Source organism: Erinaceus europaeus, chromosome 8 (assembly GCF_950295315.1).
Source record: "Erinaceus europaeus chromosome 8, mEriEur2.1, whole genome shotgun sequence".
Classification (NCBI taxonomy): domain Eukaryota; kingdom Metazoa; phylum Chordata; class Mammalia; order Eulipotyphla; family Erinaceidae; genus Erinaceus; species Erinaceus europaeus.
The window spans coordinates 51545265-51833622 of NC_080169.1; the positions used below are offsets into that span (position 1 = coordinate 51545265).

The following is a 288358-nucleotide window of genomic DNA, read 5'->3' on the forward strand; positions in this document are numbered from 1 at the left end:
AGTCCTTTTCACGTGAACATGCTAGTAGGGTACTCACCTATATAATGCAGATGTTCAAGGTTTAAGAGAAAGTATTTCAAGTGACTGGAAATAAAACATTTAGTTTGTAAGTAAGACTGTGCCTACAAATTTGACTAACAATACTCTGTTTCATGCATTAAACCACTGGCAGAATTGACACCAACTTGAGAGAAATTATAGGTTATATTTCTCAATAGGAAGAGTTTCAAAGACATTTTGGCCACCATTAACCTGCTACCAGAGGTGATAAAATGGAGGTAGCAACTGTTGGCAAATCTTTCAAAAGAGACTTTTTTTTTTTCTATTTTATTTCTTTCACAGTGGAATGGGATAGTAGATAGAATGTAGGGCCAAAGCGTTTTCTCTAGAAAACAGAGTGACACTAAAACATATGACTAACTATTGTCAGTATTTCAGAAAAGAAAACCTAATGGAGAGGCATAAGAGAGATAATGTGTGATGGGGACCAAAACACTTGAGGAGAAAAAGTGATCCAGATAGAGCAAAGGAAGGACTTTTAGTGAAATTAGGAACAGTTCCTTCGTGGCAACAGAAGAGATGGGTTACACAGAGGCATCTTCTTAGATATCCCCTTATCACTGAGGTCTTACTCTGATTCTCCTTCTTCAATGACATTTCCAGTACTCTCCACCCCCCTACTTTATTCTCTATAGAATATGTCAATTCCGCAGTGCATATGTGCATTATCCATACAAAGCATTATATATGCAGTAGTGGTGTGTTTTCACTGACTTCTGGCACATAGTCACCAGTCAACAAATGTCAGCCAAGTGCCTGGAATGAATGTAACTAGTGATATACCTGGGGGAACTGAGAGAATGAGAAGCTGGAAATCCAGATGTTTGGAAGTGACATATGGTTCAAGTCTGGAGAGAATAAACTTCAATCTGAGGGGTTCTAATCACAGCCTTCCCTTCTGAGCCTCTTCTACTGACTCATCATGATCACGTTACTGAATCCCCTCTGAGTCCCAAGGATTAGGACATTTTTGGCACAAAGTGAGCCCTCATCAAGCTTGTTTCTCCTTTCCCACGGCTCTCTATTTCCTCTAACCTGTTTGTTCTCCCTCTCCTAGCCGCATTTAAGCAGCAGTTTTTCAATTCTTCTCAGTCTAAAGTTCAGTGGACACACAACTCCTGGATGCAGGCACTGACCCAAAATTTGAAGCTTAAGCTTGTGAGGATCTGGTGTCCAGCTGGTGTTTAGATCTGAGAGCTGAGGCCCCTGTGGGGTGGGACCAGGTAGGCCAATCCTGGGAGGGCAGCTGCAGAACTCAAACAGCAGTCAGTCTGTGTCTCAGTAGTCTCAGGTCTGTGCACCTGCCAACTTGTTAGCAGATCTGTCTGTGGCCATGGCAAAGCTGATGGTGCTCACCGTCCTGGGGCTGGGACTGGCACTCTTCAGGGATCAGCGGTCTTCTTACCAGTAAGTTGGGGGTATGGTGAGGACTGAGACACTTGTCTGCCCTACCTTCTCCCATACATGGGAGCACTCCTCTCCCCAAATTGAGTGCAAGTTCTTAATAGAAAATCTTCAAGCAAATGATGAATGTACATCTTGCTGAGGTGCCTATCCACCTTGCATGTGCCACCAGACAACATATGCCTGTGAAAGGGATGAAGAAGAAGATTATCAGCAGTAGAGCAAGAGGTCAACTTGTTGAATATATTCACATATAAACACACACATATATATGAATTTTTTAAACACACATATATATGATCATTGTGCTTTGGCTACAGATTTACCTTTTTTAAATTTATTTTATTATTTTTATTTATTTATTTTTATTTTGCCTTTAGGGATATTGTTGGGGCTCGATGCCTGGACTATGAAGCCACTGCTCCTGGAGGCCATTTTTCCCATTCTGTTGCCCTTGTTGTCTCCCTTGTTGTTGTTGATATTGCAGTTATAAGCTGTTGTTGGATAGGACAGAGAGAAATCAATAGAGGAGGGAAGGCAGAGAGTGGAAGAGAAAGACAACTGCAGACCTGCTTTACCACCCATGATGTGATCCACCTACAGGCCACCTGGCCCCCACAGGTTTACCTTTTTTTAAAATTTTAAAATTTATTTTCCCTTTTGTTGCCCTTGTTTTTTTTTATTATTGTTGTAGTTATTATTGTTGTTGTAGTTGATGTCACGCATTGTTAGATATGACAGAGAGAAATGGAGGAAGAAGTGGAAGACAGAAGGGGGAGAGAAAGACACCTGCAGACCTGCTTCACAGTCTGTGAAGGGACTCCCCTGCAGGTGGGGAGCCAGGGGCTCAAACCGGGATCCTTATGTTGGTCCTTGCGCTTTGCGCCACATATACTTAACCTGCTGCGCTTACTGCCTGACTCCCCAGGTTTACCTTTTAACCTCTCTTCAAAACAGCTAACAAGACCAAGGGTGCCTCTGATATTGTGAGACAGGAACCCCCATGTTGGCTGTTAGGTGCAGACTCAAGCCTTCCTGGGGTAAAGAGTTGCAGTCAAAGGGCACACTGAGAGAAGCTAGATACAACACACTCCTACCTACCTGAATATGACTGTGAATATAATATGACTGTGGTGATGGTCCATCTGGCCAGTGACATCTGGTGCTGGGATTGGATGTCCTTACTCTTGATTTGTGCCTTTTATCCAGGAATCTTGGGTAAATAATTTTACATCTCTAGCAGTAGCCATCTCATTAAATCTAAACAGTTGATACCCACTTGTAGAATGCTACCAACACTGTGCTAGGGATAGCATAGTTATTCCATGGACATTAGTGCATGCATATCCCATCCCCTCCCCTAATAGCTTTCCTATTCTTTATCCCTCTGGGAGTATGGACCCAAGGTCATTGTGGGATGCAGAAGGTAGAAGGTATGGCTTCTGTAATTGCTTCCATGCTGAACATGGGAACATACTTCCAGCCTCTGTCTCTCTTTCCCTAGTGGGGGAGGGCTTTGAGGAAGCTCTGGGGAAGGCTCCAGGACACATTGGTAAGATTGTCTGTCCAAGGAAGTCTGGTCTGCATCATGCTAGCATCTGGAACCTGGTGGCTGAAAAGAGTTAAGATACAAAGCCAAACACATTGTTGACCAATTATGGGAACATTTTATAAGGATTCAAAGTCTAGAAAACATCCCAATCCCTAAGGCTTAGTCAATAGCTTGCTATTTGCCTTTTAGTAAAACATTACTGAACATTAAGTTGGACATTTTGAATTCTGAGAGTATTTTTTAGAGTGACTCTTAGAAACTTACATTCAGAATTGAATATTCTTTTATAAACTAGTGGGTTTTGTTCTCTATTTGTTCATTATTTTTCAAATCACAAACTTAGAGAGTATGGGACAATTAGTGACTTGGGGTTTTAAATCATGTAGAAATTACAGTTTGTGAATTTTCATTAAGTGTGGCACTGTTTGTTCCAAAGGAGATTTCATATATATATAATGTCTTTATACTTGTGGTCTAGTGCGTGTGTGGGTTGCCGTATTACTTTGAGATGAAAAGAAACAAGATCTAATCATTTAATTCCCTATCTAGTTTCTCTCTTTTGATCCTCCATTTCCATCAGCACCTGGGTTTGTTCTGCCCACACTCACAGTCATCCCATACTGAGATATCTTCCAAAGGATAATAGCTCTACCAGGAAGGAGCGATGGTCTGTCTTACTGATTTACCTTTTTTTTCTTTTTAATACTCTTAAGAATGGAGACTGTAGGCATCTTATAAGTATAGTTTAACCACCCCACGCCCTAAAATGTTTCTTTTTTACAGCATTAAGTCTCCACTTATTTTTTTCAACATTAATAATTCTCCAACTTTGTTCCTTGCAACTCAAGTCACAATACTCACTTTATAAAAAATGGATCCCATAGGTATATCAGTTCGGGAAATATTGTCCATTGTAGTTTTTACCAGAGAGTCACAATGTACTCTACTTTGCTGTGTTGGCAGCATTGAAAAGTATTTCACTACAAAGAAATGGATTTTGCTTTGTTTTGGTCATCATTGCATAAACTTATTTGTCCATATCTTCCATTCCTGATTTTGACACTATTTGTGAACATCCTGTTTCATTCTCTGGCATACAGTTTGAAAAGAGCTGATCTATGTCACTGACTTGTACCAAGTCCTAGATGACAAGCTGAAAGAATTAAGTCCTTACCTTGGGCAGTGAGGACAGATAATATAGAGAAACAGAGCTATCAAGCACAGGTGGGGTCTGGGACCCAAGTCTGATTCTGATTTTTCTGAGAAGAATTAGAACAAACTGGTCACAAGTGAATGAATGTGAGCTCTCAGATGTCCTATCTCAGATTTCCCCTCATGACAGCTCTTCTCTCTTTGTGGTATTGCCTATTGTTTCCCATTTTGGGTAGGACACCTGCAGTAAATGCTTTTTATGAAGATACTGCAGTGGGAGAAACTGCTATCTTGTTTGTGGGTAGAATTTAATGTTTTACTTTCAGTAGTTGGATGAAATAAGTGAAGAAGGAGGCTGAGTCTCACCTCAGGTAGTAATCAGATAACTAAGTAAAAAGAAAATGAATGTGGAAATGGAAAGAGCCCATGGTTTTCCACTGGAAAAGAAGGGAGAAAAATCTATGGCAAGGATGGATGAATGAAAGTCTAAGAGGCTTGATTGATTGGCTACAGAGATGAATGAAGGTTGGGTGCTGAGACTATCAGAATAGGAAGGAAGGGAATTATATCCACTGTTTGAAAATCTCCAACACCTAACACAAGGCCCTAAAGACTCAAACCCAAAGGGGCAGAGGATCACTTGCATGAGCACCACCTTGGCATTCACTAAATTTTGCACTCCTACAGGTGAAAACCTTAGAAGTACCCAGTCAATAACCCCACTCCTTCTCTAACTGTATGCATTTGTCCAAAAGGATTTTCAAATCTTGCCTTACTCAGTTTCAAATTCAATCAAGACTTCCTCTAGAACCAATAAATTATTTTTATCCCCATTATAGAGATAAGGGTTCTGATTCTCAGAGAAGATCTTGTGTCTGCCCAGGAGAGAAAAGAGATTGCTTTCTGGGGCTAGGTGGTAGGACCTGATTGAGTGCACATGTTCCAATGCTCAAGTACTCAGATTCAAGCTTTTTTTTTTTTTTTCCACCTGCAGAGGAAAAGCTTTGTGAGTGGCAAATCAGTGCTGCAGGTGTCTTTCTGTCTCCAACCCTCTCTAACCCCCTTCCCTCTCAATTTCTGGCTGTCTCTACCCAATAAATAAAGATAATTATTAAAAAATTTTAACTTACTTCCTGAGGCCTGCCTCCAGTGCAAGTCAACCCCCCAAGTAAATATGTCCTTTTAATTGCAGATACGGGAATGTGGCAGATTTGTAGAACTTTCTATGGGTTTGGGATTGGAGGGAACTTGTAGAAAGACAGAAGCAGTTTCTTGCAGCATCCAGTGACTTAGAACAGAGGAAGAAACTACAAAAGAAAACCTGGGTCAGTAGTATCCCTGTCTATCACTGATGTCCACTAGCTGTGGTCTTGTAGATGTGTGTGTTCCTCTCTCTTTATTTTTCTTTATTAATTTTTCCTTTTTATTTATTTTATTTTATAGGTCATGGAGAAATTGAGAGGGGAAAGGAAGAGAGAGAGAGAGAGAGAGAGAGAGAGATTTGTATCAGTACTTCACCACTCCTAAAACTGCCCCCTGCAGAAGGGGACTTGAGACTTGAACCTATGTCTTTAGCATGGTAGTGTGTACACTCGACTAGGTGTACCAACCTCTGATTCCAATTTCTATACCTTCTAAATAACACCATTCTGTCCCTGTATCTCCACCTAAAAACTATATGATAATAATCTTCAGTGTGTATGTGTGCATTCTGTAATCTGACACAGAAAGTTGTTCAGTAAAAGTTGATTTTTATTATTGCCATACTCTATCTCAAAAATCCATCTATGAGTAATCCACCTATTGAGTGGCACTTGAATTATGATAATACCACATTAAAACTCTAAGCTAAGGATGGATAACTAACTCTACAAGCTCCTCATCAGTGCAACCCAAACCATTTTCTCAATCTGAAACACCATCCTACTCATTCTTCAGCAGACTTGTACTGACTGAGCATCATTCCTGGAATGCTGTGTTCACTCTGGATCACAGGACAAACTGAATCCAGTTGTCATTATGAACAATAAGACCAAAATAGAAAAAACCAGACATGGTCTGAGACTCGATAGACATACATGAGATGAATGGAGTTATTAACCTTGAAAGAAAAATAGAAAATAGTAATTCTTCCTGCTGTGTTAAGAAATAAAGGTCTGAGGCTGGGCAGTAGCACACCTGGTTGAGTGCACACATTGACATGCAAAAGGACTTAGGTTCAAGCCCCTAGTCCCCATTTGTAGAGGGAAGCTTCACCAGCAGTGAAACAGTGCTACAGGCCCCTCTCTTTTTCTCTCTCACTCTCTATCTCCCCTTCTCCTCTCAATTTTTATCTGCCCTATCCAATAAAATAAACTTTAGAATAATAAAATAAAAAATAAAGGGATTTCTAGATCTGGGAGGGAACGTTGGGTAGAGAAAACAAAGTGTGACATATAGGACAGGGACTCTTGATAAGAAGACTTTAAAATTATAAAATGACAACTAGCTCCAAATCTCAACCCTGTTATTTTAAATATACAATCATAAGTAATTTATTTAGCTTCTTTTTTGTCATTTTTTAAAAAATTTTTAACAGAGCACTGCTTAACTCTATCTTATCATGGTGCTGTGGATTGAATCTAGAACTTCTAAAGATCAGACATAAAATATTTTTTGCATAATTATTTTGCTGTCCCTAGTATTCTACTTAGATTCTTCTTGCCTCAGTTTTCTTTTCTGTTGAGAAAAATAGCTAATCTTTTCTCAAAAGTGACTAAAGAAGTTTAGTGAGAAAGGATGTATGTAAGCCCTTGGCACATAGTAGGCTCAAATAGTGAGTATTGAATAAAAGAGGAGTGAGGAAGAAAGCAGACTATAGATCCAAGGAAAATAGCACAATTGATTTATTATTGCATTGCTAAATATTCTCCATTTCTTTAATACAGAACAAGCATGTTGCAAAAAGTAAATGATAGCAGGGGTTGTATAATTACTGGTCAGAGGTAAGAGGCATATGAACCAGAGGCATAACTCAGATATTGAACTTTATCCCTTAGTTCTGGAACATTTGAACTTACTTAAACCCTTGACAAGATATTTCCTCATAATTGAGAATAATGTAGGAAAACATGAATTGGATTGTAGTAGCACAGACAGAATCCTCCAACTTTTACTCCATACTATCTATGATTTTAAATTGGATATAGGAATGAGTATGAATTTTGTGTTTACATCAAACTTTAAACTCAAACTCAACAATTTCATGATTTTTTGGTGTTGGAAAAGCATTTAATATTGGTCATCTGTAGAGTAAGGAAAATAAAGGCTGAAGGAGGTGTTTGGGTATAATTTAAGATCTGCACAGTGCCTCAACTATTGCTGCAATGATTATACTACTGAGATATAACTTGCTTAGCCCCAAATTTGAACTCAAGCCAAATGATTGCTCTCTTAATGTCTCCTTATCTAACTTGGCTTCCTTTAAGTCTAGTTATTTTATATTTTCTGGGTTAGAAAGTATCTTCCATGAGAGAGGAACCTTAATTATTGAATAGAACAGAGGCTGAGTAATTCTGCTTTCTCTGCCCTCTATGAACTTATACTATTTAATGAAGCAACCACACTGCAGGTGGGGAGCCAGGGGCTCAAACTGGCATCCTGACGCTGGTCCTTGTGCTTCTCGCCAAGTACGCTTAACCCGCTGTCCTACCACCAGACCCCGAATAACTTCTTTTCATATATTAATTTGCCTACAACATTAGACCAGATAGTACAGTCTCAGTTGCCCCTGTCAGTATCTAAGATAGTTATTTATAGACAGGATTAAATGATATAAACTATGGTGAGGTCAAATATAGTACGGTAAATCCTAACCATAAGATTTTCAAAGTAAACCAAGTTTCCAAGCAACTTGGTTATAATAATAATTATCTATTGCTTTCTTAAACTCTAAAACTGCACCCCACTCACCCATTCTCTTCAAAACCTGAATTTCTCCCAGCCCTAGGACCTCTGGGACTTGACTTGTATTTCTGGATGTCTCTCCTCTTGATCCCCCACTCTGTTATACTGACTTTAACAAAATAATGCAACCAGTGTCACTATGCTGCCACACTATGCTGCCATTACCTCTTTGCTTCTGATTATATCCAGAGACACCAAGCCAGAGATTTCAAACTTCAAGCTCCAATAATCTGTTAAGACCTTTCCTAACACTTGGGATTACCTAGTTCCATTTCAAATGGAACTCTAACAGATTTACAGAACCTAGATATAGGCTAAGGCCAAGGGAACTGGGAACATGTATACAGTTATCAATAAGCTAGAGGCAACTATATACCTCAAAATAAAAGCACTTTATAGTCTTCCATAACTTGAGGCCAGTTCCCATAAACCTAATGCCAGACTGGATACAACAAATGATACTCAATTTTTTTTTCCTCCAGGGTTATCACTGGGGCTCGATGCCAGCACTACAAATCCACTGTTCCTGGAGGATATTTTTCCCATTTTGTTGCTGTTGTTGTGGTTGTTATTGTTGTTATAGCTGTTGCTGTTGTTGGATAGGACAGAGAGAAATTGAGAGAGGAAGGGGAGACAGAAAGGAGGAGAAAAAGAAAGGCACTTGCAAATGTACTTCACTGCTTGCAAAGAGACCCCCCTGCAGGTGGGGAGCTGAGGACTCAAACTCCGGTTGTTTCATTTTCTGCTACATGCACTTAACCCACTGCGCTACTGCACAGCCCCCCTATACTCAAATCTTTAACCGAGAGAAAGTCCAAGCTCCAAACTCAACAGTATAGAAAGGTCTACAAAAGCTAGATAAGGGCAAGAGACTGGGTCACTAATGATGGCCTTTTTGGTCAATATCAGACCACCTCATCATCTGGGGCTATTATCAGAGAATCCTTGGATTCCCCCACAGACAACATGGGCCAAGACCTCTAATAGATTCCTCTATCCACCATCACTGGTCACTTCCGTCAGAAAAATCATCATTAGGCCTCTTGGGTGTTTCTACAGGACCTTGCCCTCAATGTAGAACAGTAATGGTAGAGACTAGTCCACTCTCCAAAGGGAGGCTTAGTCCTCCTATTTTGCACTTGAGGAAGATAGGTCCTGAAATCTAAAGCAGGATAAGGTGTTTAATAAACAGGAGCCAAAAAGTAGGACTAGAGAAGATGAGATTAGGGATTTTGAGGCAGAAAGGAGCTATGAAGTCTATTTTAGGTATGTTCCAAGAAATCCATGACTAGTAATTTTTGCCTGAGCTTGCTAGCTAACGTGCAAGTGGACTAAAAATATTGTCTGGCAAGGTGTTGTCAGAGTTGAGAATAGAACCATAAAGTTGGATTAGAGGACAGACTAGCTCCCAAACTTGAAGAAAGCGTATAAATACCTTGACCCAAGACCCATATAACTTAAAAAAAAATTGTCTTTATTTATTTATTGAATAGAGACAGTCAGACATCAAGAGGGGGAGAGGGAGACAGATAGGAAGACTTTGTCCTGCTTTAAATCTTACTGCTTTTTAGCTATATAGTTGAAGATACTACTATAATTCCATCCTGACTCTCTGGGCAGATGATCTCACCAATATGCCCCAAAACTTTACCTCTCCAGAGTCCTACCCCACTATGGAAAAATAGAAACAGGTTAGAGGTATGGATCAACCTTCCAATGCTCATATCCAGTGGAGTAGCAATTACAGAAGTCAGAACTCCCGCCTTCTGCACCCCATAATGAATTTTGGTTCATACTACCAGAGGGGGTAAATGTTAGGGGAAGATGACCACAGGGCTCTGAACTCCAACTCCATCAAGACCCAGAGGAGGAAAAAAGAAGAAAATATGAAAAAGTAATAGGTACAGGTGTGACTTAGAAAGGAAGATATGGCAGGACCTTAGAAAAAATGAGCAAACATTTATAAATATAGACAGATAGTTATAGAAATAATAGCTCAGCTCTGTGACCTTGAGAATCTACTGTAGTTTCCAATGAAGGGAATAGGGACACAACTCTGGCAGTGGTATGGAATTATACCCGTTATCTCTCAATTTTGTAAATTAATATTAAATTCCTACCAATAAAAAAGAATCTTGTACTGTCATTCTTTAGTGAAATCAAATTAGTAGGGTTTCTTATACTATTGTAGCTATTCACTGTATTGTAATCATTAGTTCTCAAAAACATAGCTATTGTTTAAATCTCATGGCTATGTTAATGTTGTGGTCCATTTCATTCAATTGCCTCATCAAAGTTTTGGTCTGCCCAGGCAACCTATTGGTACTTCCTTCTCACATCTGTTCTTTTTTCTTTGTCCTTCACTCAAATGTTCCCCATGATGCTGATGCAGTCAGATTTAGTAAATTGTATGTGTGCATGCAGCACCTTTTGATATTTTATATTTTGGCATTGAGTATGATTTTCTGAAGTTGTAAATCCTTTGAGCACACCTACATTTTCTAGTAACACACCAGAAAGCAGATGCCCAATCCAGGCTTTGGAGCCAGGCTGGGTAGATGGGCAGGAATCCATCTGTCAGCAGTCCTAAAACATCAATGAAATAAATTGGAACCATGTTGCTATTTAACCCAAATTTTCACAAAGAAACTCCATTCACAGATGAAGAAGTAGATTCTGTTCCTGCCAAAGTGCACAGAGCCCTGGAAAAGACACTACATGTTCTATGCCTTTGCCCACCACTGCTGAATAAATACTAAATGTTGAACCCAAAGGACTCCCCCACCATCATCCCACCCCACCTTACACATATGATCTAGTGAACTCTTGCCTGGTAGAACTGGTTGTGTGCCTGGGGTCTAATAACTATGCAATGAAAATAAGGCAAAGAATACTAAAAGATAACTTTGTTGGCAATTTAACTTTACAACATAATTATTATTTCTAAATAGTTTTATGCATGTTTTATTCTTTTTCACCACCCCAGAAAACGAATGAATGCTTTTCTAGAGATAAAACCTGTAGAACTTTCTAGCTGCAATTTCATTAAAGGAATAGGTAAGTAAATGTATTTCATTTGAACAATTATGTTCAATTTCATCTGAACTTTCATTATGATTTGGTTGTTTATTAGACCAATATACTTGTTTAATTTTATACAAATGTGACTATTTTGAGCAAGGAGAGTTAGTTTGCTATTTGTAATTAATGTTGACATGAAGTCATTTCTTTTAATTTATTTTTTATTGGGATTAATGTTTTCCAGTTGATATTAAATAGAATAGTTTGTACATGAATAATATTTCCCAGTTTTCCACATAACAATAAAACCCCACTAGCTCCTGTTCCATAATGTTCCAGGTCCTGAACCCTTCCACCCGAATCTTTCACTTTGGTGCAATAAATATACCAACTCCATTCCATGTTCTCCTTAGTGTTTTCTGATCTTGTTTTTCAATTTCTGCCTGTGAGTGAGATCATCCCATATTCATCCATTTCTGACTTATTACACTTAACATGGTTTCTTCAAGTTCCATCTAAGATGGACTGAAAATGTTGAAATCACCATTTTTAATGTCTGAGTAGTATTCCATTGTGTATATATACCAATATATGTCTGAGTAGTATTCCATTGTGTATATATACCACAACTTGTTCAGCCACTCATCTGTTGTTGGACACCTAGCTTGCTTCAGGTTTCAGCAATTGCAAATTGTGTTACTATGAACATAGGTATACAATCATTGTGTTACTATGAACATAGGTATACAATCTTTTTGGATGGATGTGTATGAGTCCTTAGGATATATCCCCAGAAGAGAAATTGCAGGATCATATGGTAGGTCCATTTCTAGCCTTCTAAGGGTTCTCGAGACTGCTTTCCAAAGGGGCTGAACAATTTACATTCCCACCAGCAGTGCAGAAGGGTTCATTTGTCCACACAACCTTTCTAGCATTTGCTGCTGTTACCTTTTCTGATGTATGACATTCTCTCAGGAGTGAAGTGGTATATCATTGTTGTCTTTATTTGCATTTTTCTGATAGTCAATGACTTGGAGCATTTTTTTCTTTTTTTTTTTTCCTGTCATATTTTTTTATATTTAAGAAAGGATAAACAAAACCATGGGATAAGAGGGGTACAACTCCACACAATTCCCACCACACAATCTCCATATCCCATCCCTGATAGCTTTCCCATTCTCTATCCCTCTGGGAGCATGGACCCAGGGTCACGGGTTGCAGAAGGTGGAAGGTCTGGCTTCTGTAATTGCTTCCCCGCTGAACATGGATGTTGACTGGTTGGTCCATACTCCCAGTCTGCCTCTCTCTTTCCCTAGTAGGGTGTGTCTCTGGGGAAGCGGAGCTCCAGGACACATTGGTGGGGTCTTCAGTCCCAGGAAGCCTGGCCGGCATCCTGATGGCATCTGGAACCTGGTGGCTGAAAAGAGAGTTAACATACAAAGCCAAACAAATTGTTGAGCAATCATGGACTCAAAGCTTGGAATAGTGGAGAGGAAGTGTTTTGGGGGGGTACTCACTGCAAACTTTAGTGTACTTCTGCTTTCAGGTATATATTTCTCATTGGTTATGGATACGTGTGAACATATGCTCTCTCTCACAGAACCTGGTCTATATCTAGGTTTCGGGACTTTGTTAGGAAGTGAACCACCTGGGATGGAATTAGAGTATGCTATGAAAGGAAAGGTCTCACCCGAGTAGTGAATCTGAAGGGTTGTCATTCCACACCTGAAGTCTCTGGACACAGTCTGAGGTGAAGCATGTTGAGGTGGCAGTCGTTGCGTTGATTAGGTTGCGATCCACTGATGCAATATTATTTGATATGGATGGGGAGAGGCATGTGGGAAAGGGGGCCCTATCCTAAGGTTCCAGGACTGGGAGAAATACAGGCTCTATAGTGGAGATGTGAGGTTCCTGATGTCTTAGGGTTCAAAATGACAATGGATAGTTACTGTTATCATCACATTATTTGGTAATTGGGTTAACTTTGAAAAGTCCTTTTGTTAGGGTTTGCTGTATAGTACCCAGTATCTTATAAATAGCTGTGCCACTGGTTGCTTCTGATCTACTTGGTCTAGACTTTTGAGAGAGTCCACATATCAAATACACAGCCTATATATTAAGAAGACTCTGTGTTTTAAAAACTTCAAGACATACAATTATTTTTCCTCTCTCATATTAATTAACTAGTGATTTATATGACTACACTTTACTAGGAGTGTACATAAACACCATTCCCACCACCAAAAGACTGTGTCCCATCCCACCCACCCATCCCCACCCCCCACCGGCCCAGGAAGCTGCATGTCTACCCCTCACCACAGGGTTTTTACTTTGGTGCCCTACTTTCAATTTAGTCAGATCCTGCTTTTAGTTTCCCTTTCAGATCTTCTTTCAGAACTTCTATTGATGAGTGGGATCATCCCATACTCATCTTTATCTTTCTGACTTAAATCACTTAACATAATTCCTTCCAGCTCTGACCAAGATGGGTCAGAGAAGGTGGGTTCATTGTTCTTGATAGATGTGTTCTTGATAGTATTCCATTGTGTATATATACCACAGCTTTCTCAGCCACTCATCTGTTGTTGGGCACCTGGGTTGCTTCCAGGTATTAGCTATTATGAACTGTGCTGCTATGAACATAGGAGTACATACCTCTTTTTTCGTTGGGTGTTATGGAGTCCTTGGGGTATAACCCCAGGAGAGGAATTACTGGATCATATGGAAGGTCCATGTCTAGCCTTGTGAGAGTTTTCCAGACTGCTCTCCACAGAGGCTGGACCAATTTACATTCCCACCAGCAATACAAAAGGGTTCCTCTGTCCCCACAACGTCTCCAGCATTTATTGCTGCTGTCCTTTTTGATGTGGGCCATTATCACAGGAGTGAGGTGGTATCTCAATGTTGTCTTAATTTGCATTTCCCTGACAATCAGTGACCTAGAGCAGTTTTTCAAATGTTTGTTAGCCTTTTGGATCTCCACTGAGGAGAATGTTTTGTTCATATCCTCTGCCCATTTTTGGATGGGGTCATTTGCTTTTTTGGTGCTAAGTTTGCTGAGCTCTTTATATATTTTGGTGATTAGTTTCTTGTCTGATGTATGGCATGTAAAGCTCTTCTCCCATTCTGTGAGGGGTCTCTCTGTTTGTTTAATAGTTTCTTTGAATGTGCAAAAGCTTTTCAATTTGATGTAGTCCCATTGGTTTGTTTCTGCTTTAGTCTTCCTTGCAATTGGGTTTGATTCATCAAAGATGTCCTTGAGGTGTAGGTGGAAAAGTGTTTTACCAATGTTTTCCTCTAAGTATTTGATTGTTTCTGGTCTAACATCCAAGTCTTTGATCCATTTGGAGTTGATTTTTGTTTCTGGCGAGATGAAGTGGTTCAGTTTCATTCTTCTGCGTGTTACAACCCAGTTTTCCCAGCACCATTTATTGAAGAGAGCCTCCTTCTTCCATTTAATACTTTGGGGCCCATTATCAAAGATTAGATGTCCATAGGTGTGGGGGTTTAGTTCTGGGCTTTCAATTCTGTTCCACTGGTGTGTGCCTATTTTTGCTCCCGTACCATGCTGTTTTGGTTATGATGACTTTATAATAAAGTTTGAGACCTGGGAGTGTGATGCCTCCATTTCTGTTTCTTTTCCTCAAGATAGTTTTGGCAATTCTAGGTGTTTTCAGGTTCCAGATAAATGATTGTAGTGTTTGTTCTATTCTCTTAAAGAATCTTGGTGGATCTTTGATGGGTATCGCATTAAATTTGTATGTGGCTCTGGGGAGAATATTCATTTTGATGATATTTATTCTTCCAATCCATGAGCATGGGATATCTTTCCATTTCTTGTTATCAGTTCCTATTTCCTTGAGTAGCGACTCATAGTTTTCAGTATACAAGTCTTTCACTTCTTCGGTCAACTTTATTCCTAAGTATTTGATTGATTTTGCTGAAACAGTAAATGGGAGTGATTTCTGGATGTCTTCTTCTTCAGATTTAGTGTTTTCATAAAGAAATGCCACTGATTTTTGTACATTGATTTTGCAGCCTGACACCTTGCTGTATTGCCTAATAACTTCCTATAGTTTTCTGCTGGATTCTTTAGGTTTTTCTATGTATACTATCATATCATTTGCAAATAGTGAGAGCTTGACTTCTTCCCTTCCAATCTGTATTCCTTTGATTTCTTTCTCTTGCCTGATTGCTATGGCAAGAACTTCCAATACTATGTTGAAGAGTAACAGTGACAGTGGACAGCCCTGTCTAGTCCCCGATATCAGGGGGAATGCTTTCAGCTTTTGTAGTTCTTCTTGGTTCAGTTTTGGAAGGGCATATTTTTCTAGGAATTCTTCCATTTATTTCAGATTTTCTAGCTTGGTGGAGTATAGTTCTTCATAGAAGTTTCGCATGATTTTTTGGATTTCTGTGGTGTCAGTTGTGATATCTCCTCCATCGTTTACAATTCTATTAATTTGGGTCTTCTCTCTTTTTTGTTTGGGGAGTCTGGCTAGGGGTTTCTCAATTTTGTTTAATCTTTCAAAGAACCAACATTTGGCTTCATTGATCTTTTGTGTGGTTCTCTTATTTTCGATGTTGTTTCTTTCTGCTGTAATTTTAGTAATTTCTGTCCTTCTGGTTGCTTTAGGGTTCCTTTGTTCCTCTTCTTGAGGTTTGCAGTAAGGTTGTTCATTTGAGCTTTTCCTTGTTGTTTAATATGTGATTGTATGGCTATAAGTTTCCCTCTCAATACTGCTTTATCTATGTCCCAAATATTTTGATAGGTTGTGTCTTCATTTTCATTTGTTTCAGGAACATTTGAATTTACTGCTTGAGTGAGTCTCTTACCCAGTGGTTCTTAAGGAGTATGTTGTTTAGTTTTCAAATTCTGGAACTTTTAATAATTTTCTGTTTGTTGTTAAATGTTAGCTTTACTCCACTGTGGTCTGAGAAGATACTTGAGATGGTTTCAATGCTCTTGAATTTATTGATGCTGTCTTTGTGGCCTAACATGTGGTCTATCCTTGTTGTGTGGATTTGAGAAGAATGTGTATTCCAGTTTTTTGGGGTGAAGGTCTCTGAAATGTCCAAGAGGTTTAGTCTGTCAATCTCTTCATTTAATTCTCTTGTATCTTTGTTGATTCTCTGCTTTTTTGATCTGTATATGTGTGAGAGTGGGGTGTTAAAGTCTCCCACTATTATTGTATTACTTTTGATGTATTTTTGAAGGTCTTTCAGTAAGTGCTTGATGTATTTAGATGGTCCCTCATTGGGTGTATAGATGTTAATAATTGTTAAGTCTTCTTTGCTGATTGATCCTCTAATAATTATCTAATGTCCTTGCCTATCTTTTATTACTTTATTTAATTTAAAATCTATTGTGTCAGAGATGAGAATGGCTGTTCCAGCTTTTTTCTGTGGTCCATTAGCCTGTATGATAGTTTTCTATCCTTTCACTTTAAGTCTGTATTTATCTTGTTGTGTCGGATGGGATTCTTGTAAGCAATATATGTTTGGGTTATGTTTTCTGATCCATCACCCCCACTCTTTGCCTTTTTATGGGTGAGTATAAGCCATTGACATTTATTGATATTATGGATTTAATGTATTGTAGTGCCATTGTTCAACAAATTTTTGTTTGCTCTGATATATTGCAAGTATTATAATGATGTTCTTTTTTATAAGAGGTCCTTTAGAACCACTTTCAGGGCCAGTTTGGTGATGGTTGCCTCCTTTAACTATTGTTTGTCTAAGAATGTTTTGATCCATCCATCTCGTTTGAATGAAAGTCTAGCAGAATATATTATCTTTGGTTCAAATCCTTTTTCATTCAGGGCTCGATAGATGTCTTGCCATTCTCTTCTGGCTTTTAGAGTTTTAGTGGAGCAGTCTGCTGATAGTCTTATGGGTTTTCCCTTGTATGTGACTTTTTGTTTCTCTCTTGCAGCCTATAGGATCCTTTCTTTATCCTTACTTCTTCTCACTGTGACTGTGATGTGTCTTGGTGTCTTCAGGTCTGGGTTGACTCTGTTTGGAACTCTCTGGGCCTCTTGAATCTTGATGTCCTTTCTGTTATTCAGGTCTGGGAAGTTTTCTTCTATTATTTCCTCTAGAATGTTTCCTTCCCCTTCCTCTCTTTCTTCCTCTGGCAGGCCAATTATATGAATGTTACTTATTTTGAGATCATCCCATATGTCTCTCTTATTGTTCTCAGAGTTTCTCAATCTCCTTTTGAGCTCTTTCACCTCTTTCTTAGTTTTCTCTAACTCATCTTCTGTCTGACTAATTCTATTTTCTGCTTCTGTTAGTCTGATTTACCTACCCTCAGCTGCTTTCCTCAGTTCAGCTATTTCAGCTTTCAGTTTCTAATTGCCTCAAGTAAATCAGTATTTTACTTGCTGGTCTCAACTGTTGTTTCCCTAATACTGCCATTCCTTTCCTCCAATGTTGTTTTCACTTCTGTGATTAATAAGTTTATTATGGCTTGCATACTTTTCTTATCTATGGTTACTTCTGACTGATTTGTAGTTTCTTCTGGGCTCTTGTCTTCATTCATTGTTTTAGCAGTTTTATTTGCTCTTGATCTACTCATTTTTTATTAATGTTTTTTTATTATTTTTATTATTTTTATGTTCTGTTGTTCCTCAGTTGTTGTGTTTTGAGTACAAGCAACACTGTACTAAATACCTTTATGACAAATGCAATCACCAACCTCAGGAATTACAATAGCAACTGAATCAAGATTGAAGCAGTTTAATCACTACCAATTAGCCAAACAATGTCTCCAGTCCATGAAAAAATAGCAACCAAGTCCAAGTGAAGAAGAAAGAGAAAGGAAAGAAGGGATAGCAAGAGTAGACTATTATGCAAATCTACTATTCACTGTATATCTAGGGGTAGCAAGAGGATAAAGGGAAGTAGAGCAGAGATACACAAATAGACAACCCACTCTGAGTCAGATTTATACCCCAATATAATTCACAAATGAATATCAGTGAATTCAGAAAGACAAAGAAGAAGGAAGGAAGAAATGGAAGACAAGATAAAAAAAAGAGAAACAAGAGAGAGAAAATAACATAGATAATAAAAAGAGCTGTAATAAAAGAGAAGTGAACGAAAAGTTTTTTAATTGATTAATTTATTTTTTATTTTATTTTTTTTTACTTAGCTAGGAGGTGGGAAAAGGGGAAAGTCTGTAGAGAAGGTAGGAGTAGGGAAACTAGTTCCTCTTGCAATGGATAAGATGCCTAGTCCCCTAGCAATGAAAGATACCCTAAGAGTTAATTCTGGTTAACCTAAAAGAGGGGGGGAAAGAGATACACCTTTTATAATATTAATAATAAAATAGAGCAGGGTAAAAATTCTGTCCCAGATTGCGTCAAGCCTCCTGAGCAGAGGCAGCTGATTGTTAAAAAAGTAAAAACAAACAAACAAACAAAAAACCTCAGGACTAGACAAGAATAGCAGGAATATACAGTTATGCAAATCTAGTAACCAGTGTATATTCTAGGGGTAGCTTGAGGAGAAAGGGAAGTAGAGCAGAGGAAGTCCACTCTGAGCCTGATTTCTTCCCCAAAATAATTCCCAAATGTGTATCAGTGAATTCAGAAAGCTGAAGGAGGAAGGAAGAAAGGATGACAAGAATGAGAAAAAGAATAAAAAAAAGAGAAAGAGAGAAAAGAAAACGATAAGAAAAAGAACAGTAATAATAGAGCAGTGAAAGGAAAGAGTTATTTATTTATTTATTTATTTTTAATTATTTAATTAGCTATGTGGGGGGAGGGAGAGAATGGGTATGAGTGAAACAAGTTATTTTAGCAGTGAATAAGACATCCAGTCCCCTTGCAATGGAAAATACACTAAGAGTTAATTCTGGTCATCCTGAAGGAGAGGGGGAAAGGGAAATGTGTTTATCTTATATTGATAATAAAATAGAACAGAGTAAAAAACCTGTTCTGTCTTTAACTTGAATGGCTCCAGATTGCCTCAGGCCCCCTGAGCAGAGGCAGCTGATTGGCTACTTAGAAAGAAAAAACGCCAAAGGTTTCAGAAGGTAATAGAATTAGAATGAATGACACCCCCTGGTGGGACAGGAATCTTGGTAACAAAAGAAGCTCAGCAGGGGAGCTTCTAGGAGCAGCTCTCTGGCCCCCAGGGACTGGTTATGGGGGGGAGAGTTAGGAGGGGGTGTGCTTCAGGAATAGTAATTTTAAAATATTTTTCCCTGTCTTTTTACTCTATTTTCTAACCCAAATTGAGTTATAGTCACCTTCTTGGTGTCACTGCTAGGACCCCTTATTGACTGTCCTACTGAAGGCAAAAAAATCCTACCATTTCCAGTAGATGTAGTCGGAGCTCAAGCCACTAGCAGCTTCTCATTCTGCCATCTTCCAGAATCTCTTGAGCATTTTTTTCATATGCTTATTGGCTTCTGTGATCTCTTCTGTGATGAATATTCTGTACATGTCCTCTCCCCATATTTGGATGGGGTTGTTTTCTTCTTGTTGAGTTTGGAATGCATGGTCTTTATATATTTTGGTTATTAGCCTCTTATATGATATATGGCATGTAATGATCTCCCATTCTGCGAGGGATTTCTTTGTTTGGGTAATGTTTTCTTTTGCTGTGCAGAAGCTTTTGAATTCGATGTAGTCACATAGGTTTTTGCTTGCCTTGGTAATATTTGTAATTGGATTTATTTCATTGAAGATGTCTTTAAAATTTATGTGGAAAAGAGTTATGCCAATATTTTCCTCTAAGTATCTGGTAGTTTCTGGTCTAACATCCAAGACCTTGATACACTTGGAATTTACTTTTGTATTTGGTGAAATATAGTGGTTCAGTTTCATTCTTCTGTATGTTTCAACCCATTTTTTCTAACATCATTGGTTGAAGAGGCTCTGCATTCACCATTTAATAGTCTGGCACCTTTGTCAAAGATTAGATGTCCATAGGTATGGGGGCTTAATTCTGGGTTCTCAATTCTATTCCACTGGTCACTGTGTCTATTCAGGTTCTAGTACCAAGCAATTTTGATGACAATGGCCCTATAATACAGTTTGAGATCTGGGAGTGTGATGCCTCAAGTTCTGTTGATTCTTCTTTTTTTTTTTTTTTTTTTTTTTGGCAATTCTAGGTCTTTTCTGGTTCCAGATAAACATTTGTAGCATTTGTTCTATTCTCCTAAAAAAAATGTGGCTAGGATCTTGATGAGGATAGCATTAAATTTGTAGATGGCTCTGGGTAGTATATTCATTTTGATGATGTTAATTCTTCCAACCCATGAACAGGGAATATCTTTCCACTTTTTTGTGTCTTTTTCTATTTCCTTGAGTAGTGACTCATAATTTTCAGTATACAAGCCTTTCACTTCTTTGGTTAGGTTTGTTCCTAGATGTTTCATTGTTGTTTTTGCTATAGTAAACAGAATTGATTTCTAGATTTCAATTTCTTCTAAATTCGTGTTTGCATAGAGGAATGCCACTGACTTTTGAATGTAAATTTTGTAGCCTGACACCTTACTGTATTGCCTGATGATATCCAAAAGCTTCCTGCTGGATTCCTTAGGTTTTTCTATGTATACTATCATGTCATCTGCAAATAGGGAGAGTTGGACTTCTTCTTCTCTTCCAATCTGTATGCCTTTAAGTCCTTGCTCCTGCCTGATTGCTATGGCAAGAACTTCCATCACTATGTTGAATAGTAATGGTGATAGTGAGCAGCCCTATCTAGTACCTGATCTGAGGGGAAACGCTTCCAGTTTTCACCATTGAGTATGATGTTGGCTGTAGGTTTGCTATATATAGATTCCATTCTCTTCAGGAATTTTCAATATATTCTCCTTTTTTGTAGTGTTTTGATCATAGAAGGATGTTGGATTTTGTCAAAGGCTTTCTCTGCATCTATTGATATAACCATGTGGTTTTTGGTCTTGCATTTATTGATGTGGTGGATCACATTGATTGATTTACATATATTAAGCCAACCTTGCATGCCTGGGATAAACCCTACTTAGTTATGATGAAAGATCATTTTAATATACTGCTGTATCAGTTGGCTAAAATTTTGTTAAATATTTTATCATCTATTTTCATTAGACATATTGGTCTGTAGTTTTCTTTTTTGGTTGTATCCCTGTTTGCTTTGTTATCAGAGTGATGTTGGCTTCATAGAAACTGGTAGGGAGTATTCCAGTGTCTTTAATCTTATGAAAGAATTTTAAAAGCAGAGATATTAACCCTTTCTTGAAGGTTTTGTAGAATTCATTTCTAAAACCATCTGGTCCAGGACTTTTATTCTTAGAAAGGTTTTTAATAACATTTTCAATTTGTTTGGCTGTGATTGGCCTGTTCATATTTTCTAGGTCCTCTCTATTTAATTTTGGAGTTTATAGGTAGCTAGGAACTTGCTCATTTCTTACAGGTTCTCTAGCTTGGTGGCATACAGTTGTTCATTGAAGCCTTGCATGATATGTTGAATTTCTGTGGTATCTATTGTGATATCTCCTCTTTTATTTACTATCCAATTTACTTGGGACGTCTCCCTTTTTTGTTATGTGAGTCTGGCTAAAGTTTTGTTGATTTTGTTCAGTCTTTCAAAGAACCAACATTTACTTTCATTGATCTTTTGTATGGTTTTATTTATAATGTTATTTATTTCTGCCCTAACTTTAGTTATTTCAGTCCTGCTGAGTGGTTTAGGGTTCCTCTGCTCTTCTTCTTCTAAGTCTGTAAGGTGTGTAATCAGGTTGTTTATTTGAGCTTTTTCTTGTTTCCTTATGTATGCTTGTATGGCTATGAACTTCCCTCTCAGTACTGCCTTAGCTGTGTCCCAAATATTTTGAAAGCTCATGTCTTCATTTTCATTGAACCCTGGAAACATTTTGATTTCTTCCTTAATTTCTTCTCTTTGAGTCAATAGTAGTTATGTAGTGTACTGTTGAGTTTCCACACTTTGGGACTTATACTAATTTTTTGTTTATCTTTTAGTGTTAGTTTAATCCCACTGTGGTCTGAGTAGATGCTTGGGATGATTCAGTTCTCTTGAATTTGCTAATGTTGTCTTTGTTGCCTAACATGTGATCTATCCTTGAGAATGACCTATGCAGACTTGAACAGAATGTGTATTCCAGTTTCTTGGGGTTCATGACTCTGAAAATGTCCAGTAGTTCTAGTTTATCTATCTCTTTATTTGTCTTCCTTGTTTCCTTTTTTAAAATTTCCTTGTTTGTGGGATTAATAGTTTACAGTTGACAGTAACATACAATAGTTTGTAAATGCATAACATTTCTCAGTTTAATTTTTATATTTTATTTTTTTACTTATACTCCCCCCCACACACACACACCAGAGTCTTTTACTTAGTGTAATACACCAAGTCCAGTCCAGGTTCTGCTTAGTATTTTCTCTTATGATCTTGTTTCTTTATTCCCTCATTTCTTTATTAATTTTCTGCCTGGATGATCTCTCAAGTTGAGAGAGTGGGGTGTTGAAGTCCTCTGCTATTACTGTGTTGCTTTTAATATATTTCTGTTGCTCTTTAAGTAGATATTTGATGTTTTAGATGGCCTCTCATTGGGTGTATAGATATTAATAATTGTTAAGTCCTCTTGGTTGACTGATCCTCTGAGCATTAAGTAGTGTCCATCCCAATCTTTTTAAATTTTATTTTAAGGTCTATAATGTCAGATATGAGAATTGGTGTTCCTGTCCTTTTTTGTGGCCCATTGGCTTGTATGATAGTTTTCCATCCTGTCACTTTTAGTCTGTGTGTGTCTTGTTGCATTAGGTAGGTTTCCTGTAGACAGCATATTGTTGGGTTGTGTTTTCTGATCCATATTCCTACTCTCTGCCTTATAATAGGTGAATTCAGGCCATTGATATTTATTGATATTATAGACTTAAGATATTTTAACATCAGTATTGTAGATTTTTAGAGTGTTCTGATATAGCATATTTATGATGGTCTGTTTATAGAACTTTCATAACTTCTTTCAGGGAAGGCTTGATGATAGTTAATTCCTTCAACTGTTGCTTGTCTGAGAAGTTTTTTATGTCATCATCTAGTCTGAATGACAGTCTAGCAGGATACAGTAGTCTTGTTTGAAAACCTTTCTCATTGAGCACTCGATAAAGTATCTTGCCATTCTCGTCTGGCTTGTAGTATTTGTATGGAGAAGTCTGCTGCTAATCTTATGAGTTTTCCTCTTTAGGTGATTTTTTTTCTCTTGCAGCCTTCAGTATCCTTTCTTTATCCTTATTCCTTTTCATTTTAATGATGTGTTTTTGTGTATTTGTCTGGGTTAATTCTGTTTGCAACCCTCTAGGTTTCTTGAACCTTTATGTCTTCTATGTTGTCTAGACTGAAAGTTCTCAGCTATTATGTCCTGTAGAATGCTTTCTTCCCCTTCCTCTTATAAGCTTCCTCTTTTCTCTTATAAGCAAATAATGTGCTTTTTCTTTCTTTCTTTCTGCCTCCAGGGTTATTTCTGGTGTTCGGTGCCTGCATTACTAATCCACTGCTCCTTGAGGCAGCTTTTACCATTTTGTTGCCCTTGTTGTTACTTTTGTTCTTTTAGCTGCTGCTACTCTGCACAAGAGGTCTCTTTTCTCTATGTCTTTACCAAAACTTACTAGCTCTTGACCTTTTAATCATAGTCAGTCCAACATTTGCAAGTGATATTATGATTGTGGTTTTTATTTTGATTTCCCTCCTGGTTAGAGAGATGAGAAACCCAAATATACATATATAAAGAAAACCAAATTGAATTGGTCTAATAAAAGTAATAGAATTAATGATATTATTTTCAAAGCCAAGATCATATCCAAGATGCATATTTGAAAAGTAATATTTTTCTGTTCTCTCATTTAAAACCTGGACAAATATTTCATATAAAGTAGCACTGAAACAACAAAGTTCACAATAAATTAATTACTGAGAAAACAAATATTTATCTTTAAAAAATGTAACTTGATTTGGTGGGTTCCCAAAGTAGTTCTGATCCTGTCTTGCTGTGGTCTCAGGTGATCTCCTTTGATATTCCTAGTTGACTAGGGAGTGGAGAGGAGAGGAGAAATGCAGCAGCTGCTACTCTCCATGTTTTTTTTTAAATTTGTGATCAATAGTGTTTCACAAGATCATAAAATGAGAAGGTATTAGATATGACAAGCTACTTAATTATTGATTTCAACATGTAGCCAATGTACTGACAATTTTTTATTATTTTTGGTTGGTCATTTTGGTAATAATAATAGTCAAAAGAATGCTCAAAGTTATAGTAAATAAACTTAAGGAGGTGATAAAGGAGGGAAAGAAAAGAGAAGAAACATAGTGAGTAAGGAGAGAAAGTTTGAGGTCTTCACACAATTTTGCAGTTATCCCAAGGCTCTCCACATGTATCTCTTTTTTAATATCAGGGAAGAATTTTCCCAGAAACTCTCAGAATGTATCCCCTTAGATCTCATTAGTTAGAGTTAGACAACAGACTTATGCCCTAGCTGAAAAGGAAGCTGGGAAGTAATTACTGATTTTCCATTGTAAAAGGCAAGCCCTGCCAACAAAGATAAAAGGTCAGGGGAATAGCAGCTCATAGACAACCAACAGGGAGTGCCACAGGACACTTGGTGTCACGATCTGCTATCAACCAACCAGCTTGTTCATTAAGACAAACTTGTTTGAGAACCTTGCCTTTGTTATGTTTTGATGCTTTTAAGAAAATAATTATGGGTTCCTGGAAGATGGCGGACTGAGAAGCTGCTAGTGGCTTGAGCTCTGACCACATCTTCTGGAAATGCAGGAACCTCGCATCTCCACTATAGAGCCTCTACTTCCCCCAGTCCTGGAACCATTGGATGGGGCCCACTTTCCCATATGCCTCTCCCAATCCATATCAAATAATATTGCATCTGCCGATCACAACCTAACCAACACAACTATTGCCACCTCAACATGCTTCACTTCAGACTGTGTCCAGAGACTTCACGTGTGGAATGACAACCCTTCAACTTCATTACTCAGGTGAGACCTTTCCTTTCATAGTATACTCTAATTTCATCTCAGGTGGTTCACTTTCTAACAAAGTCCCAAAACCTAGATATACACCAGTTTCTGTGAGAGAGAGCATATATTCACACATATCCGTAAACTACTGCAAAATATATACCTGAAAGCAGAAGTACAGTAGAGTTTGCAGTGAGTACCCCCCTAACACTTCCTCTCCACTATTCCAAGCTTTGGGTCCATGATTGCTCAACAACTTGTTTGGCTTCGTATGTTGGCTCTCTTTTCAGTCACCAGGTTCCAGATGTCATCAGGATGCCGGCTAGGCTTCCCTAGACTGAAGACCCCACCAATGTGTCCTAGAGCTCCGCTTCCCAAGAGACCCACCCTACTAGGGAAAGAGAGAGGCAGACTGGGAGTATGGACCAACCAGTCAACGCCCATGTTCAGTGGGGAAGCAATTACAGAAGCCAGACCTTCTACCTTTTGCAACCCATAATGACCCTGGGTCCATGCTCCCAGAGGGATAGAGAATGGGAAAGCTATCAGGGGAGGGGGTGGGAAATGGAGATTGGGTGGTGGGAATTGTGTGGAATTGTACCCCTCCTACCCTATGGTTTTGTTAATTAATCCTTTCTTAAATAAAAAAAAGAAAACAAACAAAATAATAGCAAGTAAAATCTGAATAACAGGGAACAAATATGTGTTTCTGCTCTATGAAGGGAGAATTACGAAGGGGAAAGTAAGGGGTGTAAGCCCCATGGTAGAATAAGATGATATTTTGTTTGAGGTTGAAATATATAGATAAACTTTTGTGGAAAAATGTGGAAATGCAACCTTGTAAAATAAACAATCCTGTAAGTCAAAAAAAAAAAAAAAAGAAAAGAATTATGCATTTGGTTTACTATGGTTGGGAACTTTAGACCAGATTTGTTCAGTTCACATCAATCAGTTTGGCCCAATAGAGTACAATATTTTCCTAGAAACAAATATATCGATATTAAATATCTCTAGATAATTGTAAAACAAACATACCTACTGAGTGTTTAGTGAAAAAAGTTCTTTTGTATCTCTAGATTGAAAATTTAAAACTTACACAAAGTTACATAACAAATAAATTGATATGACTGAACATGTGAGTTATATTCCCATTTCAATGGAAACATTTGGAATTTGTTTCTATTTCCAATATATTCTTTAATGAATTTTTCTTATTTAGAATTATTATCTATCAACGTATATTGGTAGACTATTTTGTGCCTTTTAACAAAAGGCATGACAAAGGACCCTGGGTCAAATCCCTGCTCCCCATCTGCAAGGTGAAAGGTTTGTAAGTAGTAAAGTAGTTCTACTGATGTCTCCCTTTCTCACTCCATTTATATTTCCATCTCAGTTTCTCTCTGTCTCTATTTAAGAAAAGAAAGGGGAAAGTTGGCCACCAGGAGAGGCAGATTCATTATTCAGCCACCATGTTCCAGAAATAATCCTGGTGCATATGGAAGAAAAAGAGACAGTGGGGGGGGGAGAGAAAGGAAGAAAGGAAGAAAGAGAGAGAAAGAGAGAGAGAAAGAAAGAAAGGAAGGAAGGAAGGAAGGAAGGAAGGAAGGAAGAAGAAAGAAAGAAAGAAAGAAAGAAAGAAAGGAGAAGAGTGGTAGGGAGGAAGGGGGAAAGACAGAGAAAGGGCACAATCCAGGTCTAAATCCAACCCCTAACATATAGGAAGCTTCCATGCTAAGGTTCATTTCTCTCTCTCTCTATCTCTCTCTCTCCATTCCTGCCTGTCTTTATTAAAAATAAAAACTTTTTCAAATTATTGTAACATTTTGCATTTCCTGTATTTCTATGAATTTAAAAGGATTTCAGAGTTCAGACTAAGGAAAATGTTCAGTTCAATTTAAAATAAATACATTAAGGGGAAAATGATTGCTTTAATTATTAAATATCTTTCAATCTTATATTGCCATACCAGTCAACTTAAATAAATAAAATAATGAATTATTTTGACTTATTAAAGAAGAGTTAAATATGTAGTTCCACATTTAAGAATAAGGACATAGATCACTAGCTTCCTACAGTAGTCTGAAATAATCTTTATTATTTTCTGGTAGAAACTGGTTCTGAAGACTTGGAGATACTTCGTAATGGATTGGCTTTCATTAGCTCTGTAAGCAATCTCTTACTCTATCATGCTCTATTTCCTAGGACTAGCTGCTTAAGTATTTCACTTAAGCCTGGTGTATGTATATGTGTGTATCTTTGAATAAAATAAGTAATCATATCTGCCTTTCTGTTTTATATATATATACATATACATATACATATATATATATATATATATATATATTCTAGCATTTTATACCTTAGCATCCTGCAAAAACATGCAAATTCATCAATATAGATGAATTGTGGGAGCCCATAGGCATTCAAAGCTATGGCAGCTACCTGCTACATGGAGATGACAGGGAAGGACCTTGGGAGTGTCACTCCTCTCGTATATTCAGGGTTGACACTATCTGATATCTGCTGAAAAATCCACACCAAAGTGATTTTCACATTTGTCATGAAAACAAAGTGACATGATGCAGACTTTAAAAGGCCAAGAACACTGGTGTGTGAAACAAAATAGCAACAGTACTGTCCCAAAGAAAAGGTTAAGAAGGTTATTTGTTCCTTGGGCTGACTAGATTCCCCTTAAACCTGTCTCTGAAATTCTTGAAGGAACCTGATAAAGGAGAGTTTTAGAACTATGACCAATGTTCTCTCTCTGTGTTTTGCATGTATTGCTGAATCTCAGTAATAAGTATCCCTTTGGCTTGCTCTCCTATTTCTACCATTTCTCATATTTTTCATGGATTAAAAAGTCTGGTATATGATTTTACTACTAGGTATGGAAGTGTATGTGTCTGTGTTGTGGCATGAGCATGTGACTTCCAGACCCTCCTCTGCTGAGACCTATAGCACAAATACCCTAAGTGTCCTGAAGCAGACAGTGTGAACCCATGTCTACTCACCAACTCCATCAGCGTGTACAGTATTTGTAACATGTCTGTTTTTCTCCTTTATGGACTATAAGGGATTAAAATACCCAGGAATAAAGAGTTTTGAACCTGATAAACCTGGGAAGCTACTCTTGATGAATCTGAATAAAGAAGATCCAACAGCGTTGGAATTGAGGATCATTGGAAGTACATTCGACTTGCCTTCATTTAATCCTCATGGAGTTAGCACTTTCACAGATGAAGGTAGTATTATTTTACTTCAGTCTCTCTCCTTTTTCTCTCTCACATTAGAAATGAAAAGATTGGACCAGTGAGGTGACTTAGTATTAATGCACATGTGTGAGATTCTGAGGTTGATCTCTGACACTACATAAAAAACAATAAATTGATACTAATTTTCATGTGACTAATAGAGAATAATAATGGACAATGTTCTTATTCTTGGTCTTTGATTTACCCTTTATGTTAAACACGATATTTTAACCACTCATTTTTTAAATCAGAGTACAGTTCAACTTTGATTATGTTGTTCTAAGAGATGAACCTGGGACCTCTGTTGCCTCAACCATGAAAGACTGTTGTTTTTCATGACTATACTATTTCCTCTGGCCCCCACCTAAACTCGAGTGTGCTACAATATTTAAGATTAGTAAATACTAGCATTAACATTACCTCTATAATTACTAAAGCAATAGTATACATCCCTACTAATTATTGGTTTTCCATTTTAAACAATTTTTATAGAGTCATGAATTTACAGGATTAGATTTTTTTCTTTGCCCAAGTCATCTGCAACCTGTAAGTCTATTAAAAGAAAGCCATCACAGTATCATCAAACTCATCACCTTCAAAAGCTATCTCTCCACAGATTCCTCCTTTATTTTGGCTTAGAAATGTTTCTCCACATCTCAATACTTTTCAACATATGGTTCTTGTTTATTATTCCACCTCATTTCTTCTTTATTATTTGTAACCATCTTTTTGGTCATTAATTCTCTCTCTTTTTAATTTCTTTATTGGGGAATTAATGTTTTACATGGGATAGTAAATACAATAGTTTGTATGTGCACAACATTGCTCAGTTTTCCATATTAAAAAAACAACCCCCACTAGGTCCTCCGTCATCCTTCTTGGACCTGTATTCTCCCCTCCACCCACCCTAGAGTCTTTATTTTTTAAGTTTTTTTAAAATTTATTTTCCCTTTTTTTGTTGCCCTTGTTGTTTTTCATTGTTGTTGTAGATGTCATCACTGTTAGATAGGACAGAGAGAAATGGAGAGAGGAGGAGAAGACAGAGAGGGGGAGAGAAAGATAGACACCTGCAGACCTGCTTCACCGCCTGTGAAGCGATGACCCTGCAGGTGGGGAGCCAGGGGCTCGAACTGGGATCCATACGCTGGTCCTTGCGCTTCGTACGATGTGCACTTAACCCTCTGTGCTACCACCTGACTCCCCCACCCTAGAATCTTTTACTTTGTTGCAATACACCAAATCCATTTCAAGTTCAACTTTTGTTTTCACTTTTGATCTTGTTTCTCAACTTCCACCTGAGAGTGAGATCTTCCCATATTCATCCTTCTGTTTCTGACTTATTTCACTTAACATGAATTGTTCAAGGTCCATCCAAGATCGGCTGAAAATGGTGAAGTCACCATTTTTTATAGCTGAGTAGTATTCCATTGCATATATATACCACAACTTGCTCAGCCACTCATCTGTTGTTGGACACCTGGGTTGCTTCCAGGTTTTGGCTATTACAAATTGTGCTGCCAAGAACATATGTGTACACAGATAATTTTGGATGGGTGTGTTGGGTTCCTCAGAATCTATCCCCAGGAGAGGAATTGCAGGGTCATAGGGTAGGTCCATTTCTAGCCTTCAGAGAGTTCTCCTGAATGTTCTCCACAGAGGTTGGACTAATATAGATTCCCACCAGTAGTGCAGGAGGGTTCCTTTGACCCCACAACCTCTCCAGAATTAGCTGCTGCTACCTTTTCTGATGTATGACATTCTCACAGGAGTGAAGTGGTATCTCATTGTTGTCTTTATTTGCATCTGATAATCTAAGACTTGCAGCATGTTTTCATGTGTTTCTCAGCCTTTGGATCTCTTCTGTGGTGGACATTATGTCCATATCCTCCCCCCATTTATTGATGGGGTTATTTGTTTTCTTGTGGCTGAGTTTGGCAAGCTCTTTATATATTTGGGTTATTAAACTTTTGTCTAATGTATGGCATGTAAAGATCTTCTCCCATATTGTGAAGGACATCTTGGTTTGGGTAGTGGTTTATTTTGTTGGGCAGACGCTTTTGAATTTGATGTAAGTCACATAGGTTTATGCTTGCCTTAGTCTTCTTTGTAATTGGATCATTTCATTGAAGATGTCTTTAAAATTTATACGGAAGAGTTCTGCCAATATTTTCCTCTAAGTATCTGGTAGTTTCTGGTCTAACATCCAAGACCTTGATACACTTGGAATTTACTTTTGTATTTGGTGAAATATAGTGGTTCAGTTTCATCCTTCTGTATGTTTCAACCCATTTTTTCCAACATCATTGGTTAAAGAGACACTGCTTTCCCCATTTAATAGTCTGGCACCTTTGTCAAAGATTAGATGTCCATAGGTATGGGGCTTAATTCTGGGTTCTCAGTTCTATTCCACTGGTCAGTGTGTCTGTTCATATTCTAGTACCAAGTAGTTTTGATGACAATGGCCCTATAATACAGTTTGAGATCTGGGAGTGTGATGCCGCAAGTTCTGTTGATTCTTCTCAGGATTTTTTTTTTTTTGGCAATTCTAGGTCTTTTCTGGTTCCAGATAAACATTTGTAGCATTTGTTCTATTCTCCTAAAAAAATGTGGCTAGGATCTTGATGGGGATAGCATTAAATTTGTAGATGGCTCTGGGTAGTATATTCATTTTGATGATGTTAATTCTTCCAACCCATGAACAGGGAATATCTTTCCACTTCTTTGTGTCTTTTTCTATTTCCTTGAGTAGTGACTCATAATTTTCAGTATACAAGCCTTTCACTTCTTTGGTTAGGTTTGTTCCTAGATGTTTCATTGTTGTTTTTGCTGTAGTAAACGGAATTGATTTCTAGATTTCAATTTCTTCTAAATTCGTGTTTGCATAGAGGAATGCCACTGACTTTTGAATGTAAATTTTGTAGCCTGACACCTTACTGTATTGCCTAATGATATCCAAAAGCTTCCTGCTGGATTCCTTAGGTTTTTCTATGTATACTATCATGTCATCTGCAAATAGGGAGAGTTGGACTTCTTCTTCTCTTCCAATCTGTATGCCTTTAAGTCCTTGCTCCTGCCTGATTGCTATGGCAAGAACTTCCATCACTATGCTGAATAGTAATGGTGATAGTGGGCAGACTAGTACCTGATTTGAGGGGAAATGCTTCCAGTTTTCACCATTGAGTATGATGTTGGCTGTAGATTTGCTATATATAGACTCCACTATCTTCAGGAATTTTCCATCTAATCCCATTTTTTGTAGTGTTTTGATCATAAAGGGATGTTGGATTTTGTCAAAGGCTTTCTCTGCATCTCTTGATATGACCATGTGGTTTTTGGTCTTGCATTTATTGATGTGGTGGATCACGTTGATTGATTTACATATATTAAGCCAACCTTGCATGCCTGGGATAAACCCTACTTAGTTATGATGAAAAATCATTTTAATATACTGCTGTATCCAGTTGGCTAGAATTTTGTTAAATATTTTAGCATCTACGTTCATCAGAGATATTCATATGCAGTTTTCTTTTTTGGTTGTGTCCTTGTCTCCTTTTTTTTTATCATAGTGATATTGGCTTCATAGAAAATGGAAGGGAGTATTCCAGTGTCTTCAAACTTCTGGAAGACTTTTAAAAGTAGAGGTACTAGTTCTTCTTTGACGGATTTGTAGAATTCATTTGTAAAACCATCTGGTCCAGGACTTTTATTTTTGGGAATGTTTTTGATAATTATTTCAATTTCATTAGCTATGATGGGCTTATTCATGCTATCTAGTTCTCTTTATTTTATTCAATTTTGGAAGTTTGTAGGTATGTAGAAAATAGTCCATTTCTCTCAGGTTCTCTATCTTGGTGGCATATAGTTGTTCATAGAAGCATCACATGATATCTTGAATTACTGTGGTATCTGTTGTGATATCTCTCCTTTATGATCTGATTTATTTGGGTCTTCTCCCTTTTTTGTTTTGTGAGTCTGGCTAAAGGTTTGTTGATTTTGTTCACTCTTTTAAGAACCAACATTTACTTTTGTTGATCTTTTGTATGGTTTTCTTATTCTCAATGTTATTTATTTCTTTCCTAACATTAGTGATTACTGTCCTACTGGTTGCTTTAGGGTATTCTTATTCTTATAGATCTTTAAGATGTGCAATCAGGCTGTTTATTTGTACTTTTTCTTGTTTCCTAATGTGTGCTTGTATGGCTATGAACTTCCCTCTCAGTACTGCCTTAGCTGTGTCCCAAATATTTTGATAGCTTGTGTCTTCATTTTCATTGAACTCTCTAAACATTCTCCTTTCTTCCTTGATAACCTCTTTGTCCCTGTAGTTGTTAAGTAGTGCACTGTTGAACTTCCACATTTTGGGACTATTACTAGTCTTTTGTTGATTGTTAAGTGTTAGTTAATCCTACTGTGGTCTGAGAAGATACTTGGGATGATTTCAATGCTCTTGAATTTGCTAGTGCTGTCTTTGTGGCATAACATATGGTCTATCCTTGAGAATGACTTATGTGGACTTGAGTGAAATGTGTATTCCAGTTTCTTGGGATGAATGACTCTGAAAATGTCCAATAGTTCTAGTTTATCTATCTTCTCATTTAGCTCCCTCATGTCTTTATTGATTTTCTGTCTGGATGATCTGTCAAGTTGAGAGAGTGGGGTGTTGAAGTCCCCTACTATGACTGTGTTGCTGTTAATATATTGCTATAGCTCTTTCAGTAGATGTTTGATGTATTTAGATGGCTTCTCATTGGGTGCATAGATGTTAATAATTGTTAAGTCTTCTTGATTGACTTATCCACTGAGCATTAAGTAGTATCCATCCCTATCTGTTAAAATTTTATTTATTTTGAAGTCTATCATGTCAAATAACTCTAATAACTTTGAGATAATTAGTGTTTTCTTCCAGGGTCTCATTTGTTGTTTCTGCATTTCTGATGACAATTCTTTCAAACTCTATCTCACTCCTGTGATTATTTCCTTAACTAGTGTTTGGATGTCGACCTCAATTTTTTGTGCTTCAGTGTTTGGGGGTGGGGGGGGGTTTAGCTGGACTCTTGTCCTGGTTCATTTCTCCAATATTTCTTCGTGTTGGTTTAACCATTTTATATGGTATGTTATGAGGTCCCTCTCTCAGTACTTTTCAAATTACTGATAACTCTTGCCTGGATTGACTTTTGTCTAAGTAAGGTACTTAAAGAGTTCACAGTTGTGGAAATTGACAGTTGTTTCAATAGTATTTTAATCCCTGAGTTGGATCTCAGTGGCTTATAAGACTCTTTTGTTCTTTTTCTTTCCTGTAGTCTTTGGGAGCCTGAGGGCTTTTATACTATAAGAGGGATTCTTAGCTTAATCCTGACTCCCGACCAAGAGATAAAGCAGGTTGGGGCAGAGATAATCCAGTGGTTATGCAAAGAGACTTTCATAGCCTCACTGCTAGGCCAAGGAGGTATAGATCTTCTCCTGAATTTCCTCATTAGTTCTCTGTCTCCTGGTGTCAGCACACGGCCTCCCCCATGCTGCTCCAGATTCTGAGGGCAGTAGCAATGGAGACTCACAGTTGCGTTTGGTGAGTCTTAGGGGAGTCCTCACCTCCCTTCAGCCGTCTTTTTGTTGGTTAAACAGACAGGAGGTGGTGTCTCAACTGGTAAACTGCTGGACCATTACCAGCCACTTAATCTTTCCCTAGGCTCCTCTCTATCCAGGAGCCACTCGTGTTTGCACTCACTGTTGATTTGGTGGGTTCCTGAAGTCATTCTTGTTCTGTCTTGTTTTGGTCCCAGGTGGTCTCCTTTGGTATTCCTAGTTGACCTGGGAGAGGAGAGAAATACAGCTGCTGCTGCTCTTGGTCATTAATTTTCAACCTCAGTTTTACAGAGACACACATGATGCCTATTCACAGCCCCAGATATTCTAATTTGGTCATTTTGAGAGAAGTTTGATGGTAGTTCTTGTCCAAAGCTCTCCACTTGGGTGCCAGTGTGGTGACTCAGCAATAAAGCTCATGCAATGAATTAATGAGACCCTGGGTTCTATTCCTAATACAAAATATGATAGAACTGTGCACTGGTGTCTCATAAAAAAATGAAGATGTATTTTAAAAGATGTTAAAGGATCCCAGATCTGCCCCCCCCCCCATCTCTCTCTTGTTTTCTGATGTTCGAAGGAAAGAAGGTCTAATGGGAACAGTGGGATCAAATAGGTGCAAGGCTCTTCTTCATCTTCTTCTTCAGATTTCCCTCATACAGGTACTAAAATTTCTGTCTTGAAAGTCATCAACAATATTGATATTAACAAACCTGCTCTTTCTCTCCCCACTTTTCCTTGATACCTCTACATCATATTTTATGCTGGTGAACACCTTCTCTGTTTTAAGTGTTTTACTTCTCTCTTCTATGTCACTATACAGAGTTGTGTTCCTACTGCAAGTTCTTCTCTGTTTAATTTTGAATTGTCTGAATATTTCCCGAAAGGCTGGTATACTACCTGTTTTTCTCTATCTCAGAATTACTAACGACATCACAAGCATAATCCTGCCTTGTTTTGAGTAGAACACCCCCAAATATGAAGAAATTTTCTTTCCAATAAATCCTTCAGTTCCATCCATTCAGCTTACTAGATAATTATTTTGGACTTTCTCTTATATAGTCACTTTAAAATCAAAAGTCAAAAAACAATTTTTCAGTCCTTTTATTGACTAGCTCTATGCCAGATGACTTCCCCTCTTCTATGAATATGTATTCACATATAATAATTCAGTCATTTTCCACCCATTTATCAACATCTTATTTAAAAATAACTCTAAGCACAAAGAAATACAATGTTGTGTGTATATATTTTTAATGAAAATGAGCCAGTATTACATTTTTCTAAAATTGGTTTTGCATTAAGCACTACATCATAGCCTCCTTCTATGATAACTACATCTGAACTAGCTTGCAATGGCTGTTTAGGATTCAGTTTCATGGGAATACTAGAATATAGTTTATCTATTGATGAATATGTAGTCTGTTCCCACTTTTATGCTTACTGCAAACAACGCCAAATTAAACATTCTTGTACATAAATCTTCTGTAAATATTGACAAGATAAATGTCTGCTACACACACACACACCACTGAATATGGTTTTAATCTCTTATGTTTGATTTCCAATTTCCTGTTCATTTCCTACTGTCTAGATCCTTTGCTACTTCTTGTCAGATGCCTCTCACATCCTCTCCTGCCTTTTCTTGTCCCTATCATTGCCCTGGTCCAACATGGTTATTGCTGCTATACCTTGATTAAAAGCCCCAGTAAGTAAACTTTGATTAGCTATTCTAAGCCCTGGTTTCCTTCCTCTATTGATTCCCATTTCCTCTTTCTTTCCTTCTTTCTTTTTCTTTCTTTCTTTCTTTCTTTCTTTCTTTCTTTCTTTCTTCCTTCCTTTCTTTCTTCCTTTCTTTCTTTCTTTCTTTTTTATTATCTTTATTTATTTATTGACTAGAGACAGCCAGAAATCAAGAGGGAGAGAGACAGAGAGACACCTGAAACACTGCTTCGCCACTGACAAAGCTTTCCCCTGCAGGTGGGAACTGGGGCTCAAACACTCATTATAGAGCACAGAAGCCAGACTTTCCACCTTCTGCACCCCACAGTGACCTTGGGTCCATACTCCCTGGAATAATGAATAGGAAAGCTATCAGGGGAGGGGATGGGATATGGAGTTCTGATGGTGGGAATTGTGAGGAGTTGTACCCATCTTATCTTATGGTTTTGTCAATGTTTCCTTTTATAAATAAAAAAAATAATAAAGAAAATGTATGCCCAACCAGGTGAACCACCACTTAGCCTCCCACTTTTTCTTTCTTTAATTCCATACAGCAACAATCTAACTATTGAGTGAACATGCCAAGAAAACTGTTGCCTCAGACCCTTTGCTCATTCTTTTCTTTTTCTTTTTAAAATTTTATTAGTGACTTATTATTGAATTACAAAATTTTAAGATGACAGGGATATAATTCTATCCTGTTCCCTCCACCAAAGTTCTGTAGTACCATTCCCTCCATTGGGATCTACAGTAGATCTCCTAAAGTTGCAGATATGGGTTGACTATTATATATACATTTTTTATGGTCCTGCCTTCTCTTCCTTTTTTAAGTCACACCTACACCTATTACTACTTCCAAGTGTCCTTCCTTTTTGTATCTTTTCTCTCTGGATCCTGATTGAGTTGGAGTTCAGAGTCCTGTATTCATTTTCCCCCATCATTTCTCCCATTCTAGGCGTATGGGCCAAAATTCTTTTTGTTTCAAGAAGATGGGAGTTCTGGTTTCTATAATTGCTTCTCCACTAGACATGGGTGTTAGCAAGTTGATCCATACCCCATGCCTATTTCTGTCTTTCCCCATTATGGTAGGGCTCTGGAGAGATGAGGTTCTGGGACATATAGGGGAGGTCATCTGGGAAGTATCATATAGCATCTGCAACTTGGTGGCTAAAAGACAGTAAGATATAAAGCAGGACAAAATCGTTAATGAACAGGAACCAAAAAGTAGGAATAGAGCAGATGAGTATAGGGATCTCAGGGTGGAAAGAAGGGAGGAAGTCTATTTTAAGTATATTCCTAGGGGCTTGTGATCTTCATAGTTTCTGTTTGAGTTTGGCAGCTAACATGGAGTTGTACAAAAATGTTGTCTAGAAAGATGGTGCCAAAATTTATAATAGAACTAGAAAGTTGCATTAGGGCTGAGAGTAGTTCCCAAACTTGAAGAAAATCTATGAATAAAATTAACTGTTCAGGGCCAGGGTGTAGCACAGAGGGTTAAGCACACATGGCCCAAAGCACAAGGACCATGTAAGGATCCTGGTTCGAGTCACTGGCTCCCTGCACAGGGTTTTGCTTTAAAAGTGGTCAAGCAGATATGCTGGTGTCTGTCTTTCTCTCCCCCGTCTGTTTTCCCCTCCTCTCTCGAATTCTTTCTGTCCTAGCCAACAATAACAACAACAATAACAACAGTAACAATAACAATGGCAATAAGGGCAACAAAAATGGGGGGGAAAAGTTTCCTGGAGCAGGCACCAAGCCCCCAGCGATAATCCTGGAGGCAAAAAACAAAGAAAAAATTAATTGTTTACCTCATCAGTATGACTCAGGACCCATATCCATTTAATTTACAACCTCTGAGTCCCTGTCACTCTGAGCATGGTTACAGCTGGGAAAATTCTAGGCTGCACTTATCTCAGGACCAATCTTCCTTGAGTGGCAGAATAGGCTGGCACAGCCACCCTTTGGAGAGCAAGGCAGTCCCTACCATTCCTACTTAATGGGGAGAACAAGTTCCTGGAGTGGCCCACAAGACGGTTTATGATAATGTTTCTGATGGAAGGGACCCAGTGATGGTGGAGAGAGGGATCTATTAGAGGTCTAGGGCCATAATATCTGTGTGGGACTCTAAGGACTCCCTGACTAGGAATCTAGATAATGGGGTGGTCTGGTATTTACCAAAAAGATCATCATTAAGTGAACCAGCTCTTGCCCCTATCCAGCTTTTGTAGCCCTTTCTTTATCTGAAGAGCTTAGAATTTCAATTGTTAAAGCATTGAATGTCATTTCTTGTATCCAAGCCATTATTAGGTTTATAAGGTCTGCTTTCTTTAGACCCTTCTACTAGAATTTTAGGGTTATTAGGTCTAAAACTAATTATGGAAGGTTATTTAGGACGTTTACTTTGAGGTATATAAACTGCACCTTGCTATATGTAATCATATAACTGTACACAGTACCCTAGGTTCTAGCCTGTACATAGAATCTGTAACTTTGTTAGACAATATGCCATCTGAAATGGAACTATGTAGTCCCATGTGTTAGGACACATCTCATCAGATTAGAAGAGTTGGAAGGTTGACATCTCTGGCTTGGTGTCTCTGGCCACAATCCACTGTAACAAGTCAGTAGGAGCATAACGTACATCTGGAATGTTCTTTCTACAGATATGCATGTAGAGTAGTCAATCTTTTATTTCATTTAGATCTTTACTTTAACATCGCCTCATCAAAGATAATTTTTCTTGTCTCCCAAAAAGAATTCATCTGATTACTCTGCTACCTCCCTTTATCTGGTTTTATGTTTCTTTTGTGGCCCTTAATGCCATCTATAATAACCTAGACACATGTTTGTTGAATGGGCTAATGAATATATTCCTAGCTGAATTTTATGATCAAATATCTTCAAGTTAGCCTGCTACAGTTTTTATTGTTTTCCTTAAAAGATCAATTAAGTTATGTCAAAGGTCCCAAAACATTTATTGCTTCTTAATAAATATAACTTAACTTGCCAACTTCATTCACATCTTTACTCACTTAGGTTGGTCTCTTTCATGTTCTGAAGTTGAGCTGACTCATGGAAACTGCTTCTCTTTGCTACTATTTCTCAGGTGTTCTTTTTAATTTAACTTATTAACTTACATTGTATAAATTATACTTCAGCACAACTTCATATATTAGTATTTCCCACTTTTTAAATTCTCTTTTTATCATGTCTGCATCTCCCTAAGACCATTTGTTAAAAAAAAAAAAAGCTTAAGAAGCTCTTTTAGTTTTAATATAAAGTGTTCTTCATTCTTACCTGAGGACTTTCTTCTTTCCATAGACTTCTGAGTTTTTAGAGACTCTTTATCCATTTTCTTTGGAACATCACAAATGCTTTTCTCTACAAAGAAATGAAAATATTCCATCTGCCTGACATTCTAAGTACTAGTTGAAGGTGGGATGAAATTGCTTTTTGGAGACAGGGTTGACAGCTGAGAACTCAGTTAATGTTTCAATTTTTGTTTTTAATCTCTTCACAGATAATACTGTGTACTTGCTGGTGGTGAACCATCCAAATTATAAAACCACGATTGAGGTGTTTAAATTTCAAGAAGACGATAAATCATTGCTGCATCTGAAAACCATCAGACACAAACTTCTGCCTAAGTGCTGAGATATACTATATTTCATTTCCTTTAACATTTCTTCCTTTTTACAATTTATGTGTTAAATTTATTTATTTTGGTTAGAGACAGGGAGAAATTGAGAGGCAAGGCAGAGACAGAGAGGGAAAATGAGAGAGAGAGAGGAAAGAGAGAGAGAAACCTGCAGCACTGCTTCACCACTTGTGAAGATATTCCCCTGGGGACTTGATGCTGGGTCCTTGTATATTGTAACTCGTGCACTCACCTGGTGCACACTACCACCCAAGCCTAACATTTTGACCTTTAATACCTTTGGCAAGGTGTATGACTGTTCAACTCTCCTAATGATTACACATTTCTACAAATGTTCCCCTACAGAATCTTGTAAATATTCAATCTACTGAAGACTTACTTTTCTTTCCTATTTTCTAAGTTGATTAGATACTGGTTCATGATTTGTGGTCTCAGACTCTCTGATCAACCTTTTATCAATAAACAAAACAAAACAAAACAAACCTTTCGCCAAATTAGACTAGGTATTTTATGCATGATGTCCACATCATGAGCTTCTTTATATTGAATTGTCAGAAAAGTCATGACTCACCTTTGCATAGGAAAACAGAAAAATACATCATGACATTTCCAATGGCCCACTGTTTTATTTTCACACATTAAAATAGTCTTAGATACCTCTACAAGTTAAAAATGCATAAGAATATATCTGAAACCATTGTATTTTATGTCATTAATATTACTAAGTCAATTATAATTAAAATGTGTTTTTACTAATAACAACACAGTAATCATTATTGGATAGTTACTAAATGCCAGACATAGTGCCTACGTTTTCATATTTTTTTTTCTGTTTTGGATAGGGACAGAGAAAATTCAGAGGCGAAGGTGGGGGTTAGTGTGAATTGGGGGGAGAGAAACACTTGCTTTACTACTTGCGATGTTTTCCTTCTTTGGGTGGGGACTAGAGGGCTTGAACCTGGGTCCTTATGCATGGTAATGTGGGTGCTCTACCAAGCGTGCCTGTTCCCTTCACATTTACTTTTATATTTCTTTCCCAGCCTTTCAAGGTACAGAGGGAAGTGAAACTCAGAGTTTAAAACTTATTCTGGCCCCACAGACTCTAGTCAGCTATGTCTGAATTCAAATGTAGCATATTAGACTTAAATCTATTTCCCTAGCATATTTTACCCTGCTTCTTTCTATAAAACAGAGATAAATAAAAGCCTACAAATTTTGGAAAGTTACTTTTAAAACGGGGAGAGAAAGACCCACTCATGAGTCTATGCCTAGAGCCTGTACAAATGTGTCCTAGCTTCCTAGACTTTCTTTCATGTAGTAATAGTTATTCCCGTTGTTTAGTGAATAGCCATCTTCCTGCAGAGCACACAACAACCTTTGTCTCATAGTAATTCCCATTGCAACCAAACACATTAAGATTCTGACCCATAGACATATGCTAATGAGCTGCATGACTTTGGGAAAATCATTTAACCTTTCTTTACAGATGAGAAAACTGAGGCTCTGCGTGCTTATCTAACTCGCCCAGGAGTGCAGAGCGGCATCAGAGCTGATGTGCACGCCATTCCACCCTCTGCAATAGAGCAAGATAATTCTCTTCCAGATAATGGCCCAGGGGAACTTCTGTCACCTCAATCAGCAAAGAATGACTCACTTATTTGTTCACTGTGCTACCTATTAAAGCAGAAAAATAGACTCATATATCTCAGGTTTTCAGTTACACAGAGTCAAAATCAGAAAGAAAAAGCTTCTTATTTCTGAGCATTATATTGCAGAGACACTATACTTGACTTAGAATCAGAAAACATCAGTGCTGGGATTGATTCTTTAAAGTCAAAACATAAACTAATCGCTCTCATCTCCCTTTCACAGTTAAGAAAACTGAGGTTCTAATATATAAAAGGATTGGTTTTCCCTAAATCATAGCACTAATAGTAGCACAATTTTAATTAAAATACAAGTTTCAAGGTATAATTAATGTTTTCTTTTAACTGATTAATGATGCCCTGGACAGTCCTGTGAAAGTAAAACTTTATATGAGCATAAATAAAAATTTTCCTTGATGATTATTCTGGTCTAATATAATGTCTACTGAATCGAATACTCCTACACACACACACACACACACACAGAGAGAGAGAGAGAGAGAGAGAGAGATCATAACATTAAAGATATGATTAAGAGTTAATGTATATTGTTATAATAACCTCTTAAGTTTTATTAGCTTAATTGTGAGCTTTGACAATTATATAGGTGACACACCTGGTTAAGCGTGCTTATCACCATGCTCAAGGACCCTGGTTCAAGCCCCTGTTAAGCCACCTGCAGGGGGAATGCTTCATGAGCTGTGAAGCAGATCTGCAGGCTCCATCCCACATCTTTAAAAAAATATTTGTAATTAATAGTTTGTTACGAGATTATAAGATTTGCCATGTATAGTTCCACACCACATCCACCACCAGTATTCTGTATCCTCACCCTCCCACCTCCCAAAGATATCCACCGTAGTTCTCACAGGTCTTACAATTTGCTTGCTTCTGCTTTTTTTTTTTTTTCTTGGCAAGCTCATGTGAATCAGATCTATAGATTCCATGAATGAGTGAAACCATCTGAAAGTTGTCTTTGATCTCTTTACTTATTTTGCTGAGTATAATCATCTCCGGCTCCATCCATTTTTGTCTCAAAGGACACAATATCTTTTTGGCAGCAGAGTAGTATTCCATGAGATATATCCCATAGCTTCTTTAGTCAGTCATCCCTTGACGGGCATTTAGGCTGATTTCACTCTTTCAAACTATTGTGAATAGTGCAGCTATGAGCAAAGGGTAGCATATAACACTTCAAATTAGTCCTTCAAATGTGCTTTAGATAAATCCTAAGAGTGGTATCTCTGGATTGTAAGGTAATTTGCATTTTCATTTGTTTAAGGGTTGTCCTTACAGTCTTCCAAAGAGACTCTACCAGTTTGCATTCCCATCAGCATTGTAACAGAGTCCCTTTTTCTCCACAACCTCTCTAACACCTGTCATTTTCTGGTTTGTTGATGTAAGCCAATATCTCAGTCTTGATCTATCCCACATCTTGATTTTAGAACTAGACGCTAATGAATATCAGCACATAACCTTATAATGTACAATAAGTTCACCTGTATTCACTATATGTATGCTTGTTTAAATTGCAGTGTCAATGATATTGTTGCTGTGGGACCTGAACATTTCTATGCCACAAATGATCATTACTTCGTTAACAACTACTTAAGATCCTGGGAGTTATATTTGGGCATAGCATGGTCACATGTTGTTTACTACAGTCCAGATAAAGTTCAAGTGGTGGCAGAAGGATTTGACTTTGCTAATGGAATCAACATTTCACCTGATGGCAGGTAATTCTCATTCAATAGCTTTAGAGTATTTTCTTTTGAAAACAATGAATGACTTCCTAATATATTATCCTTGTAAGCAGAAATTAGGGAAAATATAAACTACCTTAATTTGTAAAACGTGTAAAATTTATCAGAGTAAAATTGTTGTTTCAAAAGGTGTATACTCTTAAACTTCTTGTGGTGGGGTAAAAAGGTACATTTCAAGTAGAAAAACCATGATAAAATTTTAATATTACTTGAATATCTTCACTTTGAGAGCAGATGTGTATAAGATTAACATTGGATGGATCCATACATCAGTAGTGCTGGTTTGCCACAAAATTAAGTGCATGCACCAAGATATAAATCAAGGTGTTGTCTTTTGCATGGAGGAATGTGCTATTATTAAAACAAACAAAGCTAGCCTATCTAAGCAATGTGTTTTATTTTTTTAAATTGCCACCAGGGTTATTGCTATACAAACCTATCACTGCTGATGGCCATTTTTCTTTTTACTTTATTTTTGAGAAAGACAGAGAGAAACTGAGAGGGAAGGGGAAGCCAGAGGGGGAGAGACAAAGAGAGACACCTGCAGCACTACTTCACAGCTCATAAAGCTTCTTCACTACAGGTGTGAACTTAGGGGTTGAACCAACTAGGTCTTTGTGCCAATGCCCAGTCCCAGAAATATGCATTATGATATGTTGGTTCATCTGGTGTTGGCACTAAAACAGACAGTTGACAGATCAATACTGTTCTGGGGATTACATTTTGGGTAGCACTGGTCTGTATATGAAACTACATAGTAGTACACTTAGATAATTCCTTATGTTGTGTCAACAAGGAATTCAAAAGGTCAATAACATATTCAAGAAACAACAGGGAGAGCTTTCAATTAAATATGGCATCGTCCAGTCTTCCAAAATAGCAGGTAATCAAGCAGAGGTTTCTCTTCTAGAATGCACAGTGTTTAGGACCACAGATCAATATGGTGGTTGCAATAGACTCTGTACAAAATTCTAAATCCAGAAGGTTAGAATAGACTCAAGATTTGGTGGGGATGGGAGAGAAAGACTTCTTAGATCCATGTCAAGCATTTTGTCTTTTATTATACTTTTTCTGGCCTAAAGCAAGGGATCAGTTGCCAAAGGGCTTTTCTAGTGCTTACCTAGATTCTTAGCCCTCTGAAATGTTGAGCCTAGAGTTTGGCACTTTGTCATCAAACTAAGAGAGCATTACAATGCATTTCACTCTCAGACAGTAAAAATTGTTGGTAGGGTTAAGTTCCTTCCTACTGATAAAAGTTTTTTACTATGTTCCAGCCTTAAGAAGTAGCTGTTCAGCATTTTGAACTCTGTAAGCTGATTGTACTTCCCCAAAATTTGCTTAGCTTTAGGAAGGGTTTACAGTTTCCAGTCTCTAGGCAAAGTTCTTCCTCAGGAAGAGTTATTACAACTTCACCTTAATCTTTTGAATTGTGCTGCTTCAAGTGCTTTGATGTAGCTCTTTCTTCTTTGAAGGTATGTCTATATAGCTGAATTACTGGCTCATAAGATTCACGTGTATGAAAAACATGCTAATTGGACTTTAACGCCATTGAAGGTAAGATGTATTAACACTATAAGTTTGCAGAGTGATAATTAGATTTTAATTGATTTGTGAAATTAGAAGTGAGGAAAAAAGGTTTGTCTAATTGGAGTGGGTGAGAACCAATTTTTCATTCCTTTATTAAGAGTCATCAGCACTTTATGTGCTGTTCACTTTCACTCAGCTGCAAGGTGGGAGATGGTAATTCACACAACTTAATCTATGAAACTTTGACTCTTTCTGCTCAAGTGAATTTTAAGCTTAGGATTTTAGTTCCTCAATTTCTCTTCTTCTTCCACATTTGTCTTTTTACTTCATCCTATCACTCTATTTTTTTTTAATTTTTATTTATAAAATGGAGATATTGACAAGACAATAGGAAAAGAGGGGTATAATTCACATAATTCCCACCACCGGAACTCTGTATCCCATCCCCTCCCTTGATAGCTTTCCTATTCTTTATCCCTCTGGGAATATGGACCCAGGATCATTATGAGGTGTAGAAGGTGGAAGGTCTGGCTTTTGTAATTACATCTCCCCACAGATTGATGGGACAGCCAAAAAAAATAAATAAATAACACTATCCTGCATTTAACATAACAGCACTTTCTACAGTTACTCAAGATGCCTGGCATAAATACTTACCTTGACCTTTGAGTACACAGCAGCCCATACCTTTGTTTTCAATCATTGTTGCCCTGCTGAGCTTCTCCTGCTTAGATTTTGCTGGGTTTAAATAGGAATGGCCCTGCCTCAAGGAGAGGCACTTCCTCTTGCTCAGAGGAATTACAGTTGCTGCATTTGCCCAGTGAAGTCAAGTTGGCATCATGATAGCATCTGTAACCTGGTGGCTGAATTATCTAAATAATTATCTAATAATTATCTAAATAATTAAGATATAAAGCAGAACAAATTGCTGACTAATCATGAACTAAAGATAAGAATATAGCAAATGAAGATTTGGTGTCTCTGTTTTGGAAAAAGCTGGTAGGTCTATTTTAAGTATATTCCAAAGGACCCATGACCCTACTAGTTTTTGCCTGACTTTGACATCTAACATGCAGGTGACCTAAGTTATTTTCTTGGGAGATGGTGTCATAGTTGGAAAAAGGGTTAGAAATCTGAATCAGGGAAGAGAGTTACTCCCAAGTATAGGATAAGTTTATAAATATTGTTAACTATAAACCCCATCGATTTTGTCTGTGGCCCATGTTCGGTGCAGGAGCCTATGTAACCTCTGCATCCCTGTAGGTCTGAGCTTACATTCTGTGGTCACAGCTAGGAACATTCCAGGCTGCACTAATTTCAGGACCCATCATCCTCTGATGATAGGTAGAGTATGTTGTCCAACCTCCCTTCAGAGAACAGAACATTCACTACCTTTGTTGATCCACACTGAGGACAAGGTCCTATAGGGACTCACAGAGGGGTCCATTATGTTGTTCCTGATGGAGATGACCAGTGACAGTGCTGAGATGGATCTGTTAGAGGTCTAGGCCCATGATATCTTTGTGGGAATCCCAAGATTCCCTGACTAGGGGCCCAAGTGATGGGGTGGCCTGGTAGTGACTCAAGAGTCATCATTAAAGTAAGCTAGTCTCTTTCCCTTATTCAGCTTTTGTAGTCATTATCTTGTCTGACAAGGTTAACTTTGGAGAGATTGAAGGAAGTGCAATAGGAGGTAAGTGAGGAGGGTATCTAGGTCTAAGTAGAAACTATTTCATTAGGTACTCTATGGTGGCTTTTTAGGTCTTTCTGTTTGCTTGCTACATTTATGGACTCACTGCAAACTATTGTGCACTTTGGCTTCAAGATATATGTTTTCCCCTAACTTATGGATACATGTACATATGCCCTATTTCATGGGCCCTGGTCTACAACTAGGTTTTGAGGTTTGTTAAAAGTGTACCACCCGAAATGGAATTAAGGAATTCTCTGAGCTAGGAAAGGTCTCACCAGAGTAATGAAGCTGAAAAGCTGACATTCATGCCTGACATCTCCGGACGCAGTCTGAAATGAAACATATAGAGGTGGTATTGGTTGCATGACTGGGTTGGAATCTTGAGGTGCAGTATTAGTTGGTATGCACTGTGAGAAGCATGCAGGAAAGTGAGCCCCACTCTCGTGGTTCCAGGACTAGGAGAAATATGGACTTTATAGAGAAAAAGGAGAAGGTTCCTGCTATCTTAGGGCTTAAGAAGGCAGTAGATATTTATAGCTATAATCAAATCATTTGGCAATTGGGTTAATTTTGAAAATCCCATTATGGCATACAAGACCTCACCATAATTTATATCCTTTTATGATATTTACATATATTTGTATCTTATAAAGCAACCACCAGTTGCTTCTGTTCTCCCTGACCTAAGCTTTTAGGAGATTTAATATTTTAAAGAACAAGTCATTATTAGAGATGGAAAAATGGATTGAATGTCTCAAACTTTTTTTGATGCATAGACCATAGCTCTGAGTATATGTTCCTTCAATCTAAGCACTTAAGACTTCAAATTGGCAGCCAGATTGAATTTTAACAGTGGGCTCAAATTGTTAATACATTTCTCTTCCTTTATGTCTTCATATTGATGGGACAGCCAAAAAATAAATAACACTAGCCTGCATTTAATATAACAGCACTTTCTACAGTTACTCAAGATGCCTGGTATAAATACGTACCTCGACCTTTGAGTACACAGCAGCCCATACCTTTGTTTTCAATCATTGTTGCCCTGCTGAGCTTCTCCTGCTTAGATTTTGCTGGGTTTAAATAGGAATGGCCCTACCTCAAGGAGAGACACTTCCTCTTGCTCAGATGCTCTTCCTCTAGATCTTCATAGTTTTCTCCTTTATATCATTCTAGACTTTATTCAAATGTTGCCTTAGAAAGATCTTTCCTGAATTTGCAACTAAGCTTTGCCCTTTCACCCCATCCCACCCTCCGCACATATTTTCTATCCCTTTTACTTCTCTGCAACATTTATTACTAGCATACTGTATATGCTGTTTATTCTCTCTATTATTTATATTTCCCACTAGGTTGTAAATGAGATAAGGATGGATTCCTTTACAAATTTAGCCTGGAAGTTTCCAACATCTAGACTCTCAATAAATACTTGTTAAATTTATTGTTGGGGTTGGCTATGTTTCAGAGGTTCATCTTCTTCCCACCAAAACTGACTCAGTCTGACGGCCTGAGTCAAAAGAGCTAAAAACACAAAGGAGAGGAAAGTAAAAATAAGAGCAAAGTAGAAATTAAGAAAGTAACCCCATGCCCCTGAAAAATAATAAAATGAGGTTTTTCTCTCATCATAACCTCTCACAGAATGAAACTATGTCACTAGTCACTGAGCCTGTCAGCACATCCTAGGTAATATCATAAGGGACTTCACTCTGAGAAAATTACCTTGAAGCAGCATCAAATGTAACATCATGCTTGACATTAAAAATCATTGACAGAGCTAGTTTAGTGTTAGCTGAAGTAAAACAGAATCTAAAAAAAAAAAAAGAATTTCACACACTGATACCGGCTGAGGCAATAAAAGCAAACTGTGGTTATAACAATAGGTATTTCTGTAAATTAAAATATAAACAATCCTATAATAGAATGCCACCCAGTATACAACACAGAATAATAAAGGTGTACCTGTGTCTTGACAAAATTGGAAGTAAAGTTTATCTTAGATTTGCTCTCACTTTTGGGAACAGAACATAACATCTCAACATAATAACTTTGCTTCTTAAACTGAGGCCACTCACTCAGCCAAAATCTTATTCATATTTTGGATGACTGTATTAATTAATTACTAGGTAATTAATATCTATAGTGACAAGAAATCTGATAAACTATCTGGGATTCATCTAAGTGTGATGAGGGGACCAGGTCATGACACACCAAGTTACCATCCTCAGGGACACAGGAACCTGGGTTCCAGTGCTCAGTCTCCCTTTGCAAGGGGGAAAGTTTCACAACTGGTAGAGCAATGACAATATTGAAAAATATCTTTCCTTCTCTCTGTCCCTCTCTTCTTTCTCTTTCACACAATATCTCTCTCTCTCTCTCCTCTCCTCTCCTCTCCTCTCCTCTCCTCTCCTCTCCTCTCCTCTCCGCTCCTCTCCTCTTCTCTTCTCTTCTCTCTCTCTCCTAGCAAAAAGAGAAAGAAAAAGGAAAAAAATATGTCCACTGGTAACAGCATAGTCAGAAAACAAACCTCACCGATAACTCTAAAGCAAGACAAAAAATAAAGGCTTTGTGATGAAGTATAGATATTGATGTCCTGTCAAACTATGACATACCCATACAATGGAATAATATTCACCCTCAAGAAGGAATCGCCTCAAGACTGAATCAAGTACGGCCAGTTAGTGGTAGAGATAGTAAAGTGCACAAGTTATCATGAGCAAGTACCCACATTCCAGCCGCCCCTCCCAACCTGCAAGAGGAAGCTTCACAAGTGGTAGAGACAGCTGCAAGAGTCTCTCTTTCTCCTTCTCTGTCCCACAGTCTCACTCTATGTCTCTCTATCTCTTAAAATTTAAAAATAAGAAGAATGAAGTACTAGTGCATGCTGCTGCATGAAAGAATCTTGAAGAGATTATGGCAGATGAAATAAAGTAGTTATATGAGGAAATTTTTATCTGATTCTATGTAGATGGGTACCTGGAATAAATTCATCAAGGTTCAAAGTGAAATAGAGGTTACTAGGGATCAAGGAAGGAAGAATGGGGAGGGGATGGGTGTTGGGAATAGAGTTTCTGTTTTGGCTGAAAGTTTCTTGAACTGATGGTGATAATTGCTAAATTAATTGATTCCACTAAGTTGTACAGCTAAAGCAATAATGTCTATGATGTTCATATAAAAATAAAAAAGACCCCAAGACAGACATAATGGGCTAGTCCTTATAATAAATTTCAACTTTGTAAAACTGGAACATTTGTTAGTATATGCTTGTTTTTTTTTTTTTTATTTCCAAAGAGAATGCTTTATTATATTTTCTTGAACTGGGAATGTAAACTTTTCATTGGGCTTTGTGGAAACTTGTGATATGGCATGTATTGATGTGATGAGTTAGCATTACTGGAGCTATGGATTTGCAATGCAAGAGTTAATTCTTGGGTCAAAACAAGATTCCCTCTATACTGTCAGCTCTTCCTTGACAGAAGCCATATCCCTCCAACATTCTCCAGATGCCCAGTTCCTTGCAGAGCCCAGGATAGGTGCTCACAACTACATGTACAATAAATTGTATTCCAGTTTTTTGTCCCTGTCTCCTACTCTCACCTAAACTCTTATCTCTGCGGGCTTTCATTTGCCATAAAGTCCACTAGTGGGCAGTTACTCCACCCAAGGATAATTAACCATTCCAAGGATGATGGAAGAAACTATTTAAATAAATCAAGCAGCCAGGTGGTGGCACACCTGGTTAAGTGCACATATTACAGTGCACAAGGATCTGGGTTCAAGCCCCTTAGTCCCTACCTACAGGGGAAAGCTTTGTGAGTGCTGAAGTAGAGCTACAGGTATCTTTCCATTTCTCTCCCTCTCTATCTCCCCCTCTCCTTTCAATTTCTCTCTGTCTCTAAGAAATAAAAAATATTAAAGAAAGAAAGGAAGGAAGAGAGAACGAAAGAAAGGAAGGAAGGAAGGAAGGAAGGAAGAAAGAAAGAAAGAAAGAAAGAAAGAAAGAAAGAAAGAAAGAAAGAAAGAAAGAAAAAGATGTCAGGGTAGAATGTCTGCCATTGTGAGATGTGGGGGAATGGAGGATGAAGGTGTTCTAAGACTGACTTTGACCAGAGGATATTTTCTTCATTCACCACCTCTGGCCAATCTTGTCTATGTCTGGTTTTAAAATGAGAGATGAAATGGCATGACATTGCAAAGGAAGTCCTGACACAATTCTTGAATTTCTGGTTTCTTTGTGGGCACATGGGGATAGATCTCATTTGAGTAGGAAGTACAGTCTGACTTGTCTCATTGAAGCAGCTTGTCCACGATCTGACCTCTGCAATGAGTCACCAGCAGTTATTACAGGGTCCCTGAGCACTGAGGTTTGGGTATGTTCATCTCTGTTTGAAGTACACTACAGATATTGTTTCTCCAACTGAGCTTGAGGTAAACAAATAGATGTGATTTTCCCCCGGTAGAAGGCAGCCAAGATGAATGGCTGAATTAAGAATCATTGGTATTATTTATGATCCTGGTACAAAGTCTGGACAGCAATCTGTGCGGTCATCACATGCTTGGAACTTATATTTAGAAAATAAACAGCTGAAGAACAGGGAGTTGAATAACATCAGGAAAGCAAAGAATAAACTTTTCTTCAACTCCAAGGTGAAAATTAGACCCTGGGTGAGCATTTCTTCTTGCTGAACAACCGCTGATGGGCCATTAAAAAAACCAAGGGAATGTATAAAGGTGACCCCAGGCTTTTGCACCATTGAGAATGCAAATTGAGATAGCATAATGGCTATGCAAAACAGTTTAAATGACTGGGGCTCTGAGGTCCCTGGCTCAATCCTGCTGCCACCAGAATGCAGAAGAGAAAAGATGCAGAGAGATAAGGAGAGAGAGAGAGAAGGAGAGGGAGAGGGAGAGGGAGAGAGAGAGAGAGAGAGGGAGAGGGAAAGGGAGAGAGAGCACTAGAGAGAGTACTAGAGAGAGCATGAGAGAGAGAGAGAAAGAAAGGTGCAAATAAAAAGCACTTTAATCATGTTCTCATCAAAAATGAATCTATATTTTCTGGTTATTTTATGCATGTTTAAAATTAACGCTTGCACATTCCACTTTAGGAGGAACTAATTTTCACTTCTTTAAAAACTTTTTCTCCCTTCAGCTGTAGGTTCATGCTCAGGTGTTAGTCCAAATGACTTCATCTAACTTTTAGTCCAACTTTTAGGAATTTTTTTTTTCATTTCTCTACTTTCACCCTTACTCCTCTGTTCTGGAAATTGATAAAATGCCACATAGTATAAATGAAGTGTTAGAGGAATTTCCTCAGTGTTAGGTCACAGAAGAAATGTGACCCTGGACCCAGTAGTGTGATGACCAAGGATGTGCTTTTTTTTTTTTTTAAATCTATCTGTTCCATCACATCTCTTTATTTTTTAATTCTGGCTTTTGTTTTTGTGTTCTAATTTGAAAGTCACTGGAATTTGACACACTCGTGGACAATATATCTGTGGACCCTGTGACAGGGGACCTTTGGGTTGGTTGCCATCCCAATGGCATGAAAATCTTCTTCTATGATGAAGAAAATCCTCCTGCATCAGAGGTAAGTTTGAAGGAAAAAAAAATCAGATCAGTGATCATATTTCTAGAAGGTTTTCATTTGAAAACTACATGTGTGAATAAAATGAGGGTTATGGATAGATCAGCCTGGAAGACATTACAGTCAGAGTCTTGGAAGATGAAAGATGAGACATATTAGCTGGGTGATCTGATGAGGCACTGTATACAAAAGTGTGATCAGAACACAACAGAGCATAATGCAGTACCCCAAGAATTTAGGGGAGGGAGTAGGAAACAGCAACTAGAAGGCAAAACAAGAGAGTTTTGTGTAGAAATCTTCTGCTGAGAGGCATCTACCCTCTGGTTGAACAGTGATGTCAAATTACTAAGAAATCCACTAGGAGGGTAACCAGAGAATAAATATCCTCCCTGTCTACCATACCAGTCCCATTACTGCTGTTCCTTGGTGAATCCTGAGTGCTGGAGGACAAGAGAATCTTCAGAGTAGTTCTTTGTACAGATTCAAGCAGAGTGCCTAATGGACATGGAGGACTAGGTTAAGATATCCAACATTGAAGTAATGTCCATATCATTATTTCAATAGTGAGTTTTCCCCAGTGTGGAAATTTACAACATTAAAAAAATTAAATGCAGCATTTTGCTATGGTCTAATTATGTACTAACTCTCTTCCTATCCAACTACCTCTTCCCATCTTCTAGTATCTATGTAGGTCAATGAAATGGATCAGTTCTAAATCACAGCTGGTCAGTCTGTCTAAACCTTTTCTGAAGAATTTGATAGGATTATTTTGGCTTTAAAGACCTTTTCTCCATCTTAGTTATCATACTTAAAAATGATATTCCTGTCTAGCTTTTATTCAGCAGACTGTTATGGCAGAGGAAAGAAAAATTTGAAACTCAGTATATCAAAGGCATCAGAACACTTGCCAGGATTTGTCCAATATTTATAAAGTTTAAGATTTCACTATGTGCTAATTGCACTTGTTATTTGCTTCAAGTACATGAAATCATTTTTGGCATATTTGTTTACTTCTTTGCCCTTTTTTCCTGCAACTCTAGGAATCTCACAAATGGGCAATTCCACCAGTCCTGGCCAAATTTTCCATTCTCTTTTATTTCAGAGACAGAGAGAGAGGGAGAGGGAGAAGGAGAGAGAGACAACACTGTTCTATGATCCATTGGAGCCTTCCCTGGTGTTAGGTTACTCCTAAATGGTTCCTAGGTTGGAACATAGGGCATCAGGAAGTGTAGGTGTGCACTAAGAGAACAATCTCCTGGCTCTTACTGTGTACTTTAAAAGTTAGTTTTAATAGTCTGTTTTGCTCTCCCAATAACATATATGACTATTCTTGAAAAAAATTATATTTCCAATTGCATCATAGAGCTTTATACCTTCTATCTCTAAATTACAGGACAATTATGAGCATGGTTAATGTCAATTCTTTGTGGCTTTTGCTAGTTCTTAGTTATTTGGATTACCATGTAGTATATTTTATAGAATTGAAAAAATTTATCCTGTGGTGTGTTCACTCAGAAGGGAGCACTAGAGTGTTAGATTCTATTTTGTTCTTGTCTTGCTTGTTAACTCGTTTGATAAGTTTGGATCATTTGCTATAGCATGGACTTTGCTATTCTGAGAAACTACTTCCTTTTTAATCATGCATCTGGCAAATAATAGTAAAAAATAATAATAATCCATATCTAATGTACTGCCCCATAGTAGACTGGTTTAGTTTTATGGAAAGAGAGAGAGAGAGAGAGAGAGAGAAAGAAAGAAAGAAAAGAGGCATACTTAAGTAAAGGTTCACCATTAGCTACTTCCCAGTATCTATTGTATGTTAATATAACAATGCAGTGAATTAAACAGAAAAGAAGGTTGAAAGAGAGTCTAGAGTAAAGTAAAATAATCTTGGGCATTTTAAAGTTGGGACTTTAAGTTCAGAGGAATGGATGAATATGGAGGTGCTCTTTTTGGTGGGAGAAGTAAAATTTTTCTTTCTGCACATAGACTTATATTCTCCCTTTATTATGACCCTTTCATCAAAATATGTAGTTTTTGTCTACAAAGAAACAGGTTATCTTTTATGGAGAGCAAATTTGGAACAAAAATGTTACTTACCCAATGGTTTGCTTCTTAAGGAGATATGACCTTATATTTAAAGTTGTATTATATATATATGTATATAGTGTGTTAAGTACAGATTATTGTTTTGAATTGCAAGATAATCAGAGAAGACAGTCTGTATAAAACTTTGTGTCCTCCAAGGGTGGAATTCCTGATTGAATTAAAATAAGAACATAACATGCAGCTTCCCTAGAAAATAATGATTTGGAATCAAGTCTCTTTCTAGCATCGATTCCTGGCTACAGGCTTCAGATTGTTTATAGAAATCAGCTAGTCTGAAGCAAATTCATTGAACTTGAAATTTCCTACTTCCCACAGTTATTTTTTATTCCCAGAAAAAAAAAATCACAGCTCAGAAGATAACTAACACTCACAGTGATCAGATCCAGTCTGATATATATTAACGTTATGTCTTTGCTAGGTGCTCCAAATCCAGGACATTTTGACAGAAAATCCAAAAATCAAGGTGGTTTATGCAGATAATGGTACAACACTGCAAGGAAGTACGGTTGCCTCAGTGTACAAAGGAAAACTGCTGATTGGTACTGTGTTCCACAAAGCATTGTACTGCAAGTTGTAACTAACCCAATGTGTGCCTGTGCTATGGGAACTGGGAGTCCGTCATTTCAACCACTTGCCACATCTAAGGGCCCAAGGCAATCTCAACAATGAAAATTGACAAGAAATTTTGATATCCTGGAGATAAAATTGCTACTTAGCTGGAAACAGAGCTTCTTCTTCTTTTTCTCCTCATCCTCCTCCTTCTTCTTTGAAGTATCAAGTCAGATTTAGAAATCTTAAAAACTTCATCTACAAATAAAAATCCATTTCAGTTTAATAGCTGGGATTATCATGTCAGTTTTCAAGTCTTAATATTTTAATTATATGTAGTCCTGCAAGTGCTTTCCTGAAAACACATGTTCCCTAAAAACACATGAAATCATAGCTGCCTCATTGTGTCTTGTTCCAAAAAGAGATCGGTGTGATTTCCCAGGTCCTTAGAGTTCCAGTACTCACAAATTTCAGGTTCAAGTGCCACAAAACTAGATGTGCACTGAAAAGTTATTCTCAACTCCAGGCACCTAGATGAAGACATAATCAGATTTACTGCAACCTCCACCTCCTTGTTTCATATAGAGATCTTTTCAGGAAGTATAATTACTCAAACTCCCTTTAGTCTTTGTTATGCAGTTTTTTTTTTCCCTTTTAGTGGCATCTAGGGAAACCTTAAAATTGTTGGGAGTCTTATTACACTCAAAATTTGTCGATTTTGTTATCTTAGCACCAATTGTACATTTCATTTTTCTTCTGTGAAAGAAGAAATTTTATTCACATCAATAAGTAATATGGACACAGCATAAGGACCATAACTGAGGTCCAAAAGATAACTTATCTGTTTGGGCATATGTCTTACCATGCTTTTGAGTGGGGTTCTAGTAGTCACAGCACTACATGGGAGTGCTGTAGCACCCTGGGAAGTTATGTGCTATGGTATCTCTCTCTGTCTTGCTATCTCTCTTTCCATATATGAAATAATGAGGACTAAAAGTTGAGTCAATGGGATACTATGCAGCTACTAAAAATGATGATTTTTATCTCCTTTACCTCATCTCAGATGGAACTTGAACAAATCATGTTAAGTGTGGTAAGCCCAAAAAGAAGTATAGATAGATACTAGATGTTTTCACTCGTAGGTGGAACTTAAGAAATAAGGACAGAAAGGAAAACAGAAAGTAAACTGGGTATGGTGAAGGTAAGTATGCCTGAGTGCTGGAGTTTCCTCCCTCCCCTACTCATAAACACACACACACACACACACACACACATACACACACACACACACACACACACACACACACACACACACACACACAAGAAAGAGAAGGAAATAAAAGCCCATAGTTGACTAAGGTATTGTTGAGCTGTTAAGGTATTGTTGAGCTCTTAAGGTTATGCTACTAATGTATATTGGGTTTGTTTTTTTTTTCCTTTTCTATATTGTTGTGAAGGTTCAAAAACTAAAACAAAAACAATGTAAAGGCAAACAATCCAACAACAACAGTTTGGCACAGTGGGTAAGGTGTTGGGACTCTCAAATATGGGATCCTGAGTTCGGTCCCTGACGGCACATGTACCCAGAATGATGTTTGGTTCTTTTTCTTTTTCCTCCTTTCTCAATAACAAATAAACTTTTGTTTCTTAAAAAAAAAAAATAGAAAAGAGCATCAGCCACAGGTTAGGTTCCTAGGAATCACGAATAGCATCCAGGGGGAGTTGGGAGGTAGCTCAGTGGGTTAAATGCACGTGGCACAAAGGGTAAGGAACCGTGTAAGGATCCTGGTTTGAGCACCGGCTCCCCACCTGCAGGGAAGTCACTTCACAGGTGGTGAAGCAGGTCTGCAGGTGTCTATCTTTCTCTCCTCCTCTCTGTCTTCCCCTCCTCTCTCCATTTCTCTCTGTCCTATCCAACAACAAGGACATCAATAACAACAGCAACAATAAAAACAACAAGGGCAACAAAAGGGAAAAAATAAATAAATACAATAAAATTAAGTAAAAAAAAAGAATAGCATTCAGGGCTGGGGAGATAGAAAAATGGTTATGCAAAATATTTTCTTGTCTTAAACATTGAGGTCCCAGGTTCAGTCTCTAGCATCTCCATAAGACAGAGCTGACCAGTGATTTGGTCTTTCTCTCTATAAAATATAATATTAAAAAATTTTCCAAAGTTAAGAAAGAGGACTTCACCTCCTCCCACCCCATAAAACCATATATGAGAAGGTTACCTGTATTCATTTACATTATTTACATTATTTGAAGATAAAACCTCAAGATGCATTATTTCACTGAAATGTTCAAGAAGACTTTGCAGATAAGGTTTTTCTATGGCACTTGCCATAAAGATGGTCAATAATTTGGGGAAAACTGTTGTACTACTAGGCTTCAAACTACAAAAAGTTTGAAGATCATTGGCTTAAATTAATAGAGTGGAGATTTTCACTGGTATTGAAAAATACTTTCCTCATATCAGGATTAGAGTTATATTAGAAATTATTACAGTGGTGGCAAAAACATCGAGTGCCCTGATGAGAACTCAGTTATTCAGTAATGGTGTTCAAAGTCTAGGAAGTAAATTCCCTGAAGTATTGTTTTTGAAACTTATTAAGCCAAAAACAAAACTAACAAAAAAGTCAACATACTCACTTTAAAAAGAATTACTTATCTATCCCCTCCTTTTCTCTCTTTCCTCAGTCTTTTGCTTTCTTTCAATACATCCCACTCCTCCCCAGGTCCAATTTTTGCTTTGTATGTTCTCTTTCTGGCCTTTTTTCTTAAGTTCAACCTATGCGTGAGATCATCCTGTATTTGTCCTTCTCTTTTTGGCTTAAGTGGGGGAGAATGGAGAGAGCCTTGATGTTCTGGTTCATGATGGGGGGAAAGGACCTAAGTCAGTAGACTGTAGAACAGTAGACTGTTCTTCAGATGGAGATGAGAAATTGTACCCATGTGTTAGAAACTGTACTGTAAACCATCAATTCCCCAGTAGAACTATAAGAAATTTACAAGGATTACATAATATTATCAAGAAAATGACCACACTCTACTCTTGATGAAATAAACAAATCTCCCTCCACTCCTCAAAAAATCAATATGAGAATCGAGGTAAGTTATATTCAATATTATTCACAAGGAACATTCTTCTCCTTAGCTTGGAAATATTTTACTATTTAATACATACTATTCAATACACTGAAGGAAGAGAAAAAGGCTAATTCCTTCTGGTGATGATCACATCTAAAGTTTTACATTGCTGTGGAGAAAGGTCCACTGTCTGGGAAATCCAGGCCATTATCTCCATGATAGTCTGAGAGGGTTGACCTCCAGCACCCTCTTCACAGGATGGGTGGTAGGTAGATCCCCACTCAACCCCATCACCTTAAGATGGATGGAGTTTTCCATACTGGGAACCTTTCTGCACATACTTCCTTGTTCCTTTTGAACAAAGGCCATAAATTACTATATATGGCCAACTGAAACCCACCCCAAATATCCTGGTTTTGCTTAAGTGCCCCCTTTTCCCCTGCTTCTGAGGTGCTCATAATTCACCTTTAGAGAGAAGCCTGCCTATGCATGATGAGCTCATGACCAGACCTTATACAGTAACTTCTCAGTGATGAACAAACACCTAACAGGTCAAGATTTAACCCTGCATTGTGTGTTGCTTAATGATTACCTTAACCTTTTCCTAACCCTTGAGTATATCTACCTGCTTGTACCCTCAAATAAACAAAATGTTTCCCTGAAGCTTCTCCCAGAGTGGTGGTTTATTCTGCGCATTAGCCCTAGTCAGCAGTGTTCCCGGGACCCCCGAGGTGTCCCGTCTCCTCCCTCCTCTGTGGTCACCAACTAATGCGCAGAGGAGAACCAGCCCCCACACATTGCCACAGGTTTAGTTACAGATAAACTATAGTTTGTGTGTGTATGTGTGTGTGAGAAAAAAGAAAGATAAGTTAATACCCCTTGTTTATTAAATTCAAGTCTACAGAACATTTAATGTTTTTTGAAATAAACATGATTAAAGGAACCTATACTCTGGGATAGTTGTGGACTTTGGACTTTTGCCTATTTTCTTAACTAGACTTCTCCCCTTACATTTTCAGTGATTTTCATAAGTAAACCTCTCTTTTGTTTAACCTCAAATGGAGCTGTGTTTTGTTTACAACAAATGGCACCCCAATGTGTTGCATATTTCAACCCCACCCTGATGTGGTTTGACTTTAATTCACCCCCAACATGCTGAATGTAGAGTCACTTTTTACTCTACAAGGTTTAACTATATCTCCCACGTGTTGAGTTACTATGTATGGTCCACTTTGACTTTCCCCACTGCTGTTGGCAAATGTGTCACATATTTCTGACCCACTTTTTGGCTCATAGCCATTTTTTACTTGACTTTTATTTACAACATGTGTTGAATTTTTTCTTTTATATTTACCCCCATGCCCTTTACCTGCCCCTTTCCACTTGACCTTAAAGCTACAGTTTTAAGTTTCATAGATGATTAGGGACCCAACGGACATATGCTAATTCCTGCTAAGTGACTGACCTTTAACTTTAAGTTTTCTTTTACTTTCACCCTTTCTAAACTATCACAATGGTTGTATTGCATTCTAAAGAAGACAGTTTTCACTTCAGACACTTAAAAGAGACTTTAAAGATATGTAAAATCCAGTGTTCCAGCTGAGGATTATGTAAGTTTTTTAACAATTTTTAAAAATATTTATATATTTATTTTCCCTTTTGTTGCCCTTGTTTTTTTTTATTATTGTTGTAGTTACTGATGTCATCATTGTTGGATAGGACAGAGAGAAATGGAGAGAGAAGGGGAAGACAGAGCGGGGGAGAGAAAGACACCTGCAGACCTGCTTCACCACTTATAAAGTGACTCTCCTGCAGGTGGGGAGCCAGAGGCTGGAACCGGGATCCTTAAGCCGGCACTTAAGTTTCGCACTACATGCGCTTAACCTGCTGTCCTACTGCCCGACTCCCTGGATTATGTAAGTTTTTACATCTAATAAAGGTAGTCTCCAGACCTCTTCCCCAAAATACAGCTATATCAGTTGAGATATGGACTCAAACTGAAGATTATTTATTGAAAAATATTGGTATAGTCACAGCAAAACAACTTCAGACCTATAATTTCTGCCTAACTGCTCTAAAGCAATTGCATGCTTCTTTTTAAAATTTTATTTCCTTATGTTGTCCTTGTTTTTTATTGTTGTAGTAGTTGTTGTTGTTATTGATGTCTTCGTTGTTGGATAGGACAGAGAGAAATGGAGAGAGAAGGGGAAGACAAAGAGGGGGAGAGAAAGATAGACACCTGCATACCTGCTTCACTGCCTGTGAAGCGACTCCCCTGCAGATGTGGAGCCGGGGCCTCAAACCCGGGATCCTTACACAGGTCCTTGGGCTTCAGGTCACCTGCACTTAACCCACTGCGCTACTGCCCAACTCCCCTGCAAGCTTCTTTATAAGACTATTCCCTAAATCTTCCTTCTCCTTCTGATTCCAAATCCACTTTTCCTTTCCCCTCCACTTCTCAGTGCAAACTGTTTCTGTTGTGCCTGAAATCCAAACATTCTCACATTTTTCTGCTGGGCCTGTAACTACCTGACAGACTTGCCCATGCCTGGCTATCCATGGCTTTAACAAAAGAATGGGGGGGTGTGGTGGTGGTGGTGGAGGGGAATGACACAGCACCATTTATAATTTATGAAAATCCCTTCTCTAGCCCTGTCTCCTTTCCTTCCTCCTCTTCTTGCTCCTCCCCTTCCTCTACTGTTAAGTATGGTTCCTGTATAAGTACCACAAGCTAACCAATTGCGCCACTGGAGCTCGTTACATATGATTCTTTACAACTACCACCTCTTCCTACTGTGCCATGTGATTCATTCCATCCCATCCTAATTCTTCCTCCTCATTCTCCTTTGCCTTCACCAACTATAGACCCAGATTTGCCTGATACCAGTGATGAAAACAGAGATATTCTTTTCAAAAGGGTTATAAAGAGATGTTTTGAAAAAGGACTTAAAAGAAAAAAAAAAGGTTTGTCTGAACTTAATGCCTTTCACATACTCACTACAGGGGAAGGGGCTGAAATATGAAACCTTGCCCTATCAGGTTTATAAAGATCTTAGACAGTCAATTAAGCACAATAGCTTACAAGCTCCTTTTACTAGGGGCTGTGTCACATATATTGCAGACACTTACTGTCTTCTCCCTTTTATTGGAAACAACTGGTGAAAACTCTAATGCCATATTCTATGAGTACTTGGTGGTTTCATGAAAAAGAGTTTGCTACAGCTCCAGCTATAGAGAAAGAACAAAATTCTCCCCAATCGATTACTGGGTGAAGGTAATTTTGCCTCTCCCAGTGAAAAGATGAATCTCGGGCAAAAAGAAATGGGACTCGCTGCTCAGGCAGCAGTCAGAGCTTGGAATAAGATTTCTGATCCAAGCACACAAGCTGGATCTTTTACCTCTATCTTGCAGAACGCTACAGAATCTTTTATGGATTTTGTCGATAGACTACAAGAAGCTATCAGTAGACAAACAGACAATAAAGAAGCAGCCAAAACTCTAATTAAGTGATTAGCCTATGATAAAGCAAACCAAGATTGTAAAGGAGTTCTTGGGCCACTTAAAGGTCAAGATTTAAATATTGCTCAGATGATAAAATCATGTACTGAAGCAGGGACTCAAACCCGTAAAGCACATGCTATGGCTGCATTAAATCAGGCCACTTATGTGGCAGGCTCAGTACAGTCCATGCAAAACAAAGTTTGTTTTAAATGTAATAATGAAGGCGATTTATAAAAGAATTGCAAAATGAATCTCAAATGATTTGATTATAAGGTATCTGGAGATGACAGATATTCAAAACCTCCTTTAACCAAATGCCCACTCTGTAAAGGAGGCTTTCACTGGGCGATCCACTGTCCATCCACAATTTATGCAGGAGATAATTCTGTGCCAGAAAACAAAAGGTGGGGCCCTGGCTCTTCTGCCTGCAACTCAGTGAGGACAATTGTTTGACTCTGAAGGATAGACACTTATTACAGGCATGAATCTTAACGGATCGCCTCACTGTGTCACTTATGTCTTTAACCTTCTAGTCTCTCTATGGGGAAGTGATTTATTTGAATATGAGATATGTAGGTATGTATTGATTTAAATTTATCCTAGAAGCCATTGTTGATTGTGGTATGCTATATTACACACTCCTGTGTCTTTAACCTAAAGAGAGAGAACAGAAACTGTATCTACCAGTGTTTGGTGTCCTTCCCAAAGCTTTTACTGATGTTTTGCCACTGAGCTCTAGTTAACCTCTCTAGTGTTAAAGCACATTTTAAAATTATTGGTGCTGACCATGCAAGACAAATTAAAATTTGTCATTTGCCTTTTGGCACCTAAGATAACAATATAATCCCTATGCCCTATTTACAAGGCCATCAATGATCTTGCTAGGATGATGGTGCATACTGACCTGCTATTAATTCCCAGTCCTTCTTTCACCAAGGTGCTAAGCTCTAGTTAAATGATTGGATATTTCTCTGGTATAGCAGGAGCCATTATTCCTTTATGCCTAGACTTGCGTGACTCCACCCTCCCCCCTGCTTTATGGGTGTTTTTTCAGTGGATTTTTAAACATTGATTCTGAAAAATGGATGTTTCACACATCCCTCAATTTGCTAAGTTGAAATTAATTCCTATCTCTGTGGACACTGTTACAGGCTTATATATGCCACCTGTCACACAGAAAGCAACTCATGTTTGTGAACACCTTCTCTGCCTTTGCTGCTAAGATATTCCTTATTAGACTGACAGTGGCCCTGAATATGTTTCTTGATTATGGCTTATTTCTTCAAAACATGTATTTCGCATGCCTTACTACCCCGCTAGATGAGTAATCGCAGAATGCTATAATGTACTCTTAAAGGGCTAATTCTCTAATAAACAGGAGAATATAGAGAGCTTTATACAGTTTAAATTTTGTACTGTACAATTCTAATCAGACAGCTGCTTAATGTTTCTTTTCTCCAATAGAGCCTCTATTCCTTCTCCAGCAGATGCCTCATGATTTGTCTAGTCTTTGTGATTGAAGTCAATAAAATTACTAATTTAAGGCACAGGGTATGTTTGTATTAGTTTATCATTCACAGGTCCTGTTTGAAGCCATGCTGAGCAGTAAAACCCTCTCACCTGTGAACACTCTTCACAAGAACACAGGTTGAAGCCTAGACTACAACACTCCAACACCACGATACACCATGATCTCTACCCTGGAACCACCTGAACTCTGGGCTACATTTGTCAGTTTCTAATCTGCATTTCCATAAGTGTTGGGCCATCTCTGGGTTAGACACAGATGACAGACCAAAAAGTCTTTAAGGCTCAAAAGCGCCTTCATCTGATACCCAGTTTCTGTGACCACATTTCTGGGGGCAAAGTTCAGGGCTTATAATGGAAACCATTCAAACAGTAAAGATGTGCTTATTTCTCCTATTTTCATACAGACTGAACATCTTGTCCATGTCTATAGTAAGAAGTGGGGAATTGTTGTGACCCCAACAGGAATTTGGGACAATTAGCATACAGTGAAATACACTCACAAGGGAAAGGCACTTTGCATTTGGTGTGGCTCTGGATTGATTCTGATCTTTTCATGTGGTGATTTAGGGTAGCTTAGTTGTGGACTTTGGACTTTTGTCTATTTTCTTAACTAGACTTCTCCCCTTAACGTCTACAGTGATTTTCATGAATAAACCTCTCTTTTGTTTAACCCTAAATGGAGTGGCCTTTTGTTTACAACATGGGACAGCCTATTTCTCCAGACTCTTCCCACAAAATACGAGGTTGACTACTTAATGAACTTTTCCCAGACATTTTCCTGGATGATAGGTATAAAAAACTGAATGATAAAGTCTTGACGGTAACAGAACGGTACTTGGGAGTTTCTCATGGATGTTTGATCTTTTAACTTCATGCCCAGTTCCATAATTGTGCTTTCAAATGTAATTCTGACTGCCAATTTACACTTTACCAAGGCTAAAACTTATTTTTAGTTTCATTTTCATGGAAAATATGCACTTTTCTCTTGATTGATAGATGTATTTTGACAGTTAATAAGAGTTTACCCAGTCAAGGCTTGTTTTAGTTGAAGGTGAAAATGAAAAGGAAAAAAAAATTGCTTAGACAGATCTTAGTATTTCTCTTTTTTTTATTGCATTCCTTGTCTAACAGCAAGAATATTCATTGGCAAAGAAATTTATTTACACTAACAAATTTAATCACAGGTATATTTAGATTGGTCAGAAAACAAATGATCACTGTGATGATTTTGTTTTGAATGCCTCTGAAAACCAAATCAATGGAAGGTGTCTTGAAATGGAACAATCTCAAGAAGTACATATTAACTAAGCACAAGAGAACAATTCAGACATGGCACTATTGTCTCTTCCATGCAAATGATCAGACACCAACATATACAAATTAAAAACTGCAGATATTGTGCTATCCATACTAGACTTAAAACTGCTTCCAAACCACTCTTTTTTCTTTCAGTGATACATTTAAAAAATTAGAATAAATCAACTTACATTGGCATAATTCATTCTCTCATTTTTCTTTTATCAGATGGCCAGTTTTATGACTGGCATATAGCAGGTGTTCTAGTAGTCTAAACGCCACACCATTAAAAATGCAAAAGCAGTTGTGATAATCATAAATAATGTTATGAAAAATATATATATTTTAAAGGAATTTCACTAAGCACTATCTAAATCTGATGTTACTGGGAGGTATCACCTAGCTGGCATGCCTCTTAAGTTCCACTTTTTTAAAGTAACAACTACTTTTGGCCAATTGTTCTTTCCTTAATGAAAGAATCAATTTGTAAAAGAAAGTCTGAGTGTGTGAATAAAATAGCTGAAAGAAATAGAAGTGTATACCTTCCAACAACATACTTTCTAACTTTCATTAGATTTGGCAATGACTTAATCATGCCATTACTTGGCAGAAGTAGTAAATAAATGATCATGTAGCAGCAACACTGCCATCAGAAACTCAGTAGTTGATGAATTAAGCATCACAGATACTAAACGTGTTATTTTAAAGTATAAGCAAATGCACAAGAATCACAGTACAACTTTTTTAATAAGTGTAATCCACAGCTGAAAATGCCCAAAGCTGCATAAGTTTCTGAGTTCCAACTCAGCAATGTGCAATCTTGATATCAAAGCATTAAACAAATACTTAAGGAAATTTATCTTACTAAAATACCAAGTTATCTAATAAATTTTACCAAAATATATAAACATGTAGAAGGATAAGTGCATTTAGTAGAAATACTTACATTAAAAAAAAAACTCTTAAAACCTTATGAACCATTCAATGTATACACAACACAAAAAGTGGCAATAAATCTATGATCATTGCTTGGGGTCCTAACCAAGTTCCATATACAATAGGTATTTTTTAATGCTATATGATTGTGGTATATGTGTGTAGGTAATGTGAGAGATATATTCACACATATATAGATCTGTACATGGACACAAGTTACATGCATATTATTGAGGAGTTGCCTCTTATGTCTAAGCATTCTTTTGTTCTTGAATTCCTAGAAGTTGGGGGCTGGATTTGGGGTAGGGCCAAAGATCAGAAATAATCCCTTTCTTCCCTTCACTATCCTGCAGATTTAGAAGCAGGTCACACTTTAGAAGTTAGGTACACACACTCACATATGCAAGCATTCAGGTAATAGTCCTTCCCTCAACACATCCACAGAGACACCCACTCCCAGGCACATTTAGGACCCTCTGTCTGTAAGGTAAAAATTGCCTTCTTCATTTTCCAGGGGATAATTGATTTTGTAGGCTTTTCATTTGACTCCCCAACTTCTTGGTTAGGTCTATTCTATACTGCTACTGTAATGTAATTCAAAAATGTGTTTTGTCTGGTGTTATTTTTTCCCCCGGTATTTGGAGCAAGACTAAATTTCCCAAGACTTTTAATACCAAAAACAAAATACAAACAGATCTGTCTGCATAGTCAGGCTGTTTATCATGAATCACTGAAGCATATTCACATGTCTTACATAGTTTTCCTTTGAGAACCTATAGCTCCTCCCCACCCACCCCATGAAAACAATTCTAACAGAAAATATGAACATTTTGTTTCTTGACTTCATCCTTAAACACTTCATGTTGGAATAGTTTACATACAGATAAATTCTTGGTTAAAAGTAAACTTGAGAAATCTAATTTAAAAAAGGGGGGGGGGCTTTTCTTTTTCCATAAGAAAGCAATGGGAACATAGCATTAACTAGCTACAAGTGAAACAAACTTTATCTGTAGCTACATTGAGATAGTAACTTAGTTATTCAAACAGAATTTGGATAACCTTAAATATTTCAGAGTAATGAGATGAATATAATACATCTTCTATGTACTTTTTTTGTCAACAATGTTGGGACATAGAGTAATTTTATTCCTTACAGAATAATTTTTAATCTTGATCTACATAGCTTCTAAAACTTATAAATATATAACTCTTGGTGTATCACTTTAAAACACATTTAATCTGAGCACACAAAGGCTTAGACTAGGATTCTTTATCCTTAGTGAAAACCATAAAGATTAGTTAAGGTGTCATATTAAATAATCTGTTACTATTTCTATAACTTTGGTCCAGAACACTTTAAGATTTCAGGGAAGTGATTCCCATAGGCTAAAAGGCAGTTGCAAGGGTTAATATAGTTTCTCACTGGTACTTTTGTCCCTTTGTTTCCAACAACAACAGGAGCACAAGTTAGATATTTCCATTTAACGCCCCTTAGAATCTGAGTTTGACCTCAACTCCTATCATACTGTGATCATGAACTGCAACATTAAAAAGATTTAGGTGATATTGAGGGTGGGAAATCAATGTCAACTCCAGTCAAGGGATGATAGCACAGAATAGCTTTGTTGCTGTGAAACTAAAGATAGACTTCACCAGTCTGTTAGAATGGACAAAATAGTTTCTTCTCTATTTTGTACTCTTAAGTAAACTTCTTAGGTAGGAAAAATGAAGGAAGGAAGGGACAGAGGAAGGAAGGGAGGGAGGGAGGGAAGAATACTCCATAAACTGTCAGCTATTTTAAGAGATGTGTTCTTAATAAATGATTGTACTATAAAACTAAAATTCTTTAGTGTGAAACCCTTCTCCACAGGCTCTTAACTTGGCTGGTTCAGTCTTCTCTGTCTAAAGCCTGGTCACACATGCAGCCCTTCACACCCCAATTACCTATCCCCCAGAATACTTTTGACTATGTTAGCATCATGTTCAGATGTCCATTAGGGATTCTATTTCATAGCAACTAGATAGTCCCTTTTTGTTCATTTTATATTAAAAAACCTCCCTAAGGTTCATGAAGCAACAATCCCATGTTAAAATATCTGGATACTGAAAATCACTAGCATTAAAATAGGAATTGTGTAAGACACTGGAATCTCAGTAATCATGCAACAAAATCAATAAAAGAAATGATAGGATAACAAAATGTTCATAAGATCTGAGGTCCTTCACTTAGTTTTCATAGCCTCACATCAATCCCTTACAATATTGTCCTTTGCTGGACAGTTAAATCAAATGCTCTTAAAATTCCAGCAGTTTTGACTAATAATGTTAAAAGAAACCACTGCATCCTAAAATTACTAAGATTTCACCTAAAAGTCAAAACAGTTAAAACACAAACTGAATTACTTGAGAAGAATTTGATTTAAAACATTGTTAGTTGGTCACTGATCAAAACATTGAAAGTGTACAAATTAAGTTAAAACAAAGAACAGTACTTTTAAGACATTTAAGAAAATGTAATATAATAGATCATAAATAACATGCTGAGACTTACAGATATTTCCAGTATATACAGCCATTTCCAAATAATACCAAAATGTAAACATAACTAAAGATAATAATCCTTCCATGTTTTTTTTTCAGTTTTAAAATGAATACAGTGAAAGTTCCAGTGTGATCCAGGTCACATACCCCACTAAAGACCAGAAAGACAGCAAAAATTCACAACAGCAAGCACTAGTTAGCCAGATTTCACTAATTTTTTTTTTTTAGTATTAGAAGAGATTTGCTGAGATTTGCAGTTCATTATAGAGGTTCCTTGTTACTTGTGATATTCAACAAGAGCAAAGAAGCACACATCTTAAAATATTAACAGGGAATCCAGTATGAATGTTGCATTAGCATACCCCAAATGAAGACAAAAATATACATAGTGACTGATAATTGCAAAATACAATTTTACTTCATATCAGTGTTTCTGAGGACTGAATGAATAATCTAGACAAAGTGACAAAACAACTGACAGTTAACAGACAATGTTCTGGCACTGAAAAGAATCAGGTCTTAGGAAAAAAATGAAATCATGCATTTTTAATTTAGACTATTCCACATTTGGAATATACAGACAAGCAAAAAAAAAAAGTCACAATGTTTAAAATGTGAGGTGGAGCCATATGGGCAGACACCCCTTTACATTTATCTGTGATCTATAGCTTTCAAAAGCTTTCTTCTGCCTCCCAAATTCTGTTTCTATAATACTCCCAGTAGAAAACTTTGAACAGTTCTGGGAACAGAATATAGACCCTTATGTAGTTAAAGGCATACTTGTCCAAGAGTTGACTTTGACTTAATTCTTATTTTCAAACTTGTCTATTGTTAAATGGATGACCTCAGTTTTTGAACAAATTCAGCCAAAAGAACAGTTACATGAGCACAGAAAGAAAAATAAGAGCATTAATAAGTAACATAAACAAAAATAATCTATCATTTGAAATTTATCCAGATGAGTTTTAATTTCTCCTCCTTCTCCCCTACTCTCCTGCATTTGAATTAGTTTGATGAAATACTGAAATCCTTAATACTGGCTTTAAATGCATCAATTTGCCTTGACTGCTAGGCTATATACTGCCTTAAACAAAGTTTCACTGTAAATGTAGAAATCTCTAAAGAATAGAGGAGAATGGTTTGGAAAAATCATTCATAACATCTCTGATATGTAACTGACATCTCTCCTTTACGGGAACATTCTGTGTACTCAGTAAAATTGCTTTTCTGGTTGATGGTTACTCAAATCTAAATTTTGTTTAACTGGTATTTCTATTTTTCTTAAAAGCACATTTGTTAAAATGCTAACTGAGTCCACTTGGGAAATCTTAAATAGAAAATATGGGACGATTTCCTGACTGTGTCAGAGGCAGGCTGAAGACCAGCCAGAATGTTCCCCTGGAGAGGAAACCTGAAAATGTAGGTTTCCTTAAAAATCAATTTCCTGTTCAATTTGTTAGGGGAGAGGGTGGAGCTGTGTTGTGTGTGTCAATGTTGCTGAAACACTGAACACACAGCAGCAGCAAAGTAAACAACAGAACCCAATATCGCATGACTGCATTTATGTTTGATTTTTACTTGGTTCGGCTAAATCTAGAAGATAAATGTTATCCTCAGAACCCCAGGGTAATACCCACAGCCACATTCTTAAGGCTTTTGCTTCCGTCTGGGGTTAACAAATAACTAATTCTTTTTTTTTCTCCTCTTTGCTATGCCCAGCAAGCAGAATTGTTTGCTTGCCTATTGCAGTAGCAGGTAATTGTATGGCAAAGCAACCACATTTTGACTCATTGTCCAGATATGGAAAATGGGGGTGGGCCAGGGAGGGCTTTCCCAGACATTGGTGTAGATTCTGCAGCCCAGATGTCAATGTATAAATTATGCCTGGGATCCTATCAGAGACATATAATTCTTACAATTCATACAACTGTCCTATTTCAAGATCCCGTACTGAAAATTCATGTGGTTCTGCTATAATCCTTGGGGCTATCACGTAAATGTTGGGCAAGGTCATGCTGGTTCTCCAAGCCCACTCAACACAACACAAGATGTTGGCAAGCAAGAGAGGAGAGAAATACAACTACTTTACATTTCTCATAAATGAGATTCTTGGTTTGTTAATAACTCAAAAGCAGCTTGGGGGTGATTTTAGTAAGTTAAAATTAAGACTGTATTCTGTATCAGAAAATACAGTGATTCAGCAAACATGGTCCTTCAATCTGCCTAGAACAGGATTACCCATCATCAGTTTCTACTTCATGCTCCAGAGCAGAGCAGGGCAGATGGAGGTGAAGTATTGAAGCATCTTTTCCATCTTCAAGCAGAGGGTGTTTCTTACTGCTCATCACCACCCTCTGTTGTAGTTGTCATCTTTTCTGCCCTTTTGGACTTCCGCTGCATTTGTTCTTGTTCCTTCCTTCTCAGCTTTTCTCTCTGTTTTTCCATTTTCTCTTGAGCCTTCCGAGCCTTCTCTAGAGCCATCTTCATTTCCTTGAGTTTCTTTTTGACCAGTGCCCGATCCTGGGATGATGTCATTCCAAGGGCCTAAGAAAGAAAACACACAAACCAAAGGAATTTAAAAACCAGTGGGCACTCTGTTTAGGATGAGGTTGATATCACAGTAAGCTCAAACTTAGGAACTTAAAGATAACAGGAGATGTAAAAACTTGAGGGAGAATTGATAATATTTGCCAAAATTCTCCAAGGGGGAGGAAAGGCTGAGTTTAGTTTCTTTGAGCTCCTCTAATAATGCACCCTAATTTCATTAAGTAAATACTTCAATAACTGGTAATTAATGGGTAAATGACTGAAAAAGGCATTATTCTGTTTCTATAACCTTTGGTTATAGACATTCACAGGCAAAAGTATTATTCAACTCATCAGTACTTTCAAAAGATAGAAGTGGGAACCTTCTGCCACAAAGGCCTTCCATAAGGGCAGGAAAAAATGGAAATGGCTTCCTTTCTGCCAGTATATTCATTTACAATGAAAACCAAAGATGTCTTTGAGACCAGAATGTCCATGTCAGCATGACTATCCTCTCTCTGTAGGAAGACCTATAAAGGCAGCCTGATTATACCAAGGAGGTCGCTTGATGAACTTGGAATTCAGAATAAGGGGAGTTGGTTATGTACTTTAAATATTCCATGACCTTCAGAATCAACAGCAGGAAGCATCCATCTCCCCAACAGGGACAGCCTTGTCAATAGGGCCTTCATATTCACAGCCTATTGATTGATCTCTAACCTTTTCAAGACTGTCAAGAGATACTCATCTGCCAGTCAGCCCAATAGGGGGGCTGAGGTGGAGGAGGAAACCAACTGTATGTTCCTTTGGCATTTATTTTTTATTTTTTATTTTTATTTTTTTACCACAGGGGTAGGTGCCACCTCAGTCTTGGAGACAGATGGACTTGACAGATGACAGTGAGAAAGCGATGGAGGGGAATAAATGGTCTGCACAAATTTAAGAAAGCAGGTTCTAGGGAGAACCTCATTCTGGGTTTAGAATGTTTTTCAGGGAAGAATGGGGGTGGAGGAGAAATGAATAAAGACAAGAAGATTCATGGATCTGAGTTTTAAATATCATGTGATGAATGAGTCTATGTTGGTCATTATTAAGACTCAAACTACCATCAAAAGCAGGTAGAGCTAATACACAGACCATGTGTTGCTCGAAATGGAGTGAATCCCTAGCTCTCCTATTTAGCAGCTTATTATTTTAGAAGTTCTGATAAGCTTTCTAAAATTTGATTTACTACTCAGAAGTAATTCAACCTATTCTGCTGACTACTGATGAGAAGGGCTACTCAGATTTGCAGAGAGCTCTTATCTAAAGAAAACATTTTAGGTGCATGGAGTAAAATAAATTATACCTGGGATCCTAACAGAGACATATAATTCTTTACCTTCAGTTTATTTCCATCCAACTGCAGGAGCTGCTCTCCAGTGATGTTTTGGGCACTGAATTCAGATACACATTGCTCCAGATTTAGGCTCATTAACCAATGAGAAACCTGCTGCACACTCCATTCATGAACGGCACGGTTCTGACACTGATTGTGTTTGGGAGACTGTCCATCATCAAGGATCTGAGGTAGGAATGTTAGGCAGTGTTGTTAAAGGACTGCAATGCTGCAATGCGATGGCTCAGCATGGCATGCTATAAGATGAATTTATTGTCTACAAGAGCCACACATCTTCTTAAACCATAATGTGGGAAGTTAATGGTTCTAGTTGTGTGTATACACAGGCATTATACATACACACAAAGTTTAAAAAAAGGCATACTCATTACCTAAATGTCTATAGGTATCTGGAAATTTAAAGAAAAAAAAACCCTCCAATAAAATAGTGTTGTGTGAGGTCTGATGACAAGCTAGTAGTTAGCTGATATATATAGGATGTTTCCTACAAAAAATTACATGAGTGACAAGCTTTTGCACTAAAGCTCTTTGGGATGATTATTATATGAAGAAAACATGTTTCAGTAATCTTTATATGCAAAAGCATGACTATACAATTATCCTATGATAAGATCTTAGAGAAATGTGAAACTACATTTAAAAATATTGAGGTGTCTTTCACTGAAAAACAGAGAGCATTGAGTCCATATGCATTAGAAGAAACTTTATAGACATTATTTTATTTGGGCAGTATTTGGACCTGTGAGGAATGTAGGGTGTGTAATCATAATTACGTTTGATAAATGAGGCCAGAAAGTCAGATTAATTTAAGACCATGTAGTTAGTAAGTGGTAAGAGCTCTTTTTTTTCCCCATAGTTTATTTATAATCTTGGGCTCTCCTGAATGCAGAATTTGACTTTTAGTAGTGTAGAGAGCACTGTGGTTTCTATAGCCACTAAATTCTGAAGAAATGAAGGCAATGACATATGTTGGAGGAAAGACAGAAGTCACCTCAGTGACCCACACAGGGAACACAAAAGAAGGGGTGGGATAAGCCAAGATGAAAGCAAAGGGTCAAACAGAATGGACTGTGTCAAGGGAATGGTGATGGAAGATAAACTGTGGTTCCATAAAAGTAGGATTGGGAATACTTGACTCAGAAATATATTTCAAACTAAGGAGTAGACAAGAGAAGAAAGTGAAACTGTTTAACAGGAGGAAATCCTCCCCTAGACAGGAAAGTGGTCTTGTATTGTTTGATTTTTGAATCATCCGGAAAGAATGGAAAAGTTCAAACAATACCACATTGGACACCACACAGCCCACTGATAGCTCACCTCGTCATCTATCATATCCAGGCTCTGAGTGAGGGAGCAACAAAGGAATCAAAAAGATAAGTTATAGAAAACAGGAAACATAACACATACATACAATCTTTTAATAAAATTAAAATCACACCAAACCTAAAAAATATAGGCAGAAAATACAAAACAAAACTCATGTTAGAAATACAGAAGAGTGAATCTTTGGAATGTAAGTATCTTTATTCACAGTGCTTCTTCATGCCCCCCACCGACCCTCACTTACTGTACCCCCACACTAAAAAAATGCTGTACTTTTTTTTCCTTGTACATTTTGGGACATTGAGTACACCACTAATGTAATGTCCTGACTCTTTATACTTTGAGCTCCTGAGGATCTTAGCAATGTTAATCTGACCCTGGCTTTTCTCACCCAATTTTCATTCCTGTGGGAATGAGACTGTCCCTGTCTCCTCTCACCTACAGCAGCTCTCAATCAGGAGCTAAGTCTTCCTCAGAGGAAGTATCAGAATCTTGCAAGCAGGGCTTGGAAGATGGGTGTGAAGGAATGCATAGTCTATAAACTCCAAAGTGAGTTTTGAGTTATTCTCTATTTTTTACTCCAGTGCCCAACCCCACATTTCTGTACAGAAATAAGCTATTTAAATCAGAAAAAGTGTGAGGACATCTCTGGGAAGATTAAAAGGAGTTTAGACATAATTTTATGTTGGGACAGAGGTAGAAAAGTATTACAAAGATTTCATATCAAACAAGAAACCATGGCATCAATAGTTGATACATAAGCCCTAGTCTATATTTTCCCAGTGATGGTTCAGCAATAGCACGTATTGCTGCGAAAGCAGTTTTCTGTTGTCAGTTCCATGAGCATACCTCATCTGATGACAGTGCTAAGGACTGAGAGAGCCCTGGAGTTTTGGGTTCTGGTCCTAGACCACTCAGGTCTGCCGAACTGGTACTGCTAGGACTGAAGTCGTCATTGAAGGCAAAATTCTGCAAAAAGAAATGAAATTAGGTATTAAGTGAGCACAGCAATGTAACTCTAGACAAGTGTGCCTGCAAGTTTGCAATTATTTTAAATAATCTTAAAAGTGCTTCCTATTTGTCTCAGTTATGCCTTCAGTGGATGGTAAGCAACTTAGTGTACTTTCTCCATTTAATGAAAGGATAAAACATTTTGAAGAAGTGATTCTTTAATCTCTCTTCAAGGGTACACCATCCATTATCCTCTGTAACTTCTCAGAGGAGTAATATTAATAAGCCTATCTTCTTTGACTACAATTGTGATGAGTAATCATGTAAGTGAAAATACAAGATGGTGTGGAAAGCTTGAGTTATTAGGAACAGATGGCAATCCATATTAGAAAGGTAGCCTGAGCACTTCTGGGATGGACTGCTTGCTGCTGGCCATTATAAATACTGTAAGAAATGGCAGAACTTCTCTGGGACATAACCTTGAAGATGATGAGTTCTGGAGGAGGTCAAGATCTGACAGTACAATAGTACTTACATATTAAACTACAACTCTCATACAACAGCAACAGAGTACCAAAGAGGTTGCAGCATGAACAGGCACATATTCCCAAGTAATCATCTGGGATGTGTAAAAAAAAACTTCCCCAAAACTTCATTAAAATCTTCAGTGGATACTAAAGTCAAATGAATTCACAATGCCTATATAGCTGCACTAATGAAAACATTTTAAATCAAAGTTGGAGTCTTTCCAGTGTAAAAGGATAGTTGAATTATAAAAAAGAAAAACAAGATTTTTTTTTTCACATCCAATACTGTAAATGTTTCAAGGTCAAAGTGGTCTACTGCTGTCAAAAAAAAAAAAAAAAGAATCTGTAATGATTCCAGAATGACTAGCTTCCCAAGAACTCTCATCACTTCTCCAACACCACCTTGTTTCATATTCCACTTCATTAAGAATTAAACTATTAGTTTTATACTAGGTATCCTTATATTTAGCTTAGTTGGTTGTCAAGAATAAGTATATGCCACAGGCTGGAGAATTCAGTATCAAACAAACTCCACGGTTTGCTAAAACTCCAGGAAAAGTAACTAAATCAGAGCATGGAGTTAGACAGGTAGAACATTTAAGCAGGAGAGTATATAACACACATTATCATTTGATATTGTCAAGGAGATATAGCCCCAAATCTAGTCAAAACCCTGTGAGCTATTAAACTTAAAAAAATTCATATCACATTAATCACACTGTTCTGTTTGAAAAAGAAAGGTAAATACAGATAAAAGGAGACCAAACAACATGTGAAAGTTAGCCACTATATGTTTCAATCAAAGTTAGTTAAGGTTTGCATCGTCATGCTGGAAATAACCATCAATTATTTAAAAGCAAATAGCATCCATGCATATACTTCTCAATTCTGCTAAAGTTAAAGAACTTTGGTGATAGAATCACAATAGTTTTTAAACATGGAAGTTTGATTTAAAAGAAGAAAAAAACAAGGCTGCTATGTCAGCACTGATATGTTTTAAAGAGTTTCACTTAGATGTATTGAACACATATTCAGTACCAAATTTATTTGCTTTCCAGTAAATCTTGACGAGCACAGCAAAATAGTTTTGTAATGTAATTTAAAGCAGAATACTTGGTAAACAGATCTATCATACTGTTCTATGATTCAAATGCATCTTCCCCAGCATGGCTTAACTGTCAAAATGAGATTAAATAGCAATATGTGAAAAGACAGGCAAATAAGAGTAATGTACAATCTAGAATGGAACAGTACTAAAGAAGGTGATGGTTAAATGAAGCTTTTTTTCCCCCCACTCAGGAAATACCATGCATTGTTTATTGCAGTGTTATAACATTGGTTTATCGGATCCAGAGTATAAATTGAGAATTTTCCAAAGACTGAAGAAGAAGAAGGATTTGAAATTTTCTTGTTTGCTTTTCTAGTCCATGTGTTTTCTACCTTAGACCACTTTTTATGTGAAATTAGAGTCTCAGGAGAAGGCTGCAGGGGAGTTGTAGGTGAAGGCAGGTTCCTGAAAGAATAGGATCCTTTCCGACTTTCATTAAACCAGGAGAAAGGCATGCAAGGTGAGCGAGTGGGGGCCTCAGCTGAGGAAGACGACTTCGGCTTCCAGTAGTCCAACCTGCTTCTGAATATCCTGCTTTATGAAAAGAATGGATATATTAGACAAATGTAAGACTGAGGAACCTGGATTCTGAAGGTATTCTTAATAATGTTCAAAGTAACAGTTTTAGAAATTGTTCTACATATTAGGTAAAATATTACAGTTAATAGTATTCATACACTTCCTTCATATTTGAGAGCTACTCTCTGTCCTAATCTAGCTTTTTAGTACTATTCTCAACTCTGACACCATCTTCCTAGACAACACTTTTAGCACACTTGCATGTTAGTTATGAGGCTCAGGCAAAATTACTAATGTCATGGACCCCTTGGAATATACCTAAAATAGACTTCTAGCTTCTTCCCACACAAAGACCCTTAGTTCCATCTGCTCTAGTCTTGCATTTAGGTTCCTGATTATTAACCATTTTGTCCTGTTTTATATCTTACCACTTCAACCACCAAGTTGCAGATGTTACCATGACGCCATCCTGACTTCTCCAGTCAGACAACTGATAAGCAGTGGGTCCTAGAGCCTTGCCTCCCTAGAGCCCTACCCCACTAGGGAAAGATAGAAATAGGGTGGGGGTATGGATCGACCTGTCTACATCCATGTTCAGTGAAGAAGCAATTACAGAAGCCAGATCTTCCACATTCTGCACCTCATAATGATCATCCTGGATCCATCCTTCCAGAGGGATAAAGAATAGGGAAACTTCTAGTGGAGGGGATAGGATACAGAAATCTGGTGGTGGGAATTGTAGTCCTGTTATCTTATAATCTTGTTAATCATTATTAAATAACTAGTAATATAAATGTGAATATCTGATATTTGTATTCAATGTTATAACAATGATCAACATTTTTGCAATGTTACAGGCATGATACATTTTTATGTAATGAGCCTAGTGAATGTATAGGGGTGAATTAAAATCAGGGAGGGGGCATATTTTAGGAACTAATAGCTTAATATTAGAAAAACACATTAGTAGATACATACTGCTCTCAGTGGCCATTTTTTTTTTATTTAGAGAGAGACAGAGAGAAATTGGGAAGGGAAGGGTGGGGGCTGTAGAGAGAGATACCTGTAGCATTGCTTCACAGCAGTGAAGCTTCTCTCCTGCAGGTAGGCACTGGTTAAATTCACACATTATAGTGTACAGGATACAGGTTCAAGCCCTTGGTCCCCCTGTAGGGGGAAAAGCTTCATGAGTGATGAAGCAAGGCTGCAGGTATCTGTCTCTTTCCCTCACTATTTCCCCTCCCCTCTCAATTATTCTTATTTATTTATCCAACAATAAATAAAATAAAAAATAAAAAACAGGTATTTGAATATGGATCACTCTTTAAAAGTCCATTTTATTTTGTGAATAAATATGATAGAAACTTCAAGAAATTATTTCTTCTTTTCCTGGCTTCCTTCTTTCCATTTTTAAAAGTTTTTGAATGTATAGTTAGTCCTACAACATGCTTCAAGAGCATATTTTACTAGTGGCTACCAAACTGGATAGCGCAGAGAGGGATGGATGTGGAGTTAGATACCATGTAGAATTTGTCAGTTCTACCCATTTTACAGTAGGATGCAAAAAGGTCCAAAAAGCACAAGACACTTACCTACTCCAAAGTCAGGATGAATACCTGGACTACAGCTTAGTGTTTTCCTACCGTTCACACTTTTAAAATAAATATAAATTCACACCAGAGAGGAAAGAATCACTTCCCTTTTCCTTGAGCTACCATGTAGGCTTTTGGGATACAAACATCTGCTCATAAGGCTTACTAATTAGTCACTAGACTGTAAGCTTCTCCCAGAGAGCTCCAAATCACATATTACACTGACATCAGTGGCTACTTACTCTAGAATTTAGGGAAATATTTTAACTTATTCCTTGGTGTTTACTTTAGTGGACGAATGAGTGCTGACAACTGAATGTTTTCTGGTTTTATTATCTGCTATACTGCCTTGTGTGAATCAGAATGCTCACCGAGCAACTGTTTAAAAAGGATAGACCCACCTACATTTTTGTAGGGTTTATGTTGCTATCATCTGTATTGCTCTTATCATCCTTATCTATTTAGCTTTTATTGGTCATGAATTTGAATCTTTATATCGATACAAAGAATAAAGTTACAGAAATGTTTTACTTTTTCCCAGCATGTAGCGGCGGGGGGGGGGGGGGGGGGAGTCTGATGAGTGGTGAAGCAGCTGAAGCTGCAGGTGTTTCTTTTCCTCTCCCTTTGCCTCCCTCCTCCCCTATCAATTTCTGTCTCTATAAAAAAAAAAGAAAGAAAGAAAAAGGAAAATAAATGGCTTCCAGCATAGTGTAATAATTGTAATAATCATAGAGGCACCAAGCCCCAGTGATAACCTTGGTGACAATTTAAATAAATAAATAAATAAATAAATAAATAAATAAAGTCTAACAGTTTATAACCAACTGAAAGACTGAATCTGATTTTTGCATCCTAATGAGATGACTAGCTCAGTCTGTGAACCTTCTCGCCTGTCTTTCTGAGAAAACCTCACTGGTGATGAGTTTATTCCCAGTTTGTCATAATTGCTCTAGGACCCTGCAGCTGAGAGCTTATCACCCACCTACTAAAAGGGACCTTCTAGTGAACCGAGAAAATGCATCAGGGTCTACAGGCCAAGAGCTCTGTTCTTCCTGGAATATGTTTTAAAGGGCTCTGGGCTCATAATCAGTCTTCATGGGGGTAGTAACAGAGGCTGTTATTAGACTTGATTAGGGTTAACCAATTACTCTAATAGTTGAGCATAGTATTGATATTTTCTATTTGGGACAGTATATATCCTGTCTCTTATTCTTTCACCATGTTAATTATATACATTTATTTCAGTTTTGTCACAATTCCACTATAGTTACAAGTAATTATGAAACTATGATTCTAATGAAAATCAATTTTGTGACCTTGGTACATGTGGAACTATTTGTGACTGCTAATGAAAAGAGATTCCAGAATTGTTGTTTTTTAAAAATATTGAGTTGACTAGACAGCTAAGTTTGAAGCCTGTTTGCTGCTATGGGTTCAAAAATTGATATCATCTGTGATTAAGCTGTGTGTTAGTGACAGTCTACCTTTGATTATCTGTAGTTTTGCTTAGAGTGAGATAGGAGATGGGTGCTCCCCAACAAAATTTGCTTGCCTTTTACTGGAATTCATACATACAAGAAGAATTTGAATTATTCTGATAATCTGAAATACGCCTGATAAACACTGGCTATTATGATGATACTCATACATAAACCCCCACCCCCACTTCCTTTTGGGATGGAGCTTCAAATTTGAAAAGTAGTCATAGTGTCTGAAACCCAGAGACTAAAGGAAGGATCCATTTCTTTTATATTGTGTACTTGGGCAGTTCTTTTTCCCTTAAACATTCATCAAATGAATGGTTTCTCTGAGCTTACTTACTAATTTTCTATTCTTAATTTATAATTAATTAATTAATTTTTTGGTTGGTTGTTTTTAGATAGAAGCGAGAGAATGAAAAGAGACCATGGCAGCAAAGCTTCAATCAGTAAGATGAGGGCAAAGGAGACTGTTTTATATTTCTCACTCCCAAATCACAAAATGTAAATTGTTGCTGAGTTCTGTATGATCTTATATTTTTTGACATTGTTATCTTCAGTATAAAATCATTTTCTGCTCCTCTCTATTGTATACTTTCTCAACAGACAGTGCACCAGGAGAAAAAGAAAAAAAGAAAGAAAAAGAAATGAAAATAGTAGGTAGCAATGCATAAAATTGATAAGTAGTCTACAAATAGGTTTGTCTTTGATTATTAGCATTTTGTTTGTATTCCATAGTATGTACTGTGTAGATGATTGCCATATTCATAAAGACATAAAAACATTAGCAGATGCATAAGAAATTGGAGGTGACATGGAATGTTGGAAAGACACCCAGTTAGGATGCATAAATCTTACTGTAGTAATTTCCTAAAGCGTATTACTACTATTATAGTGGGAAGTTTAATTCAATTCAATTCTACAAAAATCAAGTTCATTAATAAATTATGAAAATACTATCTCCCTGACCAATCTTATGATAAGGATCAAATTAAGTGACTAATGTAAAATTGCCTTGTAGTTTGCAAATAATACTAGCATATTACTATCTTTTTTTCCTTAACATATTATTACCTTTTGCAAACTTGAAGAGCTCCTATGTACCAAGTACTACTTGAAATTATTTACAGGAAAATGTAATTCTTATATTAGTCTTATGATTATTATTCTCATTTTACATGTGAAAAAGTGAAGGTACAAAGGCTTACACAAAATTCAAATGGTAGTGACTAGGAGACCTGATTCAGACTTAGGTAGTCAGACGTCAAGAGTTTTAAGTTTTATTGTATCCCCATACAAAACTAAATTTATGTAATTTCAGAATACTGAAAAAACTTGATGTTATACAAACTGACTTTCTCTCTTTTCCCCTCCCCTCCCCTCCCTTCTACTTCTTCTTCTTCTTCTCCTCCTCCTCCTCCTCCTCCTCCTTCTTCTTCTCCTTCTTCTTCTTTCCTCTCTCTCTCTCTCTCTCTCTCTCTCTCTCTCTCTCTCTCTCCACCATGGTGCTTGGAAAGCCTCCTTTCTGGCCTCTTCCAGCTCCTGTGGCACCAGGGGCACTTGGCTTGTGGCTGCAACACTGCAGCCTGTCTCCTTCCTCACACATCTTTCTCTGAACAAGCTCATCCTCTGAGATTCCAGGGGTTAGAATGAAGATGTGTATTTTGCTCAGCCCACATAGTCTTTACGTGCTGCCAAAACTATGTGTTTTTAGGTTGAAACTCCAAAATGAAAACGATCATCACAGGCACATCTTTATCTTCGCCAGGGACAAGCTGACTTGTTAATAGGAAAGACTTTAATCAACAGTAAGTGTAGTTAATAGGGCTTACAAAAATCAGTTTGATAGTTGAGTCCATCAAGAGTTGGGGGTCATATTGCATGTGGAAAGAAATGTCTTGGAAGCCGACAAGGTGCTTAAATGTAAAAGTATTCTTTCAGACTCAACAGAAATATATTTGTGGGGGCCGGGTGGTGGTGCTTCAAGTGCACCTGTTACAATGCTCTAGGACCTGGGTTGAGCCCCTGGTCCCCACCTTCACAAGTGGTTAAGCGAGCTGCAGGTGTCTCTCTGTCTCTCTCCTTCTCTATCCCCCCCTTCCTTCTCAATTTCCAGCTGTCTCTACCCAATAAAAAAATAAAGATTAGAACATTAAAAAAAAAGAAAAAAACCCTTTAAAATACATTTATAGTGTGGATATTGGGCAAAACACCTGAAATATGTCTAACAGCCATAGTATATATGTATATTTTCTTTTTTTAATATTTTATTTATTTTATTTTTTGAGAGAGATGCAGAGGAAGAGAGAGAGACAGAGAGAAACATCAGAGCACTGCTCAGCTCTGGCTTATGGTGGTGCCAGGGATTGAACCTGGGACTTTGAAGCCTCAGGCATGAGAATCTGTTTGTATAACCATTATGCTATCTCCCCAGCCCTATATGTATATTTTCATGTATTCACATTCAGATGTATTGAAACTCTTCATATGCCTGACCATATTCTGAAATTAAGCCAGTGGGTATGGTAAAAGCCAGCTGTAGGCTATAATTAGAAAAACACAAATATAAACTGTTCAAATTTTCTTTCCTCTTGACTTGAGACATTACTTCTTTAAAGATACAGACTACTACTTTTTGTTCGAAAACAGAAGAGGACAAAAATTTTGACATTGAACTATATTATTAATTATCTATCCATACCTGTGACCTGGAGAAAACCTATTGGGTTCCTTTTCTTTCCATTTTTTCCCTTTGTTGGAATTCTTTCGCAAAGGTGCCCTATGAAGACAATACAGAGTCAGAAAGAGGAGTCTGACATTTTATCCTTTATAACTCTGGCTTTATATAGAACCAATTTTTTAAGCATTTTAAAAATAATATTTATTTATTTATTCCCTTTTGTTGCCCTTGTTGTTTTAGTGTTGTAGTTATTGTTGTTGATGTCCTCATTGTTGGAAAGGACAGAGAGAAATGGAGAGAGGAGGGAAGGGTAGAGAGAGGAAGAGAACGATAGACACCTGCAGACATGCTTCACCACCTGTGAAGTGATGCCCCTGCAGGTGGGGAGCTGGGGGCTCAAACTGGGATCTTTACGCTGGTCCTTGTGTTTTGTGCCACCTGCATTTAACCCGCTGCGCTACTGCCCAACTCCCAGAACCAATATTTTTGGAATACATTCATCATAATTTTACTGGGGGGAAATAATGATTTATAGGACAGCTGTTGACACATGGATGTAGTCTTTTATATCCCTATAATAGCTACGGGCACTCCACTCCCACCACCAATGCACATGCTTTTTTACATCATGAAACACTTACCCTAGATCCACAAACTTCTGTCTGATTTTTCCTCCTTGTGTCATCAATGAAGTGGTTCCTTTGGCACCACCTAGGATATACATGAAGAAGAAATTACTACTTTATTTTTTTACTATGAGTCAAAAGCACCTGATCTAAGGGATCTGTCTCAATTCCTATATAAGAGAGAGAATAACTGGTATATATATTTTTCCAAACAAAGAGGAAACATATGAGGAAGAACAGGAGAGAGGCCCAGTACTCATCCTAAAGAAGTTGGCTTCAAATATATTGGAATGAACAAAATAAACAAGAATAGCACTATCGAATCATCCTTAACATTCGAACCTAACTTTCTTGTTATTCCTTCTTTAGCTGCAACTCTTTGCTGCAAAAGCCTGGACTTTATACATTCTATGACCCCCCCCCCCAGTTTTTTTTTGGGGGGGTATTAGGAACTTTTGATAGGAAATCAGAAAACTTCCCCTATATTTCTAAAGTTCAGTATAAAACATTACTCCTTGGAATGAGAGATCAAGGGAGAATATATATGATCTACGCTTTTTTCCTTCTGGTCTCTCTCTGGCTAGTAGCCTGTGCTCAGTACAAGAACAGATGTGGGCAGAACACAGGGAATACTTCCTAATCAGATCTCATTTAGCTTTGTGAGGTCTCTCTTGTAAGTTGGCTTAGAGGATCAGTGAAATAGCTCACTTTGTACATAGCTTTGGCATGTGTACAACGGAGATTCAAGCCCAGCTCCTACAACATTTGGGAGTTTTGGTGCTGCAGTCTCTTTCACTATCTATGCATATCTCTACCTAAAACTACTAGATTTCCAATGTTGGAGATGGGGACACAAACACTGGTGGTGGGAACCATATGACACTATACCCCTACTATCTTACAATTTTGTAAATCAATATTAAATTACTAATAAAAACAAATTTTAAAAAAGGAAGAGAGACCTTGCAAATATAATTCAATATCAAAAGTAGGAACTATATTCTTCCTGTGGTACTTATTTTACCCCAAGTTAGGTAAATAACCCCTAAGGGCCTATCTGGCAATACTTAATAAAGGACATTGTTATGTTTCATAATATTCAGTTGTTAGGGGTGACTAATAAGAGGTGCTTAAATTTTGTAAATATATATATTTATTTTGAGATATAAAAATACATCTTCTTAATTGTTTGTTGGTGTCTGTGTGTAAAATGATTTAAAATAAAAGTAATTTTCTGGCATGGAAGTATAGAGAACTAAGAAAGTATTTGACTAAATTTGCAGATTAATTCTGCTTATAATTTTTGTATATTTCAGGAGAAATTTCTTAATATTCACACTTGGAAATATAAAAAAAAAGTCTTCAACTGGAGGTCTATTTCAAAGTGCTTATTCCAAATATTTTTAGCAGTGTGATTTTCATATTTTTAGGTAATGATACAAAGATTACAATAATCAAGTCCTTGAGGTGTACATAATAAAAGTATAAGATTCAGAAAAATATGTCCATGTCAAAATTCTGTTCTTGTCTCAAATATTTATTATGGATATCTGTATCATTAGTCTTTGGGTAACTGAATTAAATAGTCATAGTTGTGACATATACCCATAAAAAAATTTGACATACATGGCCAAATGCCTCCTAAAGTGATTTTGCTAATGTATATGTTTTTTTAAAGCAGGATTTCAATCTTCTTAATAGAAAGAGAAGAAAAATATGCTGAACTTTTTCCAGATCAATACTATAGCAACTATTAATGACTAGGACTCTGCAAAATTAGAAAGAATACTGCCTAATTATTTTCTGGATCAGAGGAAGCTGGAAGATGCTTTAATGACGAATGAGAAGACCAGAGGCGACAACATACATGGAGATACTCTATAACCTATTAGTGTTATAGTTAGTTGGACATCTTGGGACTAAAAAGCCTGATTCCGCCTATCACATAGTCTGCTACTAGGCAACCTCACATCATTATCTCACAGACTTGTCAAAGTGTGTTCCAAGAAACACTTGAATGCTTTCAAAGACATGAAGAGGCAAGATTGAGTAATAATGCACTTCCCCAATTTAAATCAATCAAATGCATCTTCAGTGTATATCAGGATTTTTAGTCTCTACAAAAGCTAACACTTGAATGGTATGGTATCAGGAAAAGAAAAAGAACATGACTAGTAAAATTTCCACTGAGTTTTTAAAAATTTCTTCAATGTTACCTTCTTTATGCAATTGGAAGTCTGAGCCATTTGGTTCAGTGCCTCAGATTTTCAAATTTTTTTTAATTGTATTTATTTATTGGAAACCTGGTCTTCATTTTCAAAGGTAGCAAGCGATTTCCTGATAGTTAATGTTAAGGTCTTTTCTTAAACTGCATTTTTGCCAATCTCACCTCAATAAAACGCTTAAGTATTTTTTCCTTTATTACATAGATTTCCGTATCTATCACATAGCCATGGCTAAGATCTTCCCTTGAACTTATTACCTTCTTGACTAAACAATCATCTGGTCATCTTTCCCCCATATTTCTGATTCTTTATTAATAGCAAGACCATGCTTTTTTTTTTCTTTCCTCCAGGGTTATTGCTGGGCTCGGTGCCTGCACCATGAATCCACCACTCCTGGAGGCCACTTCCCCCCCTTTTTGTTGCCCTTGTTGTTGTAGCCTCGTTGTGGTTATTATTATTGCCATGTTGTTGTTCGTTGTTGGATAGGACAGAGAGAAATGGAGCGAGAAGGGGAAGACAGAGGGGGAGAGAAAGATAGACACCTGCAGACCTACTTCACCGCCTGTGAAGCGCCTCCCCTGCAGGTGGGAAGCCGGGGGCTCGAACCGGGATCCTTAACGCTGGTCCTTGCGCTCTGCGCCATATGCGCTTAACCCACTGCGCCACTGCCCGACCCCTGAGACCACGCTTTTTAAGACTAAAAAAAATCGAGGTTCCTGGAAGATGGCGGACTGAGAAGCTGCTAGTGGCTTGAGCTCTGACCACATCTTCTGGAAACGGTAGGATTTTCTGCCTTTAGTAGGCCAGTCAATAAGGGGTCCTAGTGGTGACACCAAGGGGGTGACTATAACTCAATTTGGGCTAAGAAATAGAGTAGAAAAAAAGGGGGAAAAATATTTTTTTTTCCGTTTAATTATAAAGCACACCTCCTCCCGCTCCCCACCCCCTATAACCAGTCCCTGGGACCAGCTCCTAGCAGGCTCCCCTGCTGAGCCTCTTTCTTTCTTTACCAAATTCCTGTCCCACCAGGAAGTATCATTCATTCTAAGTCTATAGCCTTCTGAAACCTCTGGCCTTATTTTTCTTTCCAAGTAGCCACCACCCCACCTCACCCCGCATAGCTAATTAAATAATTAAAAATAAATTAAAAAAATCTTTCCTTTCACTGCTCTTTTATGATTGTTCTTTTTCTTATCTTTTTCTTTTTTCTCTCTTTCTTTTTTTTTTTTTTTCTCATTCTAGTCATCCTTTCTTCCTTAATCCTACAGCTTCCAAAGCCACAGGCCCCAGCCCCCACACCACCAAACAGTGTGCTTTTTTGAATTCACTGATACACATTTGGGAATTATTTTGGGGAAGAATTCTGACTCACTGTGGACTCTCACTGCGAGTGTCTCTGCTCAACTTCCTTCCTCCTTTAGCCACCCCTAGAATATACAGCGGATAGTAGATTTGCATAACTGTCTATTTCAGCCATCCTTGTCTAGTCCTGAGGGTTTTTTTTTCTTTTCACTGCTGTTTAATTACAGCTCCTTTTCTTATCTTTTCCCTTTTCTCTCATTTGTCTCTTTTTTCTTTTTCTTTCTTTCTTTTTTTTTTTTATCTTGTCATACACTCCTTCCTTCCTTGTTCTTTGCCTTTCTGAATTTGTGAATTATTTTGGGGAAGAAATCTAACTCAGAGTGGACTCTCTATGTGTGTATCTCTGCTCTAGTCCCCTTTCCCCTCTTGTTACCCCTAGAATATACAGTAGATAGTAGATTTGCATAACTGTCTATTCTTGCTATCCCTTCTTTCTTTTCTCTTTCTTCTTCACTGGGATTTGGTTACTATTTTTTCATGGACTGGAGAAATTGTTCAGCTAACTGGTAGTGATTAAACTGCTTCAATACTTGCTTCAGTTGCTACTGTAATTCCTGAGGTTGGTGAGTGCAATTGTCATAAAGGTATTTAGTACAGTGTTGCTTGTGCTCAAGATACAACAAATGAGGAACAACAGAGCATAAAAAAAGAAACACATAAGTCAAAAAAATGGGTAGATCAAAAAAAAAAAAAAAACAAAACTGCTTCTCCAATGAATGAAGACAATAGCCCAGAAGAAACTACAAATCATCCAGAAGTAACCATGGATAAGAAAAGTATGCAAGCAATAATAAACTTATTAATCACAGAAATGGAAACAACATTGGAGGAAAGGAATGGCAGTATTAGGGAAACAACAGTTCAGACCCCCAAGGAAAATACTGATTATCTTGAGGCAATTAGAGAACTGAAAGCTGAAATAGCTGTAATGAAGAAAGAAGCTGAGGCAAGGGAAAGCAGACTAACAGAAGCAGAAAACAGAATTAGTCAGACAGAGGATGAGTCAGAGAAAACAAAGAAAGAGGTGAAAGAGCTTAAAAAGAGATTGAGAGACACTGAAAACAACAACAGAGACATATGGGATGATCTAAAAAGAAGTAACATTCGCATAATTGGCCTGCCAAAGGAAAAAAGAGAGGAAGGGGAAGGAAACATTCTAGAGGAAATAATAGAAGAAAACTTCTCAGACCTGAATAACAGAAAGGACATCAAGATTCAAGAGGCCCAGAGAGTACCAAACAGAATCAACCCAGACCTGAAGACACCAAGACACATCATAGTCACAATGAGAAGAAGTAAGGATAAAGAAAGGATCCTAAAGGCTGCAAGAGAGAAACAAAAAGTCACATACAAGGGAAAACCCATAAGACTATCTGCAGACTTCTCCACTCAAACTCTAAAAGCCAGAAAGGAATGGCAAGATATCTATCGAGCCCTGAATGAAAAAGGATTTGAACCAAGGATAATATATCCTGCTAGACTTTCATTCAAACTAGATGGAGGGATCAAAACCTTCTTAGACAAACAACAGTTAAAGGAGGCAACCATCACCAAACAGGCCCTGAAAGAGGTTCTAAAAGACCTCTTATAAACAAGAACATCACTATAATACTGGCAATATATCAGTGCAAACAAAAAAATATATATATTTTTTTGAACAATGGCACTACAATACATTAAATCCATAATATCAATAAATGTCAATGGCTTAAACTCACCCATCAAAAGGCACAGAGTTGGGGAATGGATCAGAAAACATAATCCAACCATATGCTGCTTGCAAGAATCCCATCTGTCACAACAAGATAAACACAGCCTTAAAGTGAAAGGATGGAAAACTATCATATAGGCTAACGGACCACAAAAAAGGGCAGGAACAGCCATTCTCATCTCAGATACGATAGATTTTAAATTAAATAAAGTAATAAAAGATAGGCAAGGACATTACATAATGAGTAGAGGATCAATCAGCCAAGAAGACTTAACAATCATTAACATCTATGCACCCAATGAGGGACCATCTAAATACGTCAAGCACTTACTGAAAGAATTTCAAAAATACATCAATAGTAATACAATAATAGTGGGAGACTTCAATACCCCACTCTCACACGTAGACAGATCAACAAAGCAGAGAACCAACAAAGATACAAGAGAACTGAATGAAGAGATTGACAGACTAGACCTCATGGACATTTTCATAGTCCTTCACCCCAAAAAACTGGAATACACCTTCTTTTCAAATCCACATAACACATACTCAAGGATAGACCATATGTTAGGTCACAAAGACAACATCAATAAATTCAAGAACATTGAAATCATCCCAAGTATCTTCTCTGACCACAGTTGAGTAAAACTAACATTTAACGACAAACAGACAATTATTAAAAGTCACAGGATTTGAAAACAAAACAACATACTCCTTAAGAACCACTGGGTAAGAGACTCACTCAAGCAGGAAATTCAAATGTTCCTGGAAACAAATGAAAATGAAGACACAACCTATCAAAATATTTGGGACACAGCTAAAGCAGTACTGAGAGGGAAACTTATAGCCATACAATCACATATTAAACACCAAGAAGAAACTCAAATGAACGACCTTACGGCACACCTCAAGGACTTAGAAGAAGAGGAACAAAGGAACCCTAAAGCATCCAGAAGGACAGAAATCACTAAAGTTAGAGCAGAAATAAACAACATCTAAAATAAAAGAACCATACAAAAGATCAATGAAGCCAAATGTTGGTTCTTTGAAAGATTAAACAAAATTGACAAACCCCTAGCCAGACTCACCAAACAAAAAAGAGAGAAGACTCAAATTAATAGAATTATAAACAATGGAGAAGATATCACAACGGACACCACAGAAATCCAGAGAATCCTGCAAAACTTCTATAAAGAACTATACGCCACCAAGCTAGAGAATCTGGAAGAAATGGAACAATTCCTAGAAGCATATGCCCTTCCAAAACTGAACCAAGAAGAACTAGAAAATCTAAATTCACCAATCACAGACAAAGAAATTGAAACCATTATTAAGAACCTCCCAACAACAAAAGTCCTGGACCAGATGGCTTCACAAATGAATTCTACAAAACTTTCAGGAAGCATTTAGTACCCAAACTTCTTAAGCTTTTCCATAAGACTGAAGAAAAAGGAATACTCCCTTCCACCTTCTATGAAGCCAACATCACCCTGATACCAAAAGCTGATAGGGACAGAACAAAAAAGGAAAACTACAGACAAATATCTCTGATGAACATAGATGCCAAAATATTAAACAAGATCTTGGCCAACCGGATACAGCAACATATCAAAAAGATTGTTCATCACGACAAAGTGGGATTCATCCCAGGAATGCAAGGCTGGTTCAACATCCATAAGTCAAACAATGTGATTCACCACATCAATAAAAGCAAAGCCAAAAACCACATGATTATCTCAATAGATGCAGAGAAAGCCTTTGACAAAATCCAACACCCATTCATGCTCAAAACTCTACAAAAAATGGGAATAGATGGGAAATTCCTCAAGATAGTGGAGTCTATATATAGCAAACCTACCGCCAACATCATACTCAATGGACAGAACCTGAAAGCATTACCCCTCAGATCGGGGACTAGACAGGGCTGTCCACTGTCACCGTTACTCTTCAACATGGTATTGGAAGTTCTTGCCATAGGAATCAGGCAAGAGAAAGAAATCAAAGGAATACAGATTGGAAGGGAAGAAGTGAAGCTCTCACTATTTGCAGATGATATGATAGTATACATAGAAAAACCTAAAGAATCCAGCAGAAAATTACTGGAAGTTATTAGGCAATATAGCAAGTTATCAGACTACAACATCAATGTACAAAAATCAGTGGCATTTATTTATGCAAACACTGAATGTGAAGAAGAAGACATCCAGAAATCCCTCCAATTTACTATTTCAGCAAAATCAATCAAATACCTAGGAATAAAGTTGACCAAAGAAGTGAAAAACTTATATACTGGAAACTATAAGTTACTACTCAAGGATATAGAAACTGATACCAAGAAATGGAAAGATATCCCATGCTCATCGATTGGAAGAATAAATATCATCAAAATGAATATTCTCCCCAGAGCCATATACAAATTTAATGCAATACCCATCAAAGTTCCACCAAGCTTCTTTAAGAGAATAGAACAAACCCTACAATCATTTATATGGAACCTGAAAACACCTAGAATTGCCAAGAACATCTTGAGGAAAATAAACAGAAATGGAGGCATCACACTCCCAGACCTTAAACTATATTTTAAAGCCATCATCATCAAAACAGCATGGTACTGGAACAAACATAGGCACACAGACCAGTGGAACAGAATTGAAAGCCCAGAACTAAATCCCCACACCTATTGACATCTAATCTTTGATAAGGGGGCCCAAAGTATTAAATGGAAAAATGAGGCTCTCTTCAATAAATGGTGCTGGGAAAACTGGGTTGCAACATGCAGAAGAATGAAATTGAACCCCTTTATCTCACCAGAAACAAAAATAAACTCCAAATGGATCAAAGACCAGATGTCAGAGCAGAAACAATCAAACACTTAGAGGAAAACATTGGTAAAACACTGTACCACCTACACCTCAAGGACATCTTTGATGAATCAAACCCAATTGCAAGGAAGACTAAAGCAGAAACAAACCAATGGGACTACATCAAATTGAATAGTTTCTGCACATCCAAAGAAACTATTAAACAAACAAAGAGACCCCTCACAGAATGGGAGAAGATCTTCACATGCCAGACATCAGACAAGAAACTAATCACCAAAATATATAAAGAGCTCAGCAAACTTAGCACCAAAAAAGCAAATGGCCCCATCCAAAAATGGGCAGAGGATATGAACAAAACATTCACCTCAGTGGAGATCCAAAAGGCTAACAAAAATATGAAAAATTGCTCTAGGTCACTGATTGTCAGGAAAATGCAAATTAAGACAACACTGAGATACCACCTCACTTCTGTGAGAATAGCCTACATCAAAAAGGACAGCAGCAATAAATGCTGGAGAGGTTGTGGGGACAGAGGAACTCTTTTGTATTGCTGGTCGGAATGTAAATTGGTCCAGCCTCTGTGAAGAGCAGTCTGGAAAACTCTCACAAGGCTAGACATGGACCTTCCATATGACCCAGTAATTCCTCTCCTGGGCTTATACCCCAAGGACTCCATAACACCCAACCAAAAAGAGGTGTGTACTCCTATGTTCATAGCAGCATAATTCATAATAGCTAAAACCTGGAAGCAACCCAGGTACCCAACAACAGATGAGTGGCTGAGAAAGCTGTGGTATATATACACAGTGGAATACTATGCAGCTATCAAGAACAATGAACCCACCTTCTCTGACCCATCTTGGACAGAGCTAGAAGGAATTATGTTAAGTGAGCTAAGTCAGAAAGATAAAGATGAGTATGGGATGATCCCACTCATCAACAGAAGTTGAGGAAGAAGATCTGAAAGGGAAACTAAAAGCAAGACCTGACCAAATTGTAAGTAGGGCACCAAAGTAAAAACCCAGTGGTGAGGAGTAGACATGCGGCTTCCTGGGACAGTGGGGGGTGGGAGTGGGTGGGAGGGATGGGTCACAGTCTTTTGGTGGTGGGAATGGTGTTTATGTACACTCCTAGTAAAGTGTAGTCATATAAATCACTAGTTAATTAATACGAGAAGGGGAAAATTAATTGTATGTCTCGAGGTTTTTCAAAACACAAACTGAATCTTTTCAATATATAGGCTGTATAATTGATATGCAGAAATCCTAGACCAAGTAGATCAGAAGCAACCAATAGCGCAGCTATATATAAGATACTGGGTACTGTACAGCAAACCCTAACAAAAGGACTTTTCATAGTTAACCCAATTACCAATTAATGTGAAGATAACATTAACTATCGATTGTCTTTTTGAACCCTAAGACAGCAGGAACCTCACATCTCCACTATGGAGCATCTACTTCCCCCAGCCCTGGAACCATTGGATAGGGCCCACTTTCCAGTATGCCTCTCCCCATCCATATCAAATACTATTGCATCTGCCAATCACAACCTAACCAACAGAATGATTGCCACCTCAACATGCTTTACTTCAGACTGTGTCTAGAGACTTCACGTGTGGAATGACAACTGTTCAACTTCATTACTCAGGTGAGACCTTTCCTTTCATAGTATACTCTAATTTCATCTCAGGTGGTTCACTTTCTAACAAAGTCCCAAAACCTAGATATACACCAGTTTCTGTGAGAGAGAGCATATGTTCACACGTATCCATAAACTACTGCAAAATATATGCCTGAAAGCAGAAGTACACTAGAGTTTGCAGTGAGTACCCCCCTAACACTTCCTTTCCACTATTTCAAGCTTTGGGTCCATGATTGCTCAACAATTTGTTTGGCTTCGTATGTTAACTCTCTTTTCAGTCACCAGGTTCCAGATGTCATCAGGATGCCTGCCAGGCTTCCCTAGACTGAAGACCCCACCAATGTGTCCTGGAGCTCCGCTTCCCAAGAGACCCACCCTAATAGGGAAAGAGAGAGGCAGACTGGGTGTATGGACTGACCAGTCAACGTCCATGTTCAGCGGGGAAGCAACTACAGAAGCCAGACCTTCTATCTTCTGCAACCCACAATGACCCTGGTTCCATGCTCCCAGAGGGATAGAGAATGGGAAAGCTACCAGGGGAGGGAGTGGAAAATGGAGATTGGGTGGTGGGAATTGTGTGTAATTGTACCCCTCCTACCCTATGGTTTTTTTAATTAATCCTTTCTTAAATAAAAAAAAAATAAAAGAAAAAAAGAATAAAAAATCCTCTGGTTTTTTATAGTAATTAATTACTTTATTTATTTATTTAATGAGAGACCTACTAAGAGACCAGAGCAGTGCTTAGTTCTAATTTATGGTGGTGCTGGGGATTTAAGCTGGGACTTTAGAGCCTCAAGTCTGAAAAAACTACTGCATAACCATTATGCTGTCTCCCCATCCTCCTGTGATCAGTTTTAACCTCCTCATATGGGAAGGAACTCAAAGCTTATTATAAAAAGTTATTCTCTAAAGTGGGGTTTTGAAAACAATAAAGCTAGATCTATTTATATTGTATTAATCTATGCAATACTCTAACAATGAAAACATGAAATTTTTCCTTACATTGCAATGACAGGAAGATTCATTTCTTGGAAAATGGGCAGGGAGAATCCCTGAGGGTCATAAAAGAGTTATCCTTGAGATTTGAGTGTAGTTAAACAGGGAATTCATAGGTTAGTTCAGGCTTTTGAATATATAAAAATATTCAGTTTATTTTATTCTAATTATAGGTTCCCAAAGAAACTTTTTGATATATGAATCTACCAACTTGGAGAGAACAAGAACAAAATAAATAAGTTGTATTGGTTATTATGTCACCTGTACCATCCCAAGATAAATCAGAATATTACTATTCTGGCTTAGAAATCAGTATTTTCTGAGTTCAAACAGCAAGAATTAGTCATTTTGAACATGACAAATTTGGTGTATTAATGAACTTCTGAGCATAAAAAAATGATGACTAGACTTTGACTTTCATGGTACTGATTAGTAACAGAATACTGTCTGCTGTCAACTGCTGAAAGGTCTCCTTCTTTTTGCATCTTTGAAAGTGCAGCAGAACCTGAGAGTGGAAGATAAGAAAATAATGACTGGCCTCCCAATTGTTAATAGTCTGGAAGACATAGAAAAGACAAAATCTTTCACCAAACAACTGAAAAATGATGGGGTGGGGGATAAGAAGGAAAAATGTGACTAATCTGTACATTTATTGAGAGAAAAGATGGAAACTGGCTTCTCGTAGTGTACTAAGCTTTTTGCATAACATCTGGCAGAGTTAGTGCTTAATAACTATTTGTTGAATGAATATGTGAATTAAGATCAATGACCATGGAGACATAAATAGTGCCTAATGATTTGCCATTTTTATGAAGAAAAGCAAAGAATTAGAGGCACTGTTTTCATTTGGTCAAAGTACCTAGCAACAGCTATACTAGTTATGTACTTTACCAAAGCCCAGTTAACTGTTCTTCATAGAAGAAGAATTAGTCAAGGAAAACAGAAAATAGAAATGCTGAAGTACATGATTTCTGGAGTGGAAACTACCCCTTTTGTCTCTTGGTCCTGTTTACAACTGTTGGGACCTTAATCACAAAGATGGTAGCAAGACCTGGGAGGTGGATGGATATAGCATTGGACACTCAAATAGAAAGTCCTGAGTCCCATCCTTGTAATGTGCCAGATTGATTCCCTTGTTCTCCTGCTCCGTACCTAGCAAATAAATAAATACAATTAATTAATTAATTAATTTTTGCAGTCTAGGATGTAGTTCAGTAGTTAAACTCTCAAACACGAGGTTTGAGTTCCATCTCCTGCATCATCACCTATATCAGTGTCAGTGATCATTTCTCCCTTTCCCCTCTCTCTCACTAATAAAAATGAATGTTGAAAAAAAAATGAACAACCATTTCCTTTGAAAAGAAGATAGCAAAACAGCTAGACATTAGAGGAAATGATGGCATTCTTATTTCTATTGTTAGCAAAGTGGTCCAAGCTAATAATATGGAAAAATAAGACAAGAACAGCTATTCTGCTATCAGATAAAATAGGATTTCAGATAAAGAAGATAATAAAAGACAGAGATGGACTTTACATATTGGCCAGAGGATCAGTCCAACAAGAAGATATAACTATCATCAGCATATCTGCTATCAATATGGATGTATCCAAATCTATACAAGTGCTAACTGATCTCAAAGAAGACACATACAGCAAAAAAAATAATAGTGAGAAACCTTAACATTCTCACAGCAAGAGATACATTATCAGGACCAAAAAAATCAACAAAAATTAGTGGTCTTACATGAAGTCATAAATAAGATAAACTAATTAGAAAGATGAGAAAGGGGAAATGTAAAGTGAAACTCGGACTGGCTGTGTTGTATCCCAGTAAAGTAAAGGACTCTGGACAAGAAAGGAAAGGGATGTAATGGAGGGGCTGTAGTGGCCCGGTGCATGATGGTGGAAAATGACTTAGATTGTGGAGGCAGTGTTTTGCAGACACCTGTCACAGGGAGATAAGAAGTTGAACTCACGTGTACGTGTCAGAAATTATAGTGTAAACCATTAATTTTGCCCCCAAATAAAGTTGTGAAAAAGATCTTTTCTAATAAAGAGGACATGAAGTTATAAATCAATCACAAAGATTAAAAAAATAAAAAAAGAAACAACTCCAAAATATGGAGACCAAGCAACATGCTTCTGAGTAACACCAGAGTCATAGAGAAAATAAAAAGAGAACTTAAAAATTACTTCGTGAACAATAATGAAGAGCTCAGCTCTTCTTACATCTCATATCCTATAGCATGTAGTAAAAGCATTAATAAGAGGGAAGTTCAAAGCAATACAGATCCAAATTATCAAAGAAGAAAGATTTAAAGTAAATTATCTAGTATTACAACTGAATCAGCTAGGAAAAAAGAGCAACAGAGATACCCAAAAGTCAATGAGAATAGGGAAAGTTAAAATGAGAGCAAAAATAAAAACAAGAAAGATAATTCAAAAGATTAATGAAGCCAACAGATGGTTTTACTGAAGGATAAGTAAAATAGAAAAATCACTGGCTAGACTCACCAAGAAAAGAGAGAAGAGATAAGAGAGAGAAAGAGAGAGAGAAAACATGATAATAGTCGGGAATAAGAGAGGTGAGATTATAGCTAATGGTGGGGAGATACAAAGAAGCTTACAAGAATATTATGAACATCTCTATGCAAATAGATGGAAGTAGATGCATTTTGAGAATCATAACACCTGTCAAGCTTAACCCAAGAGGAAACAGATAACTTGAACAGGCCAGTTACTACAGCAGAAATTAAAACAGTAATAATAAATCTTCCCAAGAATAAAATCCAGATGCAGGCAGATTTACTAATGAAGTCTTTTTAAAAAATTTTTATGTATTTATTATTGGGTAGAGACAGAGGGAAATTGAGAGGAGAGGGGGAAACAGAGAGGGAGAGAGACAGAGACACCTGCAGCACTGCTTCACCACTTGTGAAGCTTTCCCCCTGCAGGCGGAGACTGGGGACTCGAACCTGGGTCCTTGGTCACTGTAACATGTGCGTTCAACCAGGTGCACCACTACCCATCCCTACCAAGAAATTTTGTAAGACTTTCAAATGTATGTACATATGCATGAATATTTGCTACCAGGATTATTGCTGGAGCTCTGTATCTGCAGGGCTAAAATAGCTCCTGGCAAACTTTTTCTCCTTCCTTCCTTCCTTCCTTCCTTCCTTCCTTCCTTCCTTCCTTCCTTCCTTCCTTCCTTCCTTCCTTTCTCTTCCTTTCTCTTCCTTTCTTCCTTTCCCTTCCTTCCTTCCTTCCTTCCTTCCTTCCTTTTCTTTCTTAAATAATCATGTATCTAATCTTTAGTAAGACAGGTCATCTTTTTGTATTTTATAAATGATGTGAATTATCATTTCAATGAATTGACTGTCTAGATCCTTAGCATGTTTTTGACTTTTAGAAACTTATTTGAAACTATGTGTATGTTAGAGATGAACTCTATTAAGTAACTTTGCTTATGTCTCTTTTAAAATAAAATTTTATTGATTTACCTTTGATTTATAATATTTTGTAATTTTGGGAGTATAGCTTCATAACTTGATATATTTATATTCTTTGCTCACCTATCAGCAAAGTTTTCATGCCATCTCACACTATCAAGTGGATCTCTTCATTTTCATGTGCATTGACAACTCAAAGTATTAGATAAAGACTTAGTGGGTCATATGATACATGCATTTCAAACTTTACTAGGTAATACCCTATATTCTTTATTAATTTTAAATACTTTAGTGACATAAAATAAGTGATAAACATTTTACCTGGAGTAATCAACATAAAAGAGTTTTTCTTTTTATTAATAGATTTACAGAAGGGAATTACAAAAAAAAAAAACCTGGGTCTGGCTGTGATCAATGTTTTATATACATTTTTTGTTTGTTTTTTGCCTCTAGGGTTATTGCTGAGTCTCAGTACCAGCATTATGAATCCACTGCTCATGGAGGCCATTTTTTTTCCATTTTATTAAATAGGACAGAGAGAAATTGAGAGAGATGGGCCAATAGTAAGAGAGACACCTGCAGACCTGCTTCACCCCTTGTGAAGCTTTCCCCCTGCAGGTGGTAGGGAATGGGGACTTGAACCCAGATAATTGAGCTTAGTACTAGGTTGCTTAATGGGTGCCCCCCCAACCTGGCCCTTGGTTTTTTTGTGTGTTTCTTTCTTGACAATTTGATTACTTTATATTTTGCAACAAATACTTTAATTCTAGATTTTCAAATCTATTGCCATGCTACCTATAAAATTTTTTAATCACCTTATCTTTTAGTCTCTAATGAATTTTACTGTTGTTCTTTCTATTCATTGTCTATCTTTTCATGGGCTTATTAACTTTTTATTTGTTTCTTTTGTCATCACCAAGGCTTCCACTGCTCTGGGACAGGCTGACATTTTCAGACAGAAAGAAACCACAGAACTGATGCTTCCTCCTAGGTGGTAGGGGACAGATTTACACCTGGGCCATATGCAAGACAAAACAAATGCACTATCCAAATGACCATTCACTTTTATCTGGAATAAATTACATATTTGGAGAAGGGATGGGTGTTTAATAATAAACCTACCTTTCTCTTTCCTCCCCCACACCCCTTTTCCTTTCTGCCACCAGAGCATTCTTCAGCTCTGGCTACTTGTGATGCTGAGTGAACCCAGCACCTTTCACATTCAAGTCCTGTGTGCTGCTGTTTCTCTCCCGAGCCCAATAGTAGGCTTTCATTTCAAAAGAAGTCCACTACACTCAGCTCATACTTGTGTCTCCTATTCTTTCTATTTTTTTTTTAAATATTTTATTTATTTATTGATGAGAAAGATAGGAGGAGAGAGAGAAATAACCAGACATCACTCTGGTACATGTGCTGCCAGGGCTTGAACTCAGGACCTCACACTTGAGAGTCGAGCACTATATCCACTGCGCCACCTCCTGGACCACTCTTTCTATTTTTTGTTACTATTTTCATAATACTTAGAATGTTAATTTTATTTGATTTAATTAATTATATTTAATAATAAGGGCATTTGAAGTGGCACATTTTCCTTTGAGTACAATACAGCTGAACTAGCAGCTCAATTTGTGTAAATTTATTCTACCGAAATGAAAGTGTCAGTATATAAAAATTAACTCACAATATGCTCATTAAGTCTTTTTCTTCCACACAGGCAAGCAAACAAGCAAATAATAAACAATTCCTGCCCCCCCCCCCCACAAACACCCTCTAAATGTCCATCTATACTTCAATGGCTGATTCAGCTATACTATAGGCTCTCTACAGAAGATAATTTCATTTACATTTGTGCGTATTATACTAGAAGGACTTTTATAAAATATAGTGTGTAAAACAAATTGCAGAGTAATGTGGTAAGTAGAATTCATTTATATATAGGAAAAAGTAATATGGGAGTCAGGCAGCAGCTCAATGGATTAAGTGCACATGGCTCAAAGCACAAGGACTGGCATAAGGGTCCTGGTTCAAACCCCCAGTCCCCACCAGCAGGGGAGTCACTTCACAGGTGGTGAAGCAGGTCTGCAGGTGTCTATCTTTCTCTCCCATTCTCTGTCTTCCCCTCCTCTCTCCATTTCTCTCTGTCCTGTCTAACAATGACAACATCAATAACAACAACAATAATAACTACTACAACAATAAAAAAACAACAAGGGCAACAAAAAGGAAAATAAATAAATATAAAAAATTAAAAAAAGAAAAAGTAATATAAGACACATGCACACTAAAAATAATTTTTGTAATATAAGTATACATGAATATGCAATATATACATATATATGTGCATTTTAAATGTGAAAGATAATATAACCAAAGCTGCTTAGCTACTTCAAAGGGATGTGTTAGTCATACAAAGAGAACTAACTTCTTTGTGCACCTTTATATAATTTACCTGCTTTAAGCTTGGACATATAACATTTATAAATTAAAACATATAATTAAAAATACACAAGTCTAATGACATTTTTGCTATTGTTAAGTCTAGGAGCCTGTTTTAAAGTTCCCTGAATCGTCTTTAATATAGCGTTTTTTTTAGATTGCATTATTTTGCAATATAAAACATTCCTGTAAACATTTCTTACAAATAAATACAATTAAAGGGGGGAATCTCTATGACTTCCATTTTCATATGTATATTTATATGTAGTTTTTCTGTATGACTATAGTAAGGTTTATCGACACTCTAGGTTGCTAGTTTATGAAATCAGAAGACTTTCTAATGCAATTCTTTCAATAATAAACTTATAGAAAGTAAAAAATAATAATCATAAAGAGAAAGAAACAACTTATAGGTAGTAACACATAGCAGAACAGGAAAGCAATGTCATTAGTTAAGCAAAAACAAAGAACTTATGGTTATGAGTAAAAATTCATTTTTATATTGCTCAAGCAGAATTAGAAAAGGCAAAAAATCCACACAATTAACAGTACCTTTCTCTTGCACTATGTTCTTGGTAGTGGTCTGATGGTGGTGAGGAGATTCTTCCATATCTTGGTCAGATTTTGAAGGTGAGGAGTATGAAGTGTCTCCCCAAGTAGAGGAGGAAGGCTCCCTTTCTGAGTTCAAGGATCCTTCTTGAAATTCAGTAATATGGTCAGATGAGAAGGGAACATTGCTAGCCACTGAGGATGGTGCACCAGAATCTGATTCTGGAGAAGAAGGTCTCAAACCCTTGGAAGAAGTGATTTAGTAATATGCATGTGGTTATAAAGACTGTTTGAATGCTGTTGGTAATGAGAGATTATAAAGAAGGTTATGCCACTGAGCACCACTTCCACATAATACTCACTTTGAAGTAGACCGACCTTCTTTTTAAGAGAATCCCCAGGAAAAATCATAGTTTTTTGGTTGGTGGTTTCTAGATAAGGCTACACAGTTTACAGTAATTCATTATATTACCATTGTAGCTAACACACCTAAGACATATAGAAACAATTACTTGAACATTCAGTATTTTCTACTAGGTACAAACAGCAGCTGAATATCAAAAGCACCATCATGACTAATATGACAATATGGCTAATGCTCTTGGTTAATTCACTGAAAATGTAGAGAAAGAATATGATTTATACTAATATGTTGAATTATGTAAGAATTCAGTAAACAATGAGGTGAACTATACTTGCTATTTCCCACTAAGGCATAGAATCTGGTTGTAGAAAAACCATTAAATTCAATAAGCTGCAGGAACCATAATATAGTCCACCATCGCAAGTCAAAATGGTTGATGGGACTCACCTTTCGCTCTAGACTGTCCTCTCCATCTGTTGAACTGACACTATCATAAAGTTTTGTCCTAGAGGGCCTCTGGCGCCTGTTTTTCACAGAGAGTTGGGCTCGAGTTTTCAGTGCTTTTGAGTCAAGACGCTCAGTTTCTGGGATTGCTTCATTCAAATCTAAGAAAACAAAATTGCAAAATAATCAGTGAGAGAGATTTTTGGAAAGTATTGATAAAGTGACTGAAGACACTGATTATAAAACCTCAAGGTTATCAAGAATAGCTGGCAGGAAACAGGTAACAACCATGACAGCAAATCTGCTGCCCCACAGGTAACAAAAAGAATTTTTGAGATTTAGGAACAATGTACAAAGCCTAAGGGAGAAAACCAATGCTACAGGTAATCATGGCCACAACAAAAATAAAAAATTATGGAAACAAAAAATATTCTTACATCACAACTACATTTAGCATTATTTATATTTACTTATGTGTACAAGTTAGAATGTTTGATAAAGATACAAGGGAAAGCTGGATTAAAGTTGGAGATCATAGAAACCAAGGACAAAACCAGACATTTTATAGATTTATAGAAGATCAAAGACAGCTCACTGGGTAGGAGGTATATAAAACTATGTAGGTAATCCAAGTTGGAGCCTGAGTACCACATGACATCAGAGGAGGCTTTGGCATTGTGGTGTCACTCCCTCTTTCTCTGTCTATCTAAATGAAAATGCTGACCCTGGGAGTAGTGAAGTCATGCATAGATAAGGCCTCAGCTTTTCAATCAAGGTCTATTTTTTTTTTTTTTTAGAGAAAGGAAAAGAGAGAGAGAGAGAGAGACACTAGAGCATCACTCAACTCTGGTTTATGATGAGGCGGAGGATTGAATCTAGGTATTCTGCAGATCTTGTGCTATAATATGCTGACCTATCTCCTTAGCCTAATGATAAAAACTTACAAGTTGTCAGATCAAGGATAGGTAGTGTAAGGCATTCATCAGCATTTCCATAGTAAATTTTTGTAAGATCTGCACCATGTTCTTAATACTTTTATTTTTTCTATTGAGAATAGTTTCTGAAAATCTTTTTCTTCTTTTAACTTTCTAGAAAAGCAGTGGAACACTTACCTCAAAAGAAAATTTAAGCTAGTTATGGAACTAAAACAAGGTCTGGCAACCCCAAACAGATAACAAAAAACCTTATGTATACATAATTAAATACTTAATACACTAGTATTAAAAGTCAGATAGTATACACATTTTCTTCTATTTTAGTATAATCATAGATTTCTATCCCAATTTACTTGAATTTGTCTCACTCTCATTTTTCTCTTTACTAGACATTATCTCTTCCTGCTAGAAACTACACTAGACTCCCAACAGAAAGTATTTTTGTTTTTAAATTAAAAGACCAAAGAGAAGCAAAAAAAAAAAAAAAAAAAGGAAAAAGGAACATTAAAAAATGAACTGGTAAAGACAAAGAGGAAGTTCAGTGTGCTCTTCTTTAACCTGCTTCTTAATACCTTTAGTCGTGCTAGCTAGAAACCTAGTAAGGATTCGAAAGTTACCATGCAAGGACTCAGAAATATCCCATCCACTAGAGCTTTATCATGAGTGAGGACCTAGCTCCAAAGGGGAGACCATAGATGGCCCTGCGGGAGCTTCATGGTTAATAGAGTGGGTACTGTGAATCTCTCTTACTTATCTCTCCTTCTTGCCTCTTGACTATTATTAAGCTATGTTCTAAATATATAATGAGTATCATATATTCTAAACATGCTAATAAACCCAAAATAAGGCAACATCTCAGGCTACATATCTCTTATTTGTCTATAGAACTTAGCATTTGGTATATAGTGCTAACAAATAAAATTAAATGTATTCTCCCTAGGAGATATGTTCATTAAATGACAGTATCTAGAGATGGCTTTGACTTTTAATTTCATACATTTGAGAGTAGAGTGAGTATTAAAAAAATAAAGTAAGACCATTAATTTGTCATAAAAACAACCAAATATTTCTAATTACTTAGTCTCTTCATTTTTATATGTCAATGGAGACAAATTAATCTTCCCAATCACTTTAATTTTCTACTTAGAATGCCATCTAGGCTTGTAGCAGCTTATTAAGAGTTTATTAGTTGTGATAGTTGGAAGGGAATCAGTCTTACAAGCTCTTGCTTACACATAAGTCATGGAAACACCAAACATAGATGAAAACAGTAATATAATTAGAGATACTATGCATCAGGGTTTACTGTTTATCTATCTCATATCTGGATTATATGTTCTATAATACAAAGTTCTCTTAACATAACTATATCATGTATATGTTGTTTCTCCTGGGACAGATCAAGTATATTTTCTTCTCATGATGCTCAGTAAACTTCCCTAATGCGCCCTGATATACATAGCCAGCTCATGACCTAACAGAATTATTTTAGTTTCTTCACTCATAAGCTACTAACCTTCCCATACTGATATAACTAAACTAGTATAAAACAGGTTATTAGTATAAATCTTTAATACCATTAGAGCTTAGTATGTTTAATTGTATAATCACATGATTGAACTGTTATAGGAAATGTACTTCTCCAACAGGCTACATATGGAATATTATCACTAATTTTTCACACATGTTAGATAGTACTAGCATTTTAAGAAACGTTGCAAATTATAGAACAAAACTGTTTGACAGATGATTTGTTTAGTTTAATAACAGCTTTCATTACATGGTGACAAAATAGTCAAGGAGGAAGTTCATTCTACTTGTGTAAATATGGCTTGTTTTTCAGTAGAAACTTGACCCTAAAGAACCTTGTATGGCACCCAGCATCTATGATTGGGGGAGCTACTCCTTCCTTAGGTACTACATAAAAAAAGTAAGAGGAGATGAGAACTACTTATTAGTAAGGCCCAGGGTATACAGAATTTATTCTGATATTCCTAAATTTATTGGTACTGGGCTACCAGACCATTGTAAAATGACAATCTGATACAGTTTCTTTTTTTGATCAGGTGTAAACTGCTGGAGTACATCATACATGGTGTCACATCTATTAAAGATATGGCTAACTGGAGTCTGTAAAGCAATTCCTTAAATACATTACTCAAGTAACCATCAACATAACCCATGCAATTAACAGTTTTTGAGGGTTGACAACAAATGTCCAAGGTCATCTCATAATACTGATTGATGGATCACAACTCAGTAATTTAGATTCCACCCTAAAGGAAAAAAATATATGTAAGAACTAGGAAATGAAATGGAGCTGAGAACTCTTAATCCAACAGCTCTGTAACAGAAGGAAGGAATGCTGTTCAGAAGTAACTATGGTAAACATCATAATTTATAGTGTGATTCAGTGATGACAGAGATGTGTGAAGATAGAAGGGAAATGTAACTATGCTGCTGGGTAAGTAGAAAGGCGATCTATTTTATCATTATAAACTATCTTTTTCTCTGTGCTTTATAAAAATAAGAATATTAAAAATTCAAAGAACATTATGAATTCTAGACCAGACTTATTCTAGACCATATAAGAAAACCAAGGCTCAGAGAAGAAAACCAAGGCTCATTTGTATACTAACTGTATCACATAGTTGATCTGCAGAATAGATTGGATAGGACTCAGAACTCAGAAGCTTCTTCTCCTTCTAGAAGGTCATTCTCAAGTCTGAAAGTAAAATTCACAAATAACCTTCTACCATCTTAGGATCCTCCTTTTAGTTTTAACTTATGTTCCAAACAAAAATACAGGTCATGAGCTAACTGCCAATTCCCAATATATAGCACCAGAAGAAAAAAAAAATTAGAGCTTTTACCTGTTTATATACTTATACATACAAAATTCTGACATTAAAATTTTCTTACCATATAAAATTCTTATATGTAAAGTATGCTGTACAGAATTTTACACTATAAGCATTTTAATACATTTTACAGTATGAATCTCCTTATAGTTCTGTTTTGTGGATGGTGATGTGTCAGGAGAAATCCAACTGATTCAACATTTCTAAGTTATGTACTACCAAGCATACGGGCTGAGGTGGTCATGCTACTGTTATTCATTCTCCGCAGAGGTCCTGATCAAAAAAGTAACATTGCTACCATAAACTCAAAACCAAGTTCTTCCTCTGCCACATCACTCCAGTCCTGTTCTGTTGTGCTTTACAAATAAAAAAGCTTCCGTTTCCTCTCCCCTTTCTTTTCCTTTTTTTTTTTAAGACTCTTCAGTTTCTAAAATAGCTTATATCTGATGCAACACCACTAGAAATAAAAAAAGAGAAGACTCAAGTGGATCAATAAGTACAGACTAAAAAAAATTAAGTAGCTAATGACAGAGCAGTTTTGAGTAAGACTCTGCCACACTCCTATCTGCACCGTAAAACTGGTTTTATTGCTTCAAATAGGATTTTTACCAAAAAAAAATAATAATAATGGATTCAATTATGATTGTAATATTCTGAACTACAATTGCATTTTTGAAAATTGTAGTTATGTACTATGATTGCAGTTATGAAAAATGTTCTGTGAAATCAGGGTGTTATATATCATATTACAACACAGCAAGGCTAGTTCTCTAAAATAATGAGTCCTTTAATTTTTTCACAAGGTTGACGTTATTTTTGACGTAAATGGAATACTGCCCACAGATCAGATATAGGCAGTGAGGCACAAGGGACATGGAGCAGCATAACAATGGGATGCGCTCTGCATCCCTATGTGCGTTGTTCCCCTAACAGGCAGCCATACCTCATGCCATCACATTGCCTGGCTTGTGCTATTATCCGGTGAAATGCTGAGCATAATGAGGCACTCAGTGGCATTTTTAAACTTGAACAGTTATCTGCATATCATTCACAGTCACTGCAAGTTCATAAAAGATGTGCCCATGGGGCTCTGAGTTGATCCTTATTGTATTCAGAGATAGCTTTATGTATCTCAGAGAGGTGTGTAGAATAGTTACCATGGGAGGAGATCTGATGCTAGTAGTCCTCCTCGAATATAATTCAGAACAATGGCTTTACTGCTAAATTGGACAATTTACCTGACCTCAAACCCCCCAACTGAAAAATGGGCACAGTAATCATAAAATATAATAATTTTTATGAGGACTGACTTCAGTAATTGGCATAAAATTGCTTAGAACAGTCACTGGTTTATACTAAACAATAAATATCTTCAAAAGGTTAGGAAGACTTTATTTTATGTGACTGAAGCAAGTTGAAACAACATGTATATTAATTTAAGTGTCAAAAAGCAACATAAAATATACTAACTAATGAGAAATATGTGCATATAATTGCAATGATAAAGTACACTTTATACTGGCAATTATCTGTTACTGCTATAGAAAGTATAAGGTTTAAAGATCTTGGTCAAAAGGGAATTTTAATCTTATCTGTAATGCTAAATTTATCTTTTCAGTATTATGTGCTTTTTTGGGTTTGTGTTATTACTTGTGTAATTAAAAGTAATAAAAAGATAAAAAACATACACTCGGTATATTTTATTTTAGACCCATCTAGGTCCCTTTCTTATCTGGCAGCTCTTGTATTTTAAGCTGGTATCTTCAGATGTTGCTTTGAGCCCAGAAAACGTCAAAATTTGTGTGACCATCACCCTGTCCCACATGAAAAGGCTGCTTTACCAGGCATATGTGACTTTGCCTGCCTTGAGAGTTTACACAGAGTCAGATGATTTAAAGTCTTGTGGCTTGGTTTCAGTTCCTATTTTGCTTCGGTATTGTATAGAGAAGATTTATGGATCAAACAGAGTAATTTGAAACCAAATGTTATATAACTTCATCATGTCGTATGATAGCATTTTGATTAGGAATTCATCCATGGGCTTCTCTCAATTATCTGGATTTTTTTAGTAGTTGGTTTCTCTGTAGCTACCTGAAAACTGATAAAATGTTGTAGTTTGTGTAGTATTTATGAAAATTTCTTAGATGCTGATTTCTTACCATTTCAAAACAAGTAGATTATTTCTATTTCCAAATCATTTAAGCGGGACTAAGTTTACTGTTATATGCATTATATATTTCATCTATTAATCTTTGAAAAAGTAAGAAAATTAATTTCATCTTTTTATTAATAACATCAATTTCAAAAATATCTCTATGGTCTTTGAAACATTATTTACTTTTAGTGTGGTGCACTTTCAGTACACTCCAATCAGTTTCTTCAGTTGATAGTCAAACTAAACACAACTCAGAAAGCAAAGGTCCAAAATCTTTTTTCCATTATTTTAAGAATGACTTTCATAATGGCAGTAAAAGGGAAAAAATGGAAAACCTCTAAATTTCATCCAGTTATATTTGAAACACTTGGAAAAGTTACTTGATTCCAAGAACATGAAAGGATATAGAATTATGTCTCTATCAAAAAAGCTGGCCTAGAGCAGTGAAGTCCAGGTAATGATGACAATTAATTAATTAAATTTTAAAAAAATAAAAAAGGAAAGACACAGAAAGGGTGATGAAAATACTAATTTTATTTTTCAGGTTAGATGGCAGATGTGTGTCTTTTGTTTCCCTCGTTCAATATGGCTTTTGTATATGGTGCAATTTTTATTATAAATACAATATTTTAAAATTAAAAAAATAGGTCAGCCTTATATGCACAAGTTTAATCCCTGGAATTTCATATGCCAGACAAGTATCTGGTTCTCTCTCTCATTCACATGACACACACTAAGAAAAAATATTTTTAAAACATTTAAAGCATAGGTAATTAATAGCATAATTGAGAGATAAGAACTAAAAAACACCCCAGAATTATTATTTTGGGCTTAGAACATTAAAGATCCAGTAGGAATAAAATAAAGCCCAAACCAGCCTGATATGGACATTAACAAGGAGGTTCCTGTGGCCATTAGATTCTCCACAAAATCGTTTTCTGCTAAGACTGTGCCTATGTGTTTTGGTTCCTTTAGCTTTTTCCTAACCCCTCAATGTTAGAAACTCTTTTCAGATACTTGTGGATATGAGACCAAGCCAGAATCCTTCTACCACATCTGATTTATTTCCTGATAGAGTGTGAGAGTACATTAAGCATTCACTTTTAGTACTGGAACACAGAATTTTAAAATAAGGTTAAAGGCATGATTAAAGCCAGAATTCATTAAATGGAAACTCATTAAAAGGAAAGTGAATGCTTGTACTACATTATCAGGAGTGTCTTATACAAGAGCATTAGATACAGAGCAATGAGGTCATTATTCCATGCTGCCACATTCTTTAATTCTAAACTGGGGCAAGGGAGAATTATGGAGTAGATTAAAGCTTGTTTTTATCATGCATACCAATATCACTTCTTGGTTAACTTTCACAATTTTCAACTTTCCTAAACAATTTATTTTTACTAACTTTTAATTACCAATAAATAATTGTGACCATGAAATATTATTGAACTCCACTAATTAAAGAGTGAACATTCCCAGTAAATCACCATGGGAAATTTTAATGAACTAGCCAAATGAATGAGAAATCAGTACTTATCAATTGTTTGCTGGCATATCATTAAAGCCCAAAATGTCCTCTTACTCAAAAAGCAAAGACCTAAATTTCTGTCTAGTTTTGTGCAAGTTTTGCATTTGTCTTCAGGTAAACCTTAACAGTTTTGTGGCCAAATCAACAAAGCATTCAAAATAAATTATTCAGCCAAAAAATGACAGCACTCTTTGGTTCATATTTCTCACTGCATTTTCATGAATTTACAGAAGCCATTAGACATTTCCATCACTCTGAGCGAGATATGCTCTAGTACAGGAGAAATCTAAAGTCTTCACAGGAAATACATGATTTTGTCAGAGTGAGCTTGTACTTAGTAATTTCCTGTCCATTTTATGAAAACTGAACTACTTTGTAATTTGTCTTCTGAATTTTATTTGCTAGTACTGGAACTATAAGATAGATTATGGTCTTCTGAGAGTAATGACAATTTCAATCCAAAGGTGGAAATACATGATACCTTTTCAAGGAATGGGTGTGAGGTAGCCGTTTTTGAAGTGTCTCTTACACTTTATAAATATGCACTGGTTCACATGGACTTCTAACAAGACAGGGTAGGAGACAGCAATAGTTATACTAAGTAGAAATTGATTAAAAGAATATCTTAGGAAATTGGAATGGAGGGATACAAAGGGAAAGGGAGAAGAATCTGCATAGAGAGGTATTTATGAAGTACACGCAGAGAGCTCCTGTGGATTTTTTCAAGGTGGGCTAGAGATTTTACTTAAGATATGACCCTGGGTCCATGCTCCCAGAGGGATAGAGAATGGGAAAGCTATCAGGGGAGGGGGTGGGTTATGGAGATTGGGTGGTGGGAATTGTGTGGAGTTGTACCCCTCCTACCTTATGGTTTTGTTAATTAATCCTTTCTTAAATTAAAAAAAAAAAGATACCAGTTAATGGAAATCACAGGCCATCATGGGATTTGATCCTACACCTATAAAACTAAAGCTGAATACCGGTTTTCAGAAAAACACAAATAAAGACCACAATGAAATAACACTTCATTCCTGTGAAAATATCATGCATCAGAAATGACAGTAAAAACAAATGCTGAAGAGGCAACTGGGATAAAGGAATCCTCCAGTATTGCTGGTGGGAATGCAAACTGGTCCAACCCCTGGGGAGAACAGTCTGGAGAACTCTCAGAAGACTAAAAATTGACCTACCCAATGACCCAGAAATTCATCTCCTGGCAACATATCCTAAGAAATCAAACACATCCACCCCATCCCATCTATGTTTATAGTAGCACAGTTTGCAATAGCTAACCGAGATGCCCAACAACAGATGAGTGGCTAACAAAGTTGTGATATATATATATATATATATATATATATATATATATATATATATATATATATATATACTGAGCTATTACAAAAGATGAATTCACCTTATTTTTTATTGTTTTTTATCATATTATTATTATTATTATTATTATTTTATTCTGGCCTCCAGGGTTATTGCTGCGGCTTAGGCTGGCACTACAAATCCACTATTTCTGGCAGCCATTTTTTTCATTTTATTTAATTTTTTATTTTCATTTGATAGGGCGAAAGAAATTGTGTGGGGAAGGAAATTGAGAGAAAGACACCTGCAAACCTACTTCACTTCTTGTGAAGTGTCCCCAGTGCAGGTGGGGAGAAGGGGCTGGAATAGGGTCTTAGAGCGAATCCTTGCCATAGTAATAAGTACACCACTGCCCAGCCCCCTGAATTCACCTTCTGTATAGCAACAACCTTCACCTCATTTTGGATGGATCTTGAAGGAATCATATTAAGTGAGATAAGCCAGAAAGTAAAGGATGAATATGGGATGATCTCACTCATCCCATATTTCCCAACAGAAGTTGAGAAATAAGAACAGAAAGGGGAAACACCAAGTAGAACTTGAACTGGTTTTGGTGTATTGCACCAAAGTAAAGGACTTGGGGGCTGGGGGCAATGGACTTTCAGGTTCTGGTGCATGATGGTGGAGGAAGAGCTAGTATGAGGGTGAGAGTGTTTTGCAGAAAACTGAGATATTCTGTGCATGTACCAACAACTGTATTCACTGTAAACCATTAATCAAGACAATAAAAATATTTCTAAGAAATTAAAGCTGAACAATGGACTTTTTTTCCGGAGTTGGGACTAAAAAATTCTTTGATATTGGTGATTCTGAACAATGTATCAGACATATTGTTTCACAGTTACAGTACTGAGGTCCCTGCATATTTTTTCCTGTTGATGCAGGTCATGACATCAGGTTATTTCTACAGTCAACATGAAGTAATGTTCTACTTCAGTACTGTAAAGCAATTATGTCTGACACAAATAAGAATGTCTACAAATAAGGAAACTTAAGAAAGACTAGAATGTAGATATTGAAACCTCTGTTGCTGGTGAAAATTTTATGACACTGAGGTATTCTTTAGCACCAAAATGTCACTCAGATATTAATTCTCATTTAAAATTAATGTTTTATTTATTCAAGTTACATTACTAAAAATTGAGTATTTTAAGTTTAAAACTTGGAGGTGGGGAGACAATATAATGGGTATGCAAAAGACTTTCATGCCTGAAGTTCTAAGTCCCCAGATTCAATTCACTGCATCACCATAAGTCAGAGCTAAGCAATGTGCCCCATTCCCAGCGTGTGTGTTGTGTGTGTGTGTGTCTTTCTCTATCTCTTTCTCACTACAGTAAAATATTAAATATTTTATTAAGTTTTAAAACTGGTTTTAATTGAGTAATAACTAGTTTCTACTTGCAAAGTTAGCTAAACACCTATAAACACTTTAAATTGTATTTATAATGCTTTATGTTTGGTTTTCTTTTAAAGTACTAACAGATTTTTCAAGCACCTTATTCTTACATGTCTATAACATTATACTTACATGTACTGTGGTCTTTAATTTTTCTTAAACCTTCTACTTATTATTGGTATTGGTGTTAGTACCAGTAGGTTCATAGTTGAGAGATTCTTATTGATGAAGCCAAAAATTATCTATGAAAAATATGAGTTGAAATCTTCCTATGTTAGTTAAGGAAGGGAAACTTATTGTATTACAGTATATAATTTGATTGAGTTGTCTGATTAACATGTCTCATATCTAATGTCCAGAGATTTTTTTTTTTACTGACAAACTGGTTAGATTTTTAAACAGCCCTGAGTGAGAACACTGCAAGTTTGTTTACTGCTTCCATATAAAAGATACTATAGTGTCAAGAAGATGATGTTCACATATTTGGCCTTCCTAGACTTAGGTTATACAAATGACATGATAATGATTTTCAGTATCTGAAATAACAAGTTCCAAAACCTTGATCTTCCGTTAAGAATATCTTCACTACTCTAAGCCAGTTTGTTTTTTAATATATATTTTAAAACAATCTGACAAATTAAAAACAAAAACCTTAATGTTTTGTTCAAAATACATGTATTTTTGGAACAATGGAAAATTTTACAATATTGAAATTTTCTCTTATAAATTATAAATGTATATTATCTTCCTTGAACATAGTTCATGAACTTAGAGCACATTTGTTAAACTAGTTAACCTTATATTTTCAGTGTTATTGTAAGGGGTATCATGTAAAAATTAAATTTCTGGTTGTCTGGATGGTGGCGTAGTGGAAAAGGCATTGGACTCTCAAGCACGAGGTCCTGAGTTCAATCCCCGGCAGCATATATACCAGAGTGATGTCTGGTTCTTTCTCTCTCTCACATCATTTCTCATGAATCAATAAATAAAATTTAAAATAAAATAAAAATTAAATTTCTGTTAGAACAAATTGATGTCTAATGATTCTTCGAGTCACTTATCTTGCTAAACTATTAATTTTAATGACTTCCACATACTGGTTATAAGGCATTAACCACTGATAGTCTTTCATCTTTCACTGGAAATCTTGCTACAATTCTTCAAGAAAATGTTTGGTCATGATACACCTTTCTGAGATGAAAAAGAAACACAACTAATGAATGGAAGGGAGGCATCTTAATGAATGTTTAGTCCATATTCTTACAAAATCCAAATTACAACTAGAGATATTAATGAAAATAATACAGTTAGTACACAGAAAAGCAAATAAGAAAAGAAAATCAGCCCCCCCCCCAAAAAGCCGGTTAAAAAGAACAAAGAAAGATGCTTCTTTTTTGTTGTTCTAGAAAAAGATACTAAGATATTTGATTTAAATTTAACAATTCATGATAAATGGCAAATTTCTAACAGTATTTTCAAGATAAAGACTGATAAAACATAAAAATTAGATTGGGAAAAAATAATAATGGTAGAAATAAACAATCATATATTACTTACAAAAGACACAGAAAAGTTGTAGAAAAAGAATGAAGAAAAACAAAGAGAGAGACAGAGATCTGGGAGGTGGTATAGTAGATAAAGGTTGATCTGGCTCTTTCTTGCTCTCCCTCAGATAGATAAATAAATAAATAAATTTTAAAGAATAGAAAAATATTCATGATGTAAACATCACCTAAACTGAATAAAGAAAAACATACCTAATTACTAACGGTCAATCTACCAAGAAGATACAACAATTATAAATTGTGTGTATACATTATTTCAAATACATAATGCAAAAATTGATATAACTAAAAGAAGACTAGGTAAAACAACAATTACGGTATGAGGTTTTAATTTATTTTATCATTTAACTAGGTGCTTAATGGTTTATAGTGCAGTTGGTGATACCTGGGTACAATTTCTCATCTCCTTGTGATAGGTATCTGAAAAAATACTTTCACCCTCCACTTAGGTCCATTTCCTCCTTTGCCTCATTTTGGATGGAACTTGAAGGAATTATGTTAAGGAAGTTAAGCCAAAAGAAGAAAGATAAATGCATTTGTTAGGAAATCAGTATCATTGTTTTCTCCAAATTGTGCACTATTTGTACCAATTGCGTTATATTTCCTGAGCAGGTGGTTTGTTTTATCTGATGAGTATTATGAATTATATAATAGATAAGAATTTTCATTTATTTTTGGAAACTAGGAAGTTTAGAGCTAAATTTAAGGGCTATAATCTCATAAATAACTCTGGAATATTACATATGTTATACTTATAAACCTACCAATGCCCCATCTTCTGTTATCCCTTAAAAGTGCTAGTCGGTCATATGTTTAAAGAACTAAGTAATATTTCTTCAGGCATTCAAAGACTACTTTTACTCCAGAACATCTGATATCTCAAAATGTCCTAATTTTTACATTAGGAAAAATTACTCTAATTTTATGCATGTTCTTTTTTCAAATTCCCTCTCAAGTATTAAACTTTTTGATAATATACATAAATGTCCCATACCAAAGAATTCATATTCATTTTCCTTGAACTTAGTCACTTCCAAATTTGAATAACATGTTCTATACTTGGCATGCTCACTACTGATTTTTCTAACTGGTAGGCATCTTTCCTCTTGCTACTCAACATTTCACCAAGCTTTCAGCGTTCAAAGTACCTTCTAAGAAGGAAGGTACTGAGTCTATTTCTGTTATCTCAATATCAAAAAATCATAACCTGCACTCACATGTGACACATGTTTACTATCTATTAGTCTTATTCTTTCTTCTAGTATCTCTATGGAATATGTATAGTACTTCTTTAACCAGTACATTCTTTAAAGTGTCTAAGGAGGGAAACAGTATCTTCATAAGGATCATGAAATTTCTAAAAGCTTAGGAATAGCATATTGTTTAAGTTACTTTTCTAGGGGATTGAATTCATCTAAAACCACAAGCTTTCTCCTTGCCAAGACCATCTGATAGTCTAGTCCTCTGCTCTGTTTATGATTCTCACTTAATTAGATGGTCAGTCACAGATGATGCTAGTCACTTCAGCTTGGGTAAAAGGTAGAGAACTCATACATAGCTTTACTCCGGCATTAAGAAATGACAAACATGAAATATAGCAGTATGGTGGAAAAGAAATCACTTCACAACTGAGAAGACATGCTCAATAGAAAATATTATTAATATTTTTTAGCCAGAGCACTGTTCAGTTCTGGATTGTAGTAGTGGTGCCACGGATAGAACCTGGGACAAGAAACCTCAGAGCCTCAGGTAAAAGAGTTGTTTGCCTAATCATTATGCTGTCTCTCTGGTCTAAAAATAACATTATATAAGCACACTGATATAAAGTTAAAAGGATATAGGCTTTGTTATAGATCTTGGTGAAAAAAAACTATATATCTGTTTTATGGATTATGGAAAAAAGTTTATGTTAAATAATGATTATATATATCAAAATTTTAGTGAGATTCTTGAACCATAAGATAATGTTCAAATGAAATTTTAACTGTGGTAAATGGTTTCATCATTCTAAAATCTTACAGTAATTCAAGATTCAAATAGTTAATTTGTCCCAAATCTAGGAGTTCTACTGTACAGGAACATTCATAAGAATAGCTGCTTCTGGATACTTTTATTCTTCCTTTTTTCTTTTCTTTTTGTCTCCTCAATTTCTCTACAACCTGCTCCTCCCCCACTCCACCTTTTGTCACATTGCATTCCAATGTAGTTTCCATTGATCTATACTCTGTAATACTTTTTCTGCAGGCCTGGGCAGTGGCACATCAGGCAGAGTGCACATGCTATCATGTACAAGCACCCAGGTCCAAATCACCAACCCTTATTTGGAGGGGGGAAGCTTCATGATCAGTGAAGCAGTGTTGCAGGTCTCCCTCTCCCTCTCCCTCTCCCTCTCCCTCTCCCTCTCCCTCTCCTTCTGTCCCTCTTTTCTCCCCTTCTCTCCCAATTTCTTTCTACCACTACAAAATAGAAGGAGGAGGAAGAGGAAATACTTTTGCTGTACTTAAATGCCTCAAGGACTATACCACTCGTGGTTTGGGAAGTGGTGCAATAGATAAAGGTTTATACCACTCAGTCTCCCTATGAAGCATTCCAATGCTAATTGGGAAGCCAACCAGAACTGGACAGTGAAAGGCAGGGCACTGCAGAACTAGCAGAACTGATCACGGTTCAAACCCATGCTGTGGAAAAAAAAAATAGTTGAAAGGGGTGTATGTGGGATGGGGCGGGAGTTATGGGGAGAGAGTTAAGAAAATGTCCTCATTGGGAGTTGGGCGGTAGCGCAGCAGGTTAAGCGCAGGTGGTGCAAAGCACAAGGACCTACACAAGGATCCTGGTTCGAGTCCCTGGCTCCCCACCTGCAGGGGAGTCATTTCACAGGTGGTGAAGCAGGTCTGCAGGTTTCTGTCTTTCTCTCTCCCTCTCTGTCTTCCCATCTCTCTCCATTTCTCTCTGTCCTATCCAACAATGACGACATCAATAACAACAACAATGAAAAACGAGGGCAACAAAAAGGAAAATAAATAAATAAATATAAAAAAATAAAAAATAAAATGTCCTCATATGGGAAAGGGGCATAAATATTGTTGACTATAAACCCCATCGATTTGATGTGGTCTGGGGCCCATATTCAGCTTAGGAACCTATGGGACCCTTCCCTACTCTCTTTCCTGATGCAGCTTTCTGGTCCTTTTTCTAGCCATGACATCATCTCCCCAGACAATAACTTGTATCCACCTGCATATCAAATTTCAGGCTCAGGGGAACAAAAAAATAGCATAGCCACAGGTCCTTTGGAATATAACTAAAATATGCCTACTAGCTATCTACAAAATGGAGGACTCCCCAACACTTCATCTGCACTATTCCAGCCTTTAGGTCCATGATTGTTCAACAATTTGTTTGGCTTTGTATGTTAACTCTCTTTTCAGTCACCAGGTTCCAGATGCTAGCATGATGCTGACAAGATTTCTCTGGACAGATGACCCCACCAATATATCCTGGAGCTCCACTTCCCCCAGAGCCCCACCCTACTAGGTTAAGAGAGAGGAAGTCTGGGAGTATGGATCTACCTATCAATGCCTATGTTCAGCGGGGAAGCAATTACAGAAGCCAGACCTTCCACCTTCTGCATCCCCCAATGACCTTGGGTCCATACTCCCAGAGGGTTAGGGAATGGCAAGGCTATCAGGGGAGAGGATGGGATAAGGAGTTCTGGTGGTGGGAATTGTGTGGAGTTGTACCCCTCTTATCCTATGGTTTTGTCAATGTTTCCTTTTTATAAATAAATTTAAAAAAAGAAAACAACAACAACAAAAAAAGAAAGTGTCCTCAAATGTCAATTGGCCTATGTCTGGTTCTCGGGTTTACTTTGTTTGAAATATCTAGGACTTCAGCATTCCCTATCAACAGAAGCAAAGGGCCAATTTAGAAAGTGCTTTCCAAAGCATTCCTATCTAGCCACTTACCAAACTCATTTTAGTTTACCTGATCAGGCAATTGAAATTCAAGATTTATCACTAACTGTTATCAGCAGCAAAACTCAGAGCACTACTTGATATGTACACCACTCTCTGAGATGACTGATTCAACACTGCACAAACATGGATTGGTTTCATTAAGAATTAGTAGTCTCCACATCTCACTGTGAAATGACAGTGTTGCTAGGGAGACTGATAATTATGTGGCAAAATGGAGGGAATTAGAATAGCAAAAGGGTTCAGAAGAAATGTAGGTTTTGACCCAAATCAGCATGTTAATAGTATAGTTTGTTGATCTTCTGTAGTCATATAATTCAATAAATACCATTAATTATATGTTAGACAAGATACAGATTTCTGAACTAAAAGAAATGAAAAGGACTATGGAAAGTTACTGGCTACTGACTATACTTTTGCATTCCATCGCAAAAACTTGTATTTATAGTAAATGACAATAAAAGTTAAAAATTAAAGTATTCAAAAGGGTGCAAAAGCAACACTGATTTGACTTCTGACATTTACTTTAGGAAACAATCTTAATAGAGTTCTGGTATAAAAACTATATTTCTATCAAAGCTCTATAAAAACTGCTTTTATACCCACCTCTTGAACTAAGTAATATAACCTAAAGACATCCTGTTGGTGGGAAAGAAAATAGTATTATTTGTATACTATACATGGTAAAAGTCCATCCACAAAAGCTGAATCATTTTTGCTAAAGTCACACAGTGCTTTACCTTGGTGGTAATGTAGTGAGTGCTAAGTAGTCCTCCATAAGTTATCTTTTAAAGGAACTATTTGCAGATTATATATTGAGAAAAAAATCCAGCAGAAGGGCATTAACTTGGTGAATGAACTCAAATCTCTAGATATCACTTTAATTTTAAATGAATATTTCTAATGCATTTCATTTTTAATGGCCTAGAGTTTCATTCTAAAAGTTAATGATATGACATAAACATTTGTTTATGAGAAAAAAATCTCATTGGAGACATTTTAATATGTGAAAAAGATCATCAAAGAATTAAACAGCTCATTAGTGGACAGAGTTTACTACATGTCAAAACTCTGCCTGTGAGTTATTGTCACTCCTATCATAATGCCCCCCTACTGCTCAAAGGTCTTCTTATTTTTGCTTTCCCCAAGGATTACTACGTAGGTATTTTTAAGAAAAACCTAAAAGTTTTATGTTCTTTTTTTAATATTTATGAATCCTCATACTGTCATAGATTTTATAATTTTGTAATTTCTAATATTCAAATTTTTTATTTCGAATATTCAAATTTTATTCAAATATTTTATTTCTAATATTCAAATATTTTATTCGAATATTTTATTTTGTGTATGTACAAAAAAGTACACTTTATTTATGTTTGATTAAAAAAAGAATGCATTTACAACTGAAAATGTTTCTAGTGTTTTGACTTTATATGCTCTTTGAGAGGAAAGAATGAGAAGTATACATAAGATACCAAGGTCAAAGCATAAAACTCCACAGAATGTCTGAATGCCGTGAATTTAATTTGTTAAAAGTAGACATTAACCTTCTGATATTAGAAGACTGTCTTTATTCTGGGTATTTAAATTATTCATTAACAATATATATGTGTATTCATAATGTATGATTCATATATAAATAATACAGCCCACCCTATATAGGGTGGGCTTTTATTATTTTAAACCATATACAGTAAATATATCAATTTTATGATATTTTCAAATAATTTTGGCAAGTCTTAAGTTTAAATATTGTTATTTCTTTACAGCAGAACACACCATTTTAATGTTTTGTAAGGTAAATGCTAGTTACTACTATGATAAGTCTTTTCTTCTTTCTCATGATAGATGAATTTTTTTTCAGGTTTTACGTTTCTTGTTAAGAAAAAAGAATATAGTGTTAAACTTTAGTCTGTCTCTGTCTCTCTCTGTCTCTCTCTCTATATATATATATAGGCTAGGTTACACAAACCTTGACTTAGGCCATCTTGATAAGATGTTTGCTTGACAACCAAGTTCTCCATGGTATCTCCCTTAGAGACTTCATCAAGAGATGTTCTTCTTTCAAAGATATTGTTGTTATTGTTAACTTGAGTTCCATTTTGCTTCAGTAATCTGAACACTTCTGTTTCCAAATCTCTAATCTAAAAAAATAAAATTCTCTTTGATGAATCAAACCCAATTGCAAGGAAGACCAAAGCAGAAACAAACCAATGGGACTACATCAAATTGAAAAGCTTCTGCACATCCAAAGAAACTATTAAACAAACAGAGAGACCCCTCACAGAATGGGAGAAGATCTTCACATGCCAGACATCAGACAAGAAACTAATCACCAAAATATATAAAGAGCTCAGCAAACTTAGCCGCAAAAAAGCAAATGACCCCATCCAAAAATGGGCAGAGGAAATGAACAAAACACTCACCACAGAGGAGATCCAAAAGGCTAACAAACATATGAAAAACTGCTCTAGGTCACTGATTGTCAGAGAAATGCAAATTAAGACAACACTAAGATACCACCTCACTCCTGTAAGAATGGCATACATCAAAAAGGACAGCAGCAACAAATGCTGGAGAGGATGTGGGGACAGAGGAACCCTTTTACATTGCTGGTGGGAATGTAAATTGGTACAGCCTCTGTGGAGAGCAGTCTGGAAAACCCTCAGAAGGCTAGACATGGACCTTCCATATGACCCAATAATTCCTCTCCTGGGGTTATACCCCAAGGACTCCATAACACCCAACCAAAAAGAGGTGTGTACTCCTATGTTCATAGCAGCACAATTCATAATAGCTAAAACCTGGAAGCAACCCAGGTGCCCAACAACAGATGAATGGCTGAGAAAGCTGTGGTATATATACACAATGGAATACTATGCAGCTATCAAGAACAATGAACTCACCTTCTCTGACCCATCTTGGACAGAGCTAGAAGGAATTATGTTAAGTGGACTAAGTCAGAAAGTTAAAGATGAGTATGGGATGATCCCACTCATCAACAGAAGCTGACTTAGAAGATTTGAAAGGGAAACTAAAAGCAGGACCTGATCAAATTACAGCAGGAACCTCACATCTTCACTATAGAGCCCCTACTTCCCCCAGTCCTGGCACCCTTGGATAGGGCTCACTTTCCCGTATGCTTCTCCCAATCCATACCAAATAATATTGCATCCGCCGATCACAACCTAACCAAAGCAACGATTGCCATCTCAACATGCTTCACCTCAGAGTGTATCCAGAGACTTCACGTGTGGAATGACAACCCTTCAGCTTCATTACTCGGGTGAGACCTTTCCTTTTATAGTACACTCTAATTTCATCTCAGGTAGTTCACTTTCTAACAAAGTCCCATAACCTAGACATACACCAGTTTCTGTGAGAGAGAGCGTATGTGCACACGTATCCATAAACTACTGCAAAATATATACCTGAAAGCAGGATTACACTAGAGTTTGCAGTGAGTACCTCCCCAACACTTCCTCTCCACTATTCCAATCTTGGGATCCATGTTTGCTCAACAAATTGATTGGCTTTGTATGTTAACTCTCTTTTCAATCACCAGGTTCCAGATGCCACCAGGATGCTGGCTAGGCTTCCCTGGATTGAGGACCCCACCAATGTGTCCTGGAGCTCAGCTTCCCCAGAGACACACCTGACTAGGGAAAGAGAGAGGCAGACTGGGAGTATGGACCGACCAGTCAACACCCACGTTCAGCAGGGAAGCAATTACAGAAGCCAGACCTTCTACCTTCTGCAACCCTCAACGACCCTGGGTCCATGCTCCCAGAGGGCTAGAGAATGGGAAGGCTATCATGGGAGAGGGTGGGTTATGGGGATTGGGTGGTGGGAATTGTGTGGAGTTGTACCCCTCCTACCTTATGCCTTTGTTCACTAATCCTTTCTTAAATTAAAAATTTAAAAAAAAAAAAAAATAAAAAAAAATAAAATAAAATAAAATTCTATTTATAAACTGCAAACCATATTTCTTCTCCAAGTACTAAGCAAAACATTCCCAGAATTTAGTGATTTTAAGTGGAAAACTTACCCGCACTTGTAGGCCTTGAACTTCCACAAGATGAGCTTTTTCTAAATCTTCTATTTTCTTTCTTTCTGCTTCCTGTCTCTTGAGGAAATGAAGTTCTCTTAAAAAGAAAATAATAGATCTGATTGCACCAAATACTCAATAAATGAGGGAACATATGAAAGTTCTTTATGAAGCACTAAACTGCACAGCAGGATAAATTACTGAATAGCTATTTAAATGAACAGAACTCTAAATCACAGTTAGGAAAAAGAAAAAAGACATATAGTATTGAAAACGAATAATATGTTCAATGGGTAACAAAGTGAAGCAAAATGCTTTGATTTGACTTATGAGTATCAACTGTTGATAATTCTATCAACAGTTGCTGATTCTAGAGCACAAATATAAAGCAAGATAAGTGTTACTGCACTAATAACTTACCTTGGGTAATTTAGTGAATATGATTACATTTTAGGTAGATATAATTTCATATACCTAGTAAGTTTATGGAATTAGACAATAACCGTGTAAAAGGATAAGCACAATATGATTTTTTTTCTATGAATGAAAATAGGAAAAGGCTGGATGGGTCGGAAACATCAGAGGAAGCTAGCTATCTCCTTTACTTGTAAAAGTCATGTGGGGAAGAAGAGAAATAGTTCCTTTTATTTTTTTCTGAGAGCCTGAAATGCTAGTATGTAAATACAGCTAAATGTGTTGTATAGTCATGAAAAAGAATTAGATGTACTTTTGAAAAGAAGAGCTATCATAGTGCTGTACTGAATTCACAGTAAAAAAAAAACTTTCCTTTTTATCAATATACCTTTTATATCAATCGTTTTTTTTAAATTAGAAAATTATTTCCAAAATAGAAAATAACAGACATAATGAGTCTAAATGCATATGTTTAGCTTCAGAGGCTTGGCAGTGAGGACCAGAAGAGGCATTGGCATGACATTATACTCTTCTAGTTTAATCAACAGTAATTGATAGGTTAAAAAATTAGTCCAGGGAGTCGGGCAGTAGCTCAGTGGGTTAAGTGCATGTGGCACAAAGAGCAAGGACCAGTGTAAGGATCCCAGTTCGAATCCCTGGCTCCTCAGCTGTAGGGGAGTCGCTTCATAAGCAGTGAAGCAGGTCTGCAGTTGTCTATCTTTCTCTTCCCCTCTCTGTCTTCCCCTCCTTTCTCCATTTCTCTCTGTCCTATCTAACAATGACAACAACAATAACAACAACAATAATAACTACAACAATAAAACAACAAGGGCAACAAAAGGGAATGAATAAATAAATAAATAAATAAATAAATATAAAAAATTAATCCAGCAAAAATATCTCTGGTCAGTCCCTTTGACTTCATACCAAGGTCCAAAAGATGGAAGCAAAGCCACATCAGGGAAAAAAAAGCTATTGAAATTCAAAATCAGGGGGCCAGGTGATGGTGCACCTGGTTGAGCACACATTTTACAATGCGCGAGGACCCAGGCTCAAGCCCCTGGTCCCCAACTGCAGGGGGAAAGCTTTGCAAGTGGTGAAGCAGGGCTGTAGGTGTCTTTTCTTTCTCTATCCCTCTATATTGCCCCCTACCTTCTTGATTTCTGACTGTCTCTATCTAATAAATAAAGATAATAAAACAAATTTTTTAATGAAAATACAGAAATAAAATATATTTAAAAAAGAAATTCAAAAGCAGAACGTAGTGATAGTCTCTCTCTCAGCAGGTTTATTGGGTTCTTTTTAAAAATCTCTATTTAGTATTGGATAGATAGAGAAATTGAGAGGCAAGGAGGAGATAGAGAGGGAGAGAGAGACAACTGCAGCCCTTCTTCATCACTCTTGAAGCTTCCCACTTGAAGTGGGGACCAGGGGCTTGAACACAGGTCCTTGCACACTGTAAGGTGTATGCTTAAGCAGCAGTCCCACCACCTGGCCCACACTGACAGTCTTTCTTCAGTGAACTGAGAAAGATCCTTGTGAGACTCTCAAAAATGAGAAAGGGGGGGCAGAGCCAAGACGGTGACTTTAGAGCCACAGCAGCCTTGAGCTCCAAGAGGCAGCAGCTTGCAAACCCGGATGGATAGGGTAGGATACTGTGCTGTCTGTAGGAAGGTGAACAGGAACACAGACTGGTCAGAGTGACACCAAAATACAGTCCCATAACTTCCTCTTGGGGTGACAAATGCAGGTCAGGGGACAAAGGAAAATCCTTTGATTATTGCTGAACTCACACCCCCCCACCCCAGTACCAGCCCCCAGGGGCAGCATAGCCACTCCTAGCAGGTTCCCCGCTGAGATATTTTTCTTTACCAAGATTCCTGGCTCAACAGGGGTGTCATTCCGAGCCTCTTCCTTTAACTTCTCTCTATTTTAAAGTGGCTGGAGCTCTGTTTTAAGTGACAAAATACCTGACCAATCAGTGCCCCTCATCCCTGCCTGGGAACTGACTACCTGGAGAGCTGGAGGGGTTTTTTTTGTTGTTGTTGTTGTTGTTGTTGTTGTTTTGGATACTTCTTACAATTGGCTCTTTTTGCTCAGGATGCTTGCAGCCAATTGAGAGGTCCAAGCTGCAGATTGACTGTTAGGGGTTTTCTACTCTATTTTATTTTATTACTATTATTATTATATACACGTGTCCCTTTTCCATCCACCTTCTTCAGGTTGACCAAAATTAAGCCTTGTTGTTTTTTCCATTTCTAGGTGACTGCGTGTCTTATCCATTGTGAGAAGAACTTGTTTCTCTCTACCTCTTCTCTCCACTCTCCTTTTTCCCTCCTATTAGCTAATTTAAAAAAAGAAAGAAAAAAAAACCTCTTTCCTTTCACTGCTATTCCTTTTTTATTCTTTCTTTCTTCCTTCCTTTCTTATTTTATTATTTTCTTCCTTCCTCCTTCTTTTGTTTTCAATTCACTGCTACTCGCTTGAGAATTAATTATTCTGGGGAAAAATCTGACTGAGTGGACTCTATGTGTGTGTGTCTTTTCAACTTCCCTTTCTCCCCTTTCTATCCCTAGAATTTATAGAGGACAGTAGATTTGCATAATTGTCTATTCTTGATTCCCCATTTTTCCTATCTCTTTCTTTTTCTTTTGTTTGGTTGCTATTTTTTCATGGACTGGAGGTGTTGTTTGGCTAAATGGTATTGGTGGAACTGCATCAATCCTTGCCTCAGTTACTATTGTTGTAATTTCTAAGGTTGGTGACTGCACTGGTCATAAAGGTCTTTAGTATAGTGTATCTTGCACCCAAAAGACAACAACTGAAGAATGACAGAACAGAAAAATAAAAACCACATCAATAAAAAAAAAAAAGTTTAAACCAAGAGCAAATAAAACTGCTACCACAATGAATCAGGACAGGAGCCCAGAAGAAACTCCAAATCAGTCGGAAGTAACCATAGATAAGAAAAGTATGCAAGCAGTAGTAAACCTAATAATCACAGAAATGAAGACAACTATGGAGGAAAGGGCTATCAGAATTAGGGAAACAACAGAGGAGAACCTCAAAGAAAATACAAGCTAGCTCGAGGTAATTAGAGAAATGAAAGCTGAAATAGTTGAGCTAAAAGGCCAACTAGCAGAATAAGTTAATACTATAACTAAACTGAAGAAAGAAGCTGGCGGAAGGGAAAGCAGATTAACAAAAGCAGAACATAGAATTAGCCAGACAGAAGATGAACTAGAGAAAAAAAAGGAAGAGGTAAAAGAGCTCAAAAAAAGACTGAGAGACTCTGAAAACAACAACAGAGACATATGGGATGATCTCAAAAGAAATAACATTCGTATAATTGTCCTACCAGAGGAAGAAAGAGAGGAAGGGGAAGTAAACATTCTAGAGGAAATAATGGAAGAAAACTTCCCAGACCTAAACAACAGAAAGGACATAAAGATTCAAGAGGCCTAGAGAATCCCAAACAGAATCAACCCAGACATGAATACATCAAGACACATCATAGTTACAATGAAAAGAAGTAAGGATAAAGAAAGGCTCCTAAAGGCTGCAGGAGAGAAACAAAAAGTCACATACAGGGGAAAACCCATAAGGCGATCAGCAGACTTCTCCCCTCAAACTCTAAAAGCCAGAAGAGAATGGCAAGATATCTACTGAGCCCTGATGAAAAAGGGTTTCAACGAAGGATAATATATCCTGCTAGACTTTCATTCAAACTAGATGGAGGGATCAAAACCTTCTCAGACAGGCAACAGTTAAAGGAGGCAATCATCACCAAGCCTGCCCTGAAAGAGGTACTAAAAGACCTCTTATAAACAAAAACATCACTATAATACTTGCCATATATCAGAGCAAATAAAGAACTGTTGAATAACGGCACTACAATACATTCAATTGATAATATCAATAAATGTCAATGGATTAAATTCACCCATTAAAAGTCACAGAGTGGGAGGATGGATCAGAAATCACAACCCAACCATATGCTGCTTGTAATAATCCCACCTGACCCAACAAGGCAAACACAGACTTAAAGTGAAAGGATGGAAAATTATCATACAGGCTAATGGACCACAAAAAAGGGCAGGAACAGCCATTCTCATCTCTGAGACAATAGACTTTAAATTAAATAAAGTAATAAAAGATAGGCAAGGCCATTACACAATGAACAGAGGTCAATCAACCAAGAAGATTTAACAATTATTAACATCTATGCACCTAATGAGGGACCATCTAAATACATCAAGCACCTACTGAAAGAACTACAAAAATACATCAAGAGTAATACAATAATAGTGGGAGACTTTAACACCCCACTCTCACACTTAGACAGATCAATGAAGCAGAGAATCAACAAAGAAACAAGAGAATTAAATGAAGAGATGGACAGACTAGACCTCCTGGACATTTTCAGAGTTCTTCACCCTAAAACACTGGAATACACATTCTTTTCAAATCCACACAACACATACTCAAAAATAGAGCACATGTTAGGCCACAAAGACAGTATCAACAAATTCAAGAGCATTGTGACATCCCACGTATCTTCTCAGACCACAGTGGATTAAAGCTAACATTCAACAACAAACAGGTAATTACTAAAAGTCACAGAATTTGGAAACTCAACAATATACTGCAAGAATCGATGGGTCAGAGAGACCCTCAAGCAAGAAATTCAAATACTTCTGGAAACAAATGAAAATGAAGACACAAGTTATCAAAATATATGGGAGATAGCTAAAGTAATATTGAGAGGGAAACTCATAGCCATACAATCACATACTAGAAAACAAGAAAAAGCTCAAGTAAACAACCTTACCGCAAAACTTAAGGATTTAGAGGAAGAAGAATAAAGGGACCCTAAAGCAACCAGAAGGATGGAAATCACTAAAATAAGAGCAGAAATAAACAACATTGAAAATAAGAATAAATATCATCAAAATGAATATTCTCCCCAGAGCCATATACAAATTTAACGTAACACCCATCAAAGTCACATCAAGTTTCTTTAAGAGAATAGAACATAAACTGCATTCATTTATCTGGAACCAGAAAACACCCAGAATTTCCAAAAAAAATCTTGAGAAAAAGAAACAGAAATGGAGGCATCACACTCACAGATCTCAAACTATATTATAAGGCCATCATAATCAAAACAGCCTGGTACTGGAACAAAAATAGGCACACAGACCAGTGGAACAGAACTGAAAGCCCCACACCTATGGACATCTAATCTTTTTTTTTTTTTATTTTTATTTTTTTTTAATATTTATTTTATTTATTTATTCCCTTTTGTTGCCCTTGTTGTTTTATTGTTGTCGTTATTATTGTTGTTGTTGTCGTTGTTGGATAGGACAGAGAGAAATGGAGAGAGGAGGGGAAGATAGAGAGGAGGAGAGAAAGATAGACACCTGCAGACCTGCTTCACTGCCTGTGAAACGACTCCCCTGCAGGTGGGGAGCCGGGGTTCGAACCGGGATCCTTATTATGCCGGTCCTTGTGCTTTGCGCCACCTGCGCTTAACCCGCTGCGCTACAGCCCGACTCCCCCGGACATCTAATCTTTGATAAGGGGGCCCAAAGTATTAAATGGAGGAAGGAGGCTCTCTTCAATAAATGGTGCTGGGAAAACTGGTTTGAAACATGCAGAAGAATGAAACCGAACCACCTTATCTCACCAGAAACAAAAATCAACTCCAAATGGATCAAGGACATAGATTTTAGACCAGAAACTATCAATACTTAGAGGAAAACATTGGTGGAACACTTTCCCACCTATACCTCAAGGACATCTTTGATGAAATAAATCCAACTGCAAGGAAAACTAAAACAGAAACAAACCAATGGGACTACATCAAATTGAAAGCTTCTGCACAGCCAAAGAAACTATCACACCAACAAGGAGACCCCTCACAGAATGGGAGAAGATCTTCACATGCATACATCAGACAAGAGACTAATCACCAAAAATACAAAGAGATCAGCAAACTTAGCAACAAAAAAGCAAATGTCCCCATTCAAAAATGGGCAGAGGATATGATCAGAACATTCACTATAGAAGAGATCCAAAAGGCTAACAAACACATTAAAAAACTGCTCCAGGTCGCTGATTGTCAGAGAAATGCAAATAAAGACAACACTGTGATACCACCTCACCCCTGTGAGAATGGCATACATCAAAAAGGACAGCAGCAACAAATGCTTGAGAGGTTGTGGAGACAGAGGAACCCTTCTGCACTCTGATGGGAATGTAAGTTGGTCCAGTCTCTGTGGAGATCAGTTTGGAGAACTCTCATAAGGCTAGACATGGACCTTCCATATGACTCAATAATTCCTGTCTTGGGGATATATCCCAAGGACTACATATCACCAAACCAAAAAAATATTTGTACACCTATGTTCATAGCAACACAATTTGTAATAGCTAAAACCTGGAAGCAACTCAGGTGCCCAACAAGAGATGAGTGGCTGAGAAACCTGTGGTATATATACACAATGGAATACTATGCAGCTATTAAGAACAATGGACCCACTTTCTCTGACCTATCTTGGATGGAGCTAGAAGGAATTATGTTCTGTGAGCTAAGTCAGAAAGATAAAGATGAGTATGGGATAATCCCACTCATCAACAGAAGTTGAGAAAGAAGAACAGATAAGGAAACTAAAAGCAGGATTTGACTAAATCTGAAGTAGGGCACCAAAGTAAAAACCCTGCGGTGAGGGTGGATATTCAGCTTCCTGGGGTGGCGTGCGGGGGGGGGGGGGGTTGGGGGGTAGAATGGGACACAGTCTTTTGGTGGTGAGAATGGTGTTTATTAACACTTCTATTAGTTTGTAGTCATATAAATCACTATTTAATTAATATGAGGGGGAAAAATTGATTGTATGCCTCAACCTTTTTAAAGCAGAGACTGAGTCTTTTTAATATATAGGCTGAGTCTTTTATATGTTGACTCTCTCAAAAGCCTAGATCAAGGAGAACAGAAGCAACCGGTGGCACAGCTATATACAAATAATGTCAAAGGATATAAATTATAGTGATATTGGGTATTATACAGCAAATGCTAACAAATGGATTTTTCAAAGTTAACCCAATTACCAAATAATGTGATTATAACAATTACTATTGTCCTCTTGAACCCTAAGACAGCCGGAGCCTCACATTTCCACTATTTAGCCTATATTTCCCCCAGTCCTGGAACCTTAGGGTGGGGCGCACTTTCCTGCATGCTTCTCTCAATTCATACCAAATAAAATTGCATCCACCCATCCCAACCTAATCAATTCAAGGAGTACCAATTCAGCATGCTTCACTTCAGACTGTCTACCTGGACTTCAGGTGTGGAATGACAACCCTTTAGTTTCATTACTCAGTGAGACCTTTCCTTTCATAGTATTCTCTAATTCCATTCCAGGCGGTTCACTTCCTAACAAAGTCCCAAAACCTAGATATAGACCAGGTCCCTTTAGATAGAGTATATGTTCACACGTATCCATAAACTAGGGCAAAATATGTACCTGAAAGCAAAAGTACACAATAGTCTGCAGTGAGTCAGTATAAAGTTCCTGATGAAATAGTATCTAATTAGACTTAGATACCCTCCTCACCTACTTCCTATTACAGTTCTCTCACTCATTCCAAAGCTAACCTCAGCAAAGCAAGAACTGCAAAAGCTGAATAAGGGCAAGAGACTGGCATACTTTAATGATGACTCTTTAGTCACTATCAGGCCACCCCATCAGCTGGGGCCCTAATCAGGGTGGTCAGAGATTCCTAAACAGATATGATGGGCGTAGACCTCAAATAAATCCCTCTCTCCATTGTTACAGGTCATCTCTATCAGGAACAACAAAAAAGACCCCTTTGTGGGTCACCCATAGGTACTTGCCCCTAACTTGGATCAACAATGGTAGAGAATGTTCCATCCTCTGAAGGGAGGATGTACAGCATACTCTGTTACACCTGAGGAAGATGGGTCCTAATATTGGGGCAGCTTGGAATGTTCCTACTTATAAACACAGAATGTGAGCTCAGATCTACAGGGATGCAGAGGTCACATAGGCTCCTAAGCTGAATATGGGCCCCAGACCAAATGAAATCGATGGGGTTTACAGTTAACAATACTTATAACCCTTCCCCATATTAGGGAGCTACTCTCTTCCCTGATCCAGCTTTCTGTCCCTTTTCCAGCCATGACATCACCTCCCCAGACAGTAACTTGGGGCCATCTGCATGTCAGATTTCAGGCTTGTAGACAAACAAACAAAAAAACTAATATAACTACAGGCCTTTAGAAATATAAAATCATGTTGAGTGAAATAAGTCAGAAACAGAAGGATGAATATGGGATGATCTCACTCTCAGGCCGAAGTTGAAAAACAAGATTAGAAAAGAAAACACAAGTCGAACCTGAAATGGAATTGGAGTATTACACCAAAGTAAAAGACTCTGGGGTGGGTGGGTGGGTGGGGAGAATACAGGTCCATGAAAAATGATGAATGAAATAGTGGGGGTTGTATTGCTAAATGGGAATCTGGGGAATGTTATGCATGTAAAAAAAAAAAAAAGTAGAAACGCAAAGCAGAAACTGACTGAGTTTGGAGTATGGCACCAAAGTAAGAAAGCAGAAGTATACTAGAGTTTGCAGTGAGTACCTCCCTAATACTTCCTCTCCACTTTTCCAAGCTTTGGGTCCATGATTGCTCAACAATTTGTTTGGCTTTGTATGTTAACTCTCTTTTCAGTCACCAGGTTCCAGGTGTCATCAGGATGCCGGCCAGACTTCCCTGGATTGAAGACACCACCAATGTGTCCTGGAGCTCAGCTTCCCCAGAGACCCATCCTACTAGGGAAAGAGAGCGGCAGACTGGGAGTATGGACCGACCAGTCAACGCCCATGTTCAGCAGGGAAGCAATTACAGAAGCCAGACCTTCTACCTTCTGCAACCCTCAATGACCCTGGGTCCATGCTCCCAGAGGGATAGAGAATGGGAAAGCTATCGGGGGAGGGGGTGGGATATGGAGATTGGGCGGTGGGAATTGTGTGGAGTTGTACCCCTCCTACCCTATGGTTTTGTTAATTAATCCTTTCTTAAATAAAAAATAAATAATAATAAAAAAAAAGAAATATAACTAAAATATACCTACTACCTATCTACAAAACTGAGGACCCCCCCCCCAACACTTCATCTGCACTATTCCAGCCTTTAGGTCCATGATTGTTCAACAATTTGTTTGGCTTTGTATGTTAACTCTCTTTTCAGTCACCAGGTTCCAGATGCTAGCATGATGCTGACAAAATTTCCCTGGACAGATGATCCCACCAATGTGTCCTGGAGCTCCACTTCCCCAGAGCCCCACCATACTAGGTTAAGAGAGAGGAAGTCTGGGAGTCGGGCTGTAGCGCAGCGGGTTAAGCGCAGGTGGCTCAAAGCACAAGGACCAGCATAAGGATCCCGGTTCAAACCCCGGCTCCCCACCTGCAGGGGAGTCGCTTCACAGGCGGTGAAGCAGGTCTGCAGGTGTCTATCTTTCTCTCCTCCTCTCTATCTTCCCCTCCTCTCTCCATTTCTCTCTGTCCTATCCAACAACGACAACAACAACTACAACAATAAAACAACAAAGGCAACAAAAGGGAATAAATAAATAAAATAAATATAAAAGAGAGAGAGAGAGGAAGTCTGGGAATATGGATCTACCTGTCAACGCCCATGTTCATCGGGGAAGCAATTACAGAAGCCAGGCCTTCCACCTTCTGCATCCCCCAATGACCTTGGGTCCATACTCCCAGAAAGATAAAGAATAGGAAAGCTATCAGGGGAGGGGATGGGATATGGAGATCTTGTGGTGGGAATTGTGTGGAGTTGTACCCCTCTTATCCTAATGTTTTGTTAATGCCTCCTTTTTTAAATAAATATTTTATTTATTTTTTAAAATTTTTTTTATTTAAGAAAGGATTAATTAACAAAACCACAGGGTAGGAGGGGTACAACTCCACACAATTCCCACCACCCAATCTCCATAACCCACCCCCTCCCCTGATAGTTTTCCCATTCTCTATCCCTCTGGGAGCATGGACCCAGGGTCATGGTGGGTTGCAGAAGGTAGAAGGTCTGGCTTCTGTAATTGCTTCCCTGCTGAACATGGGCGTTGACTGGTCGGTCCATACTCCCAGTCTGCCTCTCTCTTTCCCTAGTAGGGTGTGTCTCTGGGGAAGCTGAGCTCCAGGACACATTGGTGGGGTCTTCAATCCAGGGAAGCCTGGCCAGCATCCTGATGGCATCTGGAACCTGGTGACTGAAAAGAGAGTTAACATACGAAGCCAAACAAATTGTTGAGTAATCATGGACCCAAAGCTTGGAATAGTGGAGAGGAAGTGTTAGGGAGGTACTCACTGCAAACTCTAGTGTACTTCTGCTTTCAGGTATATATTTTGCAGTAGTTTATGGATATGTATGAATATATGCTCTCTCTCACAGAAACTGGTGTATATCTAGGTTTTGGGACTTTGTTAGAAAGTGAGCCACCTGAGATGGAATTAGAATATACTATGAAAGGAAAGGTCTCACCCGAGTAATGAAGCTGAAGGATTGTCATTCCACACGTGAAGTCTCTGGACACAGTCTGAAGTGAAGCATGTTGAGATGGCAATCGTTGCGTTGGCTAGGTTGTGATCGGCAGATGTAATATTATTTGATATGGATTGGGAAATATATTTTTTTAATGAGAAGTACAACATGGTAAATCCGAGGACCTTGCTGACCAATATTTACACTAATCATAATTGACAAATTCAAGTTATGATGATTCTAAGACTAAAGATAGATGCAGCTTGATCAAGTTCCCAATTGCTGTTCTGCATGTATTATATCTAAAATTCATTGTTTACTTCTACTGGACGTCTTATTTCTATTTTTAATTTTTTTATTATCTTTATTTATTAAATACAGATATCCAGAAATCAAGTGAGAAAGGATTTTAGAGAGTTAAAAAGAAAGACAGATACCTGTAGCATTGCTTCACCACTTGCAAAGCTTCCCCTGCATGTGGGGACCAGGGGCTTGAGCCCGGGTCCTTGTGCATTATAATGTACACTCAACCACGTGTGCCACCACCCAGCCCTGCGGTCCTCTTATTTCTTTCTAAATCACAGAGATACTTCAGAAATGATAGCAATTCAAATGTTTTAACAGCTACTGTAAATATTTTTTAAATTATGAGGTAGCATGTTCCCCCAAATTGTAAAATAATATAAATGTAAATGAAAAATAATTATTTCCTATCAACAATGAAAGTGACTTCCAAAATTTTATATCAATTTATGCTTTAACTATGCTTCTTAAAGTGATACTATAGATAGTTCAGAATCACTGGGTATAAAATCGCTTTTGATACCCACACACAAACACAACTCTCCTTTAATGATTAGAAGTTGCTTACTTTTGTTGAAAATCCTTGATCAGTTTCTTTGCCTTGTTGTATTTCTTTTCCAAGGCCTGATACTGGCTTTGAGTCTCTTTCAGGTGTTCATTTACCGTGTGGCATAATGTTTGAGCCTCAATCCAGTAGCTTTCCAACTTCAGCATTCTCTCTTTATTCTCTTCTATATTCTGCTGGAGTTGATTTTTCTCTAGTTCCCACCTCACTTTCTCATTTTCTGCTGCTTGCAGCTGGATAAATTAAATATCGAAGCATGAGTAAACTGTGTGCTTCTACAGCATAATTCCTTCCAATTTTTATAGCATGCGTTAGCTTAAATTTAACTTACATATAAAGAGATGTTAATATGAGGAGAGTATTATGTTTCATAGATTATAAAATGGAAATGTTGAAAAGTGAGCAGGATTTTTTCAGGGTCATACATATGATAAATGATAAAACATGGATTTGATTCCAACTCCCAGTGTCTATCTATAACATAGGACCTGACATTCTGTGAGCAGTAAAATGCTTTAAAAACAATTTTGACTGATCCTATCCAGTAAATTTGAATATACTTTATTTTAGAGGCTTTTTAATATACATAATTATATGTAAAAAGCTAACAAAAAGGGAGTAAGGAGTGGCAGGGAGGAAAGGAGAGAGAAGCAGAACATTGTAGCTTAATGATTAAAATGGGAATTCTGCAGTCATTCAACTTAGATTGAAATCCCAGCTCTGCTATTATTATTGGCTTTAAGACCTTTGGCAAGTAAATGAAGTTCTCTAAGATTCTAACATATAATTTATGAAAGAGAATTGCGATATAACACATCAGGGTGCTTGGAATAGATTGCTGGCATATAATGTGGAAAGATGTGAGCTATTTTAACTTTATTTTAACTCTTTTGACATTACTGCTCTATTTAAACTGACAGAACAACATACAGTTCATTATTCCACTGGCAGTATTATAAATTTCTAATTCCATAGCTCAAATTTGTATACAAATTTAAATGATAGTGTAAGTAAAAAAAATTAATTAATGCTGGATTCATCTAAATCTCTTCAATGAAACTTAAAGGTAACACCTTGGGATTTCTGTTTCCAGAGAATCTGAGGAGTAGAAAAGATATTTGTTTAATTCCTTTAATTTCCACAGAAATTTAAGGCTGACCCTTTAGGAAGGAGTCAAAGTTCACTTATTCACAACAATTGTATAAACTTCAGACTAGTACTTCACTTCATCTACTTTTACTCCTTAAAGGTTGAAATGAGGCAGAATCACTGTGAACTACCAATTTCCCAGACCTAAGTTATTGCAAAAAGCATACAGCATCTACTAGAGTATATACTTTTATGTATATTTTAAACTAAATACATTGGTTAAAAAAATATTATAAAGTAAAACAGTAGTCAAAACATTTCAAAATTAGGAATTCATTATGCAGAATAGCATTATTTTATCAAATATGTAGATTTAAAGATTTTGAAATAGTTTTCAAATTATTTTAAGACAATATTTTTATTTTTTATGGTTTTTAGAAATTAAGACATATTTCATTCTTCACCACTAATCTGTTTTCCTGTTTACATTGAATATTATTATGTCAATATAAAGAGAAAAATGTAAAATACTTGTCTATAAATTTTTCTAATTTAAATGCTTAGACTTTAACATATTTGCATTGTTAAAATAGAAACTTACAGGAAAATCCTAGTCCCTTATCATAACCAACAAGTTAAAAAAAAAGAAAACTTCCATTTTTCCATTCTATGCCAAGAAACAGTAGCAATTTTAAAAATGGTTAGGTTTTTACTTAATCTTTTATTAAACAATGTTTTGTATTCACATTGCTTATTTACCAACCACCACTAATTTAAAAATTATAATTAACAGAGCAGGGTTGACAGCGAGAATGATGTATAGGCATGCTTTGATTAAAGACCTGCAGAGTTATTAGCTGAGAATACCATTTAACAAAAATAGCCTTGCTAATTCATCTCTATTTAAAACACATGGAAAAACCAAAACAAGTGTTCAATGTAAACAGGAAAACAGATTAGTGGTGAAGAATGAATTATGTCTTAATTTCTAAAAACCATAAAACAATAAAAGTATTGTCTTAAAATAATTTGAAAACTATTTCAAAATCTTTAAATCTACATATTTGATAAAATAATGCTTAAGAAGTTATAGGTACTGTATAATTTGTTAAAGAAAAAATTAAATATAACTGTTTAAATCTTGCATTATTTCTTATGTAGATTAGAAATATATACTCCTTTATAATAAGACCTATTTTACTCAAGATATAAACAATGAACAAATTCTCCAAAAATTTACAGTAGCATCAGGCACTTAAAAACAAATTATACAATATATCACATTAAATGTTATAATATTTAATTGCTGGGGATTAATTTTTCCTACAAAAATAATCAATACCCTATATTAAAATAATGTATTATCTGTTGAATAATTCAGAAGTAAACAAAGAGAAAAGCTATTCAAAATCTGGTAAATATAGGGAAAGAGATATGATACAATAGCTTATGCTTACAAATTTACTGGTCAAAACGTAATTTGAATGTTTGAACAATAAAAATAATTTGTCTCTTAAGGAATGCTCAGAAAGAACTGGCCTGTATGCGCAAATAGGAAAATGTGTATTTGTAAAATACTGTTTGATTTTCATGGAGGAGGTAAGGGTGACGTTTACTACTGAATAGTTGGCGCTTTCACCATGGTTTATTTGACAGAGTAAATGAATGTCTCACATTTGTGTTCTTCCAAATGCAAAGGAACAAATCCTTTAGTCCTAGCTTGAAATTATTCATAAAGCCTCAAGTTTAAAACAATCAATTCGTACACCGTGTATTGATGCTTACCTTGGTCTTCAATTTTTGTATCTCTGCTTCTGTAACTGCATGTTTGATTTGCAACTGAAAATTGAAAAGAGAAAAAAAAAAGTCTGAGCTAAAAGAGTGTATCTATATTTTTAAAGCCAAAGCTGCTATAAGAATACCTTATTACATAGCAGAAAGTCTAGAAAAGCGCTTCAGTGCAGCAGGTTGTAAATTAAAATGTCTAGGGTGCAAAATAACTCACTAGGTGAAAACTAATTAAACGCAGAGTTTATAGCCCACACTCCTTAGCATATTAGGCTTCGATTTAATTGCTCACGGGCCACAAAGAAGAAAACACACTTTTCTTGTCCTCTTTGCAAATCTTTAAGATTTCACAGTAAAACATAAACAAAAACAAAACAAACAAAAAAAACTGTTCCCGTACAGAATCTGTGTATTGAATAGTTTAAGCAAACTAGATGGGCTGTGTGCAGATTGTTTCAAAGACGAAAGAATGGTGGCGCTATGGCTCCGTGAGTCACAGTACATTAGGTTGAGCTGACTGTTCAGAGCTCTGCTGCAGCTGCGGGGGGGTGGGGGTGGGGGAGGTTTACGCAGTCCCGCAGAGAGTAACTAGGATATACATTTTTTTAATTGTAGGAGAGGTACAGATCTAGATTTCCTTTCTCCAAAAGTACTGCGACTACTGAACCCTAGTGAATGTCCAGGGCCGACAAAATCTTAGGTTACTGTTTATCAGACAGCCGCCATTTACACTTGTTTGTTTTGCTTCGTCTTTCCTCGCGCTGTTTTTCTCTGTAAAGAAAGGATGAGTCAAAATGCATTTCCATAAGGAATAAATACCTCCCGCCCCCCCCCCCCTTTTAAGGAAATCAATGTATGAGTTGACAGTGTCTCTGAAATCCTTGAGGCTGGATGTTTCCAGAAAATCAGAGAGATGCAATTTCCACAAATGGCTTACTACCCACAGCAGGGTCTGTGAAAGCACTGTGTATGTAATCAAACACGCCAATGTTTCTGCCAAGAGCATATGAATATTTTCGTTAACTAAGGCACGTAATTGTAAATGACATTTTGTTGGTTTGGTGTATAGGTGTATAGGTTTTATCATCAAATGGCTTTGCACTTCTTTTTTTCAAAGCCTGTGCTGCCCCCCCCCCCCAAAACCGTATGTTCAGTTTTACTGCACACAGGCCTATACTCAGAGAGACAGGGTAAGACAACACAGCAGTAAAGCTTTTCCAGTGCCAAAGCACCTCCCAAGCAGTGCTGGAGTTGGAATCTGGGCCTCGCACATGGCAAAGTACTTGCTCTACCCAGTGAGGTTTTTCTCAGCTCTACCACCAGCAGCCCCCTCCCTCCGTTATGTTTTAATAGCCTGATTTCTGTGCATTTTTGGATTTTACGATTAATCAGCAGGGGCTGTACATTTTGAATATTACGTAGTACGTCTGTCTTTTTTTTTTTTTTTTTGCCTCCAGGGGTTATTGCTGGGGCTCTGTGCCTGCACCATGAATCCACTGCTCCTGGAGGCCACCCCCCCCCTTTTGTTGCCCTTGTTGTTGTAGCCTTGTTGTAGTTATTATTGTTGTTGTTGATGTCGTTCCTTGTTGGATAGGGCAGAGAGAAATGGAGAGAGGAGGGGAAGACAGAGAGGGGGAGAGATAGATACCTGCAGACCTACTTCACTGCTTTTGAAGCGGCTTGCAGGTGGGGAGCCAGGGGCTGGAACACCCGGATCCTTCCACCTGTCCTTGCGCTTTGTGCCACGTGAGCTTAACCCGCGCAACTGCCCGACCCCCCCCCCCGTGTGTCTCTCTGTCTCTCTCTCTGTCTCTCTTTCTCTCTCTCTTTCTCTCTCCCTCTCCCTCTCCCTCTCTCTTAAAGTGAGTTGGCTGATGGAAGGAGAGAAACATGTAGTTCTAAGATCAGCAGTGTGAATCTTTGGAGCTAACACAACCTCATGCCTCAGCTCTCTTTTTGGTTTAAAACTTATGCTTCTTTGTTTGCTATTCAGCTACAGGAAAATACAGGAAGGTTGAAAATAAATCAGAATCAGGATTATTCAACATCCATAGATGTCAATGACAATGAATTAAAGGCCAGAACCTGAAAGTACCCAAGATAAGTCTTTTAATTTATAAGACCAGTCTCTGTCATCTCTTCTATCATTTTTTAACAGGAATCCTATAGGTAGCCAGCCACTCCAGGGTAGCAGCACATAGAGCATTCTGCAAGTATAGCTCCTGGTATATTATTTCTTACAAAAAGATGAAGAAGGAACATGTATTCATACCACTAAATCAATATAATCCAAATATAACTTTGTTACTTATAGACACATCCTTAGAAAGGATGTTTTGCTTTAAATTGTTTCAACAAATTGAAGATATGTGATATTTCTAAATCAAGAATATTTATAGCTGCATACTAGTGTCATTCCCCCCCAATACTATGTGCTCACTTTGTGTCTCTGTGATACAGACCTTTAAAAGATTTATTAATTCATTAATGAGAAAATGAACAGAATATGATTCTGACATATGAGATACTCTGGGATCAAACTCTATAGAAACCAAGATCTGAGAGCTCAGTGTTCCATCCACTTAACCACTTCCCAGATCATTTACCAATTTCTATATAACCATTTTAGAAAAATCAGTGTGTGTGTGTGTGTGTGTGTGTGTGTGTGTGTGTGTGTGTGTGTGTGTGTGTGTGAAAGAGAGAGAGAGAGAAAGAGGAACCCAGAGCATCACTATAGCATATGTAATGCTGGAGATAGATTTTTCTGTCTGCTGTACCACCAGAGCGACCATCTCTCTGTGTTACACTTGATTTTTGGACGATAGTACTGTTTCCTTATAGAGTATACTACTGTTTCCTTATACCCTATAGTGTATGCATAACTATCATATATACTGGGAGTCAAGGAATTCAGGTAACTCACGTGTGTGTGTGTGTGTGTGTGTGTGTGTGTGTGTGTGTGTGTGTGTGTGTGTGTAATTCACATTTTGCAGTGATCTGGAACTGAATTTGCAGTATCTCTTGTGGTATGCCTGAAACTTTGCACTGTTTTTATTTATCCTGTGCAAACATGAAAATTTGTTTTCTTTAAAACATGAAAAATATTATCTTTTTAGAAAATGTTTGGAAAGATGTCCTATATTAAACATTTTACAAGCAGATAACAGTACTATCTCTGCTCCTTACAAGGTCAGATAACGACTGGTGTTTGCACAGTTTCGTAGAGTGGCTCCAACACTGGGATAGTAATTTTTTACAAAACTCTTTATTTGAAATAAATAAATAAATGAATGATTGGGCTGGGTGGAGGCACATCTGGTTTAGCACACAGTAGACGTGCAAGGACCTCGGTTTGAGACCTCACTCCCCATCTGCAGGGGGGAAGCTTCACAAGCTATGAAGCAAGTGCCGCAGGTGTCTCTCTATATGTCTCTTTCTCTCTGCTCCCACCTCCCCTCTCAATTTCTCTCTCCTATTAAATAAATAAAAAAATAAAAATATATCTTTATTTAAGTGAAGTCTGTCTCACTCAAAAGGAAACTCCACAAAAGAAAGATAAGACCTGGAATTGTCTAATCTTTGGAGCAGTTATAACATCTGTTCAAAGATTGGTTTGATACCCATTTTATATATTAAAAACGTTGCTTTTTTTTTCAGGAAACAGTTTGTACAAAATTAGCTGAAATCAGCTGAGTGAATAACAACATCAACTGCAGCATTGTATAGAGTGAGATACTCAAACAAGGGGTACGCATAAGTTCATAAATCTAAAGATGAGGGCACTGAATACAGATGGAAGTAACAGCCTTCATTTATGTTCCTTTGGAAATAAATACCTGTTTGTTATTGAATAAGTAATCTTTTAAAGCTTCTATGCATGTTGATGGAAAAATTTCACAATATCCCTTACTATCCAACAAATTTATAACTTTTCCAGTTTATTTTTCATAGGATATCTATGAAATAAATAAAATAATTTTAGATTCTGCTTGTTCCTCCAGGGAAATGTAGAACTATTTTTTTACATGACTCCTGAGAAAAACTGCAGTGGGAGGCACTAAATAATCTGATTTAATGGAGCCTGATGAGTTTTTGATTCAACCCTTCTCTATTATTCAATTACCACTGAAATCACATTAATTAAAGAAAAACTCATAATAAAGTGGGCATTAGAACTACAAACAACTGTTATCAGACTGAGAAAACATCATAAAGTTGACTGGATAATAATCTGATCAAGATTCACTCCAAAGACAGGAAAATACTCTGTGCTTCTTTAACAGCTAGTGTGAGATGCTGAGTTTGTTCGGGAACTCTGTCTCTTCACAAGTTGTCTCTAAAGCAGATAGATATTCTAATTCTCTCAGTATCCCATGTTCATTTAGAGAGCAACATGATTCTTCTTTCATTTAAAGGTTAATAATAGAGCAAGGGGCAAAACTAAGCCTATCTCCAGTACTTCAGATCAAGGCATAGGGGAAATCAATGAGAGACTTGGGCTGTGGAAATGATGTGTTCCTTAAGTATAAAGGAACTTGTAAATTAATGACAGACTAACAAGATTAAGAGACAGTCAAGAAGCATAAGAAGTGGATAGTGACTGAGGAAAGTAGAAATCCAAGGAAATAATGGAGTTATTTTAGATGCACTAAGGAGCATAACTGAATTTTTAATTAAAAACATAATGCTACAGAAAACCAAATTGTTGATATGAGAAAGACATATTTAACTATCTCAAATGTAGGGGGGGAAACCATGACAAGGATACTACTGAAGACTAAGTGTTTCTGGAAATGAAGCAGAGGCAGAAAAATAAAATAACTAAAAAAAAGAAAAAAAATCCATGGACTTAAAAAAAAAGACAGAAGCAGACAAGTATAAGGCTAAAATAATGCAAGCGTCTAAATGCTGGGTTGACAACATACTATTACTTTACATAATGCAATGCTAGCTTACAACAACAGACTTCACCGTTGGACATTCTCAGGAAAAGAGGTTTTGAATCAAATTATTAAATCCAGCAAGTTATCACTTTTATTTCACAATAAGTAGAATGTCTAATTTTCAGTCTAGGAAACTCATGTAAACTATATCTCCTTGAATGCTTGATAATTACCTGAAGGTATATTCTGAGAAGTGAAGGAAACTAAGAGCTTAATAATTAGTGCTTCTGGTGTAAAGCATTAATGTGTAAGCCTAGCGTATAACTATCTGTTTTGTATGTTGATATAAAGTAACAAAAACATTTTTTAAAAAATAAGGCAATTAAATGTAACAACTATCTTGTCTTTGAAACAAAGATTGTAAATACACTTCTATTTGGAATATTCAAATGATATTGATTCACTTTTAATTTTGAAAATTGTAGAAAAACTTCCTACTTTTTAAAAACTTGATGAAAACCATATAGCATAAAATAAATTAAATTAAACATAAAATTAGAGCTACTAAGCTTTGAACAATAATAATGTATTTAAAACTCTAAATCTTATTAATAAGAGATAAGGACTTCAAGATAGCAATTTCACATTTCCAATAATATAACTAGATTTTATGCAAAAAGTATGTACACATGTATAAACCGTGTTTTTGTCCAGTAACAGGAAGTGAAAGTAAAATCAAAATCTTTACATCAAATAATTTTAAAAATTAAAAGTGCTTAAGTATTATAAGCGCTTTCAATAGAGCATGGGAATAGATAATAAAAGTTGTTAGATGCAAGATATAATAGTGAGGTGTAATATTATCCTGTGATTTTAGTTTAAAAGGTTAAAAAAGAGTAAGAAGTTTTAAGATACATACTAATACGTTAATCACAATAATACATTAACCTATTCAATATAAGATTCGCACAACTTTCAAAATATTAAAAGTTGTAATAAGAATTATTTGACTGCAATAGGACATCAAGTAAATAAAAGTTACAAAATAGCAACTATTTTCTTAATTTATTCTAGTCAAGGAGAAAAAAAGAGTGAGAATGAAAATAAATGCAGACTACAGTATTTAGGAATATGATATCAAGAAGGACTCACATTGAAATTGAAAGACAGCAATCAAATTAATCTCCAATTGTCTATTCCTGACATGGGTCAGCCTGCATCTGGAGGTAAATCTGGAGCAACCTATTTTATTACCCTGAAGTTGAGAGACCCTGGTCTCTAACAGAACCATTAGTGCCATGTGGCAAAGTAGCAGAATCAGAATGATAGTAAACTAACAGAAGGAGAGCACTGAACTCATTAAAAGACCAAAGAGTTGGACCCAATTATTTCATTAAAGCATTAAAAGGCATACCTATTAATATATATAACTAAAATTCCTGAAGTACAAAAATATTAGAGATATGAGGAAAGGTAGATGAAAGCAATGTGATAATTACCATTGTTGTTAAATAAAAAGGCATACTGTTTTCCATATTATTGGTGGAAAATAACCTAAGATAATCACAATTATTCAAGGACAAGTGCTAAAGAGTTAAATGAAAATGTATAACTCTTATACATCTTATGTTTTACTAGCATATAAGATGATGCATCTAGTTTTATCTAAGAAGATTAAATGCAAAGAAATAAGAACATAAAATCATGAAGTAAGGCTGTAGATATGAATATAAATATTAAAATGATTAAAATAAATATAAATGAGTTAAATTCCCTAATTAACTGATAAAAACTTGTAGTGTTATTTAAAAGGGGAAGTTAGGAATAAGCTGACTAAAGAAAGGACAGTTAGCAAAAAATACAGAATGCCTAAAGGGTGGAACTCTTGACAGAGAGTCCCCACTAACGGGTGGAAGTTTCACCAGCAGTGAAGCAGTATTGCAGCTTTCTCTCTCTCCCTCCCTCTCTCTCTCTCTCTCCCTCTCTATCTATCTTTCTTTCTCTCTCTCCATCATCTCAATTTCTCCCCGTCTCTATCAAAAAGGAAAGATAAAGGGGGTGGGTGGGCACTTGGTTCATCATGTAAGCACTGAGCCCTAGGAATAACCCTGGTGGTAATAAAACAAACAAACAAATAACATTTTCTTACTAGGAACTGAGTAACTGGGGGAAAAAAAAGGATGTAAAAATACATATGCAATGTATGTGAAGTATATACAAAACAAAAGCCAGTTTAATGTTTAATTTCAGGCAAAAATAAAAATTTGAGTAAAATGCATACGAGAAAAGAGATATATAAGTTACAACAACTTTGAACATACATGCAGCTAAAAGCAAAGTTTTAAAATACATAGAACTACAATTGAAAAAATTAAGGGAAATAAGCAATGACTTGTGCTTCAAACATATACTTTTGGCCTTAGTGAATCAAGAAAACAACATCGATGCCACAGAATATATGTTTGCATTACTAATCTTATTTATATAAGTGAAAAGATATAAACTTTATATTTAAACACAGAGTATGCATGCATTTGCTTATATGAGCAATAATTAAAATTGTTTATAAACTAAGCTTCAAAAGAAGTCTCAAAATTATAAATAGCTATCACATAGTTTTCTGACTAGAGTGTGATAAAATTAGAATAGCAAAATAAAGTTCGATATGTCTTAAAGTCAGATATAACACTGAATAATTTTTGTATTAAGATGAAATCCCAAAAGATATTACACCTGAATGACGATATTCTAAATGAAAAAAAAAAGGAGGGGGGAATTTATAGCTAAAGAAATATTCAGAATAAAATTCTAGCATTAAATAATCTTTTTTTCAGGGGCTGGGTGGTGGCACACCTGGTAGAGCACACATGTTACAATGCACAAGGATTTGAGTTTGAGCCCCTGATCCCCACCTGCAAGGGTAAAGCTTTGAGAGTGGTGAAGCAGTGCTGTAGGTGTCTCTCTCTCTCCCTTTCTATCTCCCCCTTCCCCCTTGATTTTTGGCTGTCTCTAGGCAATAAGTAAATAATGCTAATAAAAAAATTTACAGATAAATTAAAAATTAATTTTTCAATTTTATTTAAAGGAATAAATACTGTTTTATAATACTGGTTTTTTTTCTTCATTTTTTTTTGAGGGGGTTAATGGTTTGCAGTGCAATCACTGACATATGCATACAACTTCATTATGTAACAGTTCTCAAAGTTTTCTTCCTTTCCTCCCGGCTCCTTCCTCAGAGTCTTTTTCTTTGTTGCAATACACCACCAAATCTGGTATGCACAGATCTCTTCTGATAGATGTTTCTGTCTCATTTGGGTAAATCCTTAGGAGACAAATAGCTCGGTGGTAGGGCAGGTCCATTCCCCATGTCCCTGTGTGTGTTCTTTTAGGGGTACAATTTCATATCTATCCAAAATATGTGCTAGTATACCTCTACTTCTAAATAATCTTATTAAATGTGTGAGGGTTATCAAAAATAGATGTACTAAGTACAACATTTTTGTTTAACACAAAAAAGAAGGAAGAAATATAAAGACATTAGTAGGAAATAATATTTTTTAATTTAAATAAACAGTTCATAATGTAAAACTAATATGACATGAAGTTCTAGGATAGAATGAAAATAAACAAAGCAAAGACTAGTGAAGATAACTTGCTGTAGACATTAAGTTTTCAGTATTTGTAAATTATAAGGTAATACTGATATCCTGTCAGGAGATATTAAACACTTTGATTTGTATAGTTAGTTGAATAGGTAGAGGTTGCCCAACCTAAATCACAGAGTTGTCTGTCTGCACAATGGTGTCAACAGTCATCTGTCCTTGGCTAAATTTGAAAATAGAAGATATGATCTTCCACACGTTATTTCTGCTTCTGAGGCTTCTAAGTTTTCATAGGAAAATCTGAATCCTATTTCCATCTCAATTAATCTCACAAAGAGTATGAACCATACTCACATAGCTATATGTAAGACCTGACTTATAAAGCTTCCCCAGTTCACAGTACCTCAGCCTTACCACCTCAAAAGTGAATTGAAAGTTACAACATCCAAGGAAGATTTCTTAAAGAATGAATATTTATTTTCTATTTTTTAAATAATTATGTATGCTTGATTCAATTCAGAGATGCAGAGGACTATGTTTCTAGATTGAACTGCTCCATTCCAAGTAACCACTCACAATGAATAACTTCTTCTGTACTGTTCTTTCGTTTTAAGATATCATTTAAATCTAGAAAAGTTTGGTATGAGATAGTCATAAAATAGGTGTTGCTACTCCTACGTAAGGGAATTCTGAATTTAGTGAGCATCATGTAATAGTGTACTTCATTATTACCAAGAAGTTCTGGTTTTAAAAGTATAAAAAGTCAATAATTTTTCATTTGACAAGTCCATGTATTTTGCCTCACGAACACTAAAAAATTCTAATATTTTAATTTTAAGTATCAAAGAAGGGAATTTTAAATAATATTTTTTTATTTATTTACTTATTTATTTATGAGAGGGAAAGAGTACAAGGGAAAGAACCAAAGCATCACTTTGGCATAGGGGATAACAGGGATTAAACTTAGGGCTTCATGTTTGAAGGTTATCCACTGCACCATCTCCCAGGCCACTCAAAGGTAGATATATAACACAGTAAATAGTGTAAAGAATACTGATATTATGAATTATTTTTTATATATATTTATTTATTTCCCCTTTTTGTTGCCTTTTTTATTGTTGTAGTTATTATTGTTGTAATTGATGTCGTTGTTAGGACAGAGAGAAATGGAAAGAGATGGGGAAGACAGAGAGGGGTAGAGAAAGATAGAAACCTGCAGAACTGCTTCACTGCCTGTGAAGTGACTCCCCTGAAGGTGAGGAGCCGGCCAGTCCTTAAGCTTTGTGCAATGTAAGCTTAATTCGCTGTGCTACTGTCTGACTCCCATAAATTATTTTTTCTGCATTTGTAGAAATACATACTTTTAAAAACTCTTTATAATCTTATTTATTTATTTATTTGCCACCAAAGTTATCACTGAAGTTTTATACCTCCATGATCTCTTTGCTCCTGTAGACTCTTTTGTTTTGTTTCTTTTGGGATATAAAGAGAGAAAATGGAGAGGAGAGACACCACAACACTGCTCCACCACTTTTGAAACTTCCCCTGTGTAGGCATTCCTATGTAGTAGCCAAGGGCTCAAACCTAGGTACTAGCACATGATAAAGTGTACACTCTTCTAGGTGAGCTATTGCCCAGTCTTAATAAATAATTTTTTCAAATTAGTTTTATTTTAATGAGGGAGATACAGAGAAAAACACACAGAGAAAAGGCTGTAGCTCCACTAGGCTCTAACTTATGATGGTGCTGGGTATTGAACCTGGGACCTCTGAATCTCAGACATGAAAGACCTTTTTATAACCATTACATTGTCTCCTCAAAAACCAATAAACAATTTTTAAGTGAAAGTATATTTGAAAGTATATTACTTTATACTTTATATTATATTTGTACTTTATATTTGTACTTTATATAATATTCTTACAATGTATCTAGGAATTTAAAAACAAATCAATATATTAGGCATAACATCAGAACATATAAAATTGAACTTCTTGTGATATATCAATGTTTTAACAATTACAAATAAAAACCCAGAAATTCTAAATCTGTAATTATCAAACGTGTTTTCTATATATTGAAGAACAACTATTTTCTAGGGGGTCAAGACCCTAACAGGCTTGAAGCCATAAAACAGGTTTTAGGGTTGTTGTGGGGAAAGTATAAATAATAATAAAATTGCCTTCAACAAAGAATGTTCCCTGAAACAGTGAAGAACAAAACACTTACGGGACCCATTTATCAAAGTGTTCACTTTACAAGTGAGGTTCGGCACAGTTAGTGTGGAAGAAGCTTTCTGTCATCTGCATTTACCCCTTAGGAATCATTCTTGGTCTTTTTCTGACTGCCCCTCCTTCAAAAGGCATCTCTCAGCCTCCCCAACTTTGGCTTAGCCTATGGGAAGTATCAGTAGATTTGGGTATATAAATCACCCTGTTCCCTGATACAAGTTTTAGCAGTGGCTGTTTTTACAAAGCTGCAGATGTTAAATGGCTCCTACCCCCCAACACACACACACACACACACACACACACAAAAGTACTACTTTTCCTCTTTACCCATTGTATCAAAGTTGGGAAGAGCTTCTTGTTTGCTGTCAGTCCTAGTGGAATTTGTAGAATTCATTAATCCTTAATAATTCTATTAACTCAGTTCAGACTTCAGGGCCATAAAGATCGCTCACAGGGAGTTGTATGGATTTTACCATATGTTCAGCGACCCAGGTTTGAACTCTGCACTACATCAGAGTACCATGTCTCTAGCAGAAGCTCCAGTGATATGGGGTCTGTCTGTCTGTCTCTCTCTCTGTGTCACATTCAAAATTTGCAAATAAATTTAAAAAACACCAAGAAACCTGAACTTATCATTAAAACTATAAATTTCAGCTCTACCTCGAGACTATGGAACACAATTCAAGTGGTAAACTGCCACTGTGACAAATGGCAAATCAATGACTGTGAAATAAAATCTTCTTAAAATTCATCCTGAAATTCAAAGACATTTAAGATAACCTGCTATTTAAGAAGCCACCATTAGAAAACTGATTATTCTAATTATTTTCTAAATAACAACAACAAACTTCCAATGCTATGGATAGATCTAGGTAAATATTTTGTACATCAGCAGCTTACCTCTTTGAATTTGTGACTGAGTTTGCTTGTGTCCAGGTCTGATAGCGAAAACATGTCCTCATTCTCAGGCAGCTCAAAGACTTCAATGGCTATGTCACTGCCAGAAATAACAGGTCCTACCTCATCATCCTCTTCATCAGTGGCATATTCTCCTGTCTGAAAAGTAAGGGACTTGAAAAATCCAGCAGTCCATAAGCCAGGTAGATGTGAGTTATTTGAAAAGATTGTATAAAGCAAATTAAATAATATCATCAAACAGTAAGTGTCAGTAAGTTACTGAGGTCAAGCATGCTGCAGCCAATGTTATGAACAAATGTTAGTAAAAAAAAGACCCCAGATGACATAAATGTGCCATGTACAATGCACATATTCTAACAAACCATCACATCCATAGCATCTTTAGTAGAACAATAGTTATTTTCGACCTAAGCATTTGATGGTTTTACTAGATAAAACGATGTTGCCAAGGGAAATAAGTAATTCCTTTCAATTTCTACCACCTGTGTAAATAAGTCACCCAATGCTGGGATTAAGGAAGAAGGAAGGAGAGTTCAAAAGATTCAGAGCTGTAAGGGACTATAATTAAGCCTGAAATCGTCTAGTAGATTAATTTTCCTAAGTGTTGGGGTTTAGTCGTTTCATTTGTTTATTCACTGTTGTGGTGATTAACTAGTTACCTGATGGATAAATCAAAGATGTCTAACTCACAGCCTGTGTGGTGTACTGATTGCCTGAACATCATTTTTTAAATTGAGGTGTTTTGTTAACTTTTTAAAATTTCACACAAAATTCTATATTAAAAAGAAAACTCATCAAATTCTAGATTTCCAGGTTTTATAGTTTTTGCTTGTTTGTTTTTGATAAAGCCAAAGATCTGGGATTATAGCAACAATGATGACAATTTACCAGAGTTAGTGGTTGCAACTTTTAGATGAATCACACATTTTCTAATATACTACAACTTCCATAACTACATATTGTTTTATGCTGTTAGCTTTATTTCTTCATGATAATCTGTAGGCCCCTTTAGGAATATGGGTTCATGAACCCTGAATAACGTTCCTCCTCACCTCTATCTTCCTTAACATTATTAAAAAATAGTTCCTCTCCTGGCAGCATCAGGGTATAAGACTCTAATTCAAAGTAATTGCTTGAAATCTATACCTTATGATATAATTTAAAGATAAATCACTGATTCACAGGGTTGAAAGACAAAGTTCATTTAATCAATCCCTATTCCTCCAGGTAATTATCTAGCACGTAAAGCAGACAGGAATTCATTTTCTAAGCCTTTAAAAAATTTTCATCAACAGTGTACTGAGTGATTTATTTATTTTTTTGATTAAGTAAATTTCACATTTGACTGATGGTTTTCTACTGGTTCTCTATCATATACTTTTAGCTGAAGAGAAAACTATTTCTTCAACTGAGCTATTTCAGCACAGATGAACTATTTTTTTTAACTATTTACACATGAAAGAAATATCATTTAGTTCATTATACTATTTCTTATAGTCTGGAAGACCATTGTTATTGCCATTCTAACGTCTCTCTATCAAGCAGAATGGCTCTGGTTTTCTTAGAGATCTCATTCTGTGAAATCTTTGTATCTCGTGTCTGTACTCTGACTTCTCTCCAAGTTCTCCCATTTCTCTTAACTTGTGAAGCCTATGACTGAAGCAGTACCTACTCAGGTATCTGAGTCATTGACTATAATGAGTACACTATCTCAGGATCCCTCAGACTCTACTTCCATGCACAGAGGTTGTTACATGAAGACATTGACTTCGGTGGCATGTGTACAAGAAGTTAGGAATATTTTATACAAAGCAGCAATTTTTCTTAAATGGTCATCTACTAGTTATTATATGCATTATTTTTTCCTAAATTAAGTCAGTGATGTTCTTTTCCATTTACTAATGCTTTCTTTCCATTGAGTCTTATCAGAATCCTGAAGACAGAATATGATTTTTATTATTTTGATTCTACTTCTTACTTATTAGTGGCTCTGGATAGAACATTTAAAATTTTATGTATCCATTATATCTCACTGATCATATGCTATTTTTGTACTGAAGAGACTAAAGTATGTATTTATTCAAAACCTTGCAAATACTTAGTGATACAAAAGTTATATTTAGTATAGCAGAAATAAGGAGCTCCTCCGACTTCTATATCTTTTATGAAAATGGTAATTTTGATTATTCCACAAGTAAATCAATTACACAGAATGATATAATAGCAGAATTTCATAAACCTAAGAATTATCGCATTGAATATGCCATTTACAGAGGCATATGGACAGAGCTTAAAGAGGAAATTACTATAACAAAGTCCTTCCATAGTATACAAATCCTCCTCCTTTTTTTCTAGCCAGATTCAACACCTTTCAAGCACCTGGAATTCTTGAGTGTTGTTTATACAAACCTGAAAAATACACTTTAGACTTTAGGTGAGACATGTGCATTTCTTAGTGTAAGAAAGGAAAGAGACCATAAATGAGGCTGAGGTGACAGTGCCATGGTAGCATACTAGTTTCTTATCTGAGGCTCAGAGGCACCACCTTAAGTTCAATTTGAGCAGTATGTGGTCTATCTCTCTTTACCATAAATAAGATAAAAATAAAATTGTTATTAAGATTATTATCTTGTTGAGATTTACCTCTGAAAACTGATTTTGGGGTAGGGTGGGGGCACACCTGGTTGAACACACACATTACCATGCACAAGGATCAGAGTTCAAAACCCTTGTTCCTACTCACAGTGGGGAAGCTTTACAAGTAGTGAAACAGTGCTGCAGGTCTCTCTTTTCTCTCCCCATTCTTTATCTCTTTTCCTATTTCCCCTTTCCCTCTTAAGTTCTCTGTCTCTATACAAAATAAATAAATAAATATTTTAAAAAAGAAAGTTCATCTTTCTTTGAATTATTATTCAATTCACTTTAAAGACTTGTGAGACCCAAGCTTCCTTTTCTCTTCTTTTTTCTCACAATAAACTTTCCCTTGAAACCAAATGATCTCAGTCACAGGTAGGACTTATGAAACAAGGGAAAATACAGGAAGAAGTATTAAACACTAGTTTATTTCAGCAGATGCAAAGATTCTATGGAGGGAGACAGAAGGGTATTGAAAAGGAATCTGGGGATACTGTATGGTGGTGGGCATTGTCAATTTGTGTTGGATGCAGTGTGCTAAAACCTATCTTGGGAGATGTGACACTGTAACTCTGTGATAACAAATCTTGGCAGATCTGCATTTCTTCAATAAACTGGATAAAAGAAAGAAAGAGAGAAAGAAAGAAAGAAAGAAAGAAAGAAAGAAAGAAAGAAAGAAAGAAAGAAAGAAAGAAAGGAGAAGGAGTGGCTGCTTTCCTGAAGACTCTTCTAATCCATTCCTATATGCTTCACTATAGGTATTACATCACCCACAGGACATTGATATTTTCATGGCTCCTCTCCCTTCAACTTCTTTTAACTACAAGTTCCTGGAAGAATGTCAGGTGTGATTTATCTGTAATACTAGTAAAGATGGTTAACACTACTTGGCATACAGTGAGCAATGAACAAATGTTTGCTGGATAAATTAATATAGTTTTAGCCACATCTGCATTGCACAGCAGAGCCTGATTTTTTGTTAATTCTCAGATTTCAAATAAGAAATATAGTGAAGCACAGCTGCAGCTGGGGCTCAAATGACCCTTTGGGGGATTTTCTCTTGTTGTCAGGTTCAACCATTAGCAGTAATTTTTTGCTATAGTAATGTTTGCTCTGGTAAATTCAGGGAAACTAAATGGTGCTAATCATAAAAATAGCCTTAATTATGCAATTTTTGTTGGAATTTGTATACTGAATTTGAATTTGGTTATATATATTTCCAGACTAAGTTTATGCAGAGAATAGATGATTTGCTTTTCCTCTAGAGGAGAAAGACCTCAAACTAACACTTCAATGTTTAAAATCCCTTAATCTACGCCAACTATCCAGATGGCTTTCAGCAAAATAATTCCCTTCGCTAAAAGGCTTTCCCTCTCATTTTTCTTTTTGTCAGTTGACTTCCATGCACCCTACTTTTGTAATGTAAGGCCACATTGTTTCATTTAACATCATTTGCTCATCTATAAGGTGAGACTAACAGCATCTTCTTCATAAGATTGTTGGGAGGAAATTCCAGTAGTGATAAAATCAACGAGTTAATCATGATGCTTATACTATGCTAAATTACTAGATAAACTTTATGACTGATTTCTTTTTTTTTCACATATGTTCATTTGTCTGAAACAAGGCCACAGAGTACTAAAACAAAAAAGAACATGGGCTTTGTTGTTAGAGAGACCTGAACCTCAAAAGAGAAAGGGAAAAAAAAAAAGGTCACAGATGCATGAGAATGAGCAAGTCATTTAACTTGCATCACTGAGCTTTCCTCATCCATAAAATGCTAGAAAAGATACCAACCCCAAAAACAGGATGGGGATTCAAATAAACAAAAATAAATATGATATTCTGTTTTCATTTCTGATGTATATAACATTAACGTTTTTTTGTCAACTGGCTGTTTCAGAATATTTTCTAATTCTCATTCCCCTTCAATTAATATTGTCTAATCACCAAATCAAAAAGCAGCCAAAGTCTACATCAAGGTTATTGTTCTGGCCATCTGTATTCTTCAGGTATTCAGACCTTCAGTTCAATGTTAAGACAGCTGAAAAATTTTTCCTAAAATCCTTACCATTTAAAGTTTGTCTATAAAATATTTAATAGCAACTCAAGCTCACTGAATTTTCCTTCTTTTTTCTTCAACCATTTTATTGGAGAAAATAATGGTTTACAGGACAATTATTGCTACAAGAGTATATGTTTCTTATGGTAGACATCTGCATACCACTCCCACCACTAATGCAAATCTCCTTCACCATGGTATCCTGTGGACCCAACACCTTCTCTGACCACTCCACCTCTCCATCTTCTAGTCCAGAGTGTTTTAATTTGCTGGGTAATATACCTTACCCAGGCCAAGGTTTCCCTGCTTCCCATTTCTAGCCTTGCTTTTAAAATACCACATATAAATGCAATTGTCTGGTTTTCATCCTTCTCTGGCTTATCATATTTAAAATAACTCTTTCATCACTGGTCATTTTAATCAGGAACAACATCATAAACCCACTTATGGGCTTCCGCAGGACCTTGCCCTCAGTGTAGTACAACAATGGTAGAAACTGCCCCACTCACCAAAGGGAGGCTGGGTCAGCATATTCTGCCACTGGAGCAAGACTCATTCTGAAATGAGTGCAGCCTAGAATATTCCTAGCTAAGACCATGGAAAGTGACCTCAGACTGAAAGGGATGCACAGTTTACACAGGCTCCTGAGCTAAATATGAATAGACATCAGTCCTAGGTCAGATCAATGGGGTTTATAGTTAACGGTAATTAGATACCTTTCCCATTTTTAGGAGCTACTCTCTGCCCTGATCCAGATTTTTAGTCCTATTCCCAACTCTGACACTGTCTTCCCAAACAATACTTTTAGTCCATCTGCATGGTATCTGTGGGGCTCAGTCAAAAATTAATAAAGTCACAGGACCCTTGGAATATACCTAAAATAGACCTACTAGTTTTTTCCAAAATGGAGACCCCAAATCTCATCTGCTATATTCTTACCTTTAGGTTACTGATTACTAAACAATTTTTTCTGCTTTATAGCTTAATGCTTTTCAGCCAACAAGTTGCAGATGTTACCATGACGAAAACCTGACTTCTCTGGGCAGACATCCTCATCACTATGCGCTAGAACCCCATCTCACCAGAGCCCTACCTTAATTAGGAAAGATATAAACAGGCTGGGAGGTATGTATGGACCTGCCAATGCCCATGTTCAGTGTAGAAGCAATTACAGAAGCTAGACCTCCCACCTTCTCCACCCCATAAAGATCTCTGTTCCATACTCCCAGAGGGATAAAGACTAGAGACCCTTTCAGTGGATGGGGAAGACTATATGAAATTCTGGTGGTGGGACCTCTCTTATCCCACAATCTTATTGGTCATTATTAAATCACTAATAAAAAGGGGGGAGATAAATAACTCCTTCAGGATCCACCCAATATTTAGAAAGGACAAAGCAACAAGTACTGGCAAAGATGTTGGGAAAGAAAGATGCTTCTATTCTACATTGTTGGCAGGATTATAAATCACTTCAATAATTGTAGAAACTATGCTAGAGTTTCCTCAGAGCATTAAAAATTTATCTACCTTATGATCTGAAAGTCTTTCTCTCTAATGTATCTACCCAAAGGAAATCAAAATAAAAAAATCTAACCAAGGAAATCTATGTATACCTACATTCATAGCAGCACAATTTGTAATAGCCCAAATCTGCAAGAAACTTAAATGTCCAATAGCAGAATGATTTTAAAAAGCTGTAGTGTATACACACAATGAAATACTACTCAGCTACAAGAAATGATGAAATCTTGTCACACTGTTCTTAGCACCTTAAGAAACAGATTGCGACAGTTCATTAATTAACTTTTAAATTACATAATATTTAAGCCTTTCTTAGTCTATATGTTATAGAAAGTACAATTCCTATAAGTAGGGCTCTATTTCTCAATATAGTAAGCAGAATATTGGAAATGACACCTTCTCCATTATTTCTGTCACTTGGATATTCATGTTTTTGCATAATCACCTTCCTCCAATTTGGAATATACTTTACAACACAAATTCTAAAAACCAGAATACAACAAACAGGACATGATGTCACTGTTGAGATTTATCTACAAAACTGCTGTAGCCTGCATCTCTTTTATTATTTTGCTCTTAGAAGAAAGCTGTCATGTGCATAGTCCTATGGAGAAGTTTGTAGCCACCAAGGACCTATGGCCTGCCAACAGTGATATGATGGGAGTTTGTAACTGCATCTTTTTAGTTCTGCGAACAGCTGTGAATGAGCTCAGTAAACAGATCTTTCCTCAGTTGAGCATTTAGATGACTATAGTTCTGGCTGTCACCTTACAGTCTTGGAAGAGATCCCCAAATCAAAGGCACTCAGCTAAACTGACCCACCATTATTGTAATATATAAAGAGCTCTCATTCTAAGTTTTGGTAGTGATGTGCTCTACAGCAACAGGATGCTCCCACAAAAAGAAAAACAAAAACTCTGAAATATCAGTGGAAATAGGCAAGGACTGAAGGGTGGAAGGATTGTGAAGAATATGTTAGAGCAACCAAAATTGCTTGAATAGATTTTAAGTGGAGATTTATTGATAGAAAGGGAATCCTTATATGTCTGGTAGAAAGTTTAACAACATCACCCCCTAATACAAGCAGAAGAAATGGAAAACCCCCCTGAATGGAGTGACCAACCTAAGTAGGGTTCCAAAGTACTGAAAGTGCTGCTTGATTTCTTATATATTTTTTTCTCCTTATATTAAAATGTGGCTGAAGTGGAATAATTTGAAAAGACCATTAAACAGAAAGGAGCTCAGTTTAATAATCTGAAAGTCATAACTATAAAATTAAGAAAGAGTTTCCAAAGAAAATTGAAATGCTTGGTAATTCTAGGAGAATATGATCATTTTAAGGAAATAAGTGATATGATCATAACAAATATAAAGAATTCATAACTTATGAATCTCTAATATTTTATGATGGCTAATAAGCCAGTCTGCCATCTTTCCTAGAATAATGCTGTCTCTGTTTTCTGAGGCTGGTAACTATATAAACATTATTTAAAATATAGTTTCAACCAATGCCGTCAGTGTCTTTGCTCATAAGGCAAAGAGCTGACAGACCCACACAGGAATTATCTCCTCCAAACTACTCTCCCTCATATTGGCTTCTGGTATATTTTGTACCCATAATATGACACTCTTTCAGCTACATCAGTGTGACCAAAGGTAGTTACAACCAAATTCCTTCAGTTTATTTCAAAGCATATAATTAAGGCTATTATTGAAAGCATTTCAAGCAGCAAGAGTCCAACTTAACATATTGAGATCAGTCATTTCACACACTTCTAAACTGACTATATAAATTCAATCAAGTTCTATCTCAGAAACCCAGATGATTTTCTCATTACACAGCTTAGTTCATTTTATTTTACTTGATTTCCAACATGGCAACTACCAGAGCTCCGTATCTGCCCAGTACTGCTACCAGTACTTTCTTTTTTCCTCCTTTTCCTCTCTTTCTTTTTGATAAGGAGAGAGACCGAAAGAGAGCAAGCAAAGTAGCACTGGCCCACTGCTCAGGAAGCTTCCCACTCTGTATGTAGAAACCACAGGCCTGAACCTGAGTCCTAGCACATGGTAACATGTGTACTCTCTAGGGTGTGCCACAATCCACTTCCTTTCATTACACATTTTCACTGATGTTTACATTTGGTTTAAGATATTAATGTAGGTATAGCTGGATCTAACATAACTGCAGTGACCTGATGTTGGCTCACAAGGAAGAGGTCTAGACGTCAGGACAGTTCTATCATACATTGTCATCCTGGGCAACAAGGCTGTACTAAGAATTTCAGGAATGAGGTAGTATATCATGGTCTTAATCACTTCACCTAAAGTCAGGCACAGTTTTTTTTATTAGTCAATCAAGTTAAATAGCTCCATTCCTAAGGACTAATGCCCACACAGTGAAATTGAATTTCCCTTCAGGGAAGCATCCCCAAGGAACCAAAGAGACCTTCATTAAGGAAGGAGTTCTAGAGCCATCTGAAGGCTACATGATCTAGTGATGTTATTTCCTTAAATATATGAAGGCTATATATGACCCTCACACCTAAATTACCTACATGAGTAGACCTGTTTGGTTAATTGCCACAATCTGTTTCCTTAATTTGCAAATTAAACTTTGATCGGTCAGCCTGCAATTTTCCAAGTAATAGAAAATACTGGCAGGTCAGTTAAGAGTCAGTAAAAACTTTAAGAAGGTTCAACAAGGAAAGTACTGGGTCAGAGGTATGAGAATGGCCTACAGTAGTTACCAGTAAGCAAAGCGACTATGTCCACTTGAGTCTATATAGCTAATGCTGAGGTGAAGCTGAAAAGCTTTGGATGATTTAGTTGAATCCTCTGTGAGCCATTTAAAGAAGCTTCTTTGACTTGAGAACACCAGTGAGACAGAGGCTTTCTTTCCTTCAGGAGGTGGAGTGGCAGACAAATGCTCCCCAAATCAAAGCTGCCTCTTGTTCAAATAAATAAATCTAAGATGCTTTTAGGCCAGGCTGGAAGTTTTATTGAATTTGTCATTTCCATTTGATAAGCGAAGTTTATTGGACTTTTTCAATCTCCTTGGTCAGCAAATTTAAGTTGACCTATCTTACTTTGAGAGTCTTAGACCAAGAATCACAAAGCTGCCAGGGGCTAGACAATCAATTCACTTTTCTTAGGAGCTTAGAGGAAAGCTAGTAGCTGCCTTTTCTTTCTTTAAAGAAATTTCTTCATTGTTACACCAGTCATGCCATATTACTGTGTTGAAATTAGGTATGCATATTCTGGTAGTAATTAAATAATTAAATGAGCTATGATTTCCCTTTACCTTCCTGAGACTCTATATTGTTTCTGTTGAGCAATCTAGGAGAAAAAAAAGTGACCAACAGGTCCTACCAATAGTAGAAATCCTTGAATAAGGGAACATCCACTGACACCAATGGACAAGGAAGTGCAGGCACGTAGCACATCTTTTCTGTTACATATTTATCAGTATAAGCTATAGCAGTATTACTTTGGAATTTCCTTAAGGTTCCATCAACAAGGCCATTTTGGTTTCCCTTCCCACTGTGAACTCATATCACCTGAATTTGAGTATTGTTTCTAATTAAGATTGTTATTTACAAGCCCATACCTACTGATCTATAAAATTTGAGCACCTTCCTCCCAAAGTCCCCTAACATATGCAAGGGGTTCATATAGCATCTTGTTTCTCTGGAAGACAAAGAAATCGAGGTTCTACCATAGTCATTTTTCTTTTTCTTTTAAGCAACTGAGGACAGGGAATAGAGAGAAAGTATTAAGTGCATGGAAACAGAGAACAATTCTGTGAGGATAATAAGGTACACTGATGTTCAGTTTTGAGCAGTGCAGTGATCATTCACTTTCTCATTAACCTGATCAGGTCTATAGTCCATCTGAAGCACTATGAAAGTGGGTTATTATTATTGATGCCACTTATTTTGCTTTGAGGAGTCACTGACTTAGTAGTCATGCCTTGGCTCACATAGTAGTAATGGTATTTTAAGGAATCATCTTAATCTGGACCTCAGTAATAAGACTGATTTTAACATAAGGCACAAGGAAGTTTGCTTTGTTTTATTACTGCTGGGGTTTCAGCACTCTGAGTCAAAATTTCCAGATAGAAAGAAAGAGGCGGAAAAAGAAGGAAAGTTACCACAGAACTAAAGCTTCCTTCAGAGCAGTGAGAGTCACATGCATGACAAAGTAAATACACTATCAAGTGAGCTATAGGTGGTGAGATTAGCGATAAGATTTATATAGATTGTTTTAGGCAGTTTCACATTCTCTAGTGGATTAACTTCATCAGCGAAACAGTCAAGATAGAACCCAAATACTCATCTATGTGCTCCCAGAGGAGTTTTTCAAGCTCAAAGAAATCTCTACCCTGGAGAACCAACAGTCCCTCACAGCTGTTGGGATATACTGTAACGAAACTGAGACTTTTTACCATCTAGCTGAATCTAAAGTTGGCATGATACACTGTAGGCTGATGTGAGTCAAAAAAAAAAAAAATTCAACTGTTGTTATTTCACTTCAACTAGCAGTGTGTGTCTAATTATCTCCCAAGTATACCACCTAGAGTTCTAAGGATATCCTAGGCTTCTGACCACAGCAATACAAATTCCTTTCTTGTCTCTGTAACTGTCTTCTGAACAAGATCAGCACTTTTCTTTTCTTTTCTCTTTTTTTTTTTTTTTTTTTTTTTGCCACCAGGGTTATTGCCGGGGCTTGGTACCTGCACCACGAATCCACTGCTCCTGGAGGCCATTTTCCCCCTTTTGTTGCCCTTCTTGTTCCATCATTGTTGTGGTTATTATTATTGTTGTTGTTGTTGCTGACGTTGGATAGGACGTAGAGAAATGGAGAGAGGAGAAGACAGAGAGGGGGAGAGAAAGATAGACACCTGCAGACCTGCTTCACCGCCTGTGAAGCGACTCCCCTGCAGGTGGGGTGCCAGGGGCTCGAATCGGGATCATTATGCTGGTCCTTGCGCTTCGCGCCATGTGCACTTAACCCGCTGCACTACTGCCGGACTCCCAATCAGTACTTTTCTAACACATGATGAGCATCTGAAATAGTCATCACAGACTATGTAGGGCTTTGTATTGGTAGGTCAAGTTACAGTTTACAAAAAATGACAAGAAGAAAATTATATGATGTCTACACAAATAGGGCATGTGAAAGAGGAACTCACAGTGTATGTAACCTGCACGTTTCCTAATAGGCAGTAATAGATAACATTTCTAGAGGTAAATGACTCTATTTTCCAAGGTTATTTACTATACAAACACATTAAAAGACAGAACAAAAATGTAGTCTGCCTCAGAAATGCAAGATCTCTATGGAAAATAGTTTTCCAATTATTATTTAATAAACAAATGACTAAAAATGTCTTACCTTGTAAAGTCTCTACAACGGCCTTATGTTTATCTGTTTAAAGTTTTTCCAACCACTTTGCTATGTATAGTTTTTAAGATAAACTGATCTATTTTTTAACACACCCAAATATTTACCCAGCTTCTTATGTTACAGAAAATAAATGAAAATGTCTTACAAATAAAAATTGAAACTACAAACCTCAAGTATATACTTTCATTTTGTGTGTTTTCACTTGTAATCACTCATTTGTGTTACCCCTATCTGACCTCATGAAAGATTGCTATGACTATCATTTAAGTGTTTTTAATATGTATATTTATATTACTTCTTTAGAAAAAAAGAAAAATAGCAAGCTCCTTGAGAATATAAACTATATTTCTCCACAACTCCATACTTACAATTCACTTCCTCTTAATAAATGTTGCTTATATGCTAAGGCATTAATGTCCCTGTCTTTGAGTCCCTGATAAATATATTCTATATGAGGGAGTAAGTGAATTCCATTTTTTTTCCCACTGAGATTCAGAACTAAACAGTCAACAGACCAAAGTAGACCTCTGTAATTCAAATGTCACACTGCAATTTCAAATTGGCAGACTTCCTTGAGTTTGATTTTACTTGCTGATGAAACAATGAAGCATTTATTCTAATGCCAGCAGAACTGTGGGAAGAGACAGAGAGATTTGTATTTCCCTGAATTTTTAGTCTGAAGAAAGGCACATCTTCAGTGACCAAAAAGAGATGCGTTGTTATTATTTCAATAATTCTACAGATATACATATAGCAATATTGGAAATATGGTGTGTTCATATTTAAATTGACTCCTATGATTACAGAAGTACTAACAGATCATCATGTAGAGCTAGAAGTTCTAACTATAGAATTTATAGAAAATGAAATAAAACCAACAAAAATGTCAATGACAGTCTTTCTATAAATCAATTATAATCTCCAAAAATTAATTATAATCTCAATCTTGCAGTCTTCTTCAAGGGAGAATAATTTCACTTCTGTCAACATTTTGGCTATCTTATTAATGGCAGAAATTCCTTCTTGAGAAGGGTCTGCAATGCCAGTATTCAAATCTCATAATATCAGTTTTTCTAGTATCTTTATACTGAACAATTCCAGATCTGATTGCATCTAACCCCATTCCAAAAATTCCCATAACCCTTGGTATATTCTGCTAAAGTAGATCTGAGGCTGGGTTGAGAAATCTGTAATTTTTAAAGATGTACTATGAAATTCTCAGTTCAGGAAAGTGTAAGATAGAGTCTTAAATTAATTTTGTCACTTAAATAAAAAAGCAAAGCCATATTTATTTGTATCCCCATACCACTGTAAAGTATGAAGAATTATAAATAGAAATTTTTAATTTTTGTATTAAATAACTGAGCTCACACAGAGTGTTTTCTGAAATAAATAAAGAGATGAAAGGCAACTACTGGATTGTTTCACTCATATATGGAATCTAGAGAACTGATACACATGTACTTGCAAAAAAAAGACCACCGAAATAAAACAAAAAAGGAAGTGAACAAACTGTTCCGAAGACATTTTGAGAGTTATGGTAGTTATCTTTAAGAGGCAGAAGAGTGGAGACACAGAACTTTGGTAGTGGGTGTGGTATCAAACTATATACTATAATCTTATAATCTTACAAAATAAATACGAAAAGATAATATAATGAATAGTGATATAAGTAGAATCAAGAAGACCAGAGAACTATAATTAAAATGCACTGGTGCTGATATATTGATATAATGTTATCTCATTAAACTTTTTCTTGTTTGTTTGTTTTTTGTTTTATTTTACCAGAGCACTGCTACGCTCTGGTTTATGGTGGTGTGAGGGATTGAAGGTGGGACTTCAGAGCCTCAGGCATGAGAGTTTCTTTGCATGGACACTATGCTATCTACTCCTGCCCTGCCACTATACTCCTATGAAAAGTAATATATATATATGTATATATATACATATATATATATTCTTAAACATTCCAGTAAAATTTTATTTTGCTCCATGAAGATCTTGATTCTTTTTTATTAAGGATTTTGTCTTTTACCCAAGGTAAATACTTGTAAATTTCATTTCTCCCTACAGGTACATTGAAACAGATGTTATATTTTATATGAGTTATTTATCCAGTAAAAATTATAAACTCATATTATTCCTAGTAATTTATAAATACATTTGAGATTTTCTAAATACAGTCAGATCATCTATGAACAGTAAGTTTTTATCTCTTCTTTTCTAATTCATTTCTTTTTCTTGCCTACTGGTACAAAGTCAATTACAAGTAGTGACTGATTTTAAAATATTAAATTATATTAGCATTAAACTCAACTTGATTATGATAAATGATATCTTCTAGTATTTTGAACTATTTTAAGGGGTAGGAGGAACCTATAGGTTTCTTTTTACATTATTAACTTGGTTTTGTTATCAAAGGTATAACTCATACATTTCACATGCAGAGAGGATTTTGGATTGTGTAGGGTATATATATTCATTGGATCTCAAAACAATTGAAACACTGTAGCAAAATCCTATAGACAGGTGCTAAACCAAAAGTATCCTAGAAGAGGCACACTTTTTTTGTTTGTTTGTGTGTTTTGTTTGGTTCCTTTCAAGAGCTTCTTATTAAATTTGATTTTGTTTTTATCCTGGTGTTCTGTGATATCCTTTTATCACTATGTCTCCTCAGATCATATGCTTAGTAAATTCCACTCATTTAATTCTGCTCTCTAGTTGACATCTTATTTTATTTGGGTTTCTTAATACAGTTAAACTTCTTGGTTCCCTCTAATCTTTGCAGTAGTGTGCTCATCCCTCTATATATTGAAGGCTGCCATTGAGTGATGACTACACACACGTTTTGGTTTTTTTGTGTTTATTTTGTGGGGGGGGCATCTATGAATACATAATGAATAATGACAGAGAGGGATATACCTGCATTTTAGACCTAAAGGTGAACAGGATTCAGTGGATATCCAGGGCAATTAAAAGTCAGTATAAGAAATAATATTCAAGGAGGTGGAGGAAGGACAGAAGGAGAAGCCACAGGATTTTATGGTTCAATAGAAAGTAAGTTTGTTTCCCAGGTTAGTAAGGTAACTGTTTCCCTTCTTTCACTTTACTACTCAGAACTTTATGTTGAGGGGATAGATAGGGGCACATTCAAATGAACACACAAGTTAATACACACAAGGACCTGGATTCAAGCCCCCGTTTCCTACCTGCTGGGGGAAAGCTTAACAAGCAGTGAAGCCCTGGTGTAGGTGTCTCCCTCCTTCTCTTCCTTTGCAGTTTCCCCTCCCCTCTCAGTAAAAAAGGAACTTATGGTGAAAAAAATATATTAAACTTACAAATGTTTCAAACTGGGAAAATATTATCATGTAAGTTATTTTAGTGAAGTGACTTTTAGTCTGAAAATTATGTAATATAGAATTATGATAATATATAACTATTTTAGTATGGTTTATGAAAAATACAGAATCCATCTTTAGAAAAATATAATAGCATTGAAGAATTTTATAAAGCTTATTTGATACTGGACATCTGATTCAGGAATAAGTATCACCAAAATTTGGTAGCTAGAAAGAAATCAAACCATTTACACTATGAAAAATAAAACAAAATACAGAAAGTAAGGTATTGTTTATATAAAGATTACTAATCTAATAATCTCTCTCCCTTTAACACTAGCAATTACTTTGTCTATTATCAGTGTTATAAATAGTAATGTTTCTATATGCAAAAAAAATATTCCTACAGGAAACCTTTCAAATATTGATGATGTCCCACCTCCTGGAGGATATGAGTATATGCATGTATGTTGCTTAGCTTGGATGCAATCTTCAACTCAACATTTTCCAAGAACCTCACAAGTCTTGCTTTCTATGATATGACAACTATCACTACTGTAGATTCAGGATTCAATAGCCAAGAGATGTAATTAAATTTAATAATTTTAAAGATCCAGCCTATTGTAATTTGTAAACAAGTTGTTAAAATGTTTTTTTACATTTCTCCTATTTTTATTCTCCTCTAATTATTATAAATTCAATTTCTCTTTTAGACATACATTAATTTCATTTTTTTTTAACTGCCACCAGGGTTAACACTGAGCTTGATGCTGACACTACAAATCCTCCCCTCCCAAAGTCCATCCCTACCCCCTTGTTTTCTTTCTATTTTACTAGATAAGACAGAGGAGAATATGCAAATGGGGAGAAGGAAGAGAAAGAGAGAGAGATCTGCAGTCCTACTTCACTGTTCCTAGGCATCCCCACAGCAGGTGGGGGCAGGGATTTGAACCTGGATCCTTGAGTTTGATATTGTGCTTAACCAGGTATGCCACTGTGTGACCCTTTTTACTTTCAATTTTAAACCTATCTTCATCTGTTAATGGCAGTTTAAAATAATGAAAGTTATTTTTTTACTTAAATCTTAGCTTCTTAGTTTTGTCTACTATATAAATTATACAGACTAATACAACTGTAGTTTAAATATATATGCATTTAGTGTTTTGAAAAGTTAGTAATAGCCCATAAAAATGTTCTTTTATGTAAAAATCATTAGATTAAAGACAATATACTCACTGTGCACACTGTATTATATAAATATACTACAGCCTATTTGACATTACTCATAAAACATTTCAAGTGTTAAAAGTTAATCCATGGTTAAATATTAAGAAGTGAGTTCAAGTTGCAGAAGCCCTGCTTAAAGTATGTGCTAAATATAATCAAAAGGCAATTTTCAAACTATTATTCAGCATATAAAATACATGGCTTTGGAGAAGCTATTTATAATATAAAGCTAGTTAAGGAAATATAGAGAATATTTAATTTCACACATGGAGCAGGAAAAGTATAGATAAACATTTTCCATCAAAAAACAAACCTGAAGGAAATAGTTGTTATTGTTATTGCAGTTGCCAGACACGCCTTGCAATTCAGCCACAGTGTTCTAAAATGGTTGACAATAAAAATTAAAGAAGGTATTTGTTCCCCACTAAAGAGAGCAACTTAATAATAAAAGATAGAAAAAAAAAAAAAACCAAACAAACAAACCAACAGACACTGATTTCCCAGTGTTTGCTATAACAAACACATCTAAACATTAAGAGAATGCCTCTATTCTTGGTTTCTCAACAGAATAAACACAATATAAAGTTAATTTACATTTTTAAACATAAAGTATTTTTAAAAAGTTGTAGTCTCTTCTTCACTCAACAAAAAATGTTTCCAACCAGGAACAACATAGATCATGCATAAAATTTAATGTCCTTGGAAATTTTTTCATATAAAAATTACATTCTTGTAAACCTTTCAGCACTTTGCAAACCATAGTTTCAATTATATTACTACTTTCAATTATGACATGTTAACTCAAGCAATAAAAATACCTACACATATAAGTAGGTAATCTAAATTGTATTCAGTACTTTAAGAGTCTGAACAATATAAATTAATGTTGTCATGATACAGTTACAATGATACCAATTTCTAATAATAAAAACAAATTATGAAAGATGAAAACACATTTTAAGAGAAGGGGCCTCAATTTCTTGAGTAATAATTAACCTTGTAAACTACTGCCTAAAAAGTCTTTTAAATGCAATCTATAAAACTTTATTGTTTTTGGTCATTGGAGATAGCATAATGGTTATGCAAAGAGAATCTCATGTCTGAGGCTCCAAAGAAAAAGGGGGTGTGTGTGTGCAGTAGCACAAGGGGGTAAGAGCACAGTTCAAAGAGCCAGCTTCCCAACTGTGGGGGTGGGGGAGGTCTTCTTCACAAGTGGTGAAGCAGGTCTGCAGGTGTCTGTCTTTCTGTCCCCATCTCTGTCTTCCAGTCCTCTCTTGATTTCTCTCTGTCCTATCCAACAACAATGACAGCAATAATAACAACAATAATAACCATAAACAACAAGGGCAACAAAAGGGAAAAAAATAGCCTCCAAGAGCAGTGGATTCCTATTGCAAACACCAAGCCCCAGCAATAACCCTGGAGGTAATAAAAATAAAAATAAAATAAAAATAATAATAAATTAAAAGGTTATCAGAGAAAGCAAAATAATCATATAATTTTAAGTACATATAAGATATGTACTTAAATATGTTCTTCAAGTTAAGAACTATATGTTCTTTCTAACTCAAAAGATGGTATACATGAACTTGAAAAAAAAGAAGCAAGAAAACTGTTTCTAAGATTTGTAAGAACTATATTTGCTATATTTTTGGGAAGTAGGAGAGTAGGAGGGTAGTGTACAGAACTTTGGTGGTGGGTGTGGTGTGGTATTATATACTATCATCTTACAATCTTGTAAACTACTATTAATCACAAATAAAAATGAAAAAAAAGATTGTACATTACTACTTTAGATTTCATTTCCATTAGAATTCACAGTATTTCAAAATGCATGAAACTGATAAAAACAGATACCCATTATATATATATATATATATATATATATATATATATATATATATATAGTCTGTGTTATACAAAATGTATACCAGGATTACACCATACCACTTTTAATAGGTTAAATACTAATAGTTGTAGAGTTTGATAAATTATATTTGTCACTTATAATTAACATCTAATTAAAAATTTACCATACCCTCAGAATTTCATGAGGTAGTGCTGACTGTCTGAGTGCTTTACTGATATCCTCCATGGTTACCTTTCAGAATGTTGAAAGAGGGAGAGGGAGAAGAAGAGGGAGAGGGAGAGGGAGACAGAGAGGGAAGAGAGAGAGAGAGAGAGAGAGAGAGAGAGAGAGGAGAGAGAGAGGAGATATGAAAGAGAAAAGAAAGGAAGAAAGGAAAATCAATGAATAACAATTTTGTTAAACCTAGCAATGCAATCACCAATCACAAATATAGTAAGATCTACATTTTTAAGTTTTCTGTTTTTCAGATTTTATCTTCTCAATTCTAGGACCCTTCCTTTGACTGTCTAGTCTTTAGGCAGAGTCACTTTAACTGTTTTGAGTTTTACAGAGAATGAATAGAAACATAATTAAAATTAAAGTTGAATTGACTATTCTTTATTTCTCTAGATTAAATACTTGGAGGAAAAAAGTAGAAATTTCAACAGAATTTAGGATATATATTATATAAAATTATATTCTATAAAATATTCCATAAAATATGTTGGGATATGACTTAAAGTTCCCTAAATTGTTAAAAAATAGATATATTTAAGTGTGTACATTATATAATAAAGTTTCTTAATTCTAAATATATTTCTGATAGGGGACCATTAGATTTTTATAAGTTCAGTATATATTTTTTCTCATTACAATGTCTTCCCTATAGGCCTATCAAGCAAGAAAACTTCCCTTTGTCAATGTGACAAGTTCCAAACAGGAATAAACCTTGGATGATTTGACCAAAAAAGCAGCTATCTATCCTTCAGTAGACAATGATGACCTAAGTGCTGGCTCTGGAACTGTCTTTGGAGGAATTTGGCTGCTCTGCACTTAATTAGAGGTTTTCCTGGTTGGCTCAGGGAATGTCACAGGGGATACTGTCAAGTAAAACAACTCTGAAACACAAGATGATTCTATAAATGGTAAGGAAAGTAAGAAACTAAGTGATTACACAAAGTGAAAATTTATAAAAATATGTAAACATATGTAGTTCTCAGTTACATATGAAATTAGTACAATTATTCAAGAATCATTTTACTCCTTAGAAATCCACTGGCTGACCTCTTTTATGAATCTTAAACATTTTAATTTTAATTAGTAGAGAATGTATATATAAGGAACCAGGCAATGGAGTACCTGGTGAAGTGCACACTATGATGTACAAAGTACCCGGGTTCAAACCCCTGGCCTCCATCTGCAGGGGGAAAGCTTCTTAATTGGTGAACTAGAGCTGCAGATGTCTCTCTTTCTCTCTCCCTATCTACCCCCTGGCCCTTTCAATTTCTCTCTGTCTCTATCCAAAAATAAATAAATTTTTAAAAAGAGGGAATGTATAAATAAACAATAGAAACATAACAGATCAATCAATTTGATAATATTTTTGACAGCACTGGGAAAAACAAATTTAAATCAGGTAGCTAGATTAAACTGTTTATACCAGAATGAATTTTATTTGTGCAGTTTTGCCTTTCCTGTGCACAAAAACTAAGACTTGGCTTCAGCTGGGCATGTTTCAATGAGGAAATGTTCCACACACAAAAAGGTGAGACAGTTAAGTTGGAGAAAGAAACAAAAGAAAAGCTTCCTTGGTCTTTTTAAAAAATGGGAAGTTGTTCATGGGAGTTATGTCAGTGGCACAGAACTTGCATGTATGAAGTCCTGGATTCAGTAGCCCGTACCTTACAAACCAGACTACATGATCTGCTGCTATGTGTGCATGTACGTATATGCCATATGAATATACCTACCTATCATCACCATTTATTTATTTCTCATCTGGTATGTTCCTAAGAATAAATGCTAAGTAACAAATTACTTTCACATTTAGTAAAATCAATAAATTAGAGAAAATTTTATATCAAAAAGTGCATTAGGATAAAGAAGAAAGAAAGGGAGGAAGGGAGGAAGGGAGGAAGGGAGGAAGGGAGGAAGGGAGGAAGGGAGGAAGGGAGGAAGGGAGGAAGGGAGGAAGGAAGGAAGGAAGGAAGGAAGGAAGGAGCCAAACTGTCTCTAAGACTTTGTAAGAACTATAATGCATTGTTGGTTATGGTTAGGTGGGAAAGACACAGAACTTTGGTGGTGCTAGTGTTATCATCTTGTAAACCATAATTTAAATCATTAATGAAAATGATAACAACTTAAAAATAAGCATTCGTTGCTTGAGATGAAAAGTTATGAGGATGGATATGATCATATCTTTAAGAGAATAAGAGGAGGTAGTACCACATGATCTAAAAATTTTACTTGGGAACAGTAAACACTATCTCTTTCCTCTTATGAGACTGATACCTTATTACACAGACGTATAGAAACTTGTAGTAGGACAGAATTTAGAGATTTAGTTCAATTGCTGTACTTTCTCATAGCTAAGAAACTGAAACCCAGAGATCGGAATTAGTTTTGTTTCCTTACCTTCCACTACATGATGTCACCCATACTGCCCTAAATCTTAGACACAAAGTATTTCTAGAAGAGCAGATAAAACCCAAACCTGAAAAGAATGATTTTCAAATCCTAAAATGGGTTTTCAGTCAGAGCAAATCAGTATGTCTGACAAAATATAGAACATAAATAAAGAAAACTGAAAACTAGGTAGGATGAAAGTTCAAATAGTTGAATAAATCCATTTTCTTAGTTTTGAAATTTAAAACAATAAATTTTGGTATGTAATTATCTCAGCATCGTGAAAAAATACTATTTAACATGGGCACTGCAATTATAAAATGAAATCATAAACAGAATTTTAAGATACAAATTCATTTACATAAAGATTTTTTTTAAGTATCATTCTGAATAAAAGTTAAGTGCTTCACAAATTTTAATTATAAGTAGAGAATATTTTCTCACTGTTCTACACAGGAAAATTTATATACATTTGTGTTGAAATTTGTTTGAAAAATATTTAATTAAGCATTTGCTCATTCATTTTCACTATATCCAGGCTAGAAACCAAAAGAAGAAAAAAAAAATTCTGTTAATAGAATATCTGAAGATGAACAGAGGCTGAGCATATGAAGTAATATTGTCTTATACTACTGACTTAATATAGAAAATATTTGTTTTATCTAAATATCTACTTTGTTTATGAAATATGAAATATTACAACTAAATACAACTTGATTTTAATAGCGTGTAAACATTTTCAAACATGCTTATTATAATAAAGCATTTGCCCCACTATATCAATGGTGCATTTGGCATTTACATTAGAAATAGATCAGCATCTGTATTATATTAAGAATAACAAGAGTTCCGGAGAGCCGTTTTCACTTGGGGGTTAGCTTCTATTCATTTACTTGATCTTCTACAGAAAGCAGATGCAAAATTATTCCAATATGTATCCACTCTATAGAGTATGTGCTAGTGGAAAAACTTTGTTCTGTATTATGTTAGCACAAATCACAGTGAACAGATCCAAAAAAACCTTTTCTTCCTAGGGGAAAAAAAACCCTGAAAGCACTCAATTTTTAAAATACTTTTCTGTGTAAATTTATGTACACATGTGTGTATGCTTTCACTCAAGAGTGTTTACTACTTTTTAAAAAAAAATCATATCATACTTATTGCAGAAAACTTATAATATGTAAAGCACAAAGAGAAAAAACAATCTATTCCAACATTAAAGACAATTGCTCTTCACATGTCATTGTTTGCCCTTTTTGTTTCAGTGAATTTCTCTAGGATAGGATGATAAAAGATGATTCATTTGGTTCAAAAAACTTCATCCTTTAAAAGTGAAAAACAAATGGAAGCAATATTTCTTTTCTCTTTCTTTCTTTCTTTGGTGAGGTTAGAACAGAGACAGATTCTCCTTGAAAAAATTCAAAGAAACCAAATACTGTTTTTACAAGAAAGAGAATTCTATAACGTAGATTAGGTAGAAAAGAATGTTTGAAAGTACTTCTTACCTCATCATCATCTGCATCGTATTGGGCATAGTGCTGCTCAAGCAGCTCTCTTTGGCGCCTTTCTTGTTCCAGTGTCTGACTTATCAACTGAGCAACTTCACTCACTTGTCCTGGTTTTTCTCGCCCAATAACAAATCTACAGAAAGGTCAAAAAATTAACAGTAATATATTTACATTGCCAAAAAAAAAAAAAAAAAAAGCTTGTTATACCATCAGGGTCAATCAACTTTGAAAAAAAATAACAATGCTCATGGATTCTAAATGATTCTCTTAGGGAGAAGGGAATTTCAGTGGAGCAATTAAGGTGGCTTTAAAAGAATGACATATGGACCGACCAGTCAACGCCCATGTTCAGCGGGGAAGCAATTACAGAAGCCAGACCTTCTACCTTCTGCAACCCTCAATGACCCCTGGGTCCATGCTCCCAGAGGGATGGAGAATGGGAAAGCTATCAGGGGAGGGGGTGGGATATGGAGATTGGGTGGTGGGAATTGTGTGGAGTTGTACCCCTCCTACCCTATGGTTTTGTTAATTAATCCTTTCTTAAATAAAAATAAAAAAAAAAAAGAATGGAAGAAAACAAAGTACCATAAATAACTTTCACTTTGGAAGAAGACAGAAAAGATGTAATCCATTTTATAGAACTTTCCATATTTTGCATCATTGAACTTAAAACTTATTTTCCTAATGTTTGGGGTATAATTAACAATGACTTTGAAAACATTGTAAGTTATATAATACATTAGGTGAGGCAATTAAAAACTTTTTGCTCAGTTACTATGATTTTAGAGATAAGAAAAAGGAAAAATTACATTTTAGTGGAAAACAAAGAGAAAGAAAATGGTGAATTAATTCATGTCTTCCAGATAGAGAGCTGGTAATAGGAAGACATAAAAATAAAGAGACCATGGAATTTCTGTGAAGAAAGTATAAAGAAAAAATTAGAAGTTGGTATGTAATGCTAACTACAGTCACTTATGATAGACCATCATTGATACTATGTATTTTGCTCAATAAATTCACCATTTAAAATTTTTCTCACACAAAAACACAGTTCTATTTTTCAAAAAAAATACAAGCATTATGCCTCCACAATACAGTTTGTACATATATCTTATTTAGCTTTATTACTTTGGATATGATGATTCATTTGTTTCTAATATACTTAAATGATATTTTTTCTCTGATTATTACATGTTGCTATATTCAATCAAAATTTAAAACAAAAGACTCCATCATTATCTGTATAAATAATTGAGTCAAAAATTTTTACTTAGATGTCTTTTTTAGAAATATCTGATGTAGTTTCAAACAGAACGTAATTTGGAAATGATGTGTGAGTGTTCATTTATAATTTGAGTTATTTTCCTTTGAAATTAACTATAGAGAAAATGTTAAATACTGTAATTTTCATCTTTACTTAGGCATAATTTGCACACAAAAAAGCACACCTTTTCTTCTAAAGCATAATTTTGACAAAAATCTGTAGTCATTAAAAATATAGAACATTAATCCAAAATACACTATTTCCATTTCTTTTTTTCTTTTTTTTTTTTTTTTTTGCCTCCAGGGTTATTGCTGCGGCTCAGTGGTGCGAATCCACTGCTCCTGGAGGGTATTTTTTTTTTGCTTTTTGTTGCCCCTGTTTAAGGCTGTTGTGATTATTGTTGTTATTGCTGTCATTGTTGTTGGATAGGACAGAGAGAAATGGGGAGAGGAGGGAAAGACAGAGAGGAGGAGAAAAAGATAGACACCTGCAGACCTTCTTCACCACCTGTGAAGTGACGCCTGCCCCGCTGCAGGTGGGGTTCTGAGGGCTCAAACCATGATCTTTAAGCCGGTCCTTGCGCTTGGTGCCATGTGCACTTAAACCCTTGTGCTACTGTCAGACCCCGTCCATTTTCATTTCTATAGGTCATTCTCACCCAAACTTCTTTGGCTCATCAGAATTTTTTTGGAGACATCCATATTGTTGTATCAGGAATTCATTCCTTTTATCACTGATTAACAGCATTCCATTGCAGAGAAAGTCATGAGCCGAGTATAAGGCTATATACTTAACTTTTAAGGAAATTGCCAACGTCAGATAAATAGCTTACTGGTTAGGTTACATGCTTTGCCTGGGATCAAGATCAGATATGACCTGGGAAGTGTTTTGGCAAACATTGTAGTGTCTTTCTATCTCTCTTTCTGTATCTACCCCTCATTCTATCTAAATGAAAAAAGCAAAGTTCCAGTTCTGGTGGGGAAAAAGTCACCAAAATGCTTTTCAAAGTGGTGGTTGCTTTTGTGCCCTCACCAATACTTCGTATTTACTGTCTTTTAAAATTATATTGAAAAAAATTATAGTGAATATTTCAATAAAAATTTGGATATTTCCAAAGCTTATGGTGGACATGTAAAGATAATACTAAAATAAAAATCTGTAATTAGGATAGGATATACATTTTATCGTGACTTATTTTTAGTGTTTAAAACTTGCCTCAATTTGATTTATTTCAGTAAAACTTATCCCTTCTCTTCTTCAAATTGTGATACAATAGGCAAATGTAAGATGATTTAGTTTTTCCTATTTACTTATTATCAGACCAAGCAATGTCTATATACAATTCTTTGGAATGTAGATGAGAAGATTAACTGAATGGAACTTGAAGGATTCATGCTAAGTGAGATAAGCCAAAATAAGAAGGACAAATAATAGATTATCTCACTTATAGGTAGAGTTTAAGAACCAAAGCTAAATAGAAAAACCACAAAGTGAAACTTGGAATGGGTTTGGTGTATTGCACCAAAGCAAAGGATTATGGGGAAGGTGGGAAAGGGACAGGAGTGAAGAGTGCATTGGGGTCCTGGTGCATGAAGGTGGAAAAGGACCAGAATGAGGATGACAGTGTTCTGCAGGCATCTATCATGTGGAGGTGAGAAACTGACCCTATGTATCAGCAGCTGTACTATAAATCATTAAATAATAAGATGATAACCCTAATAAAATGATATAAAAATATGAGATTAGGTAGGATTCCTTTGTTTACTATACCAACTTCTCTGATGAACAAACATAAATGAACAAATATAAAATCACACGCTAAACTGAGGTCATACATATCCTACATGTTTATTGTTAACGATATGAGAAGTTATGCCAAAATATGATTTTCAAGTAACTTATTTCAAACAAGTTAGTCTAAAAGTAGTCATATACTACTTCAAAATGACATTTAAAATATGTCAAAAATTTAAAATTCTCAGTGTGGGCATTACTAATAGAAAAAAATAGGAGGGAAGAAAGAAAGGGGAAGAAAGGGAAAAATATATATATAATTTGATCTTACACGATAAAAAATTTTGATTCAAGTGTTTTCAACAAATAATTTATCGTACATACACCAAAAATCTGAATATTATCTTTTATTTAAAAAAAGCCTAAAGAAAAATAGGGGCAAGGACAGCAGGTTCAGTGATTGTGTGCATGCCTTACATAAAGTCCTAGGTATAATCACATGAAAGCAAGAAAGACAAGAATAGACTATCATAAATAGAATATAGGGTTCTGTTTATTCTCTCTTTTCTCTTCATGCCCCTTGTTTAAATATAATGCTAGCTATATCTAAAGTCTTCAAGGCTCATGAATTCATATATATTCAATGTTATATGAAAATTTTTTCTATAACATATTTCAGTGTAAAAACAAACAACTGCATTCTCTGGGGAGAAAAACTCATTGCCAACACATATCATTTTAGGACCCCAGATCATGTAAGAGAACGTAAAATAAATAGGTGTTTGTTTGGTTCCAGAGTTTATCTACTGCACTATTCCACTACTTGAAAGGATTTGGTTCATTTGTTAATTTCAGATAGTAATTTTGAGGGAAGGTAAGAAAAGAGGGAGGGTGGGGGGAGGAAAGAGAGAGAGGAAGAAAGAGAGAGAGAGATACAGCAGTACTGCTCTGCCACTCATGTTTCACATATCATTCCCATGTGATAGCAGGGACTTGAAACTAGAACTTTATACATGGTAAACTGTAAGCTCTACTGGGTGAGAAATCTCCTACTCCTTAAATTGTATTTCCTAAAAATGCCAGTTAAACTGTTTCAAGAAAGTATTTCTCCATATAATTGGATCTAAATATTAATATTTACATTATGAACATTACAGAGAAATGTGTCAGATGTTATACCTGTAATGTTCTGTATAATTTTCTACACTGTTCCCATTAAGTTGTTTTTTAAAAAATATTCATTCTTTTTAATGTCCCTTTGTGCTGTATATAATGTCAACAAAGGCTCTTAAAACCATGTTAATTAACTGAAAGTAGTCCAAGATAATATGATTAAAATAAAAATCTCAGATAGACCAAAAATTTTAAGTAACAAGTTTTAAGCCTCCATATTAAAAGTCATATGCCCAGATGAAAATCTGAAACGAATGTATATATACATTAAAACCAGTTATCAGCAATTTATATTTTCTTTTGAATGTCATTACTTCTTCCATAAAACCCAAAGAGAAACACTTGAAACCTTCAGATTAATTTCTTTTTATTGTGTATAAATATAATTTGTGTCTACAAATCCCTTATCTCTGGAAGTGCTACATGTTAAATGTTAAGAGAAACAGAAACATATGCTAGAGATAAAAGTATGATCAGTGTTTTGCTAATGATAACAAAGAACGGCTACTTTACAGAAACTATTTACTGTTTAAGAGGAATGCTATTGAAAATCAAACATATAATTCGTTAGAAATTTCTTAAACTGAAGCATTAGCTTTCTGCAAAATCATCACTTTCTTTTATCATTTCCTTATATAACGGTTGTATTTCAATACTAAGATAGTTGCCTGGGTCTTAAAAGAACATCTAACCATTTTTCAAAAGCTAATTCAAACATTTTATGATTATTGTCATATATTTTTTGAATTGATCCAAGTCATTGATTGTCAAATAAATGCAAATAAAGACAACAATGAGATACCAACTCACCCCTGTGAGAACTTCATACATTAGAAACAACAGCAACAACAAATGTTGCAGAGGTTATGGGGACAAAGGAACCCTCTTGCACTGCTGCTGGGCATTCCTAACCCCTGTGATTAGTCTAGAGAACCCCCACAAAAACTTTTGGTCCAGTAATTCCTCTTCTAGGGATATATCATAAAGAGTCAAACATACCCATCTAAAGAGATATGTGTACATCTATGTTCATAGCAGCACAATTCATAATAACCAAAACCTGGAAACAACACAGATATCCAAGAACAGGTGAGTGCCTGAGAAAGTTGTGGTATATATGCACAATGGAATACAACTCAGCAATGAAGAATAATGAATCCACCTTCTTCAACCCATCTTGGATGGATGGAGAAGAAATTATGTAAAGTGAGATAAGTCAGAAAGAGAAAGATGAGTATGGAATGATCCCACTCATAAACAGAAGTTGAGAAAGAACAGAAAGGGAAACACAAAGTGGAATTTGAGTTTGAAGTATTGCACCAAAGTAAAAAAACTCCAGTGGTATTTTCTGATCCACTATAGGGCTGTAGGGGTAATGACACAGACAGGAATGATGTTAATGTATATTCCTATAAAATTATAGTCTTATAAATAACTTTAACACAAGAGGGGAAAATTAAATTGGAAGTCTTGAGCTTTTTAATGCATAGAATTCACTTTTAAGTGTATGTTCCTTCCTCTAAGCACTTAAGGTTTCAAATTAGTAAGCTGACTGAATTTCAACACTAGGATCAAATTGTTAATACATTTTCAATAATAACTTTCTTTTTGCAATACTAAATCACCTACAATCTTAGACCAGGGAGACCAGAAGCAACTGGTCTTATCAGCATATAGTTATTTATAAAACATGAGCAGAAGGGAAAACACTAAGCAGAACTTGGACTGGAGTTAGTGTATTGCATCAAAGTAAAAGACCTGGGGTTGGGGGGAGGGTTTAGGTCCTGGAACATGATGCCAGAGGAGGACCTAGTGGGAATTGAACTGTTGTTGGTATGCTTCTGGTTCTGCTTCTGGGATCTCTTCTTTTACATTGCTTGATGTTGTGGTCTATTTACATGATCATTCTGTTACATTGGTTTGGTCTCACTCCCCCCGCCTCTGGGAGACTTGGTTTAGCCCTTGCTAGTTTCTCACTTCTTCCCTCTCCCCTCCCCCTATGCTACATACTTCCTGAGTTCCTGCCACTGCCGCTAGAGGAGAAAGATGCAGGACAGAACTTGTGGTGATTAGATTAGATTAGTTTTTTGAACTGTTGGCTCGTGAATAAAGAAATACAGCTTCTCCGCTCAGCCGTGTGTCCCTGGTCTCTGTCTCCCACCCACGAAGCTAGCCTGGCATACTGGCGCTGTGAACTTGAATGACATATGGTGCACCAATGCGGGACCTGACCTGCCCATCCCCCAGATAAGTGACGACTTTGGCTACCTATCCACTATGGGCTGCTTTTCTGCTTGTGAAGAGGTTTCCAAAGGCCTCTGTCCTTTCTTCATGAGACTGTTTCTCTGTTTCTGGAACATTTTGCTCTGGGCCACACTCTGGTTACCACCCACCGCCTGTCCGCAGGATCCGGCTTGCCGCCAAGTGCCATGGGGCATTGGGCGTAGGCTCCCTCCACACTGCTTGCCTGCCAGGAGCAGGGCAGTGGGCATGGAGGGCAGGGCTGAAACCCATCCTGGCTGCCACCCCGGCGCACCTCGGCCCGTGCCTTCTGCACAGCCTGCCTGCCCGCTCTCCTGCTATGAAGTCTGGGCAGATCCTGTACCACCCGGAGACCTCGGGCTCCTTGCCAGGACTGGGGCCCTTGGCCAAGATCCCCAGTTCAGCTCTGAAGGCAGAGGACTAGAATGCACAGAGATCCATGCAGTGATGGCAATCTACAATTCCTAGAAGTGGAGCTGCGTGGGAGGCCACCTCCGGATGGCGCCCCCCCACCCTGCCCCGAACAGCTGGGGCAGTGCAGATCTAGATTCGTGTTTAAAATGACATGTCTTCGTGACAAAAGTTTTTCTCCTCGTGTATTGAAGACCATGTTTATGTGTGTGTTTGAAGTTTGGTAAACATTACTTTAAGGTTAAAAATGTAACTTTAAGGCTACATTATTACCAGGCAAAGTTAAATGAAGAAGGTTTTCAACATAATTCTCAAAAAGGTAAAATTAACTTACATTTAAAGTCTGAGGTAAAAATTAGTTAAAAATCAATATATTTTAACTAAGTTGGTCTAAAAAACCTGCACACACCTAGGGTGTGTCTCCATCTTGAATGGGTATAACAAAAGGTTAAATAAGATGTTATTGATATGTAAAACTCTCAAATATCTTCTCATTTAGAGTTAGAACCAGCCCAGGCGTAAGATAGATTGCACAATGGTTATGCTCATAATTCTCATGCCTGAGGCTCTAGCAGTGGTTCTTTGCCTTACCACATTTTATTGCGCTTAAATTGGTTAAGGAGCCTTAAAATGAAACGAGAAAGACCTTTCAAATTTATAAAGATACTTAAACCAATTATAATCATCGAGTAATCAATTGTGGTAAACTTCTAACCTGCTACAAGTTTTGTTTCATAAGTGCATTGCAGCTGTCAAGTTCTCTACAGAAAAGCAGAATTCCAGTGGCTGACCTTCCTCATGCAACATTTCACTCTCTGGCAATTCTTCCGTGGACACCTGCTTTGAACTGGCACTTCTATCGGACTTACTGGTACACAACTCTACAGTAGCTTTCCTTTATGCTGCTGGGTTTCTCAAAGACTGACTGTAGCCAGCTGCCTTGAGACTCTATAGGCCATATCCCTTCCCTCCATGCTAGGTAATGCCCACAGAGACAGGAAATGCCCGTAGAGGCAAAAGAAGCCCACAGAGGCAAGAAAATATACTTTAGCTTGATAAAGCCTTGCCCACAGAGGCAAGAAACGCCCCCCTCAGGCCTTCCCTTGGCAGCACACTGGTTCTTGTTGCTCGCTTACTTGTTCCTCCATGTTTGTGCCAGTTTCTTTTTTGAAAATGCCTGTATGATATAGGTTTCTGTTCACCCCACACTCCTGATACTATGGTCAATTAGTTAAAAAGAAAAGGGGGAATTGTTGGTATGCTTCCGGTTCTGCTTCTGGGATCTCTTCTGTTACATTGCTTGACATTGTGATCTATTTACATGATCATTCTGTTACATTGGTTTGGTCTCACTCCCACTGCCTCCGGGAGATTTGGTTTAGCCCTTGCTAGTGCGCTTCTTCCTTCTCCCCGCCCCCATCCTATGTACTTCCTGAGTTCCTGCCGCTGCCGCCGGAGGAGAAAGATGCAGGACAGATCTGTGTGGTGATTAGATTAGATTAGTTTTTGATTAGTTGGCTGGTGAATAAAGAAATACTGCTTCTCTGCTCAGTTGTGTGTCCCTGGTCTCTGTCTCCCACCCGCGAAGCTAGCCTGGCATACTGGTGCCGTGAACCTTGACAACAAATTGTTATATGTAAAACTGGGGAATATTGGGAGCCGGGCTGTAGCGCAGTGGGTTAAGTGCATGTGGCACAAAGAGCAAGGACCAGCACAAGGATCCGGGTTTGATTCCCCGGCTCCCCACCTGCAGGGGAGTGGCTTCACAGGCAGTGAAGCACATCTGCAGGTGTCTGTTTTTCTCTCCCCCTCTCTGTGTTCCCCTCCTCTCTCCATTTCTCTCTGTCCTATCTAACCACGATGACATCAATAACAACAAGAATTATAGCTACAAAAAAAAGGGCAACAAAAGGGAAATTAAATAAATTAAAAATTTTTTTTAAAAACTGGGAAATTTTATGCATTATAAACTATTGTGTTTTCAATGGAATACTACTCAGCTGTAAAAAATGGTGACTTCACTGTTTTCAGCCGATCTTGGATGGACCTTGAAAAAATCATGTTGAGTGAAATAAGTCAGAAACTGAAGGATGAATATGGGATGATCTCACTCTCAGGCCGAAGTTGAAAAACAAGATTAGAAAAGAAAACACAAGTCGAACCTGAAATGGAATTGGAGTATTACACCAAAGTAAAAGACTCTGGGGTGGGTGGGTGGATGGGGAGAATACAGGTCCATGAAAGATGATGAATGACATAGTGGGGGTTGTATTGTTAAATGGGAATCTGGGGAATGTTATGCATGTACAAACTATTGTATTTACTGTTGAATGTAAAACATTAAAAAAAAATAAAAAAAATAAACTATTGTGTTTTATTGTCAACTGTAAACTATCAACCTACCAATAAAGTAATTTTTAAAAAGATATAGTTATTTGTAAATAGCATTAAATGACACAAATCATGGTAAGATCTTATTTGGAATCTCTGGTGTCTTGCTCATTTTCCTTCATGCTTCTTTTGATCCAAACCATTTGATTTTACATCTGCTGATCTCAACTAGATCAATGCAGCCAGTACTACCTCGACATGTTTCACTTCAGACTGTGTCCAGAGATATGAGGCATAGCTCCAATACTTGGGTGAGACCTTTCGTGGCCCATAGGATTTCTAAATTCCACTTCAGATGGCACACTTCCTGGCCTGGTTACAGAACCTAGATATAGACCAGGGCACATGATATAAGGTACATGTGCACTTTTATGCATAAGTTAGGGGAAAATATATACCTTAAAGTAAAAGTGTGCAATAGTCTACAGTGACTCAGTAAGTGCAGCAAGCAAGGACCTAAAAAGGATACCATAAAGTACTTAATAAAATATTTTCTATCTAGACCTAGATGCCCTCCTCACCTACTTCCAATTTCACTTCCCTCAATTTAAGCCTAGTTCTGTCTAATAAAGAATGGACTACAAAACCTGGATAAGGAAAAGAGACCAACATACTTTAATGATGGCCCTTTTGGTCACTACCAGGCCACTCCATCATCCAGGGCCCTAGACAAAAATCCTGGAATCCCCAAAGATATGATGTGCCTAGACCTCTAACAGATGCCTCTCTCTACCATCACTGGTCATCTCCATCAGGAACAACATCATAAACCTTCTGGTGGGCCTCTACAAGACCTTATGCTCAATGTAGAGCAACAATGGTAGAGTGGGGCACACTCTCAGAAGGGAGGTTGGGTCAATACACTCTGCCACTCAAGAAAGACTGGTCCTACAATGAGTGCGGTCTAGAATGTTCCTAGCTCTGACTACAGAATGCAAGTTCAGACCAGCAGGGATGCAAAGGTTGCACAGACTCCTGTGTTAAGTATGGATAGACATGTGTCCTAGGTCAAATCGATGGGGTTTACAGCTAGTCATATTTATATAATTTTCTCATATTGGGGAGCTATTCTCTGTCTTTATCCAGCTTACTAATCTGTTTTCCATCTACACCATGCCTCGGCCTCGCGTGAGCTTAATGTGCAGCTTGGCGATACGAGAATCCAGCATGAAGCCCAGCCAGTCTATCTTGGCGTTACTCTCGATCGCACTCTGTCATTTCACGAACATCTCAAAAAACTGCAGCAAAGGTGGGCACGAGGAATAACATCATTGCAAGACTGGCCAGCTCCTCATGGGGCGCGAGTGCTTCCACACTACGATCATCATCTCTGGCATTATGCTATTCCACTGCAGAATACTGTGCCCCAGTATGGTTCCGTAGCCCCCATGTCCACTTGGTCGATTCCAAATTATATTCCTCCATGAGGATAATTTCTGGAACCATCCATTCCACCCCGGTTCCATGGCTGCCAGTTCTTAGCAACATTGCCCCGCCAGATATTCGTCGGGATGCGGCATCATCTAAGTTTATTTCCCACGTCTACGCTCGACCGGACCTGCCAATATACGCGGATATCTTCGCCCACCCTGTTCAACACTTGACGTCTCGTCACCCAATCTGGTCCCCTATGCCTACACTGAACTTCTCAGTTCCAGACTCTTGGAAACAGAGTTGGCAGTCAGCTGAGGTAAAGAACAAACACCTCATCACAGACCCCTGCAAGCGTCAACCCGGCTTTGACCTAGCACGTTATGATTGGGCCCTCCTCAATCGCTATCGAACAGGCCATGGCTGGTGCACTGCTATGTTCCATCGCTGGGGATCCAGAGACGACCCGAACTGCCCCTGCGGCTACAGACAGACTATGACCCACATAGTCAATGACTGCCACCTCTCCAGATTCAAAGGAGGTCTCGAAACTTTACATCAGGCTCAACCTGACGCTGTTGACTGGCTACGTCAGAATGGCAAACGCTAGAAGAAGAAACTAGTCTTATTTCAAACTCTGACACCACCTTCTAAGCAATACTTTCACCTTACCTGCATGTCAGCTACCATGTTAGCTCAGGAAAAATTAGTAAAGTCATGGACCCCTTGGAATATACCTAAAATAGACTTCCTAGCTCCTTCCAACATGAAGACCCAAATCTCATCCACTATATTCTTACCTAAAGGTTCCTAATTACTAAACAATTTGTTCTGCTTTATATCTTAATGTTTTTCAGCCACCAAGTTGCAGATGCTACCAAGACACCAACCTGACTTCCCTGGGTGATGACCTCATCAATGTGACCTGGAATCCCACCTCTCCAGAGCCATGCCTCACTAGGGAAAGATAGAAACAGGCTGGAGTATGGATAGACCTGTCAATGCTCATGTCCAGCAGAGAAGCAATTACAGAAGTCAGACCTCCAACCTTCTACACCCCATAATGATCCTGGGTCCATACTCCCAGAGGCATAACGAATAGGAAAGCTTCCAATGGAAGGAATGGGATGTAAAATTCTGGTGGTTGGGAATTGTGTGAAATTGTACCCTCTTATCCCACAATCTTGTCAATCATTATTAAATCACTAATAAAATTTTGAAGAATGACTCTTTGACTAAAGGCAATACACAAGTTCAATGCTATTCCTAGTAAAATTCCTATGAACCTATTTAAAAGAAGAGAATAAATGCTATATACATTTATCTGGAATCACAAAAGACTAAGAATTGCCAAAGCAATTCTGAGAAAAAAAAGAGCAAGAATAGAGATATCACTCTCCCTGACTCATATCTATATAACAGGACTACAATAATCAAAACTATGTATTACTGAAACAAAAATAGACTCTTAGATTAATGCAATAGAACTGAGAGCCCAGGAACAAGATCTCACATTTGTATACAATCTGTCTATGACAAAGGTTTCCAGAATATTATCTCAAGAAAGAAAAGTTCCTTTAATAAATGGTGGTGGCGCAATGGGTTAAGCACATGTGGTGCAAGGCGCAGGGACCAGCGTAAGGATCCCGGTTCAAGCCCGCGGCTCCCCACCTGCAGCGGAGTCACTTCACAGGCGGTGAAGCAGGTCTGCAGGTGTATTTCTCTCCCCCTCTCTGTCTTTCCCTCCTCTCTCCATTTCTCTCTGTCCTATCCAACAACGAACAACATCAACAATGGCAATAATAATAACCACAAGGAGGCTACAACAACAAGGGCAACAAAAGGGGAAATATGGCCTCCAGGAGAAGTGGATTCATGGTGCAGACACCGAGCCCAGCAATAACCCTGGAGGAAAAAAAAAATGGTGATGGGACAACTGAGTGGTTACATGGAGAGTAAAACAGGATTACAACATGTCATCATGAGCAAAAGTAAAGTAAAAATGGATCAAAGACTTAGATGTTAGACCTGAAACAATAAAATATACGGAAGAAAAGATCAGCATAACGCTACATTATATCTGCTTTGGATATATCTTCAGAGATTCGTTTTCAGCAGCAGGTAAAACAAAAGGCAAAGCACCAAGACTATATGAAACCATAAGGCTTCTGAAGAGCAAAAGGGAAAATACAGATACCTAACATAATGGAAGAAGATATTACTATGTCAGACAATGGGCTATTAACTAAAATATATAAAGAACTCACAAAACTGCATTAAAACAAACACTCCCATTAAAAAGGAGGGGAAAGGACTAAACCAGCTTTTCACCAAAGAAGATATTCAGATGGGCAACAAACCTATTTAATTAAGAAAAAAGAGAGAAAGAAAGAAAGGAGAAAAAAGGAAAGAAACACAAAATCACTGAGTACTAAAGAAATGCAAATCAAGTCAACAATGAGATAACACCTCACACTTGTGAGAATAATCAATCTAAAAAAGGACAGGAACAGCAAGTACTCTAAAGAGGTAGAGAGAAAGGAACCCTTTTACACTACTGATAGGGGTGCAAATTTGGAAAAGAATTTGGAGATTTCTGCAAAGATTAAAAATGAATACCAGATGATCTCACCTACACTATGTACTAAATAAACAGAGTGGGGCCTGGTGGTGGAACACCTAGTTGAGCGCACACACCACAATGAGCAAGGACCCAGGTTCAAGTCCCCGGTCCCCACCTACAGGGGGAAAGCTTCACAAGTGGTGAAGCAGTGCTGTAGGTGTCTCCTTGTCTCTGTCCCTCTCTATCTCCTCCTTCCCTCTAGATTTCTGGTTGACTCTATCCAATAAATAAAGATAATAAAAGTAAATTTAAAAATATTAACAAAAATAGAAACAGCAATATTTCTCTTTCATCACTGCAGTTTAAACATTGTAAACTTTTGTGCCTGGTTTCTTTTACTCAGTATAATACTTCTGAGAGTCATGAATGGTGTTGACTATATTGCCAGTTTATTTCTTTGTGTTGATGAGAAATAAATATTTCATTGTGTTGATGAGAAATAAATATTTCATTGTATAAAATAGAATACAATTGGTATAACCAATTAGTTAAAGGACATTTTAGCTATTTATTTTGCATAAAGCTCTAGCAAACATTCCAGTATGAATTGTTAGGCAACTACATGTTTTTAATGCTCCTTACTAAACAGCAAGGAGTGGAATTATTGTTTGGTATGAAAAGTGCATGTTAAGCTTTAAGAATTATTCTACAAAGTCATGTTAGTTTGCATTCCTATCACCAATAAAAGAATCTCAAAGTTGTCCCTAGTCCTTGTCAATGCATAGTACTATTAGTCTTTTAAATTTCCATCCTTATCATGAGTATGTAGTAATACCTTACAGAGGATTTATTTGCATTTTCCCAATGATTAATGGTTTTGAGCAGCATTCCATGTATTTAATTGTATATCTTCTTAAATAACTTGTCTCTTTAATTGATTTGCACATTTTAATAGGGTTGTATATCTTCTTACTCAATTACACTGAGTCCTTCATATCTACTAAATAACATTCTTCTACCAGATAATTGTTTTGCAAATACTGTTTGTACCTTGCTTTTTCATTTTCTTAAGGGTAGTTCCAAATGTTTCAATTTTTGATGAAGTAACTTAATTTATCACTCTTCTTTCTTGTATTTCCTGCATCTAGATAATGAAAGATCTATTTAACCCAAGATCATAAAAATGGTAGCCTGTTTTATAGAAATTGTATGGATTTAGATGTTGCACTTTGGTCTATGATCAATCTAGTGTGAATTTTTGTATATATTACATAATGAAGATCAAACTTTCTCTGCTTTTTAAAAAATGTCGATATCATATTATCCCAGTAACATTTACTGAAACAGTAATTTCCACCATAAAAATAACTTTGTGTTTTTCAAAAATTAATTGTTTATGTCTGTGTACATCTATACTAAAATTTTTTATTCCATTAAATTGTTTCTCTATTGAAACTGTTGTTACTGGTACATCTTTTAGTCTGTGAAACTTCAACATCATTCACTTGAATATCTATTAACTTCTAGCTGCAAATGTTTCACTTATACTTTACTTGAAATCTTTACAATATTGACTATAATTATAAATATGACCTTTTTCTTAACTTGTATATGTTGTTTTTAATTTCTCTAAGAAATATCTGGGGAGTCTGGGGGTGGTACACCGAGTTAAGTGCATATAGTACTAAGCACAAGGGCCTGTGCAAGGATCTCAGCTCCCCACCTGCATGGGGTCACTTCACAAGCTGTGAAACAGGTCTTTAGGTATCTGTCATTCTCTATCCTTCTCTATCTCTCTCTCTTCTCTCAATTATTTTAATTATTTTAATCTTTTGAGATACCTTATATATTGTAAATAATAATTTGTATTTAAAATGATTTGTTGCTGTTAATATGAAGGAAAAATGATTTTTGTTTATCTGTCCCCTCCTTAGAGGCTTCAAGTTTAATTTCACCTTCATGTATACACATACACAGACACCATATTTTCTCACATGATCTTCACTATATTTTCAGAATTTGTCATCTATGAACTTTAAATGATACAAATCATGTAAGGTTAAAAAACTTGATGTATCCTTGGAAATGATACTATTGAGATAATTGTTTTATCATTTCTTTAGTAAGTTAAAAATATAATGTGTTAAAGGACAGGGAAGAAATTTAACACTAGAGTGTACGCTTTGCATGTGTGAGGTACTGGATTCATCCTTGACACTGCATGATAACACAGAAGATTAAAAAAAAAATGAAACTGGAATGTACAGATAAACAAGACAGAAAGATCAACTAGGACGCAAGAGCCTTAAATGAGGAATTTGACCAATAATCATGATGGACTTTTACAGTCTCTACACAACAAATAATATATAATAATAAAGTAATCTGACTTCTGGAGGTGTGGTTATGGAGTTGTAGCCATTTTAGATCACATTCCTGATAAGCACAAAAAGCATCAACAACAAAAAATCACCTGAAAAATTATATATATACCACCAGGGTTTCTTCAGAAACTCACTAAGCCACAGGTAAATGCAGACACATATGGCCAGTCAGTAAAAAAGGGGTAAGGAACAGATCCTCAGAACTCAAGAAGCTGTACTTAATGACAGCTGGCTAAAAAGTACTCTATTTTCAAGTAGTTTGGATTATTGACATAAGGGGGGAAATTCTTAGTCTCCTAGCTGCTGCCTTCAGAACTGGGCAGTCAGTGGCAATCCCACTCTTTCCTGAGAGACCCCCATTATAAAAATGAGTTTTGTGTCAGTTTCTGTGAGTGCTCACCACTCATAGACTGGAGCAGAAGGTAAATGAGCCCGAACTTCCTGACCTGGCTTCCACAAAGACATAAGGCAACCTTAAGCCTCTCTCCTTAACCATGTCTCTGGCCCTGGCCTTGTTTTCTTTCTTTTTCTAAAATTTCAGACTACTACCTTACTCATTCCCCAAATAAAACACAACAACTAGCTATCCTGAAATTTTAAATGGACAACAGACCAGGAGGTGGTGTGATGGATAAAATGGACAATAGGCTTGAGTATCTAAAATTCATAGGCATGTCAAGGAAACTTTGTATCTCTATCCATATTAAGGAAGGAGAACCAATGTTAATCCATATACACTGAAAATTAATATCCAGGGAGCCAGGTGGTGGTGCATCTGGTTAAGTGCACATGTTACATTGCACAAGGACTCTGGTTCAAGCCTATGGTCCCCACCTGTGGGGGGAAAGCTTTGCAAGTGGTGAAGCAGGGCTGCAGGTGTCTCTCTGTTTCTCTCCCTCGCTATCTCCCCCTACCCTCTTGATTTCTGGCTGTCTCTATTCAATAAATTAAGATGATAAGAAAATTAAAAAATAAAAAAATAGGAGTGAAGCAGTTGAATACACTACTGGTTGTGGAAAAGAAGGTATGGGTTCTTGACCTGTGAAATTGGGGCAGCAGAGCATTGTACTGCCCTCAAAGACTTACTAGAGATTAAGTTAAAAATCTAGCTATTAGTGAAAGCCCTTTGATTGGTTCAGGCTCCCATGGCTGGCTAGAAAAATAAATTCCAGGCAACTGACTTTACTAAAGTGGTACTAAGATGGAAATTCATAGCCATGCAGGTACACATTAGGAAGCAAGAAAAAATTCCAACAAGCAACTTGACTACACTTCTTGAGGACTTAGAATAAGTGGGAACAAGAAATCCTAAATCAAACAGAAGGACTGAAATAACTAAAATTAGAACAGAAATAAAAAAATAAAATAAAATATATCAAAAATAAGAGAACCATAAAATAGATTAATGAAGCTAAATGTATGAGCCCCTGAAACCCACCTTCAGGGGAAAGCTTTGCTAGTGATGCAGTATTGTTTTAGGTGTCTCTCTGTCTCTCTCCCTCCCTATCTCCCCATTCCCACTCGATTTCTGGCTGTCTCTATACAATAAATTAAGATAATTAAAAAAAATTTTAAGTAGGTCATACATTAGAAAGAATAGTAACAAAAGATGTTGAAGAGGATGTAGGGAAAAGGGAACACTTCTTCACTGCTAGTGGGAGTGTCCCTTGGTCCAGCTTTTGTGGAAAACATTTTGGAGATTTCTCAGAACACTAGAAATGGACCGACCCTATGACCCCACAATTTCTCTCCTGGGAATTTACACACACACACACACACACACATGGCACATATGCATAGAGATCTGTGTGTACCTCTATATATAGCAGCACAATTTCTAATAGCCTAAACCTTGGAGAAACCCAGATATTTGACAGATGATTGGTTAAAAAATTGTGGTATACACACACCATGAAATACTAGTCAGCTGTTAAAAATGAAGAAGCCATCTCATTTGTGTAATCTTGGATGGAACTAGAAGATATCATGTTAAGTGAGATAAGCCAAAATACCAAAGGTTCTCACGTATAAAAAAAGACAGAGAGGAAGAACATAAACTGAAACTTGTGGGCTTGGTGTATTGGATCAAAGCAAAGGCCTCAGGAAGAAGGTGGAAGATAGAGTAGAAGAGAACTGTGGGATCCTGGTGCATAATAAAACTGCACTCATATGTCAGTGATTCCATTATAAACCATTAATTGCATCAATAAAAAACAAATGATGAAAGTGAAATGGTCTCTAACCCAAAAGACAAAAATGATGAGCACATTCAAGAAGAGATAACTTGAGAAGAAGAAAGTCAAGGAAGACTTCTTTGAATTTCTGAAAGGAACTGAGATGTTTGTCAAGATGAGTAGGATCTAAAGAGAACATAGTTTATTTTACTGGTTTATAAAAATGTAAATTTCATCTATATAATATCAATGTTTGTATAGCTCATGATGGTCACCATGTAAAGTCTACTTTATATACATAAACTTTTATCCACTGACCACCCCCCCCACAATTCTCTTCCCCTCTAGTAAACAATATTTTTTTCAAAATGAAGTATTTTAAACAGGAAAGAGAAATGCACAAAAGCAATTATTCAAATTCACAACTGAAGGATAATAGATAAAATAGTAGGAGTGCAACAGATATTGCTTACATGGAGAGCTAAATGGTGAAATTGACTGATGAAAAATGTTTAATATCAAGATAAACAGTTTGGACAGAATGAAGAACTACTGAAAATTTCTGAAGTAGAAGGGGTCATGATGGATACAGAATTATTTTTACCTACAACTGTTAGTTGCTCTGTTACTAAAATTACACAAAATTAATTAATTAATTAAAATTAATTCCTTTTCCATGAGGGCCCTTAATTATTTGAAAATTGCTACCATATTCCTCCATTAGGGTGAATGATGAGAAGGAGAGATTGAAGAAGGGAGAAACTCAAATTAAGAAGGCCAGTTAAGAAGCTATTTGCAATTTGTACAAAAGCTTAATGTGATAACAGAACAAAATTATATACAGAAAGAGAATGGCCATGATTTCATTAGGTACAAACATTTGTTCCAACTGAGAAATGCTGGTGCACAGTGAATATATTTTATTTATTGTGGCTTTTAACTTACTTTAACACTTAATAAGCAGCTTCAAAACCAAGTTCCACACTAATAGAGGCAATTTTTTTTCCTCAAGAACAACAATCCAAAGAAAGACAATCACGTTTACTGAGCTCACACAAGAGGCTTTGATAGAGCATTGGTTTCTTTATGGTTTCCAATTACTTTCCATATCTTTCTCAGGACTAGTATATTCTTGAACCAATGTAACACTTATAAAGTCTGATAAACTGTATTTCTTTAAAATTTTCTTCAGCATTAAAAAGTGCTTTCCAATTGAAAAAGTAAATGTTTAATAAAACATAAAATATGCAGTAGTAAAACCTTGCTATCCTCTTTATAGCTATGTTAACACCAGTTGTTTTTTTTCCAGAACATTTGGCAGTTTCATTTTGATGACTGTAACACTAACACACTTTCATAATTACACATACTAAATAACATCCCCTTGTGTGTTCTTTCATAGGGCTTATTAGAAAGCATAAAGTATAAACAATGTTTTATTTTTAATAATTAAATAACCCATGACCAAATAAAGTTGATTTCAAATCTTGACCTTAGTTAGCTTTATTTTCTAAGTATGATATTCAGAAGTGCAAGACTAGATATCAATCTTAAGGAACAAAGACTGTACTCTCTGTCTTAGTAAACTGGAAAAATAGTAATTCATCAAAGGTCAGTACTGACTGATTCTTTGAAACAATAAAAAAGATTCTCAATACATTTATTAAACCACAAATTATTTGGTCTATTTTTATAAATAATAAATACCATTGGAATTATGTATGTCATTTAATCATTGTTTCAGTTCCAGTTTCTCATACAATCACATTTATTATAAGGACTTAGATTTAAAATTAATTTTATTGAGGTTCTAACTAGAAATTCTATTTTTCTAGACTTTCTTATATTATCAATAAGGCACACTAGCATAAACTATTAACTTTACTGATTCGCACTGTACATTCATTTTCTTACATATCTATAACACAATTTTTTTTAGTTTTAAACTTATTTGACCTAACTGTAACTAAGAAGAAAAAGTCTCTAAAACTTGTTTTTAGTATCCAAATAAAACTCTCATTCTAACTATATACATTAACTCTAGAAAAACTGAAATTCAACAAAATATCAGGCAATCAAATTATGCATATTTGAAACTACATATTTACCTGACATCGCCTTTAGTATTTCTGAGAACTGTTGCAGCAAAATTCTGAGTGACACCCACCAAGCTGATTCCATCCACTTCTACAATCTGGTCATTGACTTGTATCCTTTGGGGAGGGGAAAAAATTCACAATTATTTTTTCTGAAATACTTTATCATTCCCAGCAAATGAGTGGACAAAATAATTTAACTTTCAAAATATTTTGATTGATTCAGACTTGGTTTTAAAACACAAGTTCCAGATCTTGGTCAAATGCTGTTTATTTTAAATGCATTAAAGATAGAAGTAAGCAGTAATGGATGGATAGATTCAGTTCAGTCAATAGATTTTATCCCTCTCACAAAGAAATTATACCTGTGTTATAGGACATATTTACATATTCACAAATTACATAAGTCATAACAGATTAAATTACCTTTGGGTCTCATACCTAATATTCTATCCCACAGTATCTTTTCACAAAAGAAAGACCATGGATTATCAGCAGAAATTTAGGGAACCCTTCCTATATAATAAGCAGTATTTTATTCATGGAGAAATGTAGAGGAAATTAGATAATAAACACCCATGTACACAACATCCAACTTTATGAAATATCAGCACTGTGTAGTACTTGAATAAGTCACTTTCTTTTTTTCTTTTGTTAAATATTTATTTATTTGAGGAGAGAAATCAATGGAAGGAGAGGCAGAAAGGGGGAGGGAGGGAGAGAGACACCTGCAGCACTGCTTCACATCTCACAAGACTTTCCCTCTGCAGGTGAAGGCCAAGGAATTGAACCGAATTGTAACTTGTTCACTCTACCAAGTGGGTCACTAACAATCCCTGTGTCAGACTTATTTTAAAGAAATGGATTACCAAAAATGAAAAAAAAGCTGAAGTCCCTTTATCATTTGCCTCCAATTATATTCTCTTCACTGTTCCACCAAAGTAACTATCATATTTGTTTTGATACTGAACCTTACAATTTACTTTTTAAATAAAAATAATACATATACATGAATAGGCCTAATATGTGTACATTTGTATCTTTCAAGCATTATGAATTATACTCTCCTACAATTCAGCCTGTTTTACTCTTCATTATATATATATGATTTATCCAAAGTTACAGATACAATTCTAGTTAGATCATTTTAAAACTATGCATTGCCATTCTTTTTAACAAATGTATCAAAATATATTCATTATTTTGCAGATGGATGATTGCTTTCAGTTTTAATCATTTGCATACTGCCAGCACCAATTTCATGTTTCCTATGAATATGAGTGTTTCTTCTGAATATATTACATGAAGTACAATCCTCAAGTTTCAAAATGCTTATAGAACTATATATTATCAACAGCACTAAGCAAAAATTCTGACATACTACAACCCTAAATAATTGTCATACTCTGATCCTTTAAACGCTACCTTAAATGTATGAAAGAACAATCACATTGTGATTTTAATTGCTTTTCTTGATTACTAATGTAGGATTTTTCTAAGAAACTTTTTAAGTTCTCAGATCAATTATCTAGCCTACCTGTTGTTTATATTGTTAGGATAAGTACCTTTCTTCTTCTGAATTTATGTATCCTCATATATTCTGTGTACTAATGCTTTCTAGTTTATTTAAAATGCTTTTCACAATCTTTAGCTTACAATTCACATTTCTATGTAAACTAGTTTTGAGGTTTAAAAAAACTCCACTTTAATTTATAGAAGTATTAAAATATTACACTACATAGGTTTCAGGTGTGCATTATTCAAAACTAATATATGAAGCAGGGAGATTACTCGAGCACCAATTTGCATGCCAATGGCCCTAGAGGCTGCAGATTTAATCCCCAGTGCCACCTGGGGATTAAACTGAACTGAACTACTGTCACCTTTCTTTCATTCTCTCAATCTCTCATAAAAAAGATTTTAGGAGTCGGGCAGTAGCACAGCGGGTTAAGTGCACGTGGCGTAAAGCGCAAGGACTGGCCTATGGATCCACAACTACAGGGGAGTCGCTTCACAGGTAGTGAAGTAGATCTGAAGGTGTCTATACCCCCGCCCCCCCCATCTTCCCCTCCTCTCTCCATTTCTCTCTGTGTGCTAACAACGATGATAACAACAACAATAATAACTACAACAACAAATTTAAAAAAAAAAAGGGGCAACAAAAGGGAAAATAAATTTAAAAAATTTAAAAACTTTTTTTTTTAATATGGGAAAAGTATCAACATAACCATACCCTTTGTCCTGACCTGTGATCATATCACTTCCCCAATCTAATTTTCCTATCCCTTTGAGTAAACACTAACTTGTATTATAGTTCAAAATTTCAGGTTGGCAAAAGAGATCAATTGGAGCATGTACTGCTTTGCCATGTGTGCCACCCATGTTCAAGCAAGCCCCTACAGCAATGAAAGAAACTTTGGTGCTGTGTTTTCTTTTCCTCTCTCTGTTTCTTTGCCTCGATCTGGAAAATTCATGATGAAGCCTCAGATATGAACAGAAACATTTTAAAAGCCAAACTTAAAATGTTATTATTGGTTTATTTAGTTCATCTACTTGTTTGTTTTCTCTATGTATGATATACGTGATGTAGAATAATATTGCTAAATTAGGTACAAAACTAGTTGATATTCTATAGGAAAATAAGTAAAATAAATTGGTTTATTTTGCAAACAGTAGTATCTGAGTTTAAGCAGGGCAAAAATACACAAATTAGTACAGGGTTTCAGTATTAAGACTTTAATAAATTTTAGATAAGTATACCAATTAAATGACATTCTCTTGAATTATCCCTGGTTGCATGTGTTAAATAATATATATACTGGGGATATACTGAAAGACATACTGTCTATTTTTCATTCCCATTTACAAGTTTTAAATAACTTTTCTAAAGACATAGCTATAATAGATGATAGATACAAAACTTGCATAAGGTATTGATTATAACACTCAGATGCAGTTTGTTATTTGATACAATTTTTAAGTGAAGGTATTGGTCTGTGGTTTTAATTCTGTTTATGATGCCCTTGATTGGTTTCAGGTTCAAGGCAATTACTGGCTTAGCTGAAAATGTTTGGAAGTTTTCACTTTTTAAAAAAAAATTATTGTTTTATTTGCATTCTCATCTGTGATGCTAATGTAGGGATGGAACTTTTAAAAATTATTTTTCCTGAGTTCTTCTTTACAGTTTTGTGGGAGATTATGAGAAGGACTGGTATTAACTCTTAAAGTTTGGTAGAAAAATGGTCAGATTTTGGGAGAATGATGGTGGTTATCAGAGGGGAGGTGGGCACAGTACTTTGGTGATGGGTATGCTGACTTAGATAACTTTGAGTGTAAAACTACACCCTGAAAATTTTATAGTACTGTAGGTCAATACTAAATCACTAGTAGTAAAAATTACAAAAGAATTATATATTTATTTTATATAATAACACTTGGTCTTTTTTAAAAAAAAATTAATTGGGTGGAGACAGAGAGAATTGAAAAGGATGGGGAAGATAGAAAATGGGAGAGAAAGATATTTGCAGCACTGCTTTACCATTCATGAAGCTTTCCTCCTGCCAGTAAGGACTGGAGGCTTCAACTTGGATCCTTGCACATTGTAACATGTGCGCTCAACCAGATACACTACTGCCTACCCCTGCATATGGTCTCTTTCAAGGAACTTTCATAGTGTCTTTGAAAGGCAGGGTCAGTTCTCTTCATTCATTTTTTTTTTTTAGAATTATTATTCTAGGTCCTATGGGTTTCTCTAAGTATTCTGAAACTAGCCAGTCAGAATCTCCTCCAAAAACCTGTAGATTTCTTTGAATCTATAGATATGTAAGGAAAAACCTGAGATTTTTTAAAAGATACGAAATTTTGTTCTGTAAGCGCACTCTTCATTTAAGTAACCAAAAGCAACGCCACCATCAACAATTAGTAACATTTAAATATTTTTTCCTTTTTTCATCTAATAAAATCCTCACATAACTATAAATTATAAGGCAAGTCATGTCTTAACAATACTGATCACATTCCTGGGTTTATGCCTATTATAAAGTATTTTCCCATCAATACCTTCTCTGTCCTCTTAAAGATTCACCTCACACATTAACTTCTCTCTGGAGAGTTAACCTGCTTATCAAAACCTTGTGATTTTTTTTTCCACCCTGTGAACTTCTTCAGTAACAAATATTTGATACATACACTTATTATACTTTGTTCCAGTTACTAGTTGATATTTTTTTATGTATAAGGTCTCACTAACCAGACAGATAGCAAATTTTTTAGATCTTACATCTATGTCCAGAGCAATAAATATGTTTTTGCAGTTTCTATTAAGGGACTATAGGAAATGAAGAAAACATTACTTTATGTGTAGTTTCATTCTCTGAATTAAGCAAAAGTTAGGACATTTAAATTTCTAACAGTTTTTGGAAGCATTTTCCTTTTTTGTTTATTTATTTATTGGATAGAAACAGACAGAAATTGAGAGGGTTGGAGGAAACAGAGATGAAAAAAGATGGTGTTTTACCACTTGCAAAGCTTTTCCCCTGAAGGAAAAAAAAAAAGCTGGGGACCAGGGGCTCAAATCTGTTCAATTAGATGTGCCACCACCAAGCCCTTATAATTGCATTTTTTTTATAATTTTTTTTTTATTTAAGAAAGGATTAGTTAACAAAACCATAGGGTAGGAGGGGTACAATTCCACACAATTCCCACCACACAATCTCCATATCCCACCCCCTCCCCTGATAGCTTTCCCATTCTCTATCCCTCTGGGAGCATGGACCCAGGGTCATTGTGGGTTACAGAAGGTAGAAGGTCTGGCTTCTGTAATTGCTTCCCCGCTGAACATGGGCGTTGACTGGTCGGTCCATACTCCCAGTCTGCCTCTCTCTTTCCCTAGTAGGGTGTGTCTCTGGGGAAGCTGAGCTCCAGGACACATTGGTGGGGTCTTCAGTCCAGGGAAGCCTGGCCAGAATCCTGCTGACATCTGGAACCTGGTGACTGAAAAGAAAGTGAACATACGAAGCCAAACAAATTGTTGAGCAATCATGGACCCAAAGCTTGGAATAGTGGAGAGGAAATGTTAGGGGGGTACTCACTGCAAACTCTAGTGTACTTCTGCTTTCAGGTATATATTTTGCAGTAGTTTATGGATACGTGTGAACATATGCTCTCTCTCACAGAAACTGGTGTATATCTAGGTTTGGGGTATAATTGCATTTTTGATACACTGTTGTTAAAGAGATCCCTCCCACAGAAAAAAAATACTCTTTTATTACTACCTGTTCTATCATTCTACTTATGTTTTCTCTTTTCTCTGACATCTCACTTACCAACTGTCATTTAAAATTTAGTATTCTCAGACTATGTAAAATAGTTTTGTCCTTAATAGACATTACAAAATCTGACATCACTTTTAAGTTAACACCCCTGTGAAGGGGATTATAGACTTGTATACATAACAATGAATTGATTTATAAAATTTATTTTACCTCTTGCCTATGTGTTGTGATAGAAGTTTTATATTGTAAACTACTCTCTACTCTAAATTACTTTTGACCAAATTTATTCCTTTATTTCTTCATAACCTATACATAAGATCTAAACAATAATATGAAAGTTATGTTTGCTTAATATGTGCTTTGAATGAGAAAATTCAACAGTTCTTTGAATGGTCAATGACTCCACCACCATAATTTACCCAAGCAACTTTCAGATCAGCACAAATGTCTGGTTTACTAGTATCTATGGATAAAGTTTTCATTCCCACCAACAGTGAAATAAAGCTCCCTTTTCTCCATGACCTAACACCTGCCATTTTCTGGTTTATTGATGTAAGCCATTCTCTCAGGTGTGAAATGGTATCTCAGTGTAGTTTTAATTTACATTTCTCTAATGTTAGTGAAGTGGAGCATTTCTTCATGTGTCTGTCGGTAATGTGTGTCTTTTCTTTAGAAAACTATCTTCTTAGTTCTTTGGTCTATTTTTTTTTTTACTGGGTTAGTTTTGCTTAGTACAAATTCTGTACAGATGGTTGATATCAATCATTTGATGTGTGATGGGGAACTGTCGTCTCCCATTTACTTGGTTCTCTGGTTGTCCTTGTGTAGTTTGCTTTTGACATGTAAAAACTCTTTAGTTTCAAGTAATCCCATTTATTTACTCTTGTTTTCATTTCCCACGCCTGAGAGTTGAGTCTCCAAATACATCTTTGATGTGAAGGTCCTGAAAAGATTCACCAACATTTTTGAGAACATAGACATTTTATGATCAGAAACAGTTTAAAGATGAGTTATAAGAGTACTAAATAGAGATCATAAAGAAAACTTTAGAATGGGTTCACTAAGAAAAAAAATGCTACTGTGTATACAGCTAGAATTTAATGGGAAAGAAATAAAAGTACAAGCATGTTATAGGCTTTTTACATTATCAATGGACAGAGCAATCAGAAGTGAAAGAAAATAAGGATGATAATTGCCTTAATGGACAAAAATGAAGAAAGAACAAATGAGGTCATCATCAACATTTTTTGAGAACATAGACATTTTATGATCAGAAACAGTTTAAAGATGAGTTATAAGAGTACTAAACAGAGATCATAAAGAAAACTTTAGAATGGGTTCACTAAGAAAAAAATGCTAATGTGTATACTGCTAGAATTTAATGGGAAAGAAATAAAAGTACAAGCATGTTATAGGCTTTTACATTATCAATGGACAGAGCAATCAGAAGTGAAAGAAAATAAGGATGATAATTGCCTTAATGGACAAAAATGAAGAAAGAACAAATGAGGTCAAAGAAATTTCTAAAAAAAACACATCTTTATACAGAACAATTTAGACGAAATGTGATGAAACAAACACAATTACAGGGACATCTCTAAGTACTCTAATTATAAGAACGATAGCAAAAGTGCTAGAAAAATGTTAAGTAGAGAAAATAACATGCTTGCTTCATTGACTTGACTTTTATTCAGTAAGTAATTTAGTAAGTGTGATTCAATCCTGACTGCATTCAGAGAATAGAGAAAGTCACTGGCATACAAATTCAAGTAAGGTATGGCCCCTTATTGAGAATATAATACACATATTTATACATGCATGTGTACATAGTGAACATTTATGGACAAAAGAAGTTGATATTAAGAAGTAGGGTCCTTCCAGGTTCAAGCCCTCAGCTCCCCACAGGTGGTAAAGCAGGTCTGCAGGTGTCTATCTTTCTCTCCCCCTCTCTGTCTTCCCTCCTCTCTCCATTTTTCTCTATCCTATCCAAAAACGACGACATCAATAATAACTACAACAACAATGAAAAACGACAAGGGCAACAAAAAGGGAAAATAAATAAATATTTTTTAAAAAGCAGGGGCTTGTGACTCTGTAAGAAAAGGGTCAGGTGGAACTGGAGCACTGGAGCAAAGAAAAAACTTAGAATTACATGAAGTCCTGATGGTTTCTCAAGTAAGCAAAGAAAATCACCAAACTAAATTAATGAAATGCCAGTGTAAAATGTACAGCAGTTGTAAAAATGAATATGCATATAAAAGAATTAGCATAGTAACTGAACTATCACATGGTCTTAATACACTGTAGTTTTAGTAGTTGGTATGCTCACTTAGGTATGCAAGACTGGGAAAGAAAAACTAATCAGAATACATTGTAATCTGGAGTATGGACCGACCAGTCAACGCCCATGTTCAGCGGGGAAGCAATTACAGAAGCCAGACCTTCTACCTTCTGCAACCCACAATGACCCTGGGTCCATGCTCCCAGAGGGATAGAGAATGGGAAAGCTATCAGGGGAGGGGGTGGGATAGGGAGATTGTGTGGTGGGAATTGTGTGAAGTTGTACCCCTCCTACCTTATGGTTTTGTTAATAAATCCTTTCTTAAATAAAAAAATTAAAAAAAGAAAAAAGAAACCAAAAAAAAAAAAAGAATATGCACTTAAGAAATAACATTGGTCTTCAATGCCAATAAGATCTGCACATAAGACCTAAATAAAAAACCTGACAGTTAATGAAGAATAATTCCCAAATAAACTATTAAATATCAGCTCACAAAACAGCCCACAGTTACTAAGGAACAGACAAAAAGACTGGACCTAGAGGTGATGGAGCATCAAAAAAATCATAAAAAAATCAACCTCGGAAATATTCCAAAGAAAGAAATATACAATACAATAATATATGTAAAAAGAAAAAAAGAATAGATGAGTAAGAGAATCATATCTGAGATAAATGAAAAATATTGAGCATACACTGAAATAAATTGTTTGGGTCAAGAGAAAGGAAGAAACAAATAAAAAGAGTAATTTAATTCCTTTTATATTAAATTTGGGGTAAAAATAAGACAAGTGATTAAAACAGTGTGGTACTAGAATAAAAACGGACACTTGGATCAGTGGAGCAGAACAAGAGCCCAGACATACATAAATTTAAATAATATACACATATATAGTTACCTAATATATAACAAAGGGGTCAAAATGATTCAATAGGGCAAAGAGCATCTCTTCAACAAATAGTGCTAGGAACATTCGACAGCCACATAGAAAACTAGACCACCACCTTAACACCATACACCAGAGTCAAATGAAAATGATCAAAGACTGGGATATGAAACCAGAAACTCTAAAATTTATAGGAGAAAACAATGGTTTTCTTTAAAAAAAAAATTGCATAATCTCCATATCAGAGATGTATTTTGAGACTCAACTCCATAGTCATGGGAAATGAAAACAGGAGTAAACAAATGGTACTACATCAGACTAAAAATCTTCTATACATTGAAAGCAAACTACACAAGGATAATAAGGCAATCCAGCAAATGGGAGAAGATATTTTGCACATTACAAATCCAACTAGCATATATATTTGACTAAACACTATGGGCTCAAGAATGTACAAAGTATAATCCAAAATCAATAGGACATTTTCTCAAAAAAGAAAAAGTATGGGGAAAAAGGGTACACATGTTTTTGTGGTCCTGGTTTTCAACAGAAATTTTATAGTGTTCCCTCCATATAGTTAATTTACATATGTGAAAAGTAAGCCAATATTTACATGTCTTCTACTATTCTTAATTCATTGGTTTACTTATGTTTATGTATGTTATTTATTTATTATTTTTAAAAATGGGGTTGTTTTCTGGAAAAATACAAAAACAAAAAGAATGCCCACATGGAATTTTATGCACAGAGAAAATACATAGTTTTTAGAATGTGAAACACAAACTTTTGCAAACATACAAAACTAAAAGAATTCACCACCAGCAGAATTCATGATAAAATGTTAAAAGAAGTCCGTAGGGAGAAAGAAAATCATGTGAAATAGAAACAGAACTTCTAAAAAGGAAGGGGAATTGTTAGAAATGATCGCTAAGAAGATAGAAATGATGCAAGTTACAGTGCACTCCACACAACAATAAACAGACAACTAACTGGATTTGCTGTTTGCACTTGATTATCAGTGTGAGAAATATCCCTTGATTAAAATGCAGGCTTCTGATCCTACACAATTAAATTTTTCCTGCCTATTTCAACAGAGAGTACTGAAGGCATGAAGGGAAATGGATACTATTACATTTTTTCATTAAAAGAATGCTTATATTTAAAACATTTTATCATGTTAAAAATAATATATTCATTAAAAACTTATGAAAAATGATGGAGTTTTTTTAAAGTAAGAAAAAGCACCTTTAATTAAAAAAAAAAAAAAAACAGCAGAAAGGTGGGGAGGAGAAAATTTCCATGGCATATACTCTTTTTTTTTGACATTTGTTTCAACTTACTTGTTTATAAAGGTAGACTGTAAGGTGGAGACAAACTCAAGAAAGTGCAAATGCCCTAAGAGGCAAAAGGGATTAGACGGCATAAGGAAGAATCGTACAGGTTTTAAATGGGGGCACAATTTAGGCCCATTGCCACCATAAATTAACATTGTAACTGTACTGAGGAGCCAAAAAGCTGTTTAATATGTAAGTGGTTATTTTAATAGGTAAAAAAGATGTCTGTATATGACCATTATTTTCTTTGAATCTCTTACCTTAGCAGGTGAATCACTACTATACAACCTCAATAATTAGAAATGTTAACAAGCTTTCAAATCAGTGATCATAATTAGAAACACAGCAAAGACTACGGATGAGTCCTGGTGGCAAAAAGTAAATGAACAGTTCTATACATCAGACCATCACAGAGTACAAAATAAAATCAGTTCTATGGGTAATCTGGACTTTCAACAAGTTTCCAGGTATCAGAGGAAGTAGCCTGTTTTTCTTTGGAAATTGTGTCTACTGGAATGGAATTTATGGTAATACACCTGGTTAGTGTGTAAAAAGCATCTAGTCCTAGCCCATTGCCTTGATCATTTCCATGTGCTAATAAAAAAGTATGAAAGAATACTTCTCTTCAGTCTCAGTCTAGTATTTTTGATATACTTCAGTTCAGGACCCAAAGACCAGAGTTAATAGGGGAAAGGCTAACAAAAATATATAACTTAAACTATTCCAATATTTGTTTAATTCTGGTTTCTTGTTTATTGACATAATGTTTCTGGAAAGGGGAAACAGAAACAAAAACTCTACCTTACAAGACTTTAAACAAAGCAACCAAAATGAATGAAAGGCAGGCCAGCTGAAGCAACATTAATGAAATTTGGGCAACAGTCACTCCCAAATACTAGATAGTGAAGTTTTAAACTATATCAAAATATATATCAAGCAGGAATTGCCCAACTCCCTAAAGAATGAACAAGCCAAATGTTTGGTTAGAAGAGTAACTCAAGGGTACTTACACAGAGAGGAAGCTATTAACTAAGGAATTAAGACAGATAGACACAATTAAAAAAGCAGTTTCAATTCAGAGTTGTCCCAGGCCTGAGAGCACATCAGAGGCAGACTGGTCCTATAAGGATAATTTGCTGGAGGGTTAGCACAAGAATAGAATTCTTCATGTTACATAGGTAGGTGTTACTTTAGCATGGTCAAAAGTAATTAGAATCATCTAAAACCAACAGTGAAATGAGAACAAACTTCACAGAACTTAATTTCACATCTGATATTTTTTTCAATAAAAATGAAAACAGCACTGTTCTAAAAATGATGACATACAAAACACTGGAAACAGAGATAGGAACCCAAAGCAATGCAGCTGCAAATAAAATTTAATCTGCCTCTGCAGCACAACATTAATATTAGTTAGTTATCCATTACTATTTTTAGAAAGTATTAACCCTTGAAATTTATTCTAGTATCTACATTTTAAATTACATTATTTTTAGATGTATTTTGTTTTAAAGAATCATGAAAGAGGGCTGGGGAAAACACAAATGTGTACCAGTTCACTGTGTATAATCAAACATTTATAACAGCAAAAACTAATGATCAATATATATAACAAAAAATTACTAGAAATTCTGAACTGAAATAAGAGATGGAAAAAATATATATATATTGCCTCCAGGCAATATATTATTGCTAATATAATATAGCATATTATATTAGCAATAATACATATTGCTAATATAATATAGTATTATAATACATATTGCTAATATAATATAGTATTATATTATATTAGCAATAATATAATATAATATTATTTCTGGGGCTCAGTGCCTGCACTATGAATCCACTCCTCCTGGAGGCCATTTGTCCCATTTTGTTGCCCTTGTTGTTGTTGTTATTGTTGTTGTCATTGCTGCTATTGTTGTTGGATAGGACAGAAAGAAATTGAGAGAGGAGAGGGAAACAGAGAGGGGGAGAGAACGTGAGACACCTGCAGACCTGCTTCACCATTTGTGAAGCGACTCCCCTGCCAGTGGGGCCCCAGACACTCAAACTGGGATCCTTATGTCTGCCCCTGCACTTTGTGGCATGTGAGCCCAACCCGCTGCACTACCACCCAACCCCCGAGATGGAAATAATTTACCCTGAAAGTTTACTGTGCATAATCAAGTTGCCCTGGAAGAGGCATGATAGTAAAGAGAGAAGGAGAAAGGGAGGTTATTAAAAAGGAAGGAAAGAAGAAAGGAAGAAAGGAAGGAAGGAGAAAATGCCCAAGAAAATGTTCTGAATGGGATTAAAGCACATTAATTCATTCCTTCAACAGAGATTAACATTAAATGAAAAAAGGACAGTCTTTTTAATAAATAAGTCTGGGAAAAACTTGGTTGGAACATGCAGAAGAATAGGGGATGCGAAGTGGGTAAGAGGCATGGAAAACATACTCTGTGTTCCACCTGAGGAAGATGGGTCCAGAAATTGGGGCAACTTGGAACATTTCTGCTCATGGCCACAGAATATGATCTACAGGGATGCAGAGGTCACATAGGCTTCTAAACTAAATATGAGCCCTAGATCAGACCAGATTGATGGGGTTTATAGTCAACAATATTTAAACACCTTTCCCATATTTGGAAGCTACTCTCTTCCCTGATCCAGCTTTCTGGTCCTTTTTCCAGCCATGACATCATCTCTCCAGACAATAACTTGGATCCACCTGCATATCAGATGTCAGGCTCAGGGAAAAAAAAATTGTATAGTCACGGGCCCATTGGAATATAACTAAAATAGGCCTGCTGACTATCTACAAAACGGAGATCCCTCAACTTTTCATCTGCACTATTCCAGCCTTTAGGTTCATGATTAGTTAGGTTCATGATTAGTTAAGAACTTGTTTGGCTTTGTATGTTGACTCTCTTTTCAGCCACCAGGTTCCATATGCTACCGTGATGCCAACCAGACTTCCCTGGACAAACAAGTGTGTCCTAGAGCCCCAGTTCACCAGAGCCCCGCCCCACTAGGGAAAGAGGGAGACAGGCTGGGAGTATGGATCCACATGTCAACGCCCATGTTCAGCGGGGAAGCAATTACAGAAGTCAGACCTTCCACCTTCTGCATCCCACAATGACCTTGGGTCCACACTCCCAGAGGGATAAAGAATAGGAAAGTTATCAGGGGATGGGATGGGATACAGAATTCTGATGGTGGGAATTGTGTAGAGTTGTACCCCTCTTGTCCTACGGTTGTTTTGTCAGTTTCCTTTTTATAAACTAACAAAAAAAAGCAGAGAGAGATACCTGACAAATTTTTTTTTTAAAAAGAGGTACTTAGCACAGGATGGTGAAGAGAGGTTTTGATTGGTAATGGGAATGGTATATAGATATGTATCACAGGGAAATAAGAAACTGTACTTTTGCATCAACAATTGTCCTGTAAACCATTATTTCCTCAATAAAATGACTGTTTTTAAAGACACATGAAAGAACTGTGATGAGAATACTGGTGTAACAGTTCACTTGTTATTTCAAATACTTTTTATTTTATCTATTTTTATTGAAGAAACATTGCATTCTAACATACATATTTAAAGTGTACTTCTGGAATAAAATCTGCTAGCAATATTCACAGGCATGAAAATAACTAAAAACATTAAGACAGACACCTGAAGACTTGCTTCGTGGCTTATGAAACTTCTACCCTGCAGGTGGGGAGAAGGGGCTCTAATGTGGGTTCACGCACGGGTCCTTGAGCTTAGTACTATAAGTACTTAACTAGGTGCACCACCGCCAGGCCCCCTCTTCTGTTAACCAAGGGAGGTATCCTGCCTACCTATCAGAACTGACTTAACATTTTCCACACGTGAGACACATTCTTGACATTCTGTCCTAAAAGTTCAAAAGAAAGCCACGATTGAAAGAAATTCCCAAGAAAGGATCCTAGATTTTAGTTATTAACAACAGTAGTCAACTTACCTGCCATCACGCTGAGCAGCACCACTTTCTGTCACTGTCTTGACAAATATTCCCAGTTTTTCAAGTCCAGCATCTGCTCCAACACCCATTCCAATAATACTTATACCAAGTCCATCCTCATCTACAAAAATGAAAAATAATTCAAACTGAAGTTGTACAATTGTCCAGGATTATATGCTGCTTTTAAATTTGTTCTTCTTTATGAATCTACCTATTCTTGCCGTGGGAGAATTTTTTTTTCCAAAGTAGGCAGCAAACATCTCAAATAGGACTCCCAAAACACTCATGAGTTCAGTTAAATTTTACTACTGCAGCTTTTACTCACTGTTGCCCCAAGAATAAAATTACAATTAAATTACCAAGTAGTCAGTATATAAAGAACAGACTCTCTAAATAACATTTTAGGTATAAAAGCACACATTCTCAAACACACATTCATAAATAATTTAAAATAAATGTGATCTAGAAATTCTCGTTCATCTAAGTGGCATTTTCTTTTTTACTGATTCCAAATTATCATGGATGTTAGTAAGATTATATGTGTCTTTCAGTATTTCCCACTTTTTCTATACAGACATATAAACATACCTTCTGCTAATATATGCATACACAAAAACACACACATGCGCATTATACTGGGATCTGGGTGGTAGCACACTGGTTAAGCACACATATTACCAAGCACAAGGACTGGAGTTCAAGTCCCTGTTCCCTACCTGCAGGATGTCTGCTTCATGAGTGGTGAAGCAAGTCTGCAGTTGTCTATCTTTCTTTCTCTCCCTATATCTCCCTGTCCTCTCTCAATTTCTACTTATCTAATAAAACAAATTAGGCCAAAAAAAAAAATGGCCACCAGGAGTGGTGTATTCATATGTAGTGCTGGTACCAAACCCCAGCAATAACCCTGATGCCAATAATAAAAAAATAAAATAAATAAGTAAATAATTAGTGGTGAGGCAGTATCATACCTAGCCATTTCTCTACTATGAAGTACTCATAATTGATTCCATTTTATTATCCATGTGATCAACACTAACAAAAATGTCTTAATTTATTTATAAATCATTCCATTTTTCTTTTCCATAAATATAACTTAACATCAATGAAATGATTCAATTTTGTACTCCATATTTTTCAGTTAAAATTCAAAGTTACTAGAGTATAAAGGTTTTTGTAATCATGGTGTACCAACTGAATTTAAAAAGGTACTAACTGATCAACAGGATGAATTATTAAATGAGAAAAATTTTTAAAGGACTTTTTTTCAATGACCTTTAATTTACTAGATGTCCTGAATTAGTAATCTTTTGAATAGGCTCACCTGATTAATAATTGTCACCAATGTCTTCTTTAAGCACTTCCAAATACAGTTCTTAGCATTATGCATCTTTATTTTATATATGCCTAAGAGTGTGTCATTTCAGGGAGTTGGAGGTTATAAAAGCTCCTGTGCTAAATATTAAGAGATATAGGACCAGGTCAGATCGACATAGTAAATTTACACTTATATATTTTCTTCAAGCTTTAGAGCTACTCTCTGCCTTGATCTAGCTTTCTAGTCCTGTTTTCAATTCTGACACCATCTTCCCAGACAATATTTTTAGTCTCCTTGAAGGTTAGCTGTCAAGCTCCAGCAAAACTTAACACAGTCATAGGCCCCTTAGGAACATACCTAAAATGGACTTCCTAGCTTCTTTTCAACCTCAAGTCCCTATCCTCTTCTGCTCTATTCCTACTTTATGGTTCCTGTTCATTAAACATTTTGTACTGCTTTCTACCTTACTGCATTTTATCCCCCACTTCATGGATGCTACAATTTCATCCTGACTTCCCTGGGCAGACACCCTCACCAATGTGTCTCAGAACCACACCTTTCCAGAACCCTGCCCCTCTAGAAGACAGAAACAAGCTGGGGATACGGATCAACCTGCCAATGCCCATCTCCATTGGAGAAGCAATTACATAAGCCAGACCTTCCACCTTCTGCACCCCATAAAGATTTTTAGTCCATACTCCCAGAGAGGTAAATGTTAGGGACTCTGAACTCCAATTTCATCAGAACCTGAGAGAAAAGAAGAGGGGGGGAAAAAAGAGGAAGGACACTCAGAAGTAAGGAGCAGCAGGTGTGACTTAGAGGAAGCAGAACCATAGGAAAATGGACAAATACATGTAAATGGTTATAGAACTAATAGTCAATTCATATCTGTGATCTTTGGAAAACTACTGCAGTGTCTGATGGAAGGAATGGGGACACAGAACTCATGTGGTAGGAAAGGTGTGGAATTACAACCATTATCTTATAATTTTGTAATAAGTATTAAATCATTAATACAAATCTTTAAAAATTAAAAAAATATGTCATTTGTCAAAAGTGAGTTGTTTGCCTAGTTGTGTGCTAGAGCAGAGTGTTCTCTCTAGATGAGTGTTCTCTCTAGTCTGATCTGATCCTCATCTGCAGGCACTTCCACACTGGTTTATGTTTAGCTATCTCTCTAATGAGGAAACTTAAATGTTGTTCAATGTTTAAACGATCACTGGAAACATATTTTCATTTCTTACATTTAAAATATTTACATGCATGTGGTTTTCCATATTTACTTCATTCTAATTGTTTCTCTGGCATAGATACTCATATTCATCACAGGTTTTCTCTCTGGAATGCGCTTTCCTGTTCACATGAAAGTTAGATCTGTACTAACTTCTGCATGAATGCTCTTGCATTTATAAATGTTAATTGCATGACTGAATTCTTGTCCACATTCTTCATTATTTATAGGGTTTCTCTGGAGTGTGAATATGCCCATGTCGATGACAGATGAATAATAACTGTAAACCTTCTCATAACTGTTCTTGTGATATTTAAGAAATGGTCACTTTATACTCTTCTACACTGTCTAATGCCACAGAGTTTCTCTCATATGAAATCGCCAGCATTTGTGAAGTATTAGCTGAATTCTTTATTGCACTGATACTTTTTTAGCAAGGAGTTTTTCTCCATTTTGAGTTATTAAATAGTGAGCCAACCAGTTCAGCTGTAGTGAAACTTTCCCACACTCAAAGAATTCTTCTCAAATGGGAACTCCTTGTATTGTCATGGCATGAAATATTTTCTTTCTACAAATATCCTGCATGAAAATTACCGCTAAGCTTTTAAATTCATTTTCTTTGCCTCAACGCAGGCCTTAGTAAAATTCCTTCTTCCATAGCCACTTCTAATCAATAATTTTCTTTTTACTATTGCCGGAAATTAACTCAGATATAAAGAGCTGAAGTCCCAGCTGTCGAAAAAAGTTCACAATTTAAGTCATTTAGAATTCTAGTGTAGACTACTTGGAAAACATGATAATAAAGGAAAGGCAATCCAAGCAAGAGTGATTTATATCAGTTCCGTGCAGTTTTCCCTGAGATGTTTCAAGTGTAGGTAAAATCTAGAGCCACATACTTGAAAGCAAGAATCCAGTGACTGCACTGCCATGTACACTGCCATGTACCTTGAAACTTCAACTATCTAATTCTTTCTGAGGGAAAGGAAAGGACTAAGATTGAGTCTTATCACGTTCACCTCACTAAGTGGAAAAGCAGAAAATGATGGGGGGAAAATGGTAAGGTTGTATTATTATAAAAGTTGCCATCACCATATTCTGTATTTCTGAGCTTACTTCCCTCAGAAAAGAAGCATATGTTGGTTTGGCATTCCCTTCATTGCTCATGAGATCTAAGCTTATATTCATAAAAAAGTAGTCATTAGATTTCCTCTTACATAAACTATCAAGGTTTCTACTGAGGTATCTCTCTTTATCTAGATAATTTGCAAATATTCAAATTATAGTAGAGAAATCAGTCTTACGCTATCTTTAATGATCTATAGTGAAGACTATTATTAAAATAATTTTCTTTTATATTTCTGGCTCTTGTTTTTGGTTCTATTTTTAGTATTAATTTAACAAGGCTTTACAAAACTATAGAATTTCAGAGGTATAATTAGTGTAAATTACCAAAGTCCTGTATTACTCCCCCCTCCATAACCACCATATCTTACAAAGTCCAAGAGATAGCTTGTTATTTTTATTATTATTACTATTTTAATTATTAATTATTATTATTATTAATTTGTTTTAGCCATCTATATTTGACATATGTGAAACTATCTGGCAGTTTTATTTTTCATCTCTATACTTACTTCACATAGTATGCTCACCTCCATTTCCAACTATTTGTTCTAAATAATATAATTTCATATTTTGATAGCAGTATAGTGTTATAGTATAAATGTGCATTTATATGTATATGTGCATATATACATATATGGCCTTAATTTGCAATCACCAATTCATAAGTGATTATAGTATTTTTTCATATGCTGTAGGTCATCTGAATTTCTTTGGAGAACTGTCCACTCAGATTTATTTTTTTATAAACTGGTTAGTTTTTATTTAATTTTTGTTGAGCTGTATGACCTCTATTTAAATTTTAACATAAAGTTATATTTTTTACAGATAAATATTTGCTTTCTCAGTAATAATTTACTATGAACTTTGTTGTTTCAGTGTTATTTAAATGAAATATTCATCCAGGTTTTTAATGAAAATATAGAAAAATATTACTTTTCAAATATGAATCTTGTATATGACCTTGGCTTTGAAAATAATATCACTAATTCTATTACTTTTATTAGGACCAATTTGGTTTTCTTTATATATGTATATTTGGGTTTCTCAACATTTGTGGAAATGAAAATAAAAACCGCAATCATAATATCACTTGCAAACGTTGGAATGGCTATGATTAAAAGGTCAAGAGCTAGTGAGTCTTGGTAAAGATATAGAGAAAAGAGACCACTTGTGCACTGTTGTTGGGGTATAAATTAGTACAAACACTATGGAAAACAATGTGTTGATTTATCAAAAGATTAAAAGTGATTATATATCATTTATTTCTCTTCCAGTTTAATTTTGTTGTGAGGTACAGTGTGCAAATGGTTTATGAATAATTACCTAAAAATGTTCATTTAATAAACATCCATGTCATAACAAAAACACAGAACACTATACTCCCTGATGGGATAATCCCCCTTTCTTAATAACCATTAGCCTAAGTATAATATTGATCACTTTTTCCTTTTCTTTTTATTTTTTATATTCTTTCTTTCTCTTCCCCACCTCCCACCCCTGCCCTGTATCTCAGTAGTGTTATTACTGGGAGTGGATTCTGTATAATGATGTCACTGCTCCTGATGGTCTTTTTCTTTTTTCTGGGGGGAGTGTGTGTGTGTGTGTGTGTGTGTGTGTGTGTGTGTGTGTGTGTGTGTGTGTGTGTGTCAAAACGAAGGAGGGAGGGAGGAACACCTGCAGCATGGCTCCAAAGCTCATGAATCGTCTTCCCTGAAGGCTTGAATCCAGATCCTCAAACATGGTCACATGTGAACTCTACTAGGTGAGCCACTGGCTGGTCCCCACTTCCTCCTTTTCTTTTCTCCCTCCCTCAATGGTTACATCTCTTTTTTAAAAAAAAAAAAGTTTTATTTATTTATCTATTTGTTTATGTATGGCTCCAAGGTTATTGCTCCACTGCTCCTGGAGGCCATTTTCCCCCATTTTTGTTGCCCTTGCTATTATTATTATTGTTTTTATTGCTGTTGTTGTTGCTGCTGTTGTTGTTGGATAGGATAGAGAGAAATCAAGAGAGGAAGGGAAAGCAGAGACAGAGAGAGGTAGAGAGGTAGATAGACACCTGCAGACCTGCTTTACCACCTATGAAGCTTCCCTCCCTGCAGATGGGGAGTTGGGGTTCAAACCAGGATCTTTGCACCAGTCTTGTGCTTCACACCTTCTTTTCTTAATACTGCTTTAAAAACCACTTATTTGTGTAAAGTCCATTTAATCTTATAATAAAAACTAATTAATTTCAGTTAAGCATTAGATATTTATTTGAAAGACATATGAAGTAAAAAAATTTAAATCTAAGGGTAGTCTATTTGACTTTTTCTGGCTTTGATTTTAAAATAAAGAAAATCATACTAAATGGTTTCTGTGATTTGCTGTTTTTGCTTCTGCATCCCATGTAAGACTCATAAGTCATGCTGTGCAGAACCATGGCTCCTTCACTTATACTGCAGAGTAAAATTTAACTGGATAGGCATGCAATAACTTATATACCCTTTCTAACATTAATAAATAACTGAATTTTCTCACCCTTTTTAAAAAAATTATTTATTTATTCCCTTGTTTTATTGTTGTAGTTAGACTGTTGTTCTTGATGTCATCGTTGTTGGAGAGGACAGAGAGAAATCGAGAAAGGAGGGGAAGACAGAGAAGGGGAGAGAAAGATAGACACCTGCAGACCTGTTTCACTGCCTGTGAAGCGACTCCTCTGCAGCTGGAGAGCCGGGGGCTTGAACCTGGGTCCTTATGCCACTCCTTGAGCTTTGAGCCACTTGTGCTTAACCTGCTGCACTAGCACCTGACACCCTCACTTTTTTTTTTTTTAAGTATAAGCAATACAATGGCCCATAGCCAAATCTAGCTGTTTTGTTATGGGTCATGAACTAAGAATAGTTTCTACACTTTTTAAATGAATGTAAGTATCACTGTTTTATCCCCATTAACCTCCAGTGAAAGTATATTTTAATGAGAACAATTAGTCTCATTTATTATAATGACTCTTTGTGCTTTTTTATACAAGAAATTTTATGCTTAATAGATACATGGTTTTAAGGTCTATTTCCTTCACCATGGATGTTTTGAATAAATTGCTTTCTCCTTCTTTTCTTTACCACTAATTTGGAAGTATGAGTATAATTACTCAGATAAGCCATGTGGGTGATGTGCTTTTTAAACCTTCACACAGCAGCAGATTATTTTCTTTCACCGGGATAGATAAATACTCTTTGGGATAGATAAGTATTCCTTGATAATCACTCTTTTTCTTCTAAGAGATGTATAAGATTATATATATTTTACTTCTACTCCCATGTTTAACAATTCCACTGTTAAAATGAGTTTAGTAATTTTGACTCTGCTTCTTTGCTTTGTCTTTAGCCTGGTATTTTGTAAAAGTTTACTTTATCTTTGAAAATTAGTACTAAAGCGGGGCCAGGTGGTGGCGCACCTGCTTAAGCACTCACATTACAGTGTGCAAGGACCCAGGTTCAAGCCCCTGGTCCCCACCTGCAGGGGAAAGCTTCACAAGTGGTGAAGCAGGGCTGCAGGTGTCTCTCTGTCTCTCTCTCTCTCTCTCACTATCTCCCCCCTCCTCTCTGAATTTCTGTCCCTATCCAATAAATAAACAAATAAATAAAAAGGAAAAAAATGTTTAAAAAAATATATATTTAAAAAAAAAAAAAAAAAAGAAAATTAGTACTAAAGCAGGCTATGACTAAAAGTGGAATGTTTTTTATTCCTTCCCTTTCTTTTTTAATATTTATATATTTTATAATATGACAAATATATTACATCATGTATATGGCATCTACTCAGTTCTGACAGATGCCCTACTGGGGATTAACCAAAACCTCATGCAATGCAAGTCCTATGTTCTATTGCTGAATTCTCTCCAACCCAGTGTAGAAATTTTTTAAGCTCTCTGACACAACCTATTAGCTAAGAATGTTCACATAGGAAGCTAAGGTTTTCTCAGCCCAGGAAAATCTGCATCTGCTATTTGTTTATTTCTCTCTCCTCCTCCAGTATCTTTTCCCTTCTATCATCTATAATTTAGATGTTAGTTTCTCTTCATGATTTTCTTTTTTTTAATGTGTGTTCTGTCACTTGATAATTAGTGTGGGGCATTTCTTAGACTTGATCATGCAGTCAATTTATTCTCAATAATAAGCAATTATCCTTTTCTCTTTAATTCCTGCTCTGAAATTTAAGAACTTAAGGCAAAGGAGATAGCATAATAGTTATGCAAACAGATTTTCATGCCTCAGGCTCACACATCCCAGTTTCAATCCCCCATTAGATCATAAGCCAGAGGTGAGCAGTCCACTGGTTAAGGAAAAAAAAAGTATAGAATAGACAATAAAGGAAATGAAGAGGAGAAAACAAATAAATAAGAAAAAAACTGTAAAGTCTGAATTTTCATTATCAGTTTATTAAAAAATATTTTTTGAGCCATACTTAAATATACTTCAGTGATTTTTTTATTGTTGTCATTGTTATTCAAGTTGTTATCTGGCTGGTGTTTGTTTTTCCCAAATGTCTCTGAGATATGATACTCTTTTATTTGTTTATTATTTATTTATTTATGAGAAAAATAGGAGAGAGAGAAAGAACCAGACATCACTCTGGTATATGTGCTGCCAGTTACTGAACTCAGATCCTCATGATTAAGATTCTAGTGCCTTAGCCACTGTGCCACCTCCCAGACCACAAAATATGATATTCTTCTTTCACTGGGTAAAAATCAAGCCCCCAGGTACCCATTCTCATATGATGATAAACACAGTAGTCTTCAATCACAAAGGTCCCCCAACATTAAATCTAGCAGGCTATTAATGTAAAAAGAGAAATGTAGAGTGGCCCTATATTCCCGGTTCTCATTTAGCCTTGTCACCTCAGAGATGAAGAGAACGCCACTAACTTTACTATAAGGCCTGGATTTTTTCCAAAGACCAAGCACTGCCCATATAACTTTTTTTTTCTTTTATTATTATCACTGGGGCTCAAGTGCTTGCATAATGAGTCCACTGCTCCTGGAAGCCATATGTCTTATTCTCATGTGTGTCCCCCTCCCATTTCTAAAGTTATTAGACAGGACAAAGAGAAATTGAGAGGGGTTGGGGAGAGATAGAGAGGGAGAGAAAGATACCTACAGCACTGTTTCATGACTCATGAAGCTTCATTGTTGCTGGTAGAGGGCAAGCAACGATGGATCCTTGCACATGTTCATGTGTGTGCCCAACCTGGTGCTCATTCACTGCTCAGTCTACACTTCTCGTAACGTTCATGTTGAAAACTCACCATACCTCTCTCTCCCAACCCAAACTTCTCTAGGCTTTTACCTACACCAAACTTTAGCAGGTGTATCCATAAAGCATTGGGTCACACTCCTCTCCACTACAAATTAACCTTCCCAACCAAGTAAAGTAGATGGGTTTTAGTCAGCAGTAAGAGAGGAGAAAGCCAACAAATAATCTATATACAATTCATATCAATCATTCTTGAAATGTAGAAAGTAGACCATTGTTGAAAATTAAAATTGTATCCATCATTTTTTGGGGGGTGGGGTGGGGTGAGAAAGAAGCAACAATGAAGAAAAATAAACTCTGTATCATTAGCCATATAATAATATTAGAAATATTACTCTGCAGCACCTGTACCTTTTTCTAGTTCCACAGGGAAAAGTTCTAGCTTTTCGACACGTTTTTCAAGTTCATACTCTGCTGAAGCAGCCACGGGATCAACCTCATCATTTCTCCTGTCATAGTCTTCATTGGAATATGTGCTAAAAACCTGTTGTAAGAGGTCAACAGAAAAGAAACAAAAAGACTTTCTTATTTTGGAAAAAAAAAACCTGGACAGTATCCAAAATTACAGAAGTAGAAAATTTTGTATAGTGAAATTCTTTTAACAAGTGTTTCACCTTTAAAATCAAATGAGATGTTAAGAAAGGAAAACTAAATCAGAATGAAAAGAACTTACTATTTTGAAAACACATGAGTCAGTCTATCACTGTTAATAATTTGAGAGAAAATAGTAGCACCATGATAAACTGTTTGGATAGCAATATTCAGGACATTTTGGAGAATCAAGAGTATGGTATTTATTAGCTATGAGATGCTCTGTTTGTTCCTGACAAGGCTATGGTAAAGTATCTTGAAGTTAACAAATAAAATGCTTATAGAAAATTTGTATCATTCTCATAGCTATTGAAACCTATTTCTATTCCACAGTGTACAAGGTTATATTAAGCTCTCATTTGTTAATGGTTATTTTACTTTATTTTATGTAATTTTAGTTACATTCTTATTGAACTTTTCTTTTTTTAATTAATTAATTTATTATTGAGTTGAGATAGAAATTGACGGGGTAGAGAAGGAGAAAGACAGAGAAACACCCGTAGCCCTGCTTCACCACTCATGAAGCTTTCCCCCTGCAGGTGGGACCTGGGGTTTGAACCTGTGTCCTTGCACACTGTAATGTGTGTGCTTAACAAGATGTGCCACCACCTGGCCCCCTAATTGAACTTTTCTATGACAGACTATAAAAAAATGTCCAAAAGCTACAAAGCAAATAGTATATAGTCAATTAATTCTTTCTGACTTAAAACACTTATAAGATTTCTAAAACCAATTTTCAGATGAAGTTATAAGACAGTTGATTATCTTTATTTATGCTTAAATACTGTTTTATTTGCAAAAATAAAAAGGAAAAGTAACTGAAATTAAATACGAACACCTCTCTTAATAATATTCAATGGCAATTATAATTCATCAAGTCCAATTAATCTTATAATAAAAACTAATAATTTCAGTTAAGTTAAACATTATATATTTATTTGAAAAACATATGAAGTTAAAAAATTAAATCTAAGGGTAGTCTTAAAAATATATAAATGAAATACTATGATAAAACAGCAGGATAGAAGAAAAGATAAAAGAAATCAAGTGTATTGTCTATAGTGTTTGTCTTACAAATCCAGCTGAGCTTTACACTCACATTATTGGATAAATAATCACTACTTATACTATTAAAATAAAATTGTTGGGAAGAAAAAAAATCAATTAATTACATGTGCAAGCACTGGTGAAGCAGTGCTGCAGATGTCTTTCTCCCTCAATATTTCTCCTTTCCCTCTCAAATTCCCTTTGTCTCTATTTAAAAAATAGATTAAAATAAATTTTAAAGGTGACAAATCTGTAAAAAAAATAATTAATAAAAATACAAGTGCTCCCTATGTCTTTTCCTTTGAGCCCATCAATAATTTTCTTAAAGAATTACCTTAGGAATTCTGAGAACTAGTGGTTCTTTTTGGGAGGTGGAAGGGTAGGAATACAGAACATTGGTGGTGGATTTGGTGTGGAACTATAAATTGTAATCTTACAATCTTGTATTAATAACAGGTAAAAAAATTTAAAAAACAAAAAAAAATATTACCTTAGGCAATAAGAAAATATCACATTTGATTTTATGCTTTCATTACATATTTTTGCAATTGCTTATTGACAGTTATTCTTTCATGAAAAAACTATAATGGGGCTGAGTGTACATTTTACAATGCACAAAGATGCAGATTCAAATAAGGACGCGGGTTCGAGCCCCCAGTCCCAACCTACAGGGGGAAAGCTTCTTGAGCCGTGAAGCAGTGCTGCAGGTCTCTCTCTCCTTCTCTCCCTCTCTATAACCCCTTTCCCTTATAATTTCTGACTATCTCTATACAATAAATGAATAAAGATAATAATTTTAAAAAATAAACTATAAAGTAACAACTTTATGCCAAGCATGGTGCTAGACATTGGAGAAAGTATAGTTCATACCCTACTGGGTACACAAAAGTTAAAATGAAACATCATTAAATTAAACAAACAATATAAATATTTAATGATATAACTGATGTAACAGAAATATATTAATAACATGTGAAAGGACCTGGGTTCAAAGTCAGTTCAGTATCTCCCTGCGAAACAATGTCATGAAAGTAATCAGGAAGAAATTTCTTCATAATTATAAATTTAACTCATTCTAAATTTTGACAAATTCTACAGCAACTAAATCCAAATTAGTGATTTTTTTCCCATTAGACACTTTAACAGAATACTGGGTGATTTCACTGATGTTCATGTTTTTCACAGTATTTTTCAAATTAGTATACATAATTAAACATATCCATGAGAAATTAGCAATGTTCTTTCTGCTCAGTCAGATTTTTAAGCTTAAGTCATAAACATATGCTTTACAAATTGACAACTGGTGGACAGCATGAAGTAAATTGATGGCCTTGGTCTAGTTCCCACTGGACAGGTGTCTTTTTTCACAGAAAAAAATGAACAAATTATCACCAACTGGCACCTTTGGTGGAGGAGGAGTGGGGTAAACTCCTAGGACTAATAATTGACTTCTCACTCACAGCAGTTAATTCTCTTGTACAGATAAAACAGGATGAGTTGGAAAGTGAGTGTCTGTGCTAGCATTTGCCTTAGCAGTTGTTACTCATTTTTTGTTTTATTAGCAATGCCAACATTGTGTTTCTGAAGGCCAATGGAGTAAGATTATTATCATGTCTAAATAGGAAAACAGGTGGAAGGGAGCACTATAGTATGTAGGTGTGGTGTGGTGTGGTGTGGTGTGGTGTGGTGTGGTGTGGTGTGGTGTGGTGTGGTGTGGTGTGGTGTGGTGTGGTGTGGTGTGGTGTGATTAAAGGATAGAAAGGGGACTGTTTGCCACACCAAATTGGGTTTAAGAGCTTCTCTTGGAGCTGGAAAGGGGAATTAAGAGTTGTGAGTTGCCAGGCATAGAAGTTTATATTCCCCCATCAAAGTACACAAAGGTGAACATATCTCTGGGCCTATTGATACTATGAGAACACTGACTGTGAGAGTTAGGAGCCTTAAGAATAGCACAACAATCCAAGGTTTTGTATGGGAACCATGTAAATAGTCTTAAAAAGAATTCGATTCTGCTCAAGTATATCATCATAATTAACAGCCTGGGCTAAAGGCAGAAAGGCTCTCAACATAAGGAATTTTGTGAAACTCCCAGGGATTGTGCAGTGGTAGAATAAAATGCAAAAATATAGTCAAACAAGTGGAAGACATCCACAGAAAGGTTAAATTTAGGCCAAGATTAACTATAGTAGCAAAAACAAATGTGATGCTAAGCATCCTAGTTGTGAGTGAATTGGGTTACATGGTCACCAGCTCACATGGTATTAAGGGAAAAAAAAAAATGACGTGAGGACCAGGTGTGCCACACTCAGCTGAGTGCACGTTACAAATCCACAAGGGCCTTGGTTGACTCCTCAGTCCCCAATTGCAATGAGGAAGTTTCACTAGCAGTGAAGTAGAACTGCAAGAGTCTATCTTTCTCCCTTTCTATATCCCCCTCCTCTCTCAATTTCTATCTCCCCCTCCTCTCTCAATTTCTATATCCTATCAAAGAAAAAGAGAAGAAAAATAAATAAGTAAATAAGGAAAAAGTGGCCACCAGAGTAGTGGATTCATAGAGCAGGAACCAAGTCTGAGCAATAACCCTGGTGCAGTGGGGGGAAGACTAAAGTATCAGCAATGAATTGTTAGGAAATGCATCTATACATGAGAACAGTGATGCTAAGGTACAAGGCTGCGCAAAGACTACATGTAAAAAGAACTTTACTATATTCTGTTCAACTATGATTCAATGTGATTTAATTTAAGTACTAGTCATATTACCCCCCTCAAATCAGGTAAGGATCTGGTTTTTTATAAACAAAACTGTCTCTTCTACTTAGAGTTCTCTAAAAACTACAGACGAACATAACTGACCAATTCTGGATCACTACTGAAAATGTCAACATACCTAAACCTACAAATAGTTTTTATCTCATGCTTCCTTTATTGACAGTCAAAATCTGAAGGGCAGGAATGCTTCAAGAAACAAGACAATAAGAAAACTTTGGGGAGTCGGGCTGTAGAGCAGAGGGTTAAGCGCAGGTGGCGCAAAGCACAAGGACCGGCATAAGGATCCTGGTTCGAGCCCCGGCTCCCCACCTGCAGATGAGTTGCTTCACAGGCGGTGAAGCACATCTGCAGGTGTCTATCTTTCTCTCCTCCTCTCTGTCTTCCCCTCCTCTCTCCATTTCTCTCTGTCCTATCCAACAACGACAACAATAATAATAACTACAACAATAAAACAACAAGGGCAACAAAGGGAATAAATAAATAAAATAAATATTAAAAAAAAGAAAACTTTGTCAAAACACAGTGGCAGACAGCGTTATCACATCATTCTTGGTATGTCTGAGGTAAGAGTAGCCACTGCATCAATTACCAGAGGATTAATGGCCCATTCAAGGGAATTATTGACCCATGAATCATATGAATGTTAAATTCATGTATCTAATAGTAAAACAATAGCTTTGTCAATGTTGTGTTAGCCACTATGTCTTTTAAATCACTTTTAGACATACCTTAGATGTCCACACAAAAGAGGACAACAGAAAAGATATGTGGTAATTTTTATGTTAAAAATAGATGAATGCTCTGTAAACAGACATGAGGATACAGCAAGAACTATTCCCTGGGTTCTCCAAACTATACTGGTAATCCATACTTCTGGTCAATTTAATGCCTTCATAGCAACTCAAAAGGAAAGTGTAATGTCTCCCATGTTATACACCTTAAGACCTCTAATAAATGTATCTTTTCTGTCCTTTGAATTTGAAAAGGCAGCCAATCATATATAATGTCATCTTCCTCTTCCTCCCTTATCCCATTAAAATTAGCTAAAATGTTCTGAGAATATTTTGAATTCTTTAAAAATTAATTCCTTTTTACTTTTCTTCTTATTCTCAGGAGTGCTTGGAAGCCTCCTAGTTAAGTTCTCCTTAAAAATACTTGTTGTATTTCTCACTACACATAATTGCTATTCCAAAGAGTGTCTTGAATAATGCTGCTGTGGGTCAGGAAACAGAATTATAATATGGAACTGGGGTCAAAAGGGTTAGTAAGTGAATGAGTGAATTCATATTTATTCTGTATACTTTTTCTTTATTATCCAAATGGCCAAGCATTACTTTCTAGTGAGTATATAGTAAGAATATTCTAAAGAGAACATTTCTAAAAATTCTCATAAGAATCTCCATTATCAGGAAACCAAAAGTCACAAATTTGAAACGTACATTAAAGTCCTCCAAGATCTAGTTCAGTCTATATCCTCATTCTTTGTTTATTTTTGTTTTGGTTGTTTTCATTGTTTTAAATAGGGATAAAGATAGAGAGACATAGAGCAAAGGGTAGAAACCAAAGCAAGGAAGCTTCCTTCAACATAGCAGGGGCCAGGATCAAACATGTGTTGCACACTTGACAAAGTAGTACACTATCTATACCTCCATTCTTTGCTGATTACTACTTTCTTCCACTCCTGTCATGCAAAAATGATCCCTATGTTGTAGGACCCTTGCAAAATTTTCTTTCATATTTAATTGGGGGGGGATGTCTTTCCTACAGAATTTATCAAGTATAACTAAATAACCACAATTTCTACTCAAACTGTAAGCTCTTTGGTAACTGATAAGAGTAACAATTGTTTTTGCATTACTTTCTTTTATTTTCTTTTGCTTACAACTTCATTGGGGGAATTAATTGTAAAGCTAAAATATACTTAGCAATATGATATACCTACTTAGCAACATGATATTTTAATGTACTCAAATATTACAAAATAACCACCACAGTTAAGACCACCTGCAATAGTTTGGTCTTTTTTCTCCTTTTCCCCTTTTATGGTTGACAGGACAGTTATTGGCACATGGATAAAATTTCTCATCTCATCATGATAAGTGTCTGCAAAGACACCTATCTGCTCAGTCATTGATTATCAGAGAATTGAAGACAACAATAAGATACCACTTCACTCTTCTGTGAATGCCATAAGTCAGAAAGGACAGTAATAATATATGTTGGAGAAGTTGCAGGGATAAAGGAACCTTACTGGGTATATAAAATGCTTCAACCCCTGTGGAGAGCAGTTTGGAGCACTCTCAGACTAGAAATGGACTTTTTCTATGACCTGGCAACTTTTCTCCTGGAGATATACCCTAAAGAAATGAACACACCCATCCAAAGAGATCTAAATATACCCATCTTCATAGCAACACATTTTGAAAGACCTCAAAAACTTGGAAGCAAGATAGGTGTTTGACAACAGACGAGTGGCTAAGAAAGCTGTGGTATACTACTCAGCTATTAAGAATGGTGATTTCACCTTCTTCACATCATTTTGATTGGAGCTTGAAGAAATTATGTTAAGTGAGATAAGCCAGAAAGAGAATGAATAACATGAGATGATCTCAGTCATGGACAGTACCTGAGAAACAGTTTAGTCTTAAAAACAATGGGAGGCAGGTGGGTAGGGATAGATAGCATAATGGTTATGCAAGGAGACTTATAAGCCTGAGGCTTCAAAGTCCCAGTTTCAATCTCCCACACCACAATAAACCAGAGCTAATCAGTGCTCTGCTAGGGAGAAAAACAAACAAACAAAAAACAGTGGAAGGCTGAAAGATACTTCAAACATAAGGGAGCACCATTGATAGTAGGGAGCAAGTCAGTGAATAGGTAACTCTTGCACTCTCTTCTCTGTCTTCCTGTCACTCTCCCAATTATAAATCTAGGGCCAAACAGGCCACTTGATAGTATCACCCACGTGTGACAGCCTTCATTCATTCCCTATGCCGTGTGTGTGTGTGTGTGTGTGTGTGTGTGTGTGTGTGTGTGTGTGTGTATGTGTGTATGTGTGACAGATCTTCTTTAATTGTTTGACCCATCAGTACTCACCATCTTCAGTTACACAAGTAATAAAAGTGGTTGACTCCCCTTTCAGCCTTGCCTGAAATATCTGTTTCTAGGTGATAAGGGGTCAGTTAAATCCTCATGTCCCACAACTGTTACCAATTTGCTGACTAAAGCCCAGCCGTCACTTTCTCATTTTTGCATTCTAGTCATGGTGATCTAAGAGAAACTCCCCATCTGCTGGTGCCTGTCTTCTGCCAAGCCAAAAAAAAAACTACACACATCCATTGTAGTTTTGGCTCAAGGCTGCCAAACTATGTTCCCATGACATCTCCACCTGCCACAATGACATCAGGAAGCAAAATATGTGTATCATGTCCTAAATTTGATACACTCAAAAAGCCCATTTGTCGTTTGAGAATCAACCTGACATAGCCAAAGTATTTAGAAGCAAATGTTAATACAGAAGAGAACTATGCCTTATAACTTCACTGTGGAAGTAATCAAAAGCATTGTTTCAAAATTCAAGATTTTTAAAATATTTCTGAGCTTTATTATAAAAATATCGCCCAATGCTAGATGACCTCCATCTTCTTTCTTACCAATCATTTTTTGTGTGTAAGCCTTTTACTTGTTAGTAATGTCTTATGTATTTAAATACTATCATTATCTGGTATTTTTTACTTATTTTATTGAGGGGTTAATGGTTTATCGTCTTTTTTCCTCTCTCTTTTTCTCTTTGTTTTCATTGCCACTCCCATCACCAAAGGTCTGTGTTCTCTTCCCCACTCCCATAGATAACCACTATAGTTCTCCCACAATCTTAGATATAGGTTGACTTTTTTTTTCTTTATCCAATACTTTTGCTATCTGAAATTTTTTCACTGTCTGAATGTCTTCAACACAGGACTTATTCTCTATCACACCTGCAATCTTTGGCATTACAGTTGACAAAAGATTACTTATCAACAAATGTTTGTTGGTGAAATATCCTTATAAGGGAACCGCCTGACAAATGCTGTTCTTTTGGAGATTCTCTTAAGTAATTCCTCTGAACTGGGACTCTATTCATTCAAACAACTGTTCAAGTTTTCCAGATAAGCTGGCAGTATGAACACAGGAATCTACCTACTATCTGGTTTATTCTGCTAGCTTTCATTAGAAGCTCTGGCATTTAGGGCACTGGCAGCAGTAAGAAACATAACAATGAAATGCAAGGAACTAGCCTTTCATTTAAAAAGTAGCAGGAAAAACTAAATGGGATGGAGTATCAGACATGGAAAGCACAGAGGGCTTTGGTAAACAAATGAAAACAATCCCCACATCTCATCTTTGACCTTCTTATCTTTAGGTTTCTGATTACTAAACAATTTTCTCTGCTTTATACCTTACTGTTTTTCAGCCAACAAGATGTAGACACTACTATGACACCAACCGGACTTCACTGAGTAGATGACCTCACCAATGTGTCCTGGAACCTCACCTCTGCAGAGCCCTGCCCCACTAAGGAAAGACAGAAACAGGCTGGGGGTATGGATCAATCTGCCAATGTCCATGTCCAGTAAGGAAGCAATTACAGAAGACAGACCTTCCACCTTCTGCACCCCATAATGCTCATGGGTCCATACTCCCAGAGGGATAAAGAATAGGAAAACTTCCAGTGGAAAGAATGGAATGCAGAACTCTGATGATAGGAATTGTGTGGAATTGTACCACTCTTATCCTATGGTCTTGTCAATCATTATTAAATCACTAAAGAATAAATAAATAATTTTTTAAAAGAAATAAAATATATATATTTAAATTTATCCATTCCATTTTGTTGCCCTTGTTGCTTTATTGTTGTAATTATTATTGTTGTTGTCATTGTTGGATAGGACAAAGAGAAATGGAGAGAGGAGAGAAAGACAGAGTGGGGGAGAGAAAAACACCTGCAGACTTGCTTCACCACTTGTGAAGCAATTCCCCTGCAGGTGAGGAGCCGGGGGCTCGAACCAGGATCCTTCTGCCGGTCCTTGAGCTTTGCGCCACGTGTGCTTAAGCCACTGCGCTACCGCCGACTCCCTAAGAAAGAAAATATTTTAAAAAGCAAATCTTGAAATATCAATGAGCACTGTTAATCCAATTACTACAAAAAAATTTTTGACTTCAATTAATTCAAGACATATTTACACACTGTCATTGTTAGTTTATTGATTTTTTTTTAGTGATATGCCTAAGGAACAAATAGACTCTGGAATCTGTAAATCTTACACACAAAATAAAACCACGTTCAGATTTATTGTAACATGCTTATGTCGTCTTTCCCCAAAGTCCTTTTTCTTGGTGCAATATACACAAATAGTCCACTCCAACTTCAACTATATGTTTGCTCCTTCTCCTTGTTTTCAATTTCTCCACATGCGTAAGACCATACCATATTCATTCTTCTCTTTCTGACTTATCTCACTTAAATGATTTCTTCAAGCTCCATCCAAGATGAAGTGAAGAAAGTGACTTCATTATTCTTAATAGCTGAATAGTATTCCACCGTGTGTGTGTGTGTGTGTGTGTGTGTGTGTGTGTGTGTATCCTTTCTTAGCCACTTATCTGTTGTTGACCACCTAGGTTGCTTCCAAGTTTGGGCTATTACAAACTGTGCTGCTATGAGCATAGGTATACACAGATCACTTTAAATAAGTGTCTTTGTTTCTTCCCCTATGAGGAACTGCCAAGTCATAGGACAGGCCTATTTCTAGCCTTTTGAGAGTTGGACCAATTTACATTCCCACCAGCAGTGTAAAAGGTTCCTTTACCTCCACAGCCTCTCCAACATTTAGTATTACTGTCTTATCTAATGTATGACATTGTATACAAAGGGTGTTGGGAAAATTGAGTTGAAACCTGCATAATGGACTTTACCACACAGAGAAGTAAATTTCAAATGGATGAAGGATTTGGCTATTAAACTAGAAAACATAAAATATTTAGGAAAAAAACATTGGTGGGACTCTTTTCAATCTACTTTAAAGGCCTTTTTTATGACTCAAGTCCAAAGGAAGGAAAACAAAAACAAAAATAAACCAATGAGACTACATAAAACTTAAATGCTTCTGCAAAGCAAAAGAAGCCACCATATAGAGACTCCTTACACAGTGGGAAAAGATCATTTTCTGCTATACATTAGACAAATAGTATATAACCAAAATATATAAAAAGGTCAAAAAACTCAGTAAGAATAAAACAAAAAGAGACTCCACTAAAAGTGGGGAAAGGACATATACAGAAAATTCACCAAAGAAGAGATCGAAAGGGCCAAAAAAATGTGAAAAAAACATCAAAGTCACTAATTCCCAGAGACATCTAAATAAATACAACAATGAAATGCCTTTTCACTCCTGGGAGAAAAAAAAAATAGAAACTAGGCTAATATAACTCTGTTCTCCTAGACACAGGTTGTTTGCATAGAGTCCATATTCTAATTTGCTCCCCTATGAGATTAATTTTTTTTAATTTATTTCTTTATTGGGGAATTAATGTTTTACATTCAACAGTAAATACAATAGTTTGTACATGCATAACATTCCCCAGTTTCCCATTTAACAATACAACCCCCACTATGTCATTTATCATCCTTCATGGCTTATGAGATTAATTTTAAGGCATTTTCTTAAATGAGGAGACTTCTTTTTCAGTGCTACCAAGAATTGAGCAAGAGGAAGCACAACTACAGAATGGTTTCAGTCATATGCAGAATGTAGAGAATTAAATATACGACTATGAAAAAAAAAGTCAACATATAGCTAAGACTGTGGGAGAACAATAGCGGGTATCTATGAGGGTGGAGATGGGGACACAGACCTTTGATGACAGGAGTGGTGGGGGAAAAGATTATACTGTAAACCATTACTAAGAAACAAAGAAAGAGAGAAGGAATTATGTTAAGTGAGCTAAGTCAGAAAGATAAAGATGAGTATGGGATGATTCCACTCATCAACAGAAGTTGAGAAAGAAGATCAGAAAGGTAAACTAAAAGCAGGATCTGACTAAATCTAGAGTAGGGCACCAAAGTAAAAACCCTGTGGTGAGGGTGAGGGTGGATATTTGGCTTCCCGGGGTGGCAGGGGGTGGGGGGTGAGGGTACCTAGGTGTGATGAGACACAGTCCTTGATGGTGGGAATGGTGTTTATGTACACTCCTATTAATTTGTAGTCACATAAATCACTATTTAATTAATATGAGAGGGGGGAAAATGATTGTATGTCTCAGACTTTTTTTTTAATTTAAGAAAGGAGACATTAACAAAACCATAGAATAAGAGGGGTACAGTTCTGCACAATTCCCACAACCCAATCTCCACATCCCACCCCCTCCCGATAGCCTTCCCATTCTCTATCTCTCTGGGAGTATGGATCCAGGGTCGTTGTGGGTTGCAGAGGGTGGAAGGTCTGGCTTCTGTAATTGCTTCCCCGCTGAACATGGGCATTGACTGGTCGATCCATACTCCCAGTCTGCCTCTCTCTTTCCCTAGTAGGGTGGGTCTCTGAGGAAGTAGCACTCCAGTACACATTGATGTGGTCGTCTGTCCAGGGAAGTCTGGTCAGCATCTTGCTGGCATCTGGAACCTGGTGGCTGAAAAGAGAGTTAACATACAAAGCCAAACAAAATGCTGAACAATTATGGACCTAAAGGCTGGAATAGTACAGATGAAGTGTTGGGGGGTATTCCCTGCATGCTCTTGTGAACTTCTGCTTTCAGGTATATATTTTTCCCTAGTTTATGGGCATGTGTGAACCTATGTTCTGTCTCAGGGGACCTGGACTATATCTAGGTTTGGGGACTTTATTGGGGAGTGGAACACCTGGAATGGAATTAGAGAATACTATGAAAGGAAAGGTCTCACCTGAGTGATGAAGCTGAAGGGTTGTTATTCCACACCTGAAGTCTCTGGTCACAGGCATGTTGGGGGGGGGCACTCATTGCATTGATTAGGTTGCCATCCGCAGATGCAATATTATTTGATTTGAATTGAGAGCAGCATGCAGGAAAGTGGGCCCCACCCTAAGGTTCCAGGACAGGGGTAAATATAGGCTCTATAGTGGAAATGTGAGGTTCAAGAAGACAATGGATAGTTATTGTTATCATAACATTATTTGGTGATTAGGTTAACTTTGGAAAGTCCCTTTGTTAGGGTTTGGGGTATAATACCCAGCATCTTCTATATAGCTGTGCTACCGGTTGCTTCTGTTCTCCCTGGTCTAGGCTTTTGAGAGAGTCAACATATCAAAGACAGCCTATTAAAAAGACTCAGTCTGTGTTTTAGGAAATTCTAGACATATGATCAATTTTTCCCCTCTCATATTAATTAAATAGTGGTTTATATATTTACACTTTAATAGGAATGTACATAAACCCTATTCCCACTACCAAAAGACTGTCCCATCCCCACCACCCACCCTTGCCCCTACACCCCCCCCCTTTTTAAAGCATAGACTGAGTCTTTTTAATATATATGCTGAGTCTTTGATATGTTGACTCTCTCAGAAGCCTAGACCAGGGAGAACAGAAAAAACTGGTGGCACAGCTATATACAAGATGTTGGGTATTATACAGCAAATCCTAACAAAGGGACTTTCCAAAGCTAACTCAATGACCAAATAATGTAATTATAACAATAACTATCTGTTGTCTTCTTGAACCCTAAGACAGCAGGAACCTCACATTTCCACTATAGAGCCTATATTTTTCCCAGATCTGGAACCTTAGGGTGGGGTGCACTTTCCTGCATGCTTCTCTCAATTCATACCAATAATATTGCATCCATGGATCCCAACCTAATCAACGCAACGAGTGCCACCTCAGCATGCTTCACTTCAGACTGTATCCAGAGACTTCAGGTGTGGAATGACAAACTTCAGCTTCATTACTCGGGTGAGACCTTTCCTTTCAAAGTATTTTCTAGTTCCATTCCAGGTGGTTCACTTGCTAACAAAGTCCCAAAACCTAGATATAGACCAGGTCCCATGAGATAGAGCATATGTTCACACGTATCCATAAACTAGGGCAAAATATATACCTGAAAGCAAAAGTACACAATAGTCTGCAGTAAGTACCCTCAACACTTCATCTGCACTATTCCAGCCTTCAGGTCCATAATTGTTCAACAATTTGTTTGGCTTTGTATGTTAACTCTCTTTTCAGCCACCAGGTTCCAGATGCCAGCATGATGCCGACCAGACTTCCCTGGACAGATGACCCCACCAATGTGTCCTGGAGCTCCACTTCCCTAGAGCCCCACCCTACTAGAAAAAGAGGGAGCTGGGAGTATGGATCGACCAGTCAATGCCCATGTTTAGCGGGAAGCAATTACAGAAGTCAGACCTTCCACCTTCTGCATCCCACAATGACCTTGGGTCCATACTCCCAGAGGGATAAAGAATGGAAAAGCTATCAGGGAAGGGGATGGGATACAGACATCTGGTGGTGGAAACTGTCTGGAGTTGTACCCCTCTTATCCTATGGTTTTGTTAATGTCTCCTTTTTTAAATAAATAAATAAATAAATAAAACATTTCCAGCTAACCTGAGAAATGTTACACATGCACAAACTGTTGTACTTTACTGTTGACTGTAAATCATTAATCCCTCAGTAGAGAAATTAAAAAAAAAAACATTTCCAATTGACATAAAAAGTACAGCAACTACATTCTTCCATGGCATAAATGAGGTAAACATCTACACATTATAGAATAATTTCTGGGTGAAAAAATAATTTAGGTATTACTGAGTTGTTACATCAAGGTTTAAAACATGAGAATCAAGTCTGATGAGATATCTTCATCATATTTATTTGATCATTTCTCTATTCTTTGGTTCTGTTATTAACTTGATGGTTGGAATATGTATTTCCTGATTAATTATCTTTTACAGTCTACTTCCTCATTCAGCTCTCATATTTCATTCTTTCTACTTCTTTAGGAAATTCTTTAAACGTATCTTCAAAAAAATTATTGGAGCTTCTGGAGGCGTGGCTATGGAATAGCTGCTAGAAAAAGCAGCATTAACCACCTGAAAACAATAAATATACCACAAAACTACAACCAGGATCACTTCACAAACTCTTCAAGCCACAGGTGAGTACAGACACATGTGACTCATGGACATAAAAAGGGCAAGGGAGCAATTAGTAGGACTAAAAGGCTAAATTATCCTACACATACGAGTGATAAATATTTTTTTCAAATATTCAGAAACTGATGGAATTTGCCAATTGCCTTGCAAGAATTACTGAAAGGAGTCCAACATGAAAACAAAAAGCAAAAGAATCTCAACTTTTGGGGCTGGTTGGCGGTGCACCTGTTTGAGTGCACATGTTGCAATGCACAAGGACCAAGGTTCGAGTCCCCGGTACTCACCTGCAGGGTGAAAGCTTTGCGAGTGGTAAAGCAGGGTTGCCGGTGTCTTTCTGTCTCTTTCCCTCTCTATCTCTCCCTTCCTCTCAATTTCTGACTGTCTCTATCCAATAAATAAATAAATATAATAAAATAAATTTAAAAAAAAGAATCCTAACTTTCAATGTGATGATTCGTATTAGAATAGAACTAGGAACAAAACAACACAAAGAAAACAACAAAGAAAAGCAGACACAGAAAAGGGGAGAGCTAAATTGAGCAATCTATTCCAGTGTTGTTGAACCAAGGCTAATTTGCAAAACTCTTGTAGATAATGTAAGTTAGACACAACATTCACAAAGACAAACAGGAAACATATATACAGTAGGCAAGCCCATTATAGAACACCATTCAAATAAAACAACTAGCAGAAATAAACAGGAAAAGAGTCAACAATAACATAAACCAGCCTTGAAATAAAAACCAGAATGGCTATAAGCAAACCTCATTTATCAATAATCACCCTAAATACGAATGACTTAAATTCACCAGTCAAAAGAGTGAATAGATTAAAAAGCTATTAAACTAGTGAATAGATTAAAAAGCAAGACCTGTCTATTCTGTGTCTCCAGGAAACATACATCTAAAAGAAAGAAAAACGGAAACTCCAGGTGACAGGTTGGACCAAGGTATCCCAAGCCAATAATGCAAACAAAAGGGGAAGAACAACAATTCTAATGTCAAATAAACTGGACTTTCAGGCAAAAAGGTGAAAAGTAACAGACATGAACATTACATATTGCCCAGAGGATCAATCCAACAAGAAGACATAACCATCATCAACATAAATCCACCTAATGTGCATATATATATAGTTTTTATTTCAAGGTTGGTTTACGTTATTGTTGACTCTTTTCCTGTATGTATGTGTATATATATATATGTATGTATGTGTATATATATGTGTGTGTGTGTGTGTGTATGTATGTATGTATCCCCCCAAAACAATATACAGCCATTCCCCCCTCCAAAATAATATACATTCTTTTCAAGTGCACATGGAACATTCTCAAGGATCAACCATATGTTGGGACACAAAGACAGCCTTAATAAGTAATAAATGTATATTATTTCAATATATTGAAATAATAAAAGTATCTTTTCTGACCATGAGGCAGTGAATACACCCAAACTATGGAGACTGAACAAAATATTTCTGAATCACACCTGGGTATCTTAAGAAACCTAAATAGAAATTAAAAATTACCTGATATTTAGTTTTTTTCCCCTGTTCTCAATATTGTTACTTGTTCTTTTTGAACAATTTAGACATGATGTACATAGGTGGCATTTCTTAATATTTCTTCCAGTTGGGAATCTCTAAACTTTTCTGAATAATAATTTAATTTTTTTAGCTTTTGAGAATTCTGTATATCTTCAAATATTTCTTTTACTTCATTCACCTTCATATGCATTCCCACTGCACATGCATTAGACAATAAAATACTTGTTTAGTTGAAATGTTAGTTTTTACAGCAAAGGAAGTCAGGCGCTGTTTCTTTTACTGAGAGAGAAGAGGAAAAAAGGGAGGACATTTAGAGATAGTAATAGGTGTAGATGTGGCATAGAAAGGAAGTAAAGGCAGGACCATAGGAAAAAGTAGGCAAAAAATACATAGAGATAGTGATAGACAGAAAGCCAGCCCAGGTCTACGACTTTAGGAGAACTGATGCAGTTTCTAGTGGAGGAGGTGTGGAAACAGAACTCTGGTGGTGGAAACAGTATGGAATTATATACCTACTATCTGATAATTTTGTAAATAAACATAAAATAACATATATGGAACTAAAGTTATCTATGCAACTTGTAAATTAATTCAGCCACCCTTCAAGTAGATAACAAGAAATATATCTTCACAGAGAGAAGCTACATAATTAGATTATGTAGGATACTGTTTTTCAAAAAGAAATACATGTAAGTTATGAAACTTACATTAATATGACATAAAATACTAGTTTTTTTAATGGTAAGAACTTTACAATATTATTTAAGTGAAGGAAATTTGTTACGAAGAACCACATACTGTATGTTTGCATGTAAATGGAATGCAACACTCTAATCTATAGAGATAGGTATTAAATTAGTGGTTTCCTGGGGCTGGGTGATGCAAAGGTAGAGATGATTGGGGAGTGAAAGCTAGAATTGGGGTTTCTTTTTAAGGTAAGAGAAATTTATTAAATTAATTATGGTAAAGGACACAGAACTGTAAATATAGTACAACTAGATAACAATATAATTCATATGGGTGTGTTATATGGTATGTAAACAATATCTCAATAAAGCTACTAAACAATAAGTGGTGGTCATACACACACACACACACACACACACACACACACACACACACACACTAAACACTGATTAATTGATTAAAATGTCCTGACAAGAGTTCACCGGAACCTAAGGATGGATTTTTCCGAGGAGCAAAGATGCAATATTAACCAATGCAGTGTTTGTGGCAACTGGCTTTTTTTTTTTTTTTTTTTTTTTGTGGCAACTCTTGAGAACAAAAATATTTCAAGACATGAGAACAAACTTTGAAAGATAAGAATTCCAAGTCAAATACTAGCAAGTATATCTAAATGTATATATATACATATACAAAATAGCCATTTTACTATTTTGAAATGTGTTCATATGATAAAGTCTAACCTCCACAAATACTTTCAAAATGGCTTAAATATTAAACCTTACCTAAAATTAAACCATATTCCATGAATTTTTATTTATGATGAAAATAAATTTTATTATGAATGGCAGTCATAGTCAACAACTCTAGAATTTCCATAAATATCCACAACTCTCTTTATAATAACCCTTAACTTATTCATTAGGATCTTCAGTAATTTCATGAAAATTGTGATTGTAATGTGCACTTCAGACCAAAGTAACATCTAGTATGTAAACTTCCTACAATTTAATCACACACACACATGAGACTATGAATAACTAGACATGGGTAAATCATAACTTTGAATAAGCATGTACAATGTAGAGAAGTCATATAAGATTAGTTGGTGAAATTAGATAGTCTTAGAATATTGGAATTACTTTCTCTTTCATCAAAATACTCCACTAGTGAAACTTCTACAATCATTCCCTATAAGCATCATAAGGTCACACTCCACCACTTGCTGTTAGGAATCCTCAACACTGCTCAGCATAAAAGTTTCCATGGCTCAAATGAATGCTTTTGCTCTTTTCTACTCTAGACTTTCATCACAGCTTCATCACAACGACACTCTATTTGACCAGTCGATCTGCAATGGAAGTTTATTTTAACTATATTTGCAAGACTGCAGCTGCAGTCCTTCAATCCCCCATCTGCCATCAAACACCCACAGCCGCTACCGCTACCAAGCAACACTCCTCTTTTCATAAAAGAGGAAAAACACAAATGTAAGTGCCTGTGACAGCAAAACCTGTTGTGAATATTTTTCTTTGAAACAATAACTCTTCTAGAAGAAAAAACATATTAGGAGTAAATAAAAAGTATAGGTTTGTAGTCATATTATGACAACCATAGATGAAAGGGAAAAAAGAATCAGTCATCTATGAGACTGGGCTGCTTCTATTTGTAGAGGCAAAAAAAAGACCTGCAAAGAACAGTTCTGGTTCATTCACACCAATACATGGGAGATGGGGGTGGGGGGTTGGGGTGGGCTATAATTCCCTTCTTATATCCCGTCAAATGTAAAAATTACTATGTGCATTTTAAACAAGACTACTGTATGCTGCTAGACTGTCATTCAGAATAAATGGAGGCATAAAAACCTTCTCAGACAAGCAACAGTTGAAAGAATCAACTATCACCAAGCCTGCCCTGAAAGAAGTACTGAAAGGTCTCCTATAAACAATTAGACCACCATAAATAGGCCATATATCAGATCACTCTAAAAAATCTACAAGAATGGCATTAAAATATCTTCAATAAATGTCGATGGCCTGATTTCACCTATTAAAAGGCACAGAGTAGGAAGATGGATCAGAAAACACAACCCAGCAATATGCTGTCTACAGGAAAACCACCTAACTCAACAAGATAAACACAGACTCAAAGTGAAAGGATGGAAGACTATCATATAATCCAATGGACCACAAAAAAAGGGCAGGAACAGCAATTCTCATATCTGACATAATAGACTTTAAAATAGATAAAATTAAAAAATATAGGGATGGACATTACTTAATGCTCAGAGGATCAATCAATCAAGAGGACTTAACAATTTTAACATCTATGCACCCATGAGTAGCCATCTAAATACATCAAACATCTACTGAAAGAGCTACAGAAATATATTAACAGCAACACAGTCATAGTAGGGGACTTCAACAAACCAGTCTCTCAACTTGACAGATCATCCAGGCACAAAATCAATGAAGAAATGAGGGAGCTAAATGAGGAAACAGATAAACTAAAACTATAGGACATTTTCAGAGTCATCCATCTCAAGAAACTGGAATACACATTCTACTCAAGTCCACATGGGACATTCTCAAAGACAGACTATATGTTAGGCCACAAAGACAGCATAAGCAAATTCAAGAGCATTGAAATTATTCCAAGCATTTTCTCAGACCACAGTGAAATTAAACTAACACTTCACAATCAACAAAAGATTAGTAAGAGTCCCAAAATGTGGAAGCTCAACAGTATACTACTTAACAATTATGGGGTCAAAGAGGAAATAAAGGAAGAAATCAAAATGTTTCGAGAGTTCAATGAAAATGAAGACACAAGCTATCAAAATAATTGGAACACAGCTAAGGCAGTACTGAGAGGGAATTTCATAGCCATACAAGCCCACATTAGGAAACAAGAAAAAGCACAAATAAACAACCTGATTGCACATCTTAAAGACCTAGAAGAAGAAGAACAAAGGAACCCTAAAGCAATCAGAAGTACAGAAATCACTAAATTTAGGGCAGAAACCAATAACATTGAAAATAAGAAAACCATACAAAAGATCAACAAAAATAAATGTTGGTTCTTCGAAAGAATGAACCAAATTGACAAACCTTTAGCCAGACTCACAGAACAAAAAAGGGAGAAGACCCAAATAAATCCCAGATCTCAAATTGTATTATAAGGCCATTGTAATCAAAACTGCTTGGTAGTGGAACATAAATGGACACACTCACCAGTGGAATAGAATTGAGAGCCCAGAAGTAAGCCCCCATACCTATGGACCTCTAATCTTTAACAAAGGTTCCCAGACTATTAAATGGAGAAACAGAGTCTCTCTAACAAATGGTGTGGGGAAAAATGGGTTGAAACATGCACAAGAATGAAACTGAACCACTGTATTTCACCAAACACAAAAGTAAATTCCAAGTGGATCAAGGACTTGGATGTTAGACCAGAAACTATCAGATACTTAGAGGAAAATATGGGCAATTCACAGCATTACATTATGCCAGAGCTAAGCAGTACTCTAATTCTTCTCTCTCATTCTCTTTTTCATAAAAATAAATGGGTCTAAAAAATAAAGGAAGGAAGGAAGAAAGAGTGAGAGGAAAACAGGTTAATAACTACAAATTTAGAATTGGAGCTGGGAGCTAGTTCACTTAGTAGAATGTGTGTCCCACCCTGTGATAGGACCTGCGTTTGCCACAATGAAACATCATGTGGCACCAAGAAATATAAAATATTCGCATAGGCACTAAATGAAAGGCATTTCACCAAAATTTGATTTCAATTTAAAAGTAAAGTAGTTCCTACAGTGTACAGTATTTTTTGATTGCAGGAAGTATTTAGGTAATATAAAGTCAGTTGGAATTTTACTCATTTTTTTTCTGGTATTCTTTACTTTTCTCCAAATTCAGAAAAAATAAATCAATTTCACACAACTACAATTTATAGCATATCTAAAGCAGCTGTGGCTAAATGATGTAGCATTTGAAATTATCCAAATTATGTGACTGCAAAGAATGAATTTCTTGGAAATAAACAGTAGCAGGGGGAAAAAATTAGTATGAAAGCCAAATGCATTTCCTAATTAAAGGTTTTTGATGAAGTCATAAATTCTTCTTTTTATTTTCTAAGAAAAATCTCCCAATAGTGCATATGTTATAAAGAGATAAAGACAAAAATTCAAAAAGTTTTAAAAAGAGTACATCACATTAATGATTCAATCAATGCTTATATGTAATTTCAAGTTTTCTAACAAATTTTAGTGGTCTATTTGATTAGTTTTTAAAAAACTGGCTAAATGCATAGTAAATATCATGTATAAATGTTTTATTTAGGTTTTGGCCTTTAAAATATTACGTGGTGTATAAATACAATTTTATAAGAGCCACTGTAAAAAAATCTGTAAAAATATACTAGGTAAAACATCTGATTTAAGCAAATCAGTGATAAGTTTCATAAAGTGAATTGATACTATACACAGCTGCAAATACCATTAGTATTACTTCAGGCAAACTTGGCTATCACTAAGCAACTTCTGGGAATATGGTAATACAAAGCCTGCAGTATTCACAGGCTGAGAAATGCAGCAAAATCATATGTCAAGGGGAAAATCATATGGCAAGGAAAACCTTGTATTAAGTAATAAATTCACCATGGTTAATAAGAATGCAACACTTCATTAATCTCAAACCACTGTTTGATTCATTACAGATGGAAAGAAAGAAAAAGAGAAAGAAAGAAAGAAAGAAAGAAAGAAAGAAAGAAAGAAAGAAAAAAAGAAAGAAAGGAGGAAAAAAATAAAGAAAGAAAGGTATGAAGAAAGAGGAAGAAAAGGAAAGGAAGGAAGGAAGAAAGAAACGTAGAGAAAGAAGTAGTAGCAATCACTATTTTCAAAAGAAGTAGTCAGTATTAAAGGCAAGAAAGAAGTCCACTCTGATGTTCAAAATATTCCATGGTTATACTGAAATTATCTTTGCATGACTTTAAGCCAGTGTATTGATTTGTTTATAGTAAGGGTGAATACTACATAAATCCCATGGTTATAAACTTGGTGGATAATGAAAGATTACAAGGTAATTAGGAAGTTCGGTGGACTTTCGTCATTCCAATTTAATTGTTTAGATAAGAACTTCCAGATCATTAAAATTCTTTAGCACATCTATTCACATGTATCAAATGCACTAGATGTTAAGAAAAGTCAGTCTTTAGGAAAAATAAAATGTATATGCAATTTCAGCAAGTGTGAGAATTTAATACTGCTAAAAGTACTTACAAGGAGAGAAGTATGATATATGGACCTAGTCTGAAAACTTGTTTATTTTTCTGATTTATACACAATAGTTAAATAACAACACACATTTATTTAGGTAAATGTGTTAAAATCTTTTTTGGTTTGCTCTGTACTGATTTTAGTAATCATTAAATAAATATTTAGAATGTTATTCATCATATAGGGTAAGTATTCAATAAATTATAGATAGAAAAAGTGTATACTGTCTATGTTACAAAATAAATAAAATCAGTACTTAAAAGTTGTTGAGGTTAAATGTAGGAGGTATTGTCAGTAACATTTTCCTGAGGAATCAAGTACTCAAGTTGAAAAGAATGAAAAAAGGTAGAGGAAAAACACAGGAATCAGTGTAGTCCTAAGAAACCAGGGAGAAGAACATGAGTCCAAAATTAACGTGCAGTTTATGATTTTAGAAGGTCCAAAGGCACAACTTAGATGTTTTCAAATGGATTGAAGTGGAAGAAAGAAGGTTATTGGCAAACACTGCTTTTTAAAATATTTATTTATTTATTTATTCCCTTTTGTTTGTCCTTATTGTTTTAGTTATTGATGTCGTCATTGTTGGATAGGGTAGAGAAATACGGAGAGAGGAGGGGAAGACAGAAAGGGGGGAGAGAAAGACATACACCTGCAGTCCTGCTTCACCACCTGTGACACAACTCCCCTGCAGGTAGGAAGCTGGGGGCTTGAACTGGGATCCTTACGCCAGTCCTTGCGCTTTGCACCACATGCACTTAACCCGCTGCACTACAGCCCAACTCCCAGCAAACATTTCTTTTAAGGTACAGTAACTTGTCTTTAGTGAGACAGATGGGTAAGTGAAAAAAAATTACTTAAAATACTATACTAACCTAAGAAAAAATGATAAAGCACTGGAGTTGGGAATTAAGTAGTGACAATAAAAATTAAACTAAAGACTGTTAAAAGGAAGAATCAATAGAACTTGGAGACTTAACTCCATGTCAACAACAAAAGAGAAAATAAAGAATATTTTAGGCCAGTTTAAATATCAATAGTTCATTTGGATAGTGTGCTGCATTGCCATGTGCATGACCCAGGATTGAACTACATTGAAGGAAGTTTTAATGCTGTGGTCTCTTTCACTCTCTCTCTCTCCGTCTTTTGCATATATATATACTTTTTTTTTTTTTTTACCAAATATGTATTTTATACTAAAGATGCTGAGATGGGTAATGCAGATGTTACTCCAGTTAAAAGATTTGGAAAGGGAGTCGGGCTGTAGTACAGCGGGCTAAGCGCAGGTGGCGCAAAGCACAAAGACGGGCATAAGGATCCCAGTTCGAACTCTGGCTCCCCACCTGCAAGGGAGGCAGTGAATCAGGTCTACAGGTGTCTATCTTTCTCTCCTCCTCTCTGTCTTCCCCTCCCTCTCTCCATTTCTCTCTGTCCTATCCAACAACAACAACAACAACAACAACAATAACTACAACAATAAAACAAAAAGGGCAACAAAAGGGAAAAAATAAAATAAATATAAAAAAAAAAAGAAAAAAAAAGATTTGGAAACCGCGTAGTTCAGGGAGGGAAGAGCAATAGTGAAAGCTTAAGGTGATCCAAAGAATTAGTCAAGATTCCTTTCCCAAAAATAACTTTTCTCTTCACATCATAATATTTAATTAAACAGGTGTGGATTACTTATGCTACAGTAATTGACTTTGTTCATTCAACCAAAACTTTTGAATCTTACTAAGCACTGTCTGAATTATTAGAGACAAGATAATGAAAAATGTAAACATAGTCAATTCTTTGTTTGAATTACATAAGTAATAAAAAAAATTTTCAAATAGTGCTTGGTGCTATAAAGGGGGAAAGGGGAAGACTGGCATGCGGTTAATGAAAAGGGTTCAGTTAGATGGCTATACAGAGAAAGTTCCATTGATAAAATATACGTGTGCCAAGATCTTAATGATGAAAAGTTAGAATTGTACTTTCAGTGGGAACTTAATGTAATATACACAAGTTGATTTTCAGTGATGCACACCTGGAACTTATATCATGTTCTTGTTTAATGTTATTTCAATTAAAATTAAACAGATCAGAAATAAGAGAGATGGGAGGGAGCAATAGCCTTATGAGACAAGAGTATTTCAAGCATAAGGATGAGATAGTACAAGCCTGGTAGTGTTAGAAAAAAGAGGGAGTCGGGCTGTAGCACAGCGGGTTAAGCGCAGGTGGCGCAAAGCACAAGGACTGGCATAAGGATCCCGGTTCGAACCCCGGCTCTCCACCTGCAGAGGAGTCGCTTCACAGGCGGTGAAGGAGGTCTGCAGGTGTCTATCTTTCTCTCCTCCTCTCTGTCTTTACCTCCTCTCTCCATTTCTCTCTGTCCTATCCAACAACGACAACAACAATAATAACTACAACAATAAAACAACAAGGGCAACAAAAGGGAATAAATAAATAAATTAATATTAAAAAAAAAAAAAGAGCAGTGTAGAATGGAGGGGATTGTGGTAAATGCGGCAGCAGAGGTAAGCAAAGACCAGAAAGCCAGGATCCACAAGGTCTGAGAGTTCAGGTACCCTTCACCCTAATTTTTTTTCCTGTTTTTTTTTAAATTTATTTCTTTATTGGGGAATTAATGTTTTACATTCAACAGTAAATACAATAGTTTGTACATGCATAACATTCCTCAGTTTCCCATTTAACAATACAACCCCCACTATGTCATTTATCATCCTTCATGGAACTGTATTCTCCCCACCCACCCACCCCAGAGTCTTTTACTTTGGTGCAATACTCCAATTCCATTTCAGGTTCTACTTGTGTTTTCTTTTCTGATCTTGTTTTTCAACTTCTACCTGAGAGTGAGATCATCCCATATTCATCCTTCTGTTTCTGACTTATTTCACTCAACATGATTTTTTCAAGGTCCATCCAAGATTGGCTAAAAACGGTGAAGTCACCATTTTTTACAGCTGAGTAGTATTCCATTGTGTATATATACCACAACTTGCTCAGCAACTCATCTGTTGTTGGACACCTGGGTTGCTTCCAGGTTTTGGCTATTACAAATTGTGCTGCCAAGAACATATGTGTACACCGATCTTTTTGGATGGATGTGTTGGGTTCCTTAGGATATATCCCCAGGAGAGGAATTGCAGGGTCATAGGGTAGGGCCATTTCTAGCCTTCTGAAAGTTCTCCACACTGTTCTCCACAGAAGTTGGACCAACTGACATTCCCACCAGCAGTATAGGAGGGTTCCTTTGACCCCACACCCTCTCCAGCATTTGCTGCTGTTACCTTTTCTGATGTATGACATTCTCACAGGAGTGAAGTGATATCTCATTGTTGTCTTGATTTGCATTTCTCTGACAATCAGAGACTTGGAGCATTTTTTTATGTGTTTCTCAGCCTTCTGGATCTCTTCTGTGGTGAATATTCTGTCCAAGTCCTCCCCCCATTTTTGGATGGGGTTATCTGTTGTCTTGTTGTTGAGTCTAGCAAGCTCTTTATATATGTTGGGTATCAAACTCTTGTCTGATGTATGGCATGTAAAGATCTTCTCCCATTCTGTGAGGGGTCTTTTGGTTTGGGTAGTGGTTTCTTTTGCTGTGAAGAAGCTTTTTAATTTGATGTAGTCCCATAGATTTATACTTGCCTTAGTCTTCTTTGTTATTGGATTCATTTCATTGAAAATGTCTTTAAAATTTATAAGGAAAAGAGTTCTGCCAATATTTTCCTCTAAGTATTTGATAGTTTGTGGTCTAACATCCAAGTCCTTGATCCAAGTGGAATTTACTTTTGGTGAAATACAGTGATTCAGTATCATTCTTCTGCATGTTTCAACCCATTGTTTCCAACACCATTTGTTGAAGAGACAGTGCTTTCCCCATTTAATAGTCTGGGCCCCTTTGTCAAAGATTAGATGTCCATAGGTGTGGGGCCTCATTTCTAGGCTCTCAATTCTATTCCACTGGTCAGTGTGTCTATTCATGTTACAGTACCAAGCAGTTTTGATGACAATGGCCCTATAATACAGTTTGACATATGGGAGTGTGATGCCTCCAGTTCTGTTCTCTTTTTTTCAAGATTGTTTTGGCAATTCTAGGTCTTTTCTGGTTCCAGATAAACATTTGTAGCATTTGTTCTATTCTCTTAAAAAATATGCTTGGGATTTTGATGGGGATAGCATTAAATTTGTAGATGGCTCTGGGAAATATATTTATTTTGATGATGTTAATTCTTCCAACCCATGAACATGGAATATCTTTCCACTTCTTTGTGTCTTTTTCAATTTCTTTGAGTAGTGACTCATAATTTTCAGTATACAAGTCTTTCACTTCCTTGGTTAGATTTACTCCTAGATATTTTATTGTTTTTGTTGCTATAATAAAAGGAATTGATTTCTGGATTTCAATTTCTTCTAACTTAGTGTTTGCATAGAGGAATGCCACTGACTTTTGAATGTTAATTTTGTAGCCTGACACCTTACTGTATTGCCTGATGATTTCCAAAGGCTTCTTGCTGGATTCCTTAGGTTTTTCCATGTATACTATCATGTCATCTGCAAATAAGGAGAGTTTGACTTCTTCTCTTCCAATCTGTATGCCTTTAATTCCTTGCTCCTGCCTGATTGCTATAGCAAGAACTTCCAACACTATGTTGAATAGTAATGGTGATAGTGGGCAGCCCTGTCTAGTACCTGATCTGAATGGAAATACTTCCAGTTTTTCACCATTGAGTATGATGTTGGCTGTAGGTTTGCTATATATAGACTCCACTATCTTCAGGAATTTTCCATCTATTCACATTTTTTGTAGTGTTTTGATCATAAAGGGATGTTGTATTTTGTCAAAAGCTTTCTCTGCATCTATTCATATGACCATGTGGTTTTTGGTCTTGCTTTTGTTGATGTGGTGGATCACATTGAGTGATTTACGTATATTAAACCAACCTTGCATGCCTGGGATAAACCCCACTTGGTCATGATGGACAATCTTTTTGATATACTGCTGTATCCGGTTGGCTAGAATTTTGTTCAATATTTTCACATCTATGTTCATCAGAGATATTGGTCTGTAGTTTTCTTTTTTGGTTGTGTCCCTGTCTGCTTTTGGTATCAGGGTGATGTTGGCTTCATAGAAGCTGGCAGGGAGTATTCCAGTGTCGTCAATCTTCTGGAAGACTTTTAAAAGTAAAGGTATTAGTTCTTCTTTGAAGGTTTTGTAGAATTCATTTATAAAACCATCTGGTCGAGGACTTTTATTTTTGGGGAGATTTTTGATAACTGTTTCAATTTCATTAGCTGTGATGGGCCTGTTCATGTTATCCACTTCCTCTTTACTTAGTTTTGGAAGTTGGTAGGTATCTAGGAAATCGTCTATTTCTTCCAGGTTCTCTAGCTTGGTGGCATATAGTTGTTCATAGAAGCCTCACATGATATGTTGAATTTCTGCGGTGTCTGTTGTGATATCTCCTCTTTCATTTAGTATCCGATTTATTTGGGTCTTCTTCCTTTTTTGTTTTGTGAGTCTGGCTAAAGGTTTGTTGATTTTGTTTACTCTTTCGAAGAACCAACATTTACTTTTGTTGATCTTCTGTATGGTTTTCCTATTCTCAATGTTATTTATTTCTGCCCTATCTTTAGTGATTTCTGACCTTCTCGTTGCTTTAGGGTTCCTTTGTTGTTCTTCTTCTAGGTCTTTAAGATGTGCAATCAGGCTGTTTATTTGTGCTTTTTCTTGTTTCCTAATGTGTGCTTGTATAGCTATGAACTTCCCTCTTAGGACTGCTTTAGCTATGTCCCAAATATTTTTATAGCTTGTGTCTTCATTTTCATGGAACTCTCGAAACATTTTGATTTCTTCCTTGATTTCCTCTTTGACCCAGAAGTTGTTAAGAAGTGTACTGTTGAGCTTCCACATTTTGGCACTGTTAATAATCTTTTGTTGATTGTTAAGTGTTAGTTTAATTCCACTGTGGTCTGAGAAGATGCTTGGGATGATTTCAATGCTCTTGAATTGGCTGCTGCTGTCTTTGTGGCCTAACATATGGTCTATCCTTGAGAATGAACCATGTGGATTTGAGTAAAATGTGTATTCCAGTTTCTTGGGATGAATGACTCTGAAAATGTCCAATAGTTCTAGTTTATCTATCTCTTCATTTAGGTCACTCATGTCTTTATTGATTTTCTGCCTGGATGATCTGTAAGTTGAGATAGTGGGGTGTTGAAGTCCCCTACTATGATTGTGTTACTGTTAATGTATTTCTGTAGCTCGTTCAGTAGAAGTTTGATGTATTTAGATGGCTTCTCATTGGGTGCATAGATGTTAATAATTGTTAAGTCCTCTTGATTGACTGATCCTCTGAGCATTAAGTAGTGTCCATTCCTATCTTTTTTAATCTTATCTATTTTAAAGTCCATCATGTCAGATATGAGAATAGCTGTTCCTGCCCTTTATTGTGGGCCATTGGCTTGTATGATAGTTTTCCATCCTTTCACTTTAAATCTGTGTTTGTCTTGTTGAGTTAGGTGGGTTTCCTGTAGACAGCATATTGTTGGATTGTGTTTTCTGATCCATCTTCCTACTCTGTGTCTTTTAATAGGTGAATTCAGGCCATTGATAATTTATTGATATGAAAGACTGACGATATTTTAACGCCATTCTTGTAGTTTTAGAGTGTTTTGATATATGTCCTATTTGTGGTGGTCTGATTGTTTATAGTAGACCTTTCAGAACTTCTTTCAGGGCAGGCTTGGTGATGGTTGCTTCCTTCAACTGTTGCTTGTCTGAGAAGGTTTTGATGCCTCCATCTAGTCTGAATGACAGTCTAGCAGGATATAGTATTCTTGGCTGAAAGACTTTCTTATTGAGCACTCGATAGATATCTTGCTATTCTCTTCTGGCCTGTAGTGTTTGTATGGAGAAGTCTGCTGCTAATCTTATGGGTTTTCCTTTGTAGGTGACTCTTTGTTTTTCTCTTGCAGCCTTGAGGATCCTTTCTTTATCCTTATTCCTTTCCATTCTAATTATGGTATGTCTTGGTGTCTTTAGGTCTGGGTTAATTCTGTTTGGGACCCTCTGGGCTTCTTGAATCTTTATGTCTTTGATGTTGTCTAGACTAGAGAAGTTTTCAGCTATTATGGCCTGGAAAATGCTTTCTTCCTCTCCTTCTCTTTCTTCCTCTGGTAAGCCAATAATGCGTATATTGTTTCTTTTGAAGTCATCCCATAGGACTCTGTTGTTGTTTTCAGCATCTCTTAATTTCTTTTTGAGATCTCTTACTTCTTTTTTAGTTGTATCTAATTCATCCTCAATCTTGCCAATTCTGTCTTCAGCCTCATTTATTCTAGTCTCTGCCCTCTACTGTTTTCTGGAGTTCATCTATTTTGTTGCCCTGCTCTGATACTGTTTTAGCTTGTTCAGCTAGTTGCATTCTTAGCTCAGCGATTTCAGCTTTCAGCTCTCTAATGACCATGAGATAATTAGTATTTTCTTCCATATTCTCATTTGTTGTTCCTGTATTTCTGATTACAATTTTTTCAAATTCTTTACTCACTCCTGTTATTATTTCCTTAGCTAATGTTTGGATGTTGAACTCGTTATTTTGTGCTTCACTTCTGGAGGACTTTTAGCTGGACTCTTGTCCTGGTTCGATTCTCCAATATTTTTTCTTGTTGTTTTAACCATTTTATATATTATGTTATGAGTTCCCTTTATCAGTACTTTTCAAATTATTGATCACTATTTCCTGGATTGACTTGTGTCTAAGTAAGGTAATTAAAGGGTTTACAGTGGTGGAAATTAACAGTTGTTTCAATCCCTGAGTTGGAGCTCAGTGGTTTAAAAGCCTCTTTTTTTTTTCCTTCCCTGTAGGCTATGGTAGCCTGAGGGCTTTTAAACTATCAATAGGCTTCTTAGTTTAATCACTGACTCCTGACCAAGAGATAAAGCAGAGTGTGGCAGAGATAATCCAGTCGTTATACAAAGGGACTTTCACAGCCCCTCAGCTATGCCACCGAGGTATAGGTCTTCTCCTGAGTTTCCTGGTTAGATCTCTGTCCCCTGGTGTCCCTCCCTGTTTCTGCTCCAGATTCTGAGGGTAGTAGCAATGGAGACTCAGAGTTGTACTTGGTGAGTCTCTGGGGACTCCTCTCCTCCCTTAAGCTGTCCCCTTCTTGGTGAAGCAGACTGGAGGTGGTGTCTCAACTGATAAACTGCTGAACTGTTAGCAGTCACTTAATCTCTTCTTAGGCTCCTCTCTCCTCTCTGTCACCAGCCACACGTGTTTGTACTCGCGGGTGATTTACTGGGTTCCTGTGGTCATTCTAGTCCTGTCTTGTTTCGGTCCCGGGTGGTCTCCTTTGGTATTCCTAGTTGATCCAGGAGAGGAGAGGAGAGAAAGTGATCTGCTGCTCATAGCTCCGCCTCCGGAAGTCGAATCCTCCACCCTAAATTGTTTATGACAGGGCTAAATACCTCTGTAGTTTATGTGCAGTTCATTGCAGCACTATTTTAATTCTCAAAAGAGTTCTAATGTCAATGAAAAAAGTAAATGATCACCCTAGTTCCAAGTAACACATAGTCATGACTTTTAATAAGATCCAAAAGTACAATGGAAAACCATAAATAAAGCCATAGGACAGTAATCTAAAATGAACCATATACACATGTGAAATCCCTTATTTTGGCTGTTTTAATATTCTTATCTATGAGGTTTATCTTTTTTAGGCTAAACACAATTTAGTGATTACTCCTTAGATTTTTCTTATCTTCAATACCAGAAAATTCAATCTATACTTTTAGAGAGCAGTCTACAATGTATCTTGTTAGAGGATGTGATATATTGAATATATATTTCCCCATATTAAAGCCTGTTGCCCAACTACAACAACTCACAAAGCTTCCAAAGTTTGGTGAGGGGAGGAAAAAATCTAAGTAAAGTTCAGTCCTGTGTCCTACAACAAATCACTACACAGAACCATGTGACTATTTTGATTCACAAAGAGAGTCCAGATTGATCTTTGATTTTTCTCCCCACACTTATATATCTAAGTTTTAAGAATGCTCTCCAAAAAGTATGTAATGAGCTAGAATTTTAACAGTTTAAAAGTAAAGTCAGATCTAAGACAGGCTGTGCTATGCAGTTTCAATATTACTTTTACTATTACTAATATTTTTTTGGTCTTAAGAAATTTAAAAACCTGTTGCAACTTAAAAATATTCACTACACTATTTCTTTCAAACACCCCCCCACAAAAACCCCCAGCTATATTGCTAGAAAAATATAGCTATACTTCCTGAGTGTGACATTCAAGTTCCACAGCCATTTTACTCTCAGTTCCCTCTATTTTGGAAAATAATGATAAGCACATAACAACATCTTAAAGAGCTACAGCTCATTCTGATAACTTCCATGAGATTTGATTTTGAGAAAAATTCTATCATTTTTTCTCCTATTCTTTTATCAAATAAGAACCTTCACATTTGTCTTAACACAGAAACACAGAGAGACTCAAAGTTGTTGTTTTTTTCCCTTAAACAGGAGCTTAAGTACAAAGAAGAATAGTAATACCATACATTAGTATTGTTCTAACAGTTTTGTGAGTTATAAATTAGCAGATGGTAAGACTATAGGAAAGTAGACTCTGGCACTTTCCAGAAGGGAAATGATGAGAACATGATGTAGAGCAGAAACAGTCACAAGAGAAAGGAGTGAAAGTAAAAGAGATATTACAGATTTAGAATTTATGGTACTTGGCAAGTGAGTAGACACAGAAGTAAGGAAAAAGGAGAATTGAAAATGACTCCAAGATTGCTGTCCTTAGTTCCTGACCACTGGTTAATGCCAATAGTCAAACTGAGAACACAGAAGAAAAAAAATGGGCTTTGGAAAGAAGATGAGGCACTGACAAGACACTCATAAACAGACATTCAGCAGGATGAAGAAAATTTAGTAACAGTATTTTATAATTCTGTGACATAAATGCTCAAGCATGTTCACATCCTTAGCTTCCACATCCTCAGTTCAAGAATCAAAAGGCAAAAGTCCCAGAAATAAATTATATACAACATGATAATTTCAAAATATTGCTAAATAATACATGAGTGCTAAAGTTTGTGAACATTAGTAACTATAGTAATACTGTAGAAGAATTCTCTGTAACTATAGTAATACTGTAGAAGAATTCTCTGTAAGTCAAAGGATTAGTACTTTCACATTGATCTGGATATTTTACTAAATACATAATAAATATTCAAACTGAAAATCTATGAATAAAGAAAATTTTAGTTTTATCAAACAAAATGATACTCTAAGGTGGGGGAGGAAATATTAGCTATTATGATTTTACATTATCTGCTTCACATACAGCATACATATATTTCAAACCTTCTATATTAATATAGAACTTATATCTACACCTTCTATATGAATATAGAACTTCTGACTTCAAAGTTCTGAAAGAATAAAATTTCACAACACAGTTCCCTTTAAATTTAAGTCTCAGACCACAGCACAAAAAAGATAAAGTGGCTCCCAACTAATCACTGAAGATTCAAATGGAGAAAACTGAAGGCAGCTAAAATGACCTAGTGAAGCTGGGGCAATTCTCTAGTCTCCTTATTCACTGCTAACAAAGGTAGAGCCTTAAAGAAAACATGCTCAGATTAAACTTCTCAAGCTCAACAAGAATGTCAGCTAGAGCACTCAACTATATTTACAACAAAGCAGTATCAAAAACATTCTTTACTGTGAATAAACAATGAGCTCATTCAAACCCGGCACAAAAAGATCCTAGAAAACTAAGTCATTACAACAGATCAAGAAGCTGAAGTTTTTAAAAATGAAAGGTTTGCCAATTGTGAAAAGACAGCTATAAAATGTCACTGCAGACTGAAAGTATACTGATGACTCCCTATAACGACATGATAAAGGACTAAAAATGCACTTTGAAACATTTGTTCTGAAAAGCTTACTTAATGTTCCCACTGACAATGCATTTGTTTATGCCACACAAGTAAAAAGTCATTAAAAACAATGTGAGAGCATCAAGGAGAGAACAGAGGCAGCTCGACCAGACTTTCATGCCCAAGGCCAAAGGGGCTGCAATTCCTAAAATTCCTAAAATCACCATAAACTAGAACTGAGCAGGGATCAGCTCTCTCTCCTCTCCTCTCTCTCTCACTCACAAAAATAATAAAATCCTTTTTAAAGAATGCAGAGATGGCATTTTTATTTTAGGGATTAATCAAAAGGTTGAGTCACTAAAACTGGTGTAGAGACAAATATAAAATATTTCTCAGTGTGATTCCTGCCAACAATGGTGTGTGTTGCACAGCACTTATCAAGGTCTAGCTGGCACCTCTGCTTTCCTGAAATACTTCATTCTTAAGGTCAACAAATCCAAGAGTATTCAACAACAAAACTAAGACATTAAAAAAACAGATTTTTATTACAACTATCAAAATATTTTGGCTCAGTGATTACAGATAACAGCAGGTCACTGTTAATCTGAGAAAACAAAGTGAAGACACGACCAACTAAATAGGTTTTTAAAAAATCAGGACTTCAAAGTTAACCCAATTGCTAAATAATGTGATTACAGCAATAACTATCTACTGCCTTCTTAAACCCTAAAACAACAGGAACTTCCTGCTTCCTCTATAGAGCCTATATTTCACCCAGTCCTGGAACCTCTAGTCTGGGGCTCACTTTCCTGCATGCTTCTCTCAATTCATACCAAATGATATTGCATCCGCCCTTCCCTACCTAATCAACGCAATGAGTACCACCTCAACATACTTCACTTCAGGCTTTGTCCCGATACTTCAGGTGTGGAATAACAACCCTTCAGCCTCATTACTCAGGTGAGACCTTTCCTTTCATAGGAGTCTCTAATTCCATTCCAGGTGGTTCATTTCCTAACAAAGTCCCAAAACCTAGATATAGATCAGGTCCCGTAAGATAGAGCATGTGTTCACATGCCTCCATAAAGTAGGGCAAAATATATACCTGAAAGCAAAAGTTCACAATAGTCTGCAGTGAGTCAGTATAAAGTTCCTAATGAAATAGTATCTAATTAGACTTAGATACCCTCCTCACCTACTTCCTATTGCAGTTCTCTCACTCACTCCAAAGCTAACCTCATCAAAGCAAGGACTGCAAAAGATGAATAAGGGCAAGAGACTGGCATACTTTAACGTAGACTCTTTAGTCATTATAAAGCCACCCTATCAGCTGGGGGTATATTCAGGGAGTCGCGATTCCCAAACAGACTTGATGGACCTAGACCTCAAATAAATCCCTCTCTCCATTGTTACCAATCATCTCTATCAGGAATAACAAAATAGCCCCCTTTGTGAGCCCCCATAGGACCTTGCCCTCAACTTGGATCAACAACGGTAAGAGAATTTTCCATCCTCTGAAGAGAGGCTGGACAACATACTCTATGCTACACCTGAGGAAGATGGGTCCTGATATTGGGGTTTTGGAACATTCCTACTCATGACCACAGAATGTGAGCTCAGATCTACAGGAATGCAGATAGGCTCCTAAACTGAATATGGGCCCCATATCACACCAAATCAATGGGGTTTACAGTCAACAATATTTATACACCTTTCCCATATTTGGGAACTACACTCTTTCCTGATCCAACTCCCTGGTCCTTTTTCTAGCCATGACATCATCTCCCCAGACAATAACTTGGATCCACCTGCATGTCAGATTTCAAGCTCAGGGAAAAAAAAAAACTAGTATAGCCATAGGCTCTTTGGAATATAACTAAAATATGCCTACTAGCTATCTTCAAAACAGAGACCCCCTCAACTCTTCATCTGCACTTCTCCAGCCTTCAGGTTCATGATTAGTCAACAATTTGTTTGGCTTTATAAGTTACCTCTCCTTTCATCTAACAGGTTCCAGATGCTAGCATGATGCCAACCAGACTTCCCTGGACAGAAAACCCCACCAATATGTCCTGGAGCTCCACTTCCCCAGAGCCCTTCCCCACTAGGGAAAGAGACTAGGAGTATGGATCAATACCCATGTTCAGCGGGGAAGCAATTACAGAAGCCAGACTTTCTACCTTCTGCATCCCAAAATGACCTTGGGTCTATGCTCTCAGAGGGTTAAAGAATAGGAAAGCTATCAGGAGAGGGAATGAGGTCTGAAGTTCTGGTGGTGGGAATTGTGTGGAGTTGCACCCTTCCTATCCTATGGTTCTGTCAGTGTTTCCTTTTTATAAATAAAATAAAAATTAAAAAATCAGGAATAATTTTAGAATTGCAGGGTCAAGACCTAGATCTTTGTTTTTCATCTGGAGACTCATGAATTTTTATTTCAGGTTTGATTTAATCAAAGATAATTATTATGGAAAACAAGCAATTTCAAAGTCATAGGGAAAAAGATGGAAAATCAGTAGCAAATAAACAGCTATTAATATGGAATCTATGGCAGAGACTCCTCAGAACTCAAAACTATTACTACCTCTTTTTTCTTAAAAAAAAAAAAAGTAGGGCAGGGCGGTAGCGCAGAGGGTTAAGCGCACGTGGCGTGAAGCACAATGACTGCCTAAGGATCCTGGTTCGAGCCCCCTGCTCCACACCTGCAGGGGGGTCGCTTCACAAGTGGTGAAGCAGGTCTGCAGCTGTCTTTTTCTCCCCCTCTGTCTTCCCCTGCTCTCTCAATTTCTCTTTGTCCTATCCAACAACAACAGCAATAACTCAGCAGCAAAGTGGGGAAAATGGTCTCCAGAAGCAGTTTAGGCACAGAGACCTGGCCATAACCCTGGAGGCAAAAAAAAAAAAAAAAAAAAAAAAAGCAACCTCTGGGGGCCAGCGCACCTGGTTATGCACACATATTACCATGCATGAGGACCCCACTCCCCACCTGCAGGCAGGACACTACAGAAGCCATGAAGCAAGTCTGCAGGTATCTATCTTTCTCCCTATCTCCCCCTCCTGTCTCAATTTCTCTCTGTCCTATCCAATAAAATAGGGGGGAAAAAAGAAAAAGAAAATGTACCCCCGATGAAAATTAAAAAGTAACTTCATAGAAAATGTAGATATTAAGGTTAAATGAAATAGAAAAGGAAAAAGAACTGGTTTCTATATTTGCTCTATATCCAACGTTGTAAAATAGTAAAATCCAAAAAGTTGTAGGCAATGCAGATCGTAAGAACATCTACTTTAAAAAAAAAACGTGTCTCACATTTAATCAAAATAACTACTCTTAGTGATACCAAATGTTAAGGATTCTACAATATCCTTTAGTATCCCATTCCCATGTTCAATAATCCTTTGGATCAGAAATTACTATAACTATTCTTTATTGCTGCAACTTAATATTCTCTCTATTTGAGTTTTTTTAAGATTTATTTATATATATTTTTTCTTGTTTGATGGCTTGTGAAGCTTCCCCTTGCAGGTGGGGGCCAAGGGCTTGAACCCAGATCCTTGTGCATTCTCCTTTCTGTTTTGTGTTGTTGTTTGTTCTTCACAACTCTGAGCAGTTTTTTTTCTTTATTACGGGATTAATGTTTCATAGACAATAAATACAATAGTTTATACATGCATAACATTTCTCAGTTTTCCACACAACAATACAACCCCCATTAGTTCCTCTGCCATTTATTTCTTTTTTAAAATTTATTTATTTCATCATGAAGATAGAAGGAGAGAGAAAGAACCAGACATTACTCTGGCACATGTGCTGCAGGGGACTGAACTCAGGACCTCAGGCTTGAGAATCCAATGCCTTATCCACTTGGCCACCTCCCAGACCACCCATTTATTTATTAATATATTTACTGAAAGAGAGAGAAAGAGAAATAGAGATGCAATGCTAAGAATCAAATCTGGGGCCTTAGGTTTACAAGGCATATACTCTCATCCTTAGTATCGCCCTGGTCACTTCCTATGATTATTGAAGAGATGCAGAATGTATCAATACAGTGAAACTTCATGCCTGATGGGTTTAAAGATGTTAACTCATTTTTACCTAACTTTATATTATTATATAGACAGGTCTGGCAGATAGTTCAATGTGTTATAGTACTGGACTTGCATTCTTGAGGCCCTAGACAGAGTTGAGCAGTGCACTGCTTCTCTCTCTCTCATAAATATAAATAAATATTCAAATAATGATCTAATACATATTGAAATTTCCACAGATGTGAATTCTTAGTTTTAATATTTTGTTATTAACACTTTTACTCTTGAAATCAATTTCCTTTTCTTTTCACCTATTCTCTACTTAATTCACTTAATTATGCTATAATCTTTTAAATCAAATCTAACATCTAATTGATAGAAAAATCTCACTCACCAGGGTGAGCCAATGGAAAGAATTTTTAATAGCAACTTATTACATACAACTTTTCCTTTCAAAAACTTTCATGTTTATTCTCTTTTACACTCATTAGAATTTTTTGAGTTATAAAGCAGAAAGAAAATAGAGATTCCTGATCTTTCAAATGCTCACGTTTTTTTTTTCCTTCTAAACTTCAACTATTTACGCATGATAAAGGTGAGGGGGGTAGTGTGACAGTGAAGAGTGACAATTAGGGTGGAAGAGAAAGGAAGTAAAAGGAATGTACTTCAGGTGGTCTCAATCTATTCAGTAACTGAGAGGTGAAATGATGACTCAACTGTGGTTTTCAGAACTTGAAGAGAGAAAAAGCAGTTTAGAACAGACACTGGGGGATGGTGACTAAAAATTAACTACAAACAATTTTTAAAAAGTCAGTGCCTCATTCCCTACTCATTTAGCCTAAGGCTTCTTTTGGGCTTTCTCATTTTCAGTCAGATTGGAAAACACAGTGCCTCTGATATGTTTTCTTCTTTTTTTTTTTTTTAATTTTTTATTTAAGAAAGGATTAGTGAACAAAAGCATAAGGTAGGAGGGGTACAACTCCACACAATTCCCAACACCCAATCCCCATAACCCACCCCTTCCCCTGATAGCTTTCCCATTCTCTATCCCTCTGGGAGCATGGACCCAGGGTCGTTGAGGGATGCAGAAGGTAGAAGGTCTGGCTTCTGTAATTGCTTCCCCGCTGAACATGGGCGTTGACTGGTCGGTCCATACCCCCAGTCTGCCTCTCTCTTTCCCTAGTAGGGTGTGACTCTGGGGAAGCTGAGCTCCAGGACACATTGGTGGGGTCTTCAATCCAGGGAAGCCTAGCCAGCATCCTGGTGGCATCTGGAACTGCAAACTCTAGTGTAGTCCTGCTTTCAGGTATATATTTTGCAGTAGTTTATGGATACGTGTGCACATAAGCTCTCTCTCACAGAAACTGGTGTATATCTAGGTTATAAAGCAAGTGGAATTTAAATCTTTGTCAAACTAAAGACCGATTCACTAAGTCTTACCTCTGGATTTACTTAAAACCCTCAGAAAAGTAGTGAGCAAGAGGCTTAGACATTTAAAGACAAAAGTGGAGAGAACAGGTAAGATGAAGAGTTGAATCTGAAGTTGAAAATACATGGCTTGTTGCAGTCTGTAGAAGACAAAGTTAAAAAATGTTTAGAAATGATGCTTTAACTACAAATTATTAGAAGAATACATCACTTATATTTTTTCATTTACTTGTACTATTTGTGATGTATTAATGTCCACCAAAGCATCTTAATTTTATATAGCACAATGGTTTCATAATATAATAGATGCCTATTTCTAATCAGTATAGTTATTCAAGGCAGAAGCAAGTCTTATACTGCATATATTATCCTAATGAGCCACCACTAATTACCTCATACCAGTACACATACCTCTAGTGAAAGAGAACCCTAGGGGAATTTAATTCTCTTTAGAATTTAATTTGAAACTTCATTCCCTTAAGTGATAGAGCCATCACAAAGAAGACAATAATGTAATTTTAAAGAACATAAAAAATACTCAATTTAACTATCTCATTTTATATATGCTACCATGACTGCACTGTAGCAACATTTTCATGTCTTCCATTATAATTGAAAACATTTTGGATCTAAGTTAACAAAATTGTATAGTAAACAAAATACTTACGATGTGTCTTAAGGGAACAGGTTTTTAGCAATATATATATATATATATATATATATATATATATATATATATATGATTTTATACATCTCACTATAATAAATTCAAAATGAGAGCTTTCTGTTAAAGATGTAGGTCTATTTAGAATTCTTTCTAATATGTGAATAAAGTTAAAATGTATTTTGACATGATACTGTCCTCGTCTTCATCATGAAAGAAACATGAGACAATATACTGACATTCAAAATGAATTTACTTTATATGAAAAACAACATGAGGTTCCTATTGTAATATGTTTTAAACAAATAGGTATGTTGTATAAGAAGGGTTACTTTCTGAATACGGGCCCCAGAGCAGATCAAAACGATGGGGTTTTGACAATATTCATACAACTTTCCCATATTAGGGAGCTACTCTCTTCCCTGATCCAGCTTTCTGGTCCTTTTTCCAGCCTGACATCATCTCCCCAGACAATAACTTGGATCCACCAGCATATCAGATGTCAGGCTCAGAAAAATAAATAAATAAATAAATAAATAAATAAATAAATAAATAGTATAGTCATGGGCCCTTTGGAATAGACCTAAAATAAACCTACTAGCTATCTCCAAAATAGAGACCCACCAAATCTTCATCTGCAATATTAACAACCTTCAGGTTCATGACTATTCAACAATTTGGGTGGCTTTATATGGTAACTCTTTTTTCAGCCACCAGGTTCCAGATGCTATCATGATTCCAACCAGACTTCCCTGGGTAGACGACCCCACAAATGTGTCCTGGAGCCCCAGAACCCTGACCCACTAGGGAAAGAGAGAGACAGGCTGGGATTATGGATGGACCTGGCAACGCTTATGTTCAGCGGGGAAGCAATTACAGAAGCTAGACCTCCCACCTCCTGTACCCCATAATGACCCTGGGTCCATACTAGAGGGATAAAGAATAGGAAAGCTATCAGGGGAGGGGATGGGATAAGAAGTTATGGTGGTGGGAACTGTGTGGAGTTGTACCCCTCTTATCCTATGGTTTTTGTCAGTGTTTCCTTTTTATAAATAAAAATTTAAAAAAAAAAACGTTACTTGGGATTGTATAATGAATCAAACTGACAGTGTTGATGATCTAAAATGAATCAGTGTGTGGTTTATTTTGTAAGGTATTATAAAATCAGTCTTCATTTGTGTGATCTTTTTGTATAGATGTCCTAATATGAAAACAGGATCATAAGACAGTTGATTTGATTTAAAAAGTCTTATATAAAGAGACCCATTGCTCAGAAAATAGCTCAGTAGTAGAACACATGCCGTCTGCATGCTTGAGCCCTTAATTTCACCTGTAGGGTGAAAGCTTCACAAGTGGTGAAATAGGCTGCAGATGCCTGTCTCTCTCCCTCTGTATCTCCTGCTTCCCTTTTCTGTCTCTAGTCTATAAATAAGTAGTTTAAAAAAAAATTTAAGAAGTTAAAATGTACTCTTCTTAAACTTGCCAAACAACCCTACCAATACTCACATTTTTAAATAAAATACAGCTACAAATGAAATAAAATGGAACTCCTGGAAGACTTTAAATTCTGCCAGCGCAAGTTTCCAGAAACCTGGTTAAAATCTTTTCCCTCCAGAGATTAAGAGCGGAAAGGATTGTTCTCCTATTTTTCTACATGACGGAAATTTTATAGATTATAAACAGACACAGAGGATCACTCCTAAAAATCTTGAAGAGAAAAAAAATATCAGCATTTTGAGAATCATGTACTAATAGATGTCATGACCTCATATGCAGCTGGCCTATTCTCCATGCTCATTACTACCAAGATGACTTTAGTTATGCTTTGCTCTCCTGTTCTCATTCCCCAGAGTTCACATTCTTCCCTGAATCCCAGCAATCCCAAGTAGTACTCTGCAAAACATTAGAGACCCAGGAGACACTAAATGGATATTTCTGTCAAATAAGCTGGAAAACTATTTTGTGGGCTATCTCCTCTCAGAAATGACAAAGTACAGTTTGGAACAGAATATGGATATTTAGAGAGACGGAATAAATAGGCAGATTTCATATGTAGCCAATATGAAAAGTAAAATGGAGTGTAAGCATGGTAATGTACTTTTGTTTCATGGAGTACATACATGACAAAAGAAAGATGATATTAACAGCAAATTCAAATATTATTTTCTGCTCCATTTTCTTTCTTCTCATATTCCAATAATATATATAGGAGACTTAAAACTTGTCCCAGAGTGTTTCAGTGTTAACACACTCTCTCTCTTTTTCCTTAATATTTCAATTTTGGAAGGCATAACTGACCTGCTTCAAACTATTTCCTTCATTCATATCAGGTGTACTGATGAAATGGTTAAAACATTCTATTCTCCCTCACCCTCCACCCAGAGATTTCGGCTTCACTGGATGTTCAGGCTTCACTTGGGGTGCGGTGAGGGATGGGATGGGACACAGTCTTTTGGTGGTGGGAATGGTGTTTATGTATACTCCTATTAATTTGTAGTCATGTAAACCACCATTTATATACCTTTTCCATATTTGGGAGCCACTCTCTTCTCTGATCCAGCTTTTTTTTTTTTTTTTTTTTTTCTGATCCAACTTTCTAGCCCTTTTTTAAGCCATGACATCATCTCTCCAGACAATAACTTGGATCCATCAGCATATCAGATGTCAGGCTCAGGAAAAAACTAGTATAGTCATAGGCCCTTTGGAATATAACTATAATATGCCTACTAGCTATCTTCAAAACAGAGACCACAAATCTTCATCTGCAATATTTCAGCCTTCAGATTCATAATTATTCAACAATTTGTTTGGCTTTATATGTTAACTCTGTTTTCAGCCACCAGGTTCCAGATGCTACCATGATGCCAACCAGCCTTCCCTGGACAGATGACCCCACCAATGTGTCCTGGAGCCCCGCTTCCCCAGATCCCTACCCCATTAGGGAAAGAAAGAGAAAGGCTGGGAGTATGGATGGACCTGGCAACACCCATGTTCAGCGGGGAAGCAATTACAGAAACCAGACCTTCCACCTTCTGCACCCCATAATGATCCTTGGGCCATACTCCCAGAGGGATAAAGAACAGGAAAACTATCAGGGAAGGGGATGGGATACGAAGTTCTGGTGGTGGGAATTGTGTGGAGTTGTACCCCTCTTATCTTATGTTGGTTTTTTTTTTTAATTTTTATAAATAAAAATTTTTTAAAAGAGTTGTGCTATTTGTAATCTTAAATTTGAATTAAAGCATATGTTACAATGCTGATAAATCAGGAGTGAAACTGAGTTGTTTTTACTGCTGCACTGATTTCCTCACCTGTCATTTTACCATTCACCTAGGAAGTTAGGCGGGTTAGAAAGTCAAAAGTATTTCTCCTATGCTTAAAATTTGACTGGCTTCTAGGAATTCTAAGAATTCGGACAATTTGGTTGTGCAAACAAAAGCAACTAAATTAAGATGATGAAAGCTAAAGTGGCACAAAAGCCATTTTCCTCTAGTTATTTGGCTGTATCAGCTGCCAAGACAGGTATTGAGAGTATTTCTACAGCAATGCTTAATAGCAGAGCTTTATAATGTTCTAGATGTCAAGAGACAATTGTGATTAAGGAAGCAGCAATTTAATTCAGACCTCCTGACTACTAAAATGAAGCTATGGGTAAATGTTCTAAAATTCACAGATCCAGCAGCAGTCTTAGGTATAAACAGCAATCTGATGGATCAATTCTGTCCTCTCTCTGGAATCTAGAACTTTGCACATCTTCTGACAATTTTATAAATATCTAATTGTCCTCCTCTAAATAACTTCCTGTTTAAAGCATGTTGTTTTTTCTTTGTTTTCTATACTAAATCCTAACATATATTAATTGATATATATGTGTCTGTGAAACTGATACTAAATTTTCATGAACTAGTTCAGTATTATCATGTATGATACATTGATTTTTCTATTTCACTTGTCCTAGTTAAAATTCTCTTAAATACATGTTCTTTTTAAATCAAATTTCTACACTATTCTATGAATTAAATATGCTGATTGCAACACTTTAAATCTATTTTGTGACCCATAAACAGGCTGTAAGCCTTAGTTTAAGCATACTACTTGCACCATAATATTAAACAGAGAACAGTGTATATATTATTTTTTAAAAAATCACAACATTTAGTAATTTTCATTTATTCCATTCAATCCTTCATATAGAGAATCTGGAGATGATTCAGCTATATAACATCTACCTAAGGAGTAGAGTTCTCACAGATAGATAGTCCTCAAAGAGCTAAGAAATATTTTTATGAAATGAACAAATTCAGATAGCAAAATGCAGAGGAAACAGGAAATAATATGGCTGACATTCAGTTTTGAGGAAATACAATTCTTTCTTTATGTAAAAGAATGCAGGTTTGGGGGGTCTTACAATATAACTCACCTGTAAAGTACACCTACTTTGTTACAGAATTGACCCAGGTTGGAGTCAGGTTCACATTAGTTAACTTTCTGCTGTGCAATCTTTCCCTCTCTCCCTCTCACTCCCTGTTGCTCTCTATCCAAAAAAAAAAAAAGAATTGTTGGCTTGGAGTGCTGAAGCCCCAGCAACCACAGGGGGAGAAAGAAAGGAAGGAAGGAAGGAAGGAAGGAAGGAAGGAAGGAAGGGAGGGAGGGAGGGAGGGAAAGAAGAAGGGAAAGAATGAAAGGGAAGGAGAAACTAAGAAAGACAGGAAGAAAAGAATGACATTTCATAAGAATACTTTCTGAAAGGCTTCATTGACTGGACTTGATTTTGTTATTAATACACACCTCCAGGAACCATATGTAATATTTGACTTTTCCCTCCATCTACCCATTAGTCAAACAGAAATAAATCTAATGGGAACCAAAGGAACATTTTAAAACTAAACATCCTTAAATCTTGTTACATGAATAAATAATGAAATATATTCAGTTTTTACTTCATGATTCCAAAGCCAATAAAATCACAGCAAAATGTTAAATGAATCCATAGATCTCTGAGGATAACAGATCATAAAACTCCCACAGACTTGGCAAGGTGGCACTCACTGACAGAAGGTAAAGAGATACATAAATACAAGCTAAAGTCTCATTTTTTTCTATCTTAAAAAAATTAGCTATATTTTTAAAAATTCCTAAAATATAAACTATTTTTCCATTTTTAACAAACAGCATTAATGAGTTGTGTGTATTATATACTGTACTGTCTATAGAAGAAATGTCTTGGAACATTTCTTTTGTGTTTGAGTCATAAAGCTCAATGGACTTAAACTCTGAATTTAATACTGAAATATTGTGCAGCCCATAGGAGTTACTGATATGTGACAAAGTGTTAAATGAACATATCATGGGCAGTGACATAAAACACATTTGGTTCAGTCAATATATGTGTATATACCTAGCGTTGTAATATTGAGAAGTAGCATCCTACATTTACATTTCATCTCCCGTAATCAGAAATGATAGTATATGTAAGGTTTCAGAAAGATTAAATGAGCACATAGAAAAGACTATAATGTGGGCCCAGCAGTAGTACAGCCAGCTATGCACACGTTACCATGTGCAAGGACCTGGGTGCAAGCCCCTGCTCCCCACCTGCAGGGGGAAAAGCTTCATGAGCAGTAAAGAAGGCCTGGAGGTATCTGTCTTTCTCTCTCCCTATCTACCTGCCCCTTCCTTCTCAATTTCTCTCTTTTCTATTAAATAAACTAGAAAGAGGAGTGGGGGGATGGCTGCCAGGGCTGGTGGATTCTTAGTGCTGTCACCAAGCCCCAGCGATAATTCTGGTACCAGAGTAATCGAGAGATGGGGGGGAGGAGGTGAAGGGAAGGGACTGTAGAAATGCCATTAGCACTATAAAATATTTCATGATTAAAAAAAAAATTGATACAAATAAATATACAACTTATGGGTAAGTAAAGCATAGAATATATTTGTAGAATCTACTATCATATACTTTGAGTTAAAAGGAGTTGAACAAGATAGCAAATTTAATCTTAATTTCAGAATAAATGTCTTTGCAAATTCTAAAATGTTATTCTTTGTTGCTATTATATAAACATACAACTCAATTTTATCTTAACTCTACAGATGAGAAAACTTCCTATATAAGAATTCATCTAACAAAAGGCATACACACTAAGTCTAAAGATAATCCCTCAAAATGTCATTAAAACATTTAAGATGACCTAAATAAATGAAGAATTACACCATTCATATACACTCAATTGTCAATTTCCCCCATACTGCTCTATGAAGTCAATATAGTCATAACCTAATACTGCAAAAGGGCTTCTGTGGCTCGTGGGAATGTAAATTAATCCAACCCCTGTGGAGAGCAGTCTGGAGAACTCTCAGATGGCTAGAAGTGATACTATGATCCTGAAATTCCTCTCCTGGGCATAGAGCCTGAGGAACCAAACACACCCTTCCAAAAAGAACTGTGCATACCCATGTTCACAGCAACACAATTTATAATATCCAAAGCCTGGAAGCAAGCCAGGTGTCCAACAATAGATGAGTGGCTGAGTAAGTTGTGGTTTATATACACAATGGAATACTACTCAGCTATTAAAAATGGTAAATTCACCTTCTTTACCTCATCCTAGATGGAGCCTGAAGAAATCATGTTAAGTGAGATCAACCAGAAAGAGAAGGATAAATACGGAATGATCTCACTCATAAACAGAAGTTGAAAAATAAGAACATAAGAGAAACACAAAACAGAACTTGGACTGGATTTGTTGTATTGTAAGAAAGTAAAAGACTCTGTGGTAGGGGGAAAGGTTCAAGTCCTGGAACATGATGACAAAGAAGAGCCTAGAAGCGGTTATATTGTTATGTGGAAAACTAACAAATGTTGCACATATGCAAACTTGTATTTTTACTGTTAACTTTAAGCCATTAATCCACCCAATAAAGAAAAAAAAGGGGGGGGTTTCCAAAATTAACTAGATGATTGGGAGTTGGGCGTAGCTCAGCAGGTTAAGCGCACATGGTGCCAAGCGCAAGGACCAGTGTAAGAATCCCAGTTCGAGCCCCTGGCTCCCCACCTGCAGGGGAGTCGCTTCACAAGCAGTGAAGCTGGTCTGCAGGTGTCTATCTTTCTCTCCCCATCTCTATCTTCCCCTCCTCTCTCCATTTCTCTCTGTCCTATCCAACAACGACATCAATAACAACAAAAGTAATAACCACAACAATAAAACAACAAGAGCAACAAAATGGAATAAATAAATATTTTTAAAAAAAGAAAATTAACTAGATGATCTTAAAAAAATATGGAATGCAAAACACTATCTTGGAAAACAAAATGGGAGATAATTATCAGATACGAAGAATTATAAATAAACAGAAATGCAGATAACAGAGTAAAGCAACAAAGAAGATAATTTAAACAAAACTAGGAAAACTAAAAACATACATATTACATATGAAAAGTTCACTAAACAAACATATCACTTCAAGAAAAAATAAGGGTACTTGTTCAATAAACAATGAAGTTAGATATACATGCAAAAAAATTTTTTTGATTGGGCCCCCTTGCCAAGGGTGGGGTGAATTTTGGGTGAATTTTCAGGCCTAAATGTGAATTACAAAGCTTCTATAATACAGGAGAATATCAGAAATGATTTTAGGGATAGTGAGAGAAAATTTTCTTTAATAACATACTAAAAGCATTTATTATAGTGAAATAACTTATGAACATGACCAGTTTCAAAATTGTAAAACTGAGATCTATTTTATGAACAGGATTTTTCAGATGAGGAAACTAGTGCTCTGAGACAACTGCTCAGTCCTCACTTAAAGAGATCTGAGTTGCAATAGCATAGAACTAGGCACACTATGAACAGCACAAAAACCATCAGGAATGTTCCCTAGCGAAATTTAAAGTCCTAACTAAAGAATAAACTCAAAGGAAAAACAAAAAATAAAAAAGGAGGAGGCTAGGCAGTAGTGGAGCACATTAAGCACACACGGCACAAAGTGCACAGACCAGTGTTAAGGATCCCACATCAAGCCCTCACACCCTACCTGCAGGGGGATCACTTCACAAGTGAAGAAGCAGGTCTGAAGGTGTCCTTCTCTCTCCTTTTCTGTCTTCCCCCTCCTCTTTCGATTTCTCTCTGTCCTATCCAACAACAATGACAGGAATAACAACAATAATAATAACAACAAAATGGGCAACAAAAAGGGAAAAAAATGGCCTCCAAGAGCAGTGGATTTGTAGTGCAGGCACCAAGTGCCAGTGATAACCCTGGAGACAAAAATAAATAAATAAACAAATTAAAAAGGAACCTGAGAAAAGCTATATGACTATGGATCCTTTCTTGCACTGTCAATACCTAATTGACTCTACCCCACAGACTCTTGCAAATCAAAATTGACTCTTGCCCACACACCAGACATAATCTTCAGGCTACAAGTACTATCAAATAAAGACTGAAACATGAAAACCTCAGGATATATTACAACCATTCATACAATGAAGAGCAACTAAAATTATGATGCTTATTCTGCTTTGTCGGACTCCAGTGGGGAGGCCTATTCCCGGGCAAAAACTTTAGGGCTTACCCGCTCTGTTGTGCACCAGATGAGGGGGACCCAGAAGGAATGTTCCAGGGCAGTAGGGGTGAACGACTGAATCTTTCCCTATGTAGCAAGAGATGCCACTAGAGATCACCAGGGGAATATTTCATTCATAAAATCCATTTATTGAATAGCAAAACAGGGTTTATAAGGGGTAGCAGGAGGAAGTGACATGTGTATACCACATATGGTAGGGAGGCAAAGGGTCTGGGGGAAGGTAAGGACTTTTCCAGTAATCATTGAGCAAGAGGTTTAATCAGTTAAAGGAACAAAAAAGCAAGGTTATCAGTAACCAGCAGCCAGAGTGGGGTCCTGAGGGCAGAGAGAAGATAGATCAGATATGATTAAAGGAATGGAATGGGTGGGGAAGTAGGGAGGGAACTTTCAGGCTAAGCAATGATTATGTAGAAAATAAGGGAGTGGGCTATTGTGAGGCACGGAGGCTGATAGGTGGGGCAGATCCTGGAGGCCATGTCCTTCCTTGCTCAACCTCCTAGTAGAGAAAGACTGATAGGATTGCTCGTGCCCCTCAGGCTCCCACTTTTCAATAGGAGGTTCCACACCATGCTCAACAGTATCCTCACAATTTCCCTAAAGTGGTTGAGCAAATATGTGGCCAAAATAAGAAATAAAGGACAGTACACATGGCATGGTGCCTGCTTTGTAATGAAAACCCAGGTTCTCAGGCAAGCACCCCATAGGAATGTCATGGCATTAGAGGTAGTTCCAGTGCTACAGTGTCTCAGTCTCTATCTGAAGTAAAATAATAATAATAATAATAGTAAGTCTGAGAGCAGTGAACATCCACGAGACTCTGGTACCACAAAAAGAAAAAAAAAGAAAGGAGAAATCTGTAGTCAGGGAGATTTCACAAGGAGTAGAACACTGAACTTGCACAGATGAGGTCTCAAATTTAATCCTCAGCATTGTATATGCCAAAGTGGTATTTTTTTGTGTGAAAGTACTAATATTTTTATTAATTTATTTATTTATAAAGTGGAAACATTGACAAAACCATAGAATAAGAGAGGTACAATTCCCACCACCAGAGTTCCGTATCCCATCCCCTCCCCTGATAGCTTTCCTATTCTTTAACCCTCTGGGAGTATGGACCCAGGGTCTTTATGGGGTGCAGAAAGTGGTAGTTTGGTGTGTTCTCTCTCTGCCCCCCCTTCCCTCTCTCTCTACTCCTCCTCCTCTCTCTTTCTCTCTCTCTTTCATTAGAATATAAATAGAACTTTTAAAAAAGAAATCAGAAACACATCTAAAGAATTCTCTAAAGAGGGCAGGGGTAGATAGCATAATGGTTATGCAAACAGACTGCCATGCCTGAGGCTTCAAAGCCCCAGGTTCAATCCCCTGCACCCTGCACCACTGTAAACCAGTGGTGATAAGTGCTCTGGTAAAAGAAAAAAAGAATCTCTAAGGAGCAGGTGATTAATGAGAAAACAAATAATATACTTTCCTTCCATTGTGACTTATACAAATCCCTCACTTAAAAATTAATTAATTTTAAACAATCTTAACAGTAAAGTGTTATAAATCTGCTATACTTAGTAGTTATTTACTGAACTTACTAGGAAAATAAAAGTTGGGATCATCAAGATAACTCCACTAAGAGGATGCATACTTTGCAATGCACATGACACAGGTTCAAGCCCCAACCCCAAAGCCTTGGGAGAAGTTTCAGTGCCCTGGGGGTTCTTTGCTTTTTGCTTCTGTTTTTCTATCTCAGTATTTCTCTCTCTGTAAAGGTTAGCTTGGAATAATGAGGCCCCAGATAATGACAAAAATATCTTACACACATCAACCCTGCAATATTTAAGACTAAATCTTTTGGAATCTCTTCATTAAAGTAACAATTAATTATCATCCCAATATTACTTAGACTTTTAACATTACAAGGTAATGCCTGAGATCTATAATTTCAATCACAATTTTCTTAATTGTCTCCTGGTATATTACTGAGATCAAAATTTGGCTTACAAAAATCTGTTTATATTTTCATTATACTAGCAAGTTCCATTAGTGAAAGACTTATTAACAGCAAATACAGTAATAGTAAATTTCAGCTGTTCTTCTGTTTCTTTACTCCATCTTTTAAAAACTTTCCTTGCTATTTATGAAACATTTCTTCACACTATGAAAAAGATCTGTGGTGGAGCAATATGAGAAAGGAAAGTATTTGGTGCAAAAAAAAAAAAAATACACCAAGTGTCTGCATGTAAATGTGAATCAATGCTACAGTGTCTAGGATATAATCTAATGCTTAAACTCCAAAAGGTAAAATATATTAAATGAAATTCTTCAAACAGAGAGGTCCATCTGTGACATATGCACCAAAAACAGAAGCTCTATTTTGCTTGGCTTTTAAAAAAATAATTTCTGAGAATTTCTTCTGAGACCAACCTGTAAATATGGTTCACACTGACCTCCTTGTTTTTCCAAGCATGGCCTAAACAGTGAAACCACAATGTTTGGTCAATAAAGCTATCTTCCTGCTTTAGGTGCCTCTCAAAAAGGACTATTATAGAAAGTGCAGACCTGATACTTTGAAGGTGTTTCATTTCTATCTCCAGAAAAGTTTTTTCCATGGAATTTCTTTGCATCAAACAGTATGTGTATATATATATATATATATATTTTTTTTTTTTTTTTTTACAGGCTGGAGGAAGAAACAAGGGACCCTGAGGTTGGTGGGAGTGGGAGCAAACAGTATATTCTTTATGGAATAAGTATTGTAGAGTAAAACTTATAACCATATTTTGAGAGCATTAGTCATCGTAAAATTCTTATCAAAGAAGAAACATTCTTCATGATCCATACTCAAGCTCCATAATCTGTTTAGCTGAGTGAATATAATCTTTCCCATTCCTAAAAAGGTTAATATTTGTCTATTAATCTAACTTTTTTTTTCATTGCTTCCAGGGTTATCACTGGGACTTGGTGCTTGCACTATGAATCCACTGCTCCTGGAGGCTATTTTTTCCCCTTTTGTTACCCTAGTTGTTTATCACTGTTGTTGTTGTTGTTGCTGCTGCTGCTGCTGCTGCTGTCATTGTTGTTGGATAGGACAGACAGAAATCAAGAGAGGAGGGGAAGACAGAGAGGGGAAGAGAAAGACAAATGTCGGGCTGGCTTCATGGGCGGGAGTCAGATGACCAGAGACTCATGGTTGAGCTGTAGGCAGTATCTCTTTATTCATGCTGGAACGCAGCACAATCTATGCCGAGCTAAACTAAACTAAAACTAACTAAAGTAAAACTCACAATGCTGTCTTTATATATACTTGCCAAGTAGTTTGGGAACAGGATGTGACATAGAGAGGGTGGAGAGAAAAGTGACTGGTGAAAATCAGGGTGTGACAAGTAGAGGGGGCGGAGCAAAAAGGCATCATGAGCCAGTGGGGATTAAACCAATGCCATGCAGTGGTTATGTAAATAGAATACAGTGGTTATGTAAATAGAATGCAGTGTTAAGCAGGGGGGATTAAACCAAATGAAACAGATGGGGTTTTTAGAAGCAGAATTAGAAGGAAACCAACAGACAAACACCTGCAGACCGGCTTCACTGCCTGTGAAGCCACCCCCCCCTACAGGTAGGGAGCCAGGAGTTCAAACCAGAATCCTTATACCTTCCTTGCACTAATCACCATGTGCGCTTAATCCACTGTGCAACTGCCCAGCTCCTTTATTAATCTTACCTCTAATAAAAAAAAGTATATACATTACTGCACATTGGCACATGTGGAGAAATATATTAGTAATATCTTTTGTGTTAAAGAAAAAAATATTTGTTCTTGCTTCTACATCACCTGACTCTGCTCTATTTCTTAACCTTTTGGATCACTGTCTATTACAAGACTAATGGAATCAAGGAAGAGAAAAATAATAGAATAAAATTATGATAGTCCATGCAACTAAATAAAGCCAACTGAGGAATGAGTCATTTCAGCAATGAATACACGAGTCAAAGAGAGAAACCACTGAAATGAATATAATAAAAGAGCAAGGAGAACATGTAATACTTAAAAATCTACTAAGTGATTAAGGTTAGAATATGTAGGAGTTTTCTTTCTATACCTTTATGTATACATGTCAATAAAATAATAGGATAGACCTAGAGAAAACACCATGGTATGATCTCTCAGATAAAGCCGTCAGTGACTCAGTTACTTATGTTCTAAAGATGAGAAGATTGTCTTTTTTTTTTTAATATGCAGAGAGGATGCTGATACCACAAAGCTTTTACAAAATCCAAACTGTCCTCCAAATCTAATTTTAAAGAACCTTATGAATTAAAAGCAGGGCATAACAAAAACTTCCAAAGTCTTCAATAAGTCTTTCTATCTGTTATACAGAAAGGTCAGGAAAATATACAATTCACCCCATCCTGCTAATAAACTAATTCCCTCTCTATAGTATTATTCAAGACTGATGGCCATCCAATGGGGGGGGGGGGCTTACATTGTAAATTTCCCAATCAATCCAATATTGAAAAGATCCACTTTTTGAAATTATTGATAAAGTACCTCCCAACAATACCTACTAGATCAGTGATCCAAATTCAGTCTTTCATGAAAAGAATTATGCCATTGACAGAAGCCTTTCCACCAATGCAAGTATCCCAGTACTCTCCTCCTCCACACTTTTCATGTTATTCCTCCAAACAAAATGTCTCTTTTCTTGTTTCTTAAGTTTCAGTATTATTCCAGGGACCATTATTTCCCTGATGAAATTATTTTTTAAAGTGTTCTTCTCATGCCTAAGGACCCAGGTTTGAGCCCTTGCACCCCACCTGCAGGATATATGCTTCACGAGTGGTGAAGCAGATCTGCAGCTGTCTATCTTTCTCTCCTCCTCTCTATATTCCCACCCCTCTCAAATTTTCTCTATCCTGTCAAATAAAAATGGATAGATAAAAAAATTAAAAATGAAATAATAGCTACTGAAAGTAGTGGATTCACAGTACCGGCACCACGCCCCAGTGATAACTCTGGTGGATAATAAATAAATAAACAAATAAATAAATAACTACAAAATCTGGATAAAGCCAAAAGACTGGCTCACCTAATGATGGCCTTTTTGGTCACTATCAGGCCACCTGTTGTCCTAGATAGGAAATCCTTGGATTCCCCCATAGATAATATGAACCTAAACCTCTAATAGATCTGTCTCTACCATCGCTGATCACATCCATTAGGAATGTCATCAGAAGCCTCTTTGTGGGCTTCTTCAGGACCATATCCTCACTATGAACTAGTTCCTACTGTACCACTGAAGGAAGACTAGGTCTGGAGTGAAATGTAGAGTGTTCCCAGCTGTGACCATAGACAGTGAGCTCAGTCTGACAGGGATTCAAAGGTTGTACAAGCCATGATGCTAAATATGAATAATAGATATGGGTTATGGGTCGTGGGTTAGATCATTAAGGCAAACAGTTAATTCCATCTAACTATTTTCTTCAAGTTTGTGAGCAACTCTCTGCTCTAATCCTACTTCCTAGTTCTATTCTCAACTTTGACACTATCTTCCCAGACAATATTTCTAATCCCCCATGTTATATATCAAGCTCAAGCAAAAATAATTAAGACATAGACTCCTAGGGACATACCTAAAATAGACTTTCTAGCTTTCTTCCATCCTAAGGTTCTCACTGTCATCTGCTCTATCACAACCTTCCCTCTTGATTTCTGGCTGTCTCCACACCTCCATTGAAAACTCTGATTACCTGTCTGTCTGTTAGACAGGTAATCAGAGTTTTCAATGGAGGTGATGGAGATACATGACACTGGTGGTGGGCACCATATAGAATTATACCCCTATTATCTTACACTGTTGTAAATCAACATCAACTTACTAAAAAAAAAGAAAAGAAAGAAATCTGAAATGATACAGTGAACAAGGACCAGGGTTTAAGCTCCCAGTCCCCAACTGTAGAGGAAAACTTTGTGAGTGGTGAAACAGTGCTTCAGGTGTCTGTCTTCCTCTCTTCCACTCTATCACCCCCTTCCCTCTTGATTTCTGGCTGTTTATATCCAATAAATAAAGATAAAAAAATTTTAAAGAAATACTATTCTGTAATATTTGAGTTTTTGCATTAACATCCATATACTTAAATATCACTATCATATACTTTAATCAGAAATTTTTAAACACTTGTGGTGTCTCCCTTAACCAACTGAGTTTTAGCAAGTTTTCAGTATGAAAGATAATTTTCATTCCAAAAAAAGTTTCCTCCCAAGATCAGAAAACACAAGTAGAACCTGAACTGGAATTGGCATATTGCACCAAAAAAGTTTCCTCCTTAATAGATCAACATCAGTATTTGTGGTACTGAGAACAGAAGCATGAACAGCAAAAAAAAAAAAAAAAAAATTTCCTGCATTACTAACAGACAAGTTATATCATCCCTGCATTATTATTCTTGATATAAGAGAAAAAATAAAAATAATTGGCTGTGTCAAAGAGTGACCATATTCTTTATGTTCTATTAAAGTAAAATAACTCAAATGATTATAACACCAATGAAAGAAGTTTGTTGGTTTTACTAGATTTGATCCACTCATTCACTAGTGTTGTATGTTTCATGTTGGTTTGGTCTCCTTCCCCCCACCTCTGGGAGAAATTGGTTTGGCCCTTGCTAGTTTCACTCCCCTCTCTCTCCCCGCCCCCTATGCTACGTAGTTCCAGAGTTCTGCAGGCAGCTGCCAGAGAAAAAAGATGCAGGACAGATCTGTGTGGTGATTAGTTTGGGTTAGTTTATGAATCGGTGTTCCTGAATAAAGAAACACAGCTTCCCTGCCCAGCCATGTGTCCTCGAGTCTCTGTTCACCGCCGCGAAGCTAGCCCGGCCAGATGGAGCCCCCGAACATTAGACAAAAATTCTTTGAATCTCTAATGATCAAAAATTTGTTTCAAAGGGAAACTGGAAGAATTTTCCTAAAGGAAGAAAATTACACACACACACAAACAAAATTTCTTATCTTCTTCTGATTCCATTTTTCAAAAAGTGGAGTGGGGTGGGATGGGACGGGACAGAAGAGAATATGCAACATTATTCTGCAGTATTAAAGTCTAGTGACAAAAGGAGACTAAAGGAGTGGACTAAGGTTACATCTATCTTGCCTGTTTATGTATCATATCGATAATAACTTCCATTTCTATGGTATACAACACACTACAAAAGCAGTGAATGAACACAGGATGGTTTTCAGGATGAAATAACTAAACTATAAGCTCTTAGATTCTGATTGTAAATGATCCCAGCTACACACAAAGATTTCTACCAAGAAATACAGTACAAGCTGTTGACAACTGCTTCCTTCAAAATGAAAACTTCTCCAACAATTCAAGGTCACTATCAATGTTATACTATCTAGAGTTCAAACAACAGCATTCTTTGAAGTATAGTCCAAGTAGTTTCCAGGAGATTGAATAACACAGCCACAATAATATAAGGGGTGGAGGGACTTAAAACAACTCTATGTGTCCATATTCATAAAAAGTTCTTTTAAAATTGATAAGCAGAAATTGAACCAAAAAAAATGAAAACATAGAATAAACTAAAAAACATAATAGTATACAATTCTTAAATAAACTATCCAAAGACTGCTTAAATAGCCCAGAGTAACAATAGAACCCATGTGGATGCAATGCACCACGTAAAGGCTCATAGGAAATGGGTGCAAGATGAGCAAAGGAGAATAACACACTGAAATAGGATGCAAGTAGTCTTACTTCAAGATAAGGAAAAATCCATATGCACAAAATAATCTAAGATTCATTACATAAGATAAAACATTTGACCCCTCTAAAAGTTAGTTTCCTAATGAGTAAAATGAGAGGTAAATAGTTCATGGTCTTCAAATTTTATTTTCAGGAGTCCCAGATTGTTTCAGGACTAAGTGGAAAATAAGCCAGTTCCAAACCTCACTTAAATGAGAGCAGATGAAATTTTTAACTATTTTCTATACCAGAGTCCAGCATAGAATTTCATTTGGGGGAGGGGGGAGATGGAAGACTCTACTTCTGGAAAGAATTACTCAGAAAAACAACACAAATAAATAACCTCAGATCGCATTTATTTAAAATCATGATTGTAATGCATACTTCTACTAAAAACAGAAAGTGTGCTGCATCTGCTGTCATAAAACATGGAGAACTGATTACAACCTCTCACCATAGCAATTATGGAACTGGAAAGAAACAGTTCTTCTAAGACAATAGCCAGTTTAGGACTGTGATCCATGAGTGAAGAAAAACAAACAAGAGAGTACAACTTTTCTTCCAGGAGTCAATTCCCACAACAGCAAGGGAAACATCCTGAAAATTGATTATGACAATCTCAGAATAGAAGTGGAAGTAAGATTTGGGGAGATGAAAAAAAAAAAAAAGGCTGGGACATGAGGAGCAGAATTCAAGAGTTGAGACCCTAGAAAAGTAAAAGCTCCCGACTTCTACACAGAACTCCTTTAGTCTATGTATAGAAGCCTCTTAATGTGTAGGGAGAAAACCCCATGAGCTAAAGGATCTGTAAAATCAGTTATTCCCAGTGGTCTCAAGCAGACCTTCCAATCTCAATGGGCATGAGTTCTTGGAAGAGCTAAATGACACCAAGACACTTAGCAAACACCTGAGGTGAATCACTTCTCAGGAATATGGTTTCACTGACCTGCATAAAAGCATCCCTACAGCATCCACACAAAGCTTTCATAAAAGTCTCAAATAATCAAGCAAAAACACAGTACCAGTCACCACCTGAAACAAATTTCAAAGTGTGTAAAGGAACACAACCAAATCTTGACACTGCACAATATGAAACTTCCTTTCAAAAAACTCCAGACATGGTAAGATAATAAAAATTATGATCTGTAAATGAGTGAGGCGGGGGACAGAAATAAAGACCACAATATAAACAATATTAGTAAAAAATATCTTTAAAACAGTATATATGACTATCATCAAGCAAAACAAAATGTGATAACAGAGAAAAAAGAAGGCATAAAAAGTAGCTGGAACTTACAGACAAAAGCAAAAAAATGTGATATGAGAAGATCAATACATTAAAATTATAGCAACAGAAGTCAACAAAAACGGAAAAAACAAAGGTATTGCAAAAGGGGGGAGGGGAAGGTAACCTGTGGGCAATATTTAACAATCTAAAGATCTGAAAAAAGTATCAGAGGAAACAATGGCCAACAATTTTCTAGATTTTTTATTTTAAAAAATAACAAATTTAAGGGCCAGGAAGTTAAGCACACTGGGTTAAGTGCACACATTACTATTCACAGGGATTCAGATTTGAGCCCCTGCTCAATGCAGGAAGCAATGAAGCAGGTCTGCAGATCTATCTTCCACTCTTCCTCTCTATCCTCCCTTCCCTCTTAATTTCTATCTGTGCTATCAAAGGAAAAAAGAAAAGAGAAGAGAAGAGAAAAGGGAAAAAAATGGCCACTGAGAACAGTGGATTCTTGGTGCCAACGCCAAGCCCCAGCAGTAACCCTAGTGCCAACTCAAAAGTGTGTGTGTGTGTGTGTACATATACATATATAATTTAAAGACAGAATAAATTAAAATAGAATATATACAATGAAAATCTCACCAGTCCACATCAATATCACATTGCTTAAGGATCCTGGTTTAAGCCCCAGGTCCCCACTTGCAGTGGGGTCATTTCATGGGCGGTGAGGCAGGTCTGCAGATGTCTACCTTTCTCTACCCCTCTCTGTCTTACCCTCCTCTCTTGATTTCTCTCTGCCCTATCCAACAGCAATAACAGTTATAAAAAAAAGTAACAACCACAACCAGGGCAACAACAAAGGCAACAGTATGGGGAAAATGGCCTCCAGGAACAGTGGGTGATTTGTAGTGCAGGCACTGAGCCCCAGTGATAATCCTGGGAGGGGGGGAGAAAAAAACAAAAGAAAACAAGTTGGTTTTTTTTTCTTTGCTTCATGATTCTTCTTATTTAATAGGATGATTCTTTATCAATAATTCTGCAAGAGGGCTAGGGAGACAGCATAACAGTTCTACAAAAGACTTTCATACCTGAGACTCAGAGGTCCCAGGTTCAATCCTCAGCACCACCATAAGCCAGAATTTAGCAGTGCTCTGGTCTCAGTGTCTCTCTCTCCTTGATAAAAACAAAAAATAAAAAATAATAATCCTACAAGATGTAGTTTCCTTTTTGTTGTTGTTGTCAAATCTTTTTTTTTTTCCATTTTACTATGGGGTTAGTGGTTTACAATAAGGTTGTTGATTGACACAGGGGAACATCAACACCCCATGACCCTTTATAATCACTCCTGACTCCCTCCCTAGTCTTTTGTTTTGGTGCAGTAAACCTCGCCCAGGTCAAAGTTACTTAGGTGTTTTCCTTTTCTGGTTCATTTCTTAAATCCCACTTAAGAGATTATCTGGTATTTGTCCTTCTCTTTTTGACTTATCTCATTTAACATAATGCATTCAAGTTCCATTCAGATGAAGCAAAGGAGATGACTTCATCATTTTTGATAGCTAAGTAATAATCATATATATATATACATATATATATAACATATATAAACTAACACTGACATATAATGACCCAAAGTCATTGGTATTAACTTAGGTTCACTCTTGGTATATATTCTACATGAGTTGAGCAAATATATAATCATGTATATGCATCACAATGTCATACAAAGTATTTCCATTATCCTAAAAATTCTGAAATTTGAATATGTCACAGAATAAAAAGCATCAAGTAAATCGATAAAAAGTTAGCAAATCATTCAAAAGAGAATAATGTATTAAATGTATTTTCACATGACTCTCACTACTATAATTTGCAATGAATGTGTTAAAATACTAATCAGGAGAGAGAAATATCTAAAATGTTACATTTTAAGATAAGGAGATATACACTGATAATTATATATATACTTTACAAGTATAAATACTACAAAGAACATCTCTTATTTCTTGAATTATTTACACAGGAGATCTACCAATTAAAAGAATGTAAAAATGTCTTTGATTTTACTAGAGAAAATACCTTTCTCTATTAAAAAGAAAACAGAAAGAGAAACAAAGACACCAGTCTTGCAGTCACTATAAGTCTCAGTGATGACCCAAGTGGCAATAAATAAACATATAAACAAATAAATCAGCATTTTAATTATAGGAAAAAATAATCCTCTTGCTTTTAGGATGATAGCTGATGAGATTATTTTCTCCAACAAAAACAAAAACATGTTTATATTCTCCCCTTGCACATGGTAATGTGTGCGCTCAGAACACCACAGATCAGCCCCAAAATAGTTTTTGAGGGGGTACTGTTAAAGAATTAAAGATTTTTATATAATCTTACTCAGTTATTAGGGAAGGGGGTATCTGGGTGGTGGTGCATCCAACTGAGTGCCCGTTACAACTCACAAGTACCTAAATTCAAGCGCTCAGTCACCACTCAGGAGGAAGGTTTAAGAGCAGTGAAGCTGTGCTACAAGTGTCTCTCCCTTTCTGTCTCCCCCTCCCACAATTTCTGTCTCTAGCCAATAAATAAATTAAAACACATTTATAAGAATAATTAAGATTATCTAAAAGTAAAAGCATCATCTATTTAAAAGTATACATTTTATCCAAAAGTCAGAGTTAAGAACTCCCTTTCTGTTTTAGTGTTTGTACATTTTTACCATAGTACAACTCAACTCTAGTACCTGTGATCAAACTTGAAACATTTTTAATGGGTTTATCTTTTTCAATTATTATTATTTGATAGGATAGAGGGAAAGTAAAAAGGGAGGGAAAGATAGAGAGGGAGAAAAAGCGATAAACTTGCAACACTGCTTCACTACAGATGGGGACCTGAGGAATAAATCAGGTTCCTTGAGACTGGCAACACGTACACTCAGCTGGATATGCCACCACCTGGTGCTTAAACTTCAGAACTTTTGCATACAAGTCCAGTGCATTTCTGTTGTGGAATTTCCCTGGTCCTGAACCTCATCTTTGAATTGCAACAAATTAATCTGTGATAATAATTTTAATTATTATACTGTAAGAGTGGCTGAAGTCAGATAGATAAAATATTAAGGAAGTGAAAGAAAACATCCTATCCTTCTACAGCTTGAGCAATGAGCCTATAACATAACTAAAAGAAGATAACAGTAGCTGTATGAATGCAGAGTCTGATCTTGAAAGAACTCATCTAGCATATCCAATATTACTTAACTTTGCAAAAAAGGGTTATTGTATTTCCTTTCTATCATCAAAATTTGTCCCATTTTCAGATCTAGAAGTTTAATCTTCACAGGTAAGTACCAACAGATACTCCAACAAAAAGATTAATTGCATTTACATTGCCAACCACTGTGAATATATACAACTGTTATCTTCTTGTTAGCCGTCAAGTTGAAACTCAGCTCCCATTTTGTAAAATAATTGATCATGGGCTACAAAAAAATTGCTGCAGAACCATCATTCAAAAAAAAAAAAAAAAAACTGAGTAATAAGCCTTAGAATTTCACCTAAACCATGATAGAGCTTTAGTTTTCTACTGTGGAATATTAAGATTAAAAATTACACATGGTCCAATGAGTATTCAGACATCAACTGCATAGAGACCTTGATAATAACAGATTACATGTAACAAGTCAACTGAACAAAGCTTTCTAAAAAATAAAAATAAGTAAATATTATTTGGAAATAACCTAAAATTACTGTCAACACTCTACAGCTACTTGTTAAATAGCACTTAACACTGGTTCTTATTATCTTCTATAAAAAAAAAAAAAAAAAACCTTACTTGTGAACTACGTAGTGACACAACTGGTAGTGTATACAAGTTATCACATATGAGGATCTGAGTCCAAGCCTACAAGTTATCACATATGAGGATCTGAGTCCAAGCCTCCTGTCTCCTCCTGCAGGAGGGAAGCTTCAGTGCTGTTAAGATGTCTCTCTCTACCTACCTTCTTTTTTTTTTTTCTCTACCTACCTTCTAGTTCTATCTCTAGCTCCCTTTCTTCTTCACTCCCTACTCTTTTATAAAGGAAGAAAGAAAAGAAAAAGGTCACTGAAAGTGATGGAGTCATTATGTAGGCACAGAGCACTATTGATAATCCTAGTGACCAAAAAACAAACAAAAAACTCTCGTACATATCCGCAATTCAATTTATGGATGAGAAACCATAAATATGACCTGGAATTATAAACATATGGCAAATATGAGATGTAACTAGTAGACTGTATTCAAATGCACACATTCTAATAGTAAAAGACACAAGTATTTCTTCAGATGTTTCTCATAAATTTCCATAAACCTAAGTTTAACAACTTAAGTTAAAAAAAAACTATGATGTGTGGGCAGGGCAGATAGCATAATGGTTATTATTATTATTATTATTGAGAAGGAGGAGGAGGAGGAAGAAGAAGATAAAGAAGAGAAGAGGAGAAAGAGAACAACTATGATGTCTTAGAAGAAAATAATACTCTGAACTCTTAAATCAAATGGATACAGAAAGAATCACTAATGAAGAATTTCCAAAAACACTGAAGCTAGTATTCATACTGGGTCAAGATTTCATTCTATGGGTCAGAAGATAGTTCATCCTGCAGAGTACACATCATAACATATTTGAGTCCCCAGCCACCACCTAGGAGTAACAGACAAAAGGGAAGCTTCACTAGTGGTGAAGCAACGCTGTTGTGTCTCTCCTCACTTTGCTTTTCAGAAAGAGAGAGAGAGAGAGAGAGAGAGAGAAAGGGAGGAAGGAAGGAAGAAAGAAAGAGGAGGGAGGGAGGAAAAGAGAAAGGAAAAGAGAGAGAGGGGATGAGGGAGGGAGGGAGAAAGAAAGGGAGAAATGGAGAGAGAAAGAAAGAGGAAGGAGCAGGCACCTGGCTAGAAGCACAAGGACTTGCATAAGGATCCTAAGGATCCTGGTTGGAGCCCTGGGCTCCAGACTTGCAGGGGTATTGCTTCCCAAGCAATGAAGCAGGTCTGCAGGTGTCTATCTTTTTCTCCCTCTCTGTCTTCCCCTCCTTTCTCCATTATTCTCTGTCCTATCCAACGACGACGACATCAAGAACAACAACAATAATAACTACAACAACAATAAAAAAAAGGGGGGACAACAAAAGGGAAAATAAATAAATATATATTTTTAAAAAAGAGAAAGGAGCAGAGGGCAGGGAAAGGAGAGGTGGAGGAGAAAGGAGGAAAGGAGGAAAGAAGAAAGAAAAGAGTCTTCCAAGAGCAGTGGAATTTTGCCTGCGCAGAGCCTCAGTGAAGCACTGGAGGTAAAAAAAAAAAAGATTTCATTCTTTTTTTTTTTTTAATTTTTATTTTTTTTATTAAAGAAAGATTTCATTCTTAATATGACTCCTATTTATTTTAGAGAAAAGTACTCAGCAAAAAAAAAGTAGTTCAATGAAAATGAAAAGAGTAGAATATGAGCAAGAAAATGAGTAAGCATATAAAAATAACATTATTCAACCTCAGAAATTACTTACCTCTCAGAAATCGATTCTAAAGTCCCCATAGAATATTTATACATCAATGTGCATCTAATTTTTTATAGTCATGTATATGTCATACAAAAATGTTTTATAATTATGTGATTATAAAATATATAAGCTCTACCTTTACTATATAGTGATGGTTTGACTTTTGTTTGGGTACAACTCAATTACAGGAAAAGTGAAGCCAGATTATTCCTTAGCAAGATATTTTGTGTTAAAAAAAAAAAAAATTATTAGCCTAAAATCAAGGTTCTGACTAACAGTTCTTGGTAATCTTGGTCAGAATCTTCCTTTTCAATCACTCCACACACTCACATACTTTACAATCCACCATGAAACTCATTAGGACTAAACACATAATGTCCCTTGTCTCACTTCTTAATCATCACAAGAGGCACAAGTCATCTTTCATCACTTGGTCGTTTGTTCCCATAATGCTCTTCATATCCTCTGGTTTAGTCCCATTCCTTATCCTTCCTCAACCTCTAAAGTAAGGAAGTCTCAACTGCGGCTCAACCCCATGGAACTCATTGTTTGTTCACTGTACATCTGGCTTTCATTTCTCTCAAATTTTCTTCTGATTCCAGCCCACTCTGGCTTTTATTTCCACCTCCCAATGAAAATGACAGTAGTCAGAAATCACCAATGTCCTTATTATGTTGTCAGTTCTCGTATCAGTTAAACTATCAGCAACATAAACAGAACTGATGATGCCCCATTGCCCTGAAACATTTTTTTTTAGTTTAGAAATAACAAACTTGATTCTTCTTGAAGGTCACTTACAGCTCCTCTTTGACTCTTGCTTAACATATCCCCAGTCCCTCCGTGTTGAAATGTTCCAGCAACCATACTTTGGATCATTTTTCTTCTATATCTCTCTAGTGACAACTGCCAAATTTCTATTTCTACCCAGACACCACTCTGAATTTCTTCTTGAATTTTCTTACCTCAAATTTAATACAAAAAAAGATTAGTATTTTTGATTCACCTTCTACAAGTCCTGATCTCCTATTCCTCAAATAAAAGGTAATTACATGTTTTCAACTGCCTAAGGCAAAGATGGCTCTCATGTATTATAGTGAGTGTGTGTGTGTGTGTGTGTGTGTGTGTGTGTGTGTAAATGGTGACTGTTGTGTTTGAGATACAGAGAATGATACATTATATATGTTTATTTATAATAGAGTAAAAGAACCAGAGCATAATTCTGGGCTCAAACTTGAGCCCCCATGCTTGTAAGTCCATAACCCGAGACACTGCATCACCTCCCAAGTATAAAAAGTACTATATATGGGTGAAGGTAGATGTTCAGCTTCACTGGGGGGGGGGGGGTAGGGGGGGGGAGATACAGACCTTTGGTGGTGGGAATGGTGTAATATACATTCCTAATAACTTACAGTAAAAAAAAAAAGGAAAAAAGTGTATATATTTACTTATGCAATTATGTAAGAAAAAAAACTGTTTTGGTCACTGCAGTTATCTTCAGTACTAGAGTAGAGCCGTATACACAGTAAACACTGCACAAATGTATCTGAAGCACACAAATTAATAAGCAGTTCTAGATTCTCAAATATACTAAAAAAAAATAGCAATCCCATCAAGGTATAACATTAAAATGACTCTAGAGGCCAGGTGGTGACACATCCGGTAAAGTGTACACGTTACAGTGCACAAGGACACTAGTTCTAGACCCTAATGCCCACCTGTGTGGGGGAAGCTTCATGAGTGGTGAAGTAGGACTACAAATGTTTCTGTTTTTCTCTCTTCTATCTCTCCCTTCCCTTTCAATGTCTCCCTGTTTCTATGCAAAATAAATAATTAAATTAAATCAAAAATTTAATAATTAAATTAAATCAAAAATGGATATTGGGGAAAAATTTTAAAAGACTTTTTAAAACATTAATCCAAAACATACAATTATTCTTTCAACATATGTAATGGATACATATTAACCAACAATGATGAGACAAAACAAAATACGGATTAAGAATAAACCATGTTGGCCCAGCAAGTACCTCAACTTGCCATGCACAGGAATCTGGGTTACAACCCCAGCACTACATAGCAGTTTATGGATGGCACTGGGGAACTCCAGAGGTGGTGCAGTGCTACTGTGATATCTCCTTTCTCTCATCTGTCTCTGCTCACTTTTCTCTTTCTTCCCCTGCCCCTTTCCCTCCCTCTCTCAAAATAGAAGAGTGAGAAAAATTGCCCTGGGGAAGACTGTTAAGCAGTCATATCATATATAAATTAGACACAGATGCAGCATTAAAAAGAATAAAATATGTTGCATTCAGGAAGGTATCTCAGAGGATAAATACATGTTCTCCATGTCTGAAGTCTCAGCTTCAATCCCTGACTCCACATATGACCAGACTGATAGTTTTTTCTTCCTCTTCCTTTTCTTCTCTCTTCCTCAACTAAGTATATAAATCTTTATCTAATGTTAATTATAACAGAAGGTAAGCAAATTTCAAAGCATTAAAATCCAGTAGGATACTTAATAATATTTCATATAACCTTATGTCATTAGTAGTTTAGTAGGGATTTCCATTTTTTTCCCCTGGACAACACAATCATTACCATCCTTGCCAGATAACAGATATTTTCTTATCCGTAATGTAAAACATGCTTTATATTATATAGCCACACCACTTATACTTAAAAAAGAAAATGTTTAACCCTGGTTATGATACACAGAAGCACTGGATATTTTTCAGCCAAATCTTTTATAGGAAACCACACCAGCTTATGAACATGCACTGAATAATAACCCACAATTGGGAAGGGAAGAGAAAAACAGCAAGGGCAAAAGTGAGAGAATGAGGCCATTTTCTTAAAACAGTTAACAATCCAGAGAATGAATAACCGAGAAACATGCCTTTATAGTGGATCCAGGTTGACCAATAAAATCTGCAAAAACTCTAACTCCAGTAAACTAAAACTTTCCAAATAGATTTGGTACGTAATTTCTCACAGAAAGAAAAATAGCAACTTAATAAAATAAAACTGTACATTTTAAATCTAGGGTACATTTTGGGTTAAAAAGATTTATGAGCTGGCCTGGGAACACAGCCAGTGATTTTTATACTTTTTCAGTAGTGGGGGGAAATGTGTTCTAAGTTCCAAACAGCTGCCTTACACATAAGCTTTTGAAACATAACCAATTTATATATTGGAAACTGTCTGTGGATACATTAGATTTCAGGGAACTCTGCTTGGCATTCCTGAATGTGTTTAAGAATAAGTCACTTTACGTTATACCTCTTCAACTTAAATGGTGCAGTTCAAAGACTTCCAGTTTGTCCAGAGGTGAATAAGCTTGTTTAACATTTTATAAAATCTATAGCAGCAGCAAAGTCAAAAACAGGAGGGAGAGGGGACTTCTACCTAGCAAGCTACTTTTCTCCTTTTATGAACAAACTAGACTACACTTCCATTATTGCAGTGATTCTTACAAATAGTGCAGCAACACAATCCTTTTGTTTTTCAAGTAAGAGAAATTAGAATTTTTGAAAACTCAAATTATTAGATATGCTATCTGAAAAGCTCTCTAGGACTCCTGAAAAATAGAACAGGAATCATTTATATATGAGAATATTCCAGTTACTATTAAGATAACAACATAGTAATGCCTACATTACAATTATTTTAAAAGGCACAAAGCCAAATAAATTGCTGACATATTCTCTTAAATTGGTGCTATAATTATTAATCGTGCTTACTTTGTGAATTATTTAACTACCCCTTAACTGAATAGCTGAAACAGCTGTCTAGTTAGCAGTCAATAATTAAAAATACTGTCAGTTATATACACTTAGCTTGACTCTTCCAAAGATATTTTAAGTATAGTTCCCAGCAGCTGAGAAACAAGAAATATCAATATTATTTTACAAAAGAATCGAGTAAAGTGTGTTGACTTGACTTGACTAAAAAGATTCATCAGTATCCTGACGTTCCTGCAATAAGTTAGAAGAAAATATCATGTCCTCACTCTTTTTCCAGCACCTTACACTAGATATGCCATCCACTCTTACAGAGAGATGCTCTGCATCCAACATAAAGAACTATTTTTACAGGACAGTTGTTTCCATATAGCTGTCCTACCATGAAATTCACTGGAGCATAAAAGGTCACACCCAACTTATCCAAAACCAAATTCTCTATTTCCTTCACAAAATTACTCCTCCAGTTTCCAGTTTTTCTTCTGTGATTATCCCAATATCTCTAGGAACTTCTATCTGCCACTTACACCAAAATTACTGAGCTTTTAAAAATGTGTATTTGTCCCTCCTACTCCTCTTTCAATATCAGATTCTCACAGTGTATTTACATAGGAGGTTAACAAGTTCTTCAGATGATTCTAATTCACACGTTTGCAAACTTCCGCCACAATTACATTCTTCCTTTCTCAAATTCTATTTCTACCAGAGTCTAAGATCAGTTTTTGCTAACTCAACAATAGCCAACCATCCCTTTGACTGTGTTCATATCCCAAGGGTAACACTCAAGGGTTCATCAATTGTACTAGATAAATTAATTCCAGGTATCCTGAAGACATAATTTTATTCAGACTCTTCTTAACCAGAATTCTGTTCTACTCAACCAATCAGAAATTCAGTATTTCTTTCAACACATGCTACAAGACTCAAAATCATGAGATTAAAGTTTGGCCCTTTTAACTTTAGAAGCATACAATTTAGGTAAAAAGTATCTTAGTAAACAACAGCAAAGATATATAAACAACTACATTATTTCTATGAAGCAGGAAATATACTTTTCATGTTTTGCATATCCTTGTCTTTGTGGAATTTAAGGGATAAAAGTCTCATAAGGCAAAAAGTGAAAGAAATGAAATTTCAGTATTGTTTTATGTTTGCGTTTGTGTTTAGACTTATTTTTACTAATACTTAACACTGGTTTATAAAGTTATTAGTTTCAGGACTATAGTCTCACACCTATACATGTGTGTGTATAGCTCACAGCATCTACTACCAGGTTCCTGTGCTAAACCCTGTGATAACCACCAACATTTTTACAAAGTCTGAGAAATAGTTCAACAACTATTTTCTGTGAGTTTGTTTGCTTAAGTTACATATATTACACATATGAGTGAAATCAACCAATAGTTTGTCTCCCACCTCTTATATCACAGCACAGTCAACAGTTTTAAATAAGAAACATTAAAAAATGTAGAAAAATCATCTCTATCTCTTTAAACTAATTCCATACATATAACTTTCTATTAAAAGTCTATTTATTTTATTAATGTGGATATATTTTAATGAGGTGGAATAAGAATTAAAGATGAAGAGAAAAAACTGCATTAAAAACAAAATGAGATGATCTTTTAGAAAGTACCACTATTATTTTCAGATTTGGTCTTCCCACTGGGTAGGGCAGTTACATGACCCCATGACTTGGCAACATTCAACACTCAGACCATCTAAAGCCAAACTATTCCAGGTGCTCTCATCCTGTCTTTAGATTAATCTTTCTCAGGGCCAGGCCAGTGAACACCTACTGCAAGTCTGCTTAGCTGGCCATTCATTTTTCTTCCTGCTTAGAACGGCCAATTCATGAAATGAAAAATCAAATCCAAGAAACACAGCTGGAATAAGTTAGTATCCTGTTAATGCTAGAAAAATCATAAATCTATTATTCATGGGATAATACTTCGCTACTTGTGACAAATTGAAGGTTGAGAAAATATTTGCATCCAAAAAAAAAAATCATACCAGCTGTGTCAGGTTTGATGTAGAAGTCACTGTAAGAGAATGAGTAGCCTGTCAATTTCCAGAGGAAAAAAAAAAAAAAAGCATCTTAGCAAAGTCTTTGCAACACAAAGTTAAGAATGAATTGCTTCCTCTACAAAAAAGCTGTTTCACTTCTCTGTCCTAAATTTGACTAGCATTGATGTAATCAATCGGGAAAGCAGAGGTCAATCTGAATCTTACCTACTTACATATCTGGAACTAAAACTCAGCAGAGACAATGGGTCTAATTAAATTAAGACCCTACTTTAGGGAAAGAAAGAAAGGAAAATTAGAGGGGGAATGGGAACCTAGAGTATGATGGTGGAAAAAGGCCTCAGTAGAGGAAGAGAATGTTCTGCTCCCACCTTTCACAGGGAGATGAGAAAATTACCCATGTGTCAACAACTGTACTGTAAATCATTAACCCCTCAATAAGTTATTTAAAAAAACATAAAAATGAAGTATGTCCCTAAAACGAAGTGTACATAATAAAAACAAGAATGTATGAAAAACATTTTACATTTTTATGAATTAAAGTTGGATGCTTTCATTTAAGTTCCACAATAACCTTCTGTGTGTCTCACTCATCATGGTCAGAACAGAAATACATACATAGTTTTATTTTAAATCAATTCACTATGAGAATACAAATTAAATAATAAACAGCACATTTGTATGCAAAGTGGTAAAGAACATGGGAAGGACATAAACAATTCTTATATATTGATAATTTTCTTAACACCTAAAAATTTCTTATGGAAATGTACCCTAGTGACAACAAAAGTCCTATGAAACATATCCTTAATAAAGTGATAACACAATAGAAAAAAATAAATAAATGCTGGAAAAAATAAAATAAATGCTAGAAATTTAAATATATAAAATTCACTTTATTATTTTTTAATAGCATTGGAAAGATTCTTTAAAGATTTCAACTGCAATACTACTTCCATGGGCAAAATAACTTTCAGAGCACCATGTTTCAGTTTTGGGTTTTTTTTCCAGTGATCCATAATCACTTGCAAACACCATTATAACTATTAAATCAAAGATTTGAAAGTTACATACACTTTGCCTTCTAGCTAATAAAGAACTGAAACATTGAATTCTCCCAGCAAAGTAAAAAATCAACAAGTAAGGTATCATACTAAGCAAAAACTTGTACAAAGCAAAAGTCGTACTCAACAAAATGAAAAGGAAACCTACAGAAAGGGAGAAAGTATTTGCAAGCCATATATCTTCTAAGGATTAATACACAAAAAAGTAGTAAAAACACATACAACTTTATAACAACAACAAACAAAAAAAAACACATGTAATTAAAGAAAAGAATGGGTAGAGGAAGTGAACAGATGGTCTTTTCCAAAGATGATACATAAATGGCCAACATCTACATGAAACAGGAAATAAAAATCAAAAACACAGTGAGATACTTAGAATAACTACTAGCAAAAAGTCAAGACAGAATAACTGTTGGTGGAAATGTGGAGAAAATAGAACTCTTGGGCACTGCTGGTGAGAATGTAAATTGTACTGTTACTATGGAAAAATGATATGGATATTCCTCAAAAGATAAAAATAGAATTGACATATATGATCTAACAACCCCACTTCTGGTAATACAGCCAAAGTAAAAACAAAAACAGGATCTCAAAAAGATGTAACTGCAGCCCTATGTTTATTGAGAGGTTATTCACAACAGCCAAGATAGTGGGTGGGGGGGATGTAAATACCTGTCAATGAATAAATAGAGATGTGCTATATACATTGAAAATATTACTGTCATGAGAAAAAACGGAAATCCTGCCATTTTCAAGAACATGCATTGACCATCAGGACATTATGCTAGGGAAAATAAGTTAAACAGAGAAAGACAAATAACATATCATATAGTTAGAAATGTAATTATCTAGAAAAGTGAAAACTGCAAAAACAAAGTAAAACCATGGTTAGTTACCTGGACCAGAGTTGAAATGCATGAATGTTGGTCAAAGGATATGCTTTTTTTCAAAATTAAAAACCATGTTAGTCATCTTAACACTTAGCATTTTGACTGTAGTTAACAGACTATATAATTCCTCAAAAATACTGACTAAAGTTTTAATTAATTCATTCATTTATGTATTTATTTTGCCATCCATGGGGCTCAGCAACTACTGATTCCACCTCTTTTGGAAAACTCTGTGTTTGTTTGTTCTTATTTGTCTTCATGATTTTTCTTTTTTTCTTTTTTTTTTTTTTTTAAGATCTAGGGCAAGAGGAGAGGGAAAAGAGAGTGAAAGAGACACACAGCAGAAAGGAAAGACATAGCAATGCTCCACTACTGTTGAAGCTTCCCAGTGCAGGTACTCCTCTGTGATGGCAGGGAGAGCAAAGCTGGGTCTCTCTCACACATGGAAAGTATGTGCTCTACAAGGTGATCTATCTCCATCTCCAGGACCCTAATTAACTAGATATTAGTCACTGTCACCACACACAAAAAAAGAGAACTAATAATTCCAGTCTGTTAGGAAATGTAACAGAGAAGAAAGCTAAAAGCTAAGCCAGCAATAATCATATAGCAGTACATAAACTTGCCAAATTTATGCAATGTTCCATGTCAACTATATCTCAGAGAGAAAGGAAAGAAGAAGGCAAAAAGAGAAGGGAGGAAAGGAAAAAGGGAGATAGAGGAAGGGGTAGCTAGACAAGAAGAGAATAATGGAGAAGAGGAAGGAAGAGGAGAGAAGATGGGGAAAAAGAAGGGGAACAGAGAAAGAAGGGAGGGGAAAGGAGAAGAGATGAGGTGAGGAGAGAGAAGGGAGGAAAGAGGATTGTAGAGTAGAGCAGAGGAGAAAACAGTAAGGCCAATGTAGCCAATAAATAAATAAATAAATACTTTGACTTGGAACAGCTCTCACAATGGAAAATTATCCTCCATGCATCTGGGTCTCAGCCAATACACTGTAGCCTCTGAGGGGACTGTAGTCAAGATTCAAACCATCGCCCTTGCTAGATATAATAATGCTTATACACACATCTGCATTCCTGATGCAAACAAGTCCATCCTAAGGTTTCTTCCTCTTGATACCTTCAGTCAAGGCAACTACCAGGTATTTCCCCTGTTAGTGGCTATTTAACTACTAAAAAAAGTTATTACTAAAAGAATAAAATTTACTTACTTTGGGGGAGAAAAAAGAAAACATTATTTTCTGATGCTAATACCAAATAGTCTTGAGGAATAACTCAAGCAAAATTTGAACAGTTTGGTTCACATAAGAGGCAAGCTACGTAAACTTAGCAGCTTGTCTTAGAGTCTTTTGTAATGAGAAAAATAGCTAGGAAGTCTGGCAATTTGTAGTAAAGAAAAACTATTGTCCTTTTCTTGCTTGATTCTAAGCACAAAATAATTACTAAGTAGCAATTGTTGCATGTGCCATTTACTCATTAATCCATTTGGCTTACTTTCTGAGGATTGCTTAAGTATTAATCCCACCTAGAACTTTTTGCATACTTCTCAAAATCCACACTCAGGTACCTGATGGAGGAGGTACCACTCTTTGCTGGTGACCAGCATTCAATGATCATCAACCCTCTAGGTAGATACACTTCTGATAATTAACTTAAAAGTTCTCATTTTGTCCCCCTTTCTGAGGGTTGAGATTCTGCTCCTAAGAGTATCTGCACTACCTAAAGAAAACTCTCTACCGCAAGTCCCAGCACAAATTTGTCAGATACTTAGCAGATTTTTTCTGACCAAGAAAATACAAAAAGAAAAAGTGCTTAAGAATCTAAATGGACCAGAGAGATAACAAGTCCGGCTCTCATCTGGCAAGTCTTCTGCCTCTATGAAACTTACAAATACAGATTCAAACTGCCCTATGTGAGTGTACTAGCTTAAGTTCAATGGGAGTATGCTCAGTCCTTTTACTCATGTCAATGACACTCTAGTCAGTCTGCCAAGACCAAGTCTACAATTAAGATGGATTGTATTTAAGGTATAAACTTTTTTTTTTTTTTGCAACCAGGTTTATCACTAGGGTTTGCTGTCTGTACAATGAATCCACAGCTCTTGGCAGCCACTTTTCCTTTTTTCTATTTCTTCATTTCTTCCTTTTTATTTTTTCATTATGATAGAGACAGAGAAATAGGGTGACAGAGATGGAGTGAGAGGAAGAGAAAAAGAGGGATGACGGCAGCCTGTTCCAGTGTTCCTGAAGCTTCCCCCACTACAGGTGGAGACCAGAGGCTAGAACCTGGATCTTCAAGCATGGTTACTTGTGCACTTTGCCAGTTGCGCCGGAGACAGAACAATGGTTATACAAAAAACTTTCAATCCTGAATCTCTGAGGTCACAAATTTAATCCCCAGCACCACTGTAAACCAGAGCTGAGCAGTGTTATGTTCTCTATATATAGAACTATCTATACATGTCTCCATCTCTTTCATTGAAAATAAGTATTTTAAAATTAAGAAAATACATTAACTTTTGGTGGTGGGAATGGTGTTTATGTACACTCCTAGCAAAATGTAGACATATAAATCAGTAGTTGATTAATATGAGAGGGGGAAAATCAATTGTATGTCTCAAAGTTTTTCAAAACACAAACTGAATCTTTTTAATATATAGGCTGTGTATTTGATATGCGGACTCTCAAAAGCCTACACCAAGTAGATTAGAAGCATCCAATAGCACAGCTATATACAAGATACTGGATACTATACAGCAAACCATAACAAAAGGACTTTTCAAAGTTAACCCAATTACCAATTAATGTGATGATAACATTAACTATCGATTGTCTTTTTGAACCCGAAGACAGCAGGAACCTCACATCTCCACTATAGAGCCCCTACTTCCCCCAGTCCTGGAACCCTTGGATATGGCCCACTTTCCTGTATGCCTCTCCCAATCCATATCAAATAATATTGCATCTGCCGATCACAACCTAACCAACTCAATGATTGCCACCTCAACATGCTTCACCTCAGACTGTGTCCAGAGACTTCACGAGTGGAATGACAACCCTTCAGCTTCATTACTCGGGTGAGACCTTTCCTTTTATAGTACACTCTAATTTCATCTCAGGTGGTTCACTTTCTAACAAAGTCCCATAACCTAGATATACACCAGTTTCTGTGAGAGAGAGCTTATGTGCACACGTATCCATAAACTACTGCAAAATATATACCTAAAAGCAGAAGTACACTAGAGTTTGCAGTGAGTACCCCCCTAACGAACTTCCTCTCCACTATTCCAAGCTTTGGGTCCATGATTGCTCAACAATTTGTTTGGCTTCATATGTTAACTCTCTTTTCAATCACCAGGTTCCAGATGCCACCAGGATGCTGGCCAGGCTTCCCTGGATTGAAGACCCCACCAATATGTCCTGGAGCTCAGCTTCCCCAGAGACACACCCTACTAGGGAAAGAGACAGGCAGACTGGGAGTATGGACTGACCCGTCAATGCCCATGTTCAACGGGGAAGCAATTACAGAAGCCAGACCTTCTACCTTCTGCAACCCTCAATGACCCTGGGTCCATGCTCCCAGAGGGATAGAGAATGGGAAAGCTATCAGGGGAGGGGGTGGGTTATGGAGATTGGGTGGTGGGAATTGTGTGGAGTTGTACCCCTCCTACCTTATGGTTTTGTTAATTAATCCTTTCTTAAATTATAAAAAAAAGTAATTATTTAAAAATCCAAAAAAAAAGAAAAAGAAATTACATTAAGTGAAATTTTAATAGTTTCAATAATTAAAAATATCTTTAAAATCTTGTTTTATCAGAAAATTCCTTTAAAAAATTCTAGAATATGCATAATAAAATATCTGAACAGCAACATATTTTTGTGATTTATTATTTTAGGAACAGTAAGTGGCACAGATGAGCTGGAGATAGACATGAGACACATACATACAGTTTGAAGATGAAATAAATTATAGAAATATGACTAAGAAATAAACTGGGGAAACCAATGGAAACAAAAACCTATTTTATTACTATCTAGGTGGGGGAGATAGCATAATGATTATATAAAGAGACTCTCATTCCTGAGGCTTCAAAGTCCCAGGTTCAATCTTCCTGCACCACCAGAACTAAGCAGTGCTCTGTTAAAAAAAAAAAAATTGAAATAAGCTTAAGAAAAGTTTTATATAAAGTTATCTTTGCTGATTCTATAGTGATTACAATTGGTTTCTCTTCTTGGTATAGAAGAGAGGATATCGGGAGTCAGGCTGTAGAGCAGCGGGTTAAGCGCAGGTTGTGTGAAGCACAAGGACTAGAGTAAGGATCCCAGTTCGAGCCCCTGGCTTCCCACCTGCAGGGGAGTCGCTTCACAGGCAGTGAAGCCAGTCTGCAGGTGTCTGTCTTTCTTTCCCCCTCTCTGTCTTCCCCTCCTCTCTCCATTTCTCTCTGTCCTATCCAATAACAACGATATCAACAACAGTAATATCTACAACAATAAAAAACAAGGGCAACAAAAAGGAAATTAATAATAAATATTAAAAAAAGAAGAGAGTATATCTTCAACAAAGGAAACTGTACTTTAAAGCAGGAAAAGTGATCAAGACTCTCCATTTTTGACTTGACGTTCTTCAGCAGAAAATAATTTGTATATGAAAATGGCATATTTTAAGATAGTATGCTCTCATGCCGTTCAAGAAGAAACTTTGTCAGCTACTACTGTTTCCTTTTTTTTTTTTTAACTAAGCTTAAAATAAATGGAGGGGGGATAATTTATAGAGTCATGAAGGTAGTAAACTTGAGAGTTTCCCTTCTGAATTAGGTATGTCATACCTCTATTCTAATTCCCCCTTAATCTATTCAGGCTAATACACATAGAAAATGGAAATCTGTAAGTGAATACCAACTCTACTGCTAACAGTCTATAAAGCCAATAAGAAAAACTTAGGAAATGCACTGAAGGTATTTACTAAATAAGTTAGCAACAAAAAAAAACATGTGAGAAAGCATCAACAACATCAAATATTTTTAAAATTAGTACAGTCACCGTTTTACCTTCATTTTTCTTCTGACAAAGCAAGAAAAAAGATATCTGAACACAAATAGATTTAGATTCTTATTTGGCTTCACTGTCTAGTCTGATGACTTCTACAAAGTTGGTAACTGCAATGAATCTTTTTGTCAACAAGTATAGGCATTTTATGAGGAACTAATAACATTTATCTGGCAAATAGATGGTAACACGAAATAAATATAAAAGGGATAACATGTATAAAATACTTGGAATCCTGTAGGCATTTAGTGCTATTCCTTACATTACATTATTTACTTAATGGATTTCAGTTTTAATTTTATTTTGGCATAAAACAAAAAGAATAGAAGCTATTATTTTAATGTATTATAGGATAAACAAAGGATAACATGATAAGCATAGGATAATTAAATTTATCCTTTAATTGGGTTTAATTTAAATGGAGTTTGAAGAAATCATGTTAAGTGAGATAAGTCAGAAACAGAAGGATGAATATGGGATGATCTCACTCATAGGCAGAAGTTGAAAAACAGGATCAGAAGAGAAAACACTAAGCAGAACTTGGACTGGAGTGGGTGTATTGCACCAAAAAGACTTGGGGGTGGGTGGGGATGAGGGTTCCTGTCCTGAAACATGATGGCAGAGGACCTAGTAGGGGTTGTATTGTTATGTGGAAAACTGAGAAATGTTATGCATGTACAAACTATTGTATTTACTGTCAACTATAAAACACTAATCCCCCAATAAAGAAATTTAAAAAAAAAAAAAGTTATCAGAGGTTAGAGAATCAATTACCTTTTGAGCATCATCTTCCCCGACCCAGTGCAAGGACACATGTAAGCCTCTGAAGAAAGGTCAAGAGATCCCACTGATCATTTCCCTTACTACCAGCAAATATGACCTTGAAAACTGTAACTGAAGAAAGTATTGAGAGAGTGCCAGGATTCAATCAAATATTTTTAATATGAGTAAGCTTTTTGTACTTCAGCCAAATACAACATTAAAAAAAAGAAATAAAAGAAAGAAAGAGAATTCCACGTCAAAGTCTATGTTTTATTAAAAAGACATTACTTCATTAACCAAAAATCTAACCAAGCAATATAGATGACATTCTATGTAGGAGTTATGTGATGTAAAGGTTAAGAAAAGACTAACTTAATATGTCCCTGTTGTAAGATCTAATACATCTATGAAATGCACACACAAAAATATAAATACCTACTCAATTTCTTCATGTGGTTTCAAATGGTTGAGAAGATATATTGGAAAAATAAGTAAATAAATAAATGAAAAAAGAAAAAATATTGGAATTATAAAGTCCTGAGATTTAGAAAAAAAAAAAAAAGGTAAAATTATTTAGTAGAATCAAGCCATGCCATTAATATTGGGTTGTCGGGAAAGTCATTACATATTTTGTTTTTCTTCTTCAATTTTTTTTTACCAGAGCACTGCTCAGCTCTGGCTTATGGTGGTGCACAGGATTGAACCCGGAACTTTGGTGCCTCAGGCATGACAGTCTCTTTGCATAACCATTATGCTATCTACCCCTGCCCATATTTTGTTTTTCTGTGCAAAGATTTGTCATGATTTTTTTAACAACCCAGTATTTCATAACTTCAATTATATTTTAGTGTTTAGAACTTTTTTATACTTTTTATAACTTAAAAAAAATTGATTAGACGGGCCAGGTGTTTGGTTGAGTGCACATGCTGTAATGAACAAAGACCCAGGTTCAAGGCCCCAGTCCCCACCTACTGAGGGAAAGCTTTACAAGTGGTGAAGCAGTGCTGCAGGTGTCTGCCTGTCTCTCTCCCTCTCTATCTCCCCCTTTCCTCTCAATTTCTGGCTGTCTCTAGCCAATAAATAAAGATTAAAAAAATAATAATATAAATTGATCAGAGTAGTAGACCAGACTTAAAATCCCAAGGAAAATATAATACTGAGTAACTGGTTTAGGTTAGTGATTGTAAGTAGAAACTTCACTAGTTTTATTCATAGTATTAACTCATGAAAGGGTAGGTGATATGGTTCACTTTGTATAGTGTACTTCTTTGCTATTCAAATGATCCAGCTTAAAGCCTAAGTGACACTGCATTGAAGAAAGCTTTGGTAGTGTGGCCCCTTTCTCTTTATTGCTGCCTCTCTGTCACTGTCATAAATACATACAAGTGTGTGTTTTGCTCATGTGTGTAACAATATTTATAAGCTTAATTTCTGCCATGTAGTAGAATTGATTTGACCCAACCTTTCCAAAGCACTATCACACTAGGGAAAGACAGAAACAAGCTGGGGGTATGGATGGACCTGCCAATATCCATGTACAGTGGAGAAGCAATTACAGAAGCCAGACTTTCCACCTTCTGCACCCCATAAAGAATTTTGGTCCATACTCCAAGAGGTATATAGATAGGGACATTTCCAGTGAAGGGGATGACACAGAACTCAGGTGGTGAGAACTGTATGGAATTGTAGCCTTCTTATCTTACAGTTGTGTTAAATATTATTAAATCATTAATTAACTCCCCCCCCAAAAAATAAAAATAATTGCACTGGTTGTCATAAAAGCACATAATTCAAATAAAAATAATTTAATATAGGTATTTTAATGGTGAAAGCTGTTTTTTAATATACATAGCAAAAATTAAAAATATAAATTGGACTTTCAAAGCAAAACTAGGAATCTGTAATTTTAAATACTAATGTAAAAATAATGTA

At 36.3% G+C, this 288358-nt stretch overlaps 2 protein-coding genes across 10 annotated transcripts; one reads left to right on the plus strand and one right to left on the minus strand.

The window, feature by feature from the left end:
- The first annotated feature begins 1316 nt into the window (after positions 1–1316).
- On the plus strand, positions 1317–54488 carry PON1 (paraoxonase 1). The gene is made up of 9 exons (XM_007522507.3): positions 1317–1467; positions 11100–11170; positions 27229–27284; positions 28194–28362; positions 39197–39323; positions 42516–42716; positions 44216–44297; positions 51419–51547; positions 54072–54488. The coding sequence occupies exons 1-9, from the start codon at positions 1394–1396 to the stop codon at positions 54228–54230; spliced, it is 1068 nt and encodes a 355-aa protein (XP_007522569.1). The 5' UTR covers positions 1317–1393; the 3' UTR covers positions 54231–54488.
- Positions 54489–68960: 14472 nt separating this feature from the next.
- On the minus strand, positions 68961–211224 carry PPP1R9A (protein phosphatase 1 regulatory subunit 9A). 9 transcript variants are annotated; one of them, XM_060196202.1, is made up of 20 exons: positions 211095–211224; positions 201776–201896; positions 188045–188149; positions 168207–168342; positions 164266–164328; positions 162541–162606; positions 146022–146177; positions 134403–134456; positions 131532–131761; positions 119667–119763; positions 117591–117762; positions 99831–99988; positions 99023–99263; positions 81841–81910; positions 81221–81298; positions 75263–75464; positions 73194–73313; positions 72339–72362; positions 71004–71186; positions 68961–69640 (listed from the first exon to the last, which is right to left on the minus strand). In XM_060196202.1, exons 2-20 carry the CDS (start codon positions 201862–201864, stop codon positions 69431–69433), a joined length of 2454 nt encoding a protein of 817 aa, XP_060052185.1. In that variant the 5' UTR covers positions 201865–201896; positions 211095–211224; the 3' UTR covers positions 68961–69430. The 9 variants fall into 9 exon arrangements, with proteins under 9 accessions (XP_060052185.1, XP_060052188.1, XP_060052187.1 ...); XM_060196205.1 differs by lacking the exon at positions 164266–164328; XM_060196204.1 differs by lacking the exon at positions 72339–72362 and having other exon boundaries at positions 75263–75461.
- Between the last annotated feature and the right edge of the window lie 77134 nt (positions 211225–288358).

What these genes read in the sequence shown, in the direction of transcription:
- PON1 (XM_007522507.3), top strand. Translation starts at nt 1,394, where the DNA reads ATGGCAAAGCTGATGGTGCTCACCGTCCTGGGGCTGGGACTGGCACTC. An exon ending in GATCAGCGGTCTTCTTACCA is followed by an intron (nt 1,468 to 11,099) that starts GTAAGTTGGGGG and finishes TCACCACCCCAG; the next exon opens with AAAACGAATGAATGCTTTTC. An exon ending in TAGCACTTTCACAGATGAAG is followed by an intron (nt 28,363 to 39,196) that starts GTAGTATTATTT and finishes ATCTCTTCACAG; the next exon opens with ATAATACTGTGTACTTGCTG.
- PPP1R9A (XM_060196202.1), bottom strand. Translation starts at nt 201,864, where the DNA reads ATGGGTGTTGGAGCAGATGCTGGACTTGAAAAACTGGGAATATTTGTC. An exon ending in AGGACAGTCTAGAGCGAAAG is followed by an intron (nt 99,264 to 99,830) that starts GTGAGTCCCATC and finishes ACTTCTTCCAAG; the next exon opens with GGTTTGAGACCTTCTTCTCC. An exon ending in GAACATAGTGCAAGAGAAAG is followed by an intron (nt 81,911 to 99,022) that starts GTACTGTTAATT and finishes TGTATATCCTAG; the next exon opens with GTGGTGCCAAAGGAACCACT.